Source organism: Lycium barbarum, chromosome 6 (genome assembly GCF_019175385.1).
Source record: "Lycium barbarum isolate Lr01 chromosome 6, ASM1917538v2, whole genome shotgun sequence".
Classification (NCBI taxonomy): domain Eukaryota; kingdom Viridiplantae; phylum Streptophyta; class Magnoliopsida; order Solanales; family Solanaceae; genus Lycium; species Lycium barbarum.
The window spans coordinates 3,221,791-3,510,148 of record NC_083342.1 but is presented as its reverse complement, the minus strand read 5'-3'; the positions used below and the strand labels follow the sequence as shown (position 1 = coordinate 3,510,148).

The window sequence follows — 288,358 nt, the reverse complement described above, 5'->3', positions numbered from 1 at the left end:
GTTCTTTTTTACGAATTTAGGTTATTTATTGAATTTCATCTAAAACTAAGGTTAAAGATCACATTTGACACATAAAATAATGAGTGAAAAAAAATAATATATATCAAAAGAAATCTATTTCTATCTATAAATAAAAATTACATGCTCATAAATTCATAAAAATCCGAAAATATTTTCTATTTTATGATATTCCCCGAGTTGTAATTATCATAATTTATCATGTTAGTTTATAGAATATCGAGTCACTTACATCCTTTTGGTGTTTGCTAAATTTCCTAACAAACTTACTTCCTCATAATATTTTTTTTTAAATTATTCAATTATACGGTGAATAAAATTTAATAAATATGAAAACTTATAAATAAGATATGGTTAACATGCAAATACACTATATTAATAATGTAATAGCCACTAAAGGATGTGGTGCAACGGATGGGGCTGCTCTTCCCTTAACCAGAGGTTTCTGGTTCGAGCCCTAACAATGGAAAAGTCCTTGGTAGGGAGCGCTTTCCTCCGAGTAGGGCCCTACGCAGCGCGAATCCAATGTAGTTAGGCTCCCCTATGGAGACCGAACACCGGGTGGAAAATAAAATAAATAAATAAATAAATTATGTTGTAGAAATATGTGAGATACTTATTTGATAAAAATTATGTTATGTTTTTATATTTTGTGTTTGGGCCCAAGCTTAGCACGGGCCTTGAGCAACTAGTATATACGTCATCTCATGATTAAAAACAATATGTTTTACCAAAACCTCGACTCCTATATTGGATTCACCCATCACTGCTTATAGGAGTAGGCATAAACACTGAAAACCGAAAAATCGGCCCGAACCGAATTAATTCAGTTTTTTGGTGTTTCAGTTCGATTTCAATTTTTTTTTTAATAACAAATTCGGTGTTCGGTTCCGGATCACCGGTTCTTCGATATTTCGGTTAAACCGAAATTTTAGTGCATGATTTGCAACCGAAATTGTTTTCATGTTTTGCTGTTGCTGCCACTGCTTGTCTATGGCAGCAACCATAAGCTACTGATTTTGTTTAAGGCTACTACTACTGCTACTGTTGTTGCTGCTTGTTTAAGTTTAAGGGTTTAAGCTACTAATTTTGTTTAAGGCTTGTTTAGATTTATTATAAATTCATGTGAAAATTGAATTATTAAATATACTGTTTATTATTTATATTAAATATATTGTATAGTGTATATAGTGGAAGGGGTCGATTTTTCATCCAACATGCCACCAAAATTATCGAGGCATTAGATTGAGTTTTCTTAATTTAAATTCACTTGCTTTGTGAAGGCTTGCTTAAGGCTAATCTAGTCCTAAAAGAAGCACATTATTTGGTGTTATATCTCCTCCTCTACAAGGGTATTGATGGTGATTAGCATCAAACTTGAATATAGCTGCTTAATATGGTCTAATCTTGGCTTAAATAATTTTAGAAAAGATAAAATGCATTTTAAATTGGAAGTAAGAAGTAATTACTTCAAACTGTTTTTATCTTGGACTTCTAACTATTTTTACAACCAGAAAACCGAATTAGAAAAACCGAAACCGAAATAATTCGGTGCGGTGTTCGGTGTCCACTTTAAAAAAAATCGAACCGAAGTTTGAAAAAATCAAACCGAAGAACCGAACGCTCACCCCTAACTGCTTATAAGTCTGAGATGTTTGCCATGATTTTGACTTTATTTTTAAAATAAAATATAAAAAAATAAAGACTGAAAAGGAAAATTCATAATTGATTACTATTTTTTCTTAAAAAAATATATAACTCTTCCAAATTTATTTAAAAAATCTTTTGGACCTTTAAGAGTTGAGGATCATTTTTTCTCACAGTATAACATCCATAATGTAGTCTTTAAGAGAGTTTGTGATGGGGAAAAATTATTCCCCAGATAATTTTTTGTATTCTCTCATATTAGTGAATATGTAGGACAATTTATAAAACCATAACAAATACTCCCCCGTCCCAATTTATGTGTCACTCTTTTATTTTTGGTCTGTTAAATAAAGAATGACACCTTTCTATAATTAGAAATAAGTTGACTCTAAAATTTCGTTTTTACCCTTAAAGAAATGATTTATAGCCACAAGTATGTAAGGTTTGTTATAGACCACAAATTTCAAAAAAAAATCTCTTCTTTCTTAAAATTTGTTTCAGATCAAACAATGCCACATACATTGAGACAGATGAAGTATCTCTCTTGATATTTTTCTTTATTATATGTTTTCGGAAGAAAAGATTTTGGAGCATTATAATGAGGCCTTTAATTTCTTTGTAAAGTTGGGCACTTGGGCTACATAGAGGTACATACAAATTAAATAAGGGAATAATTGGTGTTTGATTATTAATTATGAGGAATTGACTCATAAACCGTTGGTTTGGTAAAATTTAGCGGGGTATCTTATTAAGATATTGCTAATTAATCTATATTTATTTTTAAATTTTTTTTTTATATGTCTACCTTCTTTAAATAACTTTAGACATGTGTTATCTAAAGTTAGTTGTGATAAAGCCTAACTTCAGGAAAAAAATATGAAGTTTTCATATGGCCAAAGTTCAAGCAAAAAAAACTGAACTTTAGTCATATGTGCCTAAAATTCAGCCAAGTGAAAAAAATATGAAGTTTTCATATGGCCAAAGTTCAAGCAAAAAAGACTGAACTTTAGTCATATGTGCCTAAAATTCAGCCAAGGGAAACAGTTGTCTTTGAACAAAATTCAAGGCAGTTTCCCCAACAGCTCAGGACTACAGGTTGAATCTTCTATGAAAACTAAGGGGCCATCGAAAGTGGTTGATTTTCAACAAGTTCAATTAAAAGACATGAAGGGTATTAATCTTTTTGTTGAGCTTAACTGCAATGAAGACATAGATGTGGGGATATCCCAACACAATTCTAATCAGACAGCAAGGATGAAGGGGTAAAAGATGGAAACCAAGAACTCTTTGATGATTCAAGCGAATATGAATCCAGCTTAGATGAAGAAAGGGACAGTGATAAAGAAGACTTTGAGGAAGAATAAAACTATGAGGAGTGTAACTCCTCAGATGAAGAAGAGCTGATTAAATCTTTTGCTCCTAAGACTATTTGGCATGGGGAGGAGTGTGAAGATGCTATTATCGAATAGGAGAACAAGCTTACCATCTCAGGTAACTTGTCACCTAGAGGCATAAAAGGCATTAAAACAGCTCAAACCAAAACTTTGACAAATCCTGGGCCTACCACAAGGGCCAAGATTAAAGCCTCTCAAACTGGTGCTACCTCATCCAATGTTTTTAACTATTAATACAATCTCATGGAACATTAGAGGGATGAAATCAAGCTGAGCTTTTGGAAGATTGAAGTTCCTATCCAACATCCACAAAATACAATTTATTTCTGTCCAAGAACCTTTTATGAATTCTAGTATGATAGAACAATACAAAATGGGTCTGAACTTTGAAGGTTGTCTGGCGAATTGTAATGGTAAAGTTTGGTTTTTCTGGGCTGATGGCTTTATCACTTCTGTTGTCATGTATGATGAGCAACAAAGTGTCACGACCCAACCCCGTAGGCCGTGACTAGTGTCCGTGCTGGACACCCATACGTACCCAATAACCCAAACCAGTGCATAAGCAGAATATACATATACAGAAGTCGAATGGCTTTACTAATTATCGCAGACAAACAGACATATCGTACGGAAGCCGATAAGTCTATCATAGAACATAGCAACCCAAAACATATACAGAACCCACATGTATGTCTACAGACCTCTACAGATAGCAACAGAAACATAAGACGGGACAGGGCCCCGTCGTACCCCTGAATAACAAACATATGTACAACAGAAGAGTCTGTACCCAAAATATAGGCTCCGGACAAAGGAGCACTCCAAGACAGCAGAATAGGATCCTAAGCGGGCGGATCAGCAAATCGGTCGTCTGTACCTGCGTGGCATGAAACGCAGCCCCCGAAGAAAGGGGGTCAGTACGAAAAATGTACTGAATATTTAAAGCACGGAACAGAGTAAACAAAGTCGTAACCGAAGCAGAAGGTACAGAAAATGAACAGAATATCCAGAATATCAAAATGCTGATCATATAGCATAAACAGTGCATGCAGAAAACATATGTCATATCTGGTCCCATTACGGGACTGAGTAAACAGAACATGGTTGCCACCCCGACACTGGCGCCACAACACATCATACTCCGGAGTAGGGAATATCTCCATAGCATATCATATCACAACAGATGGCCATATCATATCATATCATCAAATAACAACATAAGTGTACATGGCACATCATACACCACAACCCATGTACGTATCATACCTTCCCCTCACATCGGGGCATGGCGAACAATGCAGAGAAATGCGCATGATAACATATCCTGGCCCGGGCTCAGTGGAGGAAACATTGAGGCATCCACGAATGGAGTAGTGAGAAACTAATGCAAAATAAAAACATAACGCATTTACGGAGACTCAGTAGCATAATTCAGATGACAAACCATATAACAGAAACGGAGCAGTGATCATAGTGTATGCCTTTCGGATATCACAATAGCATATGTCAAAATAAGCTTTCTGAAATCATTTTCATGTTTCAAAATATATTATGGGACTTATCAAAATAATCCAAACAAATGTCATATGGTAGTGAGAAGAGTAGCCAAGAGTTTCCTTTGAGTTCTACTTCAAAATAAGTTAAACGGAACAAATCAGAAAAATCAGGGAATAGTGGGCCCACCTCGGGTCAAATGAGGTGGCGTACATAATTTACGTATATTACACTTCATAACATCACTCGTGAGAGTTTTAAGGTAATAGGGTCCTATTTGTGCAAGTTCTAGACTTTTAGGCACTTTTTCTAACTATTCATAACATATTCAATTCAATTCTACTGAATGAAAAAGGGGCAAATTTGGACGTAGATTCCGAAGAGTAGAGTCGTCCCCAAGGCTCGAATCAAAGCCTATCATACCTAGGACATGCCAAGAGAAGAATAGGTAAAGCTTTACATACCTCGATCGCTTCCTAAGCTAATCTCAACTCAAGTCTCGGGCTCCCCAAGATCTACAATAACATAATTAAATACCAACGTTAGCTACAAGTACTTAGGAATTTAATCCTAAGCTAGTACTTGTCTACAGAAATTTTGGCAGCATTTCCCCTATATATTCGCCTATCCGAATTTCCAATTGCTCTCCTGTTGACACAGAAATACCAACAATAACATATGGACACAACCATATCTTCAATTCCTTTTATTTCAACAAGAACAACAACATATCAAAACAGCCCCCAACTATAACATAACGATGCCCAAAATGCTAACGAACACTTACAATACACCAAGCAGCCCATATACACTTCTTATACCTTATTTCATGCAATATTTTCAGCAAATTTCAGGGAAATACAACAGCAGCCACACGACACCACATCATCTACTCATATGCAAGAAAACCACATTATTATCTCTACAATCCTTACAACAACCCACAATAATTTTAACTTCAACTCTAACCATTAAATTCCTTCATTCTCCTCACATAATCTATGATTACAACAACCAAAATATTAATTCAAACCAGTCCATCAATTTCAATTAAAACAGCCCCTAATCCATAAATTTCAACAAAACAACAAACGAGTTATAATGCTGTTTTCTCCGTTCTAATTCGTTAAAACTCTAAATAAACACTTTAATAAAATAAAAGGAATCTTATAAATACCTTAGCAGCAGCTCCACCACGAAAATTTCATCCCCCAAGACCAATATTTAGCTCAAATTGAAGGCAACGCAACGTACAACGCTTTTCTCTTCATGAGCTTCGGGATTCGGGGCTCGGATTTTGATCAAAATGGCTTCCTTAGCCTAGAAGCTCTCTCTCTCTCTCTCTCTCTCTCTCTCTCTCTCTCTCTCTCTCTCTCTCTCTCTCTCTCTCTCTCTCTCTAATGTTTTTGGAGGGTCTTAACTGAAAATGATCAGCCCTCAAATGAATTTTCTATATATTTTAACGTTATTGGGCCTCATGGGCCGAAACATTCTAATGGGCCAAAATATGAGTGCTTGGATCGGATTTCCAGTTTCTGCCCCACCAGCCCAACTTGCATCGTCCATATCTCCGTATTCCGATATCATTTTGATGAGCGGTTTGTTGCGTTGAAAACTAGACTCGATGAACTTCATTTTAGGGTTTTGAAACACCTTAAAACTCCTCATATACTATGAGATATGCCTCCACCAATATAGGCTAAATTCGGGTCCGAGATTTTACTGCAGTTGTTCCGATTCATTTTGTTTAACTTCTAATCCTCTTCCAACCTCATGTGACCTCTTATACATACATATACAGACTCATATACATCCATAAAAATTCATATACATGTCTCGAAGGGTCCGGAGAATCAAAATAACCTTAAACGTAACTAGAGAACTCACAAGCTTTGACGAAATTCCAACCGCAAAAGTATATTCATATCTTTTGTCCATCTTCTATATCATTACTAATAATCACAAATACTTTAAAAGGTCACTCACATTACCTCATATACATACTCATAACGCGATTTCAAATACTTTAGGTTACCATGTCACCTCGGGATACTTAAGGCAATCATATATATAACGATATTCTTACTACTCGATTAACTTTCCTTGAACCTTCTTAACTCATTCTTTCTTGTCTTAATTCAAGTAGCACAGATTATTATGGAGTGTAACACAAAGTACTTTGAAAATTACCAACACTACCACTAATGAGGTTTTCTTTTTCACTTGTGTGTATGCCAAATCAAAACATCATTTGAGAACTCAATTATGGGAGAGTCTGAGAAATTGCAACAGTTTTATACAAGGACCTTGGAGTATTAGTGGAGATTTCAATGTAATTATGAGTCCGGATGAGAAGAAAGGAGGTAAACCTCATAGGATGGAGAAAAACAGGGATTTTATTGCTTGTATGAACGATTGCGGTATGGTCGATGCTGGTTTCACGGAGCTCAGATTCACATGATGCAACTCTAGGGGCAAGCATCATAGAATTTGGAGAAGATTAGATAGAATTTTCTTCAACCATCAGTGGACAAGTATTTTTCCCGCAAATGACATTGAACATTTGGCTAGCATAGGTTCTGATCACGCACCTCTGCTAGAAAAGTGTTCTGCTTCTAACTTTCATGGGATAAAATATTTTAAATATTTATAGTTTTGGACGGAACAACCTGATTTCAAGAATGTGGTTCAGGAAGCCTGGGATATTGAAGTTCAAGGGAACAATATGAGAAAATTTCAACTCAAACTTAAAAATTTGAGTAGGAAGTTTAGCAGTTGGTCCAGAGAACACATTGGTAATGTATTGGATCGGGTTAAAGAATGGGAATCGAAGATGCAAGATTTGGAGGCAGAATACATTGATAATGATATTGATGATCACAGAGAACAAGTCCACAAGGCACATGCTGAACATATCAAATGGCTTAAATATGAAGAGTGCATGCTCAAACAAAAAGGTAACATTAGATGGTTGGATGAAGGAAATTCCAACACCAAATATTTCCATGCCATCATCAATGAAAAAAAGAAGAGACTCAACATTCAAAGAATTCAGAACTCAGAAAGGCAATGGATTGATTATGAAGATGAGATCTTTGAGGAATCAGTTAAACATTTCAATCTGCTATTCCAAAAAAAAAAAGAATGAACCAGATCTTCTATTTATTGATTGTATGGACCATGTTATTACTCAACAGGACAATACCATTCTATGTACCATTCCCGAAGAAGCTGAAATCAAGGAGGCTGTTTTTGCACTCAATCTCAGTAGTGCTCCGGGTCCTGATGGCTTTGGAGGATCTTTTTATCGTAACTGTTGGGATATCATCAAAGAAGACCTTATCAAAATAATCCAGGATTTCTTTAATGGGACTAATCTCACTAGATTCTACACCAGTACTTGTCTGATTCTATTACCAAAGGTGGACAAACCTTTCTCCTTTAATGAGATGAGACCAATTAGGCTCAGTAATTTCTCCAACAAAATCATCTCCATAATTATGAGTACAAGGCTGAACTGTTTATTGCCCAATATTGTCTCTGAGAACCAGTCAGGCTTCATTCAAGGAAGATCAATTACTGATAATGTACTCTTGGCCCAAGAAATAATTCATGTTATTAACAAGAATAATTTGGGTGGAAATGTTGTTCTCAAACTTGACATGACTAAAGCATATGATAGGATCGATTGTGATTTTCTCCTGGCTGTTTTGAGGAAGTTTGGGTTTGCAGAAAAATAGGTTGAATTAGTAAGGAGATCCATTTCAAATGTATGGTACTCAGTGTTGATTAATGGTGTTAGAAAGGGTTTTTTCCACTCCACCAGGGGGTAAAGCAAGGAGATCCCCTATCTCCTTCTTTTTTTGTTCTTAGAGATGAAGTTTTTTCCAGATTGCTGAACCAACTTCCCTATATTCATCACTTCAATGGTTTCAGCATGCCTCTATAAGCTCCAATTATCACACATCTTGCTTATGCGGATGATATTGTGATTTTCTCATCTGCAAGCAAGAAATCTCTTAAGGCAATTACAAGACAACTAGAGGCTTATCAAAGATGCTCTTGTCAACTCATCAATATTGACAAAAGTTGTTCTTTAGTAGGCTCCAAAGCTACTACTAATCAGATTTTGAGAATAATTGAAACTACTGGATATAGGCAGGCCAGTTTTCCTATCACTTACCTGAGTTGTCCTCTTTATATTGGAAGGCAACTGATTGAATATTATGGAGACATGGTAGCCAAGATCATCAAGAGGATTAATGGTTGGCATAGTAAATTACTATCAAATAGGGGAAAATTTGTTCTGATTAAACGTGTTCTTCAATCCCTTCCTATCCATCTACTTTCAGCAGTAGAACCTCAAAAGGCTGTTTTTGATGATGTAGAGAAGCACATGGCTAGATTCTTTTGGGGGGCTATAGATGGGAAACAAAAATACCATTGGAGTGCATGGGAGAATTTAACTTATCCTAGTGAGGAAGGTGGACTTGGACTAAGGAGATTATAGGATGTTAGTGAAAGTCTCAACATGAAAAGATGGTGGAAATTTAGGACCACAGATACATTATGGACCAAATTTCTAAAAGCCAAATATTGTAGGTTTACATTACCAGTGGCTAAGAGGATTATACCTACCCAATCACTCATATGGAAGAAGATGCTCAGAAGCAGAGACAAGATGGAGGATAAGATGTTATGGAAGATCAATAAAGGAAATTGCAATAAATTGTGGGATAATTGGACAAACATGGGGGAAATGGCTCTAACTATGAATATTGAGAATCTACCATTAGACATTCCTATCCAAGAGATCATGAACAATGGGTAATTCTTAGCTGAACAAATCGTTTCTATCAATATTGGGAATCCTGAGGAGTCTGATTTGCCTATTTGGACCATTACTGGTCATGGATCCTTTACCGCTTCTTTAGCATGGGATATGGCAAGGCAAATAAAAGAGAAATATCCTCTTTTGAAGAAAATTTGTCATAAGTTCATACCTTTCAAAATGTCCTTTCTTATGTGGAAATTGTTGAAGAATAAGCTGCCTTTTGATGAAGTTTTATGCAACTTTAAGCAAAATGTAGTGTCAAAATGTTTTTGTTGCAGAATACCTCAACTAGAAACTATCCATCATTCCTTTGTTGTTGGCGATGTTACTAAAGAGCTTTGGAAATTATATGGGAGTCCTCTTGGTATTAGATGGGAAGAGATTCCTATTAGAGTTTATTTGAAGAGATGGTGGAAACTGAAGCCTAAAAATACAATGCATCAAATTTTCCTTCAGACCACCCCTTTAATGGTTTGTTGGGAAATTTGGAAGGCTAGATGTGCAGAGAGATACAACAATACCAAATGCTCTATGAAGAGAATTATATACCAGATCTTGTCTCATATGAAATGGATCCTAAACAAGATCAAACCTGATAGAGATTGGGGGACAGATTGGTTTACTATTTGTGATCAGATTTTGCAGTTGACTCCGAGGATTGAATGCACAATGATAACGTGGGAAAAGCCAGAAGGGATTTGTGTCAAGTTAAACACTGATGGAAGTAAAATTAAAGAGAGACCAGCAGGAGCAGGGGGCATATGCAGAGATAATGCGGGGGAATATAATTATGGCCTTTACTTCTTCACTGGGAAATATAATTAGTAACCATGCTGACGCCAAAGCTTCTCTTCAGGGATTAAAATGGTGCAATCAAAATGGTATTGAGAAACTGATCCTGGAAGGTAATTCTTTGTTGATCATCAACATGTTGAAAGGAACAACAACCCCACCTTGGCATCTAAAAGATACTATTCTTGAAGCTCAAAGACTTGCTCAAACCATGGACTGTCAATTTCATCACTGTTTTCGGGAGGCAAATCAAGTTGCTGATGTGTTGGCAAAATGAAGCATCAACAAATTGGACCATAATTTCTTCTCCTTGGAGGAGCTACCACAAAGTGCGAGAGGACCTTACAGACTGGACCAAGTACAGATGCCCTTGCCGAGACTCAAACATAGGAAACTCAACTTTTGGTGATTGTATAAAGCCGATAAATTACTAACTGGTGTAGGCTATTAATAGAACCTCTTCATAGTAGGTTAATTTTGTTATGCAGTTGACAAGGTGGAGGCTTGGATGTAAATCCACCTCTATGTAAAGAATTGATTCTGGTTGATAATGAAAACCCAGCTACTGGGAAATTGATTCAAAAAAATAATAAAAATAACGTGAATTCATTATTGGTCTATCGATCATCTTAAAAAATATTTGTTCGATCGCACGAAGCGCGGATAAATTCACTAATAAGAAATAAAAGGGAATAGACATTAAAAGTGTTTCTTCCTTGTCGATTTTTTGAAGTTAAAGGACTTGAGTGGTAGCAATTGACGAACCTCACAAGCATATCATTGTTTAACATCTAATAATGTTGTGTGTGCATGTGTGTTTGAGAGGGGCCCTAAAGTGCTACTTCTGTCGTGTCAATTTGTGAGGTGCCCTTTGGATTTTGAGAGTTAAATGAGTTTTTAAATTTTATCGTAATTTTTTCATGTCTTTTAAATATTTTGAATTTTCAATCATTATTACTTATAAGAATTGCTACGTAGTTTTCAACTGTGTAAATTTTATGTCTAAATTCACAATTAAAATTATACAACTTCCCCCTCAAAACCCTAGTGCTGCCACGTAAATTGTGACAAAATTATTAGTATTTCTCCTTTCGATATCCCCTTGAAATATGACTTGCTGTTGTAGGTTAAAACTCAATGAAAAGTGTATCTTTTTTCTTATATTGTCACTATATAAACCTTAAAACTCTATTGCAATTTCTTGATTATGAAGTAAGATTTATAGAAGGATAAAGAGAATTATAATATTGCTAATTGAGAGATTCTTCTCTTCTGCTTCAAACATGTAATTCATTAATATATACTCATTAACCTCATGCGCAATGAGAGCAACTTCTTTTTTCCTCCTTTTTTCTTTCTTTATGTTGTGAAAGATATAATAAACAGACTAACTGGTTAGGGCTTTCTGCCATTTTTGAGGGCGTTGAGATCAGCATAGTACTCTGTTATCCATCCTTCAATGATTTCAACCTCAGTGTTCCTTTGCATGGTTAACCATTCTGGATCAGTTGGCTTTGCAGAAAGAATGTCTAGACAATGGGAACCTACAAAAAAGAAGAAAAAAGAAAGAGGATTAGAGTCAACATCTAAACGAGAAAATAATTATTCTTTGATTTTTCATCCTGTGTTTGGAGCATGTTTGAACTCGATTAATATGGATTTGCGCCTTGTTAGGTCCATTAAAGGGGGAAGAGCTCGGATAAAATTCACAAGCAACCACTTTTCAACTCTTGTAACTGGAAAAAGTTATTTATCTTGGAGTTTCGCTTGTGGAATTTGAAATTCTACGATAGTGACTACTTTACAAAGATATAGCCGAAAAGTGGTTTGTGAGCGCTATTTCTATGAAGCGCATCCTACCAAGATTATTTTTCATCTTCAAGGCTCGAATACCAGACCTTTAGTTAAGAGTGGAGGGAACCTATCTATTTTTATCAAGTCGCAAATTAATATTTAACCAAAAAATATTTACTTTATAAGCGATCTGATTAAATAAATATCTATTTTCGTATATATAGATGAAATTAAATGTTACAACTCATAGAGATTCTAAAATTTCATTATTGATGTTGATGCCTTTATTAACATTTCCGATTCTATCAAAACAAACAACGTGAGTTCCTTTATTACTACATTTGTTTGGCAAGTAAATAATGGCATACCGTTACGCGTGTAGACAGCTCGTAGACTATGAGATATGTCTTTCAAAACCCTAAAACAGAAAGAAAAGCACACACAAAGGAAGAATTGATGTAAGAAATAGAACGTGAAGTATGTCAATAATTCGAACATATGTCACCAAATAGAAAAAGGAAAAAATTTTGGGGAAAAAAAGAAAAAGAGCACGTACCCTGCGCTACTATAAGGATCCCTTAGCCCATTAGAGAAAATGATGTTGCTAGCAAACCTATGAAGAATTAATTCTATGTCCTGCAAAATTCACTCATGTAAGATTGTAAGTTCACATATCTATATACGAAACAAGAGTTAGTAACATGACAAAACATGCATAATGATAAAACGTTGTAATTATTACTAGAAGATGTGGTTGAGTGGTTACTATTCTTTCATTCTTAGTAACTGCAGTCTGCAGAGGCGAATTTAGGTAGAAAAATTGGGTCACGTGCATGAAACCATAGTTACTCGACTAAACTCTATATATTATGTGTATAATTTTGAAATATATCTAATATTAACTGAATATACACACGGTCAAACTGGGCCGAGTGGATATATCACTGATTAGGGGCTGGGTTTAATTCCTCAAGGTCAGGGGATCAAACCCGAATTGATGCACTTTTTTGTTTTTTATTTTTAAAGCAACTTTTACCTTCCCCTTTTTATATTTTTTCTAAACCCTTTTTCTTCTTTAATTCTAATTACCCAAAAGAAAACATCTTCATTTTTTATATTAATTCTAATTACTATTTTTTCTTTATTTCTAATTACCCAAAAGGCAAAAGAAATATACTTAAATGAAGCACAAGCGCTGGACATCCAGAAAGCAATGGTGAACTCATCCTCATAAAATTCTGGATTCGCCTCTATTAATAAGAGGTCTCGTGTATGAGCCTTCATAAGAATGAAGTCATCTTTGGTAGAAAGCGTTTTACTCCTAAAGTGGAAGTAGGACGTCTTGACTGTGTTTCTCTGGACTTACCAAAAATTACTACCGCCATCATAGCAGATCCTTAAAAAATGCATTACTTTTGGAAAATGCATCATGCACTCATCGATATTTTGAAGAAGTCCGAGCAACATAGCTTCTCCGCACAAATTCGGATTAATCGGACTCCAACACGGGTACCAAACTATTAAAAGACCATCAGAAAAACTCTCAACAAGCCAATTTCTAACGGACCTCAACCAAAAATTTATTTCAAAAAGTCTCTTCTTTTCAATTATATATATATGTGTGTGTGTGTGTGTGTGTGTGTGTGTGTGTGTGTGTGTGAGTGTGTAGATAGTACGTATATAATTATATATCGGGTGAGAAATCCGAAAATAATAATAATGAAAAGTTTGTAATTATAGGAGTAAAAAATTGAAGTATGAAAAAGAAGTATACATGTCCTCCATAATAAGTTGTGATCCAATGTGGACGAGGCGAGACACCGTACGTGCTCTTGCAATCGTTTATGAAGTCATCTAAAATGAAAGGATCTGAAAAGAACATATCATTTTCGCCACACCCTATAGGCATCACCATCTCACTGCATGTCTGCAAAATAATTAGACGAGTTATTAGTTTCTAAATTATATTTACTTCAAAATATCTTTAAAATAATTTAGTACAACGAAATTGCCAGACAATATGTGTTGGCTCAATTAAAGAAATAAGAAAAAAAGAAAAAAACCAAAACACTAACTCATTTTATCTTTGAATAATGAAGTTGCGTAAAATACAATCACATCATCTTTTATAATAGTAGAGGTGTTCGGGTCAGCTTGCTAGCACCTCGACTATTTCATTAGGTATTTGAACTGGATTTCTCAAAGGTTTGTACCACTTCATTTACCACTTTAGGCCACATCCTTATTGAGTGCTTGCTAGGTACTTGCTACTTCCCCAAGCAAGAACTAGGTAGATGGGATGAAACACCGAGTGATTTTAGTCTTTGATATGATTTGACCCCTGGTTTCTAAGGTCTGTCTTGATTTTATTGATCACTATTCCAAATCATTAGGCGCTCACAATCAAATGATTTATAAAGTACTTATAAGTAAATCTCTATAAACACTGATTGTAACGGGGTAAAAATATAGTAACTGACTTCAATATAGTATAAACTTTATCTATATACTATTACTTTATATAACTTAAATCCTTAGAATAAATTGGTGATTACTTACTTGCCATCTCCATCCCATGCTTGTTTCACTAGGTATGTAGTTTGTGTCGTAACAAGACTGATTTCCTTCATATGCAACAACTCCAGCATAAATACGATCAAGAACATGACTTCCTTTTGGTGCACCATCAATTCCTCCACAAACCACAGTCACTGGGTAGCTTGGTGGCCTGTCATACTGAGCAGCATCTGAATATATTGTATTCAAATAATCCTTCAACTCAAATGAATCATTCAACTGCCTGAAACTCCCATGAAATTCAAGATTAGATAAATATTGAATATATATAAATAAAGAATTAAAAAAAAAGAGTTTAAGCTATTACACCATCATAATTGGTAAATACTTATCTGCATCGAATATTTATACAAGATCAATGTCAGATAAGTCTTTTATATATACATCTATTACTTAACTATGGTGCACTGATATATGTATTTTCACTTTAAGTTTTAGTTTGTAAAGTTAACTTCATTAGGTTGGTGTCAAAAGTTGTGGTGAGTTTTTACCTCATCATTGTTAAAAAAATAAAAAATAAAAATACACTATCAAATCACCAAATTTGAAGATAACACAAGTTAACTACTTAAGAAAATCAACCTGATGGTGTAAAAATTTCTTATACTGATAAGTCACTCAAAGTCAAAGATATTTACTGGTACGTCTCTTAAAATGTGGGATATCTGCGAATAAATCTCCTTAAAATATGAGATGTATAATCTCTAAAAAAAAAAAAAAAAGATCATTACATTTTATAACAAATAAATGTGATGTGAGAGTACAAAATTCCTAATTAACAGTAACTTAAACTCCTTTTGAAATATAGGAAAGAGAACAAAAAAAAAAAAAAATTACGAGCAAGTCTTGAATTTCCGAGTGAGATGGGAGAGTCCATTTTTCCTAGAAGCAATCTTGTCAATTATAGACCATGATTTTCGTATAGTTCGGTAACAACTCATACTAGCTTCCTGAAATAATTATGGAATAACTTGTTAGTAATTAGGAAAAAGGAAAATAAAATAAAATAATACAATAGAGGACTTATTAAAAGTATGGAAAACTAAATAATTGTCTTACTTTAAAATCCTGAGACACAATCGAATAATATCCATTTTGTGGAGTGATATTATCAAAATAAAGAATAGGAGCTGATGAAGCTAAAGCACCAAGAGCTATATGAGGATACTTCATTCGAAGCCACGAAGCAAGCACTGGAAAAAAAAAACATTTCAAAAAAATAGAAAATAATTTTAAAAAAAGAAATAAGAGGAAGAGTTTTGATAATATTCAAACTAGAAATTAATTGCAAAGACTAAAAAAGAAAAGGAAATTAAGAAGGGATTTTTTTTCTCTTACTTCCTCCATAGGATCCTCCAATGACAATAATTGGAGAATTTTGTGCTGAGTATTTTTCTTTAATATGTAACAAAAGTTCTGCATAATCAGCTATAGCTTGTTCTGAATTGAAATAACCTCTAGTGTCTCCATCTTTTAGAGCTTCTTCCATTGTCTTCCCAGATGGTCTTGATTTTCCATAATACCTATGCTGAAAATAGAATGCAAAATAAAAATAAATATAAAAAATGAAACTCTAAAGCATAAAAAAAGAACTGATCCGAATTCGTGATGTGTCTAGCTCATGACTAAGGGAAAATGCCGAGTCAACATTTTCATCACTAGAGTCAAAATATAAAGAAGTAAACACATAAAGTAGTCAAGAGGATTCAACAGTAACATATAGTATACATATTGTTGCAGAGTCAGAAATCTCGCCAAAGGGATTCGAAATATAAAGAAACAAACACAAGAAGAAGCCAAGAAAATTCGACGTCTACTATATATACACATAAGAATAATAATTTGACCTTATATATTGAGTGCAATTTTCCAGCCAAAAGATTCATTTACGGCTTTACAACCCCAGCTCTGCCCCTAATCATCAGTATATATACATTAAAAATGAATAACCTATCTACACCACGCGCAGAACTAGAGAGATGGAATTCACAGGAAAATCACACTACAGATACAAGATTAATTTTTCGATGTATTGTATATAGTAGACGTTGAACCATTGAGTGAAAATTTGGGTTTAGTTACCGATTACCATTAACAATCACGAAACGTGACATAAACAAAAACAAATAAGACAATTGTGCTTTTAATTAATACCAGTGTCTATAAACGTGCAGTTGCACATTATTCTCAAACAATCTCAATAGTAGTAAAAAATATATTATTTGTAATTATATATATTTATTTTAGAACAAAGGTGCAAATATACTCCTCAACTTTGCGATTTATAGCAGATATACCTTTTGTTAAAGAAGTGGTGCATATGTACCCCTGTTGTTACACAAATGGTGCAAAATATGCCCTTTTCGCCGACGATTTTTCTTTTAAAAATCATTTAGCTTAATTTTAATAAAAAAAATGTCACATGGCTTTAAAAAAAAATAAGTCTATCCAACTAATTTTTTTGAAGCCACATAACAGCTTTTTCTAGTGGGTTGTCTGGTTAGTGTAAAAAGATATCTATATGGCTTTAAAAAAACAAGTCTACCCAATTTTTTTAAAGGAGCCAGACCCGATAAAAAAAAAATTACCACCTGATATTAGAAAACTTATAAGTCTACTTATTTTTTTAAGTCATTTGTCATTTTTTTTAAAAAAAAAAATTGAATTAGTGTCGGCATCCACTTCAAATAACTTCTTACGTAGCAACTCCTAGGTTTTCTTTAGTCTTCTATCTCTATCATTAGCAACTTCAATTTCCATAAGGTCTTCTTTAATTTTCTATTTCTATATTAACTTAATCGCCTATCATTAAACTAAATAATTCCATCAAGAATTAATTTAAGAACTTTCAAGAATTAATTTAAGAACTAAAAATACAAATAAAAGAATGAGAAATCATAATAGCCATACCTTCAACCCATGTTCTAATTGACCCAAACCTTCGGCAACTCACAATGATTGATACTCTCCAAGTAAAACACTTTTTGGATTTTCAGAATTAAATTTATGTGCTTATTAATTATTAATTAATTATTATTGTATAACCTTTGTGCATCTTCCGAATGACAAGCAATACTACTTACACATTAACGATAGGAGTCTTCCTAAACTATGATACTAACAACAGCTTAAGCGTAGACATTGTATGAGTACCAGCAGAAAATAGCTTTAATGAATAATATGAATCCCTGCGGGTATATACAATACGAATTCTAAATTTTACAATTTTATCTGACATGGAATTGTCTCCTTAAAAAGCTATTCAACTTTTAAAGGGCATAAAAGTCGTTCAATATTTGAAAGATATTTTTAAACCAACATTTAAATTCATGCTTTATAATAATAATAATAATAATAATAATAATAATAATAATAATAATAATAATAATAATAATAATAATAATAATAATAGAACTAGTCTCTATAGACGTGCGTTGCCATGTTAGCTTTAGAAATTGTTATTTATTAGAAAATGTGTGCAAAAAATAGTTAACAAAAAAAGATCGCATTACTATTAAGAAAATGTTTATAGTTGAGCTAGGAAATAGAAATCAATGTAGTACAAATCTAACTTCATAAACTTCAATTTGCTCTCGGGATAGTTCTTTGAAATACTTGATATTGGTTGGTTACATTTTCTTAAATTAACTCAAACGTTACGTTTCTGTATGATTCACTTTATTTGGTATAAGCTAAAGAATGAGATTATCATTCCCAATAAGAAGATAGGATGAAAAAGTAATACTAATAAATGAACAATAATGTCAAAAATTAAATTAGAGGTAGTTGCATTCGTATGTTACTTGATCTCAATTATTGTATTTAAGTTTTATTCAAGCAAAATGTTGTCATGTTAAAAATTTAAAGGAAACATATAATAAAAAACAAAAAAGACGGTAGTAAGTATTAGGGGTAGGCGTTCGGGCCATCGGATTGGATATGAAATTTTCGGTTTAGATATTCGGTTTTCGGATTGAAGAACTTACGATCCAAATCCAATCCAAATAAGTTCGGATTGGATTGGATTGGATATTTTAAGTTTGGTTTCGTATTATTCGGTTTAGATATTTCGGATTTGACTCTTAAGACTTGAGGCAAACTTATTAGGAATGAAATTCAAGTGTTAGTTTCATAGAGGTAAATCTAAATCTTAATGGCTCGGTAAAAAAAGTCTTCTAGTTCAAATTAGGATTAACAAATCCAAGTCATGGACAACAGAGTAAATCCGTACCAAATAAAAGCATTATGGAAAAGTGGAAATGACCAAAATAAAATCTAAGGATTCATCTGGAAAAATAACAAAGAACTTTGTCATGGGTGACACTAACGTGAGGCTTTTGAGACTTGAGAAGTAAGAAAACCCTATATTATTTTTTATTTAGTAGAGAATTGTATTTTGGACTTAATATTTTAATGGGTAGGACCTTAGGTACTAATCTATTGGACCTTTAGAAACTAGATTTATTAGTACTGGGCACATATGATATAGGTAGGGTTAGATATAAGGTATATAAATTTTGGATTTTCGGATATCCAAAAATCCGTAGTGCTAAATCCATATCCAATCCGAAATCCATAAATTTTAAAAATAAAATCCAAAGTTCAATCCATAATCAAAATATCCAAACCAAATATTTAAAAAGTTCGGATTTCAGTTTAGATTTCGGGTTGGCCCAAACTGTGCCCACCCCTAGTAAGTATTGCTAGGGAAAAAGTTTTGTCTTAGTTTTATTTTGCTAGAACTTGCTAATTTCTTAAAATTCAAAGATAATGAGTAAGTAGAGTCCTTAATCTTATTTCCTACTAACTCAAATTTATAATAAACGAAAAGAAAAGGATGTAAGGGAGTAACGCTGGTTTTAGGATTTTGGGTTTTTAGTTTGATTCGAAGCCCTAGATATTAGAAAATAATTAATATTATAATTTTATCCAATATGAAATGAATTTTTTAGAGAAGATTTCAACTTATAAGGGTGCAAAAGTTTTTTGATCAATCAACATTTATATTCATGGTTTTATAATACTGTAGATATAATATAGATAGATACTTGATGGAATTAATGAATTTACCTCCATGTAAACAAGAAGAGCCTTAAAACGAGGGGCAAAATCAGTGAGAAATCCAATTTCAAGAGGATCATAATCAATGGGAGATTCAGCACCAAGACAGGCAAAAATTGGAGTGCTCGAATTAGAACCACCCCAATACTTAGAATTAATTATGTACCTTTGCTTAAAAGTTGAATAACTTTTTAGTCCATAATTAAAGTGATCAAGTGTTTGTGCATAGTAATAAGTCTCAAATTCTTTTGGAAGATTTGAAGAAGAAGAAAAGGTGTTAGACTCATGACGTATATTTTTAAGAAGTGGTGTAAGTCTTGGGATTTTATGGGGTTTTGAAGAAATTGAGGTTTTTGTGAAGATGAATAAGAGAAGCAAAAGAAACCATTGGAATGAGAAAAGTCTATTCATCTTAATTGGAGAAAACACTTTGATAAAGAATGTTTCTTGGCGATTCTATCTATTGTGGATATATTTATAAGTGTTTTACTCACCCAGGTGAAGCATGATTCTATGGGTCCTCTAACAAATTTTTATCTTGGCTTAACGCATATGCGGCCTCTAAACTTTTTTTTTTCTTTTTATTTTGTCACTTTAACTATGTGTTGTTTCTATTGAACTCTTGAACTTGGTCTTAAGTGTATCTATCAAACACAATCCGACTTACATAACATAAATGGTGAGTTTCATTTTTTTAGTCTTGCATGTGAATGTCAATTCATATTGTACGTGGAAAAATCAACCAATCGAAACACCCCACCCATTTTAATTATATACATCAGCGATTAAGTTTTGGTTTTGGTTTTTTAGTTTCCAGTTTTTTTATTTTTCAGTTTTAGTTTCCAGTTTTGGGGTTTTATTTTCCAGATTTAGTTTTCAGTTTTAGTTTCCAATTTTGATTTCTTATTTTTAAATTTTGTTATTTGATTGGTTTAAGCGGTGGTTTTCACTTGTATAACACAGTAGCATACTTCTTCCCATCTAACGTGTATAATTAAAATGGGTGGGGTGTTTTAATTAGTTGAATTTTCCACGTAGGATGTGGTTAACATACATGCGCAAGGCTAAAAAAAATGAAACTCACCATATATGCTTTGTAAGTCAGATTGTGTTTGATAGACAGACTTGAGGTCAAGTTCAGGGGTCCAATAGGAACAACACTTAGTTGAGGTGCCAAAATAGAAAAAATGAACAAGTTTAGGGGGGCGCATATGCATTAAGCCTTTTATCTTTTTTTTTTTTTTTTTTACCCATTGCCCGGTACTCGCTTTGAAGTCATTCAGATTCGTCTGACCTAAGATCCACTAAAAAGGGAAGCTCTCTCTATTAGAATATTGTCATTTTCCACTATTCAAACATGGGACATATGGATAAAATTCACCATATAGTATTGTATACGGGTAAAATTGTTGACAGGGATATCCTCGGTTTCTCGACATGGGAATTGAGTTCGGTTGGGGTCGACCGAGGTATGATGAGAAGGCAGTTGATCACATAATGGGAAGGCCAAAATATCCGCCACCAGCCAGATATTTCGGCACCGATCTCGCCTATCAGATAACAGAAGATTGCATCCCTTATTTAGACTTGTACTAGAGTTAGGACTCCTCTACTATATAAAGAGGAGGACCCCCTTTAGTTTCAGCAGCTTTTCTCATACGCCCGCAAGAACAAATACAATACAATTGATAGCAAAAGGGTTCTGTCCCCTTTCTAAGTATTTCACTACTGTTCATTGTTCATTTCCCGGCAATTGTGGTTCGATCTCGGTCCCCAGGACCCGAGGCCATTCATTATCCACTACTGTCAGATCTTTTACATTTGTGTTTACTTTATTGTTTATCATATTAATAATTCAATCGTATTAATCCAAACTGCATTCCTTAACATCGCGTACAAATTCAATTGTTATCCATTTTTAGGGTAAACAAGTATCATGCATGTTGAAATGTTAAACATCTCATATAAAATAGTTTAAGCTGATAACACATTTTTATTAACTTAATTATATATCTAATGATCTCTTAAACTTTATATCCCCGCTCAATTGAACATTTTAATTTAATTATATCTCCAACTTTTAATTTCTATAGTTCAATTTTAGTTATTCTGTTTAGACTGTTTTATTTTGGCAAAAGAATTTATTAGCCAAATTCACAAGTTTATGTGTAAAATGTCGCTATTAGCCGGCTGGCTTCCAAATGTTTAGCAATTAACAACCTATAAATAGGTCCTTTGATCAAAAACATAATAACATCATCTATAGCTTTCGCAAATAATCTACAACATTAGCTACTACATATTCTCAATGGCCTTGAAAGTAGTTTCGTTGATTTCATCCTAAATTAATATATTAGTATAATATTTCAGTCAGTATATGCATAGATTTATTTAATTTTCTAATATTATTATTATTTATTTATTTTTAAAATAGAAGAAGAGCTTTAACGATAACACTACTTATGGTTGCGTGCATTCCAAAAATAAAAAAAGATTCCTTTTGCCAAAAAAGTGAGTTCAAATCATGAATCTTATTGTGACCTTTATGACCACTATTCCAGTTTCATTCATGAAAAGAGACATAGAAAGCTAAGAGACTTTTATGATACTTTATCATTACCATAACTGACCGGTTTTTACAATAATTTGGCTTTATTAGACACAATTAGTATGCCACTGCAATTTTGGAAGAGAAACAAAAGGTTGAAAGAAAAGAATAACACTTTTTTGCTATAAAGTAGCTAGGAAAAAATATTATCCACACGAACGAATAGACTGATCTTGAAACAACAAAGCTCTTATTTTATTTTTGTTATCTTTTCTCAATAAAGAGAAATAATTTGAAAGAATCGAGCTATTAATTTTTTAAAGCTTGAAATAAATAGGTCTGCTTTATCTTCTGCGTTCCACGTAGAAACTTGCTATCACAACAATGAACAGGTTATAAGAATTTAAAATTCTAAATTCTAATCATCACTTATAGGATAAGTTAATAAATAGTGTAGTACATAGGAATCTTCTATACAATATATACCACACAACTTCGGAAAAGTTAATTGTCAAGGTGTGTTTAGTACGAAGGAAAGTGTTCTCTCAAAAAATAAATAATTTTCTTGTTTACTTTTTAATATTCCGTAAGTAAATAAAAAATAATATTGCCCTAAGAGTATTTAAATATATTCTAGACAAGCAACTATGTCTGCGGAGGGTGAGAGAGGAGTGGTTAAGTTTGGGTGTTGGGGGTGTTACGGGGTTGGGGCTCGAGGGTTTCAGGGGTTAAGATATTAATTAATCTAATTGTATATCATTTATGTCCTCACTCTAGAGGCATCTTCTCTTTCAAGAGAATTATAGACATGTTAAGCTCTGATGATTAAGATTCTTCATTTTGTATTGAATTAGATCACATGCTCCATAATGAAATATTAGAAAGAGATTATATTATGATCGGTGGTGGTGATATGGCTAATATAGGTGGTTATGGGTGCTGACTGACAATAGTAATTAGTGATGGTAATGGTTAATGATAATAATTAATTAATATATTGGATGAAGGTGATAACTAATGATAATAGTAATTGATAGTGGTGATTAACGATATATATCACTGGTGGATGGTAGTGATTTTTTTGGTGATAATAATGTTTAATAACTTCCTAAGAAATGATATATTCTTCAATATATCAAAGCATCTCCCACTCCAATTGAGTTCATATCATTCCTTTGGACCAAAAGTAAGCGTGTTTATAGATATATGTAATGTGATGGTCCACATAAAAAACAACAAAAGTTGGAGTTTGGTCTAACATGGCACAATACACATTTAACAAATTCCAAACATGCATTTCAAGGAATGGAATATTATCAAGCACCTTTCACTATTTCGGATAGTATTTATGGTTCTACCTTTTTCTTAGCAACTGGCGTCTGCTTCGGCTCAAAGTGAATAGGTTGGCAGTCTTGAAGAGAAGGAGAATTCTTTAACTGTTCGGTGTCGGCATCTTTTCGTGAGGTATGTGACCTATGTTAGGTCCATAATATACCACAGCTTTTGGTGTTCTATGATTCACCTCCGAATAATGAGTAGGTAGTTCGATCCTTTTGATTTTGATCTTTTTAGTGATTCATCCGTGCCAACGAGAAGGGGGGCTTCACCTGATCACTCTGAATCCGCTGATCAGGAAGAGAGAAAGGAAGAGGTTTTTTCTTTAGATACCATGTTCGATTTGCAGAATGGGGAAATTCGAATCTGGTCCTTCTGACATATCTATAAAGAACCCCTAATTTAAATTTTAGCACCAAAGACATCTTCATGGAAGTCACTTGTAACACCTCGTACCTTTAACGTAAGCTTTAACCATGATCCTAGACTTGAAAAATCAGATAAAAAATGTGGGAATTGGAATTTTCTTGTTCAGTTGTGAGATAGTGGTTTACGCCCATGAACAGTGGACGTATTTCAGTTTACGGGCCGTAAACCAAGTCGTAAACTGGTACCAAGGATTTCTGAGCATTCTGGAATTTGGCAGTTGAATGTCATATGGTTAAATACGGACCGTATTTCACTATACGGCCTGTATTTCAAATCGTAAACTGAAACCAAGAATTTCTGAACATTCTGGAATTTGGCATTTTGATGTCACATGGTTAAATACGGACCGTATTTCAGTTTACGGCCCGTATTTCAAAACTTATTTGTAATTTGGGAAAACTTCCTTGATGAAAGTTGTAGAGATTTGAAATACCTTTCCAACGGTATATTATGGGCGTCAAACGGACATCTGTGCAAAGAGTTATGGCCATTTTACTGAAGAAACGCAGTGCAGACCATATTGCAAAATACGACCCGTATTGCAGTTTACGACCCGTAAACTGCATTTTCCTAGGACAGTATATATTCGTCCATACCAGTTCAAATCATTATTTTTCATTCCTTCAAGCCCTAGAACGACTTCCTATCCTCTCCCATCATCAAGAACACCAAGGTAAGCCTACTCTAATTATTTCAACTCAATTCTAATACCTATCCTTGTAATCTAAACAAGAAATTATCATTCTAAAATTAGGGTTTTCAAGAAAACCCATCTCAAGGTTCAAGAATTCAAGATTTTGGAAATCTTCTTCAAAGCTCAAGTCTTTAATTCAAGTTTTGGAGCAATTAAGGTATGTAGAACTTCCATCCACATGTGGGAATCTCTACGTTCTTCCCCATGCTCCGTTTCTTGATATCCATGAAGTTCAAACCCTAGGGCATTAAACCCAACATATTGGTAGCCCGTATTTATGTATTTATGTACATGAATTTTGTATCTATATTCGTTATTGTATTCCTAATCTTCCATTACAGTTATTAGGAACCCTAGCTTAATCCATGAATCATGAATTCTTCCTCATGTATTCTCATTATGTTTATATGAAACTTTATGATTTTATGTAGCAAGTTACAAGCATGTTTTCAAGTCAATTATATATATATAATTATGAACTATTGTTATTACTCATGAATCAAGAACATGTTTGCAAGACTATGACAAGTTATCTCATGAAACCATATTACAAGATATTTCATGAAACCATGTTTACAAGTTATTTCGTGAAATCATGATTACAAGTTATTTCACGAAAATCATGGGCTTCTTTAGCCAACTATATTATGTTCATGTTTTTGGGAATTGCTTAGTTAACCGGGAAGGCTCAGATAGCCTGAAACTACGTAGCCACCGTAGGATAAGGGTTGTCAGCAAGGAGGCAACACCTTCATTATGCAGTTTGGATCCTTACATGCTTATTATTACTTAAATCTCATATCCCTGGCAAGGTTGTGAGTGTTCTGCTGGTAGGACGCAAGTACCAGACCATATTGTCGGTTATACTATAGCATTCCTCACGTTACAAGTAGTTTTACATACAAGTATTTCTATTGATTACTGTTTTAAGACTTCACTCACATTTCATGTTCATGTTCAAGTTACATTCAGTTTCAGTTCATATCCTATATCTATTTTGTGACATGTTCTTTATTTCAGCAGGTTTTACATACTAGTACTATTCACCATGTACTAACGTCCCTTTTGCCCGGGGCCTGCACTTCACCGTGCAGATACCGATTTTCAGGAGCATACATCTGCGCAGTAGGATCACTTCAGATATCAGCTTATTGGTGAGCCCCATTTCTCTCGGGGTTCAACATGGAGTCTGCATTAGTATTCAGTTTATGGTAGTCCAGGGCCATGTCCTGGTAGTTAGTATTCAGACATGTTTTAGAGGTTTCATAGACATATGTTAGTTCACAGAGTCAGTTATGCTTTTATGTTTGCAAACTATTGTGTTTCCATGATATTTCATACTATGAGATAATTTCAAGACTTTATTCCGCAAATTACATTTTCATGATTTATTTAAATTGCATCATATAGATTATATTGTTTTGATGCCCATGTTGACAAGCAAGCCATGAGGTTCGCTCGGACACATGCAAGTAAGGCCCGAGTGCCGTGTTACGCCCAGGCCATGGTTCGGGGCGTGACATCACTGTTGCTTTAGAATCACAACTAATAAGTAGTGACGGATTCAGAATTCAAATAGTATGTGTTCTTATATATATGTATAATGTAAATAGCCAAATGAGCCCCTAACGTTTGACCGAAATCCCAACTGAACACTCAACATTTGCGGGGGTCCTATTACCCCCCTGGACTAATTTAAAATAGAATATTTACCCTTTTAAAAAGTCACACCCACATGTGTGTTTTGCTGGTGAAGCGCACGCACTTGACCTGGAAATTTCAATTAATTTTTTTTTTGGATCTATTATTCTGTTTTTTAATTTCTTATTCTTTTTCTTTCCTTCATCTTCCTCAATTAAAAATCTCGTTCTTTTCCAACACCCCCAAAGCCACGGGTGAGAAGCTTTCCTCCATTAACATACCCACACACATTCAATTTCATCTTCAATCATACAGTCTTTTTCCAGAATTCAACCTGTGTTCATACAACTCTATTTGGGTTCAAGAAATTTTTCAATTTTCAAGCCAAGCTTTGAAGCTTTCTTTAATGGTTTCCCATGGTAATTTAACCTCAATGGCTTTCCACCAATTTTGACTTCCAGGAGTTTTCCAAGTTTACAAACAATAACAAGAGTGGAGATTTTTTATTTCAAAATTCAAACAGTGAAACTTTTTTTTTGGGTTTTCAGATTTTTTCAATTTTTTTTTAAATTTGATTTGGAAAAAATCTAGAAAGAAAATCCCCAATCAAGGGGAAAAGCTTGAGTCTTGGAAACTCTTTCCATACTCATTTATAAAATTTGGATTCTTTTTTATTGAACATTTTGGTAGAAGGAATTGTTGAGGGTTCGTGAAGATGGGGGCTGGTGGTGTCGTTGTGGTGGTGGGGGGTGTTGTACTTCGCCGGAGTTGGGGTCCTTTGTTGGTCGGGGAAAAAATAAGATGAGAGAGACTCCTCACCAGAGCAGTTTGGGGTGAAGCTCGTCGGAGCTATGAGTTCGCGGTGGTGATGGAGAAAAGGAGGGCGAGAGAGAAGAGGAGGAGAAAAGGGGCAGCGGCGGTGAATTTAGATGGTTTTGCCGGAGCTCCGCGGTGGAGGGTCGGCGACGGCGGCTATGAAAATTTGGAGGAGGAGAATGTTTTAGTGAAAAAGAAAATAAAAAAGAAAGGGAAAGATTTGAAAAATTCAAAAATTTAATATTAAACAACAAATACTTATAAAAATAAAAATTTAATAATTTATTTTTGCCTCTCACGCTCTTTGAGAGAGTGAGATACACTTTCTTTGCCACCTCAGCATTTAGGGAGCAATATATTCTATTTTAAATTAGTCCAGGGGTGATAGGACCCCCGCAAAGGTTGAGTGTTCAGTTGAGATTTTGGCGAAACGTTAGGGGCTCATTTGGCTATTTCCCCTATTTAATCCTATCTATATTTATATTTCACATATACATATAATTTTGTTCGTGTTTTGTTGAATCCATGAATTCTAAGAGGCCTTTGATTTCCTTGTAGAGCCGGGCTATATAGAGGTAGAGGCGGACTCTGAATTTAAAGTTGTGAGTTCCTACAATGTTCTCAAGTTAATAAGTGCTAATAACTGCATCCACAACCTAATATTTATAGATATCGTGAATCTTTTGATACGTATAAAATATGACCGTATAAGATTTAACAAATTCACATGAACTCATAAATTATACTGTAGATTCACCTCTGCATAAAGGCACAATGAATTAGTGTTTGATCATTGTGAATCGACTCATAAACAGTGTTTTAAAAGGCCCGAGCGTAAGGCGAGGTGTTTTACATATGCCTCGCCCAGGCGTAAGCCCCGAGGCACGAGGCATACGCCCCATGGGTACTTAATTTTTAATATTTTCTAAATTAATAAAATAAAAATATAAGTAAAAAATATATTAAAATTATATAAATCAAAAAGAATTAGTATAAACATGTATATATTTATTATTAATATGCTAACATATGCATGAACTATTAAAAAAATCTTGAAAAAAGTGAATGTAAAGATGCATTACACAATAACATGACTATGATGAAACATAATTAGAGTTGACAAAACGATACTCTGTCCTAATAATTCAAAGATAAAATTGACAATATTATAAAGTTATTATTTTAAAATCTAAAACTAGATACAGATTAAATACCCATTATAATACAAATGGTCAGAGTAGAGTCTTCAAAACATTATCTAAACTAGAGTGATATCAAAATATATTCTAAAACTAAAAACTATCTTGAAAAAGATAAATTGAAGAATGCTAAGAAAATCTTGAAGAAAATAAAGCATAAAGAAGGAAAATGCAAACATGTAAGATAGTAAGAATTGGAGGACAAAACTATTTGCTTTGTAGTTTACTTTGAATACAAACGTGTAAAGTGTATATGTTATTCCGTAAACAACAATGAGAAAAACTTATGAAATTAGGATAAACGATTAGAAAAAAACTTTTGACTTTTTGAGATATTTAGTTTGAGAATTTACTATGAGTTAATTACTGGGTATTTAAGTTTATTAAAAAAATACTAAGCAATTTTGGCTCAAATTTGTAAAAGTTCCCGAGGCTTACGCCCCAAATGTTGGGGCTTACACTTAGGCGAACACCCCAAGATACTTACGCTCAACCTGTAAGCCTCGGTGCGTTTTTGGTATGTCTGGCCTCGGAGCTAGCCCCGGGGCTCGCCCCAAAAACACATTTTAAAACACTGCTCATAAACGCGTTTGTTTGTTTATAGAGGTAGAGGCACAAAAACTATTTTTTTTTGGATAAAAGTTTGCAGAATGTGGCTTGTTTAGTTGAGTTTTTCAAAATTTTGACTAGAAGGGACTTTCTAGAAAACATTTATTTGGAATATTTATAACAAAAAATTCTCGCAGATTTTAATCCAAAAAAATACAACTATCGAAAACCGCTGGTTTTGCACAACCGTTTCCTCAAAGTTATTCTCCAAACAGTCTTTTCATAGAAAAATAAAATATCCAATAACATTGTCTCTTGAGTACATGCACTTATTATCAATTTGTCTGCCGTCACCAAAAAAAAAAAGGCAATTAAAATTTTCAATCATTCGACAGAATATTCAATATTATCTCAGTCATGCCTAAAAAATGGTCCCTAAGATTATCAATGAAGCAAAAATTTTCAAGCAATCATTTCAGAAAAAATTATCCACACTCAATATTTACATCAAATTATATTAATATACGATAATTTATTAATAGATTAAAGTGAAAGTATACAGTAATTAACCTTAGCGAAGTAATATAATAAAAGTACTGTAAAGCAACAAATATCATGCATTTGTAGGTTTTTTTTTTTTATAGGCATTGGATGTGAATAATAATAATTATTCTTTTAGGTGTATCATGAACCATGCCATAAGCATTATGACACAAGAAATGTGTATTGGAAATAAAGTTATGGAATCATCTCCAAGTTACTGAATAATAGGCTGAACACTGTAATTCATAAGGTAATTTCTCAGAATCAAGCCGGTTTTCTTAAAGGAAGGTCAATCACTGACAACATCATCCTTACTCAAGAAATGGTCCACAACATCAACAAGCCTAATACCAATTGTAATGTAGTCATGAAGTTAGATATGACTAAGGCTTTTGATAGAGTAGATTGGGAGTATCTATGTCAAGTCCTTAAACAGTTTGGGTTCTCAACTGAATGGGTTGATCTGATCAGAAGAATAATTTCTAATAACTGGTACTCTGTTAATATAAATGGAAGTAGATATGATTTTTTCAAGTTTGGAAGAGGCATCAAACAAGGAGATCCAGTATCTCCTTCACTGTTTATCATTGGTGCAGAATTGTTATCAGTTCTCATGGAACAGCTAAAGAATGAAAACTTCATTCCTTATGTTACTAGCAGAGGCGGTCTAATTATCACTCACTTGATTTATGCAGATGACACCATCCTTTTCAGCTCTGGGGTCCCTTTGTCCATTATGTCTATGATGAGTAAGCTATCTATGTATGAAACTGTTTCTGGACAACTGGTGAATAAGGGCAAGTCTTGTTTTCTAGTTGCTCCTAAAACAAATCAAAATGTGATTGAAGACATTAGGACCTCACTAGATTCAGCAACTCATTTTTCCCATTCACATATCTTGGTTGTCCAATCTATTTGGGAAGAAAGAAGGTGATATATTTTGGAGAGTTGGTAGTTAAGATCTCAACTAGATTACAAGGATGGCAAGCAAAAATGTTGTCACATGGAGGGAGAGCAGTTTTGGTGATATCTGTTTTACAGGCTATGCCATTGCACATTCTTTCTGTTGTCCAATTTCCAAAAACCACAATAACTCAAATAGAAAGAATTATTTCTAATTTTTTCTGGAGTGAACTGGAAGGCAAAAAGAAATTTCATTGGGTAGCCTGGAAACATCTCTGCTATCCAAATGAAGAATGAGGGGTGGGCTTTAGATCTATTGAAGATATGGGCAAGGTCTATGGTGCAAAATCTTGGTGGAACTTTAGGACAAATGATACCTTGTGGAGAAGATTCTTTGAAGCTAAGTATTGTTCTAGAGCTTATCCAGTGAGTAAAAAATGGTGTGCAAAAATGGTGTGCTGGACATTCTCACACTTGGAAAAGAATGCTTGAGGCTAGAGAGAATTGTGAAAATCTCATAAAATGGAAAATGGTGAAAGGAAACTTATCATTTTGGTGGGATTCCTGGTTAGACAGTGGACCTTTGGCTTTTCATTTCCCACAGAACTCCAATTCAAAAAAACTCAGAGTTTCAGAATTTATAGTTGGCTCTAAGTGGAATAAAGATAAGTTGCAGGAAATTCTTCCTCCTGATCTAGTTGATGAAGTTATAAACACTGTGATTCATGACGACAATGAAGACTTTGCTATATGGATGCCTAGTAATACTGGCCTATTCACTAGCAAATCAGCATGGAGAGAGTTAAGAAAAAAGAAAGGAATTACCCTTACAACCAACATGATCTGGCATCCTAAAGTTCCTTTCAAAGTTTCCTTTTTCATGTACAGGATGATGGCCAGAAAACTTCCTACTGATGACGCCATCCAAAAATTCAATATCAATGGACCTTCTAGATGCACATGTTGCACCAGAGGACACAATGAAGATAGTGAGCACCTATTCAGAAATGGAGACATAGCAGATGTTGTTTGGAATTGTTTTTCTGGAGTTTGGGGTATAGCAATTCAGAACAAAGACACTAGGGGCACTTTAATGAGCTGGTGACTTCACAAGTCCAGGAACAAAGTCCATTCCTTCATCATTCAATGTATTCCTTCCATAATCAGTTGGGGAGTTTGGAAGACCAGATGCAGCACTAGATATGAAGGAAGCAAGTTGAGTACTAGAAGTGTGATATCTCAAACCATTTTCCTAACTAGGATACTCATCAAAGCTCAATTCCCTAGTCAAGAAATAGACAAGGAATGGCTAGTAGCTTGCGGGCAAATTGAGAATCTCAAACCAAGAATAGTCATTCAGAAGCTACAGTGGCAGAAACCTAATGATCTATGTCTCAAACTAAACACTGACGGTTGTAGCAAAGAAAATCCAAAAAGTTCGGGAGGTGGTGGAATTTTGAGGAATGACAAGGGGCAATTCATTGTAGCATTCTCTACTTACTTTGGTAATTGTTCAAATAATTATGCAGAGGCCAAGGCAATTCAAATTGGTCTACAATGGTGTATTGCCAATGGTTTTCACAAGGAACAAGTAGAATTGGATTCCCTTCTAATTATTTCATTACAGATTACTTGGCTAACATGGGAGAGAGCTCAAAGTAGAACACTTTCTTCAAACAGGATTTAAATCTCCCTCGGAGAATTAAAAACTGTATGAAGAATGACATCAATGGAGCCTATAGTTTTAGGATTAAAGCACAAAAAAAGAACTTCTCTTTTGTTCATGGTAGAAACTAATCATTTTCTTTTCTGTTACATATGGACTATGTCTAGCAGACTGTCGTTAAAAGAGAAGTATTACAATCTTTCTAGGTTGGAGCTTAACTTTTGCTACATGGGTAACACCGTGTCACTTGTTGTATTGGAGGCTAAGGTTTATGTCCTCCTGCATGTACTTATGTTTTATGGAATACACAGGTAAGGGTCCAGGCCTAACCCCACACCAATATGGTGGACTTTTGAAAAAAAAAAAAAAAGAGAATGAAGTACAATTTGCCTAATTGTGGGAAGGACCATAACGTATTCTAAAGGAAAAACAGCACACACAAATATGAGAAGAAGATTTTATCTTGAGATCTCACCTATTAAAGAACAAGAAGACTAGACTTTATATATAAAAAGATGTCTTCATTCGTCATAGCTATGAAGCTCCTATGGACATAAAGATTGATGAAGGCCAAGGATTAATACTGATAAAGAGGAGATTAATGACAATGAATTATGTTTCAATTGTCAAAAGATTAACGTTAAGAATTAAGGAAAAATAATGGGCACTTAATGCTATTTAAGTCAAATGACCAACTATTGGAATAATTAATGATATGTTAAAGATGCCAAATTATTTGATAACGTTAGAATTGTTTTACCAACCTTTTTTTGAGGTATTAATAAAAATTCTTCAACATCTATTAAGAAGGCCAGAAGGGAGGGATTGCAATAACATTTACACACCATCGTCTAAACTCTATATAGTATATAGAAAGTTAAATAAACTGAAGTGGCATTAAAATCAACAAAAGCACCTTGAGTGCCAGTTCTTGAATTTCTTTTTCTTTGTTTAGGATATCTCCAACTCAAAAACGTAAAATAAAATAAAATATTGAGGTAGGTCATTGCAGGCGCAAAGAATCGAACCAGCTTAAAAAGCACGCGGGCAAATGCCTAGACCAGTGCACCCAAATAACATGACGTGGGGGGAGTTTTTATGGATGACATAATTAAAAGGAGACTAATTAAAACTCTATCAATATATAATCTAGGAATGCATGTCTCCCACTTTCAAAATTAAAAGTTGTGCGTCCGTTGAATTTTGTGGAGGCCTAATAGCAAAATCAACAATCATCTAGATAATGAGTGGGTTTATGCTAGTTGTTAACTATCATTTTAAAAATAAAAAAAAATCATTTTCCATTGTTGATTTGCTGATGTGCATATATCTTTCTACTGATGGTCATAATTATTCATTTGTTTCGATTAAAAGGAGAAAGAAAGAAAGGTCGTTGAGGTTCCGTTTGTTTTATTTTAATATTAGGATGTCTAAATTTGAATTCGTACATGAATATTAAGATGTGTATTATGAATATTTAAATCTAAATACACATATGAATATTAGCATATTATATTAATACTTAAATAAATAAGACATTTGTTTTCTCCATCTGAATATATAAATTTTATCTTTATTGAAATTAATCATTCAAATTTAAATTAAAATATTAATTAATCTAATACTATATCATCTATGTCCGCGTTCCTGATGGCACCTCTCTCGTTCAAGAGTACTCGCGGCATGTCAAGACCTAATGAGGTTTTTCCTTTTGCATTGAATTAAATCATATCCTATAATAGTGGTGGTAATGACTAACAACAATAGTTGTGGGTGTTGGCTGGTGATAGTAATTAGTAATAATGGTGGTTAATGACAGAGGTATACCATGATTTCAAGGTGACGCTACTATCTTTAACAGTCAACACAACCATGTCAATTACTAAGTATAACATTTCGGCGTACCTACGAATCTATTAAAAAGGGAAGGGTTGCAAAAACATCTGCACACCATCGTCTAAACTCTATATAGTTTATGTAGAAAGTTAAATAAACTGAAGTGGCACTAAAATCAACAAAATCACCTTAAATGCCGATTCTTCAATTTCTTTTTCTTTGTTTATGACATTTCCAACTCAATAACGTAAAAAAAAATTTTTAAAAAAAGGTGCGTCATTGCAGGCGCAACGAATCAAACATTTGTGTATATATATATATATATATAAAAAATCTGAGGTTAACGTGGGTGCCCGTAAACCCCCACCCCCATATAGGTCCATTTCTGGTTAATGGCGGTAGTTGATAGTGACAACACGCTAATAACTATGTTGGATAGAGGTGATAAATAATGATGACAGTAACTTATAAAGGTGGTTAGTGATATGAGAATTGAAAGGGTCTTTAAAAAAACAGTAATTTATAAAGGTGGTTGGTGATATGAAAATTGAAATGGCCTTTAAAAAAGATTAGTGAGCTAGTGATGGACAAACTTATCTATATATTGCTTGTGAGCCGCCAAATGCCGCATTAGTTATGGTGATTTTTTCGTGATAATAATGTGCAACAGCTTCCAAGTAATGATATCTTTCCCAATCTATCCAATTGAGATCATATCATGCCCCTTTGGACCAAAACAAAGCACGCTTATAGATATGTGATGTGAGTCCAAAAAAAAGGGGAATTGATAGTCCAACATGCACACTATACACATTAACAAATTCATGGAAGTCACTGTTGCTTTAGAATCACAACCAGTGGCGGATCTAGAATTTTGATCAAGTGGTTTCAAATATATTAAAACTCTAAATATGATAGTCGACAATAGAAATTGCCGTCTTCTTTTTTATTACCATAATACCCTTGAAATTGACATTTTGAGTGGTATGCTATTTCTAACACAAATAAATAGTTAGGCAAAATAACACCATTTTCTATTATATAAATGATATATATTCATGCATTTAGGTTATACATCAAGCAAGTTATTATAAAGAAAAAAAAACAAATAAGTAACAAAAAAGAATAAATATATCAAGTTCTAACTATTTATATGACTGTAAATTTGGAATAAATATATCAAGTTCTAACTATTTATATGACTGAAATTTTCCTTTAATTCAATTTAAACGTTTACATTTTACTCTTATAACGATTTTATAATTATGACAATCAATGTCACCATAAGATAAAAAAAAAAAAAAAAATACCAAAATATTAAGTAAGTAAGTAAAAACGAACTAAATAACTTTCATGTATATACCAAAGTAGAAGAAAAACGATACACAACTTTATAAAGTCAAAGGAGAATTTAAACTAAGTAAAATAAGAAATACTACTTACGAAGTTTAAATATATAACATAGACTATTATAACAATTTAAAATAATCTTTATATAATTCTCAAATAATAAAATTTAAGAAATACTAAAAAAAATAATTTTAATATATTACATTGGATTAATTTTGACAAAAATATTATCACACTCATGGTAGAGTTGTCTAATAACTCCCTTCGTGACTTCACAAAAACGGAAACAAACAAAGATGAATAATGATTGCCTATGCTGAGATTCGATCCTAAAACCATTCGGCAACAATTGAATCTGCATGACCACTGATCCACACTTCCTGTCTGGTCTTACTGAGTTCATTTGTATTTACATATAATTTGTTATGACGAATTTATACATGCACTCGGTAAATTTTCTTGACGAAGTGGGTTCAGTTGAATCCTCTTGATAGTAGGTCCGCCCCTGACCACAACTGATAAAGCGGTGATAGATTCATAATTTAAATATTGTATATTTTAAGTTAAAAATGCGCATTTATAATATTGTATATATATTATATTATAATTATAACTATATATAAGTGATGATAGTGAGGTTTTGTAGTCCTCACATTCTCAAAACTCCAATAAGATGGTTACATGTGGCTTTTTCAATTGACTTTTCCATCCATATCTTTATTTTTCATTTTTTGCTCTCCTTCAATTTTTTAATACCACTCCACATGAATTTTTATAATTGGTTTGTCGCAACCCTTTTTTAAGAATCTCTTCTTGCTATTTATTAAGTTATTCCGGTCCATATTATATGGTTGTTTTAATTTTTATATTTAGTTTCATATATTGTTTTTATATATAATCAATATTTAGATAAGTGATTTTTTGTATAACCAAGAAACCATGTTACATTGATATTCCCTCCGTCTATTTTTACTTGTCCATGTTCGAATAGGCACACCCCTTATGGATCAATAAATATAATGACAATTTAACCATATTACCTCTAATTATTATAAAATATATTAATAATTGAAATCAATCAAACATATTTTGCGGTCCTCACATCCTCACAACTCTAATAAGATGCTTACATGTGGCTCTCCAATTGATTTTTCCTTGCATATTTTCATTTTTAATTTTTGCTATCCTTCATTTTTTTAATACCACTCCACATGGATTTTTATAATTGGTTTGTTGCACAACTTTTTTAAGAATCTCTTCTTTCCACTTATTGAGATATTCCTCCGATTCTTTTTTACGAATTTAGGTTATTTATTGAATTTCATCTAAAATTAAGATTAAAGATCACATTTGACTCATAAAACAATGAGTAAAAAATTAATATATATCAAAAGAAATCCCTTTCTATCTATAAATAAAAATTACATGCTCATAAATTCATAAAAATACGAAAATATTTTCTAATTTATGATCTTCCCCGAGTTGTAATTATCATATTTTATCATGTTAGTTTATAGAATATCGAATCACTTACGTTCTTTTGGCATTTGCTAAATTTCCTACCAAACTTACTTCCTCATAAATATATTTTTTTTAAAACAATTATTCAATTATATGACGAATAAAATTTAATAAATATGAAAACTTATCAATAAGATATGGTAACATGCAAATACACTAAATTAATTTTGTAATAACCACTAAAGGATGTGCTGCAACTAGGGGTGTTCATGGTTTGATTTGGGTCGGTTATTGATTAAAACCATAACCAAACCAATTTAGTCGGTTTTTAAATGTCTAAAACCATAACCAAACCAAATAAAATAATAACCGCCGGTTTGGTTAATGTCGGTTTGGTTTGGTTTGGTTCAATTTTTCGGTTTATGACTAGCAGCCATGAGACTTATCAGTAAAACATTAAAAAGTTGAAAATGACATGTCTTTGTCTTTTTTTTTTTTTTTTGTTCAAACGACAAATTTTATATATAATTTAAAGTGGAACATACATCATAGAAACATTTTCACTATTAGTGATACTGTAGTACTCAAGTTACCGAAAGTTGCTAAACTATTACATATAGAGCTAAAAACTAACTTAGTAGTGGTTGCACCATTTTTGTCATCTTAATACACATACTTGGAAATAAAGTAGAGCATAGGAGCTTTTAGTTGTTGTTACAAACATACATATTAATTAAACATAAAGACTACCTAAAATTAAAATGAAAATATATGAAATAAAAAAACTTTGTGTAATGATCCTAAACTTTTTGGCAGTACTTGCATTTTGCCCTCAATTCTCCCATTTTATTAAAAAAACCTTGTGTAATGATCCCAAACATCAGATGTTTCCTATCATTATCCCCAAGGCTAGGGTTTCGACTATAAGGAGTTGTTCTTTTCTGCTTTTTAGGAGGATTACCCACTGAAAAAGTATTAGGGCATTACCATGTGCTTGAGTTGCAACAAATGCTGATGTTACTGAAGTATCTTCTATAGGAACCTCCAAATCTACAACCTCTGTCCTTTTTCATATGAAAAGTATTAGAAATTTAGGACTCATTTAGACAAGAAAAAAGAAAGGTATAAATTCGGGAAAAAAAAACAACAACCTAAAATCAAATGGCTGACAAAGAAAGACTAAAAATTTAAATTAAAGATATTAGATTCTAACGTGAGCTTCTGTTAATAGGTTTACACTTAACACTTAAAGAGTTAAAAGACTTAAAGACATGGGCTTGGACATATTCTTAAAAACATGGGTCTTAAACAATCATGTGAAATAAGTAGACAAAATTCAAATTAATGATTAAAAGGTATAAAATATTTATAATTATTTATAAAAAACTAATATTATACATATAAATAATTATAAAATTTATGTATATAATTTATCGGTTCGACTCGGTTAATTTTTTAATAGAATCATAACCAAACCAAATATTATCGGTTTTTAAAATTTAAAACCAAATCAAGCCAAACCAACCAAATGTCGATTTTTTTATTCGGTTTGGTTAAGTTTTCGGTTTGGTTTTGGTTTTAACCAAAATCGTGAACAGCTCTAGGTGCAACGGATGAGGTTGTTCCTCCCTTAACCAGTGGTTTCGGGTTCGAGCCTTGGGTATGGAAAAGTCCTTGGTAGGGAGCGCTTCCCTCCGAATAGGGCCCTACGCGGCGCGAATCCAGATATAGTCGGGCTCCACTGTGAGTACCGGACACCGAGTGAAAAATAAAATAAATAAATAAATTATGTTGTAGAAATATGTGAGACAAATTATACGTATTTGATAAAAATTATGTTATATTTTTATATTTTGAGTTTGGGCCCAGGCTTAGCACGGGCCTTCAGCAACTAGTATATAAATATACGTCATCTCAAGATTAAAAACAAGGGAAAAGGGTCAAATATACGCCTCTACTTTAGTTTATTGGCTAACTTTGCCCTCCGTTAGCCAAAGTACGTAGTCAAATATACCCCTCCATTAGCCAAAGTATACACATATACCCCTTGAATGGATGGAAATCCCAAATCAGCTAAAATTACCCATTTAACTTAAATTACCCATGCCCCATAAGTTAGACCCGACCCGACCCAACCCAAAATTATAATTTCCCCCCACCCTAATATACCCCTCTACGCTTCTATTCTTCAGTCAAAACAGAGTTCCGTAACCTCATTCTCCTAACTTTTCATTAAAATCATCTGTTATCTTCTTAATATCAGCATAAGAACATCTTGTTGGTCTATGGCTTTGTAGTCTTCCAAAAACTTTTCAAGTCTAACTCGACTCTCTCTTCCATTTTTACTTGTCAAATATAGCTGATAAAGTGAGAAAACAATAATGCAAATCTGTCTATTACTTTTTAAATGCTTTGTCTTTAACCTCTATGGATAAGGGGAAAAAAAAAACATGCAACAGTATAATGTAGTGGTATGGAAATGGAGGAGATCATAAATCCTTTGAATATATGTCTTCCTCTTAAGTTTATAATAGAGTACACACCAGATGATCAAACATGATAATTTTCCACCATGTCTCATTCTCTTCATGTCATTGACTGCTCTGCCTAAATGATAATAAAAAATCTTGAAATAGAACTATCATTTTCCCATTTGGCTGTCCTTTTAACCGTAGCTCGCGTTCATCTTGTTAAACTTGACCAAAAAAGAAGCACCTAATTAGTATCGTGGCGGTGCAATAGCTTCAGCTTCCGATTGGAAATTAACAGTAGTACTTCCAATCCTGACAATCCATTCATTGGACAGATTTGTGGAAATTAACGGTAGTACTTCTAATCATTGGACAGATTTGTGTTTTGACCGAAGAATAGAAGCGTAGAGGGGTATATTAGGGTGGGGGAAATTATATTTTTGGGTCGTATCAGGTCTAACTTATGGGGCATGGGTAATTTTGGCTGATTTGAGATTTTCATTCATTCAAGGGATATATGCGTATAATTTGGCTAACGGAGGGCAAAGCTAGCCAATAAATTAAAGTAGAGGGATATATTTGATCCTTTCCCTAAAAACAATGTGTTCTGCCGAAACCTCGACTCCTATACTGGATTCGCCAGTCACAGCTTATAAGTCAGATGTTTGCCATGATTTTGACTTTATTTAAAAAAAAAAATGAAAAGGAAAATTCATAATTGATTACCATTTTTTCTTAAAGAAATATATAAATCTTCCATAATTTATTTAAAAAATCTTTTGGACCTTTAAGAATTGAGGATCATTTTTTCTCACGGTATAACATCCATAATGTAGTCTTGTTGAGGGGAAAAACTATTCCCCGGATAATTTTTTGTGTTCTCTCATATTAATGAATATGTAGGACAGTTTATAAAACCATGATAAATACTCCTCCGTCCCAATTTATGTGTCACTCTTTCATTTTTGGTCTGTTCAAAAAGAATGTCATCTTTCTATAATTAGAAATAGGTTGACTCTAAAATTTCATTTTTACCCTTAATGAAATGATTTATAGCCACAAGTATCTAAGGTTTATTATAGACCACAAATTTAAAAAAAAAATCCTTCTTTCTTAAACTTTGTCTCAGCTCAAACAGTGCCACATACATTGAGACGGAGGAAGTATCTTTTCTGATATTTTTCTTTATTATCTGTTTTTGGAAGAAAAGGTTTTGGAGCATTATAAAGAGGCCTTTAATTTCTTTGTAAAGTTGGACTACATAGAGGTTCAAATTAAATAAGGGAATAATTGGTGTTTGATTATCAATTATGATGAAGTGACTCATAAACTGTTGGTTTGGTAAAATTTTGCAGGGTATCTTATTAAGATATTGCTAATTAATCTATATTTATTTAAAAAAATTCCTTTATATGCCTACCTTTTTTAAATAACTTTAGACATGTGTTGTCTGAAGTTGGTTGTGATAAAGCCTAACTTCAGAAAAAATATTTGAAGTTTTCATATGGCCAAAGTTCAGGCAAAAAAGACTGAACTTTAGTCATATGTGCCTAAAATTCAGTCAAATAAAACTTGAAAAATGTTGTCTGAAGTTACATTTTGTTAAGACTAACTTCAAATAAAACATCTGAAGTTATTCCGTAATGAATAAACATGTTAAAACTTATAAATTTAAGGCATTAGTTAAATAGTGGCATCAAATCTGAGTACCTCTCCGCACTTCAGTCGTTTGTTTGTGAGAAGTTCCTGAAAAAGTTTGCAAACTTTTGCTTGTTTGGTCAAAGTTCTTCCAAAAAAAATCAGAAAATTTTGATTGGAATGGACACTCCAAAAATATTTCTGGATCACTCACAAAAAGAAAACTAGAAGATTTTAATCTAAAAGATACAACTATTTGAACCCATTTATTTTTGCACAATCAGTTCCTTAAAGATATTCTCCAAAGAGCCTTTTCTTAAAAAAGTAAATATGCAATCACATTTTCCCTTGAGTACTTTATTATCTATTGGTCAGCACCAACCAAAAAAAAAAAAAATGTCAACATTGCTAAACTTTTCAATCATTCGATAGAATATTGTAATAGCCATGCCTTTATATCCAGAATTGTTCGAATTCTCAGTTTGTCACAGCACGTATGAAAAAGAAAAGTATCCCTAAGCTTCGCAATGAAGCAAAGTTTCAAGCAATCAGTACATAAATTACATTAATATACGACCATTTAGTGATAAATTAACGTGATAGTATATACTCCCTCCGGATAAAAAAGAGTGTCCACTTAGCTATTTGCACACCCCTTAACAATATATTAACTCCTAGACAAAAATTGATAATTTGATTAAATTATCCCTAATTAAATAGGTATTGAAATTTGATCACTTAACACTTAATAAGAGCAATTTTAGAAGAATAAGATTAATTATTTATTGATTTGATAAGTAGACACTTTTTTTATCCGAAGGGAGTATTAAAGTATAATATAATAAACGTACATAAAAAATAAATATCATGCAATCATAGTTTTCTTTTCGCATGTGCATTGAACGTGAAGTAACTTTCCGCTTATATGTCATCACAACCATGAGTCTATTATGACATAAGCAATTACGACACAATATGATGCTGTTAAGGTTAAAGCGTATCAAATCTCGAACTAGGTATAAATCCAGAATCATGACTCTTTGCCCTTTCTCCAAATATTGTTATCTTTGTGATAACACCAAAATTTAATATTAGATTGATCGAATCACAACTCACTACTAGAAATAAAGATTTTTTCTACTAACTTTCAGTAAAAAATTTATGTTATAAAATATGATTTTTCAACCTCATTTCCAAAGAACTAACTCACTGAGAAAACGCATGGTGGGAAACAGGTTGTCATTGAAACGCTGGGAAACTTTCTATTTTTTCCATGTGAAAACACTACTATTTAAGTTTGTTCCCACCGACATTCGGTGGGAAATAGCCACTAAACAGTTTTCAGTGGGAAAATAGAGATTTTTTAGTAGTGAGTTTTAGCGAGTCAAATGACGCGTCTCACAAATATGACGCTGTTTTTTCTGCGGAAAAGGTTTAAAAATGTGCTTAACGTATTAGAAATGGCTCAAAAATGTCTTCTTTTCATCTATTGGATCAAATTTTCCCCTCCTTCTACCTATTGAGCTAAAAAATGTCCTTAACGTATTAGAAATGGCTCATACCCCTCCTTCTACTTATTGAGTCAAATTTGAACAACATTTTCAAACTTGAAGTTACAGTATCTTAATTAAATTTTTTTCCTGCACCTATTTTTATTTTATTTTTTTAAAATAATTGTCCCTTGTTCAGGGTGATTTAATCCATAAAACAGAAAGACTAGTACGGGATATTTGTTATGGTAGGCACATAAAATTTGTTAAATGACTATGAGAAAATTAGTTGGAGATTTAAATTTATCAATTCCCCAAAATGCATCCAAATTGATTAATGATCTTTCGATATCCAAAATTTTGAAATAAACCTTTTTAAGAAAGCAATGAGAATTTATTGTATCTAATAAATAAATTGTATTGAATCATTTGTCCCAAAGTGTATTGAAGATTTATTGTAGTAGTATTAAATAATTTGGCCTCTTCAGGAGACTCGGTTCAGCGGGCTTCAATCTACAACAAGACTCGCAAAAACCAACTTTTTATGATGAGCCAGGGAGTATCTAGCATAGTAAGTGGGGATTCAATTGAACCCCTAACTTTCGACGCGGAGTATATATTTATGTGTAAAAAAAATATTAAAATTCTAATAAATAGTAGATATGAACCCATAACTTTAAAAATATAATGGATCAATACTAAAAATCTTAAGATTGAACCCACAGAATTTAAATCCTGAATCTGCCTCTAATTGACAATACAATAAAATATTGGGATGAGAAGCGAAGGAAATGGCTTAAGCTTCATCCTTCATTTACACCTGGGTCATCATAATGGGCCTGGGATGGTTCTTGCGAGTCTATAATGGATTGAACATAAAATAAGATAGATGAAAAGAAACAGAAAGAACTCAAAGTAGAGGGAATAAGTCGGGGATGGATTAAATGGGTGGGTATTTAAAATTGGATGGTAGCTTGCCATGTGTTCTCCATCAAAATTAAGGGCAAATTTGGGTTAAAGTATAGTGAGATGGTATATTTAGACTGAAAGTATAACGAGAGGGGTATGTTTGGACCAAAACTCAAAGGAGGAATATATTTAAACTATTTTTGATAGTACAGGGGCATATTTGGCCCTTTTCTGGAGCAACTTATTGAGTTTGCATCAGCTGGTCCATTAAGCAATAAATGTTGGGCCTCCATGCTGATAAGCCAGGCCTAAGATAGACTTAAGTCCAATTCGCAGGAATGTCCCTATTATGGGGTGGTCTTTAATTTTTGTCCGTTAAATTGATGGTCTTTAATTTTTGTTCTTCATTAGAACCTCTTGATTTCGGGTTCGAACTCCCGTTCAGTCAAAATTTTTTTAAAAAAATCACAATGCAGAGGTTTAAATTCACAAGGCAGAGTTTTACATGCAAAACTTTGCCTTGAGGCAGAATTTTGAAGGTGAGTAGAATTCTCCTGGCATTTGCTATATAATGGAGCTAGAACAAAGTGTCTCAATAAGGCATATTATTTATTACTTACATGGAAATGGAAATACACAAACAGACAGAGAAACTTAAGTAGGCCTGTTTAGTAAGGCTAGCAACCACAAATTTCACTAGGGCAGCCCATAGTGCATGGATCCTGATAAACATTCTCCTGAAAGCTCACAGATCGAAAATGCTCTTCTTCTTCATCACCATAAGAGCTTGTAGTTTTATCAATCAGTTGTTGTAGTTTGATCAGTCCATTGTTGTGAATTTGGTAGAAGAAAAAAACAAGGAAAATTTACAGCCCATAATTACCTCTAAGACTTATTTTTAGTAATAGCTATCTTTTTTAAAAAAATTATTTTTGGTAGCTTAATTATTTATCAAATTATCATCTATAACTTTTTTTGTAACTGCAGTGTATCTCCCTAAAAATAAGGTACCTCTCTCGCATTTATCCATAATCTTTTTTTTTTTTTTTAAATATTTTCTCTCAGATCTTCAATTCACAACCGTATTTTACTCCCATTATTCTTCACCATAATTATCACGATTTCTTCTTCTTCCTTATCAGTTACCCAATCTCTACAGGTAACTAATTTTCGTTATGTTTTTTGTTGTATTTCTCTTCAATTGTTCATAAATTTCATCGTCTTTACCTTCACTTTTCATTCAATTTTTTTTATATATATATTTTCAGCCATTGTTAGAGTATCTTTAACAAGCTCTAACTCTCCATTTTAATGGTGGATATTGATATTCCAAGAAAAAATACACCAGTGGCAACAAGAAAAGCAGTGGAGGATCACCAGCCAATGGTCGAAGCTCAGCCATAACAATTCGTTTGCTAAATCTCCATGGATAGGCCGAAATAAGAGAAAAATTCTTCTTATATTTGCTAATCATGTGGTGTTGTTTATCTTATGAGTAATGAAGAATAGTATTGATTATAGCAATATGATATTGTAGCATCATCTAGGAGCAAGAGAATAGGTTGTTTTTGTAAACACATCATTGATGAGAGGTGTGGAACTTCATGCCCACCAAGTGTTTGATAAAATGTTTCAATATATTTCAGTATATTTCAGTGTATCAACAAACAGTATATCTAATTTTTCAGTATATTTCAGTGTATTATTTCGCCGTATTTAAATGTATTTTTTTTTTTTTGTGTAGAGCCTATTTTTACTCCACTTTGTTTTCACGATTTTTGTATTTCAATGTATTTCTGCATTTCGTATTTCTAATTTATGAAATAATTTCTGATATATTTCATTATATTCCATTGTATATACGCATACTAACACTTTATATTTCTTAAACAATCAACCATATTTCATTGTATTCCAGCGTATATTTTTCTATATTTGAAAGTTTCAGATCTTTAGTGGTTTTTGAATTCAAAAAGTTTTGATTGTGATAAAAGTTGAGAGAAATTCGTGAGCTGTTATGGAATGCATGAAATATGGTTGATTTAATTTAACTTACCATTTAAAAAGAAAAAGAAGAATTTGTTCCAAAAATATAGCCTATTTTTACTCAACCCGATTTTGTATTTCCGTGTATTTCACTGTTTTTCAAAAAATCTATTCCATAAATAGCTCCTGATTTCACTGGAGTGTGTTTACTGTTCACTGTATTTCTCTATATTTAAAAAAAAACACAAATACACGCATTTTTAAAGAAAAATAGCTACGCTTGGTAATTTTGCATTTTATATTTATATCTAGTTAGAAGCCAATAAAAGGTAGCTATTTATGTAAGTTTCACAAAAAACAATAATCACAAGAATAATTATGGTCTGCCTTAAGGCAAAATTTTACCTGCGAAATTTTGCCTTAAGGTAGAGTTTTGAAGGCAAAATTCTTACTTAAGGCAGAGTTTCGCAGGTAAAATTCTGTCTTACATATCCAAATTCTACCTAATGAAATTTTTTTATAATTTTTAACTAAGCAGGGGTTCGAACCCTGAACCTAGGAGTTTTAGGCGAACGACAAAAATTAAAGACCAACAATTTGAGGAGCAAAAATTAAAGACCAGTGCATTTGAAGGACACTCCGCACAAGAAAATGCTGTGGATTAAGATAGCATTTGAGTCCACTTAGACGAGCTTACTTCATCTAAATGGGCTTGAATATCGGGGTTCCCGTTTTGGTTCATTATAATAAACGTGGAGCAGAAGATGTGGCTAACTGGCTATAGGGAAGGGGATCACAACGTGGATTCGAATCCTCACTAACAAGATGAAAGTTTAGGTGGCCAACCAACTGAGCTATTAAGATCCCTACGAACTTTACTAGGATTAGTTTTTAGTGAAGCAGATAAATGTGAACTTTGAATTTGGAAAAGGGTAAAAAATGCGCTTAAACTATGCAAAATTGAATGAAAATGCCATCCGTTAATAGTTTGGTGCAAAAATGTCCTTAAGTTATGCGAAATTGAACAAAACGACCCATATTGTTACTAATTGGGTAAAAAATGCCCTTTTCCTAATAAAAATATTGTTTCCTTTTATTTTTAAACACATTTTTTTAATAAAAATATTATTTTGAAAGAACTCCTTCCTTGCTTCTTTTCTTTAAAATCTCTTTAATTAATAAAAAAAAGTGGGAAGTAATCTTTTTTTTTCTTCTTAATCTCGTTTTATCAATTAAAATAAAGTTACCCCATATACTTTTTTAACCAATAATATATGTCATATATATAAGATTATAGTAACCCAATCATTAATTTTCATTTAGATAACGATAAAAAATCCTTTTCCGAATTTGAAGTAGGATAAGCATTTGGTAATATAATCCTTGGTTTTAAAGTTAAGATACAACAATCATAATGTCACAAAATGCGAAAATTTATTACATTACTTCAAATCACAAAATATCTTTAAGATATTGTCGATGGAGTTATAGTTGAGCCTTTTTTTTTCATTTTAATTTTAAAACCAAGAATTGTATCAGCAAATGCTTATCCTACTTCAATTTGGAAAAGATTAAGAAATAAAATTATTTTCTATTTTATTAGGAAAAAGAATTTTAACGTTATCTAAATGAAAACTAATGATGAGGTTACTATGATCCTATATATATGACTTATATTATCAGTTAAAAAAGCACATTGGGTAATTTTATTTTAATTGATAAGATGAGATTAAGAAGAAAAAAGATTACTTCTCATTTTTTATTAGTTAACGAGATTTAAAAAAAAAAAAAAGAAAGAAAGAAAGAAGAAATTGGTTCTTTAAAAACAATGTTTTTATATGGAAAAAAATGTGTTTAAAAAGAAAAAAAATATGTTTATTAGGAAAAGAACTTTTTGATCGATTTAAGTAACAGGGGCATTTTTGTTCAATTTCGCATAGTTTAAGGACATTTTTGGATCAAACTATTAATGAAAGACAGATTTGTTTAATTTCACATAGTTTAATGACATTTTTGACCCTTTTTGAAAAAGTACAAATAGCATGTGAGAAATGGACAATAAGTTAATAACTCATAGATAGCCAAATAAATAATCAAATATCAACTTGTATCTAAAAAAATACTAGATTTAAATGGTTTAATTAAATTATCCATGGCTAAAAGGATTGAGAACCTTGAACACAAGTACAATTATCTACAAAATTATTATCAACCAATTACTTTTTTATTACAAGAAGTAAGGCCTTAAGTTGTATCGCTTTAATTTGTTACGGCAATATCAGAAATTTGAAACGTCATTGTAATCCTCAATTGCAAACTTATATTTAATTTCACCATTGCATTATCAGCATGCTACTTCACCAATAATGATTTATCCAATATCCACTCTATTTCTATGTGTGCAATCTAATAATAATGCATGGAACAAAATCGCAAAATCCCATTACAAACTTATACTTAACCGAATAAATGGAACAAAAAATTATAGTCAAACTAGAATAGATATGATATAAATGCAAGATTTACATAAGCGCGTAATAAATTGTCACATAATAAAACCAATTGTTGCAATCTAATATTTTTCGAGGTAGTAACATTAAAGGTCACAAATTATGGGTAATGATCTCCCAACGTCTTTTTTTTTTTATATATAACAACAAGATCACCCAATTTTTCCTATATCACATCAAAAGTCACCCACTTAATATTGACAAATAAAATATGACATGACATTTAATTTAGTTCACATAGACTTTTTCCTCTTTTTTCTTAGTCCACATGGGATTAAGACCCGACCGGATCCAAACCCACAATCCAAATTAATCCTTATTAACCCTATTCAATTTGACAAAATCACGAGGGAAACTTTTTGCTCTCACAAAAAATTCAGAACTTGAAAACTACTAGTGTATTGAAGTCAAAAGCCATGAGATCTCAAAAGGGGGTTCATCTCTTCCCCACATGCATTATTTAATGCGAAAATGGACAACTATGTCAACGGTGTTGCACGGAGCATCAGAGAAACGAGGGTCCTCCTATTTTGATTAATTATTAATGTTGCCAACATATGATAGGAATACAATTTATCAGTCGGAAGGAATGACCAGACTTCAGGAACTACATTTACTTACTACCGTTAAAAAATCCTTATGGAGTTCGCCTTAGAGAAGGAAAAAGAAGACGACACGATTTCAATAAAATGATGGGCCAATTTTTTTTGGAGAGAGTTAAACACTATTATAATTAAGAGAGAATATAGCTAATGAGGGTTAATTTGGGTTTGGGTCGGGTCGAGTCTTATTGCCATGTGGACTAAGAAAAAAAAAGTCCATGTGTAAATGCATGTCAGATTTTGTTGGTCAAATATTAAGTGGGTGACTTTTAATGTGATATAGGAAAAGTTGGGTGACTTTATTGTTAAAAACAAAAAATGACTTTGGGTGATAATTACCCATAGTTGGGTAACCTTCTGTGTTACTACCTCCATTTTTTCACAAAGATGAAAACAATTGTTGCAATCAACATTTTTTTCACATTTTATGATATTGCTAATTGCGAGATTCTTCTCTTCTGCTTCAAATATGTAATTTTCATCATTAATATATACTCCAGTCATTAAGAGCAACTTCTTTATTCCTTCTTTTTTCTTTCTTTATGTTCAGGGCTTTTTTCCATGTTTAAGGCGTGGAGGTCAGCATGGTACTTTGTTATCCATCCTTCAATGATTTCAACCTCTGTGTTCCTTTGCATGATTAACCATTCTGGATCAGTTGGCTTTGCAGAAAGAATGTCTAGACAATGGTCAATGGGAACCTACAAAAAGAAAAAGAAAAAGAAGAGAAGAAATTAGAGTCAACGTATATCTACAGGAAAATAAAGCTTTTTTGGTTTTCCGCTAGGCGTTAGGTACTCATTTTGGGGCCTTGATTAGTTTGGATTCACTCCTTATTCACTCATTAAAAGGGGAAACACTCGCGTGAAGTTAACTAGTCGTCACTTTTCAACCATTGTAGTCATTTTAAGTTTCAACTGTCAAGTGTTTTAAATTCCATGACAATGGAAACTTTTAAAAGAGGATCGAGAAGTGGCCGGCATTGTTTCTACGAAACTCTCGCTATATATCAGAATTAGTAGTTGTCTCTTATTAAGGGTGGAGGGGTTCCATCCATTTCATCACAACCCTAAATCGTTTACACATGAAAAAAGTTAGTTCAATTGTCTGACAGTGTACGTACAAATTTATCCTCCATCAGTTTGATTTTTATGGGATATAGCAAATTAGTTACCGTTTTTATTAGGTCATTAATTAATATTTATCAAAAAAAAATATTATTATCTTATAAGTAGTCTGATTAAGTACATATCCTTTTCACATACATATTGAACTAAAAATGACGACTCATAATTGTATAATTCATTATTGATGTTGATTGCCTTTACTAACATTTCCTATTCTACCAAACAATAACATGAGTTCCTTTATTACTACATTTGTTCGGAAAGTAAATAATTGCATACCGTTACGTGTGTGGACAGCTCGTAGACTATGAGATATGTGTTTCAAAACCCTAAAACAGAAAGGAAAAAAAAACACAAAAAAAGATTAATTCAAGAAATAAAACGTGAAGCATGTCATGTGTCACCAATAGAAAAAGGAAAACACTTTGGAAAAGAAAAGCACGTACCCTGCACTACTATAAGGATCTCTTAGCCCATTAGAGAAGATGATGTTGCTAGCAAACTTACGAAGAATTAATTTTATGTCCTGCAAATTGACTCATGTAATTTCACATATCAAGAAAAAGCAACATGAAAAGACATACATAGTGATGAAAGGTTGTAATTATCACTAAAGATCGTGATTAGGTGATCAGGATCCTTTATTTATAACTAGAGGTCTTGGGTGGAGCGTTGAGAATGGAGTTGCGCCTTTGATAGGAAGCATTTTAACCTCAAAGTGAAATTATCTGGCAATGTTTGCTCGGACTCACCAAAAATATTGTCGCACTCGTGTTTAGATCCTTCAAAAATACAGTATTACTTTCGGAGGATCCGACACGCATCCGTCAACATTTTGAAGAAGTCCGAGCTACATAGCTTCCTAGAAACGAACCCGCATTAATCGAATCTCAAAAAGAGTATTGAAGTTAAGAAAAACAAATATCCGATGAACTTTTTTTGAAAAATATCCGTCGAAGATATGAAATTAGCTCCCGACGAGTAAATTTCTGACGGACCTTCCTCGAAAATTTCCGTCAGAAAGTCTCTTAGCTTGTATTTAGTACTGTGTATACATATACACGTGGTTGTGCGTGCGTCAGCACGCATACCGGATGAGAAATAAGAAACTAAAAATATTGTAATTATGGCAATAAATTAAAGTGAATTGAAGTATGAAAAAGGAGTATACATGTCCTCCATAATAAGTTGTGATCCAATGTGGACGAGGTGAGACACCATACGTGCTCTTGCAATCGTTTATGAAGTCATCCAAACTAAAAGGAGCAGAAAAGAACATTGTGTCATTTTTGCCACGCCCTATAGGCATCACCATCTCACTGCATGTCTGCAAAATAATTAAACAAGTTATTGATAATTATATTTACTTCAAAATATCTATAAAATTATTTAATAAACGAAAATTTCAATTTGTGTAAAAAAATATATACAATCAGTTCAGTTTTTTATTGTATAATAATATTTGATGTTCAGGCCAGCTTGTTCGTGTCTCGACTATCCCATTGCATATCTGCTACTTCGCCATCAATGCAATAACAGATAACTTTGTCCACTAAAGCGTAGGGGATGAGAAGACATAAACTAGTGTTCTTTGTATCTACTAGAGTTTAAGCCCTGGTCTCCAGGGTTTACACCTCTTTCGATGACCACTCTATGCACACCCTTAGCTGCCCGCAATCAGGTATTTGGACCTCCCCCGGTATAGTTGTCCGGTAACTTCGCCCACTAAGATTTTGGACGGATGAGAAAAAATTATCTAGTCTTTTTTTTTTTTAAATCTTTGCCGTGATTTGAACCTTGGTCTTCAAGGTCTGCACCCACTTCATTGACCACTAAGTCACATCCCGGCCGGCAGAGACTGATCTAAGATTTGAACTTTATGAGTTTAAATTTGTAATTCTACCGCTTTCATCAAATTGTCTAGGTTCAAAATCTAGTTTCTGTACATATTTAATGACTTTTTTGACACATATATATAGCCTAAGCCAAAATGTAAAAGTTCAGATGAACCCATAGGTAATACATTGAATATGCCCCTGCGCTCACAATCAAACGATCACTTATAAGGTAATCACAAGTTAATCGATCTCTATAAACATTGATGATTTATAACGTGATAAAAATAATACCAAACCTATTATAACCTGATGTAGTGTAAAACTATATCTTTGTATATTGTCACGGCATATAGTTTAAATTCTTGAATAAATTAGTGTTTAATTATTACTTACTTGCCATTCCCATCCCAAGCTTGTTTCATCAGTGATGGGATTTGTCTTGTAACATGACAAATTTCCTTCATATGCAACAATTCCAGCATGAATACGATCAAGAACTTTACTTCCTTTTGGTGCACCATCAATTCCTCCACAAATTACTGTCACTGGGTAACTTGGTGGCGTATTATACTGAGCAACTTCTGCATATGTTGTATCTAAATAATCCTTCAACTCAAATGAATCATTCAAGTGCCTGAAATTCCAAGAAATCAAGATTAATAGATAAATATTGAACATAAATATAGAAATAAAAAGGAGAAAGGAGACAGAGTTTAAGTCATATAGACAGAGTTTAAGTCATATACATTGTCACAAGATAAATACTTATCTACAGGGTATTCATACTAAATTAACAAATATAAGATGTGTCTTTTATACATATATTTATCACTTAATCATGGTTAAGTGATATGTATTTTTACATTGATTTTTAACTTGTAAAGTTGACTTCATTAGTTTGGTGTGAACACCAGGTGGAGTAAATTTTTACCTCATCAATGCAAAAGAAAAAATGCACTATCAGAATACCAAAAGTATATCTACAAGTTAGTGCTACAACAGATAAAAGTGGTTTGTTGGTGTAAAAATTTCTTGGCGGTATTATCTACAGATAAGTTTTCTTAAAATGTGAAATTCATAATCTTGAAAATGAGATAGATTACTTGCTATAACAGATAAAAGTGACCGGATGGCGTAAAAATTTCTTACGCTGACGGTGTATATAAGTTAAATTAAATGAGAGTTATATTATATAACTTCAAATAAGTTATAAATGATTGTACTACTTGTTTTTTTTTTTGAATTTTTTGATTTTTTTTTTAAATTCAATCTAATCACCAAGGATTTGGACACCTCGAGGTGTTGGGGGTTTGGCATTGACCCCTACCTTGTATATTAATATAAGAAGAATACACGTAAGAGGGGGGCATAAACCAAAAACTTCTAAAGGAAGAGACTCATAGCTCACAGAAGCATAAAGAGCCAGTAGCTAGAGTATAGGGCACCAAAATTGACAGAGAAAGGCCCTGTCTGGTAGTGTGAATTCAGGGCGGTTCAAAGTGCCATCCTGAGTGCTTCTTAGGTCTGATCCTGAAAGAAGGAACTTGTAATCTTTCCATTCTGATAGTCCCTCTTATGTCAGGAAGAAGATCAGATTCAACTAGGAAAATCTTCTGCTCAGTTAAGGTAGTAGCCAGTTTGGAGAGTAGGTCTGCAGAATCATTCCTTTCTCTGAAGAAATGTCTGATATTGATGTGGTGTTGAGTCACTTTATCTTGAATGAGTGATATGTCCTTCTGAAATTTCAAGGGAATCTTGCATATGCCTAAGATCATATTGACAACACACAAAGAGTCTAGCTCTAAGGTTAGAGTAGTGTAGTTGTGATCACAACACCATAGAATACCTTGTAGTGCAGCCTTGACTTCTGAGAAGTTGTTGGATATAGCTTGTAAAGGTGAAGCAAACGCCATTAACAAGTGGCCGTGGTGGTCCCTGACTAATCCTCCTGCCCCAGCTTTACTTTGTCTACTCATGAAACTTCCATCAGAGTTGAGTTTCCAAGTGTTTTGATCTAGTTTGAGCCAGAGAACCATTCTACTATATAAGGGAGGTCTGTAGTGCACCACCACCTGGCACAATTTTATCCAATTCCAATTCCAATCCCATTCCATAGTGTTAAATCTCTGGCCTAAGGTAATCTTGACTTGGAAAATAATCTTTTGGCAAATTCTGAAAATGGAAAAAAATTTGTGCCCATATTCTTGATGCATCTTGCTTTCCAGATTTCCCATAAAATAATGATAGGGGTAATTTGGAGTAAAAGTTTGTGAGCACTGTTGTTGGTTTTGAAGGACCACTAATGGTTGAGAAGGTGGGGTATGCTTCTACTAGATGAAGAGACTCCCAAGGGACAAGAAAAGTACTGCCAGATTCTAGTAGAAAGGTCACTGGTGATGAAAAGGTGGGAAATAGTTTCTTGAGTAGAGGTTCTGCAGCAGCTGCAGTTGGATTGAAAATTAGGATTGAATCTTTGAATGAGGTTGTCTATAGGAAGTTTCTTTTTCATAATTCTGCAACAATGGAAAGAGATTTTGAAATGGAGGTTCTTGATCCAGATTTTGTTCATGAAAGGGGTGTGTGCTCTTCCATCCCTAAGTAGTTCATATGCAGAAGAGCATGTAAACTGGCCTTGAGGATTGGGACTCCATGTGGGAAGATATTTGTTGTGTACGACCAATATTTACAAGGGATATTTCTTGAAGAAGAGCTTGATTGACAGTATGCTGGAGAAGTTCAAAGTCCCAAGCCTGGTTATGAAAGAATTGGCAAACAAGTGTATTACCAGGTTTGGAAATGAGGTTTATCTGAGAGTATATGGGTCCATTTGGGGTCCACTTATCCCACAAAAAAAAAAACCTTGCCTTCTGAGATTTTCCAATGGATAAAAGGCTCCACAATGGTTCTGGTGTTCATGAGGTTTCTCCATATGTTTGAATTCTTAGGAATGGGGACCTTTAGATATGGGGTTGGACCTGGGGCAATACTTAGCCAATAGAAACCTAGTCCATACGTTGTTTTCCACTCTAAACCTCTACCATCTTTTTGCAGCAAATGAATGACAGATGTCTTGAAGTTTTCTAAAACCAACACCACCTTCGGAGTAGGTATAACTAAGCTTGTCCCAAGAGCTCCAATGATAATTTTTCTTGCCTTCCTTTTCCCCCCAAAAAAAGTTTGAAAAATACATTTCAATATGCTCGATAACAGTCTTATTGGGAAATAAATAGAAAGTTTGGGACTGAAGTATACGTCTAATAATGATAGCTTTTCCACCAAAGGATAGAAATTTACCTTGCCAAGCTCCTACCTTGTTTTGAACTTTGGCGATAAGATCAGAGAAGTAAGAGGTTTTCTTCACTCCAGTGTAGATGGGGCATCCCATATCCTGTCCATATTTTAATTTTTCTGTTGTGCCTTCTGGTAGTGGATTTATGGGACAGTAAGAAACTCTTGTCAATGTTAACTTCCTGTCCTGATGCCTGTTGATAGTTGTTGAGCACTTTCATAATGAACTTGATTGATCTCCTTCCCTGGCGCTGAATAAAACTATGTCATCAGCATAGCTAAGGTGGTTGATACTTGGGCCTCTAGGGTTGATGTGGAAACCATTGAAGTGAGGGTTTTCATATAGTTTGTTCAAGCTACTGGAAAGGGCCTTGGCAGCTAAGATAAACAAGGAAGGAGACAAAGGGTCACCCTGCTTCAATCCTCTAGTGGACTTAAAGAACCCAAACCTGGTACCATTAATGAGTATGGAATACCAGTTATTGGCAAGCAATCTGTAAATATAGTCCACAAAGAATTCTGAGAAGTTCATCTTTCTGAGGACAACAATAAGGAAGTGCCAAGAAATTTTGTCATAGGCTTTAGACATGTCCACCTTCATGACAATATTTCCTTTGTGATTATCCTTTCCAATCCCATGAATTATTTCTTGTGCTAGTAAAACATTTTCAGTGATCAATCTCCCTTTAACAAAGCTTGACTGGTTATCTAATATGAGTTTGGGGAGAAGAGTAGATAGTCTTGTAGAAATAATCTTGGAAATGATTTTGTTAGAAACATTACAAAGGCTAATAGGTCCCAACTGTGATAAGGTGGTAGGGGAAGAGACTTTCGGAATTAGCACAAGATTGGTATGTGTAAAGTATTTGGTAAGATGTGTGCCAGAAAAGAAGTCCTGAACGAAGTTGCACACATCCCTTTTGATAACAGTCTATGAAGCTTGATAGAAATGACCATTAAAGCCATCTGGGCCAGGGGTACTATTTGGATCAATAGAAAACGCAGCATCTCTTATTTCTTCCTCCTCTGGCATTTTGATCAGATAAGCATTGTCCTCATCAGTGATAAAAGTATCAATATTGTTTAGGATGGAAAGGTCACTATCCTGGGGAGGTTGGGAGAAAAGATCACTGAAGTGTTCTATTGCAGCATTAGCAATAGAATCCTTAGTCTCCATCTAACAACCTTGATTGTACTTGATTTTATGAATATGAGCCCTCCTCCTCTTTTCTCTGAGAACACTGTGGAAATATTTGGAACTGATATCACCCTCTTCAGCCCACTTAACTCTAGCTTTTTGCTTTAGGATAGAATCCTGAAGTTTGAGCCATTTAGTGTACTCAGCATGGGCTTTGTGGAGAGCTATTATGTTGGAATCAGTGTTGTTGGCTTTATAAACTTGCTTCAAGAGGACAATGTCATGATCATATCTTTTGATAGCATCAAACACATTTCCAATGGATTCCTTGGACCAGATACTGAGATCTTTGCCAGTTTCTTTGAGCTTCTGCTGAAGGATCCAGAAATGATTTCCATGAACTTGCTTGTTCCAGATGTTCTCAAGAATAGTGATGTAGTCCTCCTGGTTTGACCAAAAGTTAAGAAATCTGAAATATTTGATAGGATCCTGGTTGTCATTATTGGAGGTAAAGAGGAGGAGTTTATGGTCAGATCCAGTTTTGGCCCTGTGATCAACTCTATTGATCTGGTTCCATTCTCCCCATTCTTCATTAATGAAAATTCTGTCCAATCTTCTATATATTCTGTGCCTTCCCCCTCTTCCATTTCACCAACTGAAAATGCCACCATTGAAGCCAATGTCAACCATGTTACAATCATCTATGCAAGATATGAATCAACACTTCTGCCGACTCTATGGGGTACTCCTCCTTTCTGTTTATCAGCATTCATGATAGAGTTGAAGTCCCCTAAAATGGTCCAAGGCTCATTAATGGAGTTGTGAAGAGTTCTGAGTCTACTCCATAGTCTTCTTCTTTTGGCATGAGTGGACTTAGCATACACCTCGGTGACAAAGAATTTAGTGCCATTAAGTGTACCCTAGATAGTGAGTTGTTGCATACTATTGTTGAAAATAACACAGTCAAGATTATCATTCCAAAAAAACCAAACTTTGTTATTTTTGTTAGAAGCAGCTTTATCAAAACCTAGGAAAGTTCTGAAAAATTCAACATATGAAGCATCCAAGAAAGGTTCTTGTAAGACTACAAGATCCACCTTGTGAAGTCTAATAAGTTTAACTAATCTCAGACTTGCTCCTTGAGAAATCATCCCTCTAATATTCCAATTAATGACTTTAATCATTAAAATTGGTTGAGGTTTGTAATGCACCTTGATTGATCTTGGTATTGGAAGTGTTTGCATCACCGCCTTTACCTTAAGTGTTTTTTTTGTTGAAACCTCTTGGGGATAAACCTTGATTATCCACCACTCTTTTTCTTTATTTGGCAACCGGATCATCTGTTTCTTCATTTTCTTCCACCTGTTCATGGAGGCTGTTTGTCACTCCTTCATTGTCTTATTCATCACTGTCATCATAATCTTCTGTAGCACTTGCCTAATCCTCTTTGTCATCATGATGATTGCTTTGTATATCTGGTCCATGTCTGTCCATGGATTCTGATTCCTCAATTGTTTCCAGTGATCCTAGATCAACCACCAATCTTCCAGGCAGACCTTCCATGTTTAGAATATCAACTTGTCCTAAAGTGTTGGATTCCTTGACAGCTTGATGATTGCTGGAACTACATTCTTCAGTTTCTATGATACTGGCATGTTCAGCGGCAGTTAAAAGAGGTTGATCATCTCCATCTTTCTCAGTAGCAACAATTGGTCTTTCCTTATTGTTCACAATTGCTTGGTCGGAGTTATGCTTCTTGTTAGTCTTACTGGTGCTAGTATTATGTCCCTTGACCTCCACATAGTGCTTGGCTTTTGGTTTGTTCCATAACATATTCATCATGTTCATGAGTCTGGCTCTTCTACTTTGTTTCCTTCTTTTGTTTCTCTTAATTTTCCTCTGCTTTTCCTCTTCCAACTCCTCAGCAGCTTTGTTAGCTTGAGAAAATTCAGCTGTAAGGATTGGCTTTGAACTGTTTTCTATCAACAAAATGGTCTTGCTATTGTTCTTAGAGTTGGACTTAGCCTGAGGGGTGATAGACTCCTTTTGGTTTGTGGCTTTGGGGAAGCTTGGTCTTTTTTTTTTTTTTTTTTTGCTTATTATCAAGGTTGTTCTTGTACTTGTTCTCATGCTCTTTGTTTTTGTCCACCCCACTGCTTTGTCCCTTCTCAATAGATTTTTTCCTGTTGCTATTGTGTATGCCATTTACGTCATTTGTCTTTCGTTGCTCTTCAGGAATAGCAGTTGGAATCTCGGAATTATTCCTGTTTGCGGATGCTTTCCTTGCTTCAACTTTGCACTTAGAACTGTCATGGCCTTGTAATTTGCAAGTCCTGCAGTATGCAGGCACTCCTTCGTATTCTAGAACCTGATCATATCCTTTCCTTCCCACCCCTTCTTTTTCTTGACCAATAAAAATAGAACTAGGCAAATTTTGGTAAGGTCAACTTCTACTCGAACTTTTGCCATATTTGGGCTTGATTTAGTCACAGTAGCCATATCCTCCTTAAGGGGAGTTCCTACCTGAGCTAAAATCTGTTTAAGATAGTCCCAATTGTAAAGATGATACTTAAGTTGGGGTAGCAGCACCCAGATAGGAGCCAGTGGTGTTTCTTCATTGGGATCAAAATCAGGCGACCATTTAAACGTACGCATCATACTATTCGAGATAATAGACAATGTTGAAGTCACATACAAGTGAAAAATCGATGAATACGTGTCTATAATCAAACACCCCAATTTGTACTTTACCATTCTGCTGTCATGATACCATTATAGTCTAGTGAATCGAAAATTACCGTCGGAGTACCATTGTGAGTGGTTTGTTAGGCTATGACCTTGGAGCTGGGTCAATACGCGCTGGTATACCGGCCGCCGAAGTGCCCATCAGGGAGTCGCGTGAGTTCACGCGTTGAAATTGAAAGAGACGTTAGTGGCCGTTGTTATTGCTTTCCTTCACTTTATTGTACTACTTGTTACGACAAATAAAAGATAGTATAAAAGTTTCTTAGATTGTTAAGTCACTCGAAGTACATCTACAAGTAATAGCATGTTTGCCCAAGCTTATTTTTCTCCCAAAAGTACTTATTTTTTCAATAAGTGTTTATTTTAAAAAAAAAAAAAGTAAGGTGTTTATCCAAGCTTTTGAGAAAAAATAAGTGCTTTTGGGAGTAGTAAAAACAGTTTTTCAGAAGCTAAAAAAATAACTTTTGCTCAAAAATACTTTTTTGAAAATTACTTTTGAGAAAAATATACTCAGAAGTACTTTTTAAAAGCTTGGTTAAACACTAATTGCTGCTCAAAAGTACTTTTTAAATTAATTGGCCAAACACAAACTACTTTTAACCAAAAGTACTTTTTAAAATAAGTTGTTTTTATAAGCTTGACCAAACAGGCTATAAATCTCTTAAAATGAAGAATATCTACACAAAAATCTCCTTAATAGATGAGATTTATATAATCTTAGAAATAAGATAGTTTACCTACCACAAAAGATAAGGATTATTTAATGATGTAAAAATTTCTTACACGTCCAATGTAAATACTGTAACTTAAATTCTTTTAGAAATTATAGGAATTTTTACCTAGCTTAACTACCTCTAAGACTTATTTATGAATTATAACTACTATTTAATTAATTGACTATTAGTAGCTAAATGGGTTTTTTATTTACATATCATAGCTATAATAATATACACATGGTTATTTCCTCCACCCAAGCGTATTTTACGGCCGCTCTCCCCTTCATACGGTTTCTTCCTTTTTCCATTCATATTTCTCTTTCATCTCTCATATGTTTCTCTTTCTTCTAAGTGCCTTCACGCTCCAGTTATCTACAGCCAAATACAATAATGAGCAAATACTACACCCCGTTATTAGGTTGCAAAATCCACCCAAAACATGGATTGCTTTTCAAAACTCAACAATTGTAGCAATTATTTCTCCAAAAAAACAATTGGATCTCCGAATTGGTTTCAGAGATCAACCATAACCCTAATTTCAGTTATTTTTTTTAATTTGTAAGAGTTCCCAGACCCCTTTATTTCTTTTTAGATGAAAAGAAAAGGTTTTGTTTGAAACAGATACTTCGGCAATTTTTGTTTGGCGATTTATCGTAGCGGCATGTTTGTTCGGCGATTTCATCATGACGGCGGTTAAGGCGAGTTCTTCACGTTGGGATTTAGTGATGAAGACGAGTTTCTTTGATGGATCGGGTTTGTTGCCGGTCAAATCTCCGGTGTATTTTTTGTATTTTCGCCGGAGATCCAACCGGACTTGACTGTTGTTATGGAAGAGGATGGAGAGGTAGCTATTTGTATAATGTATTTCAATTTTAACTGTATTTGTATTTCAGTATATTTTCGATACATTTCAGTGTTGTTGTGGAAGGGGATAGAGAGGCAGCTATTTTGTATAGTGTATTTCAATTTAATTGTATCTGTATTCAATATACTTCGGTATATTTCAGTGTATTTCTGTCTATATTTTAATTATTTTTCTCATTGATTGTGTGTATGCCACTGTGTTTTATCTAATCTCAGTATATTTCAATGTACATGCCATTATTACGTTTACAGCAGTGTACTGGCCATTGATTGTGGGTATTTCGCTGTGTTTTTATCTAATTTTAGTATATTTCAATGTATTTGAATCTAGAGTGTTGGATCAAAGCAATTATGCTGGCCATCATTACGTTTAGAAATACAACAATGCGATCTCGAAAACAGCTGCAATAAATTTTTTTGATCCAAATATAGAGCCTAAATTTACTCTACCATGTCTCGCGTTCTTTGTATTTCCCTGTATTTCATAATATTGAAATACACGTGTTCTCTGTATTTCTCTGTATTTCATAACTAGTGTCCTATTATGGAAGTTATGCGTGATTTATGGGAAAATTTAATTTGATTTCCTAGAATTTTAAAAAAAATCTGTTCCAAAAATAGAGCCTAAATTTATTCAAAAAATAGAGCCTAAATTTAATTTGATTTGTGTAAAATATAGTTGATTTAATTTGACTTACTATTTAAAAAGGAAAAGAAGATTATATTACAAAAATATAGCCTATTTTTTCTCTCAGAATTTTTTTAAAAAAATATGTTTAAAAAATAGAGCCTAAATTTACTCTAACGTGTTTTGTATTTCGCTATATTTCACTGTATTTCAAAAATGCGAGATACAATTGAAATACAGTCAAAAACAGCTACGAATTGTAAATCTTCAACTTGTAGCTATAACTAGTTAGAAGTCATTTGTGTAAGTTTCACATATATAAAAGAGAAAGAAAAACACTACCACTTACGTGCAAGTCTTGAATTTCCGAGTGAGATAGGAAAGTCCATTTTTTCTAGAAGCAATCTTGTCAATTATTGACCATGATTTGCGTATAGTTCGGTAACAACTCTTACTCGCTTGCTGAAATAATTATAGAATTTAACTTGTTAGTTATAACAAAGTAGAAAATAAAATATACTATAAAACAATAAAGAAAAAAAAATTCTTACTTTAAAATCCTTAGACACAATCGAATAATATCCATTTTGTGGAGTGATATTATCAAAATAAAGAATAGGAGCTGATGAAGCTAAAGCACCAAGAGCTATATGAGGATACTTCATTCGAAACCACGAAGCAAGCACTACAAAAAATGAAAAAAACATTAAAAAATAGAGAAAGAATTATAATAAAATTCAAAGTTTAAATTAGCTAAAAAGACTAAAAGAAGGAAATTAAGAAGGGATTTTTTTTTTCTTCCTTCCTCCATAGGATCCTCCAATGACAATAATTGGAGAATTTTGTGCTGAGTATTTTCCTTTAATATGTAACAAAATTTCTGCATAATCTGCTATAGCTTGTTCTGAATTGAAATAACCTCTAGTATCTTTATCTTTTAGTGCTTCTTCCATTGTCCTCCCAAATGGTCTTGATTTTCCATAATACCTATGCTGAAAATAGAATGTAAAAAATAAAAAAAAATAAAAACCAAATTAAACTCTAAAGCATAAAAAATAAAAAATAAATTGATCCGATCGACTAATTGGAATTCGTGATGTGTCTGGCTCACTAAGGGAAAGCTTAGTGTCAGAGGTAGAATTTTCACTCATAAGAGTCATAATATAAAGAAGTAAATGTATAAAGAAGTCAATAGGATTCAACGTGACATATAGTATATACAATGACATAGTCTAAAATTCACCACTGGAATTCGAAATATTAAAAAAAAGTACATGAAGAAGCCAAGGAAATTCAACATATGCTATATATACATAAAAATTATAATTTCGATCTTGTATATAAAGTACAATTTTCCAGGAAAACCTTTCATTTACGGCTTTACCACCCTACCTCTGCCCTGATCAGTATATATATATATATATATATATATATATATTAAAAACAAATTACATATCTACACCAGGGGCGGAGCTAGAGGGACAGAAGGTAATTTTTTTTTTTTACGTAATATATATAGTAGATGTTGAACCCTTTAGTGAAAATTCTGCGTCCATCATTGATCTACACAGTATAATTTTTCAACCAAAAAAAATGTTAATTTGACATCCATGCATTGAACAAGGATGACTCCACTCTCATTAGGAGTTTTTCCTTCTTAGAACTCTGCAAATATAAGAGTTTAGTTATCATTCACCATAAGAAAACATGAAAAACAAAATAAAATAAGATAACTGTAATCTAGTCATAAATTTGTAATCTTGGAGGAGTTAATGTTAACCATGTTTCTTCATGTACTCATTGTTAGTTCCTTAATAAATAAGGTCGACCCCCCATCACCACGCTGGGTGAATGGTGTTAATTAAAAAAAAAATTGATATACTTGGTGGAATTAATGAATTAGTTACCTCCATGTAAACAAGGAGAGCCTTAAAATTTGGGGCAAAATCAGTGAGAAATCCAATACCAAGAATATCATTATCAATGGGAGATTCAGCACCAAGATAGGCAAAAATTGGAGTGCTCGAATTAGAACCACCCCAATACTTGGAATTAATTATGTACCTTTGCTTAAAAGTTGAATAACTTTTTGGTCCATAGTTAAAGTGATCAAGTGTTTGTTTATAATAATAAGTTTCAAATTCTTTTGGAAGATTTGAAGAAGAAGAAGAAGAAATGGTGTTAGAATTTTGAAGTTTGTTTTCAAGAAGTGGTGTGAGTCTTGGGATTTTATGGGGTTTTGAAGAAATTGAGGTTTTGGTGAAGATGAATAAGAGAAGCAAAAGAAACCATTGGAATAAGAAGAGTCTATTCATTTTCGTTGGAAAAATTAAAGACTTTGGTAGATGTTTGCTGGTGATTCTATCATTGTGGATATATTTATAAGTGTTTCACTCTACCACGTGGGCATGATTCTATGGTTTATCTAACAAAAAAAATTATTATTATTTTCCTATTTGTTGTCCGGTACTCGTTTTGAAATCCCAATCCAGATTTGTGCGGCCTAAGGTCCACTAAAAGGGAAAGTTCCCTCTATTAAGATTTTATCATTTTTCAAGGTTCGAACTCGAGACATATAATTTTGAAATAAAATTCACAAATAACCATTTTCAATCCCTATAATTGAGATTATTCAATTTATTAATATTTTGTTTAGACGTTGTTATTTAGGCAAAGTTGTTATTCGGGGCGTGACAAAGGTTGGTATCAGAGCCCTAGGTTCAAGTGTCTTTAGGGAGTATGAAACCGTGTCCAGTGGGGTCACTTTTATATGTGTGAGGGCCCCATACATATAAACAGTTGACCACCAAGACATTCAGGATTGTCTCACTTCTTTCATATTCTAGATCGTGCAGTTAGAACAGTACTTTTAGGATGTCTTTCTAATTCGTGCGTGTACGTATTTTCAGAAAATGCCTACGAAAAGGAAATACACAGAAAGGCTACAGCCACCAGCCAAGGAGCTACTGCGGAAGCAACTCGCGAAGAGACTGTTCTGACTCAGACAGCAGCCCCAACCGCTCCTCCAGTAACACCTCCTATTGATTCGGATGAGGATGTTAGAAATGCTATCAATATGCTCACACAACTGGTAGCAGCTCAGGCCCAACGTCAGGAATCTGGGTCAAGTTCAAGAGGTAATGGAGAGTCTTCTAAGACTAAGGATTTTCTCAGGATGAATCCCCAGTCTTTACGGGGACAAAGAAAGATGAGGACCCTCAGGACTACATCGATGCTCTTCAGAAAATCTTCAGGATTATGACAGTTACGGAAACCGAAGCAGCTACTTTTGGATCTCATCAGCTGCAGAGCATTGCTAACACCTGGTATGAATCTTGGGAATTATCCCGAGGTGAGGATGCACCTGATGCTACATGGGATGAATTCACAAGTGCATTCCTGGACCACTTCATGCCAATAGAAGTCAGAGAAGCTAAGGCTGAGCAATTCCTGAAGCTTCAACAGAATGGTAGGTCAGTTCAGGACTACTATTTAGAATTTATCAGTCTGGCTAAGCCTGCTCTAAATATGGTACCGGACATGAGGGCAAGAGTGAGGAGGTTTGTTGGGGGTCTTGATCCCTATTTGTACGATGGGGCCAATATAGCCGCACAGAATGGGGGGATGACTATCTCCAAGATGGTTGCTTTCGTACAAGGGAATGAGACAAGGCTGAAGGAGGAGGAAGCTTTGCAGAAAGAGAAAGACTAGGAGTTCAACAAGAGGGCCAAGTCTACCGGACAGTTCAGTGGTAATGAGAACAGAAAGTTCTTTAAGAACAGGTCAGCCGGACCTACTCCGTCCACGGCAAGTGCTCCAGTTTCCAAGTTCAGGAAAGATAACCGTCAACAGAATTTCAGGTCATCAGGCTCCCAGTCTCAGGCCAGTGTGACTCAGAGTAACTTCACCAATCCGATTTGTGCTAAGTGTGGGAAGAGGCATCCTGGGGAGTGCCGCTCTGGATCGAATATTTGCTATGGGTGTGGCCAGCCGGGCCATGTTCAGCGAAATTGCCCTTCAATCAGACAGGGCACAGGAGGTAATCGGACTCAGTCAGTAAATTCGTCAGTTCCTCATAATAACCAAACTCAGGCAGGACGTGCACCAGCTAGATTCGGCAACACAGGCGGTGGCCCAAACCATTTGTATGCTTTGACCGGGCGCCAGGATATCGATGCCCATACTGATGTTGTCCTAGGTATAATCACCGTTTTCAGTTTCGATGTTTATGCTCTCATGGACCCTGGATCCACCCTATCCTATGTCACCCCTTATGTTGATAGGAAATTTGGTATTGAACCTGAAAAGCTAAAGGAACCTTTTGAAGTGTCAATTCCAGTTGGTGAGTCAGTCATAGCTCGACGTGTCTATAAGGGTTGTCCAGTCAGAGTCTATCACCATGTTGTTCCAGCTGACCTATGTGAGTTAAAAATGGTAGATTTTGATGTAATCATGGGCATGGACTGGTTATATTCATGTTATGCGTCATGCGGGGATGACTCGAATTGCTTAAGGATTATGATGTGGATATTCTTTATCATCCGGGGAAAGCGAATGTTGTAGTTGATTCTCTTAGTCGGCGTTCCATGGGTAGCCCACGTGGACGTGGATAAGAGAGTTATGACAAAGGAAGTTCACCGTTTGGCCAATCTTGGAGTTCGACTTTTGGACTCCGAGGATGGTGGTGTGGTTGTTTAGAATAGGGCTCTTTCCTCTGTAGTCGTTGAAGTCAAGGAGAAACAGTTTAATGATCCCTACTTGTTGCAGCTGAAAGAGGGGATTCACAAGCATAAGACGACGGCTTTCAAACAAGGGGGAGATGATGGTACCGAGGTAGATTGTGTGTTCCAGATGTAGATGGGCTCAGAGAGCGAATCATGTCAGAAGCTCACAATTCCAAGTATTCCATTCACCCAGGTTCCACTAAGATGTATCACGATCTTAAGGAGATTTACTGGTGGAATGATATGAAGAAGAATGTGGCAGATTTTGTAGCTAAGTGTCTGAATTGTCAGCAAGTGAAAGCCGAACACCAGAGGCCTGGTGGCTTGGCTCAGAATATTGATATTCCTGTCTGGAAATGGGAAATGATCAATATGGATTTTGTATCAGGTCTACCTCGCTCAGCCAGGAGACATGACTCTATTTGGGTCATCGTTGACAGGCTTACTAAGTCGGCACACTTTTTGCCAGTCAAGACCATAGATTCAGCAGAAGATTATGCCAAGCTGTATGTTAATGAGATTTTCAAATTGCATGGGACACCAGTGTCCATTATTTCAGATCGTGGTGCTCAGTTTACAGCGAACTTCTGGAAATCCTTTCAGAAAGGATTGGGTACCAAAGTGAACCTTAGCACAGCTTTTCATCCGCAGACAGATGGCCAGGAAGAGCGTACTATTCAGACTCTGGAGGACATTTTGAGAGCATGCGTCTTGGACTTCAAAGGTAATTGGGATGATCACTTGCCTCTTATCGAGTTTTCCTATAATAACAGTTATCATGCTAGCATTGGGATGGCACCGTTCGAAGCTCTATATGGGCGAAGGTGTAGATCACCAATTGGTTGGTTCGAAGTTGGTAAATCAGAGTTGTTAGGACCAGATTTGGTTTATCAGGCTATGGAGAAAGTCAAGTTAATACAGGAGTGTTTGAAAGCGGCTCAGAGTCGCCAGAAGTCTTATACAGATGTGAGGCGAAGGGACTTAGAATTTTCAGTTGATGATTGGGTGTTCCTTAAAGTCTCACCCATGAAGGGTGTTATGAGATTTGGCAAGAAAGGGAAGCTAAGTCCCAGATATATTGGACCTTACAGAATTCTACGAAAGGTCGGTCTAGTAGCTTATGAATTTGAGTTGCCACAAGATTTGGCTGCTGTACATCCCGTGTTTCATGTGTCCATGTTGAGGAAGTGTGTAGGAGACCCGTCGTTGGTTGTTCCTGTTGATACTAGAACAGTTAAGGATGGGTTGACTTATGAGGAGATCCCCGTAGTCATTCTTGACCGTCAGGTTCGCAAGTTGAGAACTAAGGAAGTAGCCTCAGTGTAAGTCCTGTGGAGGAGCCAGAAGGTTGAGGAAGCTACATGGGAAGCCAAGGAGGATATGAAATCCAAGTACCCATTTTTGTTTGAACAGCAAGCAGAGAACTCTCAAGGTAATTTTCCATAGCCCATGTCACGTTATGTCTCATGTTTCACGCTCATGTCATGTATCCAGCGCTCATGTTTCATGTCTCATGCTTCAGTATCCATGTTTTCATGTAATTACATCTTTTCATGTCTCATGTCTCATGTTTCATGTCATGTTTTCTTCACATTCATGTATTCAAGTCATGCTCAGCCATATTCTTAACCATGGCCCATCATTCGAGGACGAATGATCCTAAGGGGGAGATATTGTAACACCTCGTACCTTTAACGTAAGCTTTGACCATGATCATAGACTTAGAAAGTCAGATAAAGAATGTGGGAATTGGAATTTCCCTGTTCAGCTGTAAGATGGGGGTTTACGCCCATGAACAGTGACCGTATTTCAGTATACGGGTCGTATTCCAAGTCGTAAACTAGTACCAAATATTTCTGAGCATTCTGGAATTTGGCATTTGGATGTTACATTGTTAAATACGGACTGTATTTCAAAATATGGCCCATATTTCAAAACTTATTTGGAATTTGGGAAAAATTCCTTCATGAAAGTTGTAGATATTTGAAATACCTTTCCAACGGTATATTATGGGGGTCAAACGGACATCTGTACAAAGAGTTATGACCATTTTACTGAAGAGACGCAATGCAGACCGTAATTCAAAATATGGCCCGTATTTCAAAATACGGCCAGTATTTAACTGGGCGGAAATTTTTATTTTCCAGAACAGTATATACTCGTCCGTATCAGTTCACATCATTATTTTTCATTCCTTCAAGCCCTAGAACGACTTCCTACCCTCCTCCATCATCAAGAACACCAAGGTAAGCCCACTCTAATCATTCCAACTCAATTCTAACATATATTCTAATAATCTAAGCAAGAAATTATTGTTCCTAATCTAGGTTTTTCAAGAAAACCCATCTCAAGGTTCAAGAATCAAGATTTAGGAAATCTTCTCCAAAACTCAAGTCTTTAATTCAAGTTTTGGATCAATTAAGGTATGTAGAACTTCCATCCACATGTGGGAATCTCTACGTTCTTCCCCATGCTCCGTTTCTTGATATCCATGAAGTTCAAATCCTAGGGCATTAAACCCAACATATTGGTAGCCCGTATTTATGTACATGAATGTTGTATCTATATTCGTTATTGTATTCCTAATCTTCCATTACGGTTATTAGGAACCCTAGCTTAATCCATGAACCATGAATTCTTCCTCATGTGTTCTCATTATGTTTATATGAAACTTTACGATTTTATCTAGCAAGTTACAAGCATGTTTTCAAGTCAATTATATATATATATAATTATGAACTATTGTTATTACTCATGAATCAACAACATGTTTGCAAGACTATGACAAGTTATCTCATGAAACCATATTACAAGATATTTCATGAAACCATGTTACAAGTTATTTCGTGAAATCATGATTACAAGTTATTTCACGAAAATCATGGGCTTCTTAGCCAACTATATCATGTTCATGTTTTTAGGAATTGCTTAGTTAACCGAGAAGGCTCAGATAGCCTGAAACTACGTTGCCACCGTAGGATAAGGGTTGTCAGCAAAGAGGCAACACCTTCATTATACAGTTTGGATCCTTACATGCTTATTATTACTTAAATCTCATATCCCTAGCAAGGTGTGAGTGTTCTCCTGGTAGGACACAAGTACCAGATCATATTGTCGGTTATACTATAGCATTCCCCACGTTACAAGCAGTTTTATATACATGTATTTCCATTGATTTACTGTTTTCAGGCTTTACTCACGTTTCATGCTCATGTTCAAGTTACATTTAGTTTCAGTCCATGTCCTATACCTATGTTGCGTCATGTTCTTCATCTCAGCAGGTTTTACATACTAGTACTATTCATCATGTACTAACGTCCCTTTTGCCCGGGGCCTGCACTTCACGGTGCAGATACGGGTTTTCAGGAGCATACACCTGCGCAGTAGTTATCAGCTTATTGGTGAGTCCCACTCCTCTCGGGGTTCAACATGGAGTCTGCATTAGTATTCAGTTTATGGTAGTCCAGGGCCATGTCCTGGTAGTTAGTATTCAGACATGTTTTAGAGGTTTCATAGACAGATGTTAGTCCACAGAGTCAGTTATGCTTTCATGTTTGCAGACTGTTATGTTTTCATGATATTTCATGCTACGAGATAATTTCAAGACTTTATTCCGCAAATTACATTTTCATGATTCATTTAAATTGCATCATATAGATTATATTGTTTTGATGCCCACGTTGACAAGCAAGCCATGAGGTTCGCTCGGACACCTACAAGCAAGGCCCGAGTGCCGTGTTACGCCCAGGCCATGATTCGGGGCGTGACATAAATGTAGAACAACTAGACTCAAGAAAGGATACAAATAAACAATTCATATATAATTAGTCTATATACTAAGATTATCATAGATTATAAATATGTATATTCCACTAGTGCGAACACATTATATTTCCCATGTCATACTCAGAATATAGGGCCAAAAAACATCTCATATAGCTCGATAAATTAAATGTCATAGCTCGATAAATTAAATGTCTAATCATTTTTATGTTATGCATCAACACATCATCATACAAAATAATGTAACTTGTTTGGTAGATTCATTTCTCAACCACCTTCTTCGTTCAGGTAGGAAAAGTGAACAGTTAATAGTTGAGGTGTGTTTTGATAAATATTTGGTGATAGTTCAGGTAGGAAACTCACACATCTGATAGTTCAGGTAGCTTGCTCACGAAAAACTGATAGTTCAGGTGTGTTTTGGGCCATTAACTTTTTTTTTTAATGCTAAAATAAACTGTAATATCTTACATTTATTCATTCTTGTTTTTTTCCTCTAATTTTATGTTTGGATGTGTTTGTGTAAGGTGTGATGCTTAAGGAGCATGGAGAGCTAGCTCAACTCAAAAAATGTTACTTCATCTAAGCAGGCTTAAGAATTGGTGTTAATTTTTTGGGCCATAATAACAAGGGAAAAGGACATAAATGGCCGCTGGGCCATAAATAATCCCACGCGCTGGCCCATCTATTTTCAAACCCAAAAATTAGCCCATAAACTATTTCCATCCGCTAGCCAAAATCTGTAGCAAATCTTTAGTCGCCACAAAAGATTTAAAAAGTCGCCACTGAAAGCCCAGGCGCTTTAAAAAAACAGACTTTATGTGGCGACTAAAAGTCGCCACTACAGGGCTGCTACAGAAAAATCAGGCTTTTTAGTGGCAATTTAAAAAGTCGCCACTAAAGGTTAAACATCCCAAAACATGTATAATATGTGTATATTTAAGAAATATCCCAAAAACCTATGAGGCGATTTTTGTATATAATATGTATCATTTGTGTAGAAAAATATGTATTAGTACATATCTCTAATTTATAGAAATTGTAGAAAATATGAATCACTAAGGTATGTATCATTTTTGTATATAATATGTATCATTTGTGTATATAATGTGTATTATAGAATAGAAAATTGTATCGTTTTTGTATATAATATGTATAATTTTTGTATAGAAAGTGTACATATAATTCCAACATGTATATATAAACTGTATCATTCTTGTATAGAAAGTGTATCATACGTATAAAAAATGTATCATAGAAACCGTAGCATTGTGGTACATAATATGTATCACTATTGTATATGTAAAAAAAATATCGTATCATTATTGTATAATATGTGTATAATAAATGTATAATTAACGTATAATTTATGTATAATAAATGTATGATTAATTCCAACATATGTATATAAACTGTATCATTCTTGTATATAAAGTGTATATATAATTCCAACATATGTATATAAAAATGTATCATTCTTGTATATACTTACTAAATATACACATATTATACATATTTTGGGATATTTCTTACTAAATATACACATATTATACATGTTTTGGGATATTTAACCTTTAGTGGCGACTTTTTAATTGTCATTAAAAAGCCTGATTTTTCTGTAGCAGCCCTTTAGTGGCGACGTTTTGTGGCGACTAAGTCGCCACAAGTCTTTTTTATTATTTTTAAAAGCGCCTGGGCAGTTGGGCCGGCCAGCCTTGGCATTATTTTTAGCCGGCCGGCCATTTTTTTGCATTAATTTAGGCCGACCGGACTCCTGGTGGATTAAGCCCAAACAGTAGTCAAATGTGTGATTAGTTTGGCTGAGTGGACACACAGTGTCATTTTCCCTAATAACAAAGGTGAGCCAGAATATGTGGCCCAATGTTATTGAAAATGGGCTTGTGAATTAAGGTCACCCAAGGTGGGGCAATTTGCAGGACTGTCCTTCGCTGGGGGTGGTCTTTAATTTTTGTCCCTCAAATCAGTTGTCTTTAGTTTTTGCTCTTCGCTACAAGCCTCTTGGTTCCAGGTTCGAACCTCGCTCAATCAAAAATTTTAAAAAAATCTCAAGGCATAAATTGGGATTCGCAGGGCATAAGTTGGGTTTCAAACTCTGCCTTAAGGCAAACAAAAAAAAAAGTTGCTGGAATTTTGCAAACCTCTGCCTTAAGGCCTAATTTTGGGTAAAACTTTGTCTTAGCCTTGCGAATCTCAACTTCTGGCTTGCGATTTTTATTTTTTTTCTCACTGAGCCTGGGTTCGAACCCAGGACCTCTGGGTGTTAAGCGAAGGATAAATATTAAAGACCACCAATTTGAGGGACAAAAATTAAAGACCACCCCAAAAGAGGGACAATCTGCGCAAAAAAATGCTTCACATGTACCCTACACGTTTATCCACTTCAGTACAATTTCAAACACTATATATCTAAAATTGTTACGAAGTTGATAGATTTGTAACTTTTTACTACATTGCAAGTATGACTTAAATAGTGATCCTGAAAAACAAATATTCGTGCACTTCGCCTTCTTTTCCTTGCATGACGGTTTTTGGCCCTAGTGGTAAATTTAATGCTATTACAAGGTTTGTTAACTTTGTTCAAATCATGTGACATTTTTAACACGCTACTTGAATTAACATGCAAGCCTGCTATCCTCCTTTTATTAATTCTTAAAAATCTTCTGAATATTATGAAATAGATCAAAGGTCTAAGGCAAGGAATTTCAATAAAAGAACAAAAAGATAAAATAAAAATTCCAATCTTTTTATTCTTTTCTTGACTAGCATGGACAAACAAAGTACCAAACTATATGACAAAACAATTAAATCCAACAAATAGTACTAAGACAATTTTCCACAAGCACAAGAATTAATTATAATTAGAAGAAGCCAAACAAATTACAAGACAAATTACCCCTTCAAAATATAGAATTATCAATATCTATATATAGCCAAATCGACTCCCAAATTTTCATTATTATGCAAATTGAAACCAAATAAGGTTTTAATTTGCATAATAAACATCCAAAGGTAGCCTTGGAGTAACCATAGCTTCAAGAGGGACAGCTTTTTGCAAAGCCAATCCAAAAGATTCCTCCATATTAATCTCAATAACATCATTTGGTAATTTCCAATCAAATGAATGAACCAAAGTTCCCAATATGTACTCCACCATCACTATTCCCATTCTTGTCCCCGCACAAATTCTTCGTCCTGCACCAAATGGAATTAACTCAAAATCATTACCCCGCGGATCAATCTTCGCATTTTTTCCCCTCATGAACCTCTCAGGATCGAACTCGAGCGGATTTTCCCACACGTCGGGGTCTCGTCCTATCGCCCATATGTTGACGCTGAGCCTAGTATTTTTTGGTATGTAATAACCATCGACTACACACGACTCATTTGATACCCTAGGGAGATTTAATGGTGTTGAAGGGTGTTTTCGGAATGTTTCTTTGCAAATTGCACGTAAATAAGGGAGATTTGGGATGTCAGATTCAATTAAACGTCTATTTTTCCCAATGACTTGGTCCATTTCTTGTTGTGCTTTTTTGAGAATGTTGGGATTTTTCATCATTTCTGCAAGTGCCCATTCTATTGCACTAGATGAAGTGTCCGTACCAGCAGTGAATAAATTCTGCAACAAAATTTTGACAAAGAAAAATACATCAGAAAATTAATGAGAGAAAAAAAAAAGTAGTGGTTAATATATATAGAACATTTCCATTTATGGCAATGTTGCCGATCTACAAATAAAAAATAAGAATTAGCTATGAAATTTGTCGTTAATATGTCGCTAAATAGACCATGACTAACATTATTGATAATTCATCGCTAATGTTTCGCTAAATCGGATTAGCAACAAAATTTTGTTGTTTAATGACAAAAGTTGTCCATCTAATTTTTTTTTTTTGGGTAGGAATGAAGTTGTGCAAAAGAGAACTCTTTAAAAAATATTGTCGGGTACATGTCAAATCCATTTAAAATAGCATATTTTTAAAGAATCCGATACGAGTATGATATCATTTTGGTAGAGTGAGCAACATAGGAAAAACTACTGAAAAAATCACACTTAATGAGAGAGGATACTGTTACGTGGCCTAGCAATAAAACACACACTTGGTTTAAAGTGATCTTTCATTTGTTTTATCCCAAAGTTTGAAGGAATATTCTTTGACCGCGAAAAAATGAGACTGACCTGGTTATAGAAGAAAAAAGAAAAAGTAATTACGGCATAACATAATATATGAAAAAAATTAAGTTTATAACTCATACACTAAAATGTCAAGAGTTCTAAACTATACATGCAATTTAATCGGCATACTATTATCCTATTTTTCAGATTATCACATATCGATGATTCTTTTTAAGAGTCCGGGTTATCACATATCAATGATTTTTTTAAGAGTCCAAGTAACATACCTTTCAAGTAAATAAATGACATAAGTTACTACTATTTAGACGATACATACCAGCAAAACTGCTTTGATATTGGTTGTACTGAGCCTTTCTCCTTCAGAATTATCCCTATTTTCCATAACAACATCAAGAAAATCAGGCTTCCCTTCACGTTCATAGCTAGTTGCTTTGTGTTCATCAAACATCTTTGTCAATAAATCATCAAACTTTTTGTGCAATCGTTTCATCCCTCTTTCAATTCCTTGTAAATCCATCCAAGCTAATTTAGGAATAAAATCACCAATGTTAAAATACCCCGCTACAGTCATTAATTCCACCACCATATCCTTAAATTCGTTGACCTCAGCCCCCTTTTGGTCCACGAACACTCTCTTGCTTAATATTACTTGTCCGATCATGTTTGCCATCGCGAACGTCAGCATATCCGCCACCACCACCCGCTCGCCTTCCCGGCTCGCGTCGAACATCGATTTTAGCATGTGACCTAGCTCATTGACACGGATATTTGCCCAATCTTCCAAGGCTTTTCCACCTAGCATGTGCAAGTTGCTCAATTTCCTTAGCAACTTCCAACGGGGTCCATAATGTGCAAAAACCAAGTCTTGGGCGTTATAGGCCAAGTGTGTCGCACCTATTTTAGACGATTAACAAGTATAATAGATTAATTGTTACAAGATTCTGAAAGAACTTTTTCTTTAATTCACATGATACCAAATACAATAGCAATAACATACCCAATGTAATTCCATAAGTGGAGTTTGAGGAGGGTAAAAAGTACGCATACCTTACCCATAGCTTTGTGGGGTAGAGAGACTATTTGATAGACCCTCGACTCAAGAATTTTTATTTTTTTTTAGAACTTGATACCAAATGATACATAAAAGGGAATATTTATATCTGCAAAAGTTAATTTCTAAACTTAACTCAAGATAAGACTGATCACCTAGGAAGTACAAAAGAAAATTCTAGAACATCGGTGGATCCATGATTTAAGTATGATACATTCGATGACTTCTAAAGTTCGTATTTTTAAACTTATGGATTCCGATCTAATACCTGTTGAAATCATAGTGCTTTTTCATAAATAAAAGTTATGTATAAATATATATTGAGTTCAGATGAACTCATTGTGTGTCCAAGAGTTGCATCCTCCATTATTCTAAACATGGCCGGGATAAAGAGGAGCCGGGTGCACGAAGGATATCGCGTTCGACAGGATCCGGAAAAGGCCAACACCCAAGAGGGTGTGACGTAAGCTGTCTATCTTGATGTAAGTATCAGTAGTTGATTCACGACTCGCATCCTTAACTTATAGGTCACTTAGAGAGACAATTTTTCCGTTATTCTAAAATATAGATAATATCCCAAAACTTCATCAACAAAGGTTTTATCTAGAAGAACAAAAATATCGCAAGCCATATGAATTCATTTAATTTACTCTACTACATATAATAATTTAGAAAATTCAAAATTAACTACCTGCATTGGGTGGACGATTGGAAAAATTGATATCAAGTGTTTTCAAGAATGCTTTAGCAGCACTAGGGGTAGAAGCAACAGCCATACCACATGTTCCAACTTTGAGATACATAACAGGTCCATATTTTTTGGCCATTTTTGCAAGTGACACATGTGGCATAGCACCTAGAAGTGGAAGTGCTCCGATCACCGGCCACCCCATGGGACCTGGCGGGAGTCGCCGCCTCCGGCTAGTGGTTATTTTTGTAATAAAAATATGTGCTATAATAAATATTATAGCTGCTATACTCAACTCAATAGCAAGTAGCACCATGATTGTTAAAAATAAGATGAAGCTTATAATGATTTATCGTTTAATACTATTAATTTCCAAGCTCACAATTTGTGTCTATATATAATGAAGTACTAGAAGTACGGTTACTGAGAAGTCGTAATAGAATATTTTATTTTTGGTTTGGTAGGTTTTGTAAGAGAATGTCACGTTGATTGTTTTACATCTGCCATTCAAACATTTAATTCAATTCCATGTACACCCCTAATTTATTATTGGCATGTTGAACTTGCACATATACCCCTTATTTTGCAAAGTATTTGTGTTATATGCACCGACAATATAACAACATTTTTATACGATCGTGTAATTTAGTATGTTATAACATTGTGTTTATATATACCGTTCATGAACTTTAAAATAACACTATTAACACTGAATGCATACACATTTAAAATTATCATGTCAATCAAGCTTTTCAAATATCTTTAATTTTCCTTCGCATCAATGATGAAGAAATCAAGAAAAAAGTTACATTTTAGATCACAAATTCTATTTTTTTTTTTAATTTATTTCGTAATTAGTCAAACACTACCTTAAAGGAATAAACTTATAATTAGCGTGGTCCATCTCTTGGATGTATATACTTAACCAGATAGTCATAGGACGATAATTACAGCCTAGATGTTCATTTCACTCAGCTACCACTTTCTCTTTATTATTTTTTTAGGTATTTTTTGACATAGATGCTTGAAATTTCCAATATAGCATACTTGCTTTTAGTATTTTCTATGTAATTACAAAATATGCTGAGATGACAAATTTGTCCATGTAAATTAGGAATTATAATCTTTCCACATCTGTCAAACATAGTGAACATTGCTATCAAATCTTCAAATTCTTGCATGGTCCTAGCTCCGTCTAGATTGATTAATAGTTATATTTAATTGATGATTCTGGTATCATTAAGGTTCATGACAGTTACACGCAGTTTGGACTTGCTGTTGTTTGAATGGTAGATACAAATGTAAAAACAAGTTGATTGGATGACACTTATGTTGATGATTGGATGACACTTATCATACTCTTCCAGTTCATTTTTTCTTGTCATGTACTGACTTGACACCCTCATTAAAGGAGCCATAAATAAAATGACAATTTTACTATATCACCCTTAATTATTACTAAGTCTTCTAAAGATTGAAATCAATCAAAATACTTAAAAGTTGTGCAACCACTAACAATTCCTTAAAGTTCTAACCCAATAATTAATAATAAGGGTAAAATAAGTATGAAATGGTAAATTATCTCTTTATTTTCCAATAGGACAAGAAAAGTGAACGTCTATTTTTAGTATGTATGACAAGAAAAAATGGACGGAGAGAGTAATTTCTTATGTTGACCCCCCAGTGGGAGCTAAAGATGTACATGCACCCGGCATTTACCCTAAGTCTATAAATGCATTATATGTATTTGTACATAGACCTTTAATATTTAACCATGGGTAACGTACATTCTCATTCCATTAATTCACTTAACTATACCCTTTGGTTACCATACTAGTCGGGGGTCGTTGACAAAAAAACAAAAGGACATGCATGTCACTATAATGGTGGATTGAAATGTGCATCTTAACCACCACTAATTTTGACCATATTATATAGACACGTGGTGGTTGATACGTATTCACCGTACTCATTTGCATTTCTGACCAATTTTGTGCTGGTCTTTAATTTTTGTCACTCAAGACAAACAAAACAATTTGCTCGCAGAGTTAGATATGTTAAATAATTAACGGAGACCAAAACTGCTTGCTTTTGACAAACTTAAATGATCATAACATTTAAGAAACTAAGTTGAATCTACCCCAAGGGACCAGTTTTGGATTTTGTCCAGACTGATATGTATATATATTACGGGATATATAGGCCATATCGTGGGTCTATTTGTTACAATAGGCGAACCTCCACTTTCCAAAACATTAGCATATATTCTCGAACAGACATAGAAAAAGGAGCGAAAAGAGTGTATTTACATGTACAGTATTTTAGATGGATACATACAAGTTATAATAACTACTACAATGGACATCAAAAGTAGGAAATCAATGCTATTAAGTATTTATGGTATTCAACTTCATTACTCTTAGCACTGTGCTTTCGTACTGCTTTCTCATCGATATGGATTGCTTCATAATTGAAAAGAGGGAAGAGAGGAGACGAAGACGAAGAAAACGAAGCAATTTTTTTTGTGAATCATTAAACCAGCAAGTTACAGTTCCATAAAGAACAGCATTGTACAAGTAATCTAGAGAATTTTATGCGTTAAGCCATCCCTATAATTGAAGGGATAGCAGAGAATTTGACTCGAACAATAAATACAGTACGAATGCCTAAAATACAGATATAGAACATTAGAAAGCAGCATCTATCTATCTAATAAATAACACATGCTCATGATATATGCACACACCACGCAAAACTAGGGTACACCACAAAAAAAACACAACAAACAGTCAACCTGCAGCTGTAGTACACAAAATACAACGCATCCGAGGGGTACCTGAAGAAGCATCTTCATCATCATCGTCTTCTTCTTCATCATCAGTACCATTATCAAATTCATAATATGACGCACTTCCCTTGGAAGCAGCACCACCTTCTTTTTTATTGCCAATGGAAATGGTGGACTCCATAAGACAAGTTGTATGGTAGGCATGACAACAAAAGAAGGCAATAATTGATACGTTCTGTAGAGAAAACGGATCAAAACATATGCAACACCTTCCACCACCTCTGGTTTTTGACTTGACCTCCATGGATTTCATACTCATGACTCTCTCTCCTAAATATGAAGACCTCTGCTCACTCCTTTGGGACCGTGCTTGATCGACGTCCTCACTCAAACATATTGCACGCTTTGCTTCCTTGTAGTATTTGACTAGCAGGTTGACACAATCAGCCTGGCAGTGAAACCAAGTCATCAAAGGAATTATTTTCATCATAACTTGCACGCAAATGCAAATCGTCTGTAAGATACCATTGAAAGTATGCTCATAAATAGTGTACCTTGAGTATGGCATTACAACCATGTCTAAGAGAAGTTTCTGTTCTGTAGTCAGTGACAATTTTGACCAGACGGTCCCTCAGACTGCAATGTAAATAAATAACTTATGATGCTCATGGAAAAGCAATATCAGGTCAAGTCACAATTAGATTACCTCCTCCTATTTCACTAGTCAAGAAGGCTTGCCAGCAATATAAGCATTTTATGCCAAAAGAACAAAAGCAAAAAGCTTCATGTATCTTGTTTAAGTGTCATTCCTATGAAAATGTGAGTTCACTTGATCGACAAACTTACCGAGGTATTTCCAAGCCATTGGGCAACATATTTACAATACAAAGGGGATCAAGATTCCCTACAGTATGCTCTAACAATACACCAACCTGTAAATAAGAAAATAAGGCAACTTAACCCAAAACAGCAAATATTAAAACAATGTTCATACATTCTCGTGTGCTTTAAAGAAGAGGGAAAAAAGAAGACGATGCTTTACCATTTCGGGCTTATTAAGACTTTGCTTAATCAGCTCATCCCATAGTTCATCATCATGTTGCATGCTTACAAATTCTATGGCCTACACGTGAGTAGTTATAACGCTAGTCTGTTGAACTCCAAATTTTGAAAAAACAATATCAAGACTACAAAATCAGCAAGAACTCACCTCTTCTATGTCTCCTAATCTATTTATGATAACAGCAAGCGCCTGCTTTGCGTTCCCCATTCTTCCGAGGATGAAAACTTGCTCCTTTAATAAATCTCTCTTCACGCAGATATCATAAGCCTAGTATAATTCATTCAAGAGAAGGACGATCAATAAGAAGAACAATAAGCCAAAGACTGGGACTTGTCACCCATTCATTCAAAGAACCTTCTCAAGTGTATAATGCTGGCTACTTCTGAGAAAGGGAAGCATCATCTTTGGATCATAGTCAGCGTAAAGCTCGACCTATAAAAGCATAAGCAGGGAGAAACTATATCAGTGGACACAAATAGAATCCACAAAATGTAAGAATCAAATAAACAAATAAAGGCATCCATACACCAAGTAAATGCATATGCATTAGAAAGCATGGACATAAAAGAAAAAAAGACCACAAATATGGGGCATAAACACCTTAAGGCATAAGGAAATACTTGTCTTGCAACTTCCCAAAGTTATATCTTCTAGGCTAGTAGAATGCTATGTTCGTCCAATGGAACATGTAAAAAGCCACTTTTGTTTTTTACCCTGATCAATTAGAGATACTCTATGTTTCATGGATTCACCTATAGGTACTATTTGACACCAGCGGATAAGTATTCGAGACGTATATGTAGTTTCTAAACTTTTTGTGTATTTTGAATAATTCATATGGAGTACCGACAAATGAAGGATCCATTTCACATAGGAGATACTTAAGCTTCCCAAAAGTAAAGACATGAAATTGTTGAATCCACTGTGTGTACAGATGAGTGAAAGCACAATCAACAATGCAACCTTTGGACAAAAAAAAAAAAAAAAAAAAAAAAAAAAAAAAACGTGACTTAAAATGTGGAACACTGAAGAAAGGCTGTTTCAGGATAAAGAAATTTATAAGCATTAGGCAGGGCTAGTTAATGGAACAGCTCTTTCTCGAGTAATTGAAGATTTTACAATTATCGACGAACGTGTAGATTTTTGTGTTCAACATAGCTGAACAATAACATCAATGTAATGCATTAACTTTTCTATAGGTACAGTAACTTCTTACTGGAGTGGACCCATCTTACCAATTTAGAGTTCGAAAAGGGCTTAGTGTCCTTGAGTTACCATATCGAAATGTTAACTTGTAGATGGCGCTAACAAATTGTCAAGTGGCACAAAATGGGATCAGGCACCAACATGAACAGAAAGACACTGCATATATCTTCAGTTACAATTCAAATCCAAAATATTTAGCCCAAGAAGCATGAGCAGGGACATAATTCTCATCATAGAAGATGCACTGCCATGTCACCTTAGAGCTCAGCTAGTAATTACCTCAAAATAAACTTTAAAGAGAACGCTCCCAGGCTGATTCTATACAAACCTGCATGTCATGGTACTCCCGTCCAGCATGAGGATTCACCTCAAATAGTGAATGAAGATACAGATGCAAAAGGAAACGATGGTCACACTTATTCCTTGCAGCCATAAGTTGTGATACCACTTCAGGCGGGTGTATTAGGTCCCTATGCTGGATCAACAAAGGTACGGTACGCTTGCTGTCAACCATCATTAGTTGGACAACCTGTCAGTCCATGACAATTAGACAATCATAAGGGAAGCAGTTATAGGAACATATTATCTAACCTATGACCAATATTATGTTCTTAAAGTCCCTTACTTCTTGTTTCCAGAACATCAAGAAGGCAAAAACAGGATTTATTTCCTTCTAGAAATAGTAAAACATCAATTGACTAAAGAAAAAACAGAACAGAAAAAGAAAAACGATAAAGATTTTATTTTCCATTAGAGATGCATTACACCTTTCCCAATATAACATATAGGACAGTTAGTTACATAATAAATCCAGCCAATCTAATGTACAGTCATACCTTTTCACGCACAGCGTCATGCAAATTATGCTTTTCAATGAAGTCAAACAGGTCCGGCTTCATAAGCTGGAAGCATAAACAATCGAACAAAGAGCGAAAGAAGTCAACTTCTTAACACACAATTATCAACATCCTCGTCTCAGGGTAATAAAGTTGATACAGCACTGAACTTACATCCGCATAAAGAGCAAAAGCTTTTTCATGTTGTCCATCAATCACATATAATTCTGCTAGAGCCTACATGTTAACGTGGCACAATAATTAAATATAACCAAAAAAAGCATATGTAGAACATACGAGATGAACAGGAACTCCTATGCACTTACCTCTTTGAGGTGATCAGTCATAGATGAAGTATTAAGCTGAGATTCTATAGCTGATATAACAGGTGATGTAGAATAAATGCCAGGTGGCCATGATTTCACAGTTGATAAGAGATCCTTGTGGAAAGACGGATTTGTTGTCATAGCAACAAGAGCTACCTAAATTACAACAAATGATTTAGTAGTTGACTTTTTTTATGAGGAATGATTCAATTGTTGGCTCTCTTTAGGCGTGCATAAGAAGTCATTCAAGATACTACTAGGCATAGTAGGACAGTGCATACCTCATAAGCTGTATCACGTAATCTTGGATGTTCTGTTGGAATGTATGGGACCAACACGGGGAGTTGACGCAGATGTGCAAAATGGAAAACCCACCTGGAAAAGACAACCAGTTGCACTTCAATAACACAAAGTATATTTCCTAGAGAGTTCATCGTTTTAAGGATATTTATACCTTTCCCATGCGGAAGCTGATCCTCGCAACAACTTTGGACATAAAGATGCCGCTTCGCCATACTTCCTTTCCACAATCAGATGATCAAGGTATCTCGAACCCACCTGATTTGAGTAGACAATTTTGTGACAAACAAGCTTTAATGAGTATCTTATTAGTGGATGTCCAAATCTTAGAAACATGATCAAAAAGAACAATCAAGAATAAACTAATTATGGAAACTATCCATGTATAGTAAGACATACTGCTCAGAAAAAGAGATTTGTGACACCAATACATTGGAGATATACCATTAAGAACTTCAGGCAGGTACGGATAGAAGATAAAGGTGCCATACGATAATTTAGAAACTTGTCTTATTTATAAGAGTAGTTGCAGAGCACTTATGGTGTGACACAAAAAAAAAAAAAAAAAAAAACTGGGAAAAACCGGGAAATTCTAAGAAATCAGAGAAGGAAAATAGATTATCTCAAACACAGAAGACTAGCTATTGCAATGTGACATAAATATGAAACAACGGCCCAACCAAACGTGGCACAGAAGTTGGGTTAGATAATAAATGAATCAGGTACTGCAATGTAATGGAGGTGTAAAAGAGCTTAATTTTTCCAAAGCTAATCTACTGAACTTGGTCCAAGCACACCAGGAACCTTTTGGGAGCCTATCATTAATCTCAACCTTGGCGCAATTTTCTTTGAGCATTTAGCAATGCCATTTAAGAGGCATCAGTAAAGTCAAGAAAGGACCATTATCCAACCTGAACTTAGTGTCGCTCATTCTCTGACAACAACAACAACATACCCAGTTGAATCCCACAGTGTGGGGTCTAGGGAGGGTTAAATGTACGCAGACCTTACCCCCACCTTGGAAGGTAGGGAGGCTGTTTCCGAAAGACCCTCGGCTCAAAAGAAAACAAGAAAACAAGGGGGGAAAAGTCAGGTACCGACAAGCAAATCAAAGCAATGCGAAAATGAGAAATAAAAAGGGCAAAGAAGTCATGATAAAACAGCATGGAGAGACAAGACCCAACACATAAAAGCAGGAAACAAAGGGCAATAAAAAGTAGAGCAAAACTATGCCTACTAGTGCGACAGAAAAGTGAGACTACCTACTAGCCTTCTATCTTAATCTGAGCCCTCCACAACCTCCTATCTAAGGTCATGTCCTCGGTAATCTGAAACTGCGCCATGTCCTGCCTAATCACCTCTCCCTAATATTTCTTTGGCCTTCCTCTACCTCTCCTAAAACCGTCCATAGCCAACCTCTCACACCTCCGCACTGGGGCATCTATGTCTCTCCTCGTCACATGCCCAAACCATCTCAGCCTCGCTTCCCGCATCTTGTCCCCCACCGATGCCACTCCCACTTTGTCCCGGATGTCCTCATTCCTGATCCTATCTCTCCTAGTGTGCCCACACATCCACCGCAACATTCTCATTTCCGCGACTTTCATCGCTCATTCTCTGAGTGAGGGAGAAATATTTATCGGCAAAGTTAACACATTAAGGTACTGGATTCTTTTGGAAGGCAAAAAAGGAGAAATTTACTCGGTAACACAGAAAAGAAGAGGGGAGCAAAAGGGAACTGAAGAAAAGAGCATACATATGAAAAGATGGTCATAGAGATGCCACTGGATAGTGCAGACACATTCTTAACAACTATAAAATGAAAATGGTGCAAGGAATAACAGAGCAAAGCTCCATTAGTAACAAACTGATTTGAGTGTTGACTACAGAGGAAAATCATGGAACTACCATCTGGTAACTACATTTGACCATCTTGGACTAGTTGTCAGTTGGAAACTGCAGAAACAAAGAAGCGACTTTGTTAGTGAATTAAGAAAGACAAAAACTTAATGTCTCTTCATAATACATATGGCCGGCAATTGGTCTAAACCTTCGACTACCGACTAATTGAGACCCCCCAGGGGTTTCGTCTAGTGGTAACAGTGCAGATCGTGATGTGTGGATTAGGTGCGTGTCACAGGTTCGAATCCGATCGCTGACAAAAGCTTGGGGTTAAATAGAGAAGAATAGAGGGGTTGGCCCATTAAGCCACCAAATTTTGAACCTTGTGCCACTAGCACCCGGTATTTCTCGCTTATCAAAAAAAAAAAAGTTATGTCTACATACGCTTCTTATTCATGTAGAATTAGAAAATGAGATATGCATATAAATGAGAAGTAAATGCGAGTTCTTTTATTAGGCTCCGAAGCACTTAGAAGACAAGAAGATTTTTATTAGAACAAATAGACAGAATCCGGGTGATAACATAGCCTGCAGGTCAGTACATCAAATAGAAAGTTAAGTCGAAATATTTTTAAGATGACATAGAAATGCAAGCAAGGCATGATCAAAGAAAGTGTCACTTTAGTCCTTCCCCATCCTTTACATATAAAAGACACATATAGAAGTTGTTGAGCATCATTGCAACAAATTGATCTCTATTAAGCTGAACTGATATGAAAATTATAGTGGTTTGATGCAAAAATCAAGATAAACTACATTCAATAAAGTACCTCATCAACGAGCTCACTCCTTCCCTTATTAGCCTCAACTGCTTCTAAAGCTTTCTCATGCCATCCATGCTGGAGAAGCCAATTAATATGATCTTCTGTGTCCCTAACAATCACCATAGAATAAATATGAAATTAAATTAACAAATTCTTCCAATCAGCATTCCTGTATCTAAACAGAAGGGAATGTCATTCTTTGGATAGATAGATGCTTTTTGATTGTTAAAAATTCTTTGGATAGACATTACTTGAATGGGCTTTCAACCGTTGACAAGAGACATAGTTATTGAGTTATTTTCTTTTACACCAAGTTAAAGTCCTTAATGGGGTCAGACAGTTTAAGGACATGGACATGCCTAGACATGTGTAACACATTTTTATAATTTGTGTATTTTTTTATTTTTTAGTTTAAATTTCTGAGCAAGTGTATCCTCCATTTTGCAGGAATGTCCTAGATTCCCACACTTGATAAAAAAGTATGTCCTACATTTTCACACCAAATGAAACCTTTTTTGGCTACTGTAGATGGTTAAATCAGATTTTTCTCTTCCTCTCTCTTCAGTGAGTTTTCCCTATTTTTCTGCTTGGCTGCTACCATGCTTCTGAGTTCACATTATCTTCTACTCCTCTGCTTCTCTGTCATAAGTTCAAGCTGGCTTCTTCCTCTTCCCCTTTCCCTTCCTCTTCCCCTTGTCCCTCCTCCCCATCCTTCACTAGTTTTTCCCAAACCACCTCTGTTTTTCCCTACTTTTCTGTTTGGCTGCTACCATGCTTCTGGGTTCACGTTATCTTGTTCCGCTCCTCCGCTTCTCTGTCTTAAGTTCAAGCTGGCTTCTTCCCCTTCCCCTTCCCCTTCCCCTTCCCCTTCTCCCTCCTCCTCCTCCTCATCCTTCACTAGTCTTTCCCAAACCACCTCCCTCCCTCCTTATTTGGTTCAATATGCGGCTAATCTTGTTTATTTATAAATTTCTCTCTGCTTTATGCCTCTGCACCACTATTATGAAATGAGATGGGGATCTTGAATTACTAAAGTATTTGGTGTTACTTGGATGCCTTCCTGAAATCACAAGCAAATTTGTCTTGGGCAATCCTCCCCTGTTGAGCTAACTTTTGGGGTTGAGTTAGGCCAAGGTCCATTTCTTTTATAAGAACCTCAATTTGCTTGGTGCATATATGCATAATCACATAGGAATTGACACATTAAACAATTAGAAAGAGTTTTACCAACCTGGGCTTCGCAATAATCACATCTTTTGGGGACACAACGTAGTACAAGGGCTCATCACCAGCAGCCCACTGACCCCCTGCATAGCTGCTACCTATATCATTTGGTTATGTTATATCAACTCATAAAGAATCTCTAAAAGTGAGCGAAATGAATACAAATTGATGAAAGAAAAAGCAAAGGGATGAAAAACTTACAAACACTCAAGGATTACCTGAAAATGGAGCATGTGCAAGCGAATAATCTTTCGCCTTGTAATGCTCAAAGCCATGTACAGGAAGAGCATCGGTAGCCAGCTCATCATTATTCCACGTCACAACACGCACTTCTGGTCTTTGAGCATTTCCCTGTTGGATGAATTCACAAATCCTAGCAACTATCACCAATTACCCTTATTAAACAACACGGATATCAGTAGCATTTGGTGGGTAACAAACGAAAGTTTAGGAGAACATCCTACAGAGAAGCAAAGAGTCTTATGCCATTAATGTCATATGGTGGGGGCAACCAAATATAATATAGTTCATCCGTTAGAAATCTACAGGGAACATGGCATTTGAGATGGCCAAAACTTACAAGGCTAGAATTAAATACACTTCTACTTGTAACTTAAGCTAGGGGCGGAGCCAAGTGTAGTTGAGGGGGTTCATCCCTCGGCAGAAAATTACAGTGTATATTGAAGGTTAAAATTATTTTTTTATGTATATATGGTAGGTGTTGAACCCCCTTAGCTTCTTGTATATTTACCTCTTTATATTTTTGAACCCTCTTACTGAAAATCCTGGCTCCGCCACTGACTTAAGCACATAACCCTCTCCAATTTATGCATCATAGAAACCATTCAATTTTTTTACCCAGATCAACAGATCGCATACAAACACAATCCCCTCACTAACTCATTCGCATAAGACTAAATTAGTGTTCTTACCAGATGACCTCTTCGCCATCCCTACGTGCCCCCCGAAGATAACCCTCTTCATATCTTTGGTCCATCTTAGGTTTAAAATCTGAAGTAATAGGAATTGTTGTAATTATCACAAGAACAAGAATAGGCAGCTTGGGTAAAAATGTTAACGGTCAACCAAGGCCATAAATGGAATAAAGCTTTGAGAATATCCCGAAAGTTGAGGGAAGTCATGTGACGTGGAAAATCTAGAGCAGTATACAAATTTTAATCCAAAACTTTACAAGGCCACATAGACATGTAGTGATCACTATAATACCAATGTACTTTCACTAGACCACAACCATTTGAAGTCAAGGGTTGGCATCAAATAACAACAAAGTCCCTCAAAATAAGTAAACATCCATAGAAGTGAAGCATAGCAAGAAAATAACTCATTTATAAAACATTAAGGCTCAAACACACTGTCATTTGATCCAGCGCATCAGTTAAGTCCAAGGTCATAAAGAAGGAAGCAGATACCTGTCTTGAAGGAATAGTGCTGCTGAAGTCCTTCTCTCTATCTTCTTCGGCAGGAATATAAGCTAGAATAACCAAAGAATCACCAAAAGGAGCAAGTCCTGAAATGAAATAGCTGGTTTGAAAGGATGCCACAATATCCACCTCATTCAGACTAGACATGGTTATATACTTGTATGACCCATTCACGCCTTTGTTCTGGATTGTTTTTATTGATGCAATTTTCACAGAGGTGCCCCATCCAATGACCAAAAGAGTGTCATCCTGAATGTGAAGGTAAAATAATGAGAATTGTCCAGAATACTTAAAAGTAACCAACAAACACAACAACTGAGACAGAAAAGAGACGATTATGGTTTCACTTGCAAAATACGGTGGGGAAATCGAAAACAAAACGGCAGTCATACATTGCATACAAATGTCTCATAAAAACTACAATCCGTGGATACAGATTTCTAAAACAGCCTTGAAACCTACCTGCCAAACTATATGAGGGACCAGAAGTTCAGGGTGTGGACTTCCACGAGGTCGTTCAATGAAAGTTATGCGCTGATCATTGGCAGCATCATAAACTTTAACTCCTGCATCATTCGCCCAGGCAATGAGATTAGTCCGCCACTTCACTGCATGAATTGGACCTTCACCAGAGTGCAGAACCTGCCAAAGAGAACCGCATGAATACCAATCAGGAGTTGCCCCCAATCTTTTCATGTTCCCTCAATGAGAAGAGGTAAATGCACTTAAGACTATGGGAAAAGGCCAAACCTGGTCCCGATAGCCCATCCACTTCTTCGCATTAAGATACAAATTACCAGCTAAACCACCAGTCACAAATCTTCTGGCAGATTTTCTCACATAATCTGGGTCTAAAGCAATGGCCTTCATAGGTCGATGATACTCAAATTTCATCCTCTCATTAGTAAAAAGACTATTTATTACAACAGATCCATCATCAGAACAGCTTCCAATGTATTCACCTTCTGCGTCAAAGCAGAGATCGTTGACTGCAGCAGTGTGCGCAGCAAACTCTTTAACCTATGGCAGACAAAACTTTTAATATTTAAGTAAAGACCAAGTGACTTCTTGATTAGGAAAACTCAAACCAACGAGCAAGATCCTTTCTATGGTTAGAGTTTAGAGAAACATGAGATCCTAAACTATGCTTTTTTCAACAAGAGCTTTGATTATCAAACTGAAGTAACACAGTCCTATTTGACTGCAACATGCAAACCTAAAGATTTACTCCTCTTAACCAGTTGGCGAGAAGATGCAATTGTTTTTTAAAAAAATCCATTATTTTTTCCAAACTATGTGACTTCAAAATGTTACATCAATGATCTTACCATACTCCAACAAATAGGAAAACCAAGCAAGATGCAGTGAATAGATCATTGCACTGAGTAGTGGATAGTCGTCCGGAAACAGTTACCCATAACCAAATGATTGCAGAACAAAAAGTTTGTCCTAAAAATAAAATAAGATAGTTTTTTCCTTAATCGGGCTCATCAAGAAGAATAAGATATACTTTCCCTTGGGCAAAATGACAAAGATCTGAGCAGAAAAAAGAAAATCATTTCACTTTTAACCAGGATGGTAATGGCTTTCTGCCAATTTTGATATGTTGGGGTGGAACATGGGAATATACAAAGTGGATATGATAAGTATCACTAGGGCGATACATTAATGTTAGATAAAATGCAATGCAATATTGGCATAATCTGTATGCCAACCTTTTCTCAGGATGCAGACGACACACAGATTGGCCTGTTTTAAATCAATAGTAAATAAGTATAGATGCTCTAGATTCCCAACAGGCCACACCCTTTTACTGATTAATACAATAGACATGTTTGCACTATTACACCAAATGCTTTTCTAACATTTAGATATGGAGATCAAGGAATAAGTTGTCTATATTTACACAACTAGACTACAAGCTTTTCAACCCTCATACCTTTTTATGGCAAGCTTTACTTCCACGTACTTTATTCTATGTGTTTAACTAAGCTTTCTATCTTGCCTAAAATAGGGATTAGAATGGACTACAGGTTTATGAAAGCACTGATACTCCTCTCTCTAAGCTGGCTGCTTCTATATTTTTCTGATGAAGAAGTTGGCTGCTTCTCTAGATTAAACCAGAAAACCCAAACAACAGAAATTTGTCTCCGACTAGTACAAAGAAGCAAATATCTAAGCCCCTCTCCAGTAACTACAAAGTTGATAAAACTATCTTTCGGCTGCACAGCAAGCCCCCATAATACTTTCTCCATAAATGTCTGCAGTTTTGCTGGATTCATCTTCATGACTACTTTAAGAATCATCTTTCCAGGTTAAAAATCTGAGTCGTAAAACTACAGACAAGGCTGGCAGTATTGCAGACTAAAAGAGTAAACCATTTTGTTAGTATATTCCAGCCTCAGGCGTATCACAAAATTGATGGGCCTCACACATAACTAGAATTCATTTAAACTAAAAAGAAAAGAAATTTTAAAGGTTTAGCTATTGAAATGGCATCTATCTGCTCATATTTCTCAAGTAAAACATAACCTCTAAAAATTGGAGTAGGTAAATTTTGCCTCATCCACAAGCCACTCTAATAAAAAAAAATCAAACAAACAATAAAAGGAGAGCTACAATTGACAAAGCATTGATGTTAAAAGGGAATTTGACTACTGATCACTCTTTTCCAGCCAAATTCACGAAAATTTTAAACAATATCACAACAGTAACATAAACATCAGTCACGAATTCACAACATATGAACAAAAAATCAATGCAAAAAGAAAGACGTGTGAAAAAAGAAAAGACTTAAATACATAGGTAGCCCCTTAAACTTGTCAGGATATTCCATTTAGACACTCAAACTAAGTCTTGTTCCAATTGAACACCTCAATTCCTAATAAGGTGTTCCAATTAGATACTTTCGGTTCAAATTTTGAAACTTATTTTGCCTGCGTGTTTTCATTTGTCTATTTCATAGCGAAGTTAAGCACATAAAATATGTCTATCTCCTTTAATTATACGCATTTGCCTCAATAAGCCGTAAAATCCTAAGCTTTTTCTATTTCAGGTTGATGCATATAATTAAAGGGGATGGACATATTTTAAGTGATTAACTTAACTAGCTATAAGAAGAATGGAAGCACACGCCAAAAAAAAAAAAATCTAAAAATTTGAAAATAAAATGTCTGATTGAAACACTTATTAAGAGTTGAGGTGTTCAATTGGAACAAGACCTAGTTTGAGTGTCTAAATGGAATATCCTTTCAAGTTTAAGAGGCTGGCTATGTGTTAAGCCAAAAAAAAAAAAAGGAAAATATCATTACCTGATCACTATTTTCCAGCTAAATTCACGAAAAAATTTAAACAATATCACAACAGTAACATAAACATCAGTCACGAATTCACAACATATGAACAAAAACTCAATGCAAAAAGAAAGAAGTGTCAAAAAAATTTCGCGTGTGTGTTTTCATTCGTCTACGTAGTGAAGTTAAGTACATAAAATATGTCTATCTCCTTTAATTATACGCATTCGCTATTCGCCTCAATAAGCTGTAAAATTCTAAGCTTTTTCTACTTGACGTTGATGTTTATACTTAAAGAATATCAACATAATTTATCCGAATAACTTAACTAACTAATAGACGAATGAAAACACATACAAAAAAAAAAAACTCTAAGAATTTGAACCGAAAATGTCTAGTTGAAACACTTTATTAAGGAGCCGTTTGGCCATGAGAATTATTCACTTTTTTCCAGAGAATTTTTTCAGTTTATTTGAAAATCAGCTTTTGGCCATAAAAATTCCAAATACAATTTGAAGTTGTATTGGAATTTGGAAAACACCTAAAACCTTGTTTTCACTTTTTTTTTTTTACTTTCAATACATTCAAACAACCAAACCAAATGTTCCGTGCAAAAACTATAACCAAACACAAACTTCAACTTCAAAAATCCGAAATAAAGTGAAAAATGTTTGGTTTCTATAGCCAAATGCTTACTTTAAGAATTGAGTGTTCAATTGAAACAAGTTTACGTTCGAGTGTCTAAATAAACTAGGCATAATACATAAATTGGCCCTCAAACTTAGCCTCAACTGGCAAATATATCCTCTCACTTTGGGTGTGCACAAGTAGGCATTTCAACTTGTATAAAATTGAACACGTAATCACAAATGTTAACATAGCACATAACTTTTCGGGTTGTACTTATACAATTTGAGGTGTCTCGATGATCATTTTGTAAATTAAAGTGTTTAACTAACAAAGTAGAGACAAGTTGAGGTGTCTATTTGTACACACCTAAAGTTGAAGGACATACTTACTAGCTGAGGTCAACTTTAAGGGGCTTGGCTAGGTAAAGAAAAGAGAAAAAAGTCATTACTTGATTGCCAAGGAAATCTAGAATGTGAACGGCACCACCGTAAGTACCAAGTGCAATCATTCGTTCAGCAACAGCAATACACGTGGCAGCATCACTTGATAGAAGAGATTGTACACTGCCTCCCATCCGTTGATACTTAAGCCTTGGTTCATATTCATCTTCTTCTATTTCTTCTTCATCGGAATATTCTTCGGAATATTCGTATCTTTCATCGTCGCCGTCAATTCCGTTATCAGATAACTTACGTGACATCCTGACCGGAGATCTGTAAAGGTTAACTACTTTTTTGGAGTTGAGGTGCTTTTATAACCTTTTGCCCGTTAAACAGTTGATTAATTAGCAATTAGGGGTCCCTTCGTCTTAATTATGTGGCACGTTAAGAAACAAAGGATTTTTCTAAGACAATATTTGTGTGATTTGTCAAAAATATCCCAAATAGTGGATATCCAAAATATCCCAAAATATCCCAAAATATCTCAAAATATCTCATGTCCTGTTTCTCTATAAATAGGATGCACAAATGCAATGTTGAAAGAGCAGAAGTAATATAAACTGATATCTCTCTACATATTCTCTCTACATATTTCTTCTGTATATTTACTTCATAGCTTTATTTTATAACACGTTATCAGCACGAGACTCTGTTATCTCGAGCAAATACTTCAAAACCTCGAAGGTATTGATTTCTTCGTTTTCCTTTACTAATGGCAAATCTTACTAAATGTGAATTTGTAGCCTTAGATATATCCGGTAATAGATATATGTCTTGGATTCTTGATGCCGAGATTCACCTTAATGCGATGGGTCTGGAAGACACCATCAAAGATAAAAATGAGGCATCAAACCAAAACCGTGCTAAGGCAATGATATTCCTCCGCCGTCATCTTGATGAGAATTTGAAAATGGAATATCTCACGGTTAAAGATCCTCTTACGCCGTGGAATGATCTGAAAGATAGATATGATCACCTGAAGATGGTCATACTTCCACAAGCACGTTTTGATTGGCTCCATTTAAGGTTCCAAGACTTTAAATCTGTTAAGGCATATAATTCTGCAATGTTTAAAATTATTTCTCAATTGAAATTATGTGGTGAAAATATTACTGATGATGATATGCTGGAGAAAACATTCTCCACTTTTCCTGCCTCGAGTATGCTCCTGCAGCAGCAATACCGAGAGATGAAGTTCAAGAAATATGCTGAACTAATCTCACATCTTTTAGTGGCTGAACAACATAATGAATTACTGATGAAAAATCATGAAAGCCGACCCACTGGTACTGCCCCATTCCCTGAAGTGAATGAGGCAAATTTTCGCCATTCTAGGCGTGGAAGAGGTCGTGGCCCCAGTCGTGGTCATGGTCGTGGTCGAGGAAGGAATTTTAATCATGATTCTCGTTATGCACCATATAATACCCTTCACCACCAGCAGTGTAAAAGGAAGGATGAAAAGCATGATGTTGTGCAAAAGAAAAATTCAGAAAATAATTGCTTTCGATGTGGAGGAAAAGGGCACTGGGCACGTACCTGTCGTACGCCAAAGCACCTTGTTGATCTATATCAAGCCTCCCTCAAAAGGGCAGAAAATGATGCCGAAGCAAATTTTATTTCTGAAGATAATGTTGAGCCTATGCATTTAGATGTGGCAGATTTCTTTGAAATCCCTGAAGGAAAAATAGATCATCTGATCGGTGATGGATCTGTATTAACTTAGATATTTCATACATGTCATTTGTATTAGCTAATGTGGTTATGTTTCCATATATAAGTAATAAAGTGTGTGTAATACTTTGTCTAATCAAAATATCTACTTCGATGTTTACTTTGCCTATTTTTTCGTTTTGAAGAATATATGGAAAATCCTCAAATATTATTTGGATCAATGACAAATCATGAAGATATTTGTGTGATTGATAGTGGAACAACGCATGCTATATTCAAAGATGAGAAATACTTTTCTCAATTGCGTAGAAAAAGGGGAAATATTAATACAATTTCTGGCAATTCGAAATTAATTGAAGGCTCCGGAAGAGCTACTATATTTCTACCTAAGGGGACGAAACTTGTTATAGAAGATGCACTATTCTCTTCTAGATCCCCAAGAAACTTGTTGAGTTTCAAAGATATCCGCCGTAATGGGTATCACGTTGAGACATTAAATGAAACAAATGATGAATATCTTATCATTACAAAGAATGTCTCCGGCCAGAAATGTGTTTTGGAGAAATTACCAACTTTGTCTTCTGGCCTGTACTATGCAGAAATTAGTACAATGGAAGCACACTCAATCGTAAACCAGAAGTTTAACGATTCAGGAACTTTTGTGCTTTGGCATGACCGAATGGGTCATCCTGGATCAATAATGATGAGACGAATTATTGAAAATTCAAAAGGGCATCCACTTAAGAACCTGAAGATTCTTGAAAGTAGTGAGTTTTCATGTGTCGCTTGTCATCAGGGCAAATTGATAACCAGGCCATCACCAATGAAAGTTGACATTGAATCCCCTGCTTTTCTAGATCGTATACATGGGGATATATGTGGGCCTATTCACCCATCTTGTGGGTCATTCAGATATTTTATGGTTATAATAGATGCGTCTTCGAGATGGTCTCATGTGTGCCTCATATCGTCTCGCAACCTGGCGTTTGCGAAATTATTGGCACAAATAATACGCTTAAGGGCACACTTCCCAGATTATCCTATAAAGGCTATACGTCTTGATAATGCTGGAGAATTTACATCCCAAGCTTTTGATGATTATTGTTTATCAGTTGGGATAAAGGTTGAACATCCTGTAGCACATGTTCATACCCAAAATGGCCTTGCTGAGTCATTTATTAAGCGTGTGCAATTGATAGCAAGACCATTACTTATGAAAACACGGTTGCCTACAACCGTCTGGGGTCATGCTATTTTACATGCAGCATCTCTTGTTCGTCTTAGACCGACTCATTATAATAAATACTCCCCGTCACAATTAGTGTTTGGTCATGAACCAAATATTGCTCATCTCCGAATCTTTGGCTGTGCTGTATATGTGCCTGTAGCACCACCACAACGCACTAAGATGGGCCCCCAAAGAAGGTTAGGAATATATGTTGGGTTTGAATCACCCTCCATTATTCGCTATCTTGAGCCATTGACGGGAGATTTATTCACTGCCCGATTTGCAGATTGTCGATTTGATGAAACAAATTTTCCACAATTAGGGGGAGAGAGAAAAGAAATCAAAAGAGAAATTGCGTGGAGAGTTCCATCACTATCTCATTTTGATCCACGTACCCCTATATGTGAGCAGGAGATCCAGAAGATCATCCACTTACAGAAAATAGCAAATCAAATGCCAGACGGATTTACTGATTTGAAAAGAATAACTAAGTCGCATATCCCTGCAGAGAATGTGCCTATTCGAATTGATGTTCCAAAGGGACAATCTACTAGTGTCATAGCCTCTGAATCTCATCCACGCCTGAAGCGTGGTAGGCCATTGGGCTCCAAGGATAAAAATCCAAGAAAAAGAAATACAAACAATGATCAGAATGACACTATGAAAGGATCTCATGAAGAGATTCAAGATCTGATTAATTCTGATATTCCTGAAGAAATCAGCAAACCCGAGACTTCAGTGAGTGAAGAACTATATCGTTCGAAAATTGTGGTGAATAGTGTTTTTGCATATAATGTTGCACTAAATATTATAAAGGGCAGTGAGGATCAGGAACCTCAATCTGTCGGAGAATGTCGACGAAGATATGATTGGCCAAAATGGCAAGAAGCAATTCAATCAGAATTGAATTCACTTGCTAAACGTGAGGTTTTTGGACCTGTAGTCCAAACGCCTAATGGTGTAAAACCAGTTGGTCACAAATGGGTCTTTGTACGGAAAAGAAATGAGAGAAATGAAATTGTGCGATACAAAGCACGCCTTGTTGCACAAGGATTCTCTCAAAGACCCGGCGTCGACTATGAAGAAACATATTCACCAGTTATGGATGCTATAACATTTCGATACCTCATGGGTTTAGCTGTCTATGAAACCCTTGAAATACATCTTATGGATGTGGTTACAGCTTATCTTTATGGTTCACTTGATAATGAAATTTATATGAAAATTCCTGAAGGATATAAAATGCCTGAAGCATTTGGTTTAAAGTCTCGGGAAATGTATTCAATCAGATTACAAAGATCATTATATGGTTTAAAACAATCAGGGCGTATGTGGTATAATCGCCTAAGTGAATACTTGATAAATGAAGGATATATAAATGATGCCATTTGTCCATGTGTTTTTATTAAGAAAACAAAATCAGGGTTCATTATACTTGCTGTTTATGTTGATGACATAAACCTCATTGGAACTCCAGAAGAGCTCCAAAAGGCGATTGAATATTTGAAGAAAGAATTTGAGATGAAAGATCTCGGAAAGACAAAACTCTGTCTTGGTCTGCAAATTGAACATTTCGCAAAAGGGATCTTTATCCATCAATCTGCCTATACTGAGAAAGTTTTAAATCGGTTTTACATGGACAATTCGCATCCTTTAAGTACTCCTATGGTTGTTCGCTCACTTGAAGTGAGCAAAGATCCGTTCCGACCTCAGGAAGAAAACGAAGAGCTACTTGGTCCTGAAGTACCATATCTTAGTGCAATAGGTGCACTTATGTATCTTGCTAATGCTACAAGACCTGACATAGCATTTTCTGTTAATTTGCTAGCAAGATATAGCTCTTCTCCTACACGGAGGCATTGGAACGGGATTAAGCATATATTGCGATATCTGAAGGGAACTAGCGATATGGGTCTGTTTTATACTAACAAAGGTAGTACAGATCTTGTTGGTTATGCAGATGCAGGTTATTTATCTGATCCACATAAAGCTCGATCTCAAACGGGCTATCTGTTTACATGCGGAGGTACTGCTATATCATGGCGATCGACCAAGCAGTCCATTGTTGCTACTTCTTCAAATCATGCTGAGATAATCGCTATTCATGAAGCAAGTAGAGAATGTGTGTGGTTGAGATCAGTAATACATTTCATCAGAGAAAGATGTGGCTTGAAGTGTGATACAAAAATACCCACAGTATTATATGAAGATAATGCTGCATGCATAGCTCAATTAAAAGGAGGTTTCATAAAAGGAGATAGAACAAAGCACATTTCACCAAAGTTATTTTTCACACATGATCTCCAGAAGAATGGTGATATTGATGTGCAACAAATCCGTTCAAGTGACAATCCAGCAGATTTGTTCACTAAATCTTTGCCAACTTCAACTCTTGAGAAGATGATATTCAAGATTGGAATGCGAAGACTCCGACATCTGAATTTTGGTCTTCGTCAGGGGGAGTGAAATACGTGTTGTACTCTTTTTCCCTTAACCAAGTTTTGTCCCATTGGGTTTTCTTGGTAAGGTTTTTAATGAGGCAACTCTCAAAGCGTATTATTAGATATGCGCACTCTTTTTCCTTCATTAGGACTTTTTCCCACAGGGTTTTTTCTAATAAGGTTTTAACGAGACACATCATCTATTAATGGATATCCAAGGGGGAGTGTCAAAAATATCCCAAATAGTGGATATCCAAAATATCCCAAAATATCCCAAAATATCTCAAAATATCTCATGTCCTGTTTCTCTATAAATAGGATGCACAAATGCAATGTTGAAAGAGCAGAAGTAATATAAACTGATATCTCTCTACATATTCTCTCTACATATTTCTTCTGTGTATTTACTTCATAGCTTTATTTTATAACATGATTAAAATAGTTTTCTAATTATAGAAATATGATAGGAGTATTTTTTTTTTTGACAGGCTAATAACGAAATATGTCACATAAATTAGGACGGAAAGAGTATTTATTATTCCCTCTGTTATAATTTATATATATTTATATGGCACATTTCAGATTTTGAGATTCAAATAAGTCTTTTCTTGAATTGTAGTTTTACATATATCTTTTAAATATTTAAATTGTCAATTATTGTGACTTATACTCCCTTCGTTCACTTTTACTTATCCACTTTTAACTTTGCACGTTATTTAAGAATTAATGAATGAAGTATGTATTTTATTATAATACTCATATTGATTGGTGTATAATTATATTGAAGTTGGGAAAATGACTTGGAATGAGTAATAAATGCTAAGGGTAAAACAGGAAAACACAAATTGTTTTTCTCTTGATATGCGAAAGTGGACAAGTAAAAGTGAAAATCTATTTTTGGAATAGTGGACAAGTAAAAGTGAATGGAGGGAGTAATATTTTTTTACGTATTTCAGAATATTTAAAAGATTTCATGTGTAAATTTAAGGTTAAAATTAAATTATTTGACTATCGAAATTCGAAGCGCACCATATTCATAGAGAGCATTTGCTAGAAAACAAATGGAAGGGTTAAAAAGAAGTAGGGGTGTTCAAACGAGACCGAAAAACCGATCCGAACCGATAAACCAAGTCAAACCGATTTAATAAACCGAAAACCGGCTCGGTTTGGTTTGGTTTGGTTTTAGATTTTTAAAAACCGATAACATTTGGTTTGGTTTGGTGTTACTCATAAAAAAAACCGAACTAAACCGAACCGAACCGATAAATATGTACATATTTAAAATATTATATATATTTATATATGTTAATTAAACTTTATCTATTTTTTAACTTCTTCATAATTTAGGACCATTCCAAGAGAAAAGTCTAGCCCATGTTCCCCAAGCCAATACAGTTAAAGTAAAATAAAAATCTCTTACTGAATAGTTAACATAAATAAACTCTCCATGATTACATCTGTCTGTTAAGAGGTTTCTCTGCTGAATTTTCTTATTCTACTTTTTGGTAATCTTTTTTTTTTTTTAATACAAACACATGCTAAATATTCTAAAAAGAAGTTGTGTTTTGTGAGTGCACCATGCACTATCTTTTGTTCCTTTTTTCTCTTTTTCATGATGTCCATTCTTGTCTGTTGTGGCTAGGCTTGTTAAATGGTACTTTGTGTTGTTGCGTGCCAGTTTCACCACAACTCCACATCAGAATCATCATCAAGGCAACAGAGCTTCGTCCTTTCAAGATGAACAGCAACCGCTCTTGCCGGTTGGCTTGCCATTCTGTTCTTGATTGAAGCAGCCATAGCCATGAAAGCCTGTTCTACATTAGTGGCACTTTTTGCACTTGTTTCCATGAAAGGTATGCCAATTTCATCAGCAAAAGCCTGAGCTGTCTCTGTGGAAACTACCTTCTGTGCTGTGAGATCACACTTATTTCCAACAAGAAGTTTGTTCACATTATCACTTGCATATCGGTCTATTTCACTCAACCATTGCTTGACATTGTTGAAGCTCTCTTGGTCGGTTACATCATAAACCACAATTATTCTGTGTGCACCGCGATAGTACAAGAAGCTTTAATCCTTGTAAGTCTGTAACTTTTTCTTCCCTTTTATTTTTTGGTTACTTTTTGTATGTTCCCTACTCTTTGTTTGTGTAATTATTTTTGTGTCTTTGAAGTTTTACTTGAATGAATTGCTTCTCTAGTCTTTCATCTTGTATGTGTTTTTTATTTTATTTCTCTGTTATTTTAGATTTTCTCCACTGATTTAGATTTTTTCTGTTGATTTAGTTTTTATCTAATGATTTTTAATTTCTCTATTTATTTAGATTTTTGGATACTTTTTTTCAGATGGAAACTACAACTACTCAAAAGTGCAAGTTTGTAAATAAGTTTGTCAATTTTTTTGCATTATAAAATATATTATTACAACCCGGAAAAATCAAACCAAACCGATAAAACCGACAAAACCGATAAAACCGAAACCGATAGAATTTATACTATAATGGTTTGGTTTGGTCTGAATATTAAAAAAAACCGCCTTGATTGGTTTGGTTTGGTTTTAGCCAAAAACCGAGTCAAACCGGACCATGAACACCTCTAAAAAGAAGTATTGACGAAGGGCATAGCTTGTACTTTATATGAATAATTTTACACATCTAAGGTGTTAGTATGATATAATTGAGACGGTTCTTGAATAGCCGAAGTCATAATTCTCTATTATATGTATATATATATAAGTCGGAGTAGAATAAACTATGGTTACCGAATTACCGTACCAAAAAATACCGAATCCGAACTTAAAAATACCGAACCATACCGAATTAATTTGGTATGGTAATGGTATAATATTTTTAGATACCAAAAACCGAAATTACCAAACCGAAGATTCAAATACCGTACCATCACAAACAGGCTAGCGATTGCTAGTCATGACTTAGTCTTGGTCTACGTCGCTTATTTTTGCATTTCTGAGCCCGGAACCCCAATTTCACGATTTTTGGCACTTTCGATGGGTATTAGCACAGAAATTTTTTGGAATCATATCGACGGTCTTTGATTGGCTTGAAATTCGATCGGTCTATCACAAATGGCCTAGTGATTGATAGCCATGATTTCATCTTAGTCCACGTCCTTTATTTTTGTGTTTCTACGCTCGGAAACCCGAATTCATGATTTTTGGCACTTTCGATGGTCATTACTACATGGACTTTTCCGGAATTTTATCGGCGGTCTTTGATTGGCTTGAAATTCGACTTGTCCCCATCTTCCACACTCTAGCCACCATTGGCCACTATGGGGACGAAGCTTTTATAGGTGCGCTCGAACACTCACAAAATCTCGACATACGTGCGAATAGTCATACCAGAGTTAGAACATAATGTATACGCTACTTTACAACTCCTTCAAGGGGGGAGCTCAGGACTTTTTTATATTTTGGCTAAGGAACGGGTAGGATAATTTGGCTAACAAATAGTGACTACATTCCCAAGCACTTTAAAAAACCATCTTCAAACGATTCAAAGAACTCATTCCTCCATTGACCAAGTCCATCAACTTAAGCACAAATCCTCAATTTCTTCACTACCTATATCACAAACACATGACCTCCAAATGAACCACTTTTCTTTTGATTTAAGCACCAATTTTTTGCAAACCAACTAGAAGGGATTAGAATTCCTTTTTTCGGAACTTTTCCCTTTTTTCCTAATTGAACTTTACAAGTGAAATTTCTTTTCTTTGTTTTCACATCCCAACTAGAAAGTATTTTTCAGTTTCATAACATGACAAATGCACTAATAACCAATTACTTCAACTTTGCAACAATTTAAACCACCACCTTTTTCTTCCAATTTCAACTTTATATCAACACATTTAATCTAATCATATAGAAAATAAAACTTCTAAGTGTTCTACTATAACATTTCGGATCAAACATCAATACCATAGAAAAGAAGGGTGAATGCCTAAACTATGGGCTGCCAAAGAAAAGGTTAAAGGATCATAGGGGCTAATTGGGGTATAAAGAATTCAGGTAACAAAAGAAGGTAAAAATTGACTATGAAAGAAATCCTTCCTTGGAACTCCCCTAGAGTATCAACGAAGATTTCTCTTAAATAAATACACAAGCAGCGCTAACAACGGACTTCTAAATAGATGCACGGAGCTTCCAGCAGATAAACATGTTCTCACCCAGACATCAGCACATGTTATCTATGATGGATCCAGCCCAAACCTCTAATCAAGTAAGACAAATAGCACAAATTCAGTAAATATATACAATTAAGTCGGTCGGATCACATGAAACAACACAAAAGGTAAGTTGAGCAAAACATTTCACCCGAAAATGAATGGGCAAGCATAAAGCACTATTCAGACCTTAGAGGATACGTTGAGGGCGTGTGCTATTGATTTCAAAGGCAATTGGGATGAACATTTTCCTCTTAAAGAGTTTGTCTATAACAACTGTTATTATTTCAGCATTCAGATGGCTCTATTAGAAACCTTATATGAAAGGTAATGTCGTTCTCCAGTCGGGTTGTTTAAGGTAGGAGAACATCAGCTGATAGGTCCAGACCTGGTAGTTGATACTGTAGGGAAGGTGAAGAAAATTCGCGAAAGGTTAGAAACAGCTCGCAGTCGTCTTAACAACAAAGGAAGATGGGAATAGACCAGACCCAAACAATAAGGACGGAGACAAAGGTGTTGATGATCTGGACAAAACCAATGAAATTGAGGTGCAGATACTTTAGGCAGCACAAAATTGTAATAAACAAGCTGAAGAGCTTTTGACCTAGCACAAAAGGATATTGGTCTGGCATCGACTTGTCAAAATATGCATAACTAATTAAATGCTGCTATTAACTAATTAAAGATGAAGATCGCAATAGCTTGAAATATACTATTATATTCTGAAATTTACCTTTTGTTTGGTTGTTCATAAAGGTATCAACCGGTTCATTGTAACCGGTTTTAACCGGTAACCGGATATTAGTTTACCGGTCCGGTTCCAAAATTTTTTTAACCGGAATCGGTTAAACCGGTTAAAATTAAAAAAAAAAAAAGGAAAGAGCCGTTGGGCCTCGGTAATGGACCGTTGGCAACGGTCCATTTGCAAAAACGGCCGTTGCCAAACAGTCATTTTCTTAATTTTTGGCCCCCAAATTTTTTTTTTTAACACTTTAACCCCTCCCCCACCCCTATATAAACCCTTCTTCATTTTCATTCCAATTCACTCTTTTTCATCTTTCTCTCAAATCTCAATCTCTCAATTATAGTTACTTTGCAATAATTAGCCACAAAGTCTTATTATAGTTTCAACTTTCAATTATTAATTTTGCAATTATAATATTGTTGGTGGAGTTGGTGATTTTGCAACAATGCGAAGTAGCTTTGGTGGATTTGCAATTCTAGTCGCCTTCGCTTTGTTGGAAATTAATCCGGCAATTTGGTACCTTCGTTCCAACTCTATCTTTAATTTTCGCAATTTAATTCTAGCAATTTATTTTTTGAAATTTAATTTACGCAATTTAATTCTAGCAATTTAATTCTAGCAATTTATTTTTCAAAATTTAATTTACGCAATTTAATTTGTTGTAATTTATTTTCTTGTGATTTATTTGATTGTGATTTAAATTATTTCTATTTAATAATGTCAAAGAGATTAAGACGTGGTGCCGGTAGTAGTAGTCGTACTGTTAGGGGTGCGCTTAATGAGGAAACATTTGTGGAAGAAACACCTAATTTAGGTATTGATGTTGGTGGAAATAATCCACTTTTAGGTCATGAGGCAATGCAACAACATTTTACCGACACTTTTAATGAAGACTTAGATGATGATGATGATGAAACACAACCCCCCGAAAATCCCATAGGAGATACAGGTCCTGCACAATCACATACACAAGACAAACCGCCTAGAACTCGTAAGCCAACAGCTAAAGTTTGGAAATTTATGACTAAGGATAGGGAAAACCAATCAGTTACATGTACCCTATGTGGACAAGTATTTAGTTTTAAGCAAGGAACTGCTAAGGATGGTGGAACGGGTACACTAAATGCTCATATGAGAACCAAACATATGGATGTTTGGGGAGAGCAAACGGGTTCAAATGTGGGGGGGATTCAAATGACGATAGACCCACGAACCGGTAGAAATTTTAAGTATGACAAGAAAAAAGAACGCGTAGAAATAGCTAAAATGGTAGCTTATGATTGTTTACCATTTTCCTTTCCCTCGGGTTTGGGGTTTGTTACTTACATTCAACGTTGTTATAACCCGTTATTTGAAGGTATTCCTAGAAGTACTTGTAGAGCCGATGTTATAGATTTGTTTAAAAAATATAGATTTTATTTGCGCCATGTATTTAATTCTTTAAATTGTAATGTTTGTCTTACCGCTGATTTGGGTCTTAGTATTAACCATTTAGATTTTTTTGCTATTACATGTCATTGGGTTGATGACAACTGGGTTATGCAAAAAAGAATTATAGTTTTTTTATACGACGAAGGAAAAGGTCGTCACGATGGAAAATTTTTAGCCGATTCAATGTCTACTATAATGAGATTTTTTAACATTTATAGAAAAACACTTTGTATTGCTTTAGATAATGCTTCTAATAATACAAAGGCAATTGGTCTTTTAAAAAGAGAAATAAACCCTCCTCTAAGAAATATTTTTCATGTAAGATGTAGTTGTCACATTTTAAATTTAATTGTTTAAGATGGTCTTATGCATTTTGATGATTCTGTTCAAAAAGTTAGAAATGCTGTTGCGTTTCTTTTTTGTAATGCTAATAAGGGAAGAATTATAGATTTTAAGAATGCTTGTGTGGAAAATAACCTTAGACCTAGGAAAATTCAAGTAGAAATTGAGACTAGGTGGAACTACACTTACATTATGCTACAACAAGCATATGAGTATAGGATTCCCATACAACAAGTTCACAACAAATATAATATTGATAGTGAGGATTGGTTAACTTTTAGGCATTGGGAAGATGTTAAAGAATGTATTGAACTCTTAGAAAAATTTTATAATGCAACTCTTGCTTTTTCTAGACAATTCTATCCCACGGTAACCGGAATTTTAGCCTACTTAGCGGAAATAGCTAGAGTTTTACAAGAGTATAAATATAAACCCGATTATCAAGTGGCTATTTTTGAAATGATAATCAAATTTAAGAAGTATTTTTTTCCCATCCCAACTTTATTTATATTGGGTTCCCTTTTAAATCCTTGTTTAAAAGTGTCTTATACTAAAAATTTGGTTAGTCAAATTTATACATTTTTAGAAATTGAAGAGGGAGTTCAACCATCTTTAGCTGAAGCCGATCTCGCTATTGATGATGAGTTTAGAAAAGTTTTTACTCATTATTCTAGTTTGGAAGAACGTGCTACACTCGTTGCTCCACGCCCTACTACTTCTCAGAGTAGCAAAAATGGCTTGTCGGGTTTAAAAGTTTTACATTCACAGCCAACTTCTTCTTCTACTGCAAACTTTGATGAATTTAACTTTTATTTGATGCAGCAAAATGTGGATATCAAGGATGACTTGGACGTCTTAGCATGGTGGAAGAAGTACAAGGCAAGCTATCCGGTACTTTCAAGAATGGCTCGAGATATCCTTACGGTTCAAGTATCAACCGTGGCTTCGGAGAGCGCATTTAGCCAAGGAAGACAACAAATTGGAGACCATAGACATTCATTATCCGGCTTTAGCTTGCAAGTACTAGTGTGCATTCGAGATTGGATTAGATCGGAGCGACGCAACCAAAACTCAGAAGCGGAGCAAGGCGAAGAGGAAGAAATTGAAGATTTGATAGCTAGTGGACCAGACCAAATGGAAGACTTTGAAGATATTTCCATGACCGAATATGATGTGGGGGAAATTAACGAAATGGTTCAAAATTGGTGATTTTATTATTCTACTATTTTTGTATAACTCATGTATTATTTGCAAGTTAAAAAAAAAATACAACTTGCAAATAAATGTTATCCAAGAATGAATAAAATATATGGCTCATTGAGCTTTCTTCTATTTACTTGTGTTCATATTTTTACTTTTATTAAGTTAGGAATATAAGTATATAGGTAAGTATATATAGTATATAGTACATATATACAATATACAGTATATATAGTATACATGTATATATAGTATATATTGTATATATAGTAGATATGTATATATAGTATATATATTAAGTTATACCTATATATATATACATATATATGTGTACGAAAAACACTATTCTGTATTGCTGACTTGCTGTTAGGCTGTTAGTCAGTAAATATTTAAACTTTAATTATAAAGTTGTATAACATATGTAAATATACCTACAATATACAAATAAATACTATAATATATATATATAATACAAAAAACAAAAAACAAAAAATATTTTAACCAATCCAAACCGGACCGGTTCCGGTTTGGACTTTAAAACCGGTTAACCGGAACCGGCCGGTTTCCTAACCGGTTAACCGGAACCGGCCGGTTTCCTAACCGGTTCCCGGTCCGGTTCCGGTTGGAACCGGTTGACAGGCCTAGTTGTTCAATGTAATCTGAGGTGCTTTTGTTATCGTGCATGATGTATTATGCCTCAAGGTGTTGGGACCAACACTATTGAATTTGATGTAACTTTTATATTTTCTTATTGCAAAAGTTTCACCGGTCCCTTGATAGATGTATCGAATACTACTTTTTTACCCATTCTCATCCTTAAATTACCTGTTCTATTTATGCTTACCTGTCCAATCATACTTTCGACACAACCTAGACATTGCAAGTCATTATGTCATATTTTGAGATGCTCTTTAACTTATCTCCTCACTAACAATTTTTTCTTATAAAAAAAACCTTCATGGACGTAATTATATATTTTAGCACTATAATATTCTCGAGTTATGTCTCACATGACTTAATCAGTTTCTAAAGAATTTATTTCCAACAAGGTGGTACTTCAGTTTCGCACTCTAGGTAGTACTTTAGTTTCAAGAAAGCTTATGTCATGTTTTGGCCTAAAAATGGTATTTAAGAAAACCGGTTGAATTTGTTTAGGATAAGTCACTCACAACTGAGTTTAATCCGAAGTGCTACTAATTAATTTATGCTATGTTATGTTAGAGGACAAAGAGCAAAACAATGAATAAAGTAAATGTACAATATGCCGATAATAGTTAAAGGAAAGAGCGAAATATATTCTTTTATGTTGATAAATCCTTTGTGTCCGGTGGCCTGGAAGTGGGGAACAAAGCAAGCAATGATACAATGATCTCTTGTTGAAGAATGTGTTACTATCGAGCGTCCCTCCCCCCTCCCCCACCCCCACCCCCACCCCCCTTACAAATGAGGATTCATTTCCTATTTATAGTATAAGATCTTTACAAAGACATAGACTTCATGGCCTCAATTTGTGTTCATATATTTGAATTTTAATTAAACTATAACTTGAATATATAATAGCATGAAAGAAGTTAGAACCGCAAAAAATTTGAATTAATTTTAAAATTTTTAGTGATGCCCATAATTCAATTTTATAATTTGCCTAATGCCACTGTCATCGTGAGGTTTCCAAATCTACACGATTTGAAATAATTTATGTTTTCGAATGGTTTAACATTTAACAAACCTTTGTCAACTTCTTAATCACAACCTATAATTCCAACCTTGATGTATGACTAATATATGACTCAAATACTTTATGACACGGCCTACTTTGCACGATGAGCACTTCTAATCTTACTCTGAAAAATGGGCTGAGTTATAGAGATTCTATATATAATAAATTCAAGCTTACCAAACGTCCTAATACAAAGTTATAAATTTTATTTGAGCATAAGAATGGGTTAAGAGGCTAAAATGAGAAATACTGTACCAACTATTTTGTAAGATATGGGCCATCTCAAGCTTATTATTGGGGAGTTAGACGGAAATTTATTTCACGTGGTATATGATCTTAATATAGTATTTTAAAATATCGTTATAATTTATGAAATAATAATAAATCAAATCTATGTTTATAAGTTACAAAAAGTTCAAGCAATCAAGTAAAGTCCTACTAAAAGTGTGTTAAATTATTACGTTGAGATGCCACTAATATTCTTAGGTCTATCTCAAGTTTGGATGATTTAGGTTATTTATTAATAATTCAAACTAAAATTCAATATATCATATTGAAAGCAAAATATAAGTAGTTTAAAATTATTATTTGGATAATAGGTTAAACACTAAATAAAAAATTATAGTAAACAAATGCCTACAAGAGGATAATAGGGATTGTGAGACGACATTTATGATTTCGATTAATTTGTAAAATAAATAATTAAATAATGCTAGAAGTTATGGTATCAAATTTAGATAATGAACTAAGCTTATATATTGGTTTGTTTTTTCATAAGTATTAACTATTATAACCTGTCGAGGTGTTAAATATGCTAGCATTCGCTCATGTAAGCTTTATAATATCATTTTACAACAACTTGAATTTTGAAATTGTTCAATAAACATGTATATTCATGATTACGTTTACCAAATGACCGCGCATCGCGCGGGTACGTATACTAGTTAATTTAAAAAGGAATAAATTCATAAAGGACCTATTGGTTAAATAATAAGTTTTTTTTATATTAATAATAATTAGGTTAAAAGTTTTTTTTTTTTTTTTGAAAAAAAAAAGAGAGGTAAGTAAAACAATAAAGGAAGTAACTGTTACGAAACCAAACTTGCGGTAAGGTTTATGTAATTATTCCTTTAGTTTTTTGATATACTGATTTTATAGATAAACTAGTCTAACTTACAACAACATACCAAGTATAATTTCTCCGTGTGAGGTTTGGAGAGGGTAGAGTGTATGCACACCTTACCCCTACCCTGACACGATGGAAAGAATGTTTTCAATAGACCCTCAGCTCAAGAAAATATGAAAAATCAACAGTATTAGTGAGCAATAACAGTAGGAAGATATTAAGATAACAAAGTGAAAGAAATAATCAAGTAGGACTAGGGACCTTACCATAAGGAAGCGTAAGAAAAGTACTAGTACGCATTGATTCCCTACCCAAATACTCGACCTCCACACCCTCCTATCAACAGTCATGTCCTCGGTAAGCTGAAGTTGCGTCATATCTTGCTTAATCACCTCTCCAAGACTTCTTGGCCTACATCTCCCTCTTTCCAGGTCCATCACAGTCAAACTCTCACACCTCCTCACTGGAGCATTTACGCATCACCTCTGCACGTGTCTGAACCATCTTAACCTTCCTTCTCACATCTTGTCCACCACGGGGCCACTCTTACCTTGTCCCAAAACACTTCATTCCTAATCTTATCTCTACTGGTATGCTCACACATCCATCTCAACATCCTTATTTTTACTACTTTTATCTTCTGCACGTGAACTTTTCTAACTAGGCAACACTTCGCCTCATATAGCACAGTTGTCTAACCACCACCTTGTATAACTTGCCTTTAAGTCTTGACAACACATGTTTATCACGCAAAACACCGGATGCTAGCCTCCCCCTTGAATGTCACGCGTCAACGCTTTCATCGCCAAGGCATAAACCAGTCTAACTTAAATGACTTTATTGATACAAAATAAATTTAAATGACTTTAATGGGAAATTTACCATAATTCAATAACCATGTAAGCTATTCGCTCCATTTTGTGCTAATAAAAAAAATAGCCTTCATTAGCTACGAGTCTCACCAAAAGACCAATTGAGCCTCTAAGTATGAAGTTTGACAACTCTCCCGACATTGGCTTCGATTATTTGAGCCCGAACTATCTTCCTAACCTTATTCTTTCTTCTCACACGTCACCACCACAATTATCAAACAAACAAACAAAAAAAGGAAAAGGGCCAAAATTATCCTTGAACTATTATAATTGGTGTAAAAATATCCTCCATCCACCTTTGGGGTCTAAAATATCGCTGACGTTAACTTTTGGGGCCTAAAATACCTTTATTTTTAACGGACCCATTTCAAAACTCAATGAACAATTTCATTTATTACGTGGCAGCCTCTCATTAGTTAATAATATAATTAACTTAAACTAATTAATCCCCCCATTTAACTCAATCAAACTAATAAGCTCAACCGGCCCCATTAAATCCCTTTTATCCATATCAAAAGATAACCAGTTTCTATAACATTTTTAAAAAGAAATAAAGTTGAGATCATTCACTTAACATAAATTAAACACTTTGAACAAAATAATGTAAGCACCCCCTTTGGCTAGTTGTGCATGACACTGAAACAGTTTACTATCAAAACAGTGATAAACAATTACCAACATTTACCCACAATTACCAAAGAAAAAATCACCACAAAAATGTCGGCAGCGTTCGAGGGTCAGGCTTATTATTTGAATGGGTTCGAGGGTTTCTTTTGATATGGATAAAAGGAGATTTAATTGGGGCGGGTCGGGCTTATTAGTTGGATCGGGTTAAATGGGGGCGATTAATTAGTTTAAGTTAATTATATTATTAATCAATGAGATTTTGAAATGTTAATTGGGTTTTGAAATGGGTCTGTTAAAAATAGGCAAACTTACTCAAATGACTACCTTATTGTAGCTTCCTACCATTTGTAACTATTCTTTTAAATATTACCATTTGTAACTAGATTTTGGCAAAATAGTGTATGTTTTCGCGTGTATTTGTTGCCAACAAATACATGTGAACAAGGTAAAAAAAAAAACATGATCCTTGATTTTAGTCTTTAATGGTGGAGCTATTAAATTAGATATTAATACAACAACAACAATCCAGTGAAATCCCACATCGTGGGGTCTAGGGAGGGTAGAGTGTACGCAGACCTTACTCCTACCAAGGTAGGATGGTTGTTTCCGAATATATTAAATATATTAAATTAGATATTAATATATATTTTTTTGATGTATTTTAGTGATTTTTTTTTGATGTATTTCAGTGATTTTTTTTGCCATAATATATTTCCGTGTTTTTTTTTTTTTTTTATGTATTTCAGTGATTTTTTTTATGTATTTTACTGATTTTTTTTAATGTATTTCAGTGGCTTTTTTTGATGTATTTCAAATACATTGTGTACATTCCAACTACTATGAAGCCAAATATATTCAAATTTTCGTGTATTTGAATGGATTTCAACATATACATTCAGATACAAGACCAAAAAATTCAAATACATGACAAATACATTCAAAAAAATAATGTGTTTGGCTATTAACAAAATACACTAAAAAATGCACTAAAAAATACAAAGACAAATACATTAAAAAACAGTGTATTTGTGAGATGTAGATTTTTTGAATGTATTTGTATTTGGCTTTTAACAAATACACATGGCCAGATCTGAGACACTACCACCATAAAAAAAAACCTAATCTCTCCAACACCACCAAAATCTTAATCTGAGACATCACCACCACCAAAAACCCAAATCTGAGACACCACCACCACCAAAAAACCCTAGTCTTTCCATCACCAACAAAACCCTAATCTCTCCACCTCTACGTCATCTTCTCCGCCGCCATCTCAAAATCAGTCCATCACCGCCGCCACCAACAATGCACACGGCCAGATCTGCAGAGTGAAAAGAGAGAGAGAGAGGGGTGAGCACAGAGGGAGACGGAGAAGAGAGAGAGGGGCGGCGGAGAGAGAGAGAGGGATGAACACAGAGGGAGAGGGAGAAGAGAGAGGGGGGCGGTGCTGCCATGGTGGTTGTGGTTAAGAGAAGGGGAGAGAGATTTTTTAGGGTTTTGAGAAATGAAAAATCTGAAATGGGTAGTGATTGAGAAAAAAAAAAGATATATGTGTTTGGGTATGTATTTTTTGATATAGCTACCATTTGTAATTTAGAAAAGTTAATTAGCTACTAAATATAATTAAATAAAAGGATAGTTAATATTAATAATTAGGTCTTAAAAGAAGCTACAATAAGTAAAAGTTCCTTAAAAAGGCAATAAGTGTATTTTAGGCCTCAAAGGTGGATGAAGGGCATTTTTACACAAAATTTAATAGTTCAAGGATATTTTAGGCCATTTTCCGAACAAAAAAAAGTCTATCCCCACCACCACCATTTTCTAGTTAATAACTCAAATACACACATATTAACAAACTACTGCTCCTAGTTTCACATTGCATTTTACAATCAGCAGTGAAAAAAACAAGAATTTTTCAATCATATTAGTGTGAGTGGAGCTAATTCGAAAAACACAATAGTAGAGTTTTGATCCGATCTCTGAAGAATGAGATCCAAAATTTTCTTATCATGCTACAGCGTTGTCATATTTTTCTTGATACCATGCTTCAATTTTTTTTCTTTCGAGCCGAGAGTCTATCAGAAACAACCTCTCTACCCTACAAAAATAGAGATAAAATACGCGTACATTCTAACCTTCGCATAACCCACTTGCAGAAGTAGATTGGATATGTTGTTGTTGTTTTGATTGATTATATCATTTTATATGATCTTAACAAAAATTAAATTACCTTAAAATAAGTATTTCTTACATAAAACATAATATATACTAATAATTATAAAAAACGCCATGTAATAAATGAGATGGATAAAAGGAGATTTAGTTGGGGCGGTTCGGGCTTATTAGTTGGATCGGATTAAATGGGGGCGATTAATTAGTTTAAGTTAATTATGTTATTAATCAATGAGAGGCTGCCATGTAATAAATGAAATTGTTAATTGAGTTTTGAAATGGGTCCGTTAAAAATAAGGGTATTTTAGGCCCCAAAGGTGGATGGAGAGCATTTTTACACCAAATTTAATAGTTCAAGGATATTTTAGGCCCTTTTCCGAAAAAAAAAAATCTATCCCCACTACCACCATTTTCTAGTTAATAACTCAAATACACACATATTAACAAACTACTACTCCTAGTTTCACATTGCATTTTACACTCCACATTGCATTTTACACTCACAGCAGTGAAAAACAAGAATTTTTCAATCCTATTAGTGTGAGTGGAGCTAATTCGAAAAACACAAGAGTAGAATTTTGATCCGATCTCTGAAGAATGAGATCGAAATTTTTCTTATCTTGCTATTGCGTTGTCATATTTTTCTTGATACCATGCCTCGATTTTTTTTTTCTTTCGAGCCGAGAGTCCATTAGAAACAACATCTCTACCCTACAAAAATAGGGATAAAATACGCGTACATTCTAACCTTCCCATAACCCACTTGTGAAAGTATACTGGATATGTTGTTTTTTGTTTTTGTTTGATTATATCATTTTATATGATCTTAACAAAAATTAAATTACCTTAAAATAAGTATTTCTTACATAAAACATAATATATACTAATAATTATCAAAAACGCACCTTAAATATCACTTCCTTCCGAGTTTTCTACCTGAACTATCAACGTAAACTTCCTAAACTATAATCATTTAATTAACAAAACACACCTCAACAATAACTTGTGTCATATTTCTCACATAAAACATGGAGTAATAATAATGTCTTTGAGCCAGAGCCTTCTTCCTAACCTTTTATCTTTCTTCTAATCTCATAGTATATGTCACTACCCAAATTATCAAACAAACAAACAAACAAAAAGTCTAACCCCAACACCATTTTTCTAGTCAATAACTCAAATTTGCAGAGTCATATCAGTAAAAATACCTCTCTGATCTCATCTCAGTGCTGAGTGAAGCTAATTGTAAAAACACAACAACAGTAGTTTAAATTTTGATCTGATCGATCTTGGAATAATGAGATCGATTGGGGATTGAAAACAATCAATGCAGTCAAACTCATCATCTCCACCATTTCCTTTAATTCCACTTGTACTTTTGAATAATGGCAGTGGTGGTGGTCAAGAATTGAGTTTTGAAGGTGGCGGGTTTGAATTATCAAGGTTATTGTTCTTAGGTTCTTTGTTGTTCTCTTCTCAAGGAGGTGATATGGACTTATCTAAAGTTGGTGAGAAGATTTTGAGTTCTGTTCGTTCTGCTAGATCTCTTGGTCTCCTCCCTTCTTCTAATCATCGTCCCGAGGTAAAATTTTTGTTGCTTATTTTGTAGGATTTTGGCGTTTGGTCATAAGAATTGTGAATTTTGTAAAAAAAAGAAAGTAATAGACCCTCTGTCTCAGTTAATGTGGCACAGTTCGTATTCCGAGATTTAACAACAACGACAAAAAACAAAAAACCCAGTGTTATCCACAAGTGGGGTCTGGGAAGTGGGGTCTGGGGAGGGTAGGTGTAGAGATAGCAAAATAACAAGATACAAAACAAATGTGGCAACAGATAGTAATACACATCAAGGAATAAGAAACTACGAGATAACGGGATACTACTACTAAAAGGGAAAGAGGAGAGGAGGAGACTCGCCCCCTCCCTCCCCACACGGAAGGCGACGACACTTAGCTACCTGCTAACTTTCTATCCTAATTCTTGACTTCTATACCTTCCAATCTAGGGTCATGTCTTCAGTCAGCTGAAGTTGTGCTATGTCCTGCCTGATCACCTTCTCCCAGTTCTTGTTCGGCCTACCTCTACCTCTCCGAATTCCTGCTACAGCCAACCTTTTGCACCTCCTTATTGGCGTATCCTCACACCTCCTTTTCACATGCCTGAATCGCCTTAGCCTCGCTTTGTTATCTTGTCTGCTAGTGATGCCACTCCCACCTTGTCCCTTATAACTTCATGTCTAATCATATCTCTCCGAGTATGCCCACACATCCATCTGAGCCTCCTCATCTCCGCTACCTTAATCTTCTGAACGTGGGCATTCTTGACTGGCCAATACTCTGCCCCATACAACAATGCTGGTCTAACCAGTAACCACCACTTTGAAGAACTTACCTTTAAGCCTTGGCAACACCTTCTTACACAGTACCCCTGAGGCAAGCCTCCATTTCACCCACCCCGCTCCCATGTGACGTGCGACATCATCGTCAATCTCCCAGTCTCCCCGGATTACAGACCCAAGATACTTGAAGCTTCCTCTCTTGGGTATGACTTGTTCCTCTATCTTCATTTCTACTTCCATCTCATGCGCTACGTATTCCGAGAGTCTAAAATTTTAATTTTGACTGTGAATTCGGGCATGAAATCTTTTAAGTTTTTTGAAAAGTGAAAACTACATAAGAGGTAGAGGTAGGCCGAAGAAGTATTGGGGGAAGTGATTAGACAGGACATGGCGCATTTCCTGGTTACGGAGGACATGACCTTAGATAAGAGGGTATGGAGGAATCATATTAGGGTAGAAGGATAGTAGGTAGTCGCGTTTATCCTCCCTTAAGAGTAGTTATGTTGTTCTATAGTTTCTTGTATCTTGATTTCTGCGAGTATCTGTTGGTTTCGAATGATTTATTTACTTCCATTGTTTCATTTTCATAGTTATCTATAGCAGTTGATACTCCTTTTATCATGACTTTCTTGTTTTGTTATTTCTTGTTTTCATATTGTTTTCGATACGCTTGATCATATCTAACCTTTTGTCTTTTCCTCTCTTTTTCTCCTCTCTTGAGCCGAGGGTCTTTCGGAAACAGCCGCCCTACCTTTCAAGGTGGGGGTTAGGTCTGCGTACACTCTACCCTCCCCAGACCCCACATAGTGGGATTATACTGGGCTTGTTGTTGTTGTTGTTGTTGAAAAGTGAAAACTACATAAAAATTACTATAAGTCACAGTTCATTAACCACCACCGGGAGTCTTTACTACCTTTTATTGAGATTTGGAGTCTTCCTTGCAATCCTTTAGTATCACTGACTGAATCTTTGCAGAAATAGGCCAGCTTCAACAATTTTCCAGTCTGAACTGAATATCACCACCAGTATTAGGCAAGGATTCAGCCAACAACCAGTTTTTTTTTCACGGCAACACCATACAGGCTTGGAAAGAGATCTTTAAGCTCCATGTTCACTCCAAAAGTCTGTCCAAAATCTGGCCTTTTTCCCCATTCCCCAACTGTCAGTTTTTAGTATTCTTGAATTCTCCCCCACAGGTTAGCAATCTGCTTCCAGATAGAAGCTCCATAAGGGAAGTTATCAGGTTTAGGATCCATAAAACTGTCTTTTACCATAGTTGGTGATAATAAGCAGCTTTCCCATCATTAAACCTCCACAACCATTGATAGAGCATGCTTCTGTTCTGTTTCTAATATCCCTCACCTCAAAACCACCACCTATTTAGCATCTTGTGACTTTTTTTCACGTTACTACATGCATTTTTCTAATTTCAGTATTGCCATCCCACATTAAATTATGTCCTAAGACTATTTATTCTCTTTTTTTTATCTTCACTGGATTTGGGATAAGTGACATTAGAAAGGTTGGTATACTTTAGAACAATGTTTGGAGAAATTGGATGGCATGTTTATTATGTATTTTTCTTGAAGGTATCTACTTCTTTTATGTGTACACTGTATCTTATGACTAAAGTTCTCTTATTTCTGTCAACTTTTGGGGTGTAAACATTAATAACAATAAACGTGTCGCATGCATGCTCCTTATGTGCACTTTTAGTAGATATGGCTGGAAATAAAAATGCCATAATTCAGGCTTTCTTTCTGAGGGAGGGCTAGAAATTATTGTAAGGTTATCAACATTTTTTTTAACTGTTGTCATTTATTATGCAATGAACAGTCTTCAGTTCTTTTTTTTTTCCTCACAAGATGAAGTTTGCTTGCAGGTTCCTGAACGAGCTGCAGCTGCTGCTGCACTTGCACGTGTTTTAGCTGGGCTACCTCCTCATCAGAGATACAATCTGTCATCAAGCTCGGAGGAACTGAGCTCAATATATGGGAGCAAACCTCCTGGTCAAGTTGTCGAGGAGCTGGAGGAAGAATTCTATGAAGAGGTTCACCTTCTGCATCTGAATAAATATTGTAGCCATGTGTGTTTCTGTCCTGTACATCCTCCAGTGGTTTTTATTTTTATTTTTCAACATTCTCTCTAGTGGATCACTACAAGAAAGCAATCCCAGAAAAAAAAAAAAAAAAAAAAAAGGAAGAAGAAAGAAAGATCTAGGTAAAAGATTTGACATTTCTTTAGCCTTAGGTTGGAGTTGGGGTGGGGGTTTTGGGGGGGGGGGGGGGGGGTTAAAGGTGGATGCCGAATCTTAACTTGGTGGGTCCAACATTTAGGTTTTTAAACCCTGAACCTATTACGATTTTGAAATTATGGGTTCAAAATGTTTGAAATTTGTGTGATTTTTCACATATATATCTATATTCCATGTCGAAAATGATGGGTTCGGCTGAACCTACTGTTTACATGCTCCATCTGCCACAGGGGTGAGTGGGGGTGGGGCACATGCAAGTGGGAGCTATAATGTTGAACGGAGTTGATGTAGTACAGATGATGATCCTATTGAAAAACAGATTTCATTGACTTGATCATTTCGGCCCTCGCTGGCAAGCCTATGGAAGTCACAACATACCTCATTTTTATTATTTTGGCAAGATCTTCGTCAATCTTTTCACGATTATTGTAAGAGTAGTTATCGTGCATATAATCTGTAATTTCTGGACTTCTTTTCCCAGGGATTTAGGTAAGAAAGCTCTTTCCTTTAATTTTGAACAAGGTTAACGCTGCCACTCTGTAAACTGCGTCATGTTATTGTTGCTTGATGTTGGATCTCTGTTGGATAGTTGCCTATCTTCTTCTCCTCATGATGTATGTTTTTTATTTTCTTTTTGTGCTCTTAGTCAAAAACTTCCATCAGTGCAATCCGGACTTTGCTCTCTTGAAAGTATTATCTGCCATTAACATTGGTTGAAAAACAAGTATTTATGAAATAGTGGACAAGAGATGTCAATTGCGAGTGGGCTTTCTAGTAGTTACGATTTGGTGGTGGGAGTAGTCTGAAAGGGTTGGCCTGCCTGTTGGCTGTTTCTACTGTCAGCAAACTATACATGTCTTTTATCAGTTCTCCCCTCAGAATTATTCTGTTAATGAACTTAGCATTTCATTCGTGTGTAAGCTGTAGCATATGCATGGGTTTTGGTCTTTCTACACGGAAACGATCTTCGAGTACCGCATACATCTTGATTCCTGGTCATGTCATATTCTCGTTTTCTTCCCCCCATTGCCAGTCTGTTGCAGATCTATTTTTTATTCCTCTAGTTGCTTCATTTTATCCCCTTTCTCCCCCTTAGTTGTTCCGTACTTTAGCATTTGCAATCCATATAACTCCAGTTTTCGTGATAGTTCCTGGGATATCTATGTATAGGAATTTGATCCTGTCAGACATATTCTGGAGCATATTCCATCTGAAGAGAGTGAGCTAGCTTACTTGGAAGACCAGGTATTACTTCAATTCTTTCTTTTGGGTGGAGGAGGGAGAGAATTCTCCATTTGACTTGCCATATGCTTGTCATTGTATAAGTTAGATTGTTGTTTGAGTTAGATTGTTGTTTGTTATGTTTTAACTGTATGTCAATTAGCAAAACCCACTTTCTTTTTATGATGATATAAGAATCATTATCTGCTTTATGCTTTATGAAGAATCAGAAACTTATTTATTTCTGCTGCATATATGTATCCAATAGCTGCATCAGATTACCTATCAAAAAAATAAATAAAAATAGCTGCATCAGATTACTTTAGTGGCGAAGAAACAGTCTCCTTCCTTTGTTGGCTGATACTCAAAAGAAGGTGGTGCTTGATCTATGTTGCTTTCAATGGGCTCATGGAGGTACATACTAGTCTTAGGTCCAGTAATCCAGCCAATCATGCCTTGGGTAATGATGCATTCCAGTGAGTGAGCCACAATTTTAGGCATTACCGTCCTCATGCCCTTCCAGGCTTCTGGCTCAACAAGAAAGGGAGAACAACGCGGGATGTGGGATAGGCGCATGCCTTGATTGCATGTTTTTGCTGGGAACCTAGTCTAGTATTTAAGTGGAGAAGGGTAGATGGGTATGCCCGTTACCCATTGAGATTTGAAGCTGGAAATCGAATATCTCGGTTACCCAAAAAAGGGCAATCATCATCCTCATTTGGTATGTTATGTGCAAGAATAGCAATGGGTCCATACTGAGTTGTTTAGACATTTTCTTTTGCAAGCGGATAGTAAGATTGGGAAATATGCTACTCCCTTCGTCCCGATTTAGTGACACTCTTTCCTTTTTAGTTAGTCCCAAAAGGATTGACACATTTCTATATTTAGTAACAATTTTAACTTTAAAATACTCATTTCACCGTTAGTGAGATGATTTATAGCCACACAAATATTTATGACTTATATTAGACAAGTTTCAGAAGTCTTCCTTTATTTCTTAAACTCCTTACCCAGTCAAACACCTTCACATAAATTGGGACGAAGGGAGTAATATTTTGTACTTGTGTGTATTTGATAAGACTTAAGGGGTTGTTTGGTGTGAAGGATAAGCAAAAATAGTCCGGGGATAAAATTTTAGTGCCTCCTTATCCCATGTTTGGTTGGAATAAAAATTCAGGATAACTAATCTCGGGATTAGTTATCCCGGGATTGTAGCCTTATTTTATCCCACCGAGGGTGGAATAACTAATCCCAGGATAACTTACCCCGGGATAAGTTGTTTCCCAACCAAACGAGCCCTAAGAGTAAAGTAGTTGAGCATTCCACTCTATCTATCCTACTTCTTTTCACAGTTATTCGTTGTAAAAAGTAGTTTGGACTGTTTGACGGCTGATGAGTTGGTAATCTGCAATGACATGACGAAGCTGGTTTTCCTGGATTTTGCCTTTATTTGATGGAATCCGATACATGTTTTTTGTCAGCTGCTTTCCTATTTTGTCAATAATTTTCCTTTCATAAGAAAAGCAACTGATACAACAACAACAACACACCCAGTGTAATCCCACAAGTGGGGTTTGGGGAGGGTGGTGTGTACGCAGACCTTACCCCTACCTTGTGAAGGTAGAGAGGCTGTTTCCTATAGACCCTCGGCTCAAAGAAAAATGTAAAAATCACCTTATATAATTGGCTTTGTCACGGATAAAAGAGCGCTGGAACTTTTTACCAAAGTGTTTTTATGAGACATGTATCAACTATATCAATGAATGTTCCATTACTAAAAAATGATTCTGCTATGTATTAAACTGTAGGCCACTCTTAGATTGGCACAGCTGGACAGAATTTCTGAACGTTTGTCATGCCATGTGATGGAGCATCATGAAGTAATGGGTAAGAGTTGTTCTTGGTGTTTTTCACCTATTGGAATCATTAGAAGTGCTTGAAGGTTACTGCCGGTCTCATCCAAATCTGCTTGGTTAATGCTTCTGAGTATTGATTGTAGATATTATTGTAATCTATTTTGTTTCTTTAATATTTTTAATTTCTTTGTGCAATAGTAACTCTATCAGTCAGTATCTTGTTTAGATGTGTATAAAATAGGGAAAAAGGGTGTGAAATGATAGAGCAACTGATTATTCCATCAGTTTGGTGGAGTACTTACACATGTTCCAGACTTGGTAAATTCCTGATTCTAGGCACAATTACATCAAACCGGTCAAATTAAATCACATATTTTTTTTACAAGGTATATAATTTTGTTAATTTCAAAAAACTTCTGTGAACAATAAAGGACCTATATCAAAATATGATATTCGAAGAATTACATCCTCTTCTATACAAAGTTAATTCTCTTTCCCCTTAAATGCTCTCCTATTTCTCTCCTTCCACAACACTCACATTATGACTAGAGGGCAACATCCCATGCCATGCGTCTTCTCTTCTTTATTCTAAAGTGCTCAATTTTGAATGAAGTATATCCTTTTCTGATCTACATTTTCCACTGCAAGGCGAACCAATTTGATTCTATCTACCACAATCGTGTAGTCACCTGTCAATGCAATAAGAGGTGATCCATATCTTCGTTTGAAAATATACACATAAATCACAAGCTAACCCTTGTGATTCTCTTATTATCCAAGTTCCTAGTGTTAGAATCACCCCCTTATTAGCCAAATGAAAGATTACCGCATCATCTTATCTACAACAACAACAAGCCCAGTATAATCCCACCATGTGGGGTCTGGGCCGCATCATCTTATCTAATTAGCTAAATGTCCTAATCAAATCTACAAAACTTCCAATATTCTCTCTCAGGTTGGAGCATACATAGTAGAGGTTTGGTGAAATGAAATACAAACGCTTAACACTACTTTAACATTCTAACCTCCTTAGCGTTCTAATATGTTCCATCAAACTCAAAATGAGAAAATAACTTTAGTTTGTTTATTTTTAGAATGTAAAAACCACAAGTTTGTTTATTTTGGAAACGTAGAAAACTAAATATTGTCAGAATTGGGTATCCAACACGATGTGCACTTATGACACATCCCGCGCTTTGCCATTGAACCAAATCTCCGGGGGCTTGTTGAACTGCTGAACTTGTGAAAAATTCTAAAAGATAATATTACTGATGGAATTGATGTTAAACATTTTGGGATGTCCCCAAATAGGAACTGAGTAGTACTTTGGTTACTATCATTTAGTTAACATGGGGATCTTTTCCTTCTAATTTTGGAATTTCTTGTTATTTTGGCAGTGAAGGGAATGGATCTTGTGAGACAACTGGAAAGAGACTTGAAGATTGCAAATGTCATTTGCATGGTAAGCAGCTGATGGTGTTGCATTAGAACTTCTTTGTTGTTTTACTGAGAAGATTCCTAATTGTTGCAACTTCTATCAGTGGTGGATCACCTTTTACATTTTTCTTTGTATCAAGATGATAATTCAAGTTGATTCTTAAAGTTTCTGTAACAGTTTGGTTAGAAGCAGCTTCATCTCAGTTTGCCAAACTTTGTTCTTTTGAGTTTTGCAGAATGGTCGCCGGTATTTAACCTCTTCAAGGAATGAGGTGTCAAGGGACCTCATTGTCTCCACCAATTCTAAAAGAAAACAAACACTCTTGGTACTATCCTATGCTTAACTCCTTCACAGACCCAAACGATACTATTGCTTCCCCTATGCCCCCCACCTCCCATTTTTTTCTTAAACAAACATATATATTACCTTTAGTGGGAAGTTTGTTTGTGTATATATAAAATATGAACTATGTATGTATGTAAAAAAGTTGCTCTCCTTGTCTTTCTCATTTTCAGTTAGGGGTGTTCTTGTTCATCTCTCTTTGTGATGAATCTAGGATTCCCTCCTTTTATCGGTGTGTATTTGAATCTTTTACGAATTGCTCTTTGCAGGATGTGCTTCCTGTCCTGACTGAGCTGCGCCATGCGCTAGACATGCAATCAACACTTGAAACTCTTGTTGAGGAAGGAAGATTCTCAAAGGTCCCATTCAACTTCTGATATTACTTAGGCTAGCATTACATCTTGCGCATTCTTTCCCCTTTTTCTTTCTCTTTCCCCTAGTGATACTGTTCCTTCTTATGGCTTGTCTTGTTTTCTATGCGATTCTAGCATACATACTTTTTCATAATGCTCAATCAGTGAACTTGCAGGCGTTCCAAGTACTATCAGAATATTTACAAGTTTTGGACACACTTTCAGAGCTTTCTGCCGCACAAGAGATGAGCCGTGGTGTTGAGGTAACTAATTAGATCTTTATCTAAGTAAAGAAAAGCTTCTTTTTATTTTTGAGAAACTCTTTGCACATCTTCTCCTAATTTTTACACTTATTCACCTAATTGTTTCCCTTCCTCTTCTTTGTGGTTGCTTTTCTCATCTTTTCTTGTGGTGGTTTTAGACATTTTGGATATGTGAACAACTTGATCATGCTCTTTGATATTCTGAAAATTTTGCAGGTTTGGTTAGGGAAGACTCTTCAAAAGCTGGATTCACTTCTATTAGGAGTGTGCCAAGATTTCAAAGAGGAGAACTATGTAACTGTGAGTGAATCAGCCTTCTTCACATTATAAATTGGTAAAATATCAGTATATTTATTTTCCATCCAGGGTACCGTTTGGTAAGTGGAGAGAGGATGAGGAGACAGACTACTTCTGTATTCTGAATCTATACTGTATATGCTTTTTTCTCATTCTTCATTCCTTCTTTTCCCCCTTAGTTCTGCTCTTGTAAAAGCACAAACAATTAATGGGTCTACAATTCCTTGAATCACTGTTCAAGTCTCTCTCTCTCTCTCTCACGTTGCTTCTAGGTGGAATAAGCACCACCTTAAGGAGTCGTTTGGTTGAAGGGATAAGGATAATATTCCCGATATAAAATGTGAAATTATTTTTATCTTATGTTTTGTTATAATTTTTGATTCCGGTATAAGTAATCCTGGAATAATTTACACCACAATTGTGGTATTATTTTTATACCACATTCTATGTGGGGTAACAATCCCTGGATAAAAAACCAAATGACAAAGACGCCCTTCTTCAAAGCTCTTCTCCCAAAGTCCTGTAAGAAGGCCAAGGTTATAATTGGAACAAAAGTTGTTACAAGTTTATCTAGTACCAAACCTGTATATCCTATTTTACTCCAACGAACCAAACATTGACACAAAAATGTATATCCACTAAATAATCCCGTTATTGTTTAATCCCAGCATTATAATCCCACATTATAATTTGTTCTCAAACCAAGTGACTACTAAAGGTTGTTGCTTCAATTGCTATTGGATTTAGAACAAATTCACTTGTAATAAACTTTTTGATTTGAAAGGAGTGCATCTTTCTCTCTTCTTTGAATAGTGACTCTGGTTCTATCCATCATTGTTGTGTTCATACTGTTCTCAGGTAGTTGACGCTTATGCACTAATTGGAGATGTCGCTGGCCTTGCAGAGAAGATACAAAGTTTCTTTATGCAGGAGGTTCTATCTGAAACCCACTCTGCGCTGAAGGCTACCGTACAAGAGGTGTGTTGTATTCAGTTTTGGGGGATATATGGCTAAAGTACTAGGTATACAAGGAATAAAATTAAGCTTAGTTTGCATACCCTTTTTGCTGGAGGAGATTTGAAGAGCATTGAATTTTTTATTTTATTTGTTTAAAGACAGCTCCTCTTGTTGCAGGATCTGGATAATAACAATGTGCAAAGTAGTAGGTATATGTTTCATGCCTTTTGACTTCCTCCACTATTGTGGTTTTCTTTCTCTCTTGATTTGTCATTTGTGCCCCATTTTTCAGGCTCACATATAGTGATCTGTGCACCCAGATACCTGAATCCAAGTTTAGGCAATGCTTGCTAGCAACACTAGCTGTACTTTTTGGGTTGATGTGTTCATATCATGCAATACAGAACTTCCAGCCTGAGGATAAGGTATGTACAATAATGACTAATGTTTACTCCATGGCAGCTTTTAAGTGCTTCATGTATGCCTCAGGTTCAAACGTATAAGTTCATGGAGACCGTTGGGCATAGCTATACTTTGTGAATTATTCCATCTCTACGTGACGTTTTTTCCTCTGTACTTGTGGTCTCTCTTGGGATTCATGGTACCATACCAAGTGTTAACCTTTCTTTTTTTACTAGTAGTCATTTTAGCTGCCCTCCCCAGACCCCACTTGTGGGGTGGTGTTGTTGTTGTAATCATTTTAGCTGCAAAGCATAGAAGAGTTAACTTTTTCTCAAAGTTTATACCTTTCCATACGTTATGGTATCCTTTCTTATGATGGCAATTTGTGTGTATAGCACTCTTTTTTCTAAATGGAGGCTTGCTTCCGGAGTGCTATGTGACAAGAAGGTGCCACCACAACTTAAGGGAAAGTTCTACAAAGCGGTGGTTAGACCGACTATGTTGTATGGGGCGGAGTGTTGGCCAGTTAAGGTTTCTCACGTTCAAAAGATGAAAGTTGCTGAGATGAGAATGTTGAGATGGATGTGTGGCCACACCAGGAGTGACAGGATTAGGAATGAGGATATTCGGGACAAGGTGGGAGTGGCCTCGGTGGAAGACAAGATGCAAGAAGCGAGATTGAGATGGTTTGGGCATGTGAAGAGGAGAGACACGGATGCCCCAGTGCGGAGGTGTGAGAGGTTGGCCATGGATGGTTTCAGACGAGGTAGGGGTAGGCCAAAGAAGTATTGGGGAGAGGTAATTAGACACGACATGGCGCAGTTACAGCTTACCGAGGACATGACCTTAGATAGGAGGGTTTGGAGGACCCATATTAGGGTAGAAGGCTAGTAGATAGTCTCATTACCCTGCCTTATTAATAGTCGCATTATCGTAGTATAATTTCTTGTGCTCTAATTTATGCTATTATGCTATTATCTGTTATTTCCTGTGCTTTGATTATTCTATGTTATCTGTGTCGCTTGCGTTACTTCATTTCCATATCGCTTTGAATCTCTTAGCCGTATCTGACCTCTTTTTATGTTTTTATTGAGTCGAGGGTCTCTCGGAAACAGCCATCCTACCTTGGTAGGAGTAAGGTCTGCGTACACTCTACCCTCCCCAGACCCCACGTTGTGGGATTTCACTGGGTTGTTGTTGTTGTAGCACTCTTTTTTCTAAAATCCCATTACTTCACCTTACTAGTTTCAATATTTGCTTGCTATGTGATGCTGTTAGTTTTTTCTTTCCCGAGCCTGAGTTGTCAAAGTCTCGTGAACACTTATACGTCTTCTCTCTGTAGAAGGTTTATGGTTCTGTCAGGTTGTATCTTAAAAATGGAATATTTATGGTAGAGTTCAGTAGAAAGCTAGTGCAGTATGATTTCGATGTTACAGGCTAGAATTTTGGATATTAATTAAGTAGTCTATTATGTCTGAACTGCAATGGAGTAGCTCAAGTCTACAGAGCACTTGCTTAAGACGAGCAATCTGCCCTTCTTTCTTTTCCTTGCTGATATATCAAGCAAAGGTTAAGATACAAGACTAGCGATGGTCAACACATTAACCAAATTTTCTTGTGATTGACAACAGGATGATATTTCGTCACCAAGCACAGAGAGTGCGCCAATCTTATCCTCTGTTGAAGACCCACCAACTACTTCTGTTGCTTCATCCGACACTGCCATGCATGGCTCATCCGATATAAATAATAGGGTTGAAGAGGCAAGGAATGATGGAAGTACAGCGTCAAGCAGTGGATCCCCCTGGTTTCAGCTGAGGAAAGATGCTACAACCTTTGTTTCACATACATTACTTAGAGGTCGAAAGAATCTTTGGCAACTTACAACAAGTCGTGCAGCTGTCTTGCTTTCTTCACCAGCTATTCATTCTGCTAGCATCCATCAATTCTTAATAACTTATGAAGATTTAAACATTTTTGTACTGGCTGGGGAAGCCTTTTGTGGAAGTGAAGCGGTTGAGTTCAGGCAGAAAGTGAAATCTGTTTGTGAAAGTTATTTAGCTGCTTTCCATCGGCAAAATATATATGTAAGTTAGACTTAACTTATGCATGCGCTTATACCAGATGCAAGCAGGGGTCAAATTGTTTCATGTTTGTGATTGATTTTGAGTTTTATGGGAAGAGCAATGCTTTTGGTTGAGATTGTATTAAGTTGTATTAAGTCGCATATGTTTGGAAAAATAGCCCTGTGAATTTGATCTATGGCTGGGTAATTATCTTACTTGGAAGAATGGCATGTGGAAATGCATGACAAAAAATAAGGATTTTTACAGTGTCAAAAATATTTGTTAGACCCGCAATTTACATGTAATGTTATTTGTCATTTGTATAAAACATAATTGTTCAAGCTTTCACTTGCCTGTGAGTGTCTTTTCTGCAAGTTCACCCATAAAGATCATGTTAAAGCAGTCAGTCATACTTTAATTTGTTAGTGTCTTGTAATGACAATGAAAAACTGTGCTTGATAATTCAACCTCAAAGTCATGAAAATGTTCATCATCTGTACCGGTGCTCGTGTTTGGAGAAATGTTGATTAGTTATGCAACCTAACTCATGTAAGCCTGTTCTATACGAAGTCATTTAAGTCAGATTTAATAACATGATCATTAAAGATCCTTCATTATCTGGAAACAGAATTATCCTATCTGTGTTTTGCACCCCCTGCTTGATAAGATTTTAAAGATCTTTTTCATACAGGCTCTCAAGATGGTGCTGGAAAAGGAGAATTGGCTGATATTGCCGCCGGAGACAATAGAAGTAGTAAGCTTCGCTGGGCTTGTTGGTGATGGAGCAGCTTTGATAGTTTCATCTGAGACCCCTCCGAATGCTCGACGGCTGCAAGTACGTAAGTCTGTACATCCTATCCAAACTGACTCCTCTCAGAGGAATGGATTTTCAAGTTGGCTTAAGGGTGGAAACCCATTTCTGCCAAAACTAAATGGTAGTTCGAGGGAATACTTGGACTCTAGTTTGCTTAATGGATCTGCAATGCAAGAAAGTGGAAACTCCAATGAAGATTCTTTGGATAAGAGTTCTTTGAGAAACAGTGATGTAAATCATGTCAATGGGACTACTAATTTATCTGAAGATGAAAATGAAGATCTTCATGCTGATTTTATTGATGAAGATAGTCAACTACCTAGCCGGATTTCTAAACCTGGTCATTCAAGAAGTCGTTCTTCACATTGGAACAATGAACAAATAAAAGAGCAAACAGGATCATCTCTTAGCCTCCTGAGGTAAGTACTGGTCATATTCTTGGATATGCTGATGAAGAATCCTGTCAAGCTAAATATAAATGCAACACAGGTCATTGGATAAATATGCGAGGCTGATGCAGAAGTTAGAGATTGTTAATGTTGAGTTTTTTAAGGTACTTTAATTGCATTTAGATGTCATTGACCTCCAATAAATATTCTTTCTGCCTGCTTATTTGCTTTTGTGTTCTTTTTTTTTTTTTAAATATGATTTCCTCAACAGGGATTTTGTCAATTGTTTGGGATTTTCTTTCACTTTGTCTTTGAGACCTTCGGTCAGCAAAGTATTCATCCTAGTGGAAAGGCTGTGACTGACACACTGTCGAGTAAGTATTTTTATTCATCTACTTCCTCCAACACTCTCAAAAGGAATTATTCATGATTAATTCTTTAATTGTGTTTTTTTCTTTCTTTTTAAGATCTTTCATCATTCGTTTTCTTGCATATTAAATTTTTTGCCTGCCATTTGGCCTTTATAAAACCCCTGTTTCCCGCCCATGGTCCCCAGATAGGCTGAAGACTGCATTATCACGAATAACACAAGATTGTGACCAATGGATGAAACCCCAGTCTCAATTGTTTTCCTCCTCTCCTCCCTCAAGCTCAAGTACACCATTTTCTCACATGGATGTCACTCCTACCAGCCCTCCAAGTTACTTAACTGGTGCATCCTTGGGACTGAAGGTACGTACTTCTGTACAAAAGTATGGTTTATGAGATACGTTTTTTCCTAAGTATCTGGTCCACTGCTGCGAGACGACTCTACTTGTACTGGTATTGACACTTGCTCCGTCACTGACAATTCTCCTCAATTGTTTTCTAGTGGCTTGGGATGTTATCGGAAGAATACAAATGAACTTCTAATTTCATGTCCATCTTAAAGCTCCATGTTGCTTTCCAATAGTTGGCGTGTTTTGATATGTATGCTTTACCTTTCTTCCCACTATGTTTAAACTACTACAGGCTTCATTTTCCCACAAGAATTAATTTGTCATGCTTTTCCACACCTGATTGGTACTGCTAATCTCTTTAATTGTTATATACTTGATGTAATGAGACTAATATACAGATGTTCTCTTTTACCGTATTCTTGTACCTTGCCCTTTTAATTTCATGGTTAGTAATTGGAATTTGATGATGTCTATGCTTTGTAAACAAGATCTTTATCACAAAAGCTTCTTACCTTTTGTTTTGATAACTGTCTAATTTTTAGAACAGAGAGCCGTTTGTGATAGATAAGGGAAATGATAAATCCCTTTCTAAAGGGGGCTTTCACGCATTAGCCCAAATGTGCTGCTCTGTTATGGAAGCTCTCACCAATGCCAATTACTTGTACTTTCCATTCTGAAGCAATTTATGGCTAAATATGACATTTCCTCAAGAATTATGCAATTTATATTGGATGAGGGTGAAACAATCTAAAAGAAGAACCATAAAAATCTCCTCAACAAGTATTATGAGTGTAACTTTTATCCTTCCTTTTCTTTAGCAGAACGCACATCATCTGCAGATTGTTCTTGTGTGCAGATATTTTATTTAACAGCTTAAATCTTTAATTATGTTGATGTCTGTCAATATTGTGCTGCAGGAAAGATGCGCAGGTGCTGACACTACGTATGTTGTTGCTCGGTTGTTGCATAGATCTAAAGTGCATCTTCAGTCAATGCTTCAGAATCATGCGGCCCTGGTTGAGGACTTCTATGTGCATTTGGTATGTCTCTTTCAGATTTCCGCCTGTTGTAAGATTATTTCTTTGTAATTATTTTGATTTTTGATGTATCTAGAACTTCGAAGTGAGCTATTGCTTCACTCTGTATGGAAGAGTGGTGTGGGCTTCTGATAAAACTAACACGACCAAAGAGAAACGCTAGCTATGATACCATTTAATGTACAAATGAATAAAAAGGGTACATAGCAACTGTTTAGTTGGTTTCTTCAACGTATTTATATGTGCTGAATTGATAAAATGTTGTTGACGTGTCAGGTTTGATCGAGGACGTGCTTACATTCTGTTGTTGTTTCATTTCATTTTTTCAATTTTGAACAATTAGGTGAAGAAATGTTCCTTTCTTGTCTTTCATAGGTGGATGCTGTACCGGACCTTGTAGATCATATTCATAAAACAACTGCTAGATTACTTCTCCACATAAATGGGTGAGATTTATGTCCTTGCTCTATTATGTTTTGATAACTGGTTTACCTTTCTTAATGTCAGAGAAAAAACTGGGTTACCTTTCTTTTATGAAGGTGAATGATATTGATACACTCCCCTTACGGAGTTGGTGTCAATCATGATGGATGCAGTTTTACGCTTTCATGTCTGTATAGTTGAGAATTTTGAATGATGTTCTGATTTTTCCTCATCTTGTCTCTTTGGTTTGGACCGGGATTTTAATAGCGAATGTTGATGATTGGTTCACCCTAAGTTTAATAGCGAATGTTGTCCTTGCTCTATTATTATGTTTTGATAACTGGTTTACCTTTCTTAATGTCAAAGAAAAAACCGGGTTACCTTTCTTTTATGAAGGTGAATGATATTGATACACTCCCCTTACGGAGTTGGTCAGTCATGATGGATGCAGTTTTACGCTTTCATGTCTGTATAGTTAAGAATTTTGAATGATATTCTGATTTTTCCCCATCTTGTCTCTTTGGTTTGGACCGGGATTTTAATAGCGAATGTTGATGATTGGTTCACCCTAAGTTTATCATACATGAACATAAAGTCCTAGACATGAAAGTTTTGTCAAGGTGGGGGATAAATGCATAAGGTAACTAGACCTGCTAAATATAGGACAATTAAAGCTATAGCGAAAATAGATAAAGGGTAAACTCCATCTATCATAGGTTTCCAACATTACAGTCAGTAGAATCAAGGATTCAACATAATGAGGAAAATTAAGAAAGCATCTAAACAGTTCAAGGGGCTAAAAGATGTTAAGACAAAAGACATCTATTCCATATATGCGACTTTATTTGGTTGGTTTGAAGGTTAAAATGTTGATTAGACTTATTTTTGAATAAATTATTGATATACTTGTTGAAAAGTTGGTTTAATAAAAAACATTACATCAATATCTAAATTTAAAATCTTAGATGAATTTAAATTCTTGAAATTTGCCTCCGGGCCTTGGTGTAGTCTTGAGAGTGCAACACGTGATTTGTGGGTTAGGTGCAAGTCACAAGTCACTAATTCAAGCCTTGCCGTAGATAAAAATGGGTGTTTAAGTGGAGAAGGGTAGAGGGACATGCCCATCATCCATAGAGTTTTGAGTTGTGCACTAGTTGATCCTAGGGGATTTTTCGGTTATCAACAACAACAAACAACAACAACAACAACAAACCCAACGTAATCCCACAAGTGGGGTCTGGGGAGTATAGTGTGTACGCAGACCTTACTCCTACCTTGAGAAGGTAGAGAGGTGGTTTCCGATAGACCCTCAGCTCAAGGAAAGAAGAAAAAGAGGCATTAGCAACAAGCAGAAAAAACAATAACTGAGGCTAAAGAAACAACAGGTAGTAACAGAAATTTAAGAATAAGAATAATACTAACACTCCAGGAATGGAAAAGAATATGCCCAACTACCTGCTAACCTTCTACCCTAATTCTCGACCTCCACACCCTCCTATCAAGGTTCATGTACTCAGTGAGCTGAAGTTGTGTCATGTCCTGCCTAATCACCTCACCCCCATTCTTCTTTGGCCTACCTCTACCCCTCCTCAAGCCCACAATGGCCAACCTCTTACACCTCCTTATTGGGGCATCTGTGCATCTCTAATCACCACACCACTCTGTTAGACCGAATTGTGCAGAGTAATATTATCTATGGGAACAATGTCAAATATATATGGCGCCTTAAATTAAAAAGCTTCTCATAAGAATTGAGGAGAGTGAACTGAATATTGGAATCAAGTAGCAGTCTTCTTCTGTACATACCACTGCACCAATATTATCATTGTGAACAAAAGTTCACAATTTTTTCAAGAATTCAAATTCATATAACTATTCAAACTGGGACTTTTTATTGTGATGTTTTTTCGATCAAACTAAATATGTAAAGATCAAATTGACACCTTGAGCTCCGTGTATATCAAAACTTCATAAATGGGACGGAATAAATATTATTTAGCCTTTATGAAAATCTTGACTTTTGAGTGTGTGAAGTGCTGCTTTCAACTGATCGATCTTTATTCTTTGATTGTGACGCTGAGTCCCTCTTCCCTTCTAAAAAAGAAAGAAAAAGAAAGTAATTTTTGATCCTGAAAAATGCATGAAAAATAAAACATCAAAATTGTTGGTACGTTTATACTAAAAGTACCGGGAAAATGGGAATTTAGAGATATAGATCTGTGTGTTTGTTTTACAATAAATGGGAAAATGCAGGGACACAGTTGATTGTTTTACTTGCCTGCGACTGAATTCCCTGCACATGTTGGAACTTGGTTCATCGGTTATCTATGTATTTGTCAAAATTGGACTTGTAATCTGTTTTTCCAAATAATATTTAACCTAACAAGACAATCTCGAAGCTGAGGTGCTTAAAATAATGTTTGATTGGAACTATTTAAGCAGGTATGTCGATCGAATTGCCAATGCTAAATGGGAGGTGAAAGAGCTTGGAGTAGAGCACAATGGGTATGTATCAAAGTCTTCTTCCTTTCAGAATCCTTGGAATAGTTACTGAAATCTAGCCTTTATACGTTTTACGTTGAAACTGGACAGTGTGGGAAAAGTGTTAAGTGTGGAAAGTTGAGGATGGTATGTGTTCAATAGTCTCCAAAAAAATAGCTAGGCATGACAACTTGAAATTGTTATCAAGGTCGGATTTCATCGCTTAAGATGGTGTGCTACGTAGAGAAGGCGTGTTAGTGTGAACTTTTAACATGTTTGTGTTAGAAACTGTCTTTTACATGCTTTCACTTTTCTATATTAAAGAACTCGCCATCAAAGCCACCTAAAGACTTGCAAGGTTTTAGAATATGTGAGAAAATCTATATTTAAATGTTTCATTACTATCAAAGGCACATTAAATGTTACTGTATGACCTTTTTGTATATTTTAACTTTTTTAATTACTGGCCACCTCTTTAATTCTCCAACTATATACTTTGTTGACTCTGTTATTGTATTTAAACTATTTGATGAATTTTAAATTGTTCCTTTCTTTACAAATCTTTTGAAAAAAAAGGAATGGGCCTGTTGACCTGGGTGGATGTTACTGTTATGTAACCTCAGTCACTGAATTATACACATTTTTTAATTATTCAGCTCGGAATTGTAACTCAACCTCCTATATTGGGCGCTCTCTCTCCCTCTCTCTGAATCCGGTGTTAATTTATGTTCTTGCACCTCTATTTCTGCTCATAATCTTTTAAAAATGAAGCTTTTGAGAGATATATATTTTCTGATTAGATGAATGTAAAAGAATATGATTTTCCTTTCGTTTGATGATCTGTGATAGGAATTATGGTGGTTGATTCAACATGTGATAACCCAAAAGTAGAGATTCAGAAAGTTGTGAGATACTTTTGATTGTTGAAAAATGGGATCAGCACTAATTTAAAACAAAAATAGTACTCCCTCCCATTTTATGTGACATTCTTTCCTTTTTAGTCTGCCCAAAAAATGGCACTCCTCTTTGGAAATAATTCAATCTTAGAATCCACTTTTAATGACACAATTTTATGGCCATTAAAATGTCATGGCATTTTTAAAGCATTAAGTTCCAAAAGTTTTTCTTTCTTAAATTGGTTCCCAATCAAACACCACCTTGTAAAATGGGATGGGAAGAGTATTTAATATTGTAAAAATAAGGTCAAAATCAGCACGATTTTGGATTAACTCATAAAGAAAACAAGTTTTGTTAATTTAAATTGGATATAATAAAAAGAATTGGGACATAGAGAGTGATAAAGGTGTGAAAAGACCAGAATTAAGAAGACATACGATGTCATGAGGGTAAATATAATTGGAAATGTTGTGATTTTATATCTTTTGGAGATGGTAAGTAGTCCCATAGCAGATAGGTTAGTTTATGGCTGCCCAATGTAGAAACTGAACATATAAATTTGTATGAAGTCTCTTCTCTTACGTAATTACTAATTAGTTGTAGCTTTTTTTAAGGAATGGAACAATTGGTTAGACTTTGTGAGGTGTTTATTTCTAATAATTCTTAATTGGGAAAGCTAAAATTTCACTTTTGTGTTTTGAGTTTTGAGAGAAAGCGGGATGTTTAATTTATTCAACAAAAGCGCCTAGATGGTGGTGAGAACAGAGAAATTTACAGCAATAAAACTAAAATTGCAAACAATTTTGATTCGTATTCAACTATGGCCCCCATTAAGTAAGTGGGAGCTAATACAAAGCTAACAAGCTTTCTTAAATGGGAATGGCGATCTAGACACAGTATGATCAACAGAGTTTTGCACTTCCCAACTAGCTTGGGGTTGAGACTTAGTCGTTGTTTTAAATTTGGTGCTTATTATAACCAAAACAATAACCTAAAATGAAGTTTTTCAGTATTTGTTCTCTTGGTAAACTACACTCTATTTTTCCACAATATACTGATCTTTTGTTGAATTGACCGTAAAATTTACTGCTCCCGCTCAGCTCTTTCACTCAGCGCCTAACCAAAAATATGGTTTGACATTTGATGTTGCTAAAGTACCATCAATATCATGTGTCCCCTAATTTGATCCACTTTTTGCGCTGCAGATATGTAGATCTTTTGCTTGGAGAATTTAAGCATTATAAAACAAGGCTTGCTCATGGAGGAATTCGGAAGGAGGTAATGACTACCAACTGTTAAGAGTCAACATTGGTGGCGAAGCTCCAAATATACTACTCTTTCTTGCCCAACTCATGTGACAGCGAGACTGGTCACAGAGTTTTAAAAAAGAAAGACGGACATTTAAAACTTGGGTCAAAAACAAGCTATAGACATTTGTGTGTGGATATAAATCATCTCATTATGTGTAAAATTGAAAGTTTAAAGTAAAATTGTTTCTAAATAAGGAAGTATGACATTATTTTTTGGGACAGACTAAAAAGGAAAGTATGACACATAAACTGAGAAAAAGGAGTAATATTCAATCAGCTGCTCAAACATTTTGCATGAATATTATCTTATATGACACACAAACTGGGAAAAAGGAAGTAATATTCAATCAGCTGCTCAAACATTTTGCATGAATATTTTCTTATTCTTTCATCAGAATCTGGACAGTCAACTTCCATTTTCCTTTATAGTTTAGATCATTCATAGTCATTCTGAGATAATAAGTACACTAGGGAAATTAGGGTAAACATGCGGGGCCCCCCACATTGCATATGAAACTGAGGTCATGGAACTGTTATTCTCTATTATTTGCAAATACAGTTTGCTCCTGCACCAAATAATTGCTTCCCAATCCTCGTTCTTGCTTCTGCTGGTTGAAGAGCTACAGTACTGAAGGCGGTCAGCTTCAATCTCCTTGTCTAGAAAGGATTGGTGAATATTGTTTTGTTCAACAATCTTTCACTGTCAAAACTTAAAAGGGGAAAAACCTGCAAACATGTAACACTTGATGTTCTTGCTCTGCTCTGACTAAAGTTGTATTATTATGCGGAGAACCTACTCCTCGGTATTGCGTGGCCTCATCCGTGTATATATGAAATGAATTTAGAATGATGTTTAGAACATTTTGAATTGTTGAAAGTTTCTTCAGCATATCTAATTCTGAATTTGTGGCAATAATGCCCTATTACAGTTTGATGGGTTTTTAACCAATTCATGGCTTTTTCGCTTTCGTTATTTTCATTTTCATAGTGCTTTGAATTGCTTGTCCTTATCTGACCTTTTTTGCCATGCTTTCTATTGCGCCGAGGGTCTTTCGGAAACAGCCTCCCTACCTTGGAAGGTAGGGTTAAGGTCTGCGTGCACTTTACCCTTCCCAGACCCCACATTGTGGGATTTCACTGGGTATGTTGTTGTTGTTGTCCCTTGAATTGATGGAGATTGTCGTGACATGGTTGAAACGCCTGGTTTTTTAGTTCATGTCCTACTGTGACCACCTAAATTAAGATGATAATGTAAGGTTCCTGTTACTTTCCACTCTAGAGGGTAAATGTATTTATCAACGCATGGCTTGAAATAACTAATGTCCTTTATGCTAGAGTGATAGATGAAAATCTCTAAAGAAAGAGAAATTGTAATTTGGTTCTGACTTTTTCCTTCTATATTATCCAGGTCCAAGACCTCCTCTTAGAATATGGAGTTGATAATGTTGCTGAAATTCTCGTTGAAGGCCTATCTCGGGTGAAGAGGTGTACTGATGAAGGACGAGCTCTTATGTCATTAGATCTTCAGGTTTCAACTTACCATTAAGGATTTTCTACTCTTGCCTGCTCTAAATTCCAAATGAAACAGTGTTTAACCTCAATTTTGTTTTAGGTACTAATAAACGGCTTGAAGCATTTCATTTCCGTAGACGTGAGGCCTAAACTACAGATAGTTGAAACATTCATCAAGGTCAGTATAAGGGGCTTGTAACAGTGAATTTTCTCAACAAATACACGATGATCACATTGTTTGCTTCTCAGATTGGCGTCTTGCCTCCATGAACATTTAACCATCATTGCTAACCTCCGCTTAAATTCATTGAACAGGCCTACTATCTTCCAGAAACCGAGTTTGTCCACTGGGCACGTGCTCATCCGGTACAGAAAAGCTAAATGCAAAATCTAGTTATTATTATAATTTGATGATATGCTAAGAAGTTTTGTATCTTTCAAATGTTGCAGGAATACAGTAAAAGTCAGATTGTTGGTCTAATCAACCTAGTCTCTACAATGAAAGGCTGGAAAAGGAAAACCAGGTTGGAAGTGTTGGAAAAGATTGAGTAATTTTATACTCTGCCGTGAGTATGGGTGGCAAATGGACGAGTCATATTTTCATGGGCTAATTTTGGCACCCCTAGTGGTGAGTATCACGCATGTTCAGTTTTGCAGTAAGATTTATTTTTTCTGTTTTTGTGTAATTGATGTAAATCGGGCTGTCACATTATGTCCAGATTGTTGTAACACGATTTATTTGAAGGCTGTAAATTTATTTTCAATTTGTACTGTAACACTGTTCCTTCCAGGGGCATATCAAGTGTAAGATTGAATCCTAAAACCAAATAAAGTATATATATATATATATTGGCAGAGTTGGGTTTATGGTATGTATTTCGTTGTTATCAAGGACCATTGTTCCTTCTCCTCATTGCAGTTAGTATTTGAAAGTCATCCTTAAATTGAAGAAATATTTATCTTGAACTTAATTCAACTCAAGAAGTTAGTTCATGAGGTGAGAAATATTTAAGATCATATAAGGAAACATCAAATCATTAACTAAGCCAATGTGAAACACTAAACCACCTTACACGGCCAGAATTAGATAACTAGAGCTTCAAAACATAAGAATGGAACCCAATGTTGGGAAACACTACAAATATGGACGGGTTTGACTTTAATACTATGTGAAGAAAGACGGTTCGTGAGTGTAATTCATTTCAAATGTTAGCTCATGAGGTAAGGATTGTTCAAGATGATATAAAGCAATATATTTATTCCCTTAATTACTGTGGACCACTTTATATACGACAAATGTGGGATGATGTATTGGTGAAAGTGCCTAGATAAGAATTCAAGACCCTATTTATGGCATAGTCGAAGTTCATTAACTTTTTCACATTTAACTGTTTCAAATATACATGTTTGAAGTTTGGTTCGCCAAAGTGTAACTTAAAGACATTTTTGTCCAAAGTTTGGCCTGTCAATCTTAAATGTCAGACATAAGTTTGACTTGACAGTTCAAAACTTGAGACATTTTTGTGTAGGTCGAAAGTTTGGGACTATTAAACTAAGAGATTTTTTATAGGCCTGAGCTTTGATTTCAGGCTCGAATCCTTCAACCACTTCAAACCTGGCTTCATGATAGAAAACTACTTTGTGTACAAAGAAGATAATAAACAAGCAATCAGATAGTAAGCATGAATTCCAAATATCTTAATTGTACTTAGCATGCATCTAGTGCAAAGATACTTTTCATTTTTCAATAAGCAGTTATTTCTATATCCAAAGTTAGTATTGGACTAGTAAACAATTCGTCTACCAACTATATAAAATTATTGTTTAAATGCAATACCTATTTCTGTGAAGTGCATCAATTTTCACGGATCTTCTTAATGTTAGCCAAAGTAACAGCATTGAAAATTGCTGCTTTATCTCAACAGTTAGCACACTTGATATAACAACGTAGATATGGTTTAATAGAATTATTTTTAGTGATGTAGGTTTTCTTGCAACTAATTCTAAGAATACAGTGCTATTGAAGTTTATGTGGGCATAGGAGGATCTTGATGATGCAAAAGAAGCTTCAATAATTAGGATGAACAGCAAGAACCGATGGTCAAAGTTCAAATAATATGACTCCTTATTGGGTGATTTGCACAAAAAATCAATTTTTCGATGGTACTTTTAATTTTGATTTCGTTAAAAAATTGTGTGGAAAAAATCTTTTTGTTGGAATTGGGAGCAAAATCCTAGCGAGTTGCTAGGAAACTTGTCTTAACAATAAGTTATGGTGATGGTCAAGATTTATGGTCTTATTGCTGATTGGCCTTCCGGTGATTATCAACGATTTGACCACAAATCTTTTTTATCGGGTCATTTCTAATAGGCATAAGGGATATGAGGGACATGAGCTAAATGAGTTTTTTTCATTAAAAATAAAGTTTAATATGACATGAAATGTCTTTTTGTTTTTTTAATCCAGATGTGACATAATATGTCAACTCGAGAGAGAACGGAACTTTTGTAGTGCCTTTTATTTTTTGTATAAAAGTATTAATTAAATAATTTTGTTATCCTAAAATAACTTTAATAAATTATTTGCATAACTTGGATGACCATCTAAACAATTAACTCATCAATCTTATTATTGTAAATGCAAACATTAAGATAATTACGGTGAGCAAAAAGAACATACATGAATATGGTGAACCAACGGAGAAATTAAATAAACGAAAGACCACTTCAAATTAGATGTAACTATACAAGAAATAACACTATCTTGAAAGAAAAAATGATCAATTTCTTAATACAAATGCAATCCCTGAAACATAGTAGTTATTTTTTTTTCTCTTTTCTTTTGTTACATCTTCCTTCCTATGGTTATTGTTCAACTTTAATTGTTGAATATTTTTTTTTCTGCTTTCGTACAAATCTAACAAACCATTTGCTCTGCAAATGTGTATATAATTAATATTCATTTTGAAACAGCTGGTGATTGCGTGATGCTAGCAACCATATCTAATGCCACACAAGGTTGATCAACTGGAACCTGCTTCCACATAAAAAATAAAATATAATTATTTTGACACATATTTCTATATATTCTAGTACAAACGTCTACTACAAATAAGTGCATGTAAATACAAGAGTATATAAATTTAATCCATGTCGCATGTATAGTACAATAAATCATAACTTTGGATGGAGGACAACCATTGCTTTTCTTTTCTTTTTTCAAAATAGTATGCAAGCACCCTGCCTATTAAATAATGACGTGAGATGAAAACCACTGCAAGTTAGAGTTCAAATTTCGACATATTATGGTATAATTAAAGTGAGATGAAAATCAGGAGAAGTTAAGAGTTCAAGTTTCGATATATTATGGTATATTTAAAATTACAAGTTTAACTTTTTCTCTTCATTCTTTCATAAACTTTATGTCGAATCAAACTGTTGTTAAACTTTATGTTGAGTCATAGTATGTCACATAAAATAAAAAGGAAAAAGTAATTTGATAGGGAAAAAAACTATTTAAGAAAATTGATAGGGAAAAAAACTATTTAAGAAAATTGATAGGGGAAAAAACTATTTAAGAAAAGTAAGTCAAGAAGGGGAAGAAAAGTCCTTACAGGGACAAGAACAATGAGAATCCTATTTCCTCCATGACTTTATGCCGAATCAAACTATTGTTAAACTTGTTGAGCCATAGTATGTCACATAAAATAAAAAGGAAAAAGTAATTTGATAGGGAAAAAAAAAACTATTTAAGAAAAGTAAGTCAAGAAGGGAAAGAAAGGTCCTTATAGGGACCAGAACAATGAGAATCCCTCCATGAAATTCACTCTCACGGGTAAACTTAATACTAAGGGGAAGAAAAGTCCTTATAGGGACAAGAACAATGAGAATCCCTCCATGAAATTCACTCTCACGGGTAAACTTAGTACTAATATATATATATATATATATATATATATATATATATATATATATATTCTGACATGATAGTCCTTTAAATTTGGTTCAGGAAATCTTTTGTTTTTTTTTGGTTTCATACCATGTGTCCAGTATTTCGCATTGGACCTGATTAAATTCGAATTTGTGCCGGAAAGTCCCACAAGAGGAACAAAACGCTCCCTAACACAGGGGATCCCGTACTCAGGGAGTCAGGAGGACTGAATCTGAGACCTCTGGTTCATAAAATATTTTCATGCACTCAAGTCATGAGTAATTCACATTCTTTCTACTTATCATCACATACATTACTATTTATTGACATTGTATTATTTATTTTAAGTGTCTTAATTTGTATGTGTTCGAAATTTAAAAGCATAAAAAAGACTCAAATCTCAGGGTAAAATTCATAAGTAGATACTGACCTTCGAACATATTATGTTTTCAAAATTTAAAAACTTGTTTTTCCAAGCGGACATGCTACTTTTAACACTTAACCACCTCTAAGTTAGGTACTACTTGATTGACACTACCATGGAAAGTAGGAGGGAACTTGTGATACAATACAATTAAATGTTGTGTGGTCACAAGAGATATTGAGGGGATGAGAAAGGGACATTTCAATAGATATTAGTATTTTACTTATCATATTGAACTACCAAGACTGTCACACTAGTTATCCTTGTGTTCCTAGGTAATATTAAATAGACTTTCAAGTGTACTAACGTGCAATTGCTCTTACATTCAGACTTTTTTTAATCTGTCTCAAAAGAATAATTTCTCTCAATCTATGATATTTTTTTTCTTTTCAATCAGTACCAAAAAATTTGATATTTTTCTATATTTGGTAACATTTCACTTTTAAACTTCTCATTTTACCATTAATGAGATGATTTATCACAAGTTTCAAAAGTTATTTTTCTCTTAAATTTTGTACCTAATCAAACACCTTTACGTAAGTTGGGTCGAAGGGAGTATCACATTTATATTTTAAAATAATTAACTTTAACATTATCATTTTGCCATTTTTATTTTTTTAATTTTTGCATCTAGTCAGATAATGTCACATAAATTGATACGAAAAGGCATGATAAGATTGAGAGAAACAAGAAGTGGAAATAAACACACATGTCATAAAAATTTGACTTACAAAATGGCCAGCTCCAAGAATCCAGTAGAAGTGGAAGTTCTTGTATGATTTAGTGAAAGCTTTAGTACCTTTGTCACCTTTACAATAAATTGGATTTCTTTCCATGTTCAAGAAAGTTTTCAGACCTTCCCACCTGCCATTTGGATATTATCATGAATGAGAAAATGACCATTCAAACATATGGAAGTGGAATAATAATTCAAACAAGAGGACACACTAGGTAAAAGACAAAAATTATACACTTCTTTAGGTTCTTCGTGTGGTATTTGATATTCGTTTTGAAACTCGACTAATTCAAATTCGTACAGAAAAATCCAATTTTAAGCTTTATACTATTACCCTGGTCCCACATATTAATCGTTTTTGCAAACTAAATTTGATTCAAAATATTTAACGCTTTAGAAAAACAAAGAAGTTATTTATTACTACTATTTTGTTTCTTCTTAATCCAATCCTTACTATTTCAGAATTAGTGGGTCGTTAATTAAGTGTGAGACATTGAAGGGAAACATATAGAATAATTAAAATAAATAGTTTAATGATTAAGACTATTAAAATGGAGGAGTATATTTTTTGGAAAGTGTAGGAAATCTTAAAGACCGATAATATGGACGTGAAACAGTTAGAGACAAGGATGGCATCAATGAATTTTTTGCCAAAAAATAAAAATAAAAAAATAGTTAGAAAATTATTGCTTACTTTAGTTTTTCAACCCATGCTTCTGTTCCCTTAGTGGCACAAATGACATCAAGCTGCAATAACCAATTTTTCGAAAAAATAATTAACAAATTATAAGACCAAATAAAGAACATATTTGAAATATCTATTTTCTTCCTAAATTTCACTTTTAATTATCATGCAAGAAAATAAAAGAAAGGGGGTCAATTTAACTATTTATGAAGAAGGAACTTACTTGCCCATTATACACAGTCACATTCACTCCTTTGGCCAATAGTTCATCAACCTGCACATTACACAAAAAAAAATGTTTAAATTTTCAAAATTTCACAAACATCGAATAAAATAATTTTGGAGCTATCATGGCAACTTTTAATATCATAGAGGTTTTACAGAAGGAAAAAAAGGAATAAGTATCCAATTTGAATGCTGCTGGGCGTAAAAGTCAAGAAAGGCTTCTAAGCTATTATAGAAATTCAAACTGAAATGGTTAAATTCCTAAATTTTTTTCTTTTATAATTTTTTATTTCCCTCATAAAATGAAATTAGCATGTTTCAGTGTCAAATTATTAGTAGAAATGGTGCATACTGACTACTTTTTGGCCTTCTATCTGAAAAATAGTCGATGTCATGGAGTATCAAAATTTTCAGATAACATTCCGTGATAATTCCTCAAATTTCATTAGTAGAAATTAAAATTCCATGACAATGAATATTTTTTAATTACAGAGGCCTGAAAAACCTTTGTGTTAACAATACGTAAATCAACTAACCTCATTGATTCTTGGCTTCATAAAATCGCCATATAGGGCAGTAAAAACAGAATCAGACTGCCCTCCCCATCTGCCAAAACAAAATTACTTAATCCTTTTTTCTTTTTTCTTTTAAGAAGTAACCAATAAATATGGTACAATTTTAAAAATTAATAAATAGAAATTACCTAACATTTTGTGGAATAATTTTCAATTTCTTTTTGATAGCATCATTCATTAAACTATCAAGATCACCATCACTACCAGGAGTAATTCTAGAGGATTGTAAGTATCTTGAATATCTCATTGAAATTGTTTGTGATAATCCAGAAGATTTTAAAGCTAGAGGGTCCATTCCTGAATCCAACATGAAATTGTAGAAATCCTGCAATTAATTTAATTAATAAGTGTTTTTGAGTTATACGCACTGATAATAACAAAATATATATTTACACAATCAGATCACTTATGAGATAAAATAATGTACCACTGAATTACTGTTATCGCTTATGACTTCTTCTAATTCTCTCCATGAATCTGTTGCAGCTTTAAATTGGCCAGCATCAATTTGCTGCTTTATTTTTTCAGCTACACTGTTTTATTTCAAAAAAAAAAAAAGGATTATCAGATGATTGGAACTGAAATTCAAGGCAAAAACCAAGAGGAAATTAAGATGTTGATTTTGTTTTGGGGGGTTTGCCACTGATGTTCGATACCTGTTTTAGGATTTCAATTAATCTGAATTCGCGCTAAATAAGGTTCTTTAAAGGGTAAACACTACTCCCTCCATTCCAATATAAATCAATGTTTGACACTTTTTTTATTGTTCAAATAATGAATTTTTCAAAGTTCAAAAATGTATTAATTAATTTTGTTCCAAAACTACTCTTTTCTTTAGTGAGTCTTCCAAAAATCTCAACATTGACTATCTCTTGTTTTAAGAAAAGTTTGGGAAGAAATAAAACGGAAATATTGACAAAATTATCCTTTAATTAGTGTCTTTAACTAAATTTTTAAAGAGGTGTGCAATACCCTTAAATTTTATTTATTTTGAAACGGAGGGAGTATTAAGTTTTTTTTTTTTTTTCCCTCAAGGTTTGAACCGAAAATCTCTAATTAAGGATGATTCCATCCTTGACATGTCTGTTTTTTATTTTAATTATGTATAGTTCAAAACATGGACCTGTTTGATTTTTGCAGGCCATTTCCATCAAGTCTTGACACATCTTTCAGAAGAGGGCCCCATGAAAACTACATATCAAAAAAAGAAATATAAGATAAAAGGACAATTCAAGGTTTATCTTTACTTCAAAGGAATGAAATAAAGTTGATAAATGTAGCAATAAATTCAAAATTCCATACCACAAAATCTTCAGGTGAGATCCAGCTATCACCCAATGCCACTCCTAGTATTTACAACAGCAGATATATTCACAAGATAGCCATATCTTGATATATAAAATTTTAAATAAATATGTTCTAGCAAATTCAATATGACCCTTGTAGGATTATTGTATTCTCCAAAAGGTTAAAAAAATTAAGTTCTATTTATTGACAGTGTAAATATTAATATGTGATAACATGTTAATTACCATTTTATATAGGGACATTGTATTTTTAGTCCTTTAGTTATTGATACTTTTTTATTTAGTCGTTGTGATATATGACTCAACACATTAACCTTCAAATAATTAAAATATTTGAGTTTGGTCCTCTTATATATGAATGTGTAATATTTGGACTATGTTTAGAATTATATTACGGTTAAAATGAAGTAACTATACAAATCTAACACATACACATAAGTAAATTAAGTGCTGGAACAAATAAATTTTTTGGTAAACTTTTGAATATTCATTATTCACAAGCAAAAATATTAAGAATGCACGTTTCGATTAATCAAAGGTTAGAAGAGCTTAGTGAGATATCATAAGAACAGAAATTATAATTCACTAATAAGGGACCAACAGTGCTATTAACCATTTTAACCACGTCATCAAATAATGTTTATATTTATCTATAATTACTTTACGTGTGATTTAATTGTATAAATATTTTTACAGCATTTAGAACTTAAAATGAAGGTAAAATAGTATTACTATACCTCCAAGTTTGAGCTTCAATTTGCCAGACTCAATGGCTTTAAGGGCTGAAAGTGCAAGAGTAACAGCAAATTTTCCTCCATAGGACTCTGCTACTATATATAGAGGACTCTGTTGAAGAGTCTGATTTCTATTGAAAATTTCAATCAACAATGTGGTCAAATCTGTTGCTGCCTCCACATCTGTCTTCACAAATAACTTCTTGTCCTCCACAAAACTATATCCTACTCCAACTGGATTGTCCTATATTTACCACCAAAAAAAAGAAAAAAAGAAAAACTAACAAAAAGCCTTGATCATGATGTAAAATCAATAGATATGTATATTTTTAATTTTGTTTATATATGTATACAATGGCGAAACCAGAATTTTCAATGAAATAATTCAAAATATTAAGAAGTAAAAACATGAAAAAACTAAAAAATTCAACATTTACTTTATATACATAAAAATATATATTAACCTTGTATGTACAATATAATTTTCTAATGAACCCCCTTCTACCCCTAGCTCTGCCATTGTATGTATACATAGTTCGATCCCGCCTCCCATTTCTAGAATGGAAGTTTCTACATTACTTTTTCAGAGTGTATATTTATTTTGAAATAAAAAAATATTTATGAATGAAATAATTGGAATGACATGTGATTACAGTTGCAGGAAGCGAAGAAAGCCAAAAACCGTCAGTTACCTTTTGACTCAAAAGTATTGACCAACGGAGTATTACAAATAATGAGTTAAGTTGAACCTCCCAAACCCCTACGAGATCCGGTTCTATCCTTAAAGGTTCAATACAACGATGAAACTAGAGAGACGGAAGGGGGTTCATCGTCGGAAAAAAAATGTGATATAATAAATGTTGAACCATTCGATGAAAAATTCGGCCTCCGCCACTGATTACGGGCAAAAAAAGGAAGGGAAAAAAAGGTTGAGTGGCACTTACTACAAAAAGAAGATCAGCTTTCTTCAACCAAGTTGAATTCCTAGGTTTGAGATTAGTGTCCAATGGCCCAACTTCTTCAAAGTTACCAATTCCAACTCCTGATGCTCCCTATAAACATTAATTGTAATCCCAAGAACATTGTTACCAAAGGAAATGCAGGGCATTAATAGCAAATATTAATTAAAAAAAACAAAAATGCAATATTTCTTTAACATTCTATAATAGTGCACCACTTACAGGTCCACCCTGTAACCATAGAATTATTGGCCATGGCTTATTTGGATCTTCAACCCTGTATGGACTTTTGTAGTACCACCAGAACATGTGAGCTTCTGCAAAAAAATTTAATATTTAATGACAATTCCCACACACTTAAAAGAAAAGAAAAAAAAAACTCCTCAAGTTCATAATAGCAAATTAGACAAAAAATAAATAAATGAAGAGTTAACCTAAATAACCGTAGACTCAACACCTTAAACTAAAAATAACCGTTAGATATATAATATACGTATCATCAATATATAAGATGTGTATAACCCTGTATAATCAATGTATAGACTATGGGTTCTGAATTTACTATGGAAACTAAGTCATCATAGTTACTGAGTTGGTAATTAAATATATATACATATTTAATGGATCACCTAATATAAATACAAGATCTAAATAAAAGTTACCAGGTTCGTCTGACCAATACTCTCTCTCCACCTCTGTGTATATCAGCTAGAAAAAGTAAACACTAAATTCGACCGACTATATTTACGTAAAGATCCCAAAAAAGAGAGTCTTACTTCGTCTAACTTCAACATAACCCCATGATTCTGAAGAATCTTGATTTCTGGCAGCAATGGCTGTTCTTATTCCTCCATGAAAATGTGGAACCAAGAACAACAGAGGAACAAGAAGAGAAAAAACACAAATGGATTTTTTCAATTCCATTTTCTTGAAAAATGGAATTCAGAGAGAATGAAGAGATGAAAAAAAAAAAAAATTGTGTGACAGAGAATTGAGAATTTGATGATTGATGAAAATGCCTTTATATAAACCGTGTTTTGTTGTGTCTCTTTAACTGAAATAACAAAAAAAGTGGCAGTAGTAAAGGGGAAAATGAGACTGGATATTTGACTTTACACCTTACAGTAAGAGAGTTCAGTTGTATAATAATCCAATAAATAAACCACTAAGGGGTTGTTTGGTTCAAAGACAAGTTATGCATGGATAAATAGCGCAGAGATTAGTAATGTAGGGATAAGTAATACAGGAATTATTTTTATTGGGTGTTTGATTCATTGCACTAAAATTGGACACAAAAGATACCATTTGAATATTTATTTATTTTTAAAACTTAAGAATAATTTGTTACAATTACACCCTTGGATGCTTGGTCTTTATAGGTTTCTTTGAATAAAACAAGGCTAATTTTGTCATTTTAGTTTTTATCCATGGATAAGTTATCCCTGGGTGGTGGTGGGATAAGATAATATACCCTTTGGTGTATTAAATCATCGATGTATTAGTTATACATGCCCCAAAATATCAACCAAACATGGTATAAAATAATATCACATCTAATACCATGACTATTTTAGCTAAAACCTCCTACCAAACGAGCTCTAAGGGCCGTTTGGTTGCAGGAAATTAGGGGTTATCTAAAATTTGGGATTATATTGTCCAGTATTTGATTGTACAACAATAATAACAAGAACAACAACATACACAGTATAATCCATCGGGTGAGATTTGGAGAGGGTAGAGGGTAGGCAGACCTTACCCTACTTTGTACGCAGTATTTGATTGTGTGTAGCTAAAATTATACCAAAATCGAGAATTATCTATCTCTTATAAAAGATGAGATTATCTATTTCGATTATAGTACTAGAATTATAATCCGGACATAACTTAATTTTGAAACCAAACTACCCATTAAAGGTTATTTGGTTAATGAGACTAGGATACTAATTCCGGCATACAATTTGGACATTTTTTTCTATATTTGATTGTTGGTATTACCTAAAATTGTTAAAAATCTTACACCAATGGAATTATCTACTTTCATATAAGATGTGGGGTTATAACTCGAAATATCCCTATTCTGAACCAAACAACCACTAAGGATTGTGGCTTGCGTGAATGGGAGGGATCACTCTGCCATCAATCATATGTCTCATATTCGAGTCATGAGAACGAAAAAAATTCATGTAGAAAGTTTTTTCTCTTTAGTGGACTTTACGAAGTGCAATTCCAATTAATCAAGACCCTAAAATGCGGGTAAAAACCTATCCGCACATGGTATTTATATTCTAAATTAATAAATGCATGATATGTGCTTGCACATATAATTTTTAACACTAATAGTAGTTAATTAATACTCTGTATGTATTATCATCTCATTAAATCACTTAATTATGCATAATAAATTTTATGATTTGATACAAATATATGATGCGGATAAGCATTTATCCTAAAATGTGTACCGTATTGAATGGGAAACAAGAAATAAAAATAATACAATAAGATAGTACTACTATAGTGTGTTTATTTTTCAATATATCTATGATCTGTACTGACAGTAGATGAAGAAATAATATTAATTATATTCTTAGGGTTTCATTTATTGGTATTGGAATTTGATGTACAAAGCAACTGGCCAATAAACACACTATAGTAGTACTATCTTATTGCATTAAGTATTATTATTTCTTGTTTCCCATTCAAACATTTTAGGATAAATACTTACCCACAGCGTATATTTGTATCAAATCATAAAATTTATTATGCATATATAATTAAGTGATATAATATATCTATGTCGGTCCGGACAGTAGATGAAGAAATGATATTAATTATATTCTCAGGGTTTCATTTATTGGTATTGGAATTTGATGTACGAAGCAACTGGCCATATGTTCATGGGTCAATTTTATCCTATCTTTGTACGTCAATGTTTTAATGGAGTGACGTGCAAGTGGGAATACTGTTTTTTTTTTAAACTTTTTTTCCCAAGATAAAATGCCAAAGGAAACTTCTTATCAACATGGCCAACTTTTTGGAATATTATCAATTGTACATTTTAATTAAAGCAAGTCGATTGGTCAACAAACATATACAAAACAAATGTTAAATTGTGTGAACGCTTAGTTTATAAGCTTAAATAATTGATGAGATCATTCTTTTAATTATTTAATTATATTTTGAAAACCAATCGTAAACCGCAAGTCTAACTTTTTTTTTTTTTTGGGCCAAGCATGTTAATTCTTTTTCTTTTATATATATTAAATAATGAGGGTGAGATTTGAACTCAAAAATTATGTTTGTTATGGTACCAGATTAAGATTTGAACTCAAAAATTATGTTTCTTATGGTACCAGAGTGAGATTTGAACTCAAAAATTATGTTTGTTGTGGTACCAGTTTTCAGAATTATGATTGAAAATTTATATTGCTTTTTGTGTCCAATTTTAGTTCCAATAAGAATGTTTATGTACAAAAGCAAATGAAAGTGAAATAGGCAACAAAAGATAATAAATCAACAAGTCTTCCTAAATATATTCTAAGAGTTAATCGGAGATTGATGAGCTATTAAAGAATAAATTTTGATTAGGAACTTTTTATTAATATGACAGCATATAGATATTGAATGAGATTTGATATCAAAGCGGTGTTTTATTGTGATTTGTGAATCATAAAAAAAGAAGTAAAGAATGATATTTGTAAGTACAAATAAATACTTATTAGCCATTTAAACAGCTCAAAAGATCCTTTTTTTCTCAAAAAAGAGTGGTGTTTAATCATTGTACACACGAAACACTTGATGGCTGCTTTCTGGCCCTTTTGTTCTTTTAAGAAAATTAAATTGCTGTTATAAAAGTTTCACATTTAGCTCATTCTAAATATAAAAAAGTGCTAAAGAGTTTTGAGTTTTCCACGTGATCTCCAACTAACTTTGAAATTAATGAGTTGGACTCTATGTCTATTTTTGAAAATAATTACGTCATGTAGCTTTTATACACTTTATATCACTGTGATACATTGTGTATAATGTTTTCCCCCATGTATAATGTTGAATAATATTGTATATTGTGATACGTGATGTAAATGATTTCAAAAGTTGTATATTTTTTAAAATACGCTGATAATATGTTCGTGTAGTATCGGAATTTAATGCACTATATTGTACTTTAGTAGTTACGGAATAAAATGATAGAGTTGGGATCATTTCGTAATAATACACATTTGACTATTTGAGTAAAGACTAAAGACTAATAAGAGCACTCTAAAGTGATTTTTTGAATTCTTGACTAGAATTGTAGATTAAAATAGGGAACAATTGTCATTATAGTAAATTATTTATCTTTCTTTAAAAGCAAGCAATTTTCTTTGGTAGTTAGAGAAGTATCTTTAGCCAGACGATTACTACAAGAAGAAAAGACTAAAAAAATCATTGAGAGGTCCATTTATTTTTGGATTTTCTCAAGGACAACCTGTCATTAACAAATATAGAAAATATTAACATGTGCATTACAATAATGGGTGCGATTCATATGCTTTATCAATTATATTAATCCACTTTGGTCTTAATTTGTTTAAGAATAAAGATCTTTTATACAATTTCCTCTTTTTATTTTTTTTTAAGTTTTCAATCTGGATTTATGCAAAAAACAAAACGTATCCACTGTTTCCTTGTTGGAGCCAAAATACAAGGGCAGTTTTTTGGGATCTTGTTATTTAATTAATAGCAACATAAAGGCCATTAAAGTCATTGTTTTTTTTTTTAACTTAATAATTCATTTTAAAGGAAATGCCGTTGTTTTTGACAAAATGAAAGATCTACAGTAAATAAATTAGATATTCCTTCTACTAAATGGTCAGTGTGGAGGAAGAGGGATGTGAAACTAGCTCTGCCTTAATGATTGTTTTACTTTTAGTTTTTTTTTTTTTTTAATACATGTAGTTCCTTTCCTTTCTCTTGAACCTCGAACAAAAAAATTGATCTCACCATCAATTTGACAAAGAGTTTATCTCGAGTGCAAAGAGGATAATTAAGTGAATAAGTCATAAAGGAAAAAAAATGTTAAACTTTATTTTCTATTTAAAAAAAAAAATATATAGTCCCATCATCTTATCTTAAGAGAGTAATTGCTTGACGTTGATTGCCACCAATGATTTCACAAAAATGATAGTAGTTTTGCCAAGAGCGGTCCAAATTATAAGATAGGATTAAAAGAGAAAGAGAACATACTTAATTGATCGATGTGGCCCAAAATGGAAGCCTTTAATGATGATTTTTGTGCGATTTCAAGCTAAAAGGGCCAAAAAAAAAAAAAAAAGTGACTCGTGATCATGATGATTCACTATTAGATAAATATTTAGTAATTGCAATTTATCTAATTTTCACTTATGATTCCCTACTAGTGAGCATTTAGTTAGTGAAAAATTAATGATAATCACTCTAAATGACGCCATCTTGTTATTATTATTATTATTATTATTATTATTATTATTATTATTATTATTATTATTATTGTTATTATTATCCTAGGTTGAAATTAAGATTGTTCGATGAAGTGTGTGATATCTTGATTTCGATAACTTTTTGAGTTACTAGTGTCGCAGATCCGTGGACAAAAGTAAGAGGCTTTTCGCGTTATATAGAAATCTTAGTTTAATTTTATACCATATTGGGTGGAATAACGATCCAAGAAAATCAAGTAGAATGACAAAATTGTCCTTCCTCGACGCCCTTTTTAGCATTCTCAAGGGTCAATTGAAAATAAAATTTATGAGTCCAATTAACAATTAAACACATGTTTTAGATTATACACTTATATGTTTCATTTTAATGTAATGTTCTAAACAAATTATAAGTATTAAATAATTTAGGGATTATTAACCTAGTATTATGGGTGGAAAATATACACCTCTAGAGTTTAACTATGTAGTTATGGTCAAGTTTGGAAGAGTAGAGTCAAATTTTGTTTTGATCAAAATAGATTTGAGTAAAAGTAACATAATCTGTGTACACTTCTAGGGATCACTACAATAAATCTTATAGTGATACATATTTGGGCTTCGTCCATTGCCCATAAAATTGGATCAATTTAACGTTTTCATACCAATTTTTTGCGCAGATTGTCCTTCAAAGACACTGATCTTTAATTTTTGTCCCTCGAATTACTGGTCTTTAATTTTTATCCTTTGTTTAAAAAAGTGACCGAAAATACCCCGAGGTTCTGGGTTTGAACCCCTACTCAGTAAAAAAAAAAAAAAATCTCAAGGCAAGACTTTGCAAAAAGTCTGCCTTATGCTGCAGAGTTTGCCTTAAGGCAGACTTTAGTTATGCCTTAAGACAAACTCTGCCGCATAAGGCAGACTTTTCGCCAAGCCTTGCCTTGCGATTTTTTATTTTATTTTTATGACTAAGCAGGGGTTTGAGCCCATAACCTCGAAATATTTCAGACGAAGGACAAAAATTAAAGACCAACAATTTGAGGAGCAAAAATTGAAGACCATCCCCAAAGAAGGCCAATCGTGCAAATTGCCCTTTTGATACATCTACAAAGCCGTATACTTAAATGGGCCACACTTAAGAGGCCTCAAGGTAAGGGTCATTGGCACTGTGCTGATCTTTAGTTTTGTCCCTCATAACAAACAACTTTTTCGCGGTCAATTTGCACGATTGACCTTATTCGGGGTGGTCTTTAATATTTTTTCCCTCAAATTGCTGGTCTTTAATTTTTTTCCCTTCGCCTAAAATACCTCGAGGTTCTGGGTTCGAACCCCGGCTCAAAAAAAAAAATTGCAAGACAGAGTTTTGTAGTAAAATTACGCCTAATCGGACAAAAATTAAGGCCTAACTTTGTAGAAGTCCAGCGGAGTAAAAAAAAAAAAAAAATCCTGCCTTGCTAACTAAATTTTTCCTCAAGGCAGAATTTTAAGGCAAATTCTGCCTAATAAGGCAGAATTTTCGCGAAGCCTTGCCTTGCAATTTTATTTTATTTTTTACTGAGCGGGGGTTCAAACCCAGAACCTCGGGGTATTTTCGGTCACTTTTTTAAAGCGTAGGGAAAAAAATTAAGACAGACTTTTGTAGCAAAATTACGCCTATTCGGACAAAAGTTAAGGCCTAACTTTGTAGAAGTCCAGTGGAGCCAAAAAAAAAAAAAAAAAAAAACTGCCTTGCTAACTAAATTTTGCCTCAAGGCAGAATTTTAAGGCAAATTCTGCCTAATAAGGCAGAATTTTCGCGAAGCCTTGCCTTGCCTTGCAATTTTATTTTATTTTATTTTTTACTGAGCGGGGGTTCAAACCCAGAACCTCGGGGTATTTTCGGCCACTTTTTTAAAGCGTAGGGAAAAAAATTAAAGACCATCCTTTTTCGCGGGGCATAAATTTATATTTTCGCGTCATAATATCCCACAAGTTATGTTACTCACCCTTAAAGACTGGGCATAAGTTCGGTTGGTTAAGGAAAAAAAATTAAAAACCAGCCCATTTGAAGGGAAATATGCAATTTCTTCTTCTTCTTTTTTGCGCGGATTGTCTTTCATTTGGGGTGGTCTTTAATTTTTGCTTTCAAATTGGTGGTCTTTAAGTTTTTCCCTTCGCCTAAAACCCCGAGGTTGTGGGTTCGAACCCCGAGGTTGTGGGTTCGAACCCCAACTCAGTAAAAAAAAAAATCGCAAGATAGAATTTTGCAAATCTGACCATGCTAAGACAGAAATTTGCAAATTCTGTTCATGTACAAATTCTGCCTTTAAGGCCCAAATTATGCGTGAAGGGTAAAAGTTAAAGACTACCATTTTGAGGGACAAAAATTAAAGACCACCCCTAGCGAAAGCCAATCTTGCAAATTGCCTCAATTTCTTCAAGTTAATCCCATATTCAATTATGTGTATATTGTGTAGTGAAGAGTGTAGAAATGCCGCCAAGTAGTCAATTCTTAACACCTCTATTTAAAATATAGAGCCCGTTTGGATTGACTTATAAGTTGCTTATAAGCTGTTTTAAGCTTTTTTGAGTGTTTGGCTGGTCAGTTTAAAGTCATTTTGTGCATAAAATAAGTCCCAAAAAATAATTGAGCCCGTTTGGCTTAGCTTAACTAAAGCAGCTTATAAGCCAAAAAAAATAAGTTAGCCTATCCCAATTTTTTTTTTGGCTTATAAGCTGAAAACCAGCTTATAAGTTGTTTATTTTAAGTCCATCCAAACGGGCTCATATTCAGTTTTTAAGAAGTTTAGCCGATTTTGACGAACTTCACATCATTTTTTTGTTACGCATTTGGAGCTTTGGATATGAAGTTTAGCTTCGCCAAAACTTAACTTTATTCAAACTGAAGATTGAGGTTTGAAGTTAGATTTTGGCAACACTCGACTTCAGACCCGTGATTTTAACTCTGGACCCACAATCTAAAGTTGATTCTAAGGCGACTAAATTTTAATTTTTTTAAGAAAATTTCGACTATTATTAAATAGGGGTCCTAAAAATGATTATTTGTGCACTTCGCCGGAGTAGAGTGTATACGACATGAATGTTTGAATCTTGGACCAAAATGTTGGGCTTTTGAGAAATGCACTTCACTTGGCCCACAGTACGGGTTCCGAATAGGTTTTTTTTTTTTTTTTTTTTTTTTTTTTTTTTTTTTTTTGTGCGTGGATTGACATTCATTTGGGGTGGTCTTTAATTTTTGCCCTTCAAATTGGTGGTCTTTAAGTTTTGCCCCTCGCCTAACACCCCGAGGTTGTGGGTTCGAATCCCAGCTCAGTAAAAAAAAAAAAAAAATCACAAGACAAAATTTTACAAATCTGTCCATGCAAATTCTGCCTATTTGGGCCTTAAGGCAAAATTTGCAAGGGCACAGGCAGAATTTCTTCCTGAAGGGCAAAATTTAAAGACCACTATTTTGAGGGGAAAAAATTAAAGACCACTCCCAGCGAAGGGTAATCCTGCAAATTGCCCGAATAACTTCACTTGGCTCACATTTAGTTCAAGCATTTCAGTAATTTTAATACTTGAACTTGAAGTGCTTTACTTATATATATTAATTTGTTACTCTTAAATATAAGTGTAAATTAAGGAATGATTCAAAATGTAAGTAAATAGTTGATTGTAAAGAGTTACCTTTCGCTTTACAGAAACTTCTAAATTAATGAAGAATTGATAAGGAAATGAAAGTCACACCCTTTACTAACCTCTAGATTTTATTGATAATAATCTTTATCACATAATTTATTATCTTCGATAATTAAGTTTCAACCTAGACATGAAGTTTAAATGAATCGAATTAAAGTAGAAGTGCACCATAATATAATCAAATCAATCAAATAATCCTAATTTATTTTGCACTTTGCTCATAAATTGTGGACGGGCTTTCACGTGTTAGCGATGAGGAACAATTTTGGAACCAAACACTATTATTTATATAGAAAAACTAATAATTCATATAAATATATTAAATGAGAGTTCAGTCACAATAGTAATTTTCAGAATAAAAATAGTTGAGCAATATCGATGATCTGAAAATCTTAAATTCGTCACTGTGCTAGAGTGAATACATGCATTGTCAAATAATAGAGTATAAATTTGAGTATTTGACGAAGATTGCATGACGAAGAAGGAAATAATATTTGTTCAAGAGGTAAAAAATAACAAAAAAACAATAACAGACAAACGTAATGTCAAAGAATCAAAGAATCCGTCAAACTTTTCTCGAAGAACAAGAGCATAAAGGATTAAAACTCTGTAACGTACTCGATGAAGAGTATGAGAATTGCAAACCTAAGTGGTTCAAATGGAAGAAAAACTCCTCAACAGTATAGCAATTGTAGTAGACAAAATGTATAAAAAGTAGAATAGAGAGAAGTATTATTATCACATATGAATGAATGATACAATTGAGTGATGAATGTATATCTATACTCGTATGAGCACAACTGCTTCTAACTACCCAGTTGTTAAATTGGAAAAACCATATGAACATTCAAAGGGTTTGTTTGGTAAGAACGATAAAAACAAGGAAGAAAATGAGGGGGAATGTTCTAAGCTTATTCAAATCAGATCAATAAAAGGTTTGGGCTCAACTGAATTGCGCCAACACACACTGGACTCATTAGCACGCACAGATGCAAAGGAAACAAGGCCCATTATGTTTAATGCTGCACACAAGCCCATAGAGACTCGTCCACCTTGAAGAAATTGATCTCAACCATTCATTATTTACTAGAGTACACTTGTAAATATATCAAAGGCTATAGAAAAGTTAATTACATGAAAAACAAATAGAATAGGGACAGATGTACAAGATATTTCTTGATCAACAATTCTAGTTTGTGTATAAATAGATGAACAGTGAAGGCAATAAAAACACAAAAAATTGCCCAATCTTGTTTTCAATTTAATTTTCGCAATTTTAATTTTCTGTCTGATTTATTTTACTGTCTTTTATGGTATCACAGGAACGAAACTCCTAATTTAATGGGAACTCAGTCAGCTACTGCCATCACTAGAAATACTGGATCCTCTTCCATGGATTCCAGTGATTCTCTTTATCTTCACCCCTCTGATTCTCCTGAAAGTTCTCTTGTGAATTCCATATTTGAGGGAAGAGGGTATGCAGGCTGGAAAAGGTCTGTGTTGATTGCCCTTTCAGCTAAAAATAAGACTAGTTTTATTGATGACATCTCTAAACAACCAGATTATGCATCTCCAGACTATAAACTATGGAATAGATGCAATGACAAGGTCAGGTCACATCTTGGTTGCTTAATTCTCTTTCTAACGAAATTGCTAAGTCTATTATTTATTCACAAACTGTTGAAGCTCTATGGAATGATCTTGAAGACAGGTTTGGTCAGCTCAATGGAGCTAAATTGTACCACCTGCAAAAAGAGCTAAGTAATTTAGTGCAAGGATCTAATGACATAGCAGCATACTATACTAAAATAAAGAGTCTATGGGATGAACTTGATATTTTGAATGTTAAAAACTGTTGCACTTGCTCTTGTAATTGTGGTGGTAAAGGAAAATCTAGTAAATCACTTCAAGATGAAAGGTTAATTCAATTGCTAATGGGCCTTAATGACACTTATTCCCTAGCCAGGAGCAACATATTGATGATCAATCCCTTACCCACTGTTGGCCTTGCATATTCTCTAATAATGCAAGATGAAAAACAAAGGAAAGGTCTATCAATTCTCAGTTTCCAGGAAACTCAGCATCTTTTATGGTGACTAACTATAAAAATAGCACTCAAAATGATTTCAAAGGGAAGAAAAACAATTTGATCTGCTCACACTGTAAGAAGATTGGACACAGTGTGGACAAATGCTATAGGGTGATAGGATTTCCCTCAGATTTCAAGTTCACAAGGTCCAAGAGGACTCAGGGAAATGTAAGATCTAATGCAACTTATGCTACTGCTGAAAACAATGGAAACAACATGAATGACATGGGGAACAACACAACAACTAATCAGCTCAGTCAGGATCATTTCACTCAGCTAGTACAACTGCTTAATCAGGTCAAAGTAAGCCAATCTGAGGGTTCGACCTCAGATGTTACAACAAATTCAACTGGTAAAAACTCTTCATATTTTTCTTTTGATCAAATCCACTCACTGGATCTTAGATTCAGGAGCAACTGAGCACCTTTCTTTTGATCCAAGATCATTTATTCATCTCACTCCTTTAGCTAAACCTATAGATGTAACTCTGCCTAATTCTAGCAAGGTAAAAGCTACTCATAAAGGAAGTGTATCATTATTTCCTAACATAATCATTCATAATGTTCTTTATGTACCTTCATTCAGAATAAATTTACTATCAGTTCACAAGATGTGCAAACAATTAAGTTGTCTTATCATTTTTTCTGAAATTGCTTGTGTGTCACAAGGCTCTTCAATGAAGAACTAACTGGTACTTGGTGAAGTAAAAGATGGACTGTATCAGTTTCAATATCCAAAGTTTCATTCCAAAGAAAGTTTGAAGACTACTGTTTTGCCTACTTCTTTTAATCATCCTAGTATCTACTTGTAATTCAGTTATTAGATCAATAGCCATCAAAAGTCAGTCTGATGTAAGACTTTGGCACAATAGACTAGGGCATTTGCCCATATCATCAATGAAAAACATCAAGTATTTTAATTTCAAATCTCTTGATTGTCCTTGTGATGTATGTCCTTTAGCTAGAAAGTCCAGATTACCATTTCCCAAAAGTGAAATCAGAACCAAAACAATTTTTGAGTTAATATACATAGATACCTGGGGCCCTTATAAACATCCTACACACAATGGCTTTAAATATTTTTTAACTATAGTGGATGATTTTAGTAGGGCCACTTGGACCTACTTATTAAAGACTAAGAGCAATGCTTTTCCTACGTTGCAATATTTCTTAGCTATGACAGAAAGGCAATTCAATAAGCAAGTAAAAATAATAAGATCTGACAATGCTTTTGAACTAGGAAAAAGCACTGTTGCAATGAGTTTCTACAATTCTAAAGGTATCATTCATCAGACCTGTTGTGTTGAATCCCCACAACAAAATAGGGTAGTTGAAAGGAAACATAGACATCTATTAGAAACCTCAAGATCTCTTTTGTTTCAATCAGGTTTGCTTATTAAATTTTGGGGAGAATGTTTATTAACTGCCACATTTCTTATTAATAGGTATCCTTCTAGGGTTCTGAAGCTTATCACCTAGTTTTTGGACACAGTCCTTGTTATCATTCTCTAAAGAGTTTTGGATGCTTATGCTATGCTTTCACTCTGTCATCTCACAGATCAAAATTTGAACCAAGGGTTGTTGCTTGTGTTTTTGTAGGGTACCCATATGGACAAAAGAGTTTTAAGCTTTTAAACTTAACCAACGTGAAAATTTTGTCTCAAGGGATGTGACTTTTTATGAATTTGTTTTTCCTTTCCTTGTACCAAAAATCACTTCCCTTAACCCTCCTATTTTTTCGGATCCTCTTGTCACAAAGCATTCTACAACTAATGGAGATGATACTGATACAGGAACTGCAGATTTTACTTCATCAGGTATATCACTAACTCTTCCTCTTTCAGATTCTTTGCCTATTGTTTCTAATTCACCTTTATCTTCTCCTATTTCTGATGTTCATAGTCCTACAGTATCTAATGATGATTCAGTTTCAGAGGACACCATTTCACTATATCCCATCAATTTAGATTTACCTAATAATGTTCTCACCAGAACTTCTGGCAGAGTAAGTAGGAAACCTGAATACTTGTCTGATTATTGTTGACACCCAATTTTGTCCCGCCTGTCCTCCGAAATACCTATTTACGCTTCTAATATTTTTTGACAAATTAAAAAATATATTTATATTTTTTACTATAATTATTAGCCCCTTATCAACACCGGTGTTTCATTATTCTATTACAGTTACTAGCTATTATTATTATTATTATTATTATTATTTGTTATTATTATTATTATTATTATTATTATTATTATTATAATTCACAATTTTTTATCATTTCGGCATTTTTACCAGCTCACGCACACGCATCGCATTTATCTTCGCATAATTAAATAACAACATTTAATTACTGTTGAATTTCAAATATTATTGCACGGCTATTATGACGGCATATAATTTTATTATCCGAGCATTAATAATTTCACACTTTATATTAAGTAGTATTATTTAAATGGGTCTTTTATTTAAATGTAGTAGCCCAATCAACCCATACTATTTTCGGACCAATTCACAAATCAACCCACATTTTCAATTCACCTGGCCACATTTTAATTCAATCGGCCCGTTCTTTAATTCACTAGCCCAAACCAATTAACCCACATTTTTAATACCCAGCCCACTACCCATTAAACCCGACCCGGACGGCCCAATCTTTTCCTAAACCTAAAATCCCCCCCCCCCCCCCCCTTCTTTTCTTTTCTTTCTTTCCTCTTCCACCCGCCGCCGCCCCTTTCCCCATCCGCTCCTCTCCTTCATCATCTCTCGTCCCCACCATCGCCGCCTGCACCCCGCTCCCACTTCCCTCTGTTCCCCACTTCGTCTTGTTCCCCCCACGCTCTTCTCTCTCTTCTTCACAAAAAAAACCCCCATAGATTTCGCCTTATAAATAATGGTTTCCAAATCAGTTTACAGGGGAGGAGTTTTCGATTCAGGAAATTCCCTAAGAATCAAGGCTTAGGAATCACAAAATCCGTTACAAAAGAGGTTTTTAAACCCCCCAAAAAATCCCTTGCAAAAGAGGAGATCTGGAACCCGAAATCCCTAAAAATAAAGAGTTTTTCGGTGGCCAAAAAAATCCCCCTAAAAAGAAAAGATTCTGAATCTGTAATCGTGCTGAATATCGAGTCAAGAATACCCAGTCCTTTTTGTTCTCGTTTGCGTCGGTTTGGGGTTTTAATCCGAGCATCGCAAACTCGGATTTAACGAGTGTTCGAGGGTGAATCGGAGACCCCGCACCCTATTCGCTGCACCCGAAGAAGGTAATTTCTTTCCCTTTTAATTTCTGTAGCCTTTGTATTATTTGAGTGTTAATCATATGTTTAGTTTGAGTAATCAGCACGTTTTAAATTTTAGTTAAATATGTGGTTTAGTTGTATACTAGCTCGAGCATGATTGGTGTATTGACCATGGAAAATGTGTATGATTTATGGTCCATTCTACTTAAATTTCCCGAGTTAGCTATATGTTTGATTGATGCAGTCATATTCAGCATGTAAATGTTAGATGTGTAACCCTGTTGGATGTTTACGTTTATAGGTTTAGAAGTGCATGAAAAGTATATTATCTCTACTTCTTTATGTGGTATTGTCAATATAAGATTTCTGTTTAGTGATCCTGCCTAAATCACAGAGTCTAGGTAGTCGAGTTTGTCGTTAAATTGGTGCTTGGATCTCGGAGATATGTTATTGGAATCTATTATTGTTCGCAAAGTGCATGGTCGACTCCAGGACAAATACTTTATGCTTGCTAAATTGAAAATTGCATTTTTTAAGCTGAAATGTTATGCGACTTGAGTAATTAAAGCAACCAAGGTCTTGTATGCTCCCTTAAATGACCTTATTTAGACCGTGTGGACTGCGTTGTCAATTTGTCGTCTGTTTTGGTATCTATAACCTCAGAATATCTTCTCTGTTTGGGTCAGAAACCTTTTAAGTTCGACCCTTGGCTATTTAAAATTTGTGTTGGCATTCTGCTGAAGCTTGTGATCAATAATTGAAACTCTTTGTCGAGATTGGGTAATGAATGCTTGAAGTTCTGTTATGCGATTGAAATATGAAGATTCCCCTGTTGGTGTGTGAATTCTGAAATTTATTTCCTCCTTAAGCAAATATGGCTAAAACATTTTCATACTTCCCTGTTTCATCATTCGAAACCAGCTTAAGTTATTTGGTTTGTAAGTTTGAAAATATGCTCATCATGGTTATTTGGTTTTGTAAGGTATTGGGTTTGTAAGTTTGAAAGTATGCTCATCATAGTCTGAAACCAGCTTAAGTTATTTGATTCATACCTCTTCCCTTTCTTTCCTCCCTTACATGTTAACTAAAGAGTATTTATACTAAGAGATTTTTTTTAAAATCTGCCATTAAGAATGTAGATTGGTAGAGTTAACTTAAGATTGCAAGAAATATAATTTTATTTATTTGATCAATCTTGAATATTTGCTGCCCGGACAACCTGTGCTCTTGGACATCATTAATTAGGTATCAGTTTCACTGCTTGCTGATTTCCCAGTAGTTTACATCCTAAGATTCTTTTTTTAAAAAAAAAATCGGATTCCTTAAAAAATATAGGAAGTTGAGCTTCTTTTCTCTGCCTTGTCATTTGAAGTTTGTCTTTCTTTTAAAACATAAATTGATCCCTGCTTAAACTTATAAATATGACTGAGTCTGTTTGGTTACCCTGTACGAATCTTACATGTTCATGCCTTAATTCAGTTCAGCTAATTTTAGTTTTATTAGCATGTTTGTGTCCGTATATAGTTCATGTGAGTATATTGAGTGTCCATGCCTCTGTATAATTGAACCTTTATGCAGTATTGTATTTCTGTTCTCCTTTAACCTTGTTGAGCATCTGAAGCCATGAGATCTTGTTATGACCTTGCCTGATATTTGAGAGTGTTTGAATGAGTTCCATTTAATGAATCAGACAACGCTGGAAGTTTAGCTCAATTAACCCCTTTTAAAGTAACTGATTTTTCCAGTATTCGGAATGTCATGTATGTCTTCATAGATCTTTATTTTGCCTATGTTCATCGACACTAGTATGTATGCATATCTGTTTTCATCCCTTTGTCTTTCCCTCTGATAAAATATAACTGTGATGGTTGAATATTTCGTTGGAAGGGTCCGTACCTTTCTTCTAAAACTTATCCATAAGGGTTAGCTATGCTATTTTTGTGCAGTTACATGACAATATCTAATTATCAATGTCTAGCTTGTGTTAACAATGAGAGATTTATTTGTGGGTAAACATCATGTGAATTGCGAACTTGTATCAAAAGTTAATACCAAGAAATGTCCGTCTTTGTGACTTTTTAATCGTTAAACTGTTGGATGAGAACTTCTAATGTGGTGTTAGTTCTGTAAGAGTAGGATAAGGTTAAAGGATAGAAATTCATTTTCGTATGTCCCTCCCAATAGAAACATGGTTAAACATTCCTAAATTGCGGCAAATGATTAGCTTTCTAAGAGGAAAAGAATGTGATAAAAATGAAACTGTTTTGCTTCCAGAGATCAGTGAAATTCCATCTGACATGCAAGGTGGATGTGTATTTTGGTTTTCTTGGAGTTTTTCCAATTGCGTATAAAGATTACAGTTTAACATTACTTATCAAACTACCAATTACTGGAGCGCAAAAACTGCAGTATGTCGGTTGGCGGATCTTTTTTTTGGCTTCAGTAGTATGAGTTTGCAGCAACTCGAAGGCTTTCATTTCTTGAGCACCAACTAAGTTATTCAGTGATATAAAATAGACTACATGGGCTTCAGCCGTTTCTTTATTATTGTACCGTTTGGGTTTGAACATTTCCTCTAAGTGTCCTATTATTGCATTATGTGTTAATTCAATCTGCAAACTTAGTTTCTTTATTTAGGCCTTAGTCTTTTATTAAATACTAATCCTTTTCTTTTGTTTTTGTGCATAATTGTCGCATACGAGTCCGAGGGACTCGTCCCCTTTCGCATTCGATGTTGGGCTAAAAGCCCAACGCAATTATCTCGAGTCTGCCCCCATCAGTTCTGTCTGCATCAAAAAATAGAAAACAAAATTCTGGGCCAAAGCCCAATGGACTGGAACAGCCCGCAGCAGCAACATATAAAATTTATTGGGCCAAAGCCCAATAGCATGAATAGTTCGCAGCAGTTGGGCCTGGAAAATGGGCCAGATCCATTTAGTTTTTTTTTCTTTTCTCTCTTTCTTATTATTATTGTTGTGCATCTTTTTTATTTGCTTTGTATGACTAATATCTTATCTTGTTTTATTTTCTTAACTTAGATGAATTTTAGTAAATTAGTGAGTTTAGCTTTAGTATAATGGGTAGTAAATTTAAGAGAGATATTAACATTAGTTCCATAAGTTTCATTCCTTTTTATGTTAAAATTATTTATAGAATTTATTATTTGGAATAATTTGATTTGCAAAATGGCATGACTATATATTTAAGTAAAAGGGAATCATATTTTTATCCTAAACGTTTCAAAACGTCACTACTATGCAAGTATAAACTCAAGTATGTTTTATAAATAACTCTTCAAGTTTGAATCAATCACGCATATTTTTAACTAAGCATAGTTAATAAGAATTAATAAAAAATGAAAAAAAGAAAAACTCACTTCCTCTTGAATCCTATTCATAAGCCTAGATTTTTCTACATTGCTATATTGATATAACATAATTTATCCAAAGTTCAAAATTGCTAAATCTCTTCTCAAAAGCTATTATTTATGGGCAAATTATCATATTTCCTACAAGTCTCATCTTGGAATAGCATTCATTATATTTTCATTTAAAGTCTAAGCGACATTTATAAGTCTTATTTTAAAGTAGCGGTTAAAGTCCTCTTTTGTACAAATTATTATATTTTCCATAAATCTTAGCTAACATCATTTTCCTTTAAAACCTCAGCAATACTTGTAAGTCATTTCTATATTTAGCCTTAATTAATTAACCTAAGCTTGGCCGGATAACCGTAGTTAACGGATTCTAAATGATGCCTAACACCTTCCCTTTAGGATAATATAGAACCCTTACCTAGAATCACACTGATTAAGTAGACTATTAAGGGAGGTTTAGTTAGCTTTACCTTAGTTAATAATTAGGTGTCCTAATTCACCTCAAAATCAATTAGGTGGCGACTCCTTAAAGTAAAACAAAATAGGAATCTCCAATATGTTGTACTCTAAATTAACCCGGTTAAAATGGGGTAAAACAATTATATCTGTAATTATGTTTTTCTCACCAAACCTGGTATCTCTTGTTTTAATGGCCCTATTAATCCTACAGTCTTGCCTTTTTATGCTCTATCTATCCGTAATCAGCATGCTCATAATTCCCTTTCCACTATAACTGAGCCAACCAGTTACTCTCAAGCTGCCCTACACCCTGGTTGGATACAAGCTATGGCATCTGAATTTGAAGCCTTAGAGGCAAACAAGACTTGGGATGTGGTTGTGCTACCTAAGGGAATGAGGGCTATACCATGCAAATGGATATACAAAGTGTAACAAAAGTCTGATGGAAGCCTAGAAAGATTAAAGGCCAGACTAGTGGTCAGGGGAGATATCTAGAGAGAAGGTATAAATTTCAATTAAACCTTCTCCTCAGTTGTAAAGATGACAACCATAAGGTGTATCTTAGCCATTGCAGTAAAAAAGGGATGGGGAATTTCACAATTGGATGTGAACAATGCATTTTTACATGGTGATCTTTTTGAAGATGTTTATATGAGATTTCCTCCTGGTATGATACCCCCTAGTCCCAATCATGTTTGCAAATTGAACAAATCCGTATATGGCCTTAAATAGGCTTCTAGACAACGGTATTCTAAGCTTACTTGTGCATTAAACTACAAGGGTTTCATTTCATCTCTGAATGATTATTCATTATTCTTTAAAAGGAATGGGGATTCTATTTCTATTATTGGTGTGTATGTTGATAACATTATTTTAACTGGTAATGACCCTGAGGAACTCACACAGTTGAAATTATTTTTGAACGAAGAGTTCAAAATCAAAGATTTGGGCAACTTATATTACTTCTTAGGATTGGAAGTTCTCAAGGAACCTCATGGGGTAATTGTCACTCAACACAAGTATGCCCTCGATCTTCTTACTGAATTTGACTGCTTTCATCTATCTCTTGTATCATCTCCAATGGATCCTGCAAACAAATTGAGTATTCATTCAGGAGATTTACTAAAAGATGCCACATGCTATAGAAGGTTAATAGGTAAATTGAATTACCTCACTCACAGTCGACCAAATATCTCATATGTTGTGCAACATCTTTCTCAGTACATGCAAAGCCCCAGACTCCCTCATTATTCTGCAGCAATCAGAGTTCTTCCGTATATCAGATCTAACCCCGGGCAAGGTTTATTTTTTCGCACTGATATTCCCTTGCAGCTGGTTGCTTTCTGTGATGCGGATTGGGGATCGTGTATTGACTCACGTCGATCTTTAGCGGATTCTATGTCACTCTTGGTGGTTCACCGATTTCATAGAAATCGAAGAAGCAAACCTCTGTTTCTTTATCATCAGCCGAAGCTGAATATCGGTCTATGAGGCACGTCGTTGCTGAGATCACCTGGTTGCATCATCTTTTGACAGACTTAGGTTATCCACCGGATCTCCCAATTCCGATTCACTCAGATAGTCAATCCGCTATTCATATAGCAAAGAATCCAGTGTTCCATGAACGTACTAAACACGTGGAATCAGATTGTCATTTTGTCCGACAACAATTTGTTGCCGGACTCATTTCACTCTCGTATGTTCCGGCAGCTTCGCAGTTGGCTGGTTTATTTACCAAAGCTTTGAATGGACCTTCTCATCACATAATACTCTCCAAGTTGGGGATTTCTACGAACCCCTCCAACTTGCGGGGGGTGGGGGGTGTTAAACTGGAAAAAGCAGATGAACATTCAAAGGGTTTGTTTGGTAAGAACGATGAAAACAAGGAAGAAAATAAGGGGGAATGTTCTAGGCTTATTCAAATCAGGAGAAAAGGACCAAAATCATCCATAATGTTTGGGTTTGGATCAAAATCATACATATTCTTTCACATAGAGCACTAATAGTACATTATGTTTGCATAAGTGGTGCACTTTTAGTCAAACTCCCAAATAAATTTAATGAAAAAGAACAAAAATGCCCCTGAACTTTTAGAAAAGGTATAAAAATACCCTTTATTCATCTATTTTGCTAAAACTATCCCTCAATTCAACTTTTTGGCTCATTTATTCCCCTTGACTACGGACAACACTAATTTTAAAAAAAAAAAAAATTAAATTGCACATGACATTTTATTACTGAAAAATTGATTTATTCTTTTAAAAAGAAATCTGAAACCTTGGAATTTTTTTAAATTTGATTTTTTTTTAAATTTGGAAAACTTTTTTTTAACGAGTAAAACCTTGACTAACGGACAACACTAATTTTTTTTTCTTTTCAAAATGTGAAAAATTGGATTTTTATAAAAATCTGAAAAAATTAAAATTTTGATGGAAAAACTGTGTTTAAAAAAAACCAGAAAACTATCTTTTTTTTAAATCTAGAAGAAAATTATGGAGTATTAGTTTTGCACATTTTACTTAAAAAAAACAATCAGTTTTTCAGATTTAAAAATTGAATTTTCTAAAAAAAAATGGGGTTTCCACCCGTTAAAAAAAGTTTTCCAAACTTAAAAAAATTCCACATGTTTTAATGAAAATCCAATTCTGTTTTATATATATAAGGCTTACTACATTTGTTTTTTAAAGAAACGGATGTTGAAAAATTATTTTTCCTTATTCTACAAATAACGATTTTTCAGATTTCTTTTTAAAAGAATAAATCAATTTTTCAGTAATAAAATGTCATGTGCAATTTAATTTAATTTTTTTTTAAAAAAAATTAGTGTTGTCCTTTAGTCAAGGGGAATAAATGAGTCAAAAAGTTGAATTGAGGGGTAGTTTTAGCAAAATAGATGAATAAAGGGTATTTTTATACCTTTTCTAAAAGTTCAGGGGCATTTTTGTTCTTTTCCGTTAAATTTATTTGGGAGTTTGACTAAAAGTGCACCACTTATGCAAACATAATGTACTATTAGTGCTCCATGTGAAAGAATATGTATGATTTTGATCCAAACCCAAACATTATGGATGATTTTGATCCTTTTCTCTTCAAATCAGATCAATAAAAGGTTTGAGCTCAACTGAATTGGGCCAACACACACTGGACTCATTAGCACGCACAGATGCAAAGAAACAAGGCCCATTATGTTTAATGTTGCACACAGGCCCATAGAGACTCATCCACCTTGAAGAAATTGATCTCAACCATTCATTATTTACTAGAGTACACTTGTAAATACATCAAAGGCTATAGAAAAGTTAGCTACATGAAAAACACAAAAAATTTCCCAATCTTGTTTTCAATTTAATTTCCGCAATTTTAATTTTCTGTCTGATTTATTTTACTGTCTTTTACCAGCTAACAACTACTTAACCGACTAACAACTTCTATCAATTAATCGCTACTATCCCCCCTTTAAGTCTTGAATTTTACACTGAGTTCCCCTCACATAAAATGCATATAACAAAACTCCAAGCGTAATATAGAGATGTTTGTAGAGTTGCTCCTAAGATGGATCACCATTAAATGAGGTAGTGAATATATGCCTCATGAAAGATTTTGGTTCCAATTGAGACAACTATAATCATGGTAAGTATGATAAAGTAGGTATACGTATCAACGTCTAAGTTTACAGCAGACATATGATGAGCTCAAACAAGAAATAGTCAACATCATCACAACATATGAGTAGTGGATACACACAACTCTATTAATACCTTGAACTCCGATCCCTTTACAGTATGCTGAAATTTTAGTATATTGTGTTGAAGTTACCCAGTAGCGAATCTTTGAATTCTATCATAATGTGTTGGATTTCGCCTATTGAAGTTTTTGAACTCCAACACAATATTCTAGAATTTCACTGGTAGAGATATTGAACTTCAGCACATTGATGTTGGCGTTTTTCAGTCTTTTAGCTATAGATAATTTTATCTAATTTTATTTTCAAATTAAAAAGGAGCTATTCTCAATTGCATTTCATGGATAAATATTAAGAAGCGGCTCCGATATTTCCCGTATCTGTATTCTTCGTGGCCATCTAGTATGCATTTAATGGAGTTAATGACTCAATAATTGGGTCACCATAGGTCAAATTAGGTCACAACTTTCAACTAATTAGTCGAAAGTTTTATAACTTTTTCTTCTTTTCTTGTTATAGGGTTTTGTCATCACTCCAGTAGCTTCTAAAATTCAACACAACAATAAATGATAAAGCCCCAAAACCTGCTGATCTGTTATGTTTCTGTGCTTGCTTTAATTCATTCACCAGTGGAATAATTTACTGATATTGTCACATTTGTACGTACAACATTTAATTTAAATCAATTAGTAATCTTTAGAATTATGTTCTCGAAGAAGTGTACGCTCTTTTTATATCGGGTGGATTCATGAAAGAAATTTCGAGTTCTTAACTACAACATGGAAATTTATTGGTATTGGAGCAGACGGAGAGATCTCGAGTGTAAATCTCACCGTACTAATTATTATAATAATAAATCTTTCACGTGTTTGTTTCATGAAAAAGAATATCACACTTGAGGGGCGTGTTAAAATGCATAATTCATTTTTCTTTTATATCATAAAAGTGAAACTCAAAGGAATACAAGCAAGGGGTCTAGCTTACCTTACTAATCCTATTAAATAAATAACTAAGTATATTTTTTCTCTAACTGTTTAATCTTTTAAATGAGAAGCACACTCTTTACATGAATTTTGACCAAATATAATATCATATAAGTTAATTTAAATTTTTAGCTCCGCCACTACCTTACGTGCACCCATTCACATTCAATTACTATCAAACTTCGTGTATTCAATGCCTATCAGTAAACGTGAAAACAGTGATGCATTTCTCCTAAACTAGATTATAATTGAAGTGAAAAATAAGCAAAGAAATAGAATTTGGTCGATATGCCCTTTTCGAACGCGAAAGCTACTAGGAACCCAACAGTACTTAGTAAAGTAATACTGTATTATTTGAGATTGTAACGATGTGATTATCATACAAGTTTATTATGCCATGGATTAACCTAATAATTAATATCAAAGCTACCCGTTCAATAAAAAGAGTAAAGAGATTGTTTGGTGTGTGTTGGGGTGGGGTGGGGTGGGGGTTGTGATATCGTAAGGCTCGGTTTACTATTTTTATCACGTCAGGCTTGGTTTACTATTTTAATCAAGGATACACGCACACACATACAAAAGCTAGCTATGGGATTCGATGGTGATAAATATATACTTAATCATGGGGGTTGGCACACAATAAATTTTGGATATTAACCCGCGAATCATAATAATGGATCACGTGGAACTTAGTTCGAGGGAGAGACCCAATGACCGTGGTGATGGACAACATGATGGAACCTAAGTTTGAGGGAGAAATTGTTGAATGTGCTAATAAAATTGCATATTAATTGTTGAAATTATTGTAAACCCACATATAGTATGGTATAATGACATTTTTATTTCGAATGAGATGTATTGAAAAAAGTTATGTGAATTTAACCTAAAACGACTAATATCATATTACGTCGCATTCAAGATGGGGGTTCAATTAAATCCCTAACATTCGACGCAGAGCAAAATTTTATGTGTAAAAATTTATTAAAATTACAATAAATAGTCGACGTGAACACATAACTTTTAAATTACAATGGGTTCAACTAAAAATCCTGAAAGATTGAACTCAAAGTTTAAATCATGAATCCGCCTCTATTAAAAGTATCGTTGATTTGCGTTAGGCCAACTAATTGGCAAATGTATGATAGTCTATTAACTGTTGCGTCACAATAAAGAAGCTTTAACTATGACTAAATTCTTAGATCAGCGAGATAAGCAACGAATCATATAGAAACCTATACTGGAAATATTTCACAATTCTAGAGATGTCCTCATAGCCGGAACCAAAATATTCCTACTGTCCCAATTTATGTAGCACAATCCGAATATCGAGAGTTAAATTTGTTAATTTTGATCGTCTTCAAACATTTTTTTTTTTAATTTTTTGAAATAAACTTTACATATTTGAAAACTATGTAAAAGATACTAGAATAGGTTACAATAATTGACAAATCAAATTTTTTAAAAGAAATGAAAAAATCGTGGTTAAAAAAAATTCATTTGAATTTTGAAATCCTAAAGATGTGAGACGGAGGGAATAATAAAATGTGTGACGTGTCCAAAGACGTTTTAAGGAAATGCTGAGCCAGCAAGAAATGTTAGAAGACAGCACGTAAGCCTGCATGAATAATACCTTTTTGTTTTTTAACTCATAAGATTCTATATATCTATCGAAAAGCCAAAACCTGCAGCCTACTCCTTGTTTTGTTGCCAAGGTGATGGCACTATCACGTTTTTAGCCCACAATATTCACGTATACTCTTCACATCACAATCACCAACTATAGGCTGCGGATTTAATATTATTTTTCTAATAATATTTTATTCCAAAAGTTCCATCTATATGAAGAGTTAGGCACGAGTTATTCTACCCTCTAGCTATATACACCAAAAAAATTATAATCGAAGAACATAAATCTTGGCCTCGATAACATTGTGATGAGTGATATTAACCAGCATACTACAAATTTGTGCACAAAAATTACTTTTGAGATAATGAGTAATTCTAGGCCTTGAAACAGTCCAAATATCAAACAGAGATGCTTTAATCATCTGAACTTGAGGCACAATGAAAAATATTCTATGAGTTGTTGCTGACGACATACTTGTTTCTTCTAATTCTGAATCTGAAGTTTGAAATACCATCTTATTTTAATTTTTGTGAAGCTCCAACCTTTGAAGGAAGTGAAATATTTTTATAATTATTTGCTACTTAAAATTATTGATTTTAACTAGTTCAAATTTACACGGTATAAGGGCTTGAATTGAATGAAATTAAGTCACTTCTGACTTGATTTGTGAGGAGTCATTTTAATTTAAGTAGTCGTCGGCTTTCTTATTACATAATATGCGTTCGACAGATTTTTCGTTTTAACAAACTATTTAGCTCATTATTTCAACCTCAATAAATAAAAAGTAGAAAATTTATTTTGAGCGTAGAAACTAATCTTTAAGTGAATTTGTAATCATTTTGCAGTCACTATTTTAAAATAATTATTTTCAAGTGAAATTCATATATTTAAAAACAAGCTCAACTTCTCATTTAGACTTCATATACTCAGCTGCAAATTAACATATAATTTATAGGTTTTCCAAAGCTCAATTATTCTCACTTAAATCTCATATACTCCCCCGTATCAATTTTTTTTCCCATCCGGTGTCCAGTATCCGCATTAGGGTCTGACTAAATTCAGATTCGTGTCAGCTAGTCCTACATTGGGGAACAAAGCACTCCCTAACAGTGGTGACTCCGTATCCAAGGGGGCTCAAACTCAAGATCTCTTGGTTAAGGATGGAGTAGTACCAATCACTACACCACAACCCTTGTTGGTTCCGTTTCAATTTATGTGAACCTAATTTTTACTCAATTATGATCGCAAATATTTAATACACATACATAAACTTAGTGGTCGTTGGTACGTAGACAGAATTATCCCGAGATTATAATCCCGGGACTAATTTATCTCATCTCTTGGGACTATTTTATCCCATCTAGGAGATGGGATAAAATAATCCCATGATAAGTGGGATAAGAAGGGATATCCCATTTTTTAAGTTGGGATGTATTTTATACTTTGTTTGGTACAAGATATAAATTTATCCCAGCATAAATTTATAACTTCTACCAAATATGGTGCAAAAAATTAATGCTAAATATCCCAGCTTATTTTTGTCTGTTATTCTACTTCTTTTTTTTTCCCACGTCTCTTATTCTACCCCAATAACTCAAGCCAAATAATATCCAAAACCTACGTATATTAATTAAAGCCAAAAATATGAAGCTCGTAGACCCCATGTATAATCATCTCCATCCATACTTATCCTCTTCACTCTTTCTTTCTCCTAACACGCACAGCTCCAAATTTCATTTCTAGCATCTTCCACATTACACATTGTACATCTAAAATCACTGTTTATTCATCTCTCTTTTTCTTCACTACACAAACAAACAAAAAAATGCGAATAAAATCCCCCATATTAGTATATCAAACTAGAAGACTACTACAACAATCACAATCAAACCAAGAAATAAATACACACTCAACAATGAGTTCATCATTATCATACCCGACAGCAACTTTCCAACCCATGATGAATGATTCAGTAACTACAGAAATTGAAAGACCATTTAAACTCTCAGCACCTTTTGATTCATCAATGGCGGTAACAATTCTCGTCCTTCTCACTGCACTCTTTTTCTTGGGATTTTTCTCTATTTATATTCGTCACTTCACCGGCAATACAACAACGCCTTCCTCCTCGGACGCTGATGACCGCCGTAGGAGACACCTATCTCAACCGTCATCGCACAGGTTGTTAAAATTTACTTTCCTTCTATTTTAAAAATAACAAATAGAAATTAGCGATAGAAACATTCTATAGCTAAACAGTAAAGAGAGTAAGCAATGGATTCTGCTGTTTAGTTACATAATATATTTGTCGCTAATTCTTGAATTTAGTGATATACTTTTTTTTTTTAATCGATGAATATTTATTTTTCTGTTTAGTATCTACATTAATTATTTTAGTTTCATTTTAATTTAGTATGCATAAGAAAATAACATTTTTTTTATATTATTCTAATGTAGTCTTTTATTTTCAGTAATCATAATCACTGTCTTCATCCTTATCCTCTTCACTCTTTTTCTCTCCCATCACCCAGCTCCAAACTTCATTTCCAGGTTCTTCCATAACATTGTACATCAAAAATCACTGTTTAATAATTTAATGTTTTCTTCGCTTCACAATAAAAAAAAAATGACAATAAAATCCTCTATATTAGTATTTCATACTAGAAGACTACTACAACAATCACAATCAAACCAAGAAATAAATACACACTCAACAATGAGTTCATCATCATCATACCCGACAGCAACTTTCCAACCCATGATGAATGATTCTGTAGCTACAGCAATTGGAAGACCATTTAAACTTTCTGCACCTTTTGATTCATTAATGGAGTTAACAATCCTCTTCCTCCTCAGACGCCGATGACCGCAGTAGGAGACACCTATCTCAACCATCGCACAGGTCGTTAAAATTTACTTTCCTTCTACTTTAGAATATTCGTGACAGACAGATTTTACAGCTAAACAACAAACAATAGTATCTGTCGATAATCCTACTTAACGACTAATTCAGCTGTTTAGTTACCTAATTTATCTGTCACTAATTTTTGTTTTTAGTGATTTACCCTTTTTTTTTAGGTCGATAAATATTTATTTTTCTATCTAGTATCTATATTAATTACTAATTTTAGTTTAGTATGCATAAGAAAATAACATATTTTTTATATTATTCTATTTGATTCTCTATAAATAATGATGTAGTCTTTTATTTTGAGTAATCACAATCACTGTCGTTCATCCTTATCCTCTTCACTCTCTTTCTCTCCCAACACCAAGCTCCAAACTTCTTCCATTACACTGTACATCAAAAATCACTGTCTAATATTTAATGTTTTCTTTGCTTCACACAAAAAAAAAATGAGAATAATCCTCAATATTAGTATTTCAAACTAGAAGACTATTACTACAACAATCAAACTCAGCAATAATTTTACACTTAAACAATGAGTTTATCATCGGACCCAACAACAACAACTTTCCAACCCATGATGAATGATTCCGTTGCTACAGCAATTGGAAGACCATTTAAACTCTCAGCACCTTTTGATTCATCAATAGCGTTAATAATTCTCGTCCTTCTCACTGCACTCTTTTTTATGAGTTTTTTCTATATTTATATTCGTTACTTCACCAGCGACGAAACGTCTTCCTCCTCCTCCTCAGACGCTGATGACCTCCGTAGGAGACACTTATCTCAACCGTCCTCGCACAGGTTGTTAAAATTTACTTTCCTTCTGCTTTATAATTTATATTAATGATACTCTCTCCATCTCAAATTACCTGTCGTAGCAGGTGCTTCCTAAAAATAATTATATCAAAAAATATCTCAAAGTATTTATCATTTTAGGAGTTTAAAATAAAATTCACTTTTCATGTGATAATTGATGTGGAAGGCCACATACCCTTCAATTATGGGGAGATATACATAGATAACACTTAAATAAAAATTTAATTATGGGGAGATATACATGAAGATAGATTACATCCGAAGACATGGAGTAATAAATAAAAGTAAAATAGTTAAAATTTCCTCTAATACCTTTTTTAAGGGAAATTACTATTTTTAAAAATATTTACTTCACAGTGCTCATACTTTGCTATGAACACCCGATTTAGTTCATATTTGTGTAAACTAATGACAGAATATTTAGTTTTTTTTTTTAATTTAGTATCTATAAAGAAAGTAACTTTTTTTTAATGTCATTCGCCTTAATTTCTATAAATAATGATGTTACTAGTCTTTTATTTTCAATGTAATGACGAGTTTTTGTTCCATGACACAGGTCTTGCCGGAAAGGGATGGACCCGGCAGCGGTACAGTCGCTGCCATTGGTTACTTACAGTGGAGCCGCGGAGCACCTGATCGAGGACTGCCCGATTTGTTTAGCTGAGTTTGAGGTGAATGAAGTTGTTAGACTCATTCCGTACTGTCGGCACGTGTTCCATCAGCAGTGTCTTGACACGTGGCTCGCATCGCACGTGACTTGTCCACTCTGTCGGTCCACGCAGTTTTTTAAGAAGGTGGATGAGGTTCGCTTGGATGTGGTCGAGGTAGAAAGATCGACGGTTCAGGAGTGTGACACGTGTAGGAATATTAGGAGATCATGTAGTTCTTCGAGCTTGGGGAATAGAGTGGCATTGCATAGAAGTGCAAGTTTCTGAAAAAGAGAAAAATAGGATAGATTTGTGAAAAATTGTAAAGATTTTGTTATCTATAAGTATACTTTTGTACAGCACTCAAATTGAGATATTTTTGTGATCTATAGTTATCATAAAGTATATTACTATGAATTAGTGGATTTACAAATGGAGGTCTATGTTGTTTAATAAATTGGAATGCAGGATCATTTTACAACCAGAGCTATGAGAAATTTTGTTATGTGCTTGTAATTTTTCGCCAGACCCTTGGCCTTTATTGGCTTCGCCCCTGATTATGAGATTTTAAATTTCACGAAGCTCTTAGATATCCATGCTATTGTTATGGAGTTATAAATTCCACAAAACTCCTCGATAACCTCATGAATGAGGGGTATCGTGAGTAAAATGAGTAAACAAATAAGGTAACATAATTGAAACGAAATGAATAAATTATTAATTATCAGATAAAAGTCTTTGTTTTGGAATGTCAATGTTTGAAGTTTGTCTGAAATTTGGGAGTCTAATTAATTTCAGCTGAAAAAATTTGAAGTGTGCTTGCAGAAGCACAAATATACTAAACAAATTTTATTTGTTAAAGAGTCTCATAGGGGTGGGTTAAAGGATACAAGATTTTTTTTATATAGATTTGGAAAATCCTTTCTTCATGAGCTAGCTTTTGGGATTGAGTTAGATTTAAGATATATTTCTTTACATGAATATCAGAGTCATACTCATGCCCGTTCAATTCATTGTTTTCGATGTTGGCTCTCCATATTAAAATAGCCAACGCACCTATGACTTTGAAATCGCATATGTCTCAAGTCTATTTCGGTAGTATAATTTTAGTTTCATAAGTCTACTCTAAAGTTGATATAAAACGGTTATATTCACAAAAAATTATACACCTCACCTATGACTTAAATAACTGGTTTCAAATCGGCTATAAATGCTTTGTCCCAGTTGCAGTTGTCAACAAGGAAACAAACATTCTTATAGCTAGAATATATTCATTAATGCATTACTTGGACTAAATTAGGAATATTTTCTTCCTCTTTTTTCTTTTTTAAATGGTGAAGAACTTTACTTTTTTTCTTTAAATGGTGAAACCCCAAAGTTGGGTTTACTTATACCTTTTGATTGCTTAATAACGTTAAAGGCTTATTATTCACTTGATTAGGACTGAAAGACGATTCCTTGAAGCAACTGAAAGTAATTGCAATTTGATAATGTATCTTTTTGCTAAGAATCATTTAGTAAGCAGACGTGCAATCCATGCAAAATATTCATCGGTTTGGTGTTACTTTCCTATTAGTTCTTTATGTTTGGTGCAATTTCTTCGAAAAAGAATTAACACGTTTCTTTCATTATAAAGATTCTATGTGATGAGAAGTTTCTATTTTTATTTTTTTTGGTACATTGAAAAGGACTGAAAGGGTGTCTGTCTTTCAAAAGCAGAATCATTTATGTCTATCAGGAGAAAAAACTACATATTGTCGAGCGCATTTCTCCAAGTTATCAAATTCATATCATGCTTGTGCCCTTTGTTTGCCAGAAAATTCGTACGTTGATTCGCCTCTCTCTAGATGTGTTCAAAATTGAAGAGATATTTACCATCTTCAATAATAGTGGTAAGAGAATGATGTTGTATATAATCATCCTTAATAAACTTGAAACCAAGAATTAAGACCATCTATTTTCACTTTTACTTTTTGGTAACCCATTAATTTAACTAAGTTTAGCCTTTTTAATTCCCCATAATTCAGTAGTTGGGCTTCAAGTATGTTTCACCTTACATGCATATCCTATAAAACATTTTCCTTGATCATCTCTAAATTAAAATCCCTCAAAAAACATTATCTTTAGACTGTATTTGAATACAACTATCATTAGTGTTCAGTTTCATCTTTCCTGCGCAATATGGAGACCAAGCAATTAGTTTGACTTGTGAAAGTAGGCGAATGACTTGAAAATAGTTCTAACAACTTTCCTAACATAATTAGTAAATTGTCTACATATAAACTCAACGGGTAAACAGTTCTTTTCAATCAAATTTCTATTATGTTCATGTGCCACATAATTGAGATTATTTCTATAGCTATATAAAAATTATGACATTTTATATCCACAAAAAGGTTAATGGTGTATTTAAGATCAAATCTTTTTTTAAGAAAAAAATCTTGAATTTTGCCAAGTCAAATTATGCCAAAGAATTACGAAAATAAATTTTAAAAATCTTATAGGCATACGAATGTTTAACGCATGTTTAAGATCACAAATTTGAAATATAAATTCTTAGATTTCGTACAAGGGCAAATTATGCAAACAAATTGAAACATAAAATTGATTTTCTTTTTCCAGCTGACAAACAAGAAACAATGGTGATAATAAGAAGGCAATTTTAGTAACCCACCAAGAAATGCAAAGAATAGATAAAGGCCTATCATTCATTGCAATGAGTTAATGTATAATTACATATACATATTAATCTTTACATCAGTAGTTCCCCATCTTGGAAAAGCGACGAACAAAAAGATTGTATATCATCTCACTTGGTCATAAGGAACAAAATGATTTTTGTATGATGGAAGGATTTCAAGATCCATGACCCAACTTGAAGAATAAAAAGCAGTAGCTCGATGCACAAAGCATATTGCGTTCACGTAGGGTCTGGAAAAGGACCCGCACCGCGAGATAGTTGAAGCTTTTTCAAGTCAACCACACACTTGTTGATCAACTCTCTCCAGGCTTAAGAAGGATATATTCAAATAACTTCATTAATACATAACAAAAGCCATCACAAAAATCTGACTTTCCTGTTAGCTATGTCGTGGTAACCAATTTGTCTACACACCGATATACGGATATTTTGGACAAAGGATAAGTTTCACCTGCTTATTCTGCTTTCAACAATAAATCAGACGTGTAAATCTGCAAATCCAAATGTACAGTTAATGATATATGAATGGTCAATAAAGAACCACGAAAACTTTATCATGCGCCTCACACTAGTTGTGTGAGGCGTCTTTTTGTCTCTCAGGAAAAAGTAGACCCAAATTTATACTTTTGGATCAACTTTTTGTGAGACAAAAAGGAGCTTCACACAAGCAATGTCAGTTGTGTGAATTACAAAATAAATTTTTTCACACACAGCAAATGAACAGAGAAGGAGAGAATTACCTAGACTAAAGGAGCAAATACTGCAGGTGCCCAATAAAACTTTATTTCAATATCTATCTTCTCTCTCTGATATGTATCTTCTACTATTTTCTTCTAATTTATAACCATTTATTGTATAGAGAAAGCTCGGACCACCTCGACTACTGGTGCCAGGCACATCGGACACTTTGCTTCCTCGTGGACCAGTTTTTCCGCACATTTTGAACATGTGCACATGTGGCCACACCTGCACCAGAGAAGGGAAAAAAAGATTATTTCTTCTTCAGACTAAATAAAATAGGAATGATGTGTTCGCTTAAACACTGAAAACATCATAATGTCAACTTGAGGAATCGATGAAGGCATTGGCGGAGCCAGGATTTCACTGAGAAGAATCAAAATATAAGGAAGTAAACATACAAAGAAGTCAAGGGTTTTCAGCATCTACTATATATACAAGAAAAAAAAAGTTTGACCTTGTATATATAGTGCAATTTTTCAATGAAGGGGGTTTGGATTTAAATCAAAAAGGAAAGATGTGTCCGCTAGACCGCTGAAAACAGCATAACGTCACCTTGAGGAATAGATTACAGGACAAGGATGGTTCATATTTTCACTTCAAACAGTAAAGAAAGCTGTACCTAGGACAGCTCAGAAAAGTATCATGTGCACACTTAATAATTAAAGTAAGGACAAGGATGTTTCATAGTTTACCTGTACAATAACGAATCAATATTGTTATTACAACATAAGCAACATATTCCTTTTCTCACTTTATCCCATTTTGCTTCATCGTTCATCAGACTGTCCCCACAAACATCCGCATCTGATAAACGGAAAAAGGGAATTCAGGGTCAGGGATGAGTTGTATAAGATGACAATTAGATGAACAAAGTAAGGTATGAAACCAAACCTGTTGAACCAGCAGATCGATTAAGGGCAGCAGAAACTTCTTGGCGAACAGACCGCTGAAGCTCAACTTGCATTTCCATGCAAGTTTGAAGCATCTTTTGCATATCGTTCATCCTCTGCTGAAGCACAGCCATGTCAATCTTCAGTTCGTTGATGATATCCCACTCCTTCAACAGATCGAACAGGTATGAATTTCATTGTAAGAACTATGATCAAGTAAAACAAGAAAAAAGGATGTGACTAGTTTGAGTTTTCTTCAATAAAAACATACTCATAGTGAGAACTGAGAGTTACTATGTTTACCAAGATACTCAAGAGTAGAAGAACATATCTAACTTGCAGATTCAGCATGAACCTCTAAATTACCAGAGGTGCCTCAGTTATAATGATAAGAAAATGACATATACGGTCCTTTGTGTTTGAGGGTAGGTTCAAAATCTAAAGTATGCACTTAACAGTTTTGGTCATTTAAGTTTGCCAAAAGTTAACACTTTTAGTCTCCGTCAAATACTTACCGAACTGTGTCTGTTAGATTTGATGGGAAGTATGAAAAAAAGAAGGAAATTAGGGGGAACTCACATTTAGAGGTACAATATTTGTAATTTCTGCTATTTTTGATTTATTTCTAGACTCTAGTGCAGCTTTTTGAGGTCTAATTAATTTTTCTTCCCTTTTTTAGTGTCTAGTGCAACATTTTGTGTTGCATATTTTAGGTTTTGATGGGACTTTATTGGTGTTTATGGTTAATCACTTTTCCCAGCATTTCCATCAAACTTTATAAATACAAATTGTTAAATATTTAACGGAGACTAAAAGGATTAACTTGTGGCAAACTTTCCAAAACCATTAAGTGCATACATAAGGGACTATTTCGAACCTACCCTCAAACATAAGGGACCATTCTTTCACTTTCTCATATATTAATTATCATTTTTTCTGCATATGTTGGACACACCAACAACAAATAAAGAACTATGCTAATCAACTCCAAGTAGAACTTCAAGTAGATCATGAAAAATGGGTGAGACTTACTGATTCTCCCATGCGCTGACGTGGATTTTGGCGAGGCAAATTCTGATGCTCAGGTTCCCGATTCCAATGTGGCTGAGAAGGTGCCTCTTGAGGTGGAGTAGCTGTAGCAAAGGGATTTCCCTCTATATTTATCTGAGGACCATCTGGATTAATATTCTCCTGCTGCTGCTCCTGCTCTGTGTCCGAGGGGTACGACGATGTTCCCTCCATATCCCAGTCAAAAGAAGCATGACCTTGCCTCTCAACATAAGATTGTATTAGCTGGTTTAGACTCTCGCGGAAACTGCTACGAAGCAGATTAGAAACGCGCCTCCTAAACCATGAAAAAAAATTGTTAATTACGTGGAACTTCAATGTCATACAGAAAATGCAGAGGCCTAAAATGGTACAAGTCCTTACCTGCTTAGCAGTTCTCGAAGTTCAATGCTATAAACATTGTCATCATCCGGTATATAAAATGTATCAACCCTTCCAATGGACCTGTCATCCTGACCAGAAGGCGTGTCAAACCAGTCATCAGTTGCCTCTTCATGCCACTCATCATGTGGTTCTTGTGCATGGTTTTGTTCTTCAATGGCACCATCCAAACTTTCTGGATAAGATTGATTACGAGCACCTTCCTGCGAATCATCCACCCATTCATTCTGATCAGCATATAAATGTTGTGACTCACTTTCCTCGTGTTCCGTTACAAATTCCTCTGGCTCTTCTGCTTGCTCTGAATCATAATCTTCTTGTAGCTCCTCTGCCTGAGCTGATGAACCTTCCCAATCATAATCTTCAAAGATATTTCTATCCAAATCACGAAAATAACCATCTACCACCTCATGAGAATCACTTGCCTCACTTTGTGGTACATCATTATTTCGACTTTCAGGTAAACTATTAGAAAACTCCAAATTTGACATGGCTTCATGATCCTCATCTCCTCCAATTTGCTCTAAATTTTCAGCTATTTGGTCAATGTTATATTGATGATTCGCATGCTCATGGATAGTGCTTGCTGAGTGCGTTAGCACATGAGACACATTGATTTCTCTCGCTTCATTAATAAGTTCAGATTGATCATAGCATTCATCTATTACCTCTTGTTCACTATTTGATTGATATGGTTGAGGGACATCATTTGCAGAGGACGGCTGTATATTACTAGTAGAACCGCGCACATTATCGTCCAATCTGGACAAAATTTCTTCCCTGTTTAAAACCATTTAATGTGTCAGGTAAGACGGTAGGTTAGAATAAGTTATGTTCGACAGATACTAATTAGGTGAAAAAATGTGCCTTTTGGCTGACAAAAAAGCGCTTACTAACGTAATACTACCACGAGCAAGTGAGAACAACTCAAAACACACAAAGAGGAAAAAACCTTTAGAGAACAATACTTCACATTCAGGTCCATTTTACCTTAAATCAGAAACAGTATGTCTTTGCCTCAGTAACCCGAGTTCACTTGCTGCATTTGAAGCAGTTCTTTCATCATTGGTTAAGCTATCATTTCGCAGAAACCTTCCTCGGAGTAATGACTGCACCACACAAAGTTATCCAGTATTACGAGCAAGCAAGATGTGGCAAATAATCTTATGAATGAAAATAATAGAAGCTGGATGAAACAAGTACATGAGACTAAAGGATCCCGAATTTCACCGAAGACCAAGGATAAATATATTGTATGCACATTCTAAAAAGTGCAAATGACTAGAATAAGTTCAAATAATAGTTGCACTATGATTAAACTAAAGATCTCCTTAAGCATGTTGATAAACTACAGTTAATTAATCAAATCATAATTTATTAGTAATATCAAACAAGTAACCAATTAATCAACTATGCCTTAGTTCCAAACGAAGTTGGAGTCGACTACAACAATCACATGTTAACAATTCCGCTCAACTGGATTTCAATCTCTTAAAAGTAATAATAAATTTCATGAAGCCAAGTTTGGTTCAACTAGAAATTAAAAAGGGTAGCCCAGTGCACGAAGCATCCTGAGTTCATATCGGGTCCAGAGAAGGGCAGCACTATAAGGGAGTGCAATGTAGGCAGTCTACTGATTCCATGGCTAGAACCCGTGATCTCTAAGTAACACGGAAACAACTTTACCATTGCTCCAACTCTCTTCCTTCTCAACCAGAAATAAATAATTCAAAATTGTAAATCAATTTTACAATACTAATTATTACTCCCTCCGTTCCATAATAAGTGGTCTTTAGGCTCATACACACCCCTTGAGAAATTGCTCACTCCTAGAAAATTAGGAGCGTTTTTACTAACTTACCCCTAATCAAGTTTTACTACTTTCTAGAAAAAGAACAGGTAGTTAATGAATCTTGACTATTTAAACAAGGGTAATCTTGGAGGAATCTGCCCAAAGTCTTATTGAAATCCTAAAGCACCCCTTATTTTGATAAAAATTGAAAAGCCTAAGAAACCACTTATTATGGAACGGAGGGAGTAGAAAGAAAATATTAATTTTATAATTTTTTGGTGATTTAGATATACCTTGATTACAATGCAGTATTGTGACTTGCGACAAACTAATTATTAGAAAGAAAATATTAATTTTACAATTTTTGGTGATTTAGATATACTTTGATCACAAGGCAGCATTGCGACTTGCGACCAACAGGAGAGACACATGGCGTTGTATCTTAACAGAATCTTTAAATTAATATATCTAACAATTAATACTTTCAAACCACCCCAAGAATAATTTATAAAGTGAAGTGTTTCATCTTATTGTGATCATCTTTAGGCAAGTGAACCTGCAAGATATTAGCAAATTTGGTCAATCTCCTTATTTTGTTTACCTCTTTATCGTTCTCACTCTTTTGCTAGCATTAATTTTTTATTTTTTATTTTCCATTTGTTCTCAAGGACATGAGAACACTTAGCATGTAAAGCCCTTTAACAATAGACTAGAACATCTTAATGCACATATCAAAATCATGTTTAACTTTGATGCTGAAAGTAAGGAAACTTCCATTCCTAACTTTCCATGAAAGATACTCCCTCCATCCCAATTTATGTGACACTCTTTCCTTTTTAGTCAATTCCGAAACAACGACACCTTTCTATAGCTAGTAACAATTTAACTTTAGAATATCCATGAGATGATTTATAGCCAAACAAATATTTGTGGATTATTTTGGTCTACAAGTTTCAAAAGTATTTCTTTCTTTCTTAAACTCCGTGCCCAATCAAATACAATCACATAAATTGGGACAAAGGGAGTATACAGTAGGAGACAGGGTATCAACAGTGCAAATCCTTGAATAACATCTGAGATGACATACATTATCGTAATATTCTAGGGAGAAAAGGAAAAAAGAAAGCATTTCTACTGAAGCCTAACCTGAATCCGATTGCGATAGGCAAAGTCTGATACAGGCTTACGCTCCAACAATCCCTGAAGTTCCATTTCCCTTTCCCTTTGAGACCTCATCAGCAAATCAACAAGAGCTTGTCTGCCGCAGAGTCTGCGCAATGCCTTTCTCTCTCCACGTCGTGAAATATCGACCAACAACCCATCACGCACTTGTTCAAATTGAGAACCAACTTCATCTCTGGGAGAACTTGTTCCACTCTGACGATTATTCGTTGGCACCCTCTCCCTTATGATTCTCACCTTTCCGCGTTCATCCAATGATTGTGAATGACTCTTTGCACCAGTGTGCATCCACTCTTGAATAATCTGCCTCACTCGTTCGCGTTCAACCTCCCCAAGATCACTAGATTGTTCTGAGCTAACACTTCGGCCATCATCAAAGTAATTATCCAACTCGATATGGTTCTGGTCCTCGTTGGCACCGCCATTTCGGTTGATAAACCGTTGACCATCCGGCTCACCCTCAAGCTCCTTCCACATTTGAAGAATAGATGATGCTCGGGTTCTTGGCCTATCATGTTCACCACGCTGCCTCGACACCGAGGACTGAGATTCTATAAATAAAGAAGGACCAAATGGAGAAATATTATGCAAGCCAGCAACAGCCATAGTACTCTCCCCACGTTTCAACACTTTCAATTCTCAACCATTGTAATAATCACCAGATCTGTTCATAAGCATCAAATTATGTTAATTATGGCAAGAAAATGATATAATCATTTCCAATTCAACTGACATATTTATAAAGCTGAAATTAACCAAAATCTGCAAATATCATAAACAAATCAACAAAAGAAAAAGAAAAGAAACACAACCCATGATTCTTTTGGATAATCTGATATGTATAAGGATCTACTATAAGTATGTAAATTTACTCATAAAATATCACCCAAAATTTAACTTTAACCCAAAATGAAACAAAAACTTATCCCATAACTTCCCAACAAGTAATCCAAAGAAAACCCTTTTTTTTTCAGAATGGGCCTAAAAAAAAAAAGGAAAAGTCATTTGCAGATCTTTCTTTTTTCCTCTGACAAAAGTGAAAAAAGTAAAATTCAAATTTCAAATCTAAGAAGTACTCTTTCAAGACAGAAAAACATCCCACCCCACCAACCCCAAAAAACAAGTGGAAAGAAAAAAGAGAGAAAAAAATGACTTAAAAATCAAGTCTTTAGAACAAATTAACAAGATTTACACAGTACTAACAAAGTCTCTTCATAAATTTACATAACATAAGTCAAATGAATTGGAAAAACAAGCAAATTAAGCTTATACACCTATACATACACAAAAATGAACTGTATAAAGCATATTAAATACAATATTAAACAATGCAATACCAAAAGATAGGAAAAAGAAGACAGAATATGATTCTTGATTATTGAAAATCCAACAAGAAAACTTTTTTCTCTTTTTTTTTTTTTTTTTTTTGGAGAATGGGACTCAAAAAGCAAAATTAATCTGCAGATCTTTCTTTTTTTCCTCTGATAAAAGTGTAAAAAAGTAAAATTCAAATTTCAAATCTAAGAATTACTCTTTCAAAAAAAAAAAATCCCACCCCACCAACACCAAAAAACAAGTAGAAAAAAAAAATGACTTAAAAATCAAGTCTTTAAAACAATTAACAAGATTTAACAAAGTCCCTTCATAAATTTACATAACACAAGTCAAATGAACTATGAAATACTAGCAAATTAAGCTTCTTTAGCTATACATACACAAAAATGAACTGTATAAAGCATATATTAAACAATGTAATACCAAAAATATAGCAAAAACAGTCAGAATATGATTCTTGATTATTGAAAATCCAACAAGAAAGTAAATAAAAAATAAAAAAGACTTGCCTTTTAGCCTTTAACAGCTTGTTTCAACTCAATTGTTGACTTAAGACTCAAAAAAAAAAAAATTACCCACCAACCAAAAAACAATAAGGTTGCAATAAGTTAGATGTAATTTTGAGAGGAAAAAGAATAGATTTTTTTGGTCCTGTTGAGAGGAAAGAGAGAAATATAAGGAGCTAAATAAGGAAAGAGAAATTTATTAGGAAAGTAATAATTGAAGGAAGGGGACACGTCACTATTTTTGGTCCATTTATTTTATTAATATTTGGGTTAATACTACTTTGGTCCCTTTTTGTTTGTAAATTATGATTTTAGTGCTTGTGATATATACGACGACAATACCCAGTGTAATCTCTTGAGTGCAGTCTGAGGAGAGTATAAGGTATGTGGATTTTATCTCTAACTTTGTGGGGGTAGAGAGATCATCTTTTATAGATGCTCGGCTAACAAAAAAGTGTAATTAAAGCATAATAGAAAGGAAAATAACGTCAACAAAATAGCAAGATAAACGCAATGATCGAGGTAACAGGTAGTAGTAAAATGTAAATATAAGATACTATATGAATATTAGGTAAGACTCCTTGTAGTCCTTGTAATATATTTTAATAAGCATATTTGACATTCAATTAATTTAAGTTTTTTTTTTTTTTTGCTGTGAATATTCATAAATTTACCATGGTTACCAATTATTTCAATATCTAATTGTCCATTTTATTAAGCTTGCTTTATATTACTCCAATATATGAGAGTAATAATTCTAAAAATATTTCAAAGGGGCCAAAATACACATTTAATTGAATACGAAATATGTTTTGTCAAATATTATAAGGATTAAAATTAAAATTTATTAATAACTGAGGGATTAAAAGTGTAATTAACTCTACTTTTTTATTTTCTTTAATTATGCCCTAAATTTTTTGGCGTAGCTCTAACGTCTATTTTCCTTTATTTTCTTTTCTTTTTTCTCAATCTCTCTTTTTGTTTATAGTAAGATGAAATGGGTGTTTGCCACGTGGGTGACTGTTATTTTCCCCAGGTGACTTTAGCCGATTTTTTTTTCTTTTTTTTTTTCCCCCACTTTGACGGTAAGCTGTGGAGCGGACTACCGACGTCGTTTTAGTCTACTAATATTTTGGACTTTGTAATTAATTTTCTATTTCTAGAATTAATATTCTAGTAGTCTAGTGTTTGCAATTGTTGTTGACTTGTCTATTTGAAAGAAGAAAAAAAATATCATCCATGAGAACTAGTACTGCTAATTGACTAGTAATTTAGACTCTTTTTATGATCGAGAAATTCGTTTGGACTAATTTTTATGATTGATCGTAGTATTTTTTTTAATTTCGCGATAATAAATTTGTCTCTATATTCTTTTCACTTAAATATTAGACCTTGTTCGCTAGGGGAAGTACACAGACAACCACTTTGAGGATACCTATTAAGGTATAGTCGAAGTTCATAAGACTCACAAATTTGAAGTTTCAAAAATCTTCAAATATATGGGATGAAGTTTTTATCTAAAGTTTCACTCATATATTTGATTTTTTTATGTAAAGTTTTATAAAAGTGTTTTAAAGTTGGTTGCAACTCTTTTGTCGTTCTTCAATTTCAAGTTTTCAATCTAACCCCTCCACAAAATTGGCAACAAAGGCTTCCAAACTTCAAATTTAGTTTCTTCCTCTAGCTTCAATATGTTTTAGCATTACCCAAACAATGTTGTTCAAACATTGCTTCATTTTGGATATGGAAATAGCATTAAAACCCATCCATTTCAAGCTTTCTGTAATTTCTATCTAGGTTGGGGTGGAACTAAAGTGAGGCAAGGAGGATCAACCTATACCAGGTAAATATACTACGCAGATAGGTCAAAAGATATTTTAAAGTTATATATGAACTATTGAAGTTCCTTAACATATGGAAAGATTCTAACTAGTGTAGTCGTAAAATAGTAATAAAATTACTTTAGGTCACAAGTTCAAATCTTAAATACGACGCTCTAGCTTTCTTATTTAATCTCCTTATTTGAATTTCTAATTCCGCTATTGTACCTAGGAGATGTTCATTCAAAAGATTATTTGCATCTGTTTACATTTATCTGCATCCATAAAAATGCCATGAAATTATTCATTTCTAGCATTTCAGTTTAAAAAGACAAAACATGATGCTTTTCCTTACAATTATGCTGAAATGTAGGCTTTAATTTTGTGCTCTTTCTCTATGGCTTATATTAGTACTGTCCCGTGAACTTAGAATTCAAATTTGAGGCTGTTAATTAAATGCTATCATATGTCCAAGTGCTTAAACAACGTGGTTTGACTTAGACTTCATTGTAAGATACAATAAAAGGACTTAGTAGATATCTTCAAAGGAAATTTAGTCAAACTTGTTTAATACTATTGTTGTCCTCAGAAAAGTAAAATGTTACTTTAAGAAAGAATAGATTAAAAAGATAAATGTTGCATTTAGAAAAGGGATTATTTAAGAAAGCGACTCATACTGGAATAACTACGATGGGACTATATATATTGTCGGCTGATAAAGCGAAGACAGTATACCAAGTTTTTCCAGCAGTTAGTTTTGGTCCTCCAAGCAATAAGGAATCGCCTGTGATATATACTTCATAAAATAAATTGGATTGTAAACAGGGGCGGATCTATGTAGGAGGGTCTGGATGCCACGGCACCCGAACTCCTTGGTTTAAACTCTGGCTATATATGTCTGTATGTATAAGAAAATGGTTAAATCTAAAACTCGTCACCCATAGTATGATGTAAGCGTCTGGTGCCACTGGCAAAGGGCTATTTGACCCCAAGTAACCGAGTTCGATTCACACTTGCTCCATATTTTGATCTTTTGCTTTCTTTAGGTTACACCATATGTCTTCACTTCAGTTCCTTTCTTTCTTTTTCTTTAATTTATCTTGACTTGCTATTCTTCTTTCTTTGTTTAAATAAACTTTGACTTTTCTTTAACTTTCTCTTTCATTACATACCAGACTGATAAGTACTAAATTTTTAAAAAGTTACATTAATACAAATAAAAATATGTTTGAAAGGTAAAATATAAGTTTAAAAAGAAATTACTATTTTAAAGAATAATGAATGTTGAGGCTAAAATCTTTGGGTCTCAAATACGTATGATATGGCCAATAACAAACAACAGGCAATGGAGTATGAATATTGAGGTAACAATAGGAAGATCGTTTATACAAGTGTTTCTAATAGAAATTTTTTATTTCTCCAAATTTTAGAGAATAAGGCATTTTATTTGTGCAAAAAAAATAAAATTAGACAGCTCAGGAAATCTTTAATCTCACGATATTTAAAAGAGAACATAACTAAATAAATCTGCATATTCGATCAATTATCTATATAAATAAAAAAAGATGCATCCAAAGTGAAGCCCAAAATTGAATGAGCTGACCCATTTGTCCTAATTGTGGCACCCGGAACCTCCAAATCCTAGATCTGCCTCTGATTGTAAAGTGAGCAAATATATTCAACAATCATTTATTAACATTGTTCCAAGCTAGGAAAAAAATTACGTCTTTTTGTAACACATAAATTAAGTTTTTCCAAGGGTAGCCACTTGCTTAGTAAACTTTATATTACTCGTAGCGTAAACGATGGCAGTGAAATGAATGGGATTCCGGCCATTTTCATTGGGTTATTAGTTAGTCATTAGTGAGAATTAAATTAACTCAAAATTAAATAGAAATCAAGCTGTACCATCGATCAATAAGTTCGATTATATTCCAACAATATTATTATACAATGTTGTAGATGTTAATGGTAAATTTCCATATCCTTAGTTATTTCAATTTCATGCAACAATAAGTTGCGATTAAATAAATTGCTTCCAATTAACAACTTTAATGTAACAAGAACAATCATGAACTTGCATTTCCATAAATTTCATGCGGATCCCATTGCTAACTTCCTACAAAGTCGGCTGCTTTAATTTTTAATAATTTTCATTATCATATGCCATCATCATTAAGAATTTAATTAGAACTAAGTTCTCTTCCTTAAGGAAAAAAAACTTATAAATGGTCCAAATCATAATTATAGCCACACACAATTAAGCACTTGATGTGTATGTAGGTGTAAGAAGTAGAGAACGGGACAAAGCTATTCATGGCTTATTAGTGCCTTAATAACATCGTTCATTAGCATATTATATTAACATGTTGACCCCATTTTGTTACTTTAATACAGCACTTGATTAGTTGCATTTCCAATCATCAAATCATTATAGCACTTTTTAACAATGTTTGAAACTCAAGAGACTTATGAGAACTTTTTGGTTAAAATTCCGGTGGAGACAAAAAAAAATTAGGTGATTTTATCTTATCTATCAAATTTTGGTAGACAGAGTTATCAAAAGTTGAACAGCATAACCACTATTCGGACCGATTTTTCAAAAATTAATAACCAGTGTTTAAAACTTCGTTGAAAATGTCCACTTTTGATGTGAAAACACCATGACTACAATATTTGAATTTCAAACATAAACAAGCGAAAAATTCAGGGTACTGTCATGATTTTCGTTCAGGAACATATTATGGAGTTTCACCTTTTTAAGTTTAAAAACCATGCGTCATGGATTCCAAAATTTGACTATTTTTCAATGATTCTAATTTAGTAATTGATATGTGATTATCTTCAATTACAAGTCCAAAAAATTATATTTTGGAGCTTTATCGCAAAATTTGTCTGTGTATTAGTGAAAGATAATAGGTACTGATCAGGACATCACAGTCATAAAAAGGAAATATAAAAAAGAGGCCTATATGTGGGCTTATGTTGTTTTAAAGCACAACAATGTGCGTATCTAACGGATAATGTTAAAAGGAGTACTTAAATATGTACCTAAGAGCAAAAAGGGAAAGAAAAAAAAAGCTTGCCCAAAACTTGACATTGAGAAGACTTTCACCAAACACATGTGATTTTGGCCTGAAGAAGTGGAAGTGTCTCTTCTTTATAGAACAGTTTTGTGGCTTAAAAATATCCTTTACTGCTTGTTGGTGCATGAATTAATTTCTTAAGATGACAACTAGCTAGTAATATTTGATTGGATATATCAATGGTGGAGTAGTTGAAGGTTTAATTAATTTATAGCTTGAACATGGAGGAGCAATTTTTTTCTCGGATTTCTCCCTCAGTATTCGGTACTCATATTAGAGTTCGATTAAATTTGAATTCGCGCAAGAAAGTCCCACGTTGAGAAGTAAAACACTCTCTAACAAAAATGACTCCAAACCTGCTAGCAGGGCTCGAACCTGAGACTTTGATTCAGGATGATGGAGTACTAACCACTCCACCACTCTACACCACCCTTATTGGTGAGGAGCATTTGATCCACAAACAAGTTACTCATATAATAGGAAAAATGGTTTTGCAATGAATAATAATACAAGAATCATATGGGAAATATTACTAATTTATGAATGTTTATACGATGAATAACAACACACGATTATTATAAGACGATTTATTTAAATTTGAGGGTGTTTTGCGTCTTTAGGTACTCTTAGGAATCGTTTTTTTATGAATAAAATTGGAATTATAATGCAGAGATGATAAAATGAAGATTAAATAATAACGGAATTATTTATTGATAAATATTTGCTTCAATAGAATAAAAATGGGATATTCAAGGTATAATACAAAATATGTGTTTGATATACAGGTCATATTTTTTTTCTTACAACTTTACTTCGAAAAGGTCTATCGGAAACAACATCTCTACCTCACAAAGCTAGGGGTAAGATCATACATCCTCCTCCCCATACCCTACTTGTAAAATTACACTGAGTATGTTATTGTTGTTGTGTTTGATATACAGATGGAGTATATTCTTAAATGAATTACACGCTTACACGTTATAAAAAAAGAAGGATGAATTACACGCTTACACGTTATAAAAAAAGAAGGAAAAACTTAATCGCGCTCAATATTTTACACTAAACTACATTAGTTTAATGACCTAGTTATTACTTACAAATTGAGGTGAGAATGAAAAACTTATTCTCATCCGGTCTGATATTAGCATCAAACTAATGATCACAATACATTTCACTTTGATTTCTAACTACCAAAGTTAAATTGCTTGGCTGGTTTGTTGTAAACACGAGACGCGCAAAAAATATTTTTCATAAGAATTAATGTGTATGAATTAACCATAGCTAAATGAAATAATTTACGTAAAGATATATAATTATGTATTTATTGACTTGAAATATGTATTTATCGACTTGAAATAAACACGCATAGATTAACAATCTTTTTTTCATAAAGGAGACATTTGTATTCCCCATTCACTATCTTTTTCACTCCCAATTTATGTGCAGAAGCTGTAGGTAGGGTTAAGAATTCATGCATATTCTTTTCCCTAAGTTGTCAAAAAGACGACAAAAAAAAAAAGTGTTATCAGGTTAGGTTTCATGTCTTTTACTTTAAAGTTCCCTCACAGCTTGATCACTTGTTCATTAAAGGTAAAAGGTTACAAAATACACTTCAACTTTGGCTGAAATTGCTATAACACACTTCAATTTTACGGGGGTCCTATGACCCCCCTGGACTATTTTTTTTTTTTGTATATTATTGAGGGTATTATCGGGTGATATGGACAAAAACGTGAGCACATAAAGAAGGATTATTTGGAATTCAACATGGCAAATAGAGGCGGGTCTATTCAGTTTTAAGTCCACCCTTGCGCGCTCAACCAACATATGCTCACTTGCTTGTCCACGTCACCCGATAATACCCTCAATAATACACAAAAAAATAGTCCAGGGGGGTCATAGAACCCCCGCAAAGTTGGAGTTTGTTATAGCAATTTCGGCCAAAGTTAGAGTATGTTTTGAACCCTTTTCTCTTCATTAAATATCTTAATTTAGTAGTCCCATTTTGAATTTGAATAATCTTTTAGAAACTTTTCAAAGTAACAAAACATAAAACATGTGTTTTGATCTGAAAGCAGTTTCTTTCCCTAAATCAACGGAAATGTTTTACAAAAAAAACAAAGGTTAGGTTTTTATCAAAAAAAACATAAACGAGTTTAAATTATATATATTATCAATCTTTATAGATAATCTTTCTTAAAATGTGTGATTTATATTCTTAAAAATAGTACAAATCAACAGGAGAAGATGATCTAATGGTGTAAAAAAATTTATACTAACGGTGTTTATAACTTAAACTCATAACATAGACGTTCTTCAAAATCTCATTCTCAAAAACAAGGGAAGCTAGAGAGCAAGGTAAAGGTTTGGCCGAACCCACTAATCTTGGTCCGAACACTATATTTGTATGAAGAAATCTGTTTAATATGTATATATAAATTACTATTTTAAAACCCAGTAATTTAAAAGGGTTGAAATCTTGAACTCATAAGTTTCAAATCTTGGCTCTGCCTTTGTCAAAAACTAATCCAAAAACACAACTAAATAATTTTTCACAAAAAAAAATTTGTACAAACTAAACCAAAACAAAATCCAAATACCATATTATTCCTCTGTTTTTATTCATATATGCAATTTCTCTTCTATAAATCTCTTTTATTTCAATAGTGCTCATGCCATTTTTGGTCAAGGGGACCATCCATATATAACAAATAAGGCAAAAGAAATCAAGACTTTTTGGGTACATATTTCAAGACAAACTTCATTTCAATGCTTGCCTTTAGGGATATTTAAGAGTTGTCATCCAGGTGGGAAAATGCTTATTTTCTTATGAGATATTTTATCCGGAAAAGGCTCAAATATGTCATCTAACTATTGGAAATGACTCATTTATGTCACTAGTCTATAGTTTGGCTCATTTATGCCATCGAACTATAAAAAATGGTTCATTTATGTCATCGAACTATAGGAAATGACTCATTTATGCCACTCATCAATAGTTTGACTCATTTATACCATCGCCTATTACCAAAATGACTCATCCATGCCCTTTTTCATTAACGCTGGTTTTACAATACCAGATATGACATGTGGCCTCCAATTAGAGGCCTACGTTGTTTAATTAAATCAGCCCAATTTTAAATAACAAATTAATAAAAAATCTGATCCATACACCTTACCCACCCACAACCATAATTTAGTTGGAGGTTACGTGTCATGTATGGTATTGTAAAACTAGCTTTAATGAAATATGGCATGGACGAGTCATTTTGGTAACAGGTGATGGCATAAATGAGTTAAACTATTGATGAGTGGCATAAATGAGTCATTTCCTATAGTTCGATGGCATAAATGAGTCACTTCCTATAGTTCGATGGCATAAATGAGCCATTTCCTATAGTTCGATGGCATAAATGAGCCAAACTATTGACAAGTGACATAAATGAGCCATTTCTGATAGCTGGATGACATATTTGAGCCTTTCCCGTATTTTATCTATTAGATCGACTTGATAGTTCGGGCAGTATGTTTTTCTGTTCTTTTCAAATTACCCTGCAATAGGATTTCTAATATTAGATCAATATTCCCTGTCTCAATTTATGTGAAGGTATTTGACTGAATACGAAGTTTAAGAATGAACAAAAGACTTTTGAAACTTGTGGTTTAAAACAACTTATAGATATATGTATGACTATAATCATCTCATTAAGAGTAAAATTAATTGTCTAAAGTGAAATTATTATCTTCGTTGAGTAGTACTATTAGCTCTATTTAAACAAGAAAGTACAACATTTTACTTTTGCAATTGCTACTTCTATTTTTGAAAATTAATTGCTTAATTTCAGAATTCTTGGTTTGAAAAATTTCTTCCGATTTATCCTTTTGGAATCTCGACATATGGACGTGGAATGTGAATGATGAATTAATGTGTTTAGTATGAAGGAAACAAAAACTGTTTTCGTGAAAAAAAAAAGTGACCTTTTTTTTTTTTTTTTAGTGTTTGTTAAGTAAGCAGAAAAAATTTATTCCAAGAACATTTAAATATACGAATGGATAAGGGACATGTGCGGTGGGATGGTGTGCGCGTGAGGACTAGATAATCAGCATGAAACATTATTTATGGAACTTATTTTCCTTATTGAAAATTTAAAAAGTCATTTTCCTCATTTTTAAGGAATTTGTTTCCTAAACAAGATGTTTCCAATACATTTTGGTCAACACAAACATAAGAAAATTTAAAAAACATTTTTCGAAAAATGTTTTCCTCCGTACCAAACACAACCTAAGTGAATACATGTACAATTAATGTATAGTATATACACCTTAACTATATACATATCACACTTTTATTAAAATCTATAAAAAAAAAAATATTAAATTATTTTTTGTTGTGAGCTTATTAGTATGTTGTGTAGTGTACAAATCCCTTTAATATTTTCCAATCAATCCCCTAAAAAGGTTTTCCGGTGAAAAGCTCTTTGCAATATTGGATTAGCAATAAAGCTTCTTATTTACAAAAGAAAAAGAAGATACCTAACTTAAGTAATAAATTTGAATTATGCTCTCTAATCTCTATTTAGCTTTTCCAGGTAAATTATAATTTTTTCTATTATGGCTTTGCTATTGAGTTACGGTGACTTCTACTAAAGACTCATCAACTACCGTCCAATTATTTTCATAGGAAAAATGACAAGCACTCACAAGTCCTCTTGATGTGGACTCACACTCTTTTACCCACCTAATTTTGCTCCAAAAGTCTAATCTTAAATTAAATTCTTTTGTTGACAAGTTTCTTGAAGACAATACAAAAGTTTCGTGAAGACAATTATTTTCATGTTAGAGACTAAGGTACTAATTAAAGCAGCAAACTAAATTAGCTTAGTCTTTCTAATTAGAAGTTTCTATTCACATTATTCAAGCAAATATAGATAAGATTTAGGATCATTTGGATATTGTTACTCCAAAATAAACAGATTTTTAAAGTTACATCTACGATGATATACAGTGACATACAATTGTACATGGAAAAAAGAAGCTGATGAAGCCATGAGGGAGAAGTCCAACAGATTCTGACGAAGCAACAACAACTAATTAAATTGGCAAAACTCTAATGAAGGAGCACTAGCAACGAACAGAACTCTAACGATTTTCCAATGAAGATTTTCAGAATTTCTATTTTTTATGGGTTTTGTTTAAAGTTATACTTACAATGTATTAAAGATTTTGTTGTTATATTTCAAAAATTGAACAATATTATTATAAGTTATGGTAAATATAAATTTTTGTATGTCTCTGTATATCTCCCAAAAAATTAACGTAATGGGCTGGAATGGGATTCTAGGTAGCCCTTTCGGAACAGAAAATTGTGTGGATTGCCTTTCATATGGACTGGTCTTTAATTTTTTGTCCTCAATTCGCTGGTCTTTAATTTTTTGCCCTACTTCTCATTTAAGAAAATTGGTGGGCTAAAGTGCCCTTTTCGCACCAAAGATTCTGGGTTCGATCCCCAGCAGAGTCGAAAATAATAATAATTTCGCACGGGTGAAGTTACATTGAACCTATGCCTTGTCCGGCAAAGATTCGTAGAAATGAAGTTCTGCCTTAATTTCGCAACTATGCCTATAGGCATAAGTTCTATGTAGTTTCATAGAAACATTTGCTGTGTCCGACATAGTTTCTATGTAACTGCATAGCGAATAGGCATAGTTTCATATGAACTTATGCCTTGCGATTTTTTTGTTTTTTTTTTACTGAGTGAGGATTCAAACCTTAACCTAGAACCTCGGGATAGTTTCGGCCACCTTTTTAAGCGAATGGGCAAAAATTAGATACGCTGCCTTTGAAGGAAAATCGTGCAAACTCCCCCATTCGGAATAGGCTTTGTTCTCTATTTCTATGCATGGAACTTCACTTATATTGCCATCCACTTATAAAGGAGCCCGCTTTTTTTATACATGCTTAAAATAAAGGGATCTTTACAAAACCAATTGATATCATTGTTTACTTTTTATAGTCAATATGCAAAAATTTAGTGTTGATTATGAAATTATTTTTTTGTTTAAGCAGTTGAATGGATAACTATTTAGATTAATTATTCTAAATTGAAGTTAAATATGTTGTAAGGTTCTTTTGTACTTGTCACTTTGGACAGAAATACGTAAGGTGAATATAAAGTTTGATTAGACGTGAATAATACGTAACAGTCTAGACACAACTGTTAAAATATTACTTGTTCTGGCTTAACACTTGGCGCATCATGGTTTTGTCTTAGTGGATGTGTCTCATCAATTGAATCTTGTGCTCGTCTTTTTATAGTTCCTAACTTTCTTTTTTAAGATCAATCCAATGTGGGATTTGTCTAAGACAAACTCACAATGAATTTCTATTTCAATCATCAGCAATCCACAGTTTGTTACCTAAAACTTACTCTTTTTATTTCGTGTGTTGTTTGACTAGACATAAAATTTAAAAAATGAGGGAGCTCTTTAAATCATATGACAAACTAAAGATGTGTATATTATATTAAAATGTCTGCTGAATTTTGTCATTTTAAGCATGTCATGCGAGATGTCAAAACTAAAAAGTTACTAAATATAAAAAACATACTAAATTGAAACATAAGCATGTTGTTCAAAATACACATTCTCATTTCACGGAGACACTTCATCTTTCAGTCAAAACATAAAATATAATATTCCACATCCAAACAATTTTATTCATCACACTGTAAATGGAAAAATTCAGCGAAAAAACCAAAAAAATAAAAAATATTACAACAGTTCATCATCAGCGCGCAATGGAAGAACAAAGATCCAAAATACAAACCAAATAAAAAATGGAAAAAAAAAAAAAAAAAAACAGCTTAATTATACATCTACATCACAAGGAAATGACTTAAAATTCCTTTTTGAATTAGAAAAATTCACCTTAGGAGTGCACAAAATCCTCAACTTCCTATGACGTGATTTCCATGCACCAACCTTAAACCTTATTTTTGCCCTAATTTTCACTTGCACTTCCACTGATCCACCTGTCCTTTCTGTCTTAAAATCACGTGCAATATCCCCGTAAAGTGCCACGTCATTCGCCGGAAGTGACACATCAAAATGTGTCACATTCCGGCGAGGCTGATAAAATGGCTCTACATAGTTGAACGCAAGTGGTTGTGAGTTAAAGAAGAGTTTCACTTCAATATTGTCATAATTTATTGAGACTCTCTTGTTTGGATTCTTGGCTCTTATTGTAAAATTGAATTTGGCATTTAAATGGTTGATGTTGGTTAAATTGTAGTCATGGATTGAAGAATTTTCAATGGAATAGACCATTTTTCGTGGTCTTAGTACTAGCCATACGATGAGCACGACTATTCCCACTATGATAAGTAGGGTTAAGAGTGAAATGGCTATGCACCTAAATAGGCTAATGGGGGTACGTGACGGTTGTGGACGAGGAAGAGAGACCGGAGGCATATTAAGGTCTTAAGAACGCTGATTTTAAGATTGAGTTGTTTTGTCGGGCTCAATGATGAGAGAGTTTTATTGGGAAAAAAGGAGAGGAGCGGTTGAAGGCATATTGAGGATTCGTGTAATTTTGGAAGATCCAACTACATAAGGGTTTTTCTCTCTTTCTAACGTTCGACTCTTTGGTCTTAAGAACGCGTATTTGAAAAATAAGTTATTATGAGGCTTAATTTTGGTCTTGGAGACTTGGAGTACTTGATGTCAGAGCAAATGATGAGATATTTTTATAAGGGAGAAAAGAGAGGGTGAAAACTCTTATGGAAGCTAGAGTAGTCATTTTTTAATATATGGGGTATAAAATTGATAGAGATGGGTTGTTTGTGCTTTTTATCTAGCTTTTGATTTCTTGCATGAAACTCAAGAGATCTTATAGAGTTGCACTTTCTATTTTTTAACTAACAACAATGTAGGATGCTTTCTGAAAAATGTAAAGATTTTGTATGTAGTGATGTTGTTGCATGAATATTCTTATCGTGCATGAAGAGAGAAAGCTAGGAAAAGAATCTGGAGAGTTGGATGGGGTTTTGATTTAACTTTTCTAATGTGAAAGAGTTTTGCTGATAGAATCGGAGATTAAGGTGGATTCAGGATTTAAAGTTTATGGATTTAGGATTTTAATCCGTTTAAGTTATTGAGTTCTAAATTTATAATTTGCACATATTAAATAAATTTCTTAAGATAAATATAGAGTTTGAACCAAAGCTACTGATTTCTGTCAAACCCGTAAACTATAGTCTAGCTCCACCCTGATGTAACAATTTCAAGTTAATATTACAATGATAACTGAGTTCATAGTCAAGAAATTATAAATATTTAGTGAAGTTTCTTAAGATATATATAGAGAGAGGAGATTTGAACAAAAGTTATTGAATTCGGTTGAACTCGTAACGGCCTAACCATTAGAGCAGATCCGCCCCTAATATAATTAGGAAATCCTCTTATCTGATTTGATAATTGTTGCTTAACTAACAAGTTGTTCGAAAACCACCCCTAAAGTTGTTCTCTAGCTACAAACACAGATAAGATCAGAATGGAATTGATTTACCTTTCTCGTTGTTTGTTATTTTTGTGCATATATGTTGTCAAAGATTATACTCTTAATGTAACTTAATATTAAACAAGAAGTAATAGCTAATGAAACTGAATACTAACTTTTTTAAGGTTTATTTTTCCTGAGAAAGTTATTGAATTCACGCGAACTCCTAATCATCAGAGCAGATTTGCGCCGTGGAAATCCTCTTATCTGATTTGATAATTCTTGCTTCACTAACAAGTTGTTCGAAAACCACCCCTAAAGTTGATCTCTAGCTACAAACACAGATCAGATCAGAATGAATTGATTTCCCTTTCTCGTTGTTTTTTATTTTTGTGCATATATGTTGTTAAAGATTGTACTCTTAATGTTACTTAATATAAACAAGAAGTAATAGCTAATGAAACTGAATACTAACTTCTTTTAAGGTTTATTTTTGCCGAGAGTTGTTTATGAATAGTAACCTGGCTTTTTTATTACAAAAAAATCCTTTTCATCCTTGCTCAAGACAATTCTTAAAAAAATATATAGATGATCTCTTAGTGAGGGTTCTTTTGGTGCATTTACTTCATATCACAAGCCTTGCATTTTTATAATTGATTTAAGTTCTATATACTGATAATGTAAAGAGATCTTTTATACTAGTGAAATTTAACAAGTAACTATAGCTTATGTAATTACTATCAGCATACGATTATCAATTATTGTTTGTATAGAAATTTACGTAGTTTTACCTAAATTATGACCTGATTGTGCAAATATTATTTATATCGTCAATACATAGAACTTAATTAAACTCTTTCATAATGTCGTCTTCTCCCGTAACCATATCCTAGCACGACCTCTAGTAGTCACATCACACATGATGCAACAATTTATAGAGCCTGTTTGGATGGACTTATACCTATAAGCTGCAAACAGCTTATAAGCTAAAAAAAAATAAGTTGGGGTAGTCTAATTTTTTTTTTTTGGCTTATAAGCTGCTTTAGATTAACTAAGTCAAATGAGCCCAATTATTATTTTTTGAGCTTATTAAGCACAAAATGACTTTAAGCTGGCCAGCCAAACACTCAAAAAAGCTGAAAACAGCTTATAAGCAACTTATAAGCAAATCCAAACGGGCTCATAATCATATTTATTTGAATAAATTCCTTTGTAATTTGAGGTCTATTTGAGGTTAAAAAAAAAAATGCTTAGTTGTACGCTATCAGGGCCAAAAGCAGAACTTGCTAATAATTGACGGACCAAAACTACACTACAAGAATAATCGAAAGAAGAAATTGCACTGTTGTCCCTCAAATGGCTGGTCTTTAATTTTTGTCCTTCAAATGGCTGGTCTTTAAAAAAATAAAAATCCCTTCAAAATCAAACTTATGTTTAGCGGGACATAAGTCCTTTAAAGGCACGGGACATAACTTATGGAATATTATGGTGCGAGAATATAAAACGTATGTCCTGCTAACACAAAACAGGAACAGAAGTGCAAATACCCTAATCGAAAAGCGTTTGATAGAATGATGGGCTAGGTAGGCAAGCAGCCCATTTGAATTAGATCCGCACAGCCCATATTGGATCCAGTCCATGACCAACCGAATCAATCTAAATTGATGTGGGTCATTCGCACTTTTTTTTGCGTGGATTGTTCTTCATTTGGGGTGGTCTTTAATTTTTGCGCTTCAAATTGGTGGTGTTTAAGTTTTTCCCTTCGCCTAATGCCCCGAGGTTGTAGGTTCAAACCCCAGCTCAGCAAAAAAAATAAAAAATCGCAAGGTATAATTTTGGTCTTAAGGCAAAATTTGCATGGACATAAATTTGCAAATTCTGTCCATATACAAATTCTGCTTTTAAGACTCAAATTCTACCTGAAGGGCAAAAGTTAAAGACCAGCATTTTGAGGGGCAAAAGTTAAAGACCACCATTTTGAGGGCCAAAAATTAAAGACCACCCCGACGAAGGGCAATCTTGCAAATTGCCCACGAATATCCCATTTTGGGGTGGTCTTTAAATTTCGTCCCTCAAATTTGTGATCTTTAATTTTTGTCCTTCAGAATTTTTGGCACAGCATAATTTAGGTTTAACTTCGGAATATGTATCATAACGTACACACAAATTATGCCGAACAAGGCAAAAAATTTTAGCACTTAACATAATCTGAAAATGGTATAATTTTAGATTTCGCTCGGCATAGTTTACGTTTAACTTCAGATCTACGGTGTTTGAATTCTGAACAAAATGTCAGAAGTTCAATTTGACCATCCCAAACTTTTGTTATGCTTTGTTCCTAAAGTTAGTAACGATGGCAATCCCAAATTTCAGACATTTATCTTCAAAAGATAAGTTATTATTATAGAGTTTTAAAGTCCATTTTATACTTCTGAGACAAACATAAAGAATAATTATATTAATTTTTAATAATGGCAATTCCAAGTTTCAAAAGCCTTTTTTTCTTTTAAATTTCATGCTCAATTAAATAACATCACATAAATTAGGATGAAGAAAATATTATATTTCACTAAGACATGACAAATAAATGATGCCTAACTTAAGTAGTACTTTTATGTAATATCTGTACTTTAAAATCAACTGTTAGAGAACAACTATATTAATTTTACATTCGATTAGTTAGGCTTAAAGTTTTAATCAAATTACTTTATGGTAAAGGACAAATTGCGGTGATGGAAAAATTATTTTCCTTGAGAAAATCAAAAAGGTTCAGAGAATAAAATCAGGAAAATCTGGCAACGCGTTTGCTGCTTTTGATAATGTGCATGCGAAGGAAAAGTCGCAGGTGGAAAGTTGGTGCCACATGATGTCCCACATTAAGGGCTAAAGCCTTTCTTAACAAATACGATTCATACTCAAGCTCAGAAAATATTATTTCATCACAATCCTTAATAACGCAAGAAAAATGATACATAGACTTATATTGAAGTCTTTTGTTTTATTCTAGGTAAGGTTATACATATTAAATCTCGACTAATTTGAATTCGTGTCTCATAAAGTCCACTAGAGAGAAAATGATTTTTACAAACAAAACAAATAAATATATTTTGAAAACTCAAACTCAAAATCTTTAATTAAGGCTAGAAAAATATATATTTATCTCATCATAATTTTGTATGCTAATTATATTGCAGTCTTGCTTCACCGTCCACCAAACTAGAAGGAGAGGAGAAAAGGACTTAGAGTCTGTTTGGATGGGCTTAAAAAAAACAGTTTATAAGCTGGAAACAGCTTATAAGCCAAAAAAAAATAAGTTGGGGTAGTCCAACTTTTTTTTTTTGGCTTATAAGCTATTTTCAGCTTATAGGCTGCTTTAGATAAGCTAAGCCAAACGGGTTCAATTAATTTTTTGGATTTATTTTAAGCACAAAATGGCTTTAAGCTGGCCAGCCAAACACTCAAAAAGGCTGAAAACGGCTTATAGGCAACTTATAAGCCAATCCAAACGGGCTCTTACTAGATTTTTGTTACACTGAATATAATACATGATAAGACTTACTATTTTTAAATTTTTAGGGTTCTGTTAAAATGTGTTCTTAATTAACTTCTTATTGTTTTATAATAATAATTAAAAAAAAGGAAATTACCTTTGTTAATTATGAGGTTGAAGTTGACAATAACTATGAGTAATAACGAATAATTAATCTAAGTAGTTGTTCACTGCAGCGGCAGAGCTAGAAATTCAAGGTGATTTAAGCAAAAAAAAGTCCTTATGTCAAGGGGCTTCAACAACTCATATATATACAAAAAATTATTTGTACCCTGTCCACATAGTATAAGTTTTCAACGAATGAGGTTCATTGACCCCACTTGTACCCCTGTGACTCTGCCCCTGGTTCACTTGTTCGCTTAAATTAAAAATAATCGATAAATATATAATATGTGTATAACAATATACATTCACTGGGTAATTTATGAATATCGACTAGAAAAAATTAAGGCCAAATATATAGACAACCCCCTTAACTTGTTCGTATATTCCATTTAGGCACCTCAACTAAGGGTTTAACTTATTGGACACCTCACTTATATTCAAATGTGCCAATTAAACACACCTTGATGACATAGCATGTTCCGTGTAGTTTAACCAAGCCTGAGCACGTAAACTTGAGGAAAAACTGAATTTCACTGTGAAATTTTGGATTTCATTGGAAAAATGAATTTTCGGTCTTCCTCTCCACAATTCTGGCCAAATTCTCTTAATTAGATGATTGAAATGACATGGTTTCCCTAAAGTGGTTGTTAAGAGGTTAATAAATAAGATGGATAATTGCTTTTCGCACAGCATAACCTAAATGGCCATATCTTCCAATAAAATTCTTTAGACTGTACAACCTTTTTTTTTTCTTTTTTCTTTTCTGTCTCATCAGATTTTGAGTTTATTGTTGACGTGTCTTTTTGTCATTGGTTGTCTTTGCCACGTCATAGCGAGTGATGTAAACGCATTTTGTGTTATTTAAGATTATGAAATATATGTTCAATTGGCACATTTTGAATATAAGTGAAGTGTCCAATAGGTTCAACCCTTAGTTGAGATATCTAAATGAAATATAGGAACAAGTTAAGGGGGCTGCCTGTGTATTTGGCCAAAAATAAATAAATAACTCTGACCGATCCTTTGTGTAAAAATCCAACTTAGGCTACTAATAATTTAACCTCACCTTTTGAATTGTGGTCATGTGGTGATTGTATAATTAAGATGATAGCCAAGCTGAAGCTTTTAAAGTTGTGAAAAAAATAACTCAATATACGCTGCGGCTATAATTACATCACATACTCCACAATTTATTCCATTGAACATTCCCTCGATACCAATTACTTTCAGAATATAATTAGGTATGATTCTTTGCCCAACTAAATTTCACTCCCATTTTTAATCACCTCACCCCACCTAAAAAGCCATTTTCCAATTAAAAAGGAAACTATCTTGCCTGCATTAGTGCACACATGTACATTACGCAATAATGGATGAAGTTCAAATAAAAACGACCGAATTAGGTCATATACGGCTAAAGATAACTAAATTTGAGCTATATATATGTGTGTAAATTTTAGGGATATAAAATTTTAGACATTTTATCTAACCAATTATGGAAGTTCATTAATCCCTTATTCAAAATTTGTATCAAATAAGTCTATTAAGAGTGGAGGAATTCCAATCATCTCAATACGCTCCACGATGATAAATATGTTAGGTTTTTGAGTTTTCCCTTCCTATGTAGAATTGGACTAATAAAACTCAATCCAACTAGGTTTTTGGGTTTTTCCTTTTTATGTGGAATTGGATTAATAAAACTCAATCCAATTTGGACCAGACCAATTTTGCCCAAAATTTCTTTTATATATAGGATCAATTTAGGTCTTATTTTGAGAACACAAGAGTGAATTCATAGCAGCCATATAGAGAGAAAAACGCGAGAGAGAAAGCAGATTTTCGTCTAGAAATTTTCTGCTACAGCAGTCCACTTTAAATTGTGTTTCCCGATTCGTTAACCGTTGGATCGTGCTGAAATTTGAATTGGGGGTTCTCAACATCTGGTTTTTCGATTTCAACAGTGAAGATCGGATTTTGTGGTCTATAACTCCAGTTTTCGAGTACGAACAGTAGCTCGTTTTTGGGGGTGATTTCTCTCCTTTCTTCACTAGTTTTGGTGCTATCTTTTATGTATTGTTGCTCCGTGCTTGGCTTTGTTGTTGTAGTAATTTGGAGAACATTGTTGTAACTCTTGTTGTTTATAGTGGAGCTTTTGTGGGCCGGAGGTCCCGTGGATGTTTACTCTTCATCTTGAAGGGGTTTTACCACGTAAATTTGGTGTCTCTTCCATTCGATTTATTTTTACTTGCTTTGCTATTTTATTGTTGGTATAGCTGCTGCTTGGATTTCCATTTATGCTAGTGTTTATTGTCTTCTCTTGGTTCAAATAGTATGAAAAGTTTTGACTTAAATATTTCTTCCGCTGTTACTTCATCGTGCAATTTGGTTATTGCTTGTTTCTTGCTAACAAAATATAACTAGACTTAGTTCTCCTGATCATAAGATTTATAGTTCTATCATTATCATATTGGAGTACACTTGGCAACGGTGCTTATCTTGGCACGTGGTATTACAAAACCACATAATTAAAAAGAAGAAAACAATTTGCTATAAAAAGTGAAAAGTAATAAATCATGATAAAAGTGTACTAAAAAGTGTAGGTGACCAAATGTGGGGAGCAGTGTAGGTAGTCGCCGCATATCCTTTGGAAGATGCCATCCTTTTTACAAACCCATGGGGAGAAGGAAGCATATTCTAATTTTAGGTTTCCCCAAATATATTAGTTTAATTTCTGTGCACAGTGTAAAAAATATTCACATAATTAAATTACGTAATAAAGACTAATAGATGAACTTCTTAATAAATATTAATATTTGGTAAAAATGGCAATTAATCTATTATTATGGGTTAAAGTTACATTGTCAGTTTATACACGAGGATAGAGCTAACGGATTCAGACTGATCAAATAATTTTTGCTTAGACCTGAATTTGTATTGTGAACCTAGTAACTAAAATGAATTGTAAATTCAGTGACAATTTTAGAACTCATAAACTTCAAATCTTGATTCTGCCTCTTGGTATACTAACTTATATCCTTTATAAATACCTAAGACACTTTGGTCCAATAGTACCCTAGTCATTCATTAACTATAGCTTATCACTTGAAGAGAAGAAAAAATAAAGAAAACTCTCTAGGTCAAGTTACTAAATGTTTTCCACCATGATCTCAAGGTCTGTCATGGAAGCTCAACCTGGTGAGTTGTGGTGGCCGGTGGTGGCTCTGCCCTCCTGCCGCCTTTTCACCGACCATCTCAATGGAGGGAAATGAGATTATTAGTTGAATCTTGAAGAAAGATTATTTCATAATTAATCTTTCGCAGGGCAACTCCAATCCTTTGGCAATATTTTAAGTTTTCTTTACCCCTTGCTTCTCTTCATCATGCAGTGTGTGAATTAAGGAAGCTGGATTAGTTCCTTAATTATTTTGGTTAGTCCTTTTTTAGTTAGGGTTTCTACCTTAATATTTGTTGTTAGCAAATAATCAAAGAATATACAGCAGTACTATCATCTCTGTGTATTGTGCTATAGTACTATGCTTTCGAGCATGCATTTCAATATTAATTGCATTAGTTGGGCTTATAAACTTAACGATGTAATTTTTTTTTTCTCAATATGGTGTACTTTTATCAAAAATATTGATTAGTCACTTTCGTGTTTCTACTTATATGTTTTATTTTCCTTTTTGTCCGTTTAAAAATATCACTTTAGCAATTTTTTACTTTCAATATCTCACACGACCTATTAAAGAGTCAATATCATAAGATTCAAATGACATTTTAATACATGATAAATACTGTAATCTAACACCGCAATATTCAAAAGTATATTCCTTACAAAATTTCATGTCCAATCAAATTAAAATATATAAAAGGAAACTAAAGGAGTACTTATCAATTAGTTTAAGTGTAAAATGTACTAAAAAAATATTTGGCTGGTAAACCAAACATCTAGTTGGTACTCTCGGCTGAGATTGGATGAATTGATAAAATGGCAATTATCTTTGATTAGGTTGGATGATGACAGTTAATATTTTGCTCTATGCCTTCAAAAGTTCAAATAAACAAGCATGTTATCGACAACAGATCTAATTTTCATTTTGATGCAATAGAAATCAAGGTTGTAAAATATTTTGTTGTTGGAATCTCAAATAACATAATTGATGGGTCTTTCCTAGGAGTACTCTTCATGAGTAATAAACAAAGTATTCACTCTTCATTAGGGCTGGGCATAAATACCGAAAACCGAATCGAACCGAAACTTCAACAAACCGAACCGAACCGAACTAGTTTGGTTCGGTGTTTGGTGTCCATCGTCAAAAAATCGAAACCGAAGTTTGATAAAACCGAACCGAAAAACCAAACGCGCACCGAAATTTAATACATTACCCAAAAAAATTAAAATAGTCCAGGGCCATTAAGTTTAAAGCAAAAAAAACCCAATTGTAATAAGTCTTCTTTTGCATTTGTATCCCTAATTTTCCACTTCAATTGAAAAAATCAAATATCCTTAACAAAGAAAGGTAACTAGGATGTCTCTTTAGGATTAATGTATGTCCTTTATGTGGTTTCTTAATTATTCTTACGGTATGTATATAACACCAAGTAATCCTATGTCATGATTATAGTTTTCTGTTCTTGTGTATCCTGTTTGTTTGATTTTGATTTCAATTTATCAATTTTATGTTTTATTGCTTTTGAGAATATGAATTAGTATCAATGGAATCGCTTCTAATATTATATTAAAAAAAAACGAATTGAAAAAACTGAAACCGAACCGAACCGAACCAAACTTTAAAAAACCGAAACCGAAAGAACCGAACCGAACTAGTTTGGTTCGGTGTTTGGTGTCCACCTTCAAAAAACCGAACCCAAAATAGCCAAGCCGAAATTTGATAAAACTGAACCGAAAAACCGAACGCCCACCGCTACTCTTCATGTCTTTTCATGAGTAATAAACAAAAGACATGTAGTTGCCTACTTATTACTATATTTCTAAGTTTTTTTTTGGCTTAAAAGTATTCACATTTATCAAGTCAGAGGGATATGATGAAATCGGCCGCTTGTTTTGCGATTGTCCCCGAAATGGTCAATTAAGCCTAATTTAATGTCTTATAACATTGTGATTAAGGCATTGGTGTAAGATTAGTTCTTTGGATTCTGCTGTCTTTTTATGGATGATATCGAAAAGCATTAGCAGTTTTTCCTATATGAAAAAGCAATCTTCGAGATTGAAGAAGCTATTTAATTTAGTTTAATATGAAAGTAAAAGGTTTTATGAAGCTTAAAATTTGTGGGTCGTGATGGAAAAGAGAAATATTATGCCTGATCTTTGCAGTTGTAATGTCAGATTACTAGCTATGCTGGTCATTTAATAGTTTTAAACTTAATTTATGCATAGCTAATTCCAGCATTCTTACTCAACATTTTATCCCGCTTAAAATAATACATGCATTATGCATAACCTATAAATTAATTATGCGGAACAACAATTCAAACCACACAATTTAATGAACGGAAAAGGTCCAAAAATGCCCCTGAACTATCGAAAAAGGTCTAAAAATAACCTTCATTCACCTATTTTGTTAGAAATACCCTTATCCACCTTTTTTGACTCACTTATGCCCTTTGACTTGCGATCAATACTGAATTTAAAACACCTAACCTATTAAAAGCCCTCCCATATATCTTCATTTTTTGGACTAACCCGACCCGAACAAAAAATTCAACTTAAAAAGAAAAGAGACCCCCCTTCCATAAAAAGCTCCATGAGCTTTTTGTTCGGGGCGGGTTGGTTTAAAAACGGGTATATATGGGTGGATCCTTTTAATGGGTTAAGAGTTTTACTTTGGGCCAATAAGAAATTGCCACTTGGATTTTTTTATTTTTTTTAATTCAATGTTGACCGTTAGTCAAAGGGCATAAGTAAGCCAAAAAAGGTGGATGAAGGATATTTTTAACAAAATAGACGGATGAAGGATATTTTTAGACCTCTTCTCATAGTTCAGGGACATTTTTGGACCTTTTTCATTTAATGAATTATGTTAAGTTTTATGTGAAAAAGTAAAGATGAAACCGAATATTATGTAAAATAATGTACTCCCTCCGTCTCAAAATATTTGCCGTCCTTATTAAAAATACATGTCTCAAAATATTAATCGTTTTATTTACCCAATATAAAATTAAGTAGTTTTTTTTCATTTTACCCTTGTATTAATTACATCAATGGGCTGTGTGAGTTCACATACCAATATTTAATAAGTTTTATCATTAGTGGAGTAAATATTTATTAAGGAGAGAGATCATGATGAAATATGTTAAGAGAGTAAAATAGTCAAAATGCTACCTTTATAAATGTTTTCTTAATAGGCGTGTAAATAACAAACGCGACAAATATTTTGATACGAAAAGAATACAATTTTGTGTTGAAATTAGCATCTTCACTTTTTCCAACCAAACGTCACTTAATAGTATTTGTTGGCGATTTCCACTTATATCCAAATTAATTTCGACCCAATTTCTTTCATAAAATAATCTTCCCGCCATTGAACGAAAAGCTTACATACAAAATTTAAAATTCCTTTAAAAAAAAAAAAAAAAAACTCTCTGGCCTACGTAGTTTCCAGCTACGCATATTGGCCCCAGCACATCTGTCTACCAATACTCCAGATTTTGTGTAATTAAAAACGGGCCATTCTCATAAATGCCCCTCTTTGGGGTGGTCTACAACTTTTGCCCACCGCGCTCCATAATTTAGATTCCGCAAGGTGTAGTTTACGTTTAACTTCGACATATATATCACAACATACACACATATTATATCGGGCAAGACAAAACTTTTAACACTCAACATAATCTGAAAAATTGCATATTTTCTGCAATTTATGATTCAATTACATCTAAGTTATTGAAATATCAAGGTTAAAATTGAAAATAAAAAATTTATCCAACTTCAAAACAAACACATGTTTTAAATTATGAGCCTGTTTGGATGAGTTTATTTTAAGCAGCTTATAAGCTAAGTCAAACGGGCCCAATTATTTTCTTGAGCTAATTTTAAGCACAAAATGACTTTAAGTTGGCTAGCCAAACACTCAAAAAAGCTGAAAACAGTTTATAAGTAACTTATAAGCCAATCCAAACGGGCTCTATACCTAGTATATCCCATTTCTAATCCAATGAACTAAATAAATAACTAGTAAAAACTTATCTAGGGATTATTTAGTCCCAAGATCATAATCCCAAGATAATTTTGTGCCAAACAACAAAAAAGAAAAAATTGAGGACCCCTTGCAAAATGTACATTTCTCTTACACCATTTAGATTAATTGGGGCTAATTTAGGAGGGGTTGGGGTAAGAAAAAATTTCTCATTTTTTTTAATAAAAGATAAAATATATGAAATAAAAAATGCGGTGTTAGGGGGTGGGGGAGGTAAGGTTTTTATTTTTGTAATTTTTTTTACAAAAGTAACATAAAATATGAAATAGAAAATTCCGGGGAGGGGGGTGGGTGGTGGTAGCGGAGGTGAGTGGTGGAGGGTGGGGTGCGGTGGGTTAGGGTTGGGGGTGAGTTGGTGAATTTTTTCCCGACCGGAAAAGTGTTTTCCCTCAAAATTTTAACAAAAACATTTTCTTCTATTTTGAGGAAAATGAATTGTTATTGAGTCTAGTGAGTTCATATATGCTCATATTTTATCATATTTTTATGGGTTAAAAAGAGACCTGAAACCCATATTTTACCCACCTGTAATATGAGTAACCAACTCACTAAAATGTGAGTTAAATGAGCTAATTTTCTAAATATGAGCTGAAATTGTCATCTCTACCTTATTTACTATTAGACTACTAATAAAAGAAAAATTACAAATAAGCCTGGATAGAGCTCAAGTAAATTACTCAAAATCCAGACACTAAGACCTCGTTTGGTGCATGGTATAGGCTGGGATATTCCAGCACTAATTTTTTGTACCGTGTTTGGTAGGAGGTATAAATTTATCTTCTACCAAACACGATACAAAATGAAGCATAATCTCAAGGGTGGGATATCACACTTATCCCAGGATTATTTTATACCACATTTTAGATGGTATAAAATAATCCCAAGAGATGGGATAAATTAGTCCTGAGATTATAATCTCGGGATAATTTTGACTACCTACCAAACGACCACTAAATAGAGTGCTAAACTTAAGGGTGAAACAACAAAAAGAAAAACATCAAGGACACTTTAAATTCTACATTTTTCTCACACCGTTTTAGATTAATGGGGGCTAGTTTAGGAAATTCACAACGTCACAACGATCCAAGTCATTATCTTGAATGAATAACCCCCTTTCCATTTTAAGGGTCAAACAACAAAAAGGAAAACATCAAGGATCCCTTCGCAAATAGTATACTTCTTTTACATCGTTTAGATTAATAAGGGCTAATTTAGGTATTTAACATAAACATACAACAAAACAATCCAAGTCATCATCTTTAATGAAAACCCCCCCAATTTTTCTCTGTATAACCCTAACTGTTCAATCTTCCATTTTTTTTTTTCTCTCTCAAAATTTCCCAAATCAAAAAAATAAAACCCTAAATCGCATCCTTATATAAACATAACCCAAAAATTTCATATATATATATATATATATATTTATAAACATACAATGCATATATCTAACAAAAACAGGCGTTTCGTATAAGTATTTCAAGGTTTGTCTAGTATTGAAAAGAAATTTTAGTTTTTTTTTTCTTGTTTTTTGTTTGTATTGAATGTGCTAGGGTTTGGAATTTGATTATTTGTGATGGTATTAGATTTGAATCTGTTTGTTTGATTGATTGATTTTTGTGTGTTCGATTTTTTTTTTTTTGGTTGTTGTTGAATGTGCTAGGGTTTGTAATTTGATTTTTGTGATGGTTTTTGGTGGCATTGGATTTGTTTGTTTGATTGATTGATTTGTTTATTGTGTGTTTGAAGTGTTTTTTTTTTTTTTTTTTTTGGTAATGGTGAATGGTTCAGAGCAAGGGGAAATTGTTGATTTGTCGATTAGGACAAGAATGAAGCGTGAGTTTGCGATGTTGATGAAGTCACAAGCTGGATGGGGGATTGGGAGTGGTGAAAAGAGGGGTACAAGGTTGGGTAGTCAGAATAGTCCTAGTAATGGGGGGAGTGGTTGTAATGTTAAGGGTTTGTTGAAAAAACGGAAAAAAGAGGCGAAAAACGGAGTTTTTAGTGAAGGTTTGGGGGATTCGAAGGTTGTTGTTGTTAGTGAGGAATTGGAGAGTAATGGGGTTGTGAAAAGGGAAGAAAATGCGGTTCTTTTGAGTGAAGAGGAGGAGCCGAAGAGCGATGTTGAGGTGTCTGCGAAAAAGCGGAAAACGGAGGTGAAAAATGGAGCTTTTAGTGAGGATTTGGGGGATTCTAAGGTTGTTGATGGAGAAATGGAGGGAAATGGTGTGGTGAAAAGGGAAGAAAATTTGGTTTTGTTGAGTGAAGAGGAGGAACCGAAGAGCGATGTGGTAGATTGCAATAGTGATGATGAGAAGAAAGGTAAACTGGATGAAGAAGTTGTTGGCTCTGATGAAAAGAATGAGACTGGAGAAGAAGGAAATGCTGACATGCAAAATTGTGGGGATGATACTGAGATCGAAATGGGTAAAAGAGCGAAAGTGAATGATGGTTTTATTGAACCAATGCCTGAAATTGTTCCTGAATTAGTTGTTGATGGTAAAGATGATCAAAATCGTGGAGATGATATGGAGACTGAAATGCCTAATACAGTGAAGGGCAGTGACTGCATTGTTGAAGCAATGCCTGATATTGTTCCTGAATTAGCTGTTACTGCTGAGGGTGATGAAAACGATGTGCAAAATCGTCGAGATGATAGTAAGACTGAATTGCCTAAAACAGGGAATGCTAGTGATTGCATTGTTGAAGCAATGTCTGGAATTGTTCCTGAATTAGCTGTTACTGCTCAGGTTGATGGTAAAAATGAGCAAAATTGTGGAGATGATTCGAAGACTGAAATGCTCAAATCAGGGAAGGCCAGTGATTGCATTGTCCCTGAAATTGTTCCTGAATTAGCTGTTACCGCTCAGGTTGATGGTAAAAATGAGCAAAATTGTGGAGATGATATGAAGACTGAAATGGCTAAAACAGAGAAGGCCAGTGATGGCATTGTCGAAGCAATGCCTGAAATTGTTCCTGAATTAGCTGTTAATGCTCAGGGTGATGGTAAAGACGAGCAAAAGGTGTTATTACAGACACCTATAAGGCGGTTTACTAGGTCTGCTTTGAAACCAAAAGAGGATGTAAAGGTATCTCAGTGCGATAGCATTAAGATTGAGGAGGTTCGCGAAACCGATTCTGCGGGAACTATGTCTGCTCCTGCAAAGTTGGAGTTGAAGATGTCCAAGAAAGTTGCACTAACTAAAATTCCCACAAAGTTGAAAGATCTTCTTGATACAGGTTTGCTGGAGGGTCTACCTGTTCGCTACATTCGTGGCAACACGAAGGTGAGTTTTAAAGGCATTTTTTGAGTTTCTGTTTGGCGATGACCTCAATTCTGTTCAGAGATTAACCAAATAATTGTAATTTAGGGGAGAGGGCGTCCAGCAAAAGGACTTCGCGGAGAGATTAGAGGGTCGGGAATATTGTGCTTCTGTGATAACTGTCATGGGACATCTGTAAGTGTAGCTTTTTGTATTTTCTTCAGTAGATTAGCTGAAGTATTGCTTATATGTTATATTTCTTTGCTCAATACAGGTTGTTACACCAAATCAATTTGAGCTGCATGCCAATAGTGCCAACAAACGTCCACCTGAATACATCTATTTGGAGAATGGAAAAACTCTGAGGGATGTATTAAATATGTGTAAAGATGCTTCTGATGATGAAGTGGAATTAGTGATAAAAAATGCCATCGGGAGTGCGGATGCCAAATTATTTGCTTCAGTATGCATGACCCCAAAGGAGTTTAAATCTACCCCTGCTCAAATTAGTGAAGCTAGTAGCAGGTATAAACATCTAGCTATTTTTGTGGTCATGGAAGCTTCTGTTTGTAAGCTTATACATTACTCTATAATTATTATCAAGAGCCTTGCATATTGCTTCTGCTTATGGTCCGATATTGCTATTCTAAACATCTTGAACATGCGTGGTCATACTATATAAAACTGCAATGTTGAATAAGGCTTGCCTGGGGTGCTTTTGCCAAGTTTGCGTGTACCTTTTGCTTTCAAAGTGACAGATATCCTTAAAAGGATGAAGATGTCTCTCATTGGCTGTTTTTGTTCAAATATGAAATATCTCAGTTGATATGCTAACACGGCTTAGCTTCCTTCCTTCTTGTCCCTTCCTTTTTCAATGTAGTGATCTGGTTAGAAGTTAGCAGCATAAGTTGGACTTTAGCCTGATGATTGTCATCCCTACTTCATCATCGAAGAATCGATTGTTGAAAAAGTAAACTAGATTCATCCCAAGTACATGAATACGCCTAGTTCATGCATTAGGAAATTAATGCTAAGATGCATGTATGCTTTTATTCATGAACTAGGGAATAGGAAAGTTTAGAATTAAATTATGATACATGTACTAGAATAGGTACATGTTAGAAGAATTCCGGTAAATACCTAGGACTATAATATTTTATGTAAGTCAAGTTGGTAGAAGAATATTTTCCACCACTTGTCTTCAAAGAGAAAATCATTGATTGAGAAAGCAAGTAGAGTGAAGTAAGAATCATTTCCTCCATGTGTCCTCAAGCAAGAATTGAGTGATTGGGAGTGCTTCTCCTCCCTAATTTTTCAACATTGATAACTACCAGAACTAAATCTGCCAACTTCATATATAGATCTATTTCTGTTGTCTGTTGTGGTAGGGAAATCATTCTGGTAAGAGTGAGATAGTTTAGCTTCACCAACTAAAAGAAAATGATATGAAAAATGTGGATACACATTCTTATCCCCAAACACGTAAAATAATTGAAATGGTATTGTCATATATTCTTCTTCAGTCTTATTACATCTGTTCTACCATGGGATGCTGCAACATTACCATTATGTTCTGTCCATGTTTTAGATAATTAAAACATTTGCCTCGTGTATTCCTTTGTATATCTTTTATTGTCTTATGATTCCTCACCTTCTTATGTCAATATGTGATTTTTCACCATTTGCTTCAGGTCCACATCATCTATGCCTGCTACAAAGTTGACCGATCGAATGCCTTCTGGCGGTGGAACTCAAAGCAAAGCTCACGGGAAGTTAACTAGAAAGTAAGACTTTTTTCTTGTTAAAGCTTTCTCTTCTTGGTCTTTGCTGATTTAATTTTTCCATTGCTCTGGCATCTAAGCTTTTTATTAGCTTTCATACTTTTATTGCTTCGTCATGGTGTTTCTTTGTGACTTCATCTTGCTCTGTCTTTACAGGGACCTCCGCATGCACAAACTTGTATTCGAGGAAGGTGCACTTCCTGACGGAACTGAATTATCATATTTTGTCCGAGGAGAGGTTAATATTCAACCCAATTAGATTGCTTCATTTTTAATTGCTCCACTTTTGTATTGTAACAGCTTAATAATCAACCCAACATTGGATATTCCATTTTTAATTGCTTGTCACATTTGTTGTTGTAAACATGCTAGCAGTTTGTTCACTAGATTTGTACATTCGTAGATTTCTGGTGCGCTTTTGATGGAATAGAAATTATTTACTTATCAAAGAATTGCTCACTAGCTTTTTTCATATCTACATTCTTTGGGATTTTAACTTGCTTGCTGTGTCCTGGCAGAAATTGCTCGAGGGTTATAAGAAAGGTCATGGAATTTATTGCTACTGTTGCAATACTGAGGTATGCAATTCCTGTGTTTCGTGAGTACTAAAATCAGCTGTCGTATGCTAATCCCTTGTGTTCTTACAGGTCAGTCCTTCACAGTTTGAGGCTCATGCAGGTTGCGCTTCTCGCCGGAAACCGTGAGTGTCTGTTTCTTATATGTGGTTTATTCTGGATAAATTGTGTAAGGGATCAGGGACATATCCAAGTCATTTTAGCGGTTTTACCCCTTTTTCTTATTGAGTTGCTGTTTTTACATTCCTTTTCTGGAAGGGTTGTGGGTATATGAAATATTAACGGATGGGCTGTTGAAGTCAAGAAGCAAGTTGTTTTTGAGACAGTAATTAATATTCTTCGAGTGCATGAATGGCTTTAGTGCAAATTCTTTGGCTGAAAGCTTTAGTTTGCCTTAATCCTTTTGCATTACTTTTTGCAGTTATTTGTACATATATACTTCCAACGGGGTGTCTCTGCATGAGTTGTCTATCAAACTTTCAAAAGAACGGAGGTCCTCAGCTGAGGAAAATGATGATCTCTGCTCCATATGTGCTGACGGAGGGGACCTCCTGTGCTGTGACAATTGTCCAAGAGCTTTTCACTCAGGTTAATGTGTTCTTTATTGTTGAGTTCTGTTATCAACTGTCTTTCTTGTGTTTCCTTTTAACAATTCAGTATTGAGCTGTCTTAGGAAGTTAAGATAATGCACCATGTTGATTGTTGCATATTTTTTTCTCAAATTCAATTTATAGTTCCATTTAGCATGGTAAAAGTGAGATAATGATATAACAATATGAGTAAATTGCACGGGATTTTTGGAAGGGCTACCGGAAAAAGCAAGACATTGTACAAAATGTGATGTAGGCAGGTTGAGTATTGTCCAGCAAGATACGGATGCCTATACAGTCAAGGGGGGCATATAACTTACAGAATACATATAGTCAACTGGATCTCCTCCCATTGTCCGTTGGGTAGCATTGTGCTGCATCAGCTATCAGATTGGGTGCTTGGTCTCTTGCATAATTGCTAGCTTCTTAACTTGGTATTAAAGACCATTCTGAATCATAAGGCTACTCATCATCATGCACTGCCTACGAACCATGTTGGATACTAAAGGGATGAACTCATCAGATAGTAATGTGATGGAGTTACATGAAACTCTAATTGGTGTGCAATCGATGGTCATCTTCTTTTGCTCTTTGTTGAACCTCTGCAGAAAAAAGATTCACTTTACTCTAGTTATTGGTCCACAAATTAGTGGTGGAGTCCAATGGGCTCTTCTTCTGTAACATTACTCATGGAAAACATGGAATTTACAGATAGACCTGTATGCTCCTTTTCTCGAAGGATGAAATACATTGTAAAAGGTGTCTGTGAAATGTCTCTTAACTTTTTAGTCACCTAGCGAACCTATATGGTGTATCAGTTGTCACTTTGTTCAAATAAGTATATTATGTGTTCAGAAAAAGGTTTTAATTGGTGCAATCAATTAGATTACCTACTTTATTTCATTTTACGTGGCACCATTTGACTTGACTCTGATTTTAGAATGTCAATTGACTTTGTAATATATTAATAGTGGTTAAAAAAAGGACAGTAATCTAGTTTTTTGAGTTAATTTGATAGGGAGTAAAATATAAATTTGAATAGTCCAACGAATTTATTTTTTGAGAATTGGATTAAATAATATTAATGCATTGGTGTCAAAACAGTTTGGGATATTAAAAAAATGGGAAGAGTTTGTCATGTAAATTGGTATAGAGGGAGTAGTTATTATGATGAACTACAGAAGATGTATTTTCAGGTGTAATGATCAAATTGCAATTTGATTTTCATGAGACATCAAACTGTGGATGTAAATGATTGACAAGCAACCTAGACCTTAGTTTTCACGTGCTCATTGCAATCTTGTTTCTGTTGCAGAGTGTGTTTCTTTGCCAAGTATTCCCACGGGTACCTGGTATTGTAAATACTGTGAAAATATGTTTGCAAAAGAAAGATTTGTTGAGAATAATGCCAATGCTATAGCTGCTGGGAGGGTTGCTGGAGTTGATGCCATCGAACAGATAACAAAACGATGTATTCGTATGGTGGAAGCTTTAGACACTGAAGTTAGTGTTTGTGTGCTCTGCAGGTCACATTTCTATTCCTTTTTTTCCATAACTAACTCGACTTATTATTGATGGCAAATAGTAGTCACATGAGGCTTGAAGTGATATATGAAATCTATTCAAGACTTGCACCTTCCATTATGTACTTTTGAACCAAACAGTTAAAGAATACTGACACAATTTTTTTGATTGTTTAAAAGAATAATGACTTAATTCTGATATCCAGGGTATTTTCTTTTTCTTCAAGGGGCAGTCTTTTTTATTTCTTTCTGTAGCGTATTATGCACTATGCATGACTAGACAAGGTTAGATGTAGTTTTAGATATTAGTTACACAGCCTCTCTACCCCCACAGTGGTAGGGGTAAGGTTTGCGTGGGAAATAGTATCAAAGCAATGGTTGAAAAGTTAGTTTGACAGAGAAAACATCACATCAAAGTCTAAATTTTAAATAGTTTAATTTATTTGAATTCTTGAGAGTTGTGGAAGTTGTAGAGAATTGGAATGTCAAAACACTTTGGAGCATTCCAAAATTGAGAAAATTTCATATAAATTGGACTGAGGGAGTATTACAAACTTGATAGTACCGAAGTGTTGGCATGTGTTCCAGAAATGCACTAGATCATGTTCCTATTGGATATCTTCGCATGGTAGTGATCATCGCATGTTCTCTATACAAATATCATGTCTTTGGTGTTCCATATTATTATCATGCTGCTGGATCATCAAATATGTATTAAGGCTTTATTTTTTTTTGGAAACCATTAGTTGTGTTTTTTCCTTCAGCTGCATAGTGAAAGATATATTATAACTATGTCAAATTTGAAAGTCTCGCACTGTTGCTATGCTATTCAGTAGTCTCATATCTTTCTTTGATGTTTGCAGGAATCAGGATTTCAGCAAATCAGGATTTGGCCCACGGACAGTAATTATTTGTGATCAGGTATTATTTTGTTAGTATTGAATAATATAATATCTAATGTTACCCTTTTGTGGATTCTCAGTAAGGTCAAGCATTGAAGAAGTTTTCTGTTGCTTTTTGCAGTGTGAGAAGGAGTATCATGTTGGATGTTTGAAGGAGCACAACATAGATGATTTACAGGTTTGCAGAATTTTCCGTTCGATTGCATGTTTTCCTATTTCTAGTATCTCTCCTACGTTCTTTGCATTGTACAAATACATTGTTAAGCATGAACATTTTTACACACACTGATCTCTAGTCAACGTTTGAAACCCTCCTCCTCACTTCAGGAATTGCCAAAAGATAAATGGTTTTGCTGCACAGACTGCAGTAGAATTCATTTTGCTCTGGGAAAGCTGGTGTCAGAAGGAGAACAGAACATTCCAGAGTCTTTGTTGAAACTTTTGAAGGAAAAGAATGAAGGAAAAGATTCAGAGAATAATGAGAATAACTCCAGTCTTGACATTAAATGGCGGCTGCTAAGTGGGAAAATGTCATCCGAAGAAACTAGGGTCTGGCTATCTGGTGCTGTTTCAATTTTCCATGTGAGTTTCTATTACTAGTTTCTTTCCTACTGCGCTTCCGACTCGGAAAAGAAGAAGCAGCAGCATAACCTCTAGAGACCTGCTAAACATTCCTATGAATTGCAGATTGTGCATCTTTAAGAACTCATTTTGCCTCTGAAATTAGAGAGAGAGCTTAAGTATCTTTTCCCATTATGTTCCTATTCTCTTTTCTATATGCGTTCAGGCATTTACTTGAATACTCTGGTTATTATACTTTTGTGTGCATTAAGTTAATTCCTCCCACCTTTAGAAAGCAAACCGAGCTCCTGAATATTTGCCTCTCTACCCTTTTTGAAATCAGAGATAAATAGAGATCATTCTTATGTTCTACAACAACATACCCAGCATATTCCCACAAGTCGGATCTGGGAGGGTGGGGTGTACTCATTGTTTTGGACGGCGCGCGGCGACTAAAGGCGACAAGGGCCTGCCTCGCCTTAAGGCGCGGCGCGCGGCGAGGCGCTCGCCTTTTTGAAGGGCGGCGCCAATAAATACCAAAAAATTAAAATATTTAATTGCATATGTAAATAATCAAAATCTCACTAGCAATAACAAATTAGCAAATATTTCAATTCAAAAATTAAAAGTAGATAGTAGATACTAAAAGTCCATAACTTGAACGAGTCAATGACTCAATAATTCATAAGTGACAAGACAAGCAATACTAAAATTAAAGCAATAGTGCAATACTAAAAGTCTATTCAAATTCAAGATCTTCAAGATTTCCAAATTCTTGATATCCAAGATTCTCAACATTATATTGCTCCTCATCTTCTTCCTCCTCGAGCTCGGGCTCGGTCTCGGTCTCGGACTCGGAGTTTTCATCAATTAAGCACCGAGAACGAAGTGAGCTTGTAGCAATAGTAGCTACTCTTTTGCCCTTGTTATGTGACCTTGAACTTGAAGAACCACCCCTAAGACTATAGATATTCTCCTCAACTCCAGACGCCCTAGAAACAGTACCCCAATCAAGATCACATCCCTCGTATACTAGTTCCTCTTCTTCATTTTGGGGGCATCCAATTAACCATTCATTTGCTTCGTCAATATTATCCAACAGAATTGGATCAACGGTATCGCCAACATCATAACGTCTCAATGTTCTATTGTACTTAATGTACACTAGATTGTTGAGACGCGATAGTTCAAGCCTATTCTTCTTTTTGGTATGAATCTGCGCATAAGTTGTAGAAACTAATTAGTAGATACTAATAATAATGTATATAGAAATTAGAATATAATAAATCTTCTTCTCACATGTTCAAACACGCTCCAATTTCTCTCGCATCCGGATGCACTACAAGTTAAACTTAATACTCTTATGGCAAGCTGTTGCAAGTTTGGAGTATGATTACCAAATACCGACCACCATTCAGCTATAAAAAAAAATTAAAGGTTTAATAATTATAAATAAGTCAAATAACTTAAGTAAAGCTATAAAAATAACTAAATCAACCCACTTACAAGGGGATGTTTTGTTTCTGTTTCTTATAGCCTGAGGCATACCAAAAGTCCCCAATGCATTTTTATACATATGAAGCTCTTTGATGAGAGCATCTTGTGTTGCATTAGGGACCATCTTATTAACACATTCAAAGTAACCATTCCACACTTCTGTTGATAAAGTCTTATTTTGATAATTAGTGTAAAACATTCCCGGGTTCAAAACATGGCCTGCTGCATGCAAAGGTCTATGAAGTTGGTCCGTCCACCGCCGATCAATGATTTCGAAAACTTTCTCATATTGCTTCCGATCACCATGAAAACCCTTTTCAATAGCTTCTTTGGCTCTATCCATTGCTTCATAAATATAGCCCATTGATGGTTTTTTTTCTCCATCCACCAAGCGAAGCGCTACTATCAAAGGTGAACCAACTTTAAGTGCCCTAACAACATCATTCCAAAAAGATGTAGAAGTAAGATGTCTGACAACTTCTTTTCCCAAAAGTTCCTTTGCAAATCTACTTTCTGTCCATTCGGTTGAGAAGATCATAGTTCTCAAGTTTTTCTTTTGCATGTAAAAAGATTGCAAAGTTAAGAAGGCCGTTGCAAATCTTGTCTTAGCCGGTTTCACCAAATTTCTTTGGTTTGGATATCTTCTCATCATGTTCAACAACAATGGTCTCATTGCTATGTAAGAATGTATCTTAATGGCCTTCTGAAAAACTGTAAAAGGATTATTTCAGTAGCTAAGTAATAAGTAATAAGCATATAGTAATATAGTATAAGCTATAAAGAAAGTTAGAGCTATTTTTTTTCACCTGAAGCATACGGGTTTATTTTGAAGATGTCACCAAACATCAAATTGATACAATGGGCAGCACATGGAGTCCAGTAAATGTGCGGGTACACACCCATTATCATGTCACCGGCTTTAACATTATCGCTAGCATTATCGGTAACAACTTGTATAACATTTTCCGGTCCAATTTGCTTCATAGTCTTCTCAAACAAGTTGAACATCTTGGTGGAATTTGTAGATTCATCACTAGCATCGACTGACCCAAGAAACACACCACCTAATGGAGAATTGACCAAAATATTGATGATCATTTTTCCATTTCGTGCTGTCCACTTGTCCATCATAATTGAACACCCAAACTCTGTCCATATCAATTTAGTTCCTCAATAATCTCATCTATCTTCTCCACCTCTTTTTTTAGATGAGTAACTCTAATTTCGTGATAGGTAGGAGGTTTCATTCCTGGGCCATATTGTCCTATGGCCTCAATGTATTTATCAAAACTTTTGTGATTTACACAATTAAAAGGGAGCCCTGCATCATATACCCATACTGCAAAAGCACTTACAGCGCGATCTCTTAGCAACTTCTTGGATGCATCAGACGCTGCCGTGCTACTGCTTCCCTTCCCCTTTGATGTTTGCGGGTAATAAAGATTCATGGGACCTTTCACATTGGCAGTCCGTGCCGTGGATGATGCATTGGATGACATTTTTTGTGTTTTTGAGGGAGGAGGCCTCATTTCATCATCTTCATCAGAGAGATTAGCCAAGGATGGTTGGTGCAACATTTGAGTTTTTAACAACTGTTTACTTTCAACATACTTTTTTACTTCTTCCCTAATTTCAGGAGGACAAGTTCCACATTTTTTTACATTTCTGTAACCACCAATCAAATGTTGTTTGTGTCGAGTAATTCCGCCATTGAAAGTTTCTCGACAAAAAAGATACATGTGACTGAATCTTTTGTTGGGCCTTTGGCACCATAATTCCAACCTATGTCTTTTTTGCTAGCGTCCGACGATTCCATTGAATTTGAACCTACTGTTTATAATTGTATAACAAAATTTAAACAATTATTGAACAGAAAAAATAGGAGCAAAACAACCACTGTCTCACTGGTCCAAACAGAGAAAAAAAAAACAGAGGAAAAAACAGAGGAGAAAAAAACAGAGCAATAAACAGAGGTGAAAAAAACTGAGGGTAAAAAAACAGAGGAGAAAAAACAGAAAAAGAAGAAGAGAATAGAAGAAGGAAAAAAAACAGAGGAGAAAAAACAGAAAAAGAAGAAGAGAATAGAAGAAGGAAAAAAAAAACCAGAGGTGGCCGGAAATAGGCCAATTGTCGCCGGAAAAAAAAGAAGAAGAAAGAAGAAGAACAGACGAAGAAGCAGAAGTCGAAAATACAGGAGGAAGAAAGAAGAAGAAAGAAGAAGAACTGAAGAAAAACAAGAAGGAGAAAGAGACATACCTGAAACTTTCCACTAAGAACTTAGTGGAGCTTTTATTTATTAAATAAAGAAAACAAATTAGTGTCAGACAACAAAACGGGAAAAGGGGACATGAAAAGAGTCCTCCACTTTATTTAAGTCCTCCACTTCTTTTAATTGTTTTTTTTTTAAATTCTGGTCGCCTCGCCATGCGCCATTAGCGCCTTTCTCGCCATTGGCGCGCCTTTTGAAGGTCTGCTCGCCATTAATAACACTGGGTGTACTTAGACCTTACCCCTACCTTTGTGGAGTAGGGAGGTTGTTTCCAGTAGACCTTCGGCTCAAGAAAAATATATTAATACATTTCCGATCATGCTAGTATAGTGCTCTGTTTCCTGTTTCCTTTCCTACTCTAAGCTTTGTCTGAACAATTCCCCCTTGTTTTCATGATTAATTCAAATACCCTGTTAGGTTAAGAAGTCACTTTCCTCCCTAGTAAGAAATTCGTTTTGACACCCACAGTACTTTTCAGGCTCTCGGCTTGTTCCAATACCAGTTTCTCATCTCAAATTGGTATAATATTGGTCCATTGTCTTAGAGTTTTTCTTCTGTTTTTTTTACTCCCTTTGTACATCAAATTGGAACCTTCTTTTCGGGGGTGGGAATAGGAGCGTCACGAGCCTTAGTTTAGATGTGGGTGCATTTACATCCCTTAATTTGGGGGTTTTTTCTCTCCACAAAACTGACCCTTAGTCTGGGTTTGGTTATATCTATTTCTCTCTCTCTCTCTTTTTGAGGTACAAAATTCCAATCAGCTAGCTTACAAGTCACAACCCAGCCTAGCCACTGCTGTCATTGCCCAACTTGATTTTTAGTCGTTTTGTGCTTCAGGAGTTCCCCTTTATTTTGTATATTGATCAAGTCTTAGGTTGGTGATTATTTTTGAATGAACTATTATGAGCCCGTTTGGATTGGCTTATAAGTTGGCTTATAAGTTGATTTTAGCTTTTTTGAGTGTTTGGCTGACCAGCTTAAAGTTATTTTGTACTTAAAATAAGCTTAAAAAAATAATTGAGTCCATTTGACTTAGCTTATCTAAAGCAGCTTATAAGCTGAAAACAACTTATAAGCCAAAAAAAATAAGTTAGACTACCCCAACTTATTTTTTTTGACTTATAAGCTGTTTTCAGCTTAAAGGCATAAGCCCATCCAAACAGGCTCTATGACACCCTCGTTTTTTAAATGCAGTTGTCTCTGGGCCATTTCGTGTGCTCCTCAACTATTGCACCTTTTGCCTGCTACCTCCCACTAACAACTATTGACTCAAAAAAAAAAAATCTCCCACTAACAACTACTATCTAACTCCTAGCATAAAGCAAATGAATTGTTATAATCCTATTCAGAATGCCCCGGCTAAAGTTTGTGGGTATGGTATTGGAATCCCATGTGTTGCTGCATTTGCTGCCTTGTGTTGCTGCATTTGCAGTTCACTTAAAAAACTCCAGTTGTATTGTATCCTAAATGTTTTAAAAGGCGGGGCATAAGGCGGGGTGTTTTACATACGCCTCGACGAGGCGTAAGCCTCGAGGCACGGGGCGTATGCCCCATGGTAGTATTTCTTAAAATAATATAATTACAATAAAAAATTTTAAATAGGTAAAATTACATAAAAAAATAAAAGAAAACTGTAAATAAATGATATATATATATATATACATGTGTGTGTGCGCGCGCGCGCGCGATCCTCACAAAAAAATTATCAAAGCAATCCATTATACACAGCTTATAATTTGTAATTATATATAACATAATTTTACAAGTATAAACAATACAATGAAATAAAAGCTATTATGAAATGCAAATCAATTCTAACATTTTAACTTTCAAACACGGAAAAAAACATAGTTTCTTAAAACACTATTACTATCATACTATTCATTTTATCTCCCTATAAGCAAATAATCAATAAAATTTATCAATATTACAATTAGAACATAACTTCTTCATGAACAAAAAATAGAATTATATGATAATTTTGATACATAGGACTTATGACCAATGACAAGTGAAAATGTACAGTTCCGCTATGTGTTTTTTTTTAAAAAATTAAGTGATATTCACCCTCACGACGTTCTCAAATAGTTAATATCCAATACTACGACTTGTTATATGAGTTACACCCAATCTTCTATTTCTATAGATGAAAAACTATTAAGTATCATTATTTTATTAAACAATTATGAGGGTGAATGATTTTAATTAAGGAATTTAAAATATAATTTGTGTAAGAACTGTTAGGCGAGCCTCGGGCGTTGGGCGTTAGGCGTGTTTAGGGTGTACGGTTGGGCGCTTAGGGCGTAAGCCTCATAGGAACTAAGCCCCGCACGTTAGCCCCAGGGCGTTTTGCCACTGCCCTGCCCCGAGGCGAGCTCCGGGGCGAGTCCTGACACTGCCTTTTAAAACAATGATCCTGATTACCTATTTGCTAATATAGTTTAGAGGTAGATAATTGAGGTATGCTTGGTAGTTCCCCATGCGCTAATAAGTGATGCTTATTGTATGTATAATATAATATATGTGAATTTAATAATATGTTCTTTGCATTGTGGTATAGGAACGATTTGACCCAATTGCTGATGCAAGTACTAGCCGTCTAGATTTGATCCCACACATGGTCTATGGGTAAGTAATAATGTTCTTTTAGCTTCTCATTTGATCTGTCATTTCTTGTGAATACATTTAGTTTAGTGGACATAACCTCCATCACTTTATTTACATATCATTTTCAGAAGGAATTTCAAGGACCAAGACTATGGAGGGATGTTCTGCGCAATACTATTGGTCAAGTAAGAAACCACTTAACCATTGCTCCAAATAAGTCTGTCGGTTAACCCAACTAATTCATTTTCCACTTTGCAGTTCATTGGTTGTTTCTGCTGGCATTATCCGTATTTTTGGCAAGGAAGTGGCAGAACTGCCTTTAGTTGCGACAAGTACTAAATGTCAAGGACAGGTGACTCACTTAAATTTTAAGCTTACAATGAGTCTGATTTCAGGTTACGCTATTTCGATATACCTAGTCTTTCAGTGTTTGTAACTAATTAAAAAAATTCGTTTTTCCTGCACAGGGCTACTTTCAATCTTTGTTTTCTTGTATTGAGAACCTTCTGCAGTCCCTGAATGTAGAAAACCTTGTACTTCCTTCAGCAGAAGAAGCAGAGTCAATCTGGACAAATAGATTTAGCTTTAAGAAGATCGACCAAGAACAGGTATCTTGATATATAAGAAATTGTGCATTGCCTTTCGTCTATCCCTTTTCTATGTTTTTTTTTTTCCTGTTATAACCCATGCATCATTGCCCTTGCAGCTGAAAAACTATCGGAAAAATTACCAGATGATGGTTTTTTCTGGAACGTCGATGCTCCAGAAGCAAGTCGGGAGTGCTAAATCTGATGATTAAACGTTGGCCTTGTGTCCTTTATTTTACCAAAGGGAAACAATTGAATTTTAGAGAAGATGCATGATTTGTTCTGCACATATTTTGTGGAAAATGGGTTCGATTTTCTTTCCTATGACAACGGATGTACAGTGCTCTAGTTTCATTTTGGTGGTGTATATAGGGGAATAGTTTAGTGTCTGTGAATGTACATCAGTTGTTAGTAGGGGCTATTATTTGGAAACATTGGGCTATCTCAGTTTTGGAAGTTGCCAACTGTGAAATTCAGCAGGATTTAGATGTAGTATGTTATCTTGTTTCTCTCAAATGAGAAGGTCCAATGCTACTTAATGGCTCCATTTTTGCTACATTAACAATTGAAAAGTCGCCTTTGTTTATCATAGTACTTTTGATTTGTTATTTTAGTCATTACCAACGCTCTTTCCTTTTTGTTGTGTGTTTATTTGTTCGATGAGCGGAATATCTGTCTGGAGACAAACCTTGGGCCAATCGCAGCCTCGGGGATAATGGGTTCACTCCTCTATCCTTCTGCACTTAAATACACTTAATTCCAAGGTCGTTTAGTACGCGGGATAAGGTTGGATATTCAGGGATTTAACTTTGAGATAAATTTTATACTTTCAGCCAAACAAGGTATAAAATTTATGCTAAAGTTAGTCTATGTTAACCCATCTTATCCCATTATTTTTGGGAGGTGGGATAATTTAATCCCAGAACTATAATCCCAGGATTAATTCATTGATTTTTACTCCTGAAAACAGATAAGATGTTTTAGAGCTTGAGCAGGAGTAACACTCTTCCAAATATAATTATTTTCCGACAATTATCATCTCAAATTGATAACAGCACTTACTGAATAGTTAAAAGGTAAAATTGGCCTCTTTTTCTTAGATTTAGAAACAACCGTCAGTACAAAAAGTATTTTGAGCTATTTGGATAGTTGGAGGGTATTTCTGAACTAAGACGAACATTTTTAATCAAAAAATGTAACTCATGGTAAAGTCGACCTATCTCGAATAACTTAGGAATATTTCTTACCCTTTCCCCAAAATAATTGTCCCATTAGATATGCAAGTGCTATGCAGAGGACGATTTCAAACCAAATACTAATTAATAGTATCTCATAAAAATTAAGAGAAAATACACAAAAGATCCATCCGAATAATTGGAATTAAACCTATAACTCAATTTCAACTTTTGTGGATTTTTCTTTTTTTAAATCCTCAATAAATATAAAATTTTGAGGTAATTTTGCAGTTCATTCATTTTACACTTAAATAATCTTATAAATATAAAATTGCAGATTTATTTCTGATGTAAATAACGAATTCCATATCATGTATGGAAGGTTCTAGAACTAAGCAACTATTTTTACATTAAGCGGGAAACAATTCAAAATTCAAAATTTTAAAAATGAAACGTTATTCTCCTTTTATAATAATTTAAAAACTTCTAAATGAGGCATAAAACAATTTAGTTTATTTATTAAATAGGGCAACGTCATAAAGCACTAAAATCCATTTTTCCTTTCATTTTTCTCATTTTCGTCTCCACTCTCTATCACACAACAAAGAGGTAATAATTATTTTAGCTGAAAAATTAGGTTTTTTTTTTCTCTTTCCTTTTTCTATTACAGATCTATTTAATTAATAATTGTTTTTGTGAATTAGTGTTTTTTTTTGCAGTTAATTTTGAAGTGAAAAAAAATGGGACAGATCCAGTATTCTGAGAAGTACTTTGATGATACTTACGAGTACAGGTATACTCTTTATTTAATTAATTTGAATTTTTATTTTAAGTATTTTGGAAATTGAGTGTTTGTAGTTTTTTCGTAAATTATTTTGATGTTACCTTTTGTTTAATCCGTTAGAATTTTTTTAGTAATTTATTGTTTTTTGTAGTGTTTTTTTAAATCGAGATTTAGTTGTTTTTGTGTTCCGCTTTCTTTTTTTTTTTTTTTTTTTAGTTAAATCGGTTTGAATATTTTGTAGTTTATTGCTTTTTTGTAGTGTTTTTGAAATCGACAGTTAGTAGTTTTTGTTTTCCACTAATACACTGTTTTTCTGGATTTGGATTGTGTTTATTTAATCGGTTTGAACTTTTAGTAATTTATTGCTATTTTTTTTTGTAGTGTTTTGATAATCGAGAATTTGTGGTTTTTGTGTTCCGATTAGTTTTTTCGCAATTATATTAGTAATTTGGAGTTTTTTTTTTTTTTTTTTTTTTTTTTGATTTTGGATTTGCAGGCATGTTGTTCTACCTCCAGATGTAGCGAAATTGCTTCCTAAGAATCGTCTTCTCTCTGAAGTGAGTGATCGATCGCCTTTACTCTTAGGGTTTTGATTGTATTCATAGTTGAACTAGCAAATGATAATCACTGATATTGTGTGCATTCATTTTTGGAATTTCTTCAATTGAAATGCTAATCAAAATAAATGATATCGTGCCTGCTATTTCTTCATACTCCGGAAGCAAGCCTCCATTTATTGGGGAGAGGTAATTAGACACGACATGACGCAGTTACAGTTTACCAAGGACATGACCTTAGATAGGAGGGTTTGGAAGACTCAGATTAGGGTAGAAGGCTAGTAGATAGTCTCGTTGTCCTTTCTTATTAGTAGTCGCATTATCGCAGTATGATTTCTTGTGCCCTGATTTCTGCTATTATCTGTTATTTCTTGTGCTTTGATTATCCTATGTTATCTGTGTCGTTTGCGTTATTTCATTTCTATATTGCTTTGAATCTCTTAGCCTTATCTGACCTCTTTTTATGCTTTTTATTGAGCCAAGGGTCTTTCGGAAACAGCCGGTCCTACCTTGGTAGGAGTAAGGTCTGCGTACACTCTAACCTCTCCAGACCCCACGTTGTGGGATTTCACTGGGTTGTTGTTGTTGTTGTATCTTTTTAATTTTCGTGGAGTAGTTGAACTGGCAAATGCTAATAACTGATATTGTGTGCTTTCATATGGGAATATCTTCAATTGAAATGCTGAGTTGATCAGTGACGACGTGTGTTTTAATTTCGGAATTTCTTCAATTGAAATGTTAAGTCGAATGATAATCAATGACATTGTGTTTTTTCAGTTCGGAATTTCTTCAATTGAAATGCTAAGTCGAATGCTAATCAATGAAGTTGTGTGTTTTCCTTTTGGAATTTATTCAATTGAAATGCGCAGTCAAATGAAAATCAATGATGTTGTTGTGTTTTCATTTCGGAATTTCTTCAATTGAAATGATAATCAGTGCAGTTGTGTGCTTTCATTTCGGAATTTCTTCAAATTGAAATAATAAGTCAGATGATAGGCAATGATGTTGTGTGTTTTCATTTTGGTGGAATCTCTTCAATTGAAATCCCAACTCAAATGCTAATCAATGATATCGTGTCTGCTATTTAGTTTAGGTAGTCCTTTTGCACTAACTGAAAACTCACTGTGGTTTGTACCACTTTGTTTAGACTGATTTTGATTTCTGTATTGCATGTTGTTTACGTTGTGTTTGCCTTATTTGGTTGATTATTAGAACGAGTGGCGGGCAATTGGAGTTCAGCAGAGCAGAGGATGGGTGCATTATGCTATTCATCGACCAGAGCCACATATCATGCTCTTCAGGAGGCCTTTGAACTATCAGCAACAACAAGAGAACCAGGCTCAGCAAGCTATGCTTGCCAAGTGAAGAAACATGTCTCTCGTTTCTTGTTTGTAATGAGTATCAAATCATATACAGATAGTAACCGTTCATTTCATCTAGAAATGATATGATAGCTTATGGATGTCTAGTTAAATATCTGGACTTCTGGATTTTAAAGATGTTAAGTACTGTGTCATGTTTAGCTCTTCATATTGTGGAGTTTAGGTATTGAAATCCTGCGTTTTAAATGATCATATCCGTGTGCTTAGAATTTGGTGATCTATGAAGTTTCACTTGATGGATTTTGACCTGTTTGCGCTTCTTTAGTTGGTTGTTTGTTATGTATTGGTGGAGATGCACATTCTTTTAGTTGTGATTCTGATGCCCTACATTTTTTTTGTTGGCACCTTTCTAGTAGTTTGATGCATACCCACCCACTACTATCTGTTTGTTTTCATTTGGTTTTTGGTCAGTTTTAACTTCTCAAAAGGAACACGATGGTGATTTTAACCAAGTAATATGACTTTTGTGACTTGTTGAAACATTTCACGTCAAGAGAACACTATTAAGAGATTGAATCTAGGGGAAATTTATTAGTTGCTCTAGTTAAACTACCCTGTTTATGGTGTGAGTCTATTAGATTTTGTGGGGACTATTTACTAGTCTAATTATTAGTTTTAGCACTATTTCAGATGCTTGATATGTGTCTATCAGATTATGTGGGGACTATTTATTAGACAGATTTTTAGTTTAGCTCAGTGTCAGTTAGATCAGTACTCGACTCTGCATCTCAGATGCTGAATATGAACCATATTATTCAGGTCATGAGTTTGTAGGACATGTTTTTCATTGAATACAATGCGTTCGTCAATGTGCAGGACCACTCAACCTGATTCTCATCTTACCAATTTTGTGAGCAAGTACTCCAACATGACATATCTTGATTATTATACCATGTTACTGTGTTTCCCTGTTGACTTGAATGAGAGGAAATTGACTCCCCATCTGTTGAGCTTCCCCTTTACTATATTCGATCTAATTTCCGTTAACTGAAAACATCATTGTGTTACATCTAGGCCTTATTGTGAAGAGGTTCCTCTAGTTGGATGGCCTTTTGCTGTGTTTCTCAGCAGAGTTCTCAATGCATTAAGTTTGTTACATCAAATATTGTGGAAGAAATGTGTGATTCTTTTCTTACTCGTTAAAACAAATGTATGGGCATATTAGAATTGGATTTTCTTCATTAATTTTAGAATTGTAAATTCCTTTTACCCCTCCGTCCTTATTTAGGAACCGATAAGGTAAACTGATTGAATCGTAGTAGTTTAGACTCTGATGATAGCTTAATTTTGTTTGGCACCCATAGATAATACTCCTCTGTTCTCCGTTTTGATTGATAAATGAACTCATAAAGTGAGTTTGTACAATTCCAAGATTTTTATAATCTCTTGTGAGATCTATGTGGTCATCTGATTTTGACTAGTTTTAAACCTTCACTTTTTTTTTGTTTTTGTTTTTGGTACTCAAATGACTTTCAAAAGCTTAACGGTGGATAACTGGCCTTGGTTGCGTTATCAATCTATCATGTCACTGCAAAGATTGAACTGAAGTGGGGAATTAATTCATTGGCTGTATAAAACCAAGAATCAACTCTCTCTATCAAACTGAAAATTCTTTTCCCTTACCTTTGGTGTAATTTCAGTCATGGGGATATCTTCTCTATTGGTTTTTTTTTTTTTTTCCTCTGTGGAAGTGATGTAAATGTGTGTTTATTCCGCCTTCAAACTATTGTTTAAAATTCCAGAAAATAGTTTTGGTACCGATATTGTTGGTTGCTGCAGTTCCCATTCAATTATAGGAGTAAATGAAATCTCTTGTCCTCTTACAATTTGAATAGAAGAGAATTAATTTTTTCCATCTCTTACATGTTTTGATCTCTTGTAAAAAAGTCATAAAACTAATTTTTTTTGGTAAAGGCCTAAAAAACCATTTCTCCCCTCCCATATGAGGTAGTGCAACCTATTCAAATCATAGTTGAAAGAAGCTGTAGACTAATTATAGTAATTGCCAGACAAAGAACCCCTCTCCAACTCTATTTGACCATCAATGTTGCCAAATAGAATACTTCCAAGTTCCAACCTAAAATTGAATAATTTATAATTCTACCCTAAGCATTAAAAAGTAGAGTGTACATACTCTGGTAAATATTGAATGATCATATCAAATATGTACTCATTTTCAGAAAACCCTAGACAATTTTCATCAGTTTCAAGCATTAAAGAGTTTCCACCATTGTCTTTAGTATAGTTCACGTTTTTAAAATCAAACAACTGAAATTACCGAACTGATATTATAAATCAAATGAAGAACAACACCCCAAAAATAAAGAAAAGAAAGTTCTCCATTAGAACAACATTTGGTGAAATTGCACTATGTTACAACAACACTTCTTGTAAGCTGCAATGTTGCCATTTACCATCAACAATTCTACAACAGACCTACACCAAAAGAAATTCAAATCCTATTCTTCTTTTGTTAAACTGAAAAAGGACTACCAAATTCCCAGATTTGGAAATTCAACCTTTCTATTTTCATTCTACTCATTGCTACTAGAACCCTTTGAACCTTCAACAACTAATTTCAAATGTTCATGATACAACTGAACCTTGTTCACCATAAGCTCAGATTCTTCCAATTTCAACTCCATCCACTTCTCATTCATCCCCTTCAATTTCTCCTTCCCCAATCTTCTTAACCCTTCTTTAAAATAGTCATTTCTCTGAAAATTCGTCGTCATTTCATTCACCAAAAACGGAAAATCATCCAAATTCACATTTTCAATTTCAATTGCCCTCTCTTCTTCAGAAACTTCATGGTTTTCATGCAATTCCTGCATAAGAAATACCATGTTTGATAACTGGTACGAGGTAAGTTATTCATGTATAAAATTAATACGGTGTTTGATTTGTATCTTTAAAACTCGCATAACTAATAAATGTATAAGTTATGAGAGAATTTATATATTACTCCCTACGTTTCAATTTGTTTGTCTTACATTTCTTTTTAGTTCGTTTAATTTTTTTTTTTTTTGGCAACTCTTTCATTTTAACTTTCTACATGACATGTTTAAGATCACAAGATTAAAGAACATTTTGGTACATGCTACATATTTAATTTAACACCACAAGATTCGAAAGTCTTTTTTACTTTCTTAAACTTCATGGCACATCAAAATCAGACAAACAAATTGAAACGAAGGGAGTATTTTATGCAAGAAGATCGAATAACTAACAAATAAATAACTAAATCCTGCTAATTCATGCATAAAATAATACATAGATTTCCTTATAACTAAATTTTGTGTTGTTAATACTTGCATAACTCGAACCAGCTACCAAACACCCCTAAAGAGTATAAATCAAGTGAGCAACACCCAAAAAGATACTCCTCCTGTTCCAATTTATGTGAAACACTTTCCTTTTTTGTTTGTCCCACAAAGAATACTCCCTCCGTTTCTAAATAAATGGTGTTTTAGGCTTTTCATTTTGTTTCAAAATAAGCGGTGCTTTTGGATTTCAAGAAGAAATTGGTCTTGTTCTTTCAAAATTACCCTTATTTACATAGTCAAGAATCATTAAGTATCTTTTCTAGGAAAGAGGAAACTTAGTAGGCGTTTGGCCATAAGAATTATTCACTTTATTCCAAATTTTTTTTCCACTTTTTTCACTTTTCAGCGTTTGGCCATAAGAATTCCGAATACAACTTGAAGTTGTATTCCGGAATACCAAAAACTCAAAAAACTTATTTTTCAAAAATTTTCACTTTTTTCACTTTTTTACAACTACATTTCACCAAAAACTACAATTTCAAAAACTATGGCCAAACACAACTCCAACTCCTAAATTCCAAAAAAAAAGTGATTTTTTTTTTGGTATCTATGGACAAACGGGGCCTTAGAAACAGGTAAAATTTGATAAGGAGTAAGTTAGTAAAAACACTCTCAATTTTCTAGGAGCGAGCAATTTCTTAAGGGGCGTGCATAAGCTAAAAACACCACTTATTATGAAACGGAGGGAGTATTACTTTTCAAAATAAGTTAACTTCAAAATTTACCTTCTAACTTTTGCCCTTAATGAAATTAATTACAACCACACAAACATCAAGATTTATTTTATATCACTAAGTTTGAAAAGCTTCCCTTCTATCCTAAAACTAGCTTTAGTGCCGCATAAATTGGGACAGATGGAGTAACAGAAAAGACAGTTGCCCATTAGAATAGTTAACATTAGAGATCATGGAAGTACAATACGTTACCTTTTCTTCTTCATCATCAGAAACTTCTTTATTTTCATGCCATTCTACAAGTTTTTTCTTTCCATTAGCAGCATTTAGGCCAAATTTTTCGCCCCATTTCGTATCTTGCCATCATGTGGGGTTTTAATTAGGGAATTGCTTCTAGCAAACTTGTGGTACTTTTCTGAGTCTTTTCAGCTTTTTTGCGATTTGGGTCTCTGAGAAATTGCTGTAACGGAGACCGGAGGAGTTGTTTGGGGATTTTCAAAGGGGTTTGGGGAGTTGGATTTCGTCATTTTCGGTGACCAAATCCTAATATGTCAAGTTAATAGTACTCCCTCCGGATCAGAAAGAGTATCCACTTAGCCATTTGCACACCCTTAAGAAAATACCAACTCCTAGGAAAAAAGTAGGTTTTGACTAAACTGCCCCTAATTAAATAGATATTAGGATTTGATCACATAACACTTAATAAGGCAAATCTGGAAAAATAAGACAAATTCTTTCTTGATTTGGTAAGTGGACACTCTTTTTGATCCGGAGGGAGTAATATGCAAATTTTAATTAAGGGTAGTTTAGTCAAAATGTACACTTATTGTGAACCAGAGGGGGTACATGAATAACTAAACCCTGCATAACTTATGCGCGCATAAAATAATACATAGATTACCTCATGACTAATCCCTATATTAATTATATCTGCATAACTCTAACCAGCTATCAAACAACCCCTAAAGAGTATAAATCAAGAAAGACAGTATGCTACCTGTTCATGCAATTCTACTACTGGTTCTTTTCCCTTAACTGCATTTCGACCCCAAATTTCGTAAATCTTACCATCATGTGGGGCTTTAATTAGGGATTTGCTTCTAGCGAACTTGTGGTACTTTTCTTTAAGTCTTTTAAGTTTATTTTGCGATTTGGGTCTCTGTGAAATTGTTGTTAATGAGACCAGAGAAACTGTTTGGGGATTCTAAAAAGGCTTTGAGGAGTTGGATTTCGTCATTTTCGGTGACCAAATTCTAATGTGTCAAGTTAATATTTTAAATAAGGGTAGTTTAGTCAAAATAACTAAATTTTTTTCCTAGAAGTTAGTATTTTTCTTAATGGTAAAGACTAAGTGGAGATAACTAAACCTTGCATAACTTATTCACGCATAAAATAATAATCACCTCATTTCTAATTCATATATATATTTCTAACACTTGCATAACTCTAAAAGATAATAGAAAAGACAGTATGTTACCTTTTCAAGCAATTCTTTTCCCTTAGCAGCGTTTCAAGAGAAAAGGACCAAAATCATACATTATGTTTGGGTTTGGATCAAAATCATACATATTCTTTCACATGGAGCACTAATAGTACATTATGTTTGCATAAGTGGTGCACTTTTAGTCAAACTCCCAAATATTTTTTTAGAAATTTAACGGAAAAGAACAAAAATGCCCCTGAACTTTTAGAAAAGGTATAAAAATACCCTTTATTCATCTATTTTACTAAAACTACCCCTCAATTCAACTTTTTGGCTCATTTATTCCCCTTGACTAACGGACAACACTAATTTTTTTTTAAAAAAATATTTAAATTGCACATGACATTTTATTACTGAAAAATTGATTTATTTTTTTAAAAAGAAATCTGAAAAATCGTTATTTGTAGAATAAGGAAAAATAATTTTTCAACACCCGTTTCTTTAAAAAACAAATGTAGTAAGCCTTTTATATATATAAAAAAAAAACAGAATTGGATTTTCATTAAAACATGTGGAATTTTTTTAAATTTGGAAAACTTTTTTTTAACGGGTGGAAACCCCATTTTTTTTAGAAAATTCAATTTTTAAATCTGAAAAACTGATTGTTTTTTTTAAGTAAAATGTGCAAAACAAATACTCCATAATTTTCTTCTAGATTTAAAAAAAGATAGTTTTCTGGTTTTTTTTTTAAACACAGTTTTTCCATAAAAATTTTAATTTTTTCAGATTTTTATAAAAATCCAATTATTCACATTTTGAAAAGAAAAAAAAATAGTGTTGTTCGTTAGTCAAGGTTTTACTCGTTAAAAAAAGTTTTCCAAATTTAAAAAAATTCCACATGTTTTAATGAAAATCCAATTCTGTTTTTTTTTTCATATATATAAAAGGCTTACTACATTTGTTTTTTAAAGAAACGGATGTTGAAAAATTATTTTTCCTTATTCTACAAATAACGATTTTTCAGATTTCTTTTTAAAAAAATAAATCAATTTTTCAGTAATAAAATGTCATGTGCAATTTAAATATTTTTTTAAAAAAAATTAGTGTTGTCCGTTAGTCAAGGGGAATAAATGAGCCAAAAAGTTGAATTGAGGGGTAGTTTTAGCAAAATAGATGAATAAAGGGTATTTTTATACCTTTTCTAAAAGTTTAGGGGCATTTTTGTTCTTTTCCGTTAAATTTCTAAAAAAATATTTGGGAGTTTGACTAAAAGTGCACCACTTATGCAAACATAATGTACTATTAGTGCTCCATGTGAAAGAATATGTATGATTTTGATCCAAACCAAAACATAATGTATGATTTTGGTCCTTTTCTCAGCGTTTCAACCCCAAATTTTTTGCCCAATTTCGTAAATCTTGCGATCATGTGGGGTTTTAATTAGGGATTTGCTTCTAGCGAACTCATGGTACTTTTCTTTAAGTCTTTTAAGCTTTTTTGCGATTTGGGTCTCTGTGAAATTGCTGCTAATGAGACCAGAGGAGCTGTTTGGGGATTCTAAAAGGGGTTTGAGGAGTTGGATTTCGTCATTTTCGGTGACCAAATCCTAATGTGTCAGGTTAATATTTTAAGTCAGGGTAGTTTAGTCAAAATGACTATTTTATTTTAGAAGTTAGTATTTTTCTTAAGGGTGTGGTAGAGGCTAAGTGGACACAACTAAATCCTACATAACTTATTCGCGCATAAAATAATAGTTACCTCATAACTAATTCATATATTACTAATACCGGCTACCACACGACCCCTAAAGAGTATAAATCAAGTGAACAACAGCCAAAAAGATAACAAAAAAGACAGTATGTTACCTTTTCATGCAATTCCTTTCCTTTAGGAGCGTTTCGACCCCCAAATTTGCGCCCAAATTCGTAAATCTTACCATCATGTGGAGTTTTAATTAAGGATTTGCTTCTAGCAAACTTGTGGTACTTTTCTTTTTTAAGTTTTTTAAGCTTTTTCGCGATTTGGGTCTTTGTAAAATTGCTGTAACAGAGACCAGAGGAGTTGTTTGGGGATTTTAAAAGGGATTTAAGGAGCTGGATTTCGTCATTTATAGTGACCAAATCTTAATGTGTCAAGTTAATACTAATATGCAAATTTTAATTAAAGGGTAGTTTAGTCAAAATGCCTATTTTTTTCTTCTAAGTAGGCGTTTGGCCAAAGAAACCAAAAACTTTTTTCACTTTTTTTCGAATTTTGTAGTTGGAGTTGTGTTTGGCCATAATTTTTGCAAATAATATTTTTTTTTTGTTGAAATGTACTTGTTTTGTTTGTGAAAAAAGTGAAAAAACTTGTTTTAACTTCAAGTTGTATTTGAAATTTTCATAGCAAAACACTAATTGTTGAAAAAAGTGAAAAAAAAATCCGGAAAAAAGTGAATAACTCTTATAGCCAAACGGGTCTTAAGAGTTAATATTTTTCTTAAGAAGTGTGCTAAAGGCTAAGTGGTCATTTATCGTGAACTAGAGGGAGTAAATGAATAACTAAACCCTGCAGATACATAGATTACTTCATAACTAATTCATATTACTAATATTACTAATACATCTATAACTCGAACCAGCTACCAAAAGAAAGATAACAAAAAAGACAATATGTTACCTTTTCTTGATTTTCATGCAATTCTACAACTTGTTCCTTTCCCTTAGCAGCATTTCGACCCCAATTTTTTCTCCCAAATTTCATAAATCTTACCATCATGTGGGGTTTTAATTAAGGATTTGCTTCTAGTTGTGGCACTTTTCTTTAAGTCTTTTAACCTTTTTTGCGATTTGGGTCTCTGTGAAATTGCTGTAATGAATACTAGAGGAGTTGTTTGGGGATTTTAAAAGGATTTGAGGAGTTGGATTCCATCATTTTTGATAACCAAATACTAACGTGCCAAGTTAATAGTAATATGCAAATTTTAATTAAGGGTCATTTAGTCAAAATGCCTATTTTTTTCTATGAGTTAGTAGTATTTTTCTCAAGAAGTGTGCTAAAGCCTAAGAGCTCGTTTGGATTGGCTTATAAGTTGCTTATAAGCTGTTTTCAGCTTTTTTAAGTTTTTAGCTGGTCAGCTTAAAGTCATTTTGTGCTTAAAATAAGCTCAAAAAAATAATTGGACCATTTGACTTAGCTTATCTAAAACAGCTTATAAGCCAAAAAAAAATAAGTTAGACTACCCAACATATTTTTTTTTTTAGCATAAGCCCATCGAAACAGGCTCTAAATGGACACTTATTGTGAGCCAGGAGTACATGACCATGCCTAACTTATTCGTGCATAAAATAATACATAGATTAACTCATAACTAATTCATATATTACTAATACCAGCATAACTCTAACCAACAGAAAAGACAGTATGTTACCTTTTCATGCAATTCTTTTTCCTTAGCAGCATTTCGACCCCAAATTTTTCGTCCAATTTCGTAAATCTTACCATCATGTGGGGTTTTAATTAGGGATTTGCTTCTAGCAAACTTGTGGTACTTTTCTTTAAGTCTTTTAACCTTTTTTGCAATTTGGGTCTTTGTTAAATTGCTGTCAGGGAGACCAGATGAGTTGTTTGGGGATTTTAAAAGGGTTTTTAGGAGTTGGATTTCGTCATTTTCAGTGAAGACTCTGCTGTGTGTTGTTTCTGGTGATTTGGAGATTGTTTTGGTCATGATGTGTTTTGGAAATGAGAGTTGAAATTTGGAGAAGAGAAGTGACTTTGAAACAGTGAAGAGTGAACAGTTGGGAGTTGTGAACTTTAAGGTGGAATTACACGTGGTTAACCTATGTTAAATTGCATTTTAATCTTGGGAAAGGGGTCAAAAATACACTTCTATTTTAAAAAAAGAGCTAAAATTATATTCCATTATAAATTTGGGTAAAAAGGATTCCTCCGTCGTTAAAATTTTCAAATATACCTCTGTCTAAATGGAAATTTTCAAAATAATCCGATTTTATTTTTAAATCCGACCCAATTAAATAAAAATTCCATATGGATTACCCGTTCCTGTGTCTAGTGGCTCCAAATGTAAGACTCGGGAATAAGTTGATTGCATATGAGTTTTTTATGTAGTTGAGTCAAATTTAAATGGAGCGGATTTAAAAATAAAATTGAGTTATTTTGAGAGATTTAGGAATTTTCGTTAAGATAAGGATATATTTAAAAACTTTAATGGCGGAAAAAGTATTTTTGATCTAAATTTATAACAGAGGATATTTTTAGTTTTTTTCCCAAAGTGAATAGCATTTTGACCCTTTTCCCTTTAATCTTTCCAACCATCTTAATTTACAGAAAATGACAGAAAGGGTCCTTTATGTTTGAGAGTAGGTTCGGAATAGTGCTTTAAGTAAGTATGCATTGTGCAGCTATGATTAAATTTACCAAAGTAGTTGTTTTAGTCTCGGGATTCAATATTTATTGAACTCTATCTGTTAAGTTGACGGGAACTGTTAGAAAAGAAAAAGAAGAAATTAACGGGATTCACATTTTTGAAATTTTTACAGTTTCTACTATTTGATTTATTTTTAGAGCCTGATGTAGCTTTTTGAGGTGTTATTTCGGCTTTTTTCTTTATATATTTTTAGTGTTTAATGGAGCTTTTTGTGTTGTATAATTTAGAATTTGATGAGACTTTCTTAGTGTTTATGGTTAGATTTCTTTCCCACTATTTCCGTCAAATCTAATGAACATATTTTTTTTTTTGTCGTTTTCGGTGAAGACTCTGCTGTGAGTTTCTGGTGATTTTGAGATTGTCTTGGTGACGGGTGTAGATGATTTTGAAGGTGATTTTGGGGACTTTGTACGGTGGGTCATGGTTTTGTTGCTGATGTGTTTTGGAAATGAAAGTTGAAATTTGGAGAAAAAGATGTGATTTTGAAACGATGAACAGTTGGGAGTTGTGAACTAAAGTGGAATCGCAGGTGTTTGTTTCACCTATGGTAAGTTATATTTTACTCTTCCCACTGTCTCAATTTACGTGACACTGCTTAATCTAATGGAGTATAAAATTTAACAAAGAAAACAAAGGTTAGAGCATGGGTATGGACTATGGAGCATGCAAACAAGCCGATTAAAGATTGAAGTTTATGAGTTTCTAATACAATAACGTTCCATAAGTGAGGTCTGGAGAGTTAGAGTGTACGCACCCCTAGCTTGAGAGATAGAGCTGTTTTCGATAGACTTTCGGCTTAAGAATATGAGTTTCTAACAACGTTAAATTAATATGTAATAGTAATAATTAATTTCACGATTACATATTTATAAATATTTACTCTTTCCGTCTAATTTTATGTGAAGTGTTACTATTTAGAGAGCCAAATATTTTGTTCTTCAACTGCAATCAGTGTTTTAAAAGGCAGTTTTGGGACTCCCCTCGGGCTCGCCCCGGGGTAGGGCATTGGCAAAATGCCTCAGGGCTTACGTGTGGGGCTTAGTTCTGTGAAGCTTACGCCCTAAATGCCCGACTGTACGCCCTAAATACGCCTAACGTTCGATGCTCGGGGCTTGCCTAACAGTTCTTACACAAATTATGTGTCAAATTCCTTAGTCTTAACACTGTTGACCCTCATAATTCTTTAATAAAATGATGGTTAATAGTTTTTTCATCTATAGAAATAAGAAGATTGAGAGTAAGTCAAATAACAAGCCCTAGTATTGCGTACTTACTAATTGAGAATACCGTGAGTGTGAATAGCAATTAACATTTATTTTAAAAATAGATAAATGAGTTTTACATCTTCACTTATCATTGGTCTTTATGTTTTTTTTTCTATGTCTCAAAATTATCATGTTTTATTATTTTCCTCTTTTAAAGTAATTTTGCTTTTATTCAAGAAGGGGTGATGTTTTAATTATAATACACATAAAGTTTATTGATTATTTCGATACTGTTCACTGAATTGTACTATTTTCTGTATACGAGAATAAGGGACACCGTGGGGGTGGAGCCGATTGTATTCGGCGTCTGTAAATGTGAGCAAAAGCTACCGTTACTGGAGGTAAATTGCATAGTATGATAATAATGTATTTTAAGAAATTGTGATTCTTTTATTGTTGGAAAGTAAGATGTTAGAATTGATTTGCATTTCATAACAAATTTTATATCATTACATTATCTATTTGACTATATTATAAATTAAATAGTTAAAGATTCATGGGGCTTACGCTCCATGCCTCGGGACTTACTCCTCGCCCCGTGCTAAGTAAAATGTCTTGCCTCACACCTCCGCCTTTTAAAACATTGACTGCAATTTCTCAATTTTCTTTTAGTATTTTAAATCATTAGCTACGTTAATTTGTAGTGCTTTTTGTCTTTTGACCAGTACTCCCTACCGTACACCTTCACATAAATTGAGATAGAGAGAGGAGTAGATTTCTTATACATATAGTAATGAATTTGTTGTTGCTAGTTGCTACTGTTCTTTTTTCCATCGTTTTTTCCTTTTTCATGCTCAATTTTAATATACTTTACTTGATTCGAGGGCTTATAAAAAAAATAACTTCTCTATCTTCACAAGGTATTTGTGAAGGATAAGATACGTACACACCACCCATCCCAAACTCCACTTGTAATAGCCGGGGGTCTATCGAAAACAGTCTCTCTGTTCCATAAAGAATAAAGATAAGAGTAAGGTGTGCTACATCCTATCCTCCCTAGACTCCACTTGCGAGATTGCACTGGTATGTTGTTGTAATATATTGGTGGTATTGTTGTTGACAGCGACTAAATATATTAATTTTTAACTAATTTAAAGCAGTGTTTCAGAGACATTTTCGGGGCGGGGCATACCAAAAATGCTCCAAGGAGTAAATGAAAGGCGTAGATCAATAGGGCGTAAGTCCCGGGGGCAAAAGCGTAAGCGCCGGGCGAAAAGGCGTACGCCTTGGGCGATAAATTTGATTTTTATTATTTTAAAAGTATTTTTGCCTATAAATTATAAATTTTTATTATTGGTATAATGATGTTTATACTTATGTTATCATGTTATAGTGATTTTTCCTAAAATATATAAATAAATAAAGCAAGTCTAATAGAAAACAACACTGCAATAAATATTTTTTTTTAGATGATTATGCCTGAATTGATACGATAGAGATTTTATAGCACTATTTTCGTGAAGCAACTTTATCCAATTTTTGTCATTGCTCTTACACTTTTTGTCCCTCTCCTTCTTTGAATATATAAATAAAAGTTAGTGCAAATATTAGTTGAGGTCGGGAAGGACTATGAAATCTGGAGATTGATTATAAAGTATATGAAGATTTCATTTAAAGATATCTAGGCTGTTATCATTTTTTCTGTCATTACCTTTCTCAAATAATATTTATAATAATTCTTTTTATATTATTGGTGATTTATTTGAATTTATTTGCAGAATTTCAATGAAAATTTCACTTTTGCTTATTTTTAGTAATAAAATTATAAAATTGAAAATATATAAAACATACGGCCCCGTAGATTCATGTGACTTACGCCTCCTGTCTCGAGGATTACGCCTCGCCCTGTGTGCTGCGTAAAACTGCTGCCTCGCGCCCAACCAAAACTATTGAGCGCATATACTTAAGAAAAGGAGAAATAAATTTTTGGCCCTCTATAATTTTTTTTTAATTTTATAACCTTTTTATAAGAAATTTTTATTTTTTATATATAGAGACCTGAAAAAAAATATATAAAAGATTCTACTCAAATTGTATGAGGCCGTTATTTTTGAACCTGCGACCAAATATAAGGGCTATTTTTGTCAATTTCTCATTTAGCAACTAACACCAAAATCATCAAGCGGGTCGGATACAGCCCATAGAGAAGAAGAGACCATCGAAGCAGAAAAAGCTTCAGTTTTCCATAGATTCTTACTGGTAAAGTTTTAATTTTCATTGAATTCAGTCCCTAAAGTTCTGGTTTTTGCTTTTTGTAACTGTAATAGGAGTATAACTCTCTGGATTTGTCATTATAACTCTTGACTTAAAATTCAGAATAAAGGTTTAGTTTTTTAGATTCGACTAAAAATAGTATCAGGATAAGTTATACGTGACAGAGGGTGGAATAACAAATCGAGGATAAAACAATTAAAATGACAAAAAAAAAATTGAGTATCCATGACATGTTTATGACTACAAGATTCAAGGGCATTTTGGTACATTATACCACAAGATTTAAAAGTCTTTTTACTTTCTTAAAACTCCGTGCCAAGTAAACACTGAAAAAAACTCTTAGTTTACTATGTTTGTTTCAATTTGTTTGTCTTACTTTACTTTTTAGTCTGTTTGGCTGCTCTTTAATTTTAACATCTCACATGACATGTTTAAGACTACAAAATTCAAGGGCATTTTGATACATTATACCACAAGATTCAAAAGTCTTCTTTTACTTTTTTAAAACTCCGTGCCAAGTGAACACAGAAAAAAACTCTTAGTTTACTATGTCTGTTTCAATTTGTTTGTCTTACTTTACTTTTTAGTCTATTTGGCTGCTCTTTAATTTTAACATCTCACATGACATGTTTAAGACTACAAGATTCAAGGACATTTTGATACATTATACCACAAGATTCAAAAGTCTTCTTTACTTTCTTAAAACTCTGTGCCAAGTGAACACAGAAAAAAACTCTTAGTTTACTATGTCTGTTTCAATTTGTTTGTCTTACTTTACTTTTTAGTCTGTTTGGCTGCTCTTTAATTTTAACATCTCACATGACATGTTTAAGACTACAAGATTCAAGGGCATTTTGGTACATTATACCACAAGATTCAAAAGTCTTCTTTTACTTTCTTAAAACTCCGTGCCAAGTGAACACAGAAAAAAACTCTTAGTTTACTATGTCTGTTTCAATTTGTTTGTCTTACTTTACTTTTTAGTCTGTTTGGCTGCTCTTTAATTTTAACATCTCACATGACATGTTTAAGACTACAAGATTCAAGGGCATTTTGGTATATTATACCACAAGATTCAAAAATCTTCTTTACTTTCTTAAAACTCCGTGCCAAGTCAAACGAAGACAGACAAATTGAAACGGAGGGAGTATATAATCTGATCTTGTTGGAAGGGTTCAGTATATTTGGGGAAATTTTTGACCTTTGATTGATGGAACTTTGTGGGCTTTTTGGAATGTATTAAAATGCAGAAGCTGATTCAGGATTTAAACCTGATTAGTTCAACTTTTGAAGTTTTTAGAGTTGAACTTATTGTACTTCTGAACTTATGGGTTCAGCATCTGATATTTGGTAAGGTTTTAAGTGTTTGTCACATATATATCTGTGTTCCCGGACAAAAATAGTGGGTTTTGGTTTAACCCGTAGCTAGTTAAGATACATGGGTCACTGCTGAAATGATTCATTCTAGTTTTGGTTCCAAGATGCATACTTTTTCTTCTTATTATTATGAATGAGATACTTAGAATTAGTAAAGTATTGCCAAGTCTAGAGGTTGGTATTTTTGGATTCATTTTGTGGCTGGAAGCAGACAAGAAGTGGACCACAAAATGACAAAATTAAATCTAAGATTAGGTTGATGTGAATTTGAGCTGTGATTCTGATTAGTGAATTTAGGGATATTAAAGGGAGATAGTTGAAACTAGTAAAACATAAACATTGGATACTCTCTGAGTTCCAGCCACTTCTCCAATCAACTTTCTTACAAATCTCTATATAGCTAGTTTGGAAAGTTAACCAACCTTGAACCATCCTTCTAACAAGACCAATATTTGTGAAAAGTTCAACTACCTTGTGTGTTCTCCCACCTTGACAAAATTGTGTATATTGTGCACCTTCCAAACCAGTTTTGGTTTTCTCATGTTACTGCCTCAAACTGTATTAGCATTTGAAACGGTGCTCTGATTTGTTGAGATTGAGATTCACTGGAAATTAATGTGTCATTAGCAAATAAGAAATGTATAATGTGTACCTTCTCTCCTGACACACAGCTTGTTCCAAAGTCTCTCAAACAATTGCTTTGGACGATTTTTTTTTTTTGAAAAAAAGTTTCTTATAAAAATGTGGTGCGAGCTTGTGCTCATTTAGACTATTCCGTGGATACCTACTACCTCTCCACAACACATGTACCGACTCTGCAGCCAAGGCTTAGGTAGATGAGAATAAACCCCTAGAGGTTTTTTGTCTCTGCTGGGATTTGATGCTCCGATTTAAACATTAGTCTCCAAAATTCCCACCACTTCATTGACCTTAGATGGAAGATATGAAGGTCGAGAATCAGGGCAGAAGGTTAGTAGGTAACTGAGTGTTGTCGCACTTTGTGCGGGAGAGGATGAGGGCTAGCCTACTCATCTCAACTTCTCTTTTTTAGTAGTATTATCTAGTCATCACGTAGTTTCTTATTTTTAGTAGTACTATTTCGTTATTGCATATTCTTCAATGTGTATTACTTTTTGTTGCTGCATTTGTTTTATATCTTGCTATTTTGTTGTCTTATTTCATTTTGAGTCGAGGGTCTATCAGAAACAACCTCTCTACCCCACAAAGTTAGGGGTAATGTCTCCGCACATCCTACCCTCCTCAATTATATTGGGTATGTTGTTGTTGTTCATTGACCACTAGGCCACGCGTTTTAGTGCTTTGACAGACATTTTTTAATAGCTTAGTTAATGATTCCATCACAAATAGGATTTGTAGTTGGGATAGTGGATCCAAACAACAACATACCCAGTGTAATCCCAAATTATTTTTTTTTTTTTGGGGGGGGGGGGGGGGGAGGCTGGGGTGGGGCTTGGGGGTCAATCATGATGAGAATGATCTCACGTGGTTGAAAGGGGTTCCCCTTGGTACCTGTTGCCGGTGGTAGGTGGCATATATCCCGTGGATTTAGTCGAGGTGCGCGCAAGCTGGTCTGGACACCACAGTTATTAGTAAAAAGAAAGGGGTTCCCCTTGGATGGAAAATCCCTTCCATAGTATAAATTCGCATGTTGAACCCATCAGTAATAAGCACATTATATACGATGTATGAAGCAGCTGAATTATATTAATCAGGCATGATAATGAATAGGTTCAAAACCTTTGCTCTGACGAAGGAATATTAAATGTTTTCTTGTATTATTTAAATTTAGCTTAAGGCTAATGGAGCATATGAAATGTTATGGTATTTGCTCTGTATTAATTATCTGTACTTATGTGAAAATAGATGGGGGTATTAGGTTAACTCAAGTTGTTAAGAATTATTATGTCTGATCTGTAACATATTTTTATCACAATCAATCACCATATTTCTTATCTTACTCCTGAACTACCACTATGATTTAATATCTGTTTTCGTAGTATGCAGTACTATATTTAGATTCAAAACGTGAATATTGATGTGAACTAATGACTTCTCTATGTACATCAACCTCAAGAAGGAACTCTTTTTCTAATTTTGTGCCCCTCACTGCTAAACACTTATCTTTCACAATGTTTCACCTAAAAAAAAAAAAAATTACTTCTTGAAAGAATTGTAATTAGCACTTTAAGGTAGTATTTTGATTCTCCTTGTAAAAAACAAATTGCAGTATTTGTTTTCTAATAATATGATGCTGCATCTGTTGTTTTTTATAGGAGTTGTAACTGAAATTTAATGGTTCTTATTTCCTGGAAAAAAAGCTCGGCTCTCACTTATTCTCTTCTTTTTTCTTTCTCCCAGTTATTAGATACTAAAACATCCTCCTTTATCTCACTTGATGTCTCGCAAGCGCAATGTCATTGTTGCCACAGGCTTGCTAGTATTTGTATCTGGCGGCTTATCCTTTCCATTTTACATGGCGTAAGTAAAACTTCGTTGCTAGTAAAACATAATGAGGTAATCTCTCATATTATTGTTTTATTGAAAGCTATCTTTGTTTCAATTTCAGGACAAGATCGTCAAGGGCAACTCCATTGATTGATTCATCAAAGCCGTTGCCACCACAGGCAACCTTTCGTGGGCCTTACATCAACACAGGGTCGCGTGATATTGGACCTGATCATCGAACTTACCCCAAGAAATAACAACTTTCTTAGTTAGAAACTAGTTTGCTAGTATTGAAGACTGCTTTAAATTTTCCTTCTCTTTCTATTTTATGTAAAGAGATAATAATGAGTCTGTTGAAACTGCGTTACGCTGTGGAGAAAACTAGCAAGTTTGAGAGTGATTCTTTTAGGGATAGGAGGCCTTATCTGGCCTGAACAACACTGTTATAAATATAAATTGATGTTCTTTTAGGGAAAGAGTGACCCTTTTCTACATGTTACCAGTCTCAAAAAAAAGAGTGACCCTTTTCTCATATCATTTCATTTCAGACATATAATTGTGTTATTGCCTTGTTAGTAAATTTTTCGTACAGAAACAGCTTTCTGTAATGTGCAGCATGTAGGATCAATAGAAAAATGCCTTTCAGTAATCTAAAGTAATCTAACATATAACTATAATGCATTTTCAGTTAGCTATGTCATCCAACCATTCTAGTATATCCCATAGGATTGTTATTTTCTAACCCACCAATCAAACACGTGATAAAATAATCTTGCACTATTATTGCGTCAAAACCTAGCACTATTATAGACATATCATGTGTAGTATAAAACTGGCCAAATGCGGGAGTTGTAGATCAAGAGTCCAGCTTGGCTGCACGATAAACAACAAAATTGTAACGGCTCCCGTCTGTTTCTGTCTCCTATTTTTTTTAAAAAAAAAAAAAAATTATACAAAAAGGTTTTTTTAGCAAATTGTGTAGGGGTACACGATTTGCAAAAATAATTTTTGCAAATCTTGTACCCCTACTCTATTTGCCTTTAAGTATGGTAGCTTCATCTCATGATCTTCCCTAAAGAGAAGATAGTAAGCCTGCCAGTCAAATTTAGGTCCCTCAAACATTTTTTTCCTGTGGTCTAGCTAATGAATTGTTTGAGCACTTGTTTTTTTATTGCATCTATGTGAAATCTATTTGGTCCAGGCTGCTGACATGGCTGGGTCAGTCCAAGCCAGTCACTACTTGGCAAGCTGAGGTACAATGGGTGACCAGTTAAGCTAAGAGGAAATCTGGATACTGGGCTATAGTTTCTTATGTTTTGGTATGTTTGTCTACTTGGTATGGAGGGACAGAAACAAGCTCAGATTTCAGTGTGGTAGTACTTCTGCAGACAGAATTGGTAGAGAGATTGCACTGCATATACACACCAGAGGCAACAAGTTTCCCAGCTGGCAGCAGCATCTTGCATCATTGAACTCATTTCCATAGTATGAAGTTAGGTTCTGATGTAATGTTTTTATGTTTATTAGATGCTAGTTATGTTGTGTATAGGCTTTAGTCAATAGTAGAGTAGGAATTGGTCAGCAATTTCTGGATTGTAATGAACACTTTGGTAACATTTATTACGTGTTAAATTCACTAATAGTTTTTTTTTTAAAAAAAATTACACTGCTATAAATTTTAAGGATGGTCCGCCCAAAATGATAAATCTAATATTTATTTATCAAGAAAAGATTTGCATACTGCAATTCCCAGACAGTTACATAAGCTCTCCAACTTGCATCAACCAACATAACTTTTAACTAAGCCAACGGAATTATTAAAATCATATAAACATCAAGCAACAATATATATTAATGAGATGTCAAAATTAAAGGGGCTAGATATTGTGATCTCTCTTCAATATGTTTTTCTCACCATTCTTAAGGTACACGATTTGCCTAGTATAATTTAAAAAAAAAAAAAAAAAAAAATAGGAGAAGGAAACAGACGGGAGCCGTTACAATTCTGGGTAAATCGTGTAGGGCTACACGATAAACCCGTTTTGGTTTATGGTGTAGCCAAGGACCCCTTTTGAAATTTTTTGTTGAAAAAGGTGCCATTTAGGTGTCGGACTCAGGAGATCAAGTTATAGAACATATTATAAATTGCTACAACTAAAAATAGTTGCTGCAGTAGTATTTGTAAATTACTATTTTTGCTGCAAAAAAGCAATACTAAATAAATACAGAATCATAAACTTCACATTTACGTTGAAATGAAGTTCGTGTGTTGGTAATTTTTTGAACAAAAAGGCATAAGTTGTTACTCATTCTGCTTAATTATAGGTGAGAAGCGTGTGTGCCATATCGTGACATTTTCAACAACAACAATAACATCATACTAGTGTAATCTCATGCAAGTGGGATATGGGGAGGGTAGGATGCACACATACCTTATCAGGGGCGGAGCTAGGTGGGCTCCAGGATGAACCCCCTTGGTGAAAAATTATACTGTATATACAAGGTTAAAATTATTTTTTTATGTCAATATAATAGATGTTGAACCCCCTTGGCTCCTTCATATATTTACTTCTTCATATTTTTGAACCCCCTGGGTGAAAATCCTGGCTTCACCACACCTTACCCCTACATTTTCATGGCATATATATATATCTCACTTTTCGACACTAATGCTACATGTTTTACCTGATTTTATCTCACTTGATGTCTCGAAAGCTCAATATCATTGCTGTTGCCAATCATGACTTGCTATTTATTTTTGCAGTTGGTAGCTTAAACTACTTTTTATCTTACATGGGGTAAGTAAAACTTCGTTGCTAGTAAAAAATAATGAGGTAGTAATCTCTCATAGTATTTGTGTTACTCCCTGACGCACACGCAATTATACGCGGTCGTACAAATAATATAGGATTTTAAAGTCCAGATATCGTACCCACAGGGACTTATGATTAACTATTTACTAAATTAAACTGATGCTAATTATCTAAACAAGAAGTAAATCTCAAGTTATATTTGTAAACTAACTAAAAATAAAAGAAAGAAAATAATGAACTTCAACCAAGAAAGAGCGAATTTTTATCGGAAAAGAGATAGATCTAGGGCTATGACCACTAACAATCCAGTTGAGTCTTCAAATCTTTCTACCTATGGGTTACTAGTTGACGGGTTAATTGTAACTTTATGATATTCTCTCGAACTACTCATAAGCCTGTAGATGCTACTATAACGCCTATATCTCTATGGTCGTCAAAGGTAACAAGAACGCATTTATTTTTCCGTGTTCAACTAAGTAGGGCTAAAGGGTATATCTCTATACTCAGTAGCGAAACGATAATATCGAACAAACTCTATTTATTCTTATTACATACGTGAATTCCCTCTCTCAAGTCCAATTCACGCACCACAGATAGTGTTCAATTAGTGATCAAGTAATCAAACAATTAAGCACAAGAATAAATAAGCAACCCAAAAGATGGAAATCCAATAGATAGAAACGATAATCAAACGTCAACTTTCATGTTTGTGTCAAAACCCTAGAACTAAAGAGTTTAGCTCCATATAGACATGGAAGAAAAACAACAAATCATCCGAATAAAAACGTCAAAATAAGTATTACAGAGAAGAGAAGATAAAACCCTGTAACTCCGGCCTTCACGGCGGCTCTAAGCTCTCTCTATGTCAAAAGTTGTCCTAAATTATGTAAAAACTGTGTAGAATATGTATTTATAGAGTACTAAAAGGCCTGGACTTTTAAAAACCAAATCCAACTCGGATCAGAAAAAAATAGCGGGCTCGCGTCGCGTGTGCAACGCGGACTGATCAGACAAACCAAGATTCAGAGACACTTTCTCCCGCGTCGAGTGTGCGACGCATGAGCAGCACATTACTGCTGCCAAAGTTCTTTTTCCATTCTTCTTTTCACGTTCTGCCAGGTATGTTTCTTCAAAGTTTGGGTAGTGTCTCCCACTTTGTCTCCCTCTCTTTTCCTCTTTATTTTTCTTCCGCCTTTTATTCAATTTTACTCCAAATCTTTTCATCTTCACATCGCTTTATTTCTACACAGTAAAAATATAATATTAAGCACAAATCAATATCATTAATACTCAACGGACAATTAAAAGTATTAAAATGTGAGGCAACTAATAGCTAAATATATGTATTTTTAGGCCGAATATCAATTTGCTTTATTGATAAAGTTATCTTGGTTTTAATTCAGGTCAAGATCGTCAAGGGAAACTCCAGTGATCGATTCATCAAAGCCGTTGCCACCTGATCAGGCGACTTACATCAACACAGGATCGCGTGATATTGGACCTGAGCACCAAAACTTACCCTAAGAAATAACATACATTTCTTAATTAGAAACTAGTAGTTTGCTGGTAATTGAAGTCACTTTAGATTTTCCCTTTCTTTCTATTTTCCCAGTTCCATATTCAGTAAAATGACAGTTGAAACTGGCTTACTCTCCTTATGTTCTGGAGAAAAGCTACTGTGATGTCGATATTCCCTCTTAAATCAGCTCGGATTAATGAAGAAAAATGGCATGTTTGAGAGTGATTCTTTTAGGGATAGTCGATCGAGGAAAGCCCTAGCTGGCCTGAACATCAGTGTTACAAAAGAAATAATGCTCATTTTTGGTAATAGTAAGTCTTATCTAATATCCTTTCAAACTGGTAATTGTGTTGTTGCTTTTTCAGTGTATGTTCATTCAGAAACCCATGTTGCTCGTGCTTTCGAAAATGTAGTCAGGTGCATGTCGGATCCTTTAAAAGTAGTGTATTTTCGGAGGATTTAACATGAGCACGGCAACATTTTTGGGAAATCCAAGCAAGTGAGAAACGGTTGTCAGTCTGTATAATATGCAACATTACCTTTCAACATGCCTTCTTACAAGAAAATCTGAACTTTTGGTATTATGAATAATTTCTCATTCATCTGGCCTCCTGATGTTTGCAAAGGAGTAGAAAAACAAAGGAAAATTTGAAATGTTTCCTCTTTTTCTTGTTTGATTTATACGGAAGAAGGCATGTTCCTTCCCACTTTACTTTCATGCTGAACTACGTGTAAACTTCAATTTACTAATAAAAAAGAAGAATGAAATAAAAAAAAAAAAATGAAAAAAAAAAAAAAACTTACTCAAAATATTGCTGGAACAACAAGAACTTTAATATTGAATCTAATTTTTTCTTAATAAAAAAAATATTAGACCAAACCTGCCTCGTTTGTTAAGCCCCATAGTAGCAATACATAAACACAATCAATTAGACAAGAAGATAAATGATGGATTCAATTTTAGTGTTACAATCTTTTCTCCAATGTTCATCAATCCTAGACTCCAATGTATTCTTGTCCCCAATCCACTTCTGGTTATTGTCTCACTCTCTTCTAATTTTTCTTCTTTGTTACTCCAAAACGAACTATGATTCCTCTCAAACTCTGGGGTCTATATCTTATTCCACATTCTTCTTCTTATTCTCTCTCTCTCTCTCTTAGACTAAACAAAAAATGACAAAATGTTTTCCTTCCTTCCACTTAATTACTTTCATACCAAAAAACAGAACTGGAAGGAGAATGGAGTCCAAATATAAGAGAAAACCTACTCAAGAAACAATGGTAGGAATGCACAACCTTAATGTTGATGCTAAATTATTTTGTTAATAGAAAAGCAAAGACAAAGTTGTTATGATTTGTTTTCATATTTTGTATGTTTGGTTGCGTATTCTAAAATAATAAGTTCCTTGTAAATGACAGTGAAAATAGGGAAAACAAATTCCTTATAGGACATTTTTCATTGTATCATTCGGCCACACCGCCTTTTTACCAATCTCATCATCCCTCCATCCCATGTTATTTTTCTAAATTATAAATAAATATTCTTGAAATAATATAATCTCATTTAATTACCGAACATCATAAAATAACTTATTTTCGTAAAATTAGTGGATCCAAAAGAGTTCCATCATTCCATGCCTAAAGGGGAAGAAAAAAAAAAAAAAAGGGAAAAAGGAACATTCCTGTATCGTGACAATCAAAAACTGCAGTCAACATTACTCCGTCCATTTTGCTTATTTTTCTTTTTTTATTACATAGGTGTTGTGGAAGAAAATTATAATGTGAGGATTCAAACTATCATCAATAAGATGAAAGTTCAGTTAGCCATTCAACTAAACTACTAAGATCCCTACTCATTTTACTTAGTTCGGACACACCTTAGGAGATTTATAGAGTAAGAGTTTTTTTTATTATTAAATTGTCCTTAATTAAATAATATTTATCTATCTAAATAAGGGTAAGTTTTTTTAAAAAATTAATACTTTTTAATTATGTAAACACTATTTATTTAAGACTCAATATAAAAGCTAAAATATCATTTACCTCTTAGTAAGTACTCCCTAAACCTCTATCTCAATTTATATGGCACAATTCAAATTTTAAGAGTCAAACAGTTTAATTTTAATCGTGAATTCGGACATGAATTCTTTAAAATAAAATTTATATATTTGAAAATTACGTAAAAAATACTAGAAATTACATTAATTGATAACTTACTCCCTCTGTCCAAAAAAATTATCTTACTTTTCTTATTAGTTTATCCCAAAAAGATTGACACATTTCTATATTTAAAAGTAATTTACAGCCACACAAATATCTAAGATTTATTTTGAACTACACATTTTAAAAGTCTTGTTAGTGTCAAGTGAAACTAAGATAACTTTTTTGAGGGCGGAGGGAGTATTATATTTCTACCTTGACGGTTGACAGTTAACCATTCATCTCCTCTACTTGCCACATTTCACACTCTTCTCCACAGCTTTCATTTTCTTGGCCCCTCCTCACTTCCAGAAAATTCACCAAACACATTCTTCATATCTTGCACGCAAACCCTTCTTCTTCTCTTCTTCACTTCATTGAAATCTTGAAAATATATAGATCACTACCCCACAAAAATTAAGCTTATCAAGCTCAAACTCGTCATATTAACGGCCAATAATAATGGCTTCTTCTTCTTCTCTGTTACTAGTCTCTCCACCACCAACTCCTCAAATACTTTCACTTTCTTCTCTCCCTTCACTCCACACTAAAACCCAAAATTTTCTTGGATTTAAAAGAACAAAAAAAAGATTATCTCCTCTTAAAGTAGTTGCACCCCAAACAACAACAACACCTTCAACTAATGATCAAGATTCAAAATCTAGTGATCTTCATGAAGTAAATACACAAGATGACGAACAAGATTCTTCCTCGAAATTCTCATGGAGAGATAATTGGTACCCTGTTTCACTAATTGAAGATCTTGATCCCAGTTTACCAACCCCATTTCAGTTACTAAATCGGGATTTAGTTCTTTGGTTTGATAAATCTAACTCTCAATGGGTTGCTTTTGATGACAAATGCCCTCATCGTCTTGCTCCTTTATCTGTAAGTAGTGCTCTTTTCATTTTTTAGCCCACTGATTGTGTATATTATATGTATTAATAGGGGGTCGTTGGTAACTGGTTAGAGCTATGCTAGTATTAGTAATACATGGATTAGTTATGAGGGAATCTATGATTATTTTAAGTAGAGTTTAGTTATTCAATCAACCCACTTCTCAATTTTGCCTAAAAAATGAAAAAAAAAATTAGGGTTTTTGATATAGGAGTTCTTTCATTTTTGGTCCATCGGCCGAAATTAATTACAGGCGCTAGCCAAAATATACAAAACATATACTCTGATTATGTATATTTGTGTATACTATATGTATATTCGTACTTAATATACATTAGGCTAGCCTTTGGATGTAGATTTGATTGAAACTTTAAAAAAAAAAAAATGACTTTGAAGTTGTGTTGAAAATTAATTATTGGAAGTTGAAGTTGTGTTTGGACATGCATTTTATTTGAAAAAAACTGAAGTTTTGTGAGTGGAAAAAACATGTTCAACCAAAAATTGGCCCACAGTAGTTGTCGGCTATGTTGCTTGGACTCTTTGAAGATTTCGATGGGTGCGTGTTGGATCCTTCAAAAGTAGTGCACTTTTTGGGGATCCAACACAGGTTCGGTAACATTTTTAGAGAGTCCGAGAAACATAGGTTTTTGGAACTTAGAAAAAATTTCTTCAAAAACTTATCAAACGCCGTGAACAAACAATGTTTTTAAAATCTTTTTTTTTTTTGAAAAAAAAGTACAAAAAAATCTCTGTCCAAATGGGATTGACATATACATTTGCAGGCTATTATTTTTTAGAGCGGTCCGAACAGGTAATTATCCCTTCGATATATGGGTGTTTTCTTTTTGTTGTTGTAGGAAGGGAGAATAGATGAAAATGGGGATTTGCAGTGTTCATATCATGGATGGTCATTTGATGGATGTGGGTCATGTACAAGGATTCCTCAAGCTGCATCTGAAGGACCTGAAGCTAAAGCTTTTCAGTCTCCAAGGGCATGTGCTACTAGATTTCCAACTATGGTTTCTCAAGGACTACTCTTTATCTGGCCTGATGAGAATGGTTGGGAAAGAGCTCAAGCAACTAAGCCCCCTATGTAAGTTTCTATTGAGTCTTGATTAGTTTATTAAACTACTATTGTTTAGTAATCATATGAAGTTAGTTTATATTATACTAATGGAGGTTATCTTTATATAATGACTTGGTTTATATTATACTAATAGGTTATCTTTACTATAGTGACTTAGTTTATATTATACTAATCGGTTATCTTTACTGTAGTGACTTAGTTTATACTATACTAATCGGTTATCTTTACTAAAGTGACTTAGTTTATGTTGTATTATTACTCGGTTATCTTTACTGTAGTGACTTAGTTTATATTATACTAATAGGTTATCTTTACTATAGTGACTTGTATATATTATACTAATAGGTTACTTTACTATAGTGACTTAGTTTATATTATACTAATTGGTTATCTTTACTATAGTGACCTAGTTTATATTATACTAATAGGTTGGCTTTACTATAGTGACTTAGTTTATGGAGTATTATACTAATGGTTATCTTTACTATAGTGACTTGTTTAGAATATTCATCTTACTTTATTAAGCTATTATCCGATAATGAGGCTGATTTGGTGGAGTGAGAGGGCAGCTCAGTTGGTTGAGGCCTTCCGTCCTTCATGTGTGGTTGAAGGATCGAATCCCATTTCCCTCTCTTTTCCCCCAAAAAAAGAATTGACTGCTGATTGATCAAGATAATGAGGCTGATTTGGTTTATATTATAGTCGGTAACCTTGATTATTCTTTTAGTTGGATTTAAAATAATCTCATTAATTGTGTAATGGGATTTTTCTAGGTTGCCTGAAGAATTTGATAAGCCTGAGTTTGCAACAGTGACAATTCAGCGCGATTTGTTTTATGGATATGACACTCTCATGGAGAACGTATCTGATCCTTCTCACATTGATTTTGCGCATCACAAGGTATATGCAACTTTTTTGTTCCCTTTTGGCTTCTAATTTAACTAAAAATCCACTTTGGGACCCAAGGTTTTATCTACTTCTTCCCTGATTAATTGTCAAGTTGACTAAGCCAAGTATTAGCTACTCAAACTCAGCTTGAACACTTTTCAAGCATAGATTAAATTTTGCTCTACTACTTAAACAGGATAGATCCGAGATCAGCTCGAGTATTAGACCAGATGATATGTTGTTCAAACTACTAAGAAAGCTCAAGCTGAAGTTTTCAACTAATTGCGATAAGGAGCTGAGCGCAAACTGGTTACTAACCTTGATTCCGGCCTTCAAAGAAAGACCGCTTATAGATAGCCACTCCTGAATAATGCTATAGAGACTCCTTCCATATCATTATAGTTGATCTGCTTCATTAGCCGAAGATTATAAAAAGAAAATATCAATTAATTACCAATTGGAGTCTCTTAGAGATACATTTAAGCTAATAGGTGAAATATACAAAAGGGAGGTAATCTTTTGATGAAGTGCTATGTGGTCATTGAGATGATACTTGTAGTTGATTGAATAAGACACCTTCCTATTCAAAGAGTGGGGCTTTAGTAAGTTTACTAAATAGAATGTGGTGTTTCTAGTTGCGCACTTGGGCCTACACAACTAGATAACTGGAACAAGGAATAAATAAGTGACATCTGGAAACCTGGATAGGATATTGATCATGCAAAGTCAGCAGAGATGCAAAGTGCAGGGATTGGGCAGGCTGATAAAAAGGCTTGTTAGCTACCAATTTAACAGAGCCAATCAGAAATGGAAACAGATTAATTGGAGGGTAGTGGTGAGTTTGAGACAAAGAAGTCAAGAAGGGCAAGAATCAGATATGCAGGAAAGAGACTTCTTCTTTTCTCTTCTGTACCTATGCATCTCTATGGGAATAAACAGTCCTACGCCATCTGTTACATATACTACTATTAAAGTTGTCAACCTTATTATCTATCTTGGTGTCACTTAAAACCCCTCGTCTATTGGTTAAGACCAAAATGGCCCTCAAGTTCCTAGAACGAGCTTGACTGGCAATAGCATTAAATTGGTCTTTTACTATGCTCTACTTGCTGCTTTCAAACCATTATCCTCTCTTGAATCCAAGATTTTCTTTTATTTAAAAGACCGGAGTCTCAATCCCAAACTAGTTGTGTTGCTCATTCTGTTTATACAGATTTTCATAACCTTACTTTCCGTGCGATTATTAGGTAAACCCATACTTGTAGAGTAATACATGGAAGTATGTAGCACTAGAAACTGGAATCTTAAGTATCACTCTATGACTTCAGTGCTAATTTGATCAATTCAAGGAAAGTTCTTCGATCTTACCATCTTAAAAGGTGAAGCTGACTGGATTAGGGCTCTCTGGATGCAGAGCACCATTCAGTACAGTTACTGAAGTAGACGACATTTATGAGATTCCAAGTCTCAAAATCATTGATGCTTATTAAATGCAGTAGATATAATGCATGCTAGATAGTCATTAAAAATTCCTAAACAGAAGATGTGTGTATTCTGTAAATATAAATTTCAGAAGCCTTGAAGTAGAGCTTTCATCTTTTCCATGTCTAGATGACTTTAAATATTAAGCAACGGCTCAGGTGCTAGTTTGTTTCCCAAAAAGCTTGATGCAGATGTAGAATTAAATATTTGAGCTGCTTACTGTCCAACAACACAAGTCTTTTAGCTTACTTATTGATACTTTACAGGTTACTGGAAGGCGAGATAGAGCCAAGCCGTTGCCATTCAAGATGGAGGCATCTGGACCTTGGGGTTTTGCTGGTGCAAACAATGATAAACCAAAAATTAGTGCAAAATTTGTCGCACCTTGCTACTCCATGAATAAGTAAGTTCTTCATCCTAAAGTAGATCATCTTTCTTGACTATCAAGGCAAGCAATCATATACTCCCTCCGTTTCAAAATATGTGGTCTTTATACCTTTTCATTTTGTTTCAAAATAAGTGGTGTTTCACAAAATCAAGAAGACATTAATTTTCTTCTTCCAATTTTACCCGCATTTAAATAAATATAGTTTCACATGACGAAGAAACAATTAAAGAAGTACTTTTTCAAAGCATTTGATTAAGGACAAGTTAGTAAAAATACTTCTTACTTTCATTAGTTTTCTTAAAGAGTGTGCCCAAGCTAAAAACACTACTTATTATGAAACGGCGGGAGTATTAGTCAATAGTGATTAATATTTAATCATCTATTGGTAGATAAGCTTGCATCAATTTTTCCATTTCTCCTACTAAGTCTGTTATCTTCCAAAAAATGGGAGGTTAATCAGTAGCATTATGAACTTATTGATCCCGTTGGATATTCTTACAGAATAGAGATCGACACGAAGCTTCCGATCGTGGGTGATCAGAAGTGGGTGATATGGATTTGTTCCTTTAATGTACCAATGGCACCAGGAAAGACCCGGTCAATTGTTTGTAGTGCTCGAAACTTCTTCCAATTTACAGTGCCCGGGCCTGCTTGGTGGCAGGTAATAAGGCTTCCATTTTACAATTATCTCAGGAAATTCTACTCTTCTAAGTGTGTGCTATTTTTTCCTAGTGTCTCTGAGCTTATGTGCTTCAGCGAACTTTGTCTGCCGATTTGTTTATCAAAATCTTTTCTTTCTTCTGAAAAGAGGGCCATAAATCAAAATTTTGGTGCTTGGTTGAGATTGTGAAATTGTTAACAACAACATACCCAGTATAATCCCACAAGTGGGGTCTGGGAGATGGTGAAATTGTTACTGTAACTAAAAATTTGTAGATAGATCAACATGCTATAGAAAACTTTAACTAATTGGTCCATGCATTTCTTATCTCACAATTTGGGAATTCAGTTGCTGTGGAGGCTAGTTCGACTTGTGTCATTTGCCATGTGGTTTGCAAACTTTCTCTATTACCAACTCAGAATCGTATCAGAACCATATGCTTTTATTCCATTGGTTTAACATAAGGTCCTTGTCCACTCAGGGAGAAAATTGTATGTGATAAATGGCATGAAGAAGGTAAGCTGAGAGAAGAAATAAATGCTGGAGTAGGGGAGTAAAGTAACACGAATGAGGCTGATCTAAAATTTGATTCCAAGTTTAAATGGCTTTCTTGTAAAAGAATATGACTAACTAGCTCAGTAAAGTAAACAAAACCTTATAAAAAATGAAAACGATTATATTGTTCAGTTGGGTGTTGGAAGGGTGATGATCTTTTCAGAGTTCATTGGTAATATTTTATGATTATGAGTTATGACTGGGAATTTTCATGATGTGCTGACAATAGGTTTTCCCAAGATGGCAAGAACACTGGACCTCAAATCTGGTGTATGATGGGGATATGATTGTTCTTCAAGGTCAAGAAAAGATCTTTCTTTCAAAGTCAAAGGATGGTACTGATGTCAACAAGGAGTATACGAAACTCACATTTACACCCACTCAAGCTGATCGTTTCGTCTTGGCATTTCGAAATTGGCTTAGACGGCATGGCAATAGTGAACCTGAATGGTTTGGTAGCACAGACAACCAACCACTGCCATCTACTGTCTTATCCAAACGCCAGGTATTTATTATTGGACTCCAATCCGCTACTCTTCCTTTGGTCCATCGTAAGTTTGTAACCAAAGACAAATTTTCACGGTACCAAAAGCATACAACAACAAACAATAACTAGTACGCCTTAGGGTGTGTTTGGTATGGACCAATTTTCCAATTTTGGTTGGTCAAATATTTTGGAAAATATTTTCTTTAGGAAAACAAGTTCCTTGAAAATAACTTCCCTAATGGAAGGAAGTAGGGAAAACAAGTTCCGTATGTGACATTTCAAGTTCATTGTCTCCTCCCCATCTACCCACCCCGAACCCCCACTCTCCAACCCATCCTACCCCCAAAGTGTCTTGCTAGATTATAATAGTTCTTGGGATAATATCTTTTTTGCTTACTTACCGAACACTAAAAAAAAAAGAAGTAAAAACTCACTTGTTTTCCAAGAAAATATGTTCTAGGAAAACATTTTCCTTTGTACCAAACACACCCTTAACCCCAAACAAGTTGGGGATGGTTTCCCAAAAGCATACAACAATTAAACATTTCATTCTTGAGACCTACCTTCATATCTTTGCACTTGAAATATGGGTTACTTTATTCTTGGTCGAAAATATATACATAGGGACACTTGATGCTTTAACAAACTGTTTTCATCCTTATTCTTATACTTCATGACTTTACAGATGATGGACAGATTCGAGCAACATACACTCAAGTGTTCATCTTGCAGAAATGCTTACTACACATTTGAGAAATTGCAGAAGTTTCTGATTGGCGCGGTCGTGGTGTGTTGTGCAACTTCAGGCATTCCTGCTGATGCTAATCTACGCATTATCTTGGGTTCAATAGCAATTTTAAGTGCTGGATTGGCATACATTCTACACGAACTGCAGAAGAATTTCGTCTTTGTTGATTATGTACATGCAGAAATTGACTAGAAGTCACAGAGGGTTTTCCCCTGTTGGCACGTCTAAACTTTTTTTTCTCCCTAGGAATTAGAATTGTAGTTGTAGATAAAAATTGAATGCTACAGAGTGTATTATTCATATACATGTATATAACCGAGATTTGTAAAGTAGAGATGTATGCTAGCAAGTTTGCTGAATTCCTAGCTAATTCAAGATGAAACTTGCATTAGTTAATTTTGAAGCATTCACAACTATTTATTAAGAGGAAAAGAAAATTTGAAGCATTTTAGTTTCTTCTACCTTTTGAGTTTGTGAAAATGGTGGTGGGCGTAATAGGGCAAGAAGATATGGAGGGAAGGGGGTAAAATTTGGTTTGGTCAGTGAGATGGTATGTCCACCTCAATAAAATATTACTGATATGTGGAATTGAGCATCTACCTTGGATAATATTAACGGTGAAAGGATATATTTGAGTCAATACTATAACATCGGGATATTTTTATACCAATAGTATAATGGATGGTAAAATTGAACATATCTCCATAGTAGAAGGGCAAATTTGACCTTTTTCCCATTTCTAAATCACAAACCTGCCTATGGTAGTCTCCCCATACTTCCAAGATTTCTTACACTTTTTTGTAGGTGGTTATAGCCAAGATAGGAAGCAAGAAAATAGTTCTTTCCTAAGTTATTACTACTAACTATCTTTAAGAATTTTGGATGAGACCATGAATGTCCAGTTGAGAAGAGCTAAACAGTGCAACCTATGAGTGCTTATAGGTTTACATTAAAGAGCTCAAACACAAACAATATGCACCTTGAAGATAACCTTTGCAATTGAGAAACCAATGGTAAAGCTAAAAGATTTGTGGAATTGAAATGGTGTTTGCTTATCCAGTCGAGCATATAATGGGAAAAAAAAATTATATGAATCAATACTAATTCAAGAATGGAAGCAACAGAACATGAACCACAAGATTTACATGAGAAACCATTTACTTCATATTCCATATCATTTCCTTTAGCACTCTAAAACATTTTTCAACCCCACAAAAGTAAAAAACCACTCATGCCATACATTCCACAAGAAGCCATAAACTACAAAGTTTTGCTCAATTTCTAAATTACAAAACATGTAAATGGTAGTCTCCCTTACTTCAAGATTCTCCAACACTAGTTTGCAGAGTTATGGCCAACACAAGAGACTTCATAATATAACACAAGAGACTTCATCATTCAAGAACCAAAAGTTACAAATCTAACATTTTTTTTTCAACCCAAAAACAACAACCTAAGAACTAGTAAACTACAACAATCTAAGAACTAGTAAACTTAGTAACAGCTTTAGTTCCTTCACTAACAGCATGCTTAGCCAATTCACCAGGCAACACTAGCCTAACAGCTGTTTGAATTTCCCTAGAAGTAATAGTAGGTTTCTTATTAATCCTAGCCAATCTTGATGATTCTTGTGCTAACTTCTCAAATATATCATTAATAAAACTGTTCATTATACCCATTGACTTGCTTGATATGCCAATATCAGGGTGAACTTGTTTAAGCACTTTGAATATGTAAATCTTGTATGTCTCAATACTCTTTTTGTGCCTCTTTTTTTTCTTATCAGTACTACCAGCACCTGCTTCTTTTGGTAATTTTTTTCCTGCTTTTGGTGTCTTTTTTTCCTCTACTGGTTTTTTTCTCTGCTTTTGGTGCCATTTGGAAGTTGAAATTTGAAATAAGAAAGTGAGTATTTTTTGTATTAGTAATAAGAAAGTAGAAGTAATTGATGAGTTTGAGTTTGTGTTATTGGAGATATATATAGAGAGAGAGTTTTGTTTTGAGTGTGAGATTTGATTGGTTGGTATGGTGTGACGGGGATTGTGGTTTTAGGCCGTTGATTGGGTGGTAAAAGGACGGTTGAGATTTGCTGGTTTGAGTTAAAAGGATCCACGTGGGTGGATTTTATTCGTTGGGTGGAGTTTGTGGGGATCGTGGATATTTGCCGTTGATGAAATGAGGAATTAACGGTAGATTAAGAAGGATATGATTTGATTTCGGATTTAGTAAATTCAATGTTTTTTTAGTAGGCGGGAAATAGAAACTGCGGCTTTTAATGCAAATTGAATTTTTCTACTATTTGAGCGCTTTGTTCAATTTTTTTTGAAAACGTTAAAGTAGATATGGAAATATGAATATCATTTTAGATTCGAAAATTAAATATTTTTATTATCTCTTACAACATAAACAAGTTGAAAAAAAAAAAATGAGTTTTAGGATTTTTCCTACCTTAACAGTCAAATAAGATCTAAATTTTAAATATTGTTACAGGTGTATCGAAGATCTCAAGGCTCTGAGAATATGCCACTCCTGATACTCTTCCTCCGTCACCTCTATCTCCAAATCAACGGTTTGATATGATGAATTGAATATTATTACCAATGATTACAATTTGTAATGAAGGAGTGTGTTTCATTTGATAAGTTCGACGTGTGTTGAGGAGCAAAGGTGGTTGTATGGTGGTGAGAGTAGAGTTTAGTGGAAGTTAGAGAAACCAAACAGAATCTAACCTCGAACTTACTACTTACTAGAGTCATTTTAACTCTGGCAAACGACGTCGTTGCTATGGGTTTTATCTCCTCTAATTTAAATCGAGTTGTATCAAAGATCTCAAGGCTCTAGGAATATACCACTCCCGATACTCTTTCTCAGTCACCTCTATCTCCAAATCAACGGTTTGATATGATGAATTGAATATCATTATCAATGATTACAATTTCATCAATATATATTAAAATTATTTTTTTTAACATGTTAAAATTATATGTTATACCTTTAACCAAATAAAGTATAAATTTAATCTCAAACTCAGTCCTTGATTTCCACCTTATCTCATCAAACTTGGTCTTAGTTAATTTATTCCACCTCTCGGGTGGGATAAATAATTCCAAGACTGATAATTCCAAAACTATAATCCCGGGATAATTTAGTCCGACCAAATTCTTTTTGAACTGTTAAGTGTGTAATCATCTAATCTAAAAGCTTAAGTTGTTAGAAAGAATACGCTTTTAATACTTGATAATATTCTCAACATGCCCCCTCACGTGGGGGCCTGATTTTATTTTCATGGACGACCAAGCACATGAAATTCTTTTTGATAATGGGTGGAGATGAAATTTGATTTTAGGACCTCTGCTTACTCCAATACTATACTAAATGGTGTGATCATCTAATTTAAAAGTTTAAGCTGTTAGAAAGAGCACATTTTTAATACTTAATAATATAACATTCGATAATTTGAAACGAGTAAGCTTTTTTCTTTTTTTTTTTTTCTTTTTTCCTCGATGCACGAAACGTGTAAGCTAGAAGAGTAATAAATTGGACAATAATGTAGTGTCTTTTGCATTTTGCTGATTTATATTTGTGGGGGAAGTTAGGGACTTCATTTGCATTTGTTTACTCTCAAGGAACATCTAAAGGCATTCGAGTTTTGTCAAACATCTACCAAGATCAAGAGCCAAAAAAATTACTACTAATAATAATAATTTGTGACTTATGACAAATTTATTGTAGCAAAGTTTTATCTCAAAATTAAGGCATCTTTACTTTCCTTTGACAAGACAGTCCCTTGTTCACGCTCATCTTCTTCACAAATACTTCAATCGATGATGTTAAATGCAATTATGAAATAATCCATCAAACTAAAAACTGCAGCAATTTGAGCGCTTGTTCGATATTTTCGAAAATCTTAAGTTGAAATGGAAATATCAATATCATTTGAGATTCTAAAATTAAAACTTTTATGATATTTTACAACAAATAAACAAGTTGAAAAAATGAATTTTGGATGTTTTTTGCTCTAACAATCAAATAAGATCTTAATGTCAACTGTTATTGTAGGTGCATTAAAAGTTAATCGCTACAAAAGGCAATAATGGTTCTGACAAACGCGAATCGAAGAATCTTTTTTGTAGAACATCTTCTCCGGTCCCTGGAGAGATGGTTCACTTATAGACCAAGAGATAAGTCATTCGACTCGTTCATTTCTAGATCATGAATGTTTGGAATTCATATTATGCAAGGAGATAATGCTTTTGCTAATTCGAATTGAAGGGTGATACAAAATCAGTCTATTTCCGGCATCACATTCATACTGTCACAAGGAGATTTGATTGTATCTTTTCTAGCATGTTAAAGTTTTAGATTAAGTGATCACGTAATTAATCAACACGATTTCAGATAAAAATTATAGTCAAACCTCATCGTCACCCTTCATCGCAATAAAAACACAACTAGGTAGATTTCACAAGGGAAGAATATCTCTGTGAAGATAGGATAATTTTCATATTCATCAAAGCATATCAACACTTTGTAACAGGAAACTGCATTAGAAAATGACTAATTAAGTAAATAGTGTCATTTCTAACCTGTTAAGTAACTCTTCTTTTTCTTTTTTCTTTTTTTCATTTTAGAGGTCACATGATTATATTCGACACGATACCAAAACATATACAAATTCTGAATTCAAGCTAGGTAGAGTTTCAATATAAGGTTACAACGCTATATACTACTACTCCACTATTTATCATATATCACAAGTGCAGATCAAAATTCAGAGAACATCAACATTTTACAACAAGAAGTTAAATTAGAGAACAACTAAGCACTTAAATCTACTAGCAAGCTAGCCAAGACCTTCTTTCTTAGGCAATGAGTTTACAATAAGTTGAGTGTGTCCAACAAACAAAGAAACATGTCCCATTAGCTTATCTTTTCTTGAAAAAGTAGTACCACATGAGCACTGCCATTTCAAGTCACCACAATGCTTCTCATGAGTTCTAAGATCAGACAACACAGAGAAATTCTTCTTGCTGCATCTCTTGCAAACATACATTTTAGGACAATGGCTTCTCTTGTAGTGATTCTTGACACACACCATTGATTTCAATGGCTGAAATTTGACGTGTCTCCGGTTCCACCTGCAACCTTCTTGTGGGCAAGAATATTTAATTTTACTCAATTTTGACATTTCATCATTTGTTAAATCACTGTTCTTCTTCAAGGGATTACTCAATGCAGCACTAGACTTGTATTCATCTCCATGAGCCCTCATATGCATTCTCAAATTTGCATCCCTTTTAAACCCTTTCCCACAAACTTGGCAATAGTGTGTGTACTTTGCCAATAAATCAGCTGCATCCAACTCAATAATATCATAATTTTCTTCATTCACAACTTTCCCGTTTGTAGTACTACTACTCAATAATTTATTATTATGATCATGACTAATAGTGGCAATATTATTATTAGTACTACTATGATTTTTGATATCTTCATGTGTGTTACAGGAATTGTAATTCTCTTCATACCAAAAATAACCTTGAAGAAAATGATCAAGTTGACCATGACCATCATCTTGAATCTTGATTTGGGATGGTTCGAGAAATCTACTTGAATTCTGGCTGACTGAACTGGGGTCAAGGGCCATATTTTGGCAAGAAAACATGAGAGAAGAAGCAATCGTGATGATTTCTTGGATCAAAGTTCCCATATTCGCGATGGCCACAGACATTGACTCAGGTGGTTGGTGGATTATCGTTTGATTATCTGGAGAAATAAACATGGTGGCAAGTGATTGAACTTGATGAACCTTCTCTTTGAGAAGGGATAAATTGAAAAGAAAAGAATTTGGTTGATGAGAATTATAGACTAGAGAAGAAGAACAAGAAGAAAACACATCTTCTTGAATATTATGATGATGAATAGGTGCATATAATGGTAAGTTTTGTGGATTAGTACCATTAGGGAAACATGGAGTACTACTTGTTGTCCCTTGAATCATCTTCAAAAACCCTTAATTTTCTCTTGAAAAGAACATAATTGTCTTCAAGAATTGATCATATAAGAAGGGGAAGAAAATAATGTGATTTTTAGTGACATTTAGGGTGACGTTTGGTTAATTTTTTTAAAAAAAAGAGTAAGTCAGAGAGAAATAGTGATACAAAGTAAGTCAACTTTGAGATTTAAATCATGCCACTTAAGACCTCCCTCAAGTACTACCATAATCTCACATTAAGACAAAATTCTTCAGAAAGAGACATTTTATAATTAAACGTATCAGAATAAAACTTATGGGGGACACAAACTCCTGCTCGACTAGTTTGTTTAATTTTTATAAATTGTTGGACATCAATTATATGGCTGATTCTTGAAAAGAAAATGATATATTTTGTTCAAACTATTTTTGTTGGTTGTGTAGTGTCAACCTTAGCTTCACCCATGAATTTAAAGTGTAATTAAAAGAGATTTATTTATTTAAGAGATAATACTGACCATTTCCACATTTGGATTAATTTATGGGGATTTAGGGCTGTCATGTTTTAGGTTAAATTTAGTCAATCTTTTGAGAATTGAGAATCTGACCACAAAATGTCACTTTATTAGGTAGGGGCTACTGACGTTTCCTTCTTTTTTTCGTTGTAATATTTTATTCCATGTCAAGATAATAACTTACTCTTGTAGAGTGTTTACACTTTATCAATATAACTTATCATAGTTAAATAATTTAATGAAGTGAAGATATCGATTAATTATTAATTATGATTAAGTGATAAAAGTTTATGTACAAACATATATCATGTATTTATTAATTCGGCATAAACACTTGCTGGTGAGTAATTCCCCCCCCCCCCCCCCCCCCCTCCCCCAATGTTTTTATTATGTACGGTCAATAGTAAACACTTGCTCCGGTTAATGTTTTATGTATCTTTATATCTTATTATTTTGCTGTCATATTTTTTCATGTCTGCATTGAATTATTTTCATTTATTTTCCTTTCTTTAATTTTCTTTCCTTTAGAGCTAAGGATCTTACGAAAACAGCCTCTCTGTTCCACAAAGATAAAGGTAAGATCTGCGTACATCCTATACTCTCCGGATACACTTGTGGAATTACATTAGGTATGTTGTTGTTGTTGACAATAGTAGGAGTTATCATTGTGTGGTGAGGAGGTTATGTTCTCAAATCTTGAAAACATTCTTTCGAAGAAATTTAAGGTAAAAAAATGCATACATTAGGGATGTGTTTGGTAAGTAGGAAAATATTTTAAAATTTCAGGTTTTGTTGCTCAAAACACTTTGAAAAATAATTTTTCTAGGAAAATAAGTTCCTTGAAAATCAAGAAAATGACTTAGTGAGAGCAGAAAAACATATTATATAAGTGGCATTTCAAGTTTATTGTCTCCTCTCACCCCCACCATCACTTGTCTACCCACCTCCAACCCCCAACCCCTCCCACTCCAATTGTATTTTTGTATATTACATATAAATTCTCCGGTGATAATATCTTCTTACTTAATTACCAAACACCAAAAAATAAGTAACAACACAACTTATTTTCTATGAAAATTATTTTCCTTCATGTGTTCACATTCTAGGTTTAATGTGGTCTGATCCTTACTGAAACCTCGTAATAATGGGGAACAAAGTTGTATAATTTATAATTAGGGGAGAACTGCATGTTTAATGCATTCACTAAACTCCATGAAACATGAGTATTGTCATGCACGTCGTCAAAACTTATCATATCTCGTATCCTACATTCCTGCTCGACCAACATTGATTGATACTTAACAGTATATCCTTCAACGACTCAATTTCTTTTTAAATTTCATTTTCAAATCTTCGTTTCCTTCTATTTATTTTTTGTAAAATGATTATTAGGGAAATAATACAAAATTTGGAATATGCTTATATTCATTGTCCTTGGGTATATAATTATCACCATCCAAGTCTACGGTATATTGGTACGAACATATTATCTGTTTTAGCTCAACAGGCCTCACAGATTTGTCCCTTGTGCTACACCATTAATATCGAGCCTAAAAGTGCATGTCATGTGTGGACTAGTATTATACTATTGTACCTTATAGAACTCTTCATTTTCCTCTCTATTCGAATGTGGGATTTACTTAAGGTGACATGTTCACCTCTTCTCAAAAGCTTGTCAACCTAGAACGAGCTATCTAGAATAATGTTAAATGTCAATTGGGTACACTTGGTTTTTCACTACGGTCTTGTTAAATTCACCTCTGGGCTTTGGTAGATGTTAACAAGTTTTCTTTATTATTTTTAAATAATTAAGTGGATGTTCTTATTTCTTAAAAAGAGAAAAAACAATTAGAAAAATTCATTAAAGTCGTAAACTTGATTTGATATGATTACAAGTCTAAAGCCAAAGAACTCCTTCCTTCTCTCCTCCTCCTTTTAGTTACGTTTCTGAATTTTAAAAGAGCTTTCACAAAGGATGCCATGAAAATTATCATTAAACAAAATAATACAATTGAAACTACTAATTGTAGGAAGTGTTGTAGGGAGATCATGAAAGTTTATGGATTATCTCCTTTTTTCGATCAAAGTAATCAAATGTGTGTCTCTCTCTCTATATATATATTTCCCATAGACATGTTCATTTTTCAGTTGTTTTAATTCACTGGATAGTGATTGCAACTTTTCTACCATTGGTAATTTTGACCAATTGAACAATATATGCCAGAGTTTGTGCTGGTAAAACTTGTAAACAATCTATATATATAAAATAGGAGAGGTACAAGCAATATGGTTAAGCCAAATGGCAAGGTAATAATATGCCACATGGCAATTTTAAGACAAAGTTTTTAAATTAATTTTATCAAATCTATATATATGAAATAGGAAAGGTACAAACAATGTGGTTAAGCCAAGTGGCAAGCTAATAACATGCCACATGGCAATTTTAAGACAAAGTTAATGAGAATTAGGACAATGTTTTTAAATTAATTTTATCAAATTCCAAAAATGTAAAATAATTTATGAGAAATAAAATTTTAAATTTTAAATTTAAAAGCAATATTAATCCACATTTAGAATAAATCCTTAAACCTTATCCTTATCAATATCACAATAAACTCAAACTCAAACATATCGGCTAAAAAAGGAGCTGTGTACTAACCAAATGCCACATTAAATTTAAATTAAAACTCAAAGATAGAAATGTGGGAACTTCTAGCAATCTGTAGTTATCTAGAAGTACTAAACACAAAGATATCTTTTATACGATGAAGTATTTGCTTTTAACGAATTATTTAATATTTTTTGTTCTGAAATTCAAACTCAAAGTTGATTTCTATAGAGTATTAATGTAAATCACTTTCAGCAATTAGATGAGACTACATTATTGTAAGTCAAATATATAATCCCAATATTAAAAAAAGTTTTTATTTTGAGAAATCACCAATCTCTATATGTGTTTTTTTGTAAAAATATAAATCCTTTAATTATATTGAATAAGTTATCAATAATATTTTGAATTTGAATTAAAATAAAAGATAAATGTGTGGTTAAAGTTGTATATAATATATAATCTACATAATATATGTCTGTAGTATAAGATAAGGGTAGATATGATATCCTATCTTTTCATTACGCGCTTTTTTTTTAAATGTTCCTAAATCCTAAGAAACTGGTTTGGTTTTGGAGTTTGAATTGAAAAGAATGAGTTGAAATAAAATTCGGATGTTTTTAACCTTTTATATATACTCCTTCGGTGACACATAAAATCAGTGTGACACACTTTCACTCATTATGCAAGTAATAAGAATTGCAAATTTCTTGCCAGTTTTTAACTTTGATTTCTTTCGTGAATTTCAGGCATGCAAATTTCTTGCCAACTTTTAACTTTGACTTCTTTCTTGAATTTCAGGCATACAATGTTGATATTAATATGAATGTGCATGGCCACTGCCTTGGACATACTTGTGATGGATGCCGATCAATCTTCTATTGCATCAACTGTGAGGTGAAAAGGTATAATAAAGAAGTAAAGTTCAAAATATTTTTTAAATTAAAATTTCTTTTGACTAGAAAATTATTTTCTAGTGTCTTTTCTTTGAAATGTAACATCGGTTTAATATTTCTTTGTTATAGATGTACAGATTTGTGAAGATGATTTCAGACATATAATTTTCAATACAATTTTCTCAAAGATTAAAGAACACAGTATTGATGTAACAGAGAATAATTTCAATATTTTGTGCATGTTCCTTTAAAATGTATGTAGTTTCTATACCACCAGACACCAGTTATGCTGGTAAGCGATGATCATATTGGCTTTTGATTAGTGTTTTAATCATGAGCCAGTTTAAATTTTTGGAACTCTTTTTTATCTTGATTGGAGTTTGTGTTCCTTTAATTTGATTGGGGTTTTAGTACTCAAGAGTTTTGGGAAGAGTGCATATCTAAAGATGATTAGAACTAAATTTGGTTTAGAATTCCCTGATGCATGCTTCATTTGCAGCATAATACTTTACTTAATATTTTTTTTTAGTAATTTTCTGGACAAAATATTTCGGAGTTCTAAGTTGATGTGCTTGAGAAGATAAAAGTGCAAATGAGAATCAAAGTTTGCTGCAGACAAATATATGAATCTATAATTTATTTTTATTTCATACGTACAAAGAATGAATCTACAATTTATTTTACATCTAGATTTTTGATGCATATTTATTAATTATAGTCTTGGATGCATTTACACTAAAGCAAGAATTTGCATTAGAAAAAAAAACTATATGTAAGACGTTAGGGGAAGATATTTTTAGAAGGATGCTTGGAGCTTTTAGAAAATATCTAAAAGAAATGATCTCTCCCCAATTAATTGTTTTGACAAACATATGCTCGGATTTAGTGCATTCTTTCTTTGAAGGCAGAAGCAATAGGGGCGGAAGTAGCACTAATAAAATTACTTAATCATAACAAGTTAAGTTTATTTAATGTAAGCACTCGGATAAGTATTTACTCTTTAATTATAGGTGGTAAAATACTAAATGAAAAAAAAACTAATTAATACCATAATTGGAAAGACGTATAAATTGAGCTAAAAAATTCTAAGTAACAAATAAAATTTTAAAACTTTAACTAAATCTCATGTAGGTGAAGAAAATACTTAAAATTATAACCCAAAATTTTATATTGAAAATAAAAGAGTAAAAAATAATTAATTGCTTACTGCAGGTAATACTCAAATAAGAATTACAAAAAATAAAAAATAAAAAAAATCAAAGATTTTGTGATAAATAATTGAGCAACTATGTTTGTCTTTGGATATCATTAACAATCTTTAATATTATTCTCACATTACACAGAGTTTGTAATGTGATTAAATCAAGTGACAAGCTAAGTAACAAATTAAATGACTTGGTAATTATAGGATAAAACTTATAAGTATTATAATAAGAGTATTGAATGATTTCTTCCCGCCTCAATGTTAGTTCATTCTCCTCTTTTTGTTATACAAATTAGTTCTATTTGTACTTATCATATCTATATAAAGTAAATTAATCACTACAAAACTTAAGGTAATTTACGTAGGTTGAAAGCTGCAATTTTTAGAGGTTTTGACCTTCGCTAGAAATCAGCAAAAGTTAAAACCTATCCAAATTATAACTTTTAACCTCCGCAAATTACTCTTTTTTTTTGTGGTGATCTTTTTTGCCTTTTCTGTAATGATAGAAAAGAACCGCACAAAAAAGTTGAGAGTAGAAAAAGAAGGTCTTTTTAAATGGTCCGCCCAAACTAATATCATTCTCGATGTGCTAACCAATATTTTGTTGTTATTGGCCTGGTCAACTTCAAAAACTAAATTAAAGATATTCAAGAGGCAATATATGAACTAGAGGAGCTTTTAGTATTTGCTAAAAGTAAAGTGAATAACTAAAAATGATTAAATCGCCACTAATAATATTTATGTATTGTTATTAGTTAATGTTATGTCGATTAACACAGTACTTTACTTAGCTTAGTTAGATTTAGATGAACTTTTAGCTTTTCGTATAATTCGACTATTGTTTTGGCACCAGTATAAGATGTTAGAAGAATATATTGGAGCCTCAAGGAATTATAATGTTGTTAACAATGTCAAGCTTTCTCATAAGCTCAAGGAGTATGTGTCTTCAACAACTTCCTTTATTAGTGTGTGTATTAATTATCTTAACCAATTGTCCTCTTTGTTTTAATTTCTTATTGAATTTTTCTCTTATACCTTAGTGTGGTATATTTGATCTTTCTTTTTATTTGTCTGAAGAAATTTTCATGTGTTTACTCATTAATTTAAATGCAAAAAATTAGTCTTATTGATTTCTTTACGGAACGTTGACTAAGTAATTAAAATTTAATAAAATTTAAGAATAAAAAATATTTTTAAACTTTTTTTTTGTTATCTCCATTTAGAGTTGCTGGATAAATATAGTTCAGCAAATATTTTCGATAATATATATAACTACTTAGGTTGATTCTTAGAGATTAAGCATTGATCTTTTACCATCTTCAACGCTCTCGTAATTCAACTCTAAAGTCACCAATTTAAGGAGAATGAGACAACGAAAAAGAGATTGAAATAAGTAAATCTAAAATTTTGAGCGTGAAATGCAAGAATACCATTACAAAAAAATGAACATATATTTTCTCAATTTTGATATATGAGGAAAGAATAAGAGAACAAGTGTTGAGCAGGGAATATTGTAGGAGTACAAGAAAAATTATAGTGTAATATATAAGGAACGAAATTAAGACACCGATATTAAAAGGTTAATTCAATGATGAAAATATAATAATATCCGTTATACTTTTTTCACTACAAGTTAATCCGTTTTGATTAATTACCTAACAATAATTTTGTTCTTATTCAATGGAAGTTTCTCTTTATAGCTTTGCTATCGCAAGGAATATGTGACACGATAACTTATAAGAAGACCTAACAAGGTTTCAATCAAAACTTTCAATCATGGGGAATGATATTTAGCCAAATGATAAATTATTAGAAAATCACATGTCAGGTTCCGGATAGTATGTATTTATATTTAAATTTGATTTAAAATACAACTTTTTAAAAACTAAGTGTAGTTAGTTTATATTTAATTAAAGGATAAAGAATTCATTTTTAGTATAAGTGGAAATACGATAGGAGTATATCCATATATATTGGCTTGGGTACATAATTAAAAATAAATATTCGGTAAAGAAAGTGCTACAAAATTAAATTTTAAAGCTTCCTCCTTTATCTGGCTTAAAAGCTTGTTAAAGAATTACTTTAAAAACTTTTAATGTATTTTTTTGCGTAGGTAGGAATATTAAAAAATTAATTTATAAGAATATAAATAGTCTCGGGAAAAATACAATTTGTTTTTTGGTAGAAGGGAAAAATACAATTTAAGTGTTAAAGCAATTAGATTTGACGTGAAATAAACAATAAAGTATGTGTACTAATTTTTTATAATTAGATTCTTCTGATAACGGCCGCGCATCGCGCAGGTATGAATACTAGTTCAACAAGTACAATGAAGACACATCAATTTTTGGTCGTTCGGCAACACTTGTGGACAATTGAATAATACAAGCGATATTTATATCAGTAAATGACCATATTTTTATTTTTCTTGCAACTTATGGACCTTTTAGACCATGACATAAAGATCCCTTCTGAGCAATTGCTGAAAATCTTATGAGAAAACGTTACGTCACGGCCTAAAATTTTGTCAATTATTGCAAATATTAGATGAATGTTTATTTGTATGTTTGAGAAATATATGAGCAAACACTAGACCAATATTCAACGTTGTGCGAAAGTTATATTTTTTAAGAGCTATATTTGCACAGCTTTTAAAAATAGAGACATAATCCAAATAAAGACCAAAAGAAGAAGAAATTGCACGGTTTTCCCTTCAAATGGGCTGGTCTTTAATTTTTGTCTTTCAAAATCGAACTTATGCCTAGTGGTGCATAAGTTCTTTAAAGGCAAAAATCCTGCCGGGCATAACTGTGAGATATTATGACGCGAAAATATATTATGCCCCGCGAAAAAATTATCTGTTAAAGAGCAAAAATTACAGACCAACACAAAATAGGACAAAAGTGCAAATGACAGGATTTGCACGATTGTCCTTCAAAGGCACTGGTTTTTAATATTTGTCCCTCAAATTGGTGGTCTTTAATTTTTGGCCTTTGCTAAAAATACCTTGGTTGCGGGTTCAAACCCCCGCTCAGTTAATTTTTTTTTTTTAAGAAAATCACAAGGTAGACTTTGGATTCGCAAGACAGAATTTCAAACATGCAAAACTCTACCTCAGACAGAGTTTCAAAATCTACCTTAAGTTAGAATTTGCATTCAGGCATAAGACAGTCTTTTTTTTTAACTTAGTTGAAATTTTACAAACCTCTGCCTTAAGGCCTAACTTTTGTCCGAATAGGCCTAATTTTGGGTAAATGTTTGCCTTAAGGCCTAACTTTGCTACAAACTTCTGCCTTGCGATTTTTTTTATTTTTTTTTTGAGCTGGGGTTCGAACCCAAAACCTCGAGTTATTAGGCGAAGAGCAAATATTAAAGACCACCAATTTGAGAGACAAAAATTAAAGACCAGTGCCTTTGAAGGGCAATCCGCACAAAAAAAAATGGGACATTTACATAAATCACTGAAGAAGGGGCAATTTGCAAGATTGCTCTTCGCTGGGGGTGATCTTTAATTTTTGTCCCTCAAATCAGTGGTCTTTAATTTTTGGCCTTCGCTAAAAGCCCCTTAGTTCCAGTTTCGAACCCCTCTCAGTCAAAATTTTTTTAAAAAAATCGCAAGGCATAAGTTGGACCCCAACTTATGCCTTAAGGGTTTCAAACTCTGCCTTAAGCCAAAAAAAAAAAAATGCTGGAATTTTGCAAACCTCTGCCCTATCTTTGGGTATGCCTTACGAATCCCAACTTATGCCTTGCGATTTTTTTTTTGATTGATCCTGGGTTCGAACTCAGGACCTCTGAGTGTTAAGCGAAGGACAAATATTAAAGACCATAAATTTGAGGGCCAAAAATTAAAGACCACCCCAAAAGAATAACAATCCGCGCAAAAAAATGCGGAAGAAGTCTTTAAGGGCCTATTAAAATGGCCCAAGCAATTATATATTGGAATAATTACTTGATGTAGCTTCATATAAGACCTATTTATTGATAATAACTACCCTTTTAGTTATTTATATTTAGTAACTAATTTACTATTCTAATTTACCATCCATAGCTATATCAGTAACTATACATATAAATGGTTAAACAAATCCCTTAATAATAGGCATTGACTATTATTAAAATTGGTTCCATAATTTTAGCTTCCCTTTCCTTCTTCAACCATGATTCTCCTTCTCTCTTCCATTTTCTTCTTCCACTAAATCCTAAACCCTAACTTCTTCTCAACAATGGCTATCATTGTTAACTTCTTCTTTTCCACTAAACCCTAAACCCTAAACCCTTAATTATTTTTGTTTTCATTAATTAATATGTATGTAATTTGTGTATTTGAACCAGTGATTAACTGTTTATCGACTACACATACATTCAATTTTGTATATGAATGTTTTATGTACTGGTGTATTTGAAACAGTGACGTATTTTGTTGTATGTATTTGTGTATTTGAAATAATGATGCGAATAAAATACACAGTCATTTAAATTCGTTTATGAATGTTTCTATGTATTTGTGTATTTGAACCAATGATGCATATGTTTGCATATTTTTGTGTATTTGAACCAATGAGTGACGTATTTTGTTTGTATGTATTTGTGTATTTGACATAGTGATGGACCGCGAATCAAATACACAGTCATTTAAATTCGTTTATGAATGTTTGATGTATTTGTGTATTTGAATTTTTCAATAAAACTTAAATACAATTGTTTTTTAAGTGTTTTGAAGTTACAAGTTATGTATTTTTCGAATTACCGGTTGAATGATCGTAGTCTCTGTTTTTGTGTTTCCTTCTATTATTAATGTTTTTGAATTTTGAATTTAGTTACAAAAAGAAGGGAAGAGAGAAGGAAAATCATGGTTGGAGAAAGAAATGAAAGCTAAAATTATGGAACAAAATTTACCTTACCAAAAGAAGGGAAGACAGAAAGATATTAAAAAAAGCTATTATTCTGTCTATTAATAAACACCACCGTTAATGCCTAAATTAAAGGGATCTGGTTATTGTTTACAGATTAGTTATGTATTTGAAGACCTTCAAATACACGCGTCTAAATACATAAACTAATAAAATGGTAGCTACATAGCGTAATATTGAAAAGGGTAGCTAGTAATGGTAAGGACCTATAATAAGATAGTTATTTCTATAAGTTTACCTTATATATTTACATTTTTTTGCGCGGATTGCCCTTCTTTTGGGGTGGTCTTTAAATTTTGCCCCTCATATTTGTGGTCTTTAAATTATGCCCCTCATATTGCTGGTCTTTAATTTTTGCCCTTCGCATTGCAACACTGAACGTTCACGCAGAAATCATGAGGTTTTGAGTTCGAACCCCCGCTCAAGCATAAATTAAAAAAGAAAACTGCAAGACAAGGTTTGGGTCGCGTGTATGCCGGACCCGACATAAACTTATGAAGGAATTACCAAAGTTATGCCGGACCCGGCATACTCATGCCTTATGGGCAAACTTGGCATAAGTATGCCGGGTCCGACATAACTTTGGTAATTCCTTCATAAGTTTATGCCGGGTTCGACATAACATTGAGATCTCATGTCAACTTTTTACAGATTTTTAGTGACATCAAAATGCTCTATTAAAATTTAAGTGGTTTTTGTGTCAATGTGGCTTAAGACTTTCTTTGCTACATTTCCTGTATTGGATATATTATAACTGCTCTTGTTAATATATTATGGGGTAGTGTTAGAAAAGAGTAGTTGTCGTGATTTTGTTCCATTATATCTAAGCCTAATTTTTCATGAGTATTAACACTATGATAATTGTTGACAGCATTTTCATAACGATGAGTGGAAGAGGCCACGCACAAAGTTTTTACCATGAAGCCTTTTAGTTTTGTAATAATTTTGGAAGGAGGACAATGAAATTCTTCCTAGGTACCCTCATCCGGTGGGGGCATACTTTTATGCCGGACCAGGCATAAACTTGTGAAGGAATTACCAAAGTTATGCCGGACCCGACATACTTATGCCAAGTCTGCCCATAAGGCATAAGTATGTCGGGACCGACATAAGTTTGATAATTCCTTAACAAGTTTATGCCGTTGGGGGGTATACTTTTAATGGGCAAACTTTTATGCCGGATCCGGCATAAACTTGTGAAGGAATTACCAAAGTTTATGCCGGACCCGGCATACTTATGCCAAGTCTGCCCATAAGACATAAGTATGTCGGGTCGAACATAACTTTGGTAATTCCTTCACAAGTGTATGCCGGTGGGGGCATAGCAAATTTAAACTCTGCCTTGCGATTTTTTTTAAAAATTTTGACTGTGTGGGGGTTCGAACCTGGAACCCATGGGGTTTAGCCGAAGGGAAAAACTTAAAGATTTCAAATATGAGAGGCAAAATTTAAAGACCACCCCAAAAGAAGGGCAATTCTGCGAATGGCCCATATATTTATATTAGAGCAATAACGGGCCTACCATGCATTAGCCCACTAATTTTCTAGCCCGTTTAGAAAACTATTATCTTCTTCAGGTCCCTATTACAGATAAGATAACGTTATACACTGTGAATACATAAAACTGACCAAAACAGCAAAACAAAAACAAAAAAAAAAAAGGAAGTATCAATGGCGTCTACAGCAACAAGTCCATCATGGAGTTCATCTTTTTGTCTTCACAACTACACCTTAGCCAAAAACACCAATCTTGAAACAACAAAATTATCAGAGAGAACCTCAATTTTAACAATTGTTGCTCAAAAGAAAAAGCCAAGAAAATAAGAAAGGTGAACTATTGAGCCTTCAAAAAATATCCAAAACATGTATAATATGTGTATAATTAGTAAATATACGTTGATTGAGCCTTCAAGAAATATCCCAAAACACGTATAATATGTGTATAATTAGTAAGTATACGTTGATTATACATTTATTAAACACAAAACAATGATCCATTTTTTTCTAAACGCATACTATAGATATACATTTTCTATACAACAACGATACAGTTTCTATAACCTGAAAATTAGTTGGAAAAAAAAAACCATTTGTGTAAGTTTCTTGGTCCATCCGTTTGTCAATAGTTTAGGCCGGATGGCCATTTGTGTCCTTTTCCCAAAAGTTAATTTGTTATGAGGGCCAAAAATAGGGACAAAAGTGCAAGGATCTATGAAAATGGCCCAAGCAACTATTATTAGCCCAATTATGTTATGGCCCGTTAAAGAACTTCAAGTCGCCATTACAGATAAGATAACGTTATACACTGTAAAATACACAAACTGAAAAACAGAACCAAAACAATGGCGTCTACAGCAACAAGTCTGTCATGGAGTTCATCTTTTTGTCTTCACAATTACACTTTAGCCAAAACCACAAATTCTGAAACACCAAAATTATCAGAAAGAACCTCAATTGTAGCTCAAAAAAAAGCCAAGAAACTAAGAAAGGTGAAGTCTTTCTTGAAAATGTTATAATGGGTTCAATTTATTTTATCTTTAGAGCTCAATTTTTTTTTTTTTTTGGATGGAGCAGATAATATTGAAGGAGGATATTACACAGTTGGGAAAAAAAGGGGAGCTTTTGGATGTTAAAGCAGGATTCTTTAGGAATTATTTGCTACCATTGGGCAAGGCTTCAATTGTGACACCTGCACTTATCAAGTAACTTATTTAATTCTATTTGGAACTAAAATTCTGCTATATACTTTCATTGCTGTAGATTATTCTTTCATTATATACATTTTATTGAGTTAAAGTTTGTTAATATTGTTCACTTTCTGTTTGTGTTAGATGGATTCACAAATGTTGAATTTGCTTGTCCCTTTTGAAGCCTGTTAATGCATGATTTTGAGTGTTGAATGTTCACATTTCTAACCACCCTGTATAGTTTAAATTATCAACTTAACCATATTATTTGTGACGCCCATGACAGAGGGCAAACCTCTAAAGAAAGGGTGCACATTACACCTAAGGAAAATCCCACATCGGAATGGAAGAAGAAAGTTAGGGTCAAACCGTGTTATAAGACTGACTTCAGAATCAACCGTTGAGGCGCCTTTTGGGTTAAAACCCAAGGGACAAATCCGTGTAGGCCTAGGTCCAAAGCTGACAATACCTTGGCAGTTGGACCAGAGCCGTTACATTATTGGACTCAAGGGTCAAACCGTATTATTCTCAAGTAAAGAACGTAGTAAGAGAAAAAAAAATCATAATTAAGTTGGATTAAAGTTTTCTTGACGGGTGGCATAAAGGAAAAAAAAAAAAAAGAGTTCACCCGTTCAATTTAAATAGATGTACTCCGACATGTATTCATCCTCTTTTAAAGGTCATTCATACTTAGTGACACTTAATTACCTTCAGGTAGATTGAAGGGACTTGTTTGTAAAAGATCTTGGGGAAAGAAGAAAAAAGGATTGAATTTGTCGTTGAATTTTGCGAATGGTCTAAATTTACCCTATAGCTGCTGCTGTTCAGCCATAAGGGCAAAAATCGAGCCACTATTTGTAACGACAGGGGTAAGGACGAGACACTTTTTAATGGAGGGCAAAATTGTTCCATTTTGCATAATCTAGGGGCAGTTTTGACCCTTTGCCGTAATTATTATCAGGAATCTTTGCTTCATCTAATTAATATGCTACACATGCGTGCTTGTTCATGAGTGTAAGTATGTTATTACTATTGCTTGTGTAGTCTAGTCACTCATCTATGCTGATGGACTAGTGTCGAACGGAAATAACATAGATATGCTTACTCTGTCAGATCCTTTAAACTACTAGTAACTAGCTGAAAAGTGAATATACCCATGACATACATTATCCGTATACAAAAAGTCGTAACAAAATGATGCTTAATCATTGCCGATATTACTAGAGAAGAAATGTGGTAACTTTGGTGTTAGAACACTGGGTCATTACTGAAGCTCCGTTGGCGATAGGATTTGCAATTTCATACTAAAGAACATGACAAATATGTGAAGGCTTCGTTGTAGATGGTTGCTGGAAGCAATTTAATTGAATTATTAGCATGCTTTGCCTTCAGAATTTAGGATATTAGGTTTTTGGGTTCTGAATTCTAGGACAGGACACTTTACTATTTTACTGTGTTTCGGGATAAATAATTTATACATAGTAAGTGAATCTGTTAGTATAAATATAGAGTTTAAGCCAAACTTATTGGGTTCTGCCGAACCCGTAACTTGTATTGTAGCTCCGCCTCTGCCTTTGGTGAGAGATTTATCCATTAACTTCAAGGATGAACTTTTTATTTCATAACATTACATACTTTTCTTCTCAGGGAAATGAAGATGGAGGAGGATAGAATTGAGGCTGAGAAACAACAGGTAATCAGATACCTCATTAATCCAATATGTTGAAATTTGAAAAAACATATATATTTTTTAAAATTTAAGTCACTGAAAAAGTCTACCTATGCCACAAAGGTTTCATAACGAATGTGGTTTTAGTTAAACGTTTAGTCTTGAATTCAGGTGAAAGAAGAGGCAGCACAACTTGCTCGAATTTTTGAAACTGTTGGAGCCTTCAAGGTGAAGCGTAAGGGTGGGAAAGGAAAGCAAATCTTTGGAAGGTCAGTGAACTACTAAATTGTAACGAGAAACACTTGGTGAATATTTAGTCTGCTTATCAAAAAAAAAAAAAAAAAAAAAAAAAGAAGAAAAAAGAAAAAAGAAAAGAAGGTGAATATTTAGCCTACCTTTTGATGTCATCTCTATTGCAGTGTCACTGCTCAGGATCTCGTTGATATTATAAAAGCACAGATACAGAGGTACTATGTTTTTCAATCTTTTCTGCCACAGCCTGTAGACTAGTAGTATGCAGACTAATCACTTCTAAGTTTATTGAAGACTGTTAAAGTATATTGTCCTTCATATGGTTGACCCTGGCATATGAATTTGCATTAACTTGAAAACCTATGTTCTCTGATTTATTTGGTTTATAAAGTCATCCGAGTGTTTGGGGAAACAGACTCAATTGTCATCTGATATTTTTCATGCAGTGCTTATTTTATTTTGTGATTCCTTCTGTGCAGCCTAATGTCTGGTGTTACTTACTCGTTAACATTAGTCGTCTAGGACAGTGAAGTATATATCTTGTATACTAAGTATAAATTTATGTGTTATCATTGTCAAAAAAAAATAATATTAAGTATAAATATACATAATCAATGTATTTGTATTGTATATTTTGCTAGCGCCCATAGTTAATTTGGGCCGATGGGCCAGAAATGAAAAAAGCCCAAAAAAGAAGAGAAGAAGGGATTGAGAATGTATTCTCTACTTCTCTAATAGGAAGAAAAGTGACACGGAAAAAAAGTCGTCGTATAAAGTCATAAAGGAAATCAGATGTACCAAATGAGTTCCTACTTTAACTTTGCTACATATATTCACACACAATTTACTTGTAGGGATGTGGACAAGAAAATTGTCACTCTGCCTGAGATTCGAGAAACCGGAGAATATGTTGCTGAACTGAAGCTGCATCCAGAAGTTACAGCTCGAGTAAGGTTGACAGTGTACGCCAATTGAGCATAGGTGGCTTTCTGGTGCAGTTGATGCCAAGTCAGGAATTTGCTGTATCGGCTCTCTGGGTCAAGGTACATTAAATCTATATTATTCATACCATATATTTACAGAGCACTAAGGGGTCCTTTGGTTGCTTGTAGTTATGCAGTATTAGTAATGCAGGGATTAGTTATATAGGGTTAGTTATCCATGTATTAGTTATTTCATCTTCTATCCTGCATAAAATAATGCATAGATTCCCTCATAACTTATATATGTATTAGTTATGCAGAATTATAAGCTGATAAGCAAACACCGTACTTGGTGTACTGAATTTTATACATAGCAACTAAAGTGCTACCAAACATGGTACTCCCTTTGGATAAAAAAAAGTGTCCACTTAGCTTTTTTTACCTGGGTCAAAAAGAGTGCCGACTTATCAAATCAAGAAAGAATTAATCTTATTTTTCCTGATTTGTCCCTATTAAGTGCTATGTGATCAAATTCCAATACCTATTTAATTAGGGGCAGTTTAGTCAAATTATCTATTTTTTTCTAGGAGTTAGTATTTTCTTAAAGGGTGTGCTAATGACTAAGTGGACACTCTTTTTGATCTGGAGGGAGTACTAGTTATGCAAACTTAAGTTGCTAAAGTAATGACAAGCATAAGATATGTATAACTTATAAGAAAGGAGACCCTTATTTCAGGCTTAGGCTTGGGCTTGTGACTCGTGATTTAAAATTGCTTTGTCTGTCTTGCAATTTTGTTTGTTATCTGGGTAATACTTTTAAATTTCCGAATTTGAATAATGTGTTCCACCTGCATCTTTTATGACCGAGAAATTCGTCTTGAGCTAACCCGTTGATCCTGGAGTATGAAACATGGGAATGATGGGCCCGCCCCTCTATTCTTCTCCACTTAAATACCAGACTTTGTTTGCTTGGTGTAGGCTCGAACTTGTGACTAAACTTGACGAAGAATGCTTATCCAGAACTGCTTATCTTTTCTTTTTTAATTCCAGTTTTCTTGTCAGGTAGGGAGGATGCTATAAACAATGTAAAGCATCAGATTCAGAATCCACCCATGGACCCAAGTTGTAAATGAATTTTCTTATTTTGAGATCATTTATCCTGACCTGTAACATTAGATTTTTCTTCCTAAGCCTATTGTTATTTCAATTATTATCATTGTGGGTCATCATTGCATTGCTTGTTATAAACTCCCAAGATACAAATCTTGTCCTATTATTTCATTTCAATTATTTGTTTTCAAGGAAATTGTTATATCTGGTAAAACTATTCACTTAAAGGCTTTCATAATCATCTTTAAGCAAATGTGGATTTAGGGCAGTGGGTTCAACTGAACTTATTACTTTGGGTTCAAACTATGTGTACGTATGCAAAAAGGATTAAGAGTCATTCTTAGGTGAGATTATTGGGAGTTATTATTCCAAAACTAACAACAAAATCATGGCGTGTTAAACAATGTTGGTGTAAAAGTGCAGTTAGAAGACAGTAAATTCAACAATGTCAAAAGAAGAAGAATTTTAATGGAATCAGTACAGATAATAGACAGTATTTAGAATGCATATATCTAATAAGATCACACTCATTCTGAATCTACGGGCTCTAGTTCTAGTTCATATGCTACATAGAGCAAGAGTAATACGATTTTCACCTATATCTTGCCTTGCTCTTTTAGGATTTGTTCTTTGGTGATACAATTGATTTGGCATTTTCGCACCCAAGGGTGTGACTGACAAAGCGGGTTGAGAACCGGTCTCCTGTTCAAATTTTAGCATAGGTAAAGACACTAGGTGATTTTTTCGCATTTGTCTTGGTGGACAGAATTACTGGTTACCTGCGTTGATGGGAGGTAGCAGCCTAGCAGTTATTCTGTGGAATTAATTGAGATGCGCTCAAGCTGATCAGATAATATTACTTTGGCATTATCCATTGTCAAGTTGGAAGAGCCATGACCTGAAAAGTTCTGATAGGATAACAAGAATAATTATATCTGAGTGTCCCATTCGTCAATGTTAATCCTATAATGATTTTTTTTGTTTGGTCATCATCTGGGGACCAATACAGAGAAGCAACTAAACTGAATATTCAAAGACCAGGAAAATTATGCACACTTAAAGAAATGCCAAAAAATAGAGAGAAGTGTTTATATCTGAGCAGCTGGATTAGCAAGATCACCTAATTCTTATCTGAAATGATAAATGACTATAACCAAATGAGGTAGCAACTACTCTTTTATCCGTAACTAGAGGCCTCGGATTTGAGCTTTCGAATGGAGTCGCCATTGGTAGGAAGCGCATTACGCCTAAAGTGGGACTTTCGAGCGTGAATTAAGATTAGTCGGACTGAAAAGCAGGTACCGAGTGGGAAAATAATGATGGTTGGCTTGCCATCCTTTGGCTGAAGAGATTGAGCTTTGTGAATAATACTCATAAATTATGATGAATAGTGAACTAGTCCTACTAATTTCATATCAACAACTAAAACTAGTGAGATCAGTTCAAAACATTAGGTAGGTTTGTTTTATTTGAGATTTGACATCAGCCACAGAACATAAGTGGAACATTATGTACAAAAAAAGGTCCGACAAACAGTACTTAATCCCTTGGCAATCAATTCTTTTTCTGATTACTTTAAGTTATATGTACATGTATTAATAGTGTAAAGAATTTTCTAGAGTCTTTGAGCGCAGGTTGCGACCTGTAGGCCGAGTGCATCTTTGCTTGAGCATTACACAAAAAAGAAGAATTTTTATATTATCAGTATAATTTTACTGCTTATAGAACAAGTTATTACTCAATTTTTCGGTCACCACTTACCGTTAAGTTTCCTGCATCGGTTGTGGTATTAAATATTAAAAGCAATTTTCATCTTATACTAATTTTTGTGGTTGAGTTAGGTCTAAAATTTATTTTTTATTACGACATCAGGGTCGGATTTTTTCTCATTCTTAGTTATTGGGAGTTATTTATTCCAAAACTAACAACACAGAGTCATGGAGTGTTAAACAACGTTGGTGCAAAAGTACAGTAAGAAGACAGTAAATTCAACAATGTCAAAAGAAAAAGAATTTTAATGGAATCAGTAGTATAATAAATTGACTCTACAATGGCCGGCAAATGGTATACTTTGGGATTATATTAGCCCCTTCAGACACGACAAATCACACATCAAATTGACCACTCCATTTACACTCCCACAATACTTGCTGCTACAAACCATAACTTTTGAGCACGACTAAATTCAAAGTCATGCGAAGCAGTATTATAGGCGACTTCATTTACAAGATTTGAACGCGAAATCTAATTAAGGACGAAGGAGTACTACTTAGTGCTCTACTATAACTAGGGCCGGAGCTAGAAGGTTACGTACTGGTTCTCTCAAATTCAGTAGCTTTAGTTCAAACTTTATATTCGTATTAATAAATCCACTAAATATGAGTAGAAATTAAATTCAGTACATAATTACTAACCATTGGTGTTGCTATCCTGAAATTTAGAACCTATAAAGTCCAAATTTGAACCCGTCTCTCTGAGTCCACAACCTTTGTAGATACAATTTTAAAACAAGTTATATCAACTAACTAGTAATTGTTTTTTTCACATTATCAATATATTTAACGTGATAGGAAGTACTAGTTTCGCTAACTCCCCGACTTAGGAATCATGACCCACCGAAGAAAAGAAAAAAGTATACCGCGATGCACCTCTCTTTGGTTAAGCTCTTGAAGATGCCTAAGTTGTCTTTGCAAACATGTGGACATAAAAAAGAATTTGGATAGTTATCTTTCCTTACTTTTAAGGTTCTAATTGTACAATCACCATAACCTCTATTGTACAATTTTAAATAAGATAAACTTTGAGAAAAAAAGATAGAAATAACGTTAAGTAAGCATAAATTATTAAATTTGTCTTTTTCTGAAGACATTAGAAAAAAGTAAACAGGAAAATGAAATTGAAAGTCGTGGACATGATTTTTTCAGTGCAATACTGGGAGTGATTGGAGGATTTAAGTAAATTAAGTAACCAGCTGTTAAGTGGAGAAGCATGCCAACTCACCAATGTAATTTTTTGTTGTTTTGTCCAGATGATGTTCCCAATGAATTCAATTTGCACACACATGCCATGACAACTATGTCCCTTCGTTGTCTCTTCTTATGGTTTTAACATATAGTAGTATACGTACTCGCGCAAATATCAAATAAAATTAATCATACGAAAATGTTTATAACTGAAGAAATAGGGAAGACAAAAAGGCCCATGAAAGAGTTCTGGTTTAGTTATAGTGAGTTTGCTCGTTATATACGTTGGAGCTTTTATGTTCATCACAATATTTAAGTACATACTTGACACTCATTGTATATGGTTCAAACAAAAACAACAAAATTTATTGTGATTGAGCATTGCAAGATGATGTTCCCAATGAGCTCAATTTGCACACACATGCCATGGCAACTATGTTCCTTCATTGTCATTTGTCTCTTCTTAGGGTTATATATATATATATTATTAGTTTGTGACGAATTAAACTCTATTACAAAATACAGACAGACACACACAAATATACAAAAAGCACATGAATCAGAGGTAAATTTATAGTACTAAGATGGTATTATTTATGTGACATTGTGAGATAAAAACTTCGGGATAAAATAATAAAATGACACATTCGTTTTTTTTTTTCAAAAGCTTTTCTCTCAAATTGTTTTAATAAAGATTTTGTTAAATTGAAAATAAAAATTTGTCCATCTATTATGCTGATTTATTTGGTTTAACCGAAACACATGTTTCATATATTCCATTCTGAGTTCAATTAACCAAATATCTACCAATAAAAATTTATATTAATCACTATATTGTAATCTTGTACAATCTCGACACCCTTAAGGTTCAGGTAACTGCAACTTTCATGACTTTGTCATTAATTAAGTTATACAACTAAAATTGTATACTATTACTTTAATTTAGAGTAAACGTATTAGACTTAGTCTTCAATAATAGATAGTTAATTACGTGTTTGAACTGTAGTTGAGTTAATTACTTGTAAAAGAGATAAGCTATACTACCAAGCTTCATTGACTTTGGAATGTTTATTTCTTGATAGTGCAGCAAAATGATTTATATTCTTTGTTCCCTTTGTTTATTGCTCGAGTTGCTGAGTGGTCTATAGGAAGAATCTATGAAAGTGTTTTTTTATTTTTTTATTTTTATATATATATACTAACCCCCTGTTTGGATGGTGGTTTCCCGTGGTTCATTAATGTATGGTTTTCTATGAAACCATGTTTGTTTCTATTGTTCTTAAAATTATGTGGTATGGTGTTGTAAACTCGTGGTTCATTCCATGGTTATATAACCATGAAAAGTCCAATTTTTGTAACCACGGATTTGGTGGTTTTTTCGTGGTTACATATTTCATTTCTCCATTATATCCCCCTCCACCATTCACCCCACCCCGCCCCTGCCCCACCCTACCACTCACCCCACCCACCCTTGCCACTCACCCCACCCTACTCCATCCCTACCACCCAACCCCACCCCACTCCATCCCTACCACCCAACCCCACCCCACAACAACTCACCCCCACCCTAATCCCACAGCAACCCACGTCACACCACCCACCCTTCCACCACCCCCACCTACTAACCCTCACCACCACCCAATCTGTTACACCCCGGAAAAATTTCGCGTTCCCAAAAACTGTAGACGGCTAGTACAGGCCAAAGGGTCGATACAGTACGAACGCGCCCCCACGTGGCGCGAACGCGCTCAACGAAAATTCGAGAATCAAGTTAGGAATGAAGGTGGTGTTATAAGAAGGTAATAATAGCATATATATATGACATTTGGAGACCATGTGGTGTAAATTAGGTCATATGTTAATTGACGAAAAACCCTCGTTGCTGCAAGCTAAGTGGGGCCCACATGTCAAAGTTTTATAAATGACATATGAAGATACATACGAGTAGTATATGGAAATTTGAGCAAGTCCTAAGAAGGACCCATAAGCCAAAAATAGGCATAAGCCCTCCAAAAGGACGATTTAAGGAAACGTTTTCAGATGATCTGACTTGAAAGGGAAAAAACAGCATTATAAGTTTGGAATTTGGGAAAACTCTCAGCAATAGAAGTTGTAGATAATTGAATTAGCTTTCCAACCATAGGTCGTGGGCCCTCATACGATATCGGGATAAAGAGTTATGACCGTTTTACTGAACGAACATCCAGTCAGAAATTTTAACCCTGCGCGAACGCGCCCAAAGGGGGCGCGAACGCGTAGAAGGAAATTATTTAACTCTACGCGATCGCGCCAGAAGGCAGGGCGAACGCGCAGAGCATTTTTCCAGCTGCTTCTGGCAGCTTCTAAACACCATAAAAAGGGGGAAAACCCCCTCATTTTCAGATCAACACACGAAAAACACACCCCAAAACTCTCCAAAAATCTGGAGAGTTCTCCCCAACTCCCCAAACCAAATTTTGCCCAAACCAGGTATAAAATTCCAAATTCCAGTCCGGGTAGCGTATAATTATTGGTGCAGAATCATATAACAGTGTGTGGTGGCCTAAATTTAGCGTGGAAAAGTGGAGATTAAGCAATATTAAAGGGAGAAAGGTATGAATCTCTTTCTATTTGTGCTAATACCGGTTTATTTACGAAGAATACGCGATTAAATAATTGTATACTGAGTTAATTAGTTATGAAAGTTGGAAAACAGCGTGTGGGCTGTTTTATGAGATATTTTGGAGTTGAAAACATTATAATTGATGTTGGTATTGTTGTTGTTGTTGTTGGCTGCTGAATTAAAAATTTGGGCTAGGCATATAAACAGGGGAGATGCTGCCCGATTTTCGGCAGAATATAAAATAGTATAATTTGAATTATGGTACAAGTGTATGATGAAAAGGCTAATATTAGTGTGAATTATCTTAAATGTAGACTTACAAGCTCGGACACATAAGCGTAGCTAATAGGACGTGGAACAGGTATGTTAAGGCTCGTCCCTTTCTTTCTATGGCATGATCCCGATGTTATAATTTTGTAATTGTTTCCATATCGTCCTTGTTATGAAAGTTAGATGTCTATGATTTTGAGGTATGCTTACTTCCCCGATAACCCGTCAATGTTTTCCAAAATGTTCGTATTTCTCCAAAACAAAGGTTATGGTGTCGTAAGCCCTTATGGTAATGACGATGGATATGTTTCACGATGACGATGATGATGTCAAGATTGAGAATGTTCTATGATGATTATGATAAGAATGATTTTCCAAAAAATGACTTCTGAAATGTTCATGAAAGGTTCTGAACTTCAAACGCTCATAACTTTCGTATACTAATTCCGATTGACCCGAAATATGTTTCTGAGTCTTCATATGTTCCCCATAACGTCCTTATTTTCAAAAGCCAGAAGTTATGAATTCAAAACATGATTTCCTTTCCAAAAGTTATAAATGTTTTCCAAAATATACATTTTTCTCCAAAATCCAAGTTTTATGATTGTGAAAGTTTTATAACTACAACAACGACTACGAAGTTATGATGATAATAATGAAGCCAGACATGAGAAAGTGTCTATGACGAATATGCCAAGGATATGTTCTTACCATGAATACGACGATATGAAATGCTAAGCTACTTTTGAATAATGACTATTTTAAAGGTTTTAAAGTACACGAGGTAATATGTTATGATCCCGTTTTATGTTTTCCCAAGATAATGTTCTTCATTGATAGTCTCGCCTTATAATTGTTCCTTCAAGGCGTGACATGTCGACCGTGATGATTCCATAACACAATCGGAGGTTACCGACCTTACGTCACTCCGATAGACACATGACTTTCCTTGGGCTCTCATGCATGCTATATATGTATATGGGAGGGGGGAAGGGATACATGTATATGGGGATATGGGGAAGGGAAACATGTTTCATCGCCACCTGGTCAGCTGGCATTATCATCCCGGACGCGGGATGCCCGGACGCGGGATATATGGGCGAGCCGACATATTTCGGCGCTATGTGGGCGAGCCGACTTGTTCGGTGCTATGATATGATATGACCCAAT

General features: G+C 34.1%; 17 protein-coding genes, 1 long non-coding RNA gene and 1 pseudogene across 31 annotated transcripts; 7 read left to right on the top strand and 12 right to left on the bottom strand.

The window, feature by feature from the left end:
* Positions 1-11,424: 11,424 nt before the first annotated feature.
* Positions 11,425-20,057, bottom strand: LOC132600498 (uncharacterized). Its single transcript, XM_060313711.1, has 9 exons — positions 19,621-20,057; positions 15,889-16,078; positions 15,610-15,743; positions 15,388-15,500; positions 14,533-14,773; positions 13,748-13,900; positions 12,530-12,609; positions 12,342-12,391; positions 11,425-11,723 (listed from the first exon to the last, which is right to left on the bottom strand). The coding sequence occupies exons 1-9, from the start codon at positions 20,020-20,022 to the stop codon at positions 11,575-11,577; spliced, it is 1,512 nt and encodes a 503-aa protein (XP_060169694.1). The 5' UTR covers positions 20,023-20,057; the 3' UTR covers positions 11,425-11,574.
* Positions 20,058-48,563: 28,506 nt separating this feature from the next.
* On the bottom strand, positions 48,564-62,855 carry LOC132600499 (uncharacterized). Its single transcript, XM_060313713.1, has 9 exons — positions 62,439-62,855; positions 61,334-61,523; positions 61,083-61,216; positions 60,881-60,993; positions 51,546-51,786; positions 50,486-50,641; positions 49,761-49,840; positions 49,591-49,643; positions 48,564-48,878 (listed from the first exon to the last, which is right to left on the bottom strand). The coding sequence occupies exons 1-9, from the start codon at positions 62,844-62,846 to the stop codon at positions 48,706-48,708; spliced, it is 1,548 nt and encodes a 515-aa protein (XP_060169696.1). The 5' UTR covers positions 62,847-62,855; the 3' UTR covers positions 48,564-48,705.
* An 8,923-nt stretch (positions 62,856-71,778) lies between these two features.
* LOC132600497 (flavonoid 3',5'-hydroxylase 2) lies at positions 71,779-75,299 on the bottom strand. The gene is made up of 3 exons (XM_060313710.1): positions 74,937-75,299; positions 73,511-74,088; positions 71,779-72,675 (listed from the first exon to the last, which is right to left on the bottom strand). The coding sequence occupies exons 1-3, from the start codon at positions 75,247-75,249 to the stop codon at positions 72,040-72,042; spliced, it is 1,527 nt and encodes a 508-aa protein (XP_060169693.1). The 5' UTR covers positions 75,250-75,299; the 3' UTR covers positions 71,779-72,039.
* A 2,135-nt stretch (positions 75,300-77,434) lies between these two features.
* Positions 77,435-91,507, bottom strand: LOC132600495 (vacuolar protein sorting-associated protein 41 homolog). Of its 2 annotated transcripts, XM_060313707.1 has the most exons (20): positions 91,156-91,507; positions 87,535-87,804; positions 87,247-87,426; positions 86,773-87,033; positions 86,275-86,353; positions 85,561-85,722; positions 85,350-85,440; positions 84,125-84,227; positions 81,607-81,710; positions 81,434-81,527; positions 81,153-81,308; positions 81,001-81,063; positions 80,827-80,892; positions 80,319-80,519; positions 79,139-79,216; positions 78,932-79,051; positions 78,764-78,844; positions 78,568-78,653; positions 78,276-78,357; positions 77,435-78,169 (listed from the first exon to the last, which is right to left on the bottom strand). In XM_060313707.1, exons 1-20 carry the CDS (start codon positions 91,405-91,407, stop codon positions 77,723-77,725), a joined length of 2,976 nt encoding a protein of 991 aa, XP_060169690.1. In that variant the 5' UTR covers positions 91,408-91,507; the 3' UTR covers positions 77,435-77,722. The 2 variants fall into 2 exon arrangements, with proteins under 2 accessions (XP_060169690.1, XP_060169692.1); XM_060313709.1 differs by lacking the exon at positions 86,275-86,353 and having other exon boundaries at positions 85,561-85,693; positions 91,156-91,505.
* A 6,645-nt stretch (positions 91,508-98,152) lies between these two features.
* LOC132600309 (GTP-binding protein YPTM2-like) lies at positions 98,153-98,557 on the bottom strand (the record flags this gene model as incomplete). Its single annotated transcript, XM_060313375.1, has 1 exon — positions 98,153-98,557. A coding segment is annotated over one exon (390 nt), but the record flags the coding sequence as incomplete, so codon positions are not given.
* A 13,374-nt stretch (positions 98,558-111,931) lies between these two features.
* On the top strand, positions 111,932-135,144 carry LOC132600494 (uncharacterized). Of its 5 annotated transcripts, none has more exons than XM_060313705.1 (25): positions 111,937-112,485; positions 115,124-115,291; positions 116,666-116,740; positions 118,525-118,603; positions 119,970-120,034; positions 120,246-120,335; positions 120,622-120,711; positions 120,882-120,968; positions 121,185-121,268; positions 122,124-122,243; positions 122,400-122,431; positions 122,515-122,647; positions 124,256-124,711; positions 125,382-125,923; positions 125,994-126,057; positions 126,165-126,267; positions 126,450-126,625; positions 127,530-127,652; positions 128,025-128,095; positions 130,512-130,577; positions 132,656-132,728; positions 134,169-134,288; positions 134,373-134,450; positions 134,588-134,638; positions 134,723-135,144. In XM_060313705.1, exons 1-25 carry the CDS (start codon positions 112,231-112,233, stop codon positions 134,822-134,824), a joined length of 3,303 nt encoding a protein of 1,100 aa, XP_060169688.1. In that variant the 5' UTR covers positions 111,937-112,230; the 3' UTR covers positions 134,825-135,144. The 5 variants fall into 5 exon arrangements, 4 of the variants coding, with proteins under 4 accessions (XP_060169688.1, XP_060169686.1, XP_060169689.1 ...); XM_060313703.1 differs by having other exon boundaries at positions 122,385-122,431; XM_060313706.1 differs by having other exon boundaries at positions 111,938-112,485; positions 130,515-130,577.
* A 1,834-nt stretch (positions 135,145-136,978) lies between these two features.
* LOC132600493 (serine carboxypeptidase-like 51) lies at positions 136,979-144,967 on the bottom strand. The gene is made up of 13 exons (XM_060313702.1): positions 144,625-144,967; positions 144,071-144,165; positions 143,834-143,941; positions 142,893-143,133; positions 142,151-142,194; positions 141,972-142,039; positions 141,276-141,381; positions 140,977-141,173; positions 140,810-140,879; positions 140,272-140,322; positions 140,058-140,110; positions 139,359-139,491; positions 136,979-137,306 (listed from the first exon to the last, which is right to left on the bottom strand). The coding sequence occupies exons 1-13, from the start codon at positions 144,770-144,772 to the stop codon at positions 137,232-137,234; spliced, it is 1,389 nt and encodes a 462-aa protein (XP_060169685.1). The 5' UTR covers positions 144,773-144,967; the 3' UTR covers positions 136,979-137,231.
* Positions 144,968-154,014: 9,047 nt separating this feature from the next.
* On the bottom strand, positions 154,015-164,014 carry LOC132600492 (uncharacterized). Its single transcript, XR_009567212.1, has 3 exons — positions 163,292-164,014; positions 163,085-163,208; positions 154,015-154,706 (listed from the first exon to the last, which is right to left on the bottom strand). It is a non-coding gene; the product is annotated as an uncharacterized LOC132600492 (long non-coding RNA).
* A 6,054-nt stretch (positions 164,015-170,068) lies between these two features.
* LOC132600491 (RING-H2 finger protein ATL57) lies at positions 170,069-173,273 on the top strand. Of its 2 annotated transcripts, XM_060313699.1 has the most exons (3): positions 170,069-170,594; positions 172,048-172,125; positions 172,697-173,273. In XM_060313699.1, the coding sequence occupies exons 1-3, from the start codon at positions 170,239-170,241 to the stop codon at positions 173,073-173,075; spliced, it is 813 nt and encodes a 270-aa protein (XP_060169682.1). In that variant the 5' UTR covers positions 170,069-170,238; the 3' UTR covers positions 173,076-173,273. The 2 variants fall into 2 exon arrangements, with proteins under 2 accessions (XP_060169682.1, XP_060169684.1); XM_060313701.1 differs by lacking the exon at positions 172,048-172,125 and having other exon boundaries at positions 170,073-170,594.
* Positions 173,274-175,436: 2,163 nt separating this feature from the next.
* LOC132600490 (uncharacterized) lies at positions 175,437-183,548 on the bottom strand. The gene is made up of 9 exons (XM_060313698.1): positions 183,387-183,548; positions 181,507-182,206; positions 179,559-179,677; positions 178,551-179,348; positions 178,152-178,464; positions 177,121-177,286; positions 176,922-177,033; positions 176,229-176,454; positions 175,437-175,979 (listed from the first exon to the last, which is right to left on the bottom strand). Exons 2-8 carry the CDS (start codon positions 182,146-182,148, stop codon positions 176,337-176,339), a joined length of 2,268 nt encoding a protein of 755 aa, XP_060169681.1. The 5' UTR covers positions 182,149-182,206; positions 183,387-183,548; the 3' UTR covers positions 175,437-175,979; positions 176,229-176,336.
* An 11,367-nt stretch (positions 183,549-194,915) lies between these two features.
* On the bottom strand, positions 194,916-196,096 carry LOC132599467 (uncharacterized protein At1g08160). The gene has a single exon (XM_060312838.1). It carries the CDS (start codon positions 195,756-195,758, stop codon positions 195,156-195,158), a length of 603 nt encoding a protein of 200 aa, XP_060168821.1. The 5' UTR covers positions 195,759-196,096; the 3' UTR covers positions 194,916-195,155.
* A 12,831-nt stretch (positions 196,097-208,927) lies between these two features.
* Positions 208,928-224,447, top strand: LOC132600489 (uncharacterized). 2 transcript variants are annotated; one of them, XM_060313697.1, is made up of 18 exons: positions 208,929-209,138; positions 209,446-210,941; positions 211,026-211,112; positions 211,192-211,442; positions 212,609-212,701; positions 212,855-212,936; positions 213,217-213,276; positions 213,346-213,398; positions 213,695-213,861; positions 215,179-215,389; positions 216,250-216,307; positions 216,410-216,466; positions 216,616-216,870; positions 223,176-223,243; positions 223,351-223,407; positions 223,481-223,574; positions 223,690-223,830; positions 223,929-224,447. In XM_060313697.1, the coding sequence occupies exons 2-18, from the start codon at positions 209,484-209,486 to the stop codon at positions 224,019-224,021; spliced, it is 3,285 nt and encodes a 1,094-aa protein (XP_060169680.1). In that variant the 5' UTR covers positions 208,929-209,138; positions 209,446-209,483; the 3' UTR covers positions 224,022-224,447. The 2 variants fall into 2 exon arrangements, with proteins under 2 accessions (XP_060169679.1, XP_060169680.1); XM_060313696.1 differs by having other exon boundaries at positions 208,928-210,941.
* Positions 224,448-225,466: 1,019 nt separating this feature from the next.
* Positions 225,467-227,947, top strand: LOC132600487 (cyclin-dependent kinases regulatory subunit 1-like). 2 transcript variants are annotated; one of them, XM_060313694.1, is made up of 4 exons: positions 225,467-225,593; positions 225,689-225,777; positions 226,265-226,325; positions 227,538-227,947. In XM_060313694.1, the coding sequence occupies exons 2-4, from the start codon at positions 225,725-225,727 to the stop codon at positions 227,688-227,690; spliced, it is 267 nt and encodes an 88-aa protein (XP_060169677.1). In that variant the 5' UTR covers positions 225,467-225,593; positions 225,689-225,724; the 3' UTR covers positions 227,691-227,947. The 2 variants fall into 2 exon arrangements, with proteins under 2 accessions (XP_060169677.1, XP_060169678.1); XM_060313695.1 differs by having other exon boundaries at positions 225,513-225,593; positions 225,704-225,777.
* A 2,081-nt stretch (positions 227,948-230,028) lies between these two features.
* LOC132600486 (STOREKEEPER protein-like) lies at positions 230,029-236,918 on the bottom strand. 4 transcript variants are annotated; one of them, XM_060313691.1, is made up of 3 exons: positions 236,540-236,918; positions 234,996-235,010; positions 230,029-230,535 (listed from the first exon to the last, which is right to left on the bottom strand). In XM_060313691.1, exons 1-3 carry the CDS (start codon positions 236,834-236,836, stop codon positions 230,242-230,244), a joined length of 606 nt encoding a protein of 201 aa, XP_060169674.1. In that variant the 5' UTR covers positions 236,837-236,918; the 3' UTR covers positions 230,029-230,241. The 4 variants fall into 4 exon arrangements, with proteins under 4 accessions (XP_060169674.1, XP_060169673.1, XP_060169675.1 ...); XM_060313690.1 differs by lacking the exon at positions 234,996-235,010 and having other exon boundaries at positions 230,029-230,562; XM_060313692.1 differs by lacking the exon at positions 234,996-235,010.
* A 3,946-nt stretch (positions 236,919-240,864) lies between these two features.
* Positions 240,865-245,475, top strand: LOC132600485 (uncharacterized). Its single transcript, XM_060313689.1, has 3 exons — positions 240,865-241,020; positions 244,792-244,911; positions 245,000-245,475. The coding sequence occupies exons 2-3, from the start codon at positions 244,829-244,831 to the stop codon at positions 245,133-245,135; spliced, it is 219 nt and encodes a 72-aa protein (XP_060169672.1). The 5' UTR covers positions 240,865-241,020; positions 244,792-244,828; the 3' UTR covers positions 245,136-245,475.
* A 6,191-nt stretch (positions 245,476-251,666) lies between these two features.
* Positions 251,667-259,048, top strand: LOC132600484 (pheophorbide a oxygenase, chloroplastic). Its single transcript, XM_060313688.1, has 7 exons — positions 251,667-252,297; positions 253,164-253,399; positions 254,167-254,293; positions 256,030-256,166; positions 256,653-256,812; positions 257,597-257,872; positions 258,540-259,048. The coding sequence occupies exons 1-7, from the start codon at positions 251,872-251,874 to the stop codon at positions 258,792-258,794; spliced, it is 1,617 nt and encodes a 538-aa protein (XP_060169671.1). The 5' UTR covers positions 251,667-251,871; the 3' UTR covers positions 258,795-259,048.
* Positions 259,049-259,742: 694 nt separating this feature from the next.
* Positions 259,743-260,564, bottom strand: LOC132600483 (histone H2B.2-like; annotated as a pseudogene).
* A 2,731-nt stretch (positions 260,565-263,295) lies between these two features.
* Positions 263,296-264,706, bottom strand: LOC132599466 (protein SENSITIVE TO PROTON RHIZOTOXICITY 2). Its single transcript, XM_060312837.1, has one exon. The coding sequence runs from the start codon at positions 264,601-264,603 to the stop codon at positions 263,446-263,448; it is 1,158 nt and encodes a 385-aa protein (XP_060168820.1). The 5' UTR covers positions 264,604-264,706; the 3' UTR covers positions 263,296-263,445.
* Positions 264,707-277,008: 12,302 nt separating this feature from the next.
* Positions 277,009-281,469, top strand: LOC132600482 (large ribosomal subunit protein bL9c). Of its 3 annotated transcripts, none has more exons than XM_060313686.1 (7): positions 277,009-277,201; positions 277,287-277,414; positions 279,047-279,092; positions 279,240-279,337; positions 279,488-279,535; positions 280,175-280,363; positions 281,310-281,469. In XM_060313686.1, exons 1-6 carry the CDS (start codon positions 277,055-277,057, stop codon positions 280,293-280,295), a joined length of 588 nt encoding a protein of 195 aa, XP_060169669.1. In that variant the 5' UTR covers positions 277,009-277,054; the 3' UTR covers positions 280,296-280,363; positions 281,310-281,469. The 3 variants fall into 3 exon arrangements, with proteins under 3 accessions (XP_060169669.1, XP_060169667.1, XP_060169668.1); XM_060313684.1 differs by having other exon boundaries at positions 281,306-281,469; XM_060313685.1 differs by having other exon boundaries at positions 281,294-281,469.
* The last annotated feature ends 6,889 nt before the right edge of the window (positions 281,470-288,358 follow it).

What these genes read in the sequence shown, in the direction of transcription:
- LOC132600498 (XM_060313711.1), bottom strand. Translation starts at nt 20,022, where the DNA reads ATGAATAGACTTTTCTCATTCCAATGGTTTCTTTTGCTTCTCTTATTC. An exon ending in TTGTGTCTCAGGATTTTAAA is followed by an intron (nt 15,501 to 15,609) that starts GTAAGACAATTA and finishes TAATTATTTCAG; the next exon opens with GAAGCTAGTATGAGTTGTTA. An exon ending in AGCTGTCTACACGCGTAACG is followed by an intron (nt 11,724 to 12,341) that starts GTATGCCATTAT and finishes TCTTTTTTGTAG; the next exon opens with GTTCCCATTGTCTAGACATT.
- LOC132600499 (XM_060313713.1), bottom strand. Translation starts at nt 62,846, where the DNA reads ATGAATAGACTCTTCTTATTCCAATGGTTTCTTTTGCTTCTCTTATTC. An exon ending in TGGAGGATCCTATGGAGGAA is followed by an intron (nt 61,217 to 61,333) that starts GGAAGAAAAAAA and finishes CATTTTTTGTAG; the next exon opens with TGCTTGCTTCGTGGTTTCGA. An exon ending in CAACTTATTATGGAGGACAT is followed by an intron (nt 49,841 to 50,485) that starts GTATACTCCTTT and finishes GTCAATTTGCAG; the next exon opens with GACATAAAATTAATTCTTCG.
- LOC132600497 (XM_060313710.1), bottom strand. Translation starts at nt 75,249, where the DNA reads ATGGTGCTACTTGCTATTGAGTTGAGTATAGCAGCTATAATATTTATT. An exon ending in CAATCGTCCACCCAATGCAG is followed by an intron (nt 74,089 to 74,936) that starts GTAGTTAATTTT and finishes CGTCTAAAATAG; the next exon opens with GTGCGACACACTTGGCCTAT. An exon ending in ATATCAAAGCAGTTTTGCTG is followed by an intron (nt 72,676 to 73,510) that starts GTATGTATCGTC and finishes ATTTTGTTGCAG; the next exon opens with AATTTATTCACTGCTGGTAC.
- LOC132600495 (XM_060313707.1), bottom strand. Translation starts at nt 91,407, where the DNA reads ATGTCACGTAAGTTATCTGATAACGGAATTGACGGCGACGATGAAAGA. An exon ending in TCCCTCATATAGTTTGGCAG is followed by an intron (nt 87,034 to 87,246) that starts GTAGGTTTCAAG and finishes CTTCACATTCAG; the next exon opens with GATGACACTCTTTTGGTCAT. An exon ending in TGACTGATCACCTCAAAGAG is followed by an intron (nt 81,064 to 81,152) that starts GTAAGTGCATAG and finishes GTTAACATGTAG; the next exon opens with GCTCTAGCAGAATTATATGT.
- LOC132600494 (XM_060313703.1), top strand. Translation starts at nt 112,231, where the DNA reads ATGCAGTCAAACTCATCATCTCCACCATTTCCTTTAATTCCACTTGTA. An exon ending in CTTCTAATCATCGTCCCGAG is followed by an intron (nt 112,486 to 115,123) that starts GTAAAATTTTTG and finishes GTTTGCTTGCAG; the next exon opens with GTTCCTGAACGAGCTGCAGC. An exon ending in ACTTCCAGCCTGAGGATAAG is followed by an intron (nt 122,648 to 124,255) that starts GTATGTACAATA and finishes GATTGACAACAG; the next exon opens with GATGATATTTCGTCACCAAG.
- LOC132600493 (XM_060313702.1), bottom strand. Translation starts at nt 144,772, where the DNA reads ATGGAATTGAAAAAATCCATTTGTGTTTTTTCTCTTCTTGTTCCTCTG. An exon ending in TGACTGTGTATAATGGGCAA is followed by an intron (nt 140,111 to 140,271) that starts GTAAGTTCCTTC and finishes TGGTTATTGCAG; the next exon opens with CTTGATGTCATTTGTGCCAC. An exon ending in TTCTTGGAGCTGGCCATTTT is followed by an intron (nt 137,307 to 139,358) that starts GTAAGTCAAATT and finishes ATGTGGAAGCAG; the next exon opens with GTTCCAGTTGATCAACCTTG.
- LOC132600491 (XM_060313699.1), top strand. Translation starts at nt 170,239, where the DNA reads ATGCGAATAAAATCCCCCATATTAGTATATCAAACTAGAAGACTACTA. An exon ending in TCTCAACCGTCATCGCACAG is followed by an intron (nt 170,595 to 172,047) that starts GTTGTTAAAATT and finishes TTACTTCACCAG; the next exon opens with CGACGAAACGTCTTCCTCCT. An exon ending in TCTCAACCGTCCTCGCACAG is followed by an intron (nt 172,126 to 172,696) that starts GTTGTTAAAATT and finishes TCCATGACACAG; the next exon opens with GTCTTGCCGGAAAGGGATGG.
- LOC132600490 (XM_060313698.1), bottom strand. Translation starts at nt 182,148, where the DNA reads ATGGCTGTTGCTGGCTTGCATAATATTTCTCCATTTGGTCCTTCTTTA. An exon ending in CCTATCGCAATCGGATTCAG is followed by an intron (nt 179,678 to 181,506) that starts GTTAGGCTTCAG and finishes TGTGTGGTGCAG; the next exon opens with TCATTACTCCGAGGAAGGTT. An exon ending in CTTCGAGAACTGCTAAGCAG is followed by an intron (nt 178,465 to 178,550) that starts GTAAGGACTTGT and finishes TTCATGGTTTAG; the next exon opens with GAGGCGCGTTTCTAATCTGC.
- LOC132599467 (XM_060312838.1), bottom strand. Translation starts at nt 195,758, where the DNA reads ATGCCTCCGGTCTCTCTTCCTCGTCCACAACCGTCACGTACCCCCATT.
- LOC132600489 (XM_060313696.1), top strand. Translation starts at nt 209,430, where the DNA reads ATGGTGAATGGTTCAGAGCAAGGGGAAATTGTTGATTTGTCGATTAGG. An exon ending in ATTAGTGAAGCTAGTAGCAG is followed by an intron (nt 211,443 to 212,608) that starts GTATAAACATCT and finishes CATTTGCTTCAG; the next exon opens with GTCCACATCATCTATGCCTG. An exon ending in TGCGCTTCTCGCCGGAAACC is followed by an intron (nt 213,399 to 213,694) that starts GTGAGTGTCTGT and finishes TACTTTTTGCAG; the next exon opens with TTATTTGTACATATATACTT.
- LOC132600487 (XM_060313694.1), top strand. Translation starts at nt 225,725, where the DNA reads ATGGGACAGATCCAGTATTCTGAGAAGTACTTTGATGATACTTACGAG. An exon ending in GATGATACTTACGAGTACAG is followed by an intron (nt 225,778 to 226,264) that starts GTATACTCTTTA and finishes TTGGATTTGCAG; the next exon opens with GCATGTTGTTCTACCTCCAG. An exon ending in AGAATCGTCTTCTCTCTGAA is followed by an intron (nt 226,326 to 227,537) that starts GTGAGTGATCGA and finishes GTTGATTATTAG; the next exon opens with AACGAGTGGCGGGCAATTGG.
- LOC132600486 (XM_060313690.1), bottom strand. Translation starts at nt 236,836, where the DNA reads ATGACCAAAACAATCTCCAAATCACCAGAAACAACACACAGCAGAGTC. An exon ending in AAAAAGAATTGCATGAAAAG is followed by an intron (nt 230,563 to 236,539) that starts GTAACATACTGT and finishes ACCTCGTACCAG; the next exon opens with TTATCAAACATGGTATTTCT.
- LOC132600485 (XM_060313689.1), top strand. Translation starts at nt 244,829, where the DNA reads ATGTCTCGCAAGCGCAATGTCATTGTTGCCACAGGCTTGCTAGTATTT. An exon ending in TCCTTTCCATTTTACATGGC is followed by an intron (nt 244,912 to 244,999) that starts GTAAGTAAAACT and finishes TTTCAATTTCAG; the next exon opens with GACAAGATCGTCAAGGGCAA.
- LOC132600484 (XM_060313688.1), top strand. Translation starts at nt 251,872, where the DNA reads ATGGCTTCTTCTTCTTCTCTGTTACTAGTCTCTCCACCACCAACTCCT. An exon ending in ATCGTCTTGCTCCTTTATCT is followed by an intron (nt 252,298 to 253,163) that starts GTAAGTAGTGCT and finishes TTGTTGTTGTAG; the next exon opens with GAAGGGAGAATAGATGAAAA. An exon ending in TTGATTTTGCGCATCACAAG is followed by an intron (nt 254,294 to 256,029) that starts GTATATGCAACT and finishes GATACTTTACAG; the next exon opens with GTTACTGGAAGGCGAGATAG.
- LOC132599466 (XM_060312837.1), bottom strand. Translation starts at nt 264,603, where the DNA reads ATGATTCAAGGGACAACAAGTAGTACTCCATGTTTCCCTAATGGTACT.
- LOC132600482 (XM_060313686.1), top strand. Translation starts at nt 277,055, where the DNA reads ATGGCGTCTACAGCAACAAGTCTGTCATGGAGTTCATCTTTTTGTCTT. An exon ending in AAGCCAAGAAACTAAGAAAG is followed by an intron (nt 277,202 to 277,286) that starts GTGAAGTCTTTC and finishes TGGATGGAGCAG; the next exon opens with ATAATATTGAAGGAGGATAT. An exon ending in GGAAAGCAAATCTTTGGAAG is followed by an intron (nt 279,338 to 279,487) that starts GTCAGTGAACTA and finishes TCTCTATTGCAG; the next exon opens with TGTCACTGCTCAGGATCTCG.